Here is a 288,358-nt window from a genome sequence, read left to right on the forward strand (position 1 = left end):
TTCTCATTTCTGGTGATAAAATAGATCAAATAAGTTATTTAAGACAAACATAACTGTTTTTCCTCAAATGTAAGCAATATAAATGAAGCCAATGAGAGGTGCGAGTACACATAAAGTAATTAATAGAAAACACAGCAGACGACTTGTTATAAATATCCACAAAGAATCTTTGGATATACCAGCACCTATTCTTGCATTTATGGACAGAAAGGTTGAAGAGGAATTAGAAAAAAATTCCGCTACGTCCGTCAGTAACAAATGCAATGGTTTTACACACTGCGAATATTGTGTATTAAAAACACAGCTAGAAATAAAAGTTCTGGGGAGTGTTCTAAATACATTAAAGGATTGTTGGATGTAGCATATGTCCCATGCACCTACATATTTGAACCAGTCTCTGTCTTCCTTGTTTGTTGCACTGATTCTCAATAAAAACAAAATCCATAAAACAGGAGGAATGTTATGAATTTCTAAACCTGTGTCAACATTTTTGATATCAGGCATTTCAGTTAATAATGACTTCTCTGATGTGTACTGCTTGACAAATGCCCTTAAAATTTGTACAGCTTGTTTCAATATATCACTGTTAGACACCTTTGTGTTTTTCTCTGAAATAATTTTTTTATTACTGTGAGTCAATTTTGTAACTTCTTTTTTATTTAATATATTGTAAAAATCAACTGTCATTGCCTGCAAAGAATTTATTATACCAGGACCATTCATGTAAATCAAACAAACATTATTTTTTTTTGTCTCAGGAAGAAAATGTAGCAGTCTTTTCCCTAACTTAACCTTCGGCATTTTCAATAACCATTTAAGATTATGATTTAGCAGTCTTAGTTGCTCATTGTCAGGTATTGTACATTTGAATGTGTCAATATTTTTTTTCAATAAATTCTTATATTTTTCATTGACTGTAGGTAATAATAGGGGCTATCGTAGTCAGTGTACAAATGAGAGAACAATACAGTGCTCGTGCATTTTCTAAGTATCAAATTGTGCTGATAATTCGAATTAGGGGAAAGCTAAACCCTTTTTCTGGCTATATTTGGAACTTTATATTCAAAGAGCCTGTAGGATGCATCTGTGTCAGTTATTTTTCGAGACAGGTTTTACCCGCCATATTTTGGAGAGAGTTGGTCAAATACGTTGGCCAATTTTTGGGGGGTATTTTAATGTCTGTCCACTACGTCATATGCAAGGAGGTACAGAATGGATATGGGGAAAGCCAATGGTGTATAAGCACCGAAACAGACGAAGGGTAATATAATCAAACAAGGCCTAAATAAAGGCAACAGTAGTATACCGCTGTTCAATAGTCATAAATCGATTAAGCAAAAACAAATCTGGGAAACAAACCAAAATCGAGGGAAACACATCAACTATAAGAGGAAAACAACGAAACAACAGAAACACTGAACTGCAACAAAAACAAACGCCAACATACATAGAAACGGACTATTTGATAACAACTGCCATATTCCTGACTTGGTACAGGACATTTTGAGAAAAAATGGTGGGTTGAACCTGGTTTTATGGCTAGCCAAACCTCCTGGTTATATGGCAATGTTAAAAATACCGCTAAAATGACAACATTACGTGACAGGAATACAGTACAAATGAACGCAAAACACTCAGGCAGAGAAACACATGAATAAATAATGCAATAGTACATTACAACATGTAAACCACAGGGCAACAACGGACACCCTCCACGAATCTACGACAGCACTCAAGGCCACCACAAATGAATTATAAACTGCGCAACACGAATGTATCAACGCGACAAAAAGTGACGTATTATTTGTGACGTTTATATTATCACAGGTAAATTTCTAAAAATATAATAGATTTGTTATAGACACGCACAAGAATATAAGATTGAGTTTGAAATGGTGTTATTTTACGCACCCCCAACCACGACAAGAATATCAAAATGGAACAGTTCCTGCTACGGTGCCACTATTTGCACCCCCCCCCCCCCCAAACCATGCCGGGTTCTCCTCCAAACCAAAACTGTATAAACTAAAAATCATATGAATGAAATAGTAGATTAATTATCTTAACTTTTACATACATATAGAAAATAAAATTAAAATAACTGTAATATGAGACAAGATCATGTAAGACCAAACAGTAAACACACCTGAAAACAAACAACATAAAACAAAAACACTGTAGACGAACCACGAGTAACTCGACCATACCGACAAAAAAGACATACGCGAAATGTACCGAAAATACAGAATTCAAACGACATAACACAATATCTAACCAGACTTACAAAAGAAACATTATAACTAAATACATGAATGTTGGATGTATAAATACCGAGACACGTCTTATAGCAATGCGAATTCACATTCGGCAAATAGTCATATTCGGGAATAGGTCACGTACGGTACTTAGCAGACCAGACGACGTAGATGGTAAACCGCAATCTAAGACGTGATAGTTAGTTTAGTCACGGACACATCGTATAGATCAACCAATTCGTGATGGTGTCCATAAAATTTACGGAGTGTCATTTTTAATCTTTCCTCCTCAAAATTCTGTTGGAGCAGTTTCTGCGTATGGAGCACACTCCTGTATGTGAAGTCCATATAGTGTGAACATGCACGAGCATAACGTATCAATGAGATATGTAAACACCATACGATGGGGCAGAGGGTATGTTACTGCTGAGAAATGGGAAATTGATAATTGGGAAGTTGAAATCATCCCGTTTGTCATAGATTTTAGTGAGAAGTCGTCCATCTGTGTCAATATTGAGGAAAAGATCAAGGTATGTCAGTAGTATCCTTAACTTCAAGGTCACTGGGATATATGAGATGTAAGTAATGACTGAAATATGGGTTATTCGGTGATAGGACATCGTCAATATATCTGAAAGTAAAAACTAAAGAATTTCGCAAGATGCTTTTTCTTTTTGTCTTTTAGAAGGTTCTGAATGAATCCTGCTTCATACGAGTACAAAAACAAATCGACCAGTAGGGGTGCACAATTAGTACCCATTGGAATACCGATCGACTGCCTGTTGAAATATCAATCCTCCTAACTCAACAAATATATTGTCGATCAAAAAGTCCAGCGTTTTGGTAATATCATCTTCAGTGTATTTTCTGATAGAATCAGTGTGGTTCTTTCACAAAATAAAATTATTTTAACCCAAAACAAGCAATTATATCTACGAATCCCATGTTATAGAAAAAGCTCTGTTTAAACAAATAGCCAAATCCATCAAAGGTCAACTTTGCCTGAGGGAGTTGAAACCTTAATTTATTTATAATTTCAAAAGGTATATCACTGTTATAAGATTATTAACTTAATAAGATTAGAGCAATGTTATATCCTTAATGCAAATCTAAGCTGACCTTTTGTCTTCATCCAATCAAACTGTCCACTCGGGCTGACACCACTGGAAATAGTATACTAACAATATAGTATGTCCCAGGACCAGGTTTGCTCATTGTTCCAAGGGTGACGTTCGCCTTGTCTTACTGACTGATTAAAATGCAATAAAAGTTACAAATGTGTATTCCCTATTTCAATCATTGTCTTTTTAACAGTATATGTTATTTGTATATTTAGATAAGGTAATGTATGTTTAAATGAAGAAAATAAATAATAGAACAAGAATGTGTCCATAGTACAGGGATGCCCCACTCGCACTATCATTTTCTATGTTAAGTGGACCGTGAAACCGTCAAAACTCTAATTTGGCATTAAAATTAGAAAGATCATATCATAGGGAACATGTGTACTAAGTTTCAAGTTGATTGGACTTTTATTTAAGTCTCATCTGTCAATAATATATGGTACAACATTGCATAAAGTGTAAAATATAGGTATAAGATAGAGAGACATTCATCTTAATATCTGTGAATAAAAATGCTAATTTCTGTTTATCATCAAAAGACATAAAATCACTATTAAAATATTTTGTTTCATCAAATATATGTTTTTCTAAAATCGTCATATAATGGACATGATAAAAAAATATGTGCTCCATCTTCTAATATATTCTAAAAATTATCACAGATTTGCCTCTAAAAGTAATTTTTCAAATATCCCTGTTTCGAGTGGGGCATCCCTGTACTATGGACACATTCTTGTTCTATTCTTAATCGTGCCACTCCACATCGAAATTAGCCAAAAGAACTCCTTTGTGTCAATGGCATTGGAATTGTACAATATTTTTCAGTTTAAAAACTGTTTTTAAATAAATTATATGGTTGTTGCCACCTTTACCATAGATAGCTTTCTCGGACTGTAAATTGCATTGCCACTGATCAACATATTTTCTTAATATTCTAGACATAATTATATTAACAACTATTCTGTAATGTTATACAAATATTCTGCATTGTACTCCGAAAATGTTTTCCTTAAATAAAAATTCCAATTTTTATACATTTGTGTATTCTACTTATAATATCTGGTCATATAAAAACCTTTCTGTTTAGCCGATCAAAACTCATATTTTACACACGGCACAACAGTCGAATTAAATATTGCCATTTTTTTTTTTTGAAAGATATGTATCCACCCACATCCCCTGCAACTGCAGCATTTGGAGTATTTTTACCAACTAAAAAAAAAATCTGCAAGCTCTATTATGTATGTCATTAATAAAAGAAACGTTTTTGCAACCCCAAATACCAGCATTATATTCAACAATTGGTAGAACCAAACTTTCATATAGTTTTGAAAATATATTAAGACATTATGCGCAACACCACATAAGGTTTTGTTCTTAGCTTTAACAAGACAAAGTGCTCTGTTTGCAGCAGCTGCAACAGCTTTAGCATTAATATCTAAAAATTCACTAAAAACTAGACATAAATAAGTAAAATTAGTAGAGTATTAATGATATCGTTTCCTTTAAATACAACTTATGACTTATTAACAGGAAGTGTTTTTAAAATGCACAACATTACTCTTGTTTGAATTAATATTCATTCAATTATCTCCATACCATGTATCAAATGCGTTTAACAGAGTTTGTAATTTTTTATCATTTACTAGAATAACCACATCATCAGCATAAAGTAAAATACAAACTTTTTCGTCATTAATATCAATACCACACTCATATGACTTCAAGAACGAAACTATGTCATTTATATAGAGATTAAATAGCATAGGTGATAATTGACATCCTTCTTTAATACCACTGTTGACATTAAACCATTCTGATATATGGCCGTTTAATCGTACTAAACATAATACATTGAATAAATAGATTGCATAGCAGCACTACAATTTTCTACAACACCTAGCCCATTTAGCTTTGACCATAGTATATTTCTATTTATGATATCATAGGCCTTTTTTTTTAATCAATAAAGGCTCAAGCTTTTTTCAATTGTGTTTGTAAGTGGAAGATAATTGATGTATAGTGCTTTGATTTTGACGGAAACCATTCTGCTAATATGTTATTGTCATCTAACTATTGCGTTAGCCTTTCGTTTAAAATATTACAATAAAGCTTATACGAAACAAAGGCTAATGCAATACCTCTGATAGACAAGGGTTCGCGCGGATCTGTCATGTTTGCTTTAGGTATGGGATTGATAATATTTTTTTCCTGGCGTCTTTTAGAACCTTAAGCAAAAATCAAATAGATTGTACAAAAAAGTTCAGCAATTATTTTGCAAAACTTCGACCGGTAAATTATCAAGTCCAGCAGATTTGCCTTTCTTTGCTTTTCAATGACATAAGCTGTTTCGGCAAACGGAAATGGGTTCCGTCAAAAGAAAGTTATTAAAAGTGTTTTTCATATAAACATGATTATGCGTTTCAGAAACCTTGGTTGAATTTTTTTGATTCAACAAATTACTGTATTCCGATTTCCATTTCCATTTTATCATTAACATCTGTCAGTTTTGAATTGATATTCCCATCTTGGTCTATAACTTCCATGGGAATTACTGACTTCCGGTCTTCTGCTACCCCAATGTTACCAATTTTTTTTTCCAGAACTGTTGTTGGTTTCTTCCAACAACAGTTCCTCCTGCAAACTAAACCAACATCTTCACTTATATTTTTGAAACCTCCCTGTCAAAATCTTTTCTCTTCTGCGCATAAATCGCCCTGAATTCAAAAGCATGTCGACTATTATTAAATTTTTTCGGCCTTGCACATTTCAACATATAATTTGTTTAGATCATCATTCCACAAAGGTTTTTTTAATCCTATGCTTCTTGTGTGTACGACTGTCACCTACATATACAGTTTTACAAAATTGTTTGTCAACACGTTTTAAATGCATATACAAAATTTCATCAAAATCCGAAATATCGCACACAGTAACATTATTTCAAACATAATGTCTCCTTCGAATATACTTTAGTTTTATTTGCTTTTTCGGTTAATTAAAAATATATATATATATGTACTTCATTATTATTTTTTCATTATTTCAAGCATTTGTTTTATATTTTGCATGTATTACATTTACTTTGTGTAATATCTTCAGAAAGTTTTTAAATATTGCTAGATGTATGTACCTGTTATCTGTTTTAACAAAATAAAATTAATGTCAAATTTTAGAAAATTCCTCAATGTAGGTGGCCAATGAGGCTATGATTATGACCTTGACCTCAACTGCACGTATTTTAACAAGAAAATGTAATCTTCAAGTGTTTTATACTTTGTTTCTGTTAAAAGTCAACAAGATTTTAAAATTGTTCTTTAAATTAAGCTCATCTAGATATCCTTGATTTAAAAAAGAATGGTTTTACGACGAGTCATAACTGGTATCGTTTATGTTATATTACCACTTTGGACAATTGAAAACACCATATAATATATTTTAGGTCATAAGTGTACATAATAATCTGTTATGGCTGTAATAATTGTGACACTTAATAAATTTTACAACATTTCCAGAGCATTTCTTTAATTTATTTTTCCATTTTCAGATCATGTGCCCCATTCACTCAAAAAGAAAACGCCTTACAATGTATTTGAAGTCATAAGTGTTCATAATAATCTGTAAAAGTTGTCATAATTGTGACAGTTAAGTAATTTCCAGACTATTTTTTTTTATTTATTTTTCAATTTTCTGATCCACTCAAAAAGATAATACCAGTCAAATTCTACCAGTCGTGATAGAATTATACAAAGAACAAGGTAACTTCTATATTTCATCTTTCGTGAAATTAGGCTGAGGTTATTTTTATTATTCATTAAACTCCAGTCAGTTTTCCACAATTAGCTCACAGAGGCTTGTTAAGAGGGTCAGATGAGATGTTACTGTCAAAGGCAGTCGCTATCCTATATAAAATACCAATAAACAAGCCCCTGTGATCAGATCTTTGATAGCTAATATCATTCATGGGCTGTTAAAAAGGACAGTAAATGGAACTTTATATGGTTCATAAAACTGCTTGGGAATTGTGTCATGTGACTCTGCCAATTTGTATACGACCGCAAAATTGTTGCGGTCGTATATTGGTATCACGCGTCAGCGTCGTCCGAAGACATTTGGTTTCCGGACAATAACTTTATTATAAGTAAATATAAATATATGAAATTTAAACACAAGGTTTGAAACCACAAAAGGAAGGTTGGGATTGATTTTTGGGGTTATGGTCTCTACGGTTTATGAATTAGGGGTCGAAAAGGGGCCCAAATAAGCATTTTTCTAGTTTCCAGACAATAACTTGTGGAACAGTGTATGGAATTGTACCACAAGTTTCCATACCACAAAGGGATGGTTAGGATTGGCTTTGGAGGGGGGTTATGGCTCAATCTGTTTAGGAATTAAGGGCAAAAAGGGGGAAAACAAGGGTTTCCTGGTGAATGGACAATTACTTTAGCTTTGTTTCTTTATGTTGGTACGTTTTGCTATTAGTTTGCTAGTTCTATTATGAAATATGTTTTAGCTGTTTCTACTGTGATTTAAATACATATAATAGTATAATAGTGTATATCGAAGGGTTCAGTGGTAATAAATTTTTATACTCAGAATTGGTTATTCTTTGTTTGGGTTCTTTTTTGCATTAGAGTTACCTCCCTTACAATGGTTTTGTTATAAAAAAATGTTGTATTCTCTTGAGGTGATTAGCTGTCAATTTATTTTTAGAAGTTACTCTTAAATGCTGATGAAGGAATTGTATTTTTAGATATTACTATAAAATGCTGCTGATGAAGGTTTTTTAATTTTAGCCATGATTATGATGTCATTTTCTATTTAATACTTTTATGATGTATTTAAATGGGTTTTTATGGTTGCAAAGTCCTAGCTGTCAATTTATTTTTAGAAGTTACTATTAAATGCTGTTGAAGGAATTTTATTTTTAGATATTACTATAAACAAGCATTTTGTTTTCTAGTTTCAGGACAATAACTTGTGTATAAGTATTTTGATTGCTCTGAAATTGTACCACAAGGTTCAATACCACAAGTAAAAGGTTGGGATTCATTTTGGGGGTAATTGCCTGAACCATTCAGGAATTAGGGGCCAAAAAGTCTCTTAATTTGTACCACATTTTACAAAAAGAAAATTTCTTCAGAAATTATTTTTTTTGGAAAAGGAGCGGGGGGCGGGGGGCAAAAAAAAATTTGGGGGGGTTGGGGGGGGCAATTCTTTCCTCAAAAGAAAATTCTCTTCAAATATTTTTTTTGGAGGGGGGTAAAAAAAACTTTCTTTGGGGGGTTCAATTTTTTTTCCTCAAGATTTAAGAAATTGTCAATTTTCCAAAGAAAAAAATTGGGGGTCACAATTTATTTTGCTAATTCTTTGTATATATATAGTCTAAAAACAGATTTTCTAAGTATTGCGCAACAGCACAGTGTAGTGCACAACAGCAAGAAATCTTCAATTGAATATAAATTCAAATCATACAACCAATTTCAAGTTCTTTGACTACATTTATTCTGTGTCAGAAACCTATAATGTGTCAAATATTTAATAACAATCCAAATTCAGACCTGTATCAAGCTTGAATATTGTGTCCATTTTTGCCCCAACTGTTCAGGGCTGGACCTCTGCGGTCGTATCCAGCTGCGCTCGGCAAAGCAGTTTATCAAATATGTCATGTGTGGCTGATTTACCTAGAAAAAATATCATGTCACCTGATATGGCCTGTACAATTCTTACCAAAGTCGTTTGGAATGTTCTTTGTCTGGTTTTCTAGCAAAGTAGTATCAACTGACCCCACAAAGTGTACCAGTATTTCTAATTGTTTTGTGAATATCATACTGCACTTCCTTGTTCTACCAGAAACAGTGACCATTCAGAGATAATTTCAATAAGTATATTAGGTAAAACTATGGAAGCATACATAGAGGGATTCTTCTAAAGTGTATCCACTTGAACCAAAACTGACAGCTTTACGTCCCCTTTCCATGTGTGTTTGTGTGTGTAATTGCATTGGATGTTCTTCTATAAGTCAAAAAGCACATCATCCTGTCGAAGAATAGTAAATTTAGATAGGAACTTATGACTTAATACATCTATTAAAAATAAGGAGATGTGGTATGATTGCCATTGAGACAACTATACATAAGAGTTAAAATGAAGTGGGTGTAAGCAATTATAGGCAACCGCTCAATGAAAAACTCATACCGTATAGTCGGCTATAAAAGGCCCCGATATGAAAAATATGAAACAATTCAATTGAGAAAACTGACGGCCTAATTTATAACAAAAACATTTACGAAAAACAAATATGACAGATATGAACCAACGACAACCACTGAACTACAGGCTCCTGACTTGGGACATGCAGGCGCTTAAAGAATTTGGCGGGGTTAATAGATATAAGAAGATGTGGTATGAGTGCCAATGAGACAACTCTCCATCCAAGTCACAATTTGTAAAAGTAAACCAATATAGATCAAAGTACGGCATTCAACACGGAGCCTTGGCTCACACCGAAAAGCAAGCTATAAAGGGCCCCAAAAATGACTAGTGTAAAACCATTCAAACAGGAAAACCAACGGTCTAATCTATATAAAAACATGTTTGTGAGCGATCAACCCTCAGCTAACCTGGTACAGTGGTGTAACAGCACAACATAAGAACAAACTATAAAAATCAGTTGAAAAAGGCTTGACTCGTCAGATCGATGCAAAGAAAAACATCAAACAAAAACAGACAGGACGTGGCAGGGTATGTATTTGTTATCGGTTACTGTTACCGTTACCTACTAAGGATTAATGGTAGTGTCCGTTGTTTGAATATCCCGACCACCATTACACTTGATACCAAGAAAATGCATTTGACATTGCATTTAAAATTACAAGCCTTTATTTTTTTTTTTTTGGGGGGGGGGGGGGGTCCCTTTTATGATTATATTTTATACTGATATTATATACTGATCCGCCATCTGTTTTATTTTGCTGTTGTTTTTTTATTATTATTTGTACGTTTTATATTGGACGACTCGATGACGTTTGGTCCTGATCATTTCAATTTTCAGACATTTATTACATAATGTGTCCGACTTATATACCACCTTTTTCAAGACAATATATGTTTGCTAAATATTTCTTTATAAGTATGGAAAAAGAAATATGTCAATAAGACAGTAAACCCAGCTATACAAAATACAAAAAAAAAACATCTAAGATCATTTGTTCTTCACGCAATGACACTTCCCGAATTCCAAAATGATTGCTAATAGAGGATTTCCCCGATATAGAAATAAGATGATGTGGTATGATTGCTCATGAAACAGCTATCCACAGAGACTAAAGGATGACTTTATGTTATTAACCATATCTCATTGTACAGAAATCAGCATTGTGCAATGTCCATACTGTGTAGTAAGCCATGAATATATTATTATTCCGTATCCTAGACTAACAACATTTTTTTCCAAAGATATCCTTAAAAATAATTTACTAGTTAAGAAAATCCTGCATTTCTTATTTCGAGAAATTGTTTAATGCAGGATTTACTCTAGGAGACAATTTAACATTCAGTTTTATTTTTACAGGTTATATATTTGATCATATTTGCTAGGTTTTCCTGTTGATACAGAAAAAAGTACGATAGCAAAAAAAACCGAACTCCAAAAAAATTCAAAACGGAAAGTCCTTTATCAAATGGCAAAATCAAAAGCTCAAACACACCAAACGAATGGAAAACAACTTTCATAATCCTGACTTGGTACAGGGGGCGTATTGCATTTCCGCTAATTTTTCAAAGTTCCAATACTACGTTTCCGGAAACTTAAAGTATACGTTTCCAGAAATTGTATTTATTACTTTTCCGGAAATTTACCTGGTAATAAATTATTAATATTTGAATATATGTTAGATACATTATTTATTTCATATTTTTATACAAAAAAGGTTCTGATCTTATATCTACAATATACTAGATATAAAAAAAATGAAAGTTTCACCTTAGTGAAAGATGATGATGTTGGAATTGTTATATTTTTATGTTTCACCAGAGACATATAATATATGTCTCTGGTTTCACCAACTTGAAATGTCTATGATCGTCTATGCAATGAAATAACTAATATTTTCATAGATGGCACAGTTAAATATTCAATACATGGGTGTAAAATGGTAACTACATTCCTCTTGTGTTTGCGTTACTTCCACTTTTATCAAAATGTGGGATCGGCTTATTGATGTGTGCACTTCCCGAAGACCAGTCCGAGGTAGATCATATTGACTTTGAATGTGCAATGCGTACTGCTGCTACAATCAGTTGTTGCGGGTTTCATTTAGGACAAAGTTCAAGGTACTCCTTTAACTGGCCACCCGCTGATTGATACTTCGACACAAACGAAGTTTGTGTAGATAAGATTGAAACAACAGCAGGGGTCCAGATAAGGTACTCGAAAAAGTAATAATTTATTTTTTCCGGAATCGAAACTATTTTCTCGGAAAAGTAAGGTATTTATTTCCGGAAACGTAGACTTTTTTTTGCGGAAACGTCATCTTTTTTTCCCGGAAAAGTAATGCCAATATGCGGAAACGTAAAAAGCCGGGAACAGGTATTTCCCTTTATAGAAAATGGTGGATTAAACCTGGTTTTATAGCTAGCTAAACCTCTCACTTGTATGACAGTCGCATAGAATTCAATTATATTGACATCAATGTATGAGCAAAACAGACATATATATATAATAGGTAAAAATGTCAAAAATTAAGAAGATGTGGCATGATGCAAATTTAATGAATGATACATAAAAGGATAAAAGGAGTTACCAAATATATTAAACTGTCTACAACACATCAGACATACAACAAACAACCCACTCCTTCACAATATAGACATACAAAAATCGACAAGCAACAACGAATAATACATGGCTCGGATAAGTTTATATATAATACTGTAATACTTGGTAATTGAAAAAGAAATTACATATTTTTTCTGGATATTTTTGCTTTTGCTTTTGTGACGGCATTATCCAAGATTTCAAGGGCTTGTAATATTCGTAGTGCCTGAGACTGAATCACTGACCATCTATTGTTGTAAAACCATGTTGAAATAACATACCAGTAATAGAAAAGAAAGAATTGATGGTATCCATTCATGACACAAAATCAGTACATGCACAGCAAAAAATAAACTCAAAAAGCAAAGGAACAGAGCTTTTATTGCTGTTCTTTATCTGTTTCAAAACTCTTGACTGCAAGTAGTTTTATTTTATAAGAAGCCAGAGCCTGTGATTCGGGTTTATAAAAATCGATAGAATTAAGGTGTGAACCAAGTGTTAGGTATTCTATTGATAAAATTTTAATATATTCAGTACCAGTGACCAATGGGGTTGATAATATCTTCATTTATTTGCGAACATCGGCTTCGATTTGCTCAAAGCTTTTCACAATATTTTCCGATTTCAACATGCTGCACCAATATTTGTTTAATTTCCCCAAGCTGCTCCAAATATTTTATTTTGCAACAAAACTCTCCAAAGCACGACTGACTGGAGCACATATTGTTTCGAAACAAACTCACGAAAATAAAAATTACTAAAGTATCTGCGAAAATACTCCATTAGCAAAGTTGGCTAAAGAAATATTGTCACTATCCGGAAGTTAAGCCAATGCTGAAAAGGGCGTCCGTTTGGCTGTGCGGGATGTGTAAATACTCAAACACGTCCTGTCGAAATGGGGGATTCAAGTCCAATGTCAAATGTCGTACATGTTCAAGACAATGTCGACACGATAGAATCGATATCGATAAACTTATACTCATGATATAACCGGGCAAATGCCAATTTTGATGACGACACCATGTCGATATCGATGATGACTTAAGATAATCAAATATAGTTCTAGTCGGTTGATGTCTGCCATTTTTTATTTTCGTTTATCATTTATACATAAATCAGAATGGCCTATAATCCTCATCCTTTTTGTGTCTGGTGGATTTTCGTCTCATTGAAAATCGTACAACATCTTCTTATTTTAATATTCAATTAAGGTGCGTTAACTAAATTAAATGAAATGAATAGATTAGAAACAAATTATGAAGAAAATGTTGATATGAAATCGATATCGTGAATATCGACATCTTAAACAGACGAACCAGGAGAAACTGAATTGTCAACAAGATAACTGTAGCAGTTAGACATTTGGAACATAATGTGCCATAATTTTTCGATATCGATATTGAGTCAAATATAGCCCACCTTCTCAAACTAATGTTGTAAAACTTCTTAACAGATACAACCGTAGAACTATTGTACGGTTATACAGATATAGAAACTGGAAGGTTCAATAAAAAACATTCCCCATCTGAATTTGGTATAGTCTACTCTTTAACACAAACAGAACACATCTACTGCACAACTGCAAATGACTTAAAACCATTCATATTAGAAATAAAAACATGAAATAAAAAGATGAAGTATCAAATATGATTTTAAATTTAAATTTGTTCATTTCTATCCGAAATCTGGTACCCATTTTTCGAAATTGGCTGTACTAAGTCGGGACTATGATAGATATTCTTTCGTTGTTATCATAAACTAGCCAGTATTTGTGGACACTATTTTTTAATATATCTATAAGATTGGTATTATGTTATTCCCTTATTCTCATATGCTACTTATACGGATTTCAATTTGCCAAGAACAACAGGACGGGTGTTAGTTGTGTAACAGGAACTGTTTGTCTACCCTTCTGGAGAATCTTAATCCCTTACATTTGTTCTAAAGGGGTTTGTGTAGCTTTTGCTTAAGTTTGTAGTGTTGTATTTGTGTCATTTTAATTTTTGTCTTTGTTGTTAGTTCAAAAACATGAAAAATACTTATATTATAAAAAGCAAATGTATTAGGATAATGAAAATCACGTAACAGTTCTAAGATTAACTAATTTGATAGAATCACTATCAAATTGAGAATGGAGACGGGATATGTGTCAAAAAGACAACAACCCGATCAGAGAGCAGAAAACAGCCCAAGGCCACTAATGGGTCTTCAACACAGCGAGAAAATCTCGAAGCCGGATGCGGGCTTCAGCTGGCCCTTAAACAAAAATGTGTACTTGTTCAGCGAAAATGGACGTCACACTAAACTCTGAAACATATAAATGAACCAAAATTTAAAAAATACACAAGACTAACTATGAATCTTTAAATTGTAAAAAGTACACAAAAGTTATAATATACCCGCCAAACAGGAAGTATGGCAAAACAAAGCATAAGCAGGGTTACATACAGCCATTTCATCTGGACTCTATTGGATAGTTGTTTCACTGACAATCATACCACATCTTTTTAGTTTTATCTTTTCTACCTGCTAGATACAAATTGGAAGATGTGGTATGATTGACAGTGAAACAACTCTCCACCAGAGTCCAAATAACATGGATGTTTACTAATAAATCTAAGCTAAAAAAAAAGATGTGGTCTGATTGCCTGTGAAACAACGCTCCACAATAGTCCAAATGACACGGATGTTTGCATCATATTAGCTATTAATAGACCATCTTGCGTCCTCGAAGGATACAATTCGGCATCTTCTCAATGAAAAACTCAAAGGGAGAAATTTGCTAAAAAAACTATCCCCTTGTTATAAAATAAGAATATTTAACGTAGCCCTTCTCTTAGAGACTTACATCTCATTCTTATTTAAATAAACCAACATGTTGGTTATAAAATTTAAAAAAAATTGAATACCAACATGATTAAAAAATGAAGCGGAAGATACTTAGGGGACATTCAAAACAAAAAATTTGAAGAAAAACATTGTGGCAAAAAAAACTAGAGGCTCTCAAGAGCCTGTGTCGCTCACCTGTATTTACTGATGCTTTGGAAATCATGTAAAATAAGGTTAAAATCATAGTTAATAGTATTAGATATTAGATATTATAATGATATCTAAGATAATAACAAAAAACTGCAAATTTTTTGTAAAATTACTTACTCAGGGGCAGCAACTCAACAACGGGTTGTCGGATTCATCTGAAAATTTCAGGGCAGATAAATCTAAATCTGATGAACATTTTTGCCACCGTCAGATTTGCTCTAAATGATTTAGTTTCAGAGATATAAACCCAAAACTGCATTTTACCCCTATGTTCTATCTTTAACCAAGTCAGCCATGATGGTTGGAAGGTTGGGTCATCGGACAATTTTTTTTAAACTAGATACCCTAATAATGATTATGGCCAAATAAGGTTAAATTTGTCTCAGTAGTTTCAGAGAAGAAGATTTGTGTAAAAGATTACAAAAATTTACGAAAAATTTGTTAAAAACTGATTATAAAGGGCAATAACTCCTAAAGGGGTCGACTGACAATTTTGGTCATGACAACTTATTTGTAGATCTTACTTTCCTAAACATTATTGCTGTTTACAGTTTATCTCTATTTATAATAATATTCAAGATAATAACCAAAAACTGCAAAATTTCCTTAAAATTACCAATTCAGGGGCAGCAACCCAACAACAGGTTGTCAGATTTGTCTGATAATTTCAGGGCAGATAGATCTTGACCTGATAATCAGTTTTATCCTTTGTCAGATTTACTCTAAATGCTTTGGTTTCAGAGATATAAGCCAAAATCTACATTTTACCTCTATGTTCTATTTTTAGCCATGGCGGCCATCTTGGTTGGTTGGCGGGGTCATCGGACACATTTTTTATACTAGATACCCTAATGATGATTGTGGCCAAGTTTGGTTAAATTTGTCCCAGTGGTTTCAGAGGAGAAAATTTTTGTAAAAAGCTAACGACGACGGACGACGACGACGACGACGACGGACGACGCACGACGGACGTCAAGTGATGAGAAAAGCTCACTTGGCCCTTTGGGCCAGGTGAGCTAAAAACGGAAAACGACGAAAAGACGAACAAGTCCATAAAACACTACATAGAAAACTCAAGACTGAGCAACACGAACCCAACCAAAAACTTGGTGTGAACTCGGGGTGCTCCAAAAGGGTAAAGCAGTTCCTGCTCAGCATGTAGCTCCAAATGCAGTCTGTCTGTTTTATGATATAAGGGAGAACTGACCAATCAGATAAATCATAAACAGATTTTTATGCAGTCTTAAACCCATCATGTATAAAATTCTTGAGTTTGTAAAATAAAATTACGCACTTAACTCACAGAATGTCGCATTTATTAGCCTGGGTAGTTTAGAAAATAAACTTATTTTAGAATTAATGTGTTAACACATCCAATTTCTTGAACGATGAGGCTAATATTACTCTAAGTTGTTCACTAGCAATACCAAGAATTAATGCCATTGTTACCAACATTAATATAACGTTTCAAAATTTATTTATATGAAAATAAACATTTCTAATTTCCCAATAAGAATAAGAATTAGACTTAACAACGAATTTGTACTTACAATATGAATGAGCAGCACGGCGGGTGTCACATGTGGAGCAGGATCAGTTTACCTTTCTGGAGCACCTGAGGTCATCTCCGTTTTTTGGTTTTTATACGCCCGTTTACGGGACGTATTATGGTATACCCTTGTCCGTCCGTCGTAAACATGTCGGATAATAACTCAAAAACGCTTTAACCAATTTGAACATGAAACTTTGATGAATTGTTTATATCTATTGACGTGAGCTCCTTTCGATTTTTATAAATTCTAGATTTTACGTTTCTGAGTTTTGCGGTTTTATTCATTAAAAAAGGGGATTTTCCATTTTTTTTACAATAACTCATAAGTTCTTTGAGCAGTGTTTATGAAACTTTGGTGAGTGATTTATATCTATTAAAATAACCTCCCTTTGAGTTTTTTTTTTATAAATTTCTGATATGACATTCATGACTTATGGAACTTTGTTCTTTGATAAAGCGACGGGATTATCATGCGGCGCTCATGATTCAGCTCTTTATTTTAGTTGGATTCGTGTTGCTCAGTCACAGGCACTTGTCTCAGAAAAAAAATTTCCTATATACCTTAATTTTTTTTCTGAGACAAGTGCCTGTGTGCTCAGTCTATTGTTTTCTATGTTACAGTTGTTTTTATAGACTATTGTTGATATTTTTGACATTTTGTGTTTTTTCCATGGTTTGGTCGATTTCTCTTCGACCTATGAATTTTGATTGTCCCTTTGGTAACCTGCGGATATTTTCGACAGCAGACTTTACTTGCTACATGTATGCCAACAAATGCTTGGATTTGAACATCGGTTCAGATGAAATATAAACGTGCTTTACACAAGACTTTGGCTCCTAAAAAGCATATGTAAGAACTTTAAGAAAGAATTAGAGATAAGAAATAATATTGTCAGCCTGGTATCTTTGATGAGTTTTTTATTTCTGTTTGCAACAATAACATTTTCTGAGATATAAGTACACCAATAAGTTCTGGGGTTCGTGTTAAACAGTCTTGTGTTTTTAATGTAGTGTGTTGTTAGACTGTTGTTTGTCTTTTTGTCGATATTCGCTTTTGATGTTGTTTTGTCGGTTTCTCTTCGACGTATGAATTTGTGTCCCTTTGGTATCTGTTTCTCGTCTTTTATTCTTCTTAACTTCTACGATCTTCTACAGTCGCGTTGTAGTTTTATGAAATCCGACATGCCTTAAAATAGAACATAAGGACAAAATGCAAGTTTTGTCTATGATCTTAAAACCCGTTTCAGATAAAGAAAATCTGACAGGGGCAGAAATGTTCAGAAAGATGAGATCTAACTATTGTCCAACGCATCAAATCTGCCTCGCGACTTCTTATAGGAGTTATAATGCCCTTAAATGACGAATTTTACTTTTTTTCATTTTGGCCTATCATCTTGAAAACTATAATAGTAAGAAAGAAATTTTAAACAGCAAAATTGATCAGCAAGACAAGATCTGCAAAATGGCAGAAATCTTCAGGCGAGTCCTGAAAGGAGTTTTTGCTCATAGATGATGATTTTCATAATTTTTTGACGCTATTACATATAACTTTGAAAACTATATAACTATGATAAATAGTTATCTATTCCAGCGGATCATCCATGATAGTCAGTGCCCCCTCCCCCCTAGTTCCTAGGTATTAATCTTTTTATGTATTATAGAGTGAGTTTGAATCTTAGTTTCTTCATAATTTCTAAATTTATCGACGAAGATTTTTATGAAAGGTATTTTTATAAATCCTATCAGTGCTGTATTTAGTTGATGATAACTTCGGGGACTTGCAGTCCAGTTTCGACCAAGTGCTAGAAAATAAGTGATTTTGAACCTTATAGTTCTGTATAATGGCTTATCGTGTAAATACAATCAATTACTAATTTATATCATATATAATGGCATCAAATGAAAATTAAAATATGTTTTGCCTGTTAATTTTTTGGCCAAAGTTCGATGACACTGTTGATTCAGATCTTTTTTTATTTTTTTATTTTCGGTACTCAATGAAGGTCTGGATAAGGGACCCTTCATTTTTGCATTCTTTATTTTGTAGTCATGTTTCTCTATTCTAAATATTTTACCCATTGTTTTCTATTCATTATATTTTAGCACCCCATTATTTTCTATTCGTCATATTTTAGTATCCCATTGTTCTCTATTCTTTATTGTTTTGCCTATTTTTCTCTATTCTTTACATTCTGTCAGAGACATGTATATGTAACGTGAGGGTACCCCAAAATGCACCTATTTTGACAGTTTTTTCACCTACTTTTTTTATGATCCAGACAAAAGTTTCCATTCTGTGTTTAATTTTTATTGTGCAGATGTATCCTTATTAACTATATAGTTCCACAAGTTTATTTTGAATCCACAATGAATCATAGAAAAATGGGTTAGAATCGTCCCCCAAACGATCGATTATTCTGTAAAGAGGAGTACCCGAATTGCATCCATGCATGAATTCAAATCCGTGTACATCGAATATCTTATGTTTTGTTTTATTTCTCCAAATATTTAGAACAATTTGACAAAAGTCCATGCTTACTATTCACTTTTTAAGAAATGGATGGCTTTAACATAGTTTAATAGCTAATTTTTAAAAGTTGACTTTTTGTGGACGGCGCATGGCAACGTTTCTGTTGATTTTACTATTTCCAGTGAATACTTCATTTGTTGATATTTACTGTGAACGTTTTGTGTTTAGATATATTTAGCTATGTTGAAAGACATGCATATAAAGTCAAATCATAAAAATACAAAATTTAGTCTCTAAGAAAGCTTGCAAGATTTCCGCTGCTATTTTTTTGCTAAATGGATGCAATTTGGGTACTAGAGTGTAAGTGATAAATGAGTCCTGGTTAAATGTGTCCGGGCGAACAAATATTACTAGCATAAAAAGTCCATGGTTACAGAATTTACTAGTATATTTAGTCCGATGTCAGTAATGTATGTCCCCAGACTCATTTTCCTAGGAATTTATGTCCATGTCATCAATATTCCTAGGTAAAAACGTCCATGTCCTTTATTTTAATAGGAAAATGTGTAATAAAAGAAACCATTTACATGTAAACAACGGAATTTTTAATTCTTATGTTTTAATGTTGTTTGACAGTTGTGCATTAATCTTTTAATAAAATGTATAAGCCCAGACTAAATTTCCTAGGAAATCCTGTCCAGGCCAATAATATTGCTAAGTAAACACAACCATGTTCATTATTTTGATAAGACAATTTGTAATGAGAGAAATCATTTACATGTGAACAATGGAATTTTTAATTATGTTTTAATGCTGTTAAACAGTTGTGCATTAATCTTTTAATAAAATTTATCTGCCCAGACTAATTTTCCTAGGAATTCATGTCCAGGCCATTAATATTCCTAGGTAAAAACGTCCGTCCTTTATTTTTATAGGAGATTTTGTAATAAAAGAAATGATTTACATGTAAACAATGGAATTTGTAACTTATATGTTTTTAAATTGTTTAACAGTTGTGCATTGATATTTCACTATTTTATCAAAATATGGGTGTTTTTTAATAATTAAACGGACTTTTTTTCCTAGGAAAATTAATATCACAGATTTTTATGATGTACATAATCACAAATGTTCCTTTCTTGATTTTGATATTGATTAATTTAAATAATGTCTTAAGAAATAAACTTGTAAAGGGACTTTTTTCATACAAAAAAGGAGAATACAGAAATATAAAAATTTTCCTAGGAAAATAGGTGCCAGACATATTTTACTAGCTACGGACTTATTTTCCTAGGAAAATTTATCCAGGGACTTAATTTCCTAGTAAAATTATGGTCACGGACTTGATTACCTAGAAAAAAAAGTCCGGCGGACAAATTTTACTACCGGACCAAATTTACTGTTACAAGTGGGTCACTAGTGACCTTACGGATGTCTCATTCACTATCCAGACCCTCTTCAGTGCTCTTCAACTTCTTAATTAATATGGTCTTTTAAACTGTTTGGATTTGAGTGTCGCTGATGAATCTTTTGTAAAGGAAACACGCGTCTGGAGTACCGTTTACTATTATAATTCGGTATCTTGCAAAAGTTGATTATTTATTTGAAATTTCCCGCGCTGAAATCTTTTAAACATCGCGAGATTCGATGAGATTTCATAAATGATTCTCAAACATGGTGGCTGATCTTGTTGTCAAGTGAAGCTTTCTCATTCTCGGGTAGTAACCACCGAAAATTCAAAGTTAGAACAAGACTAATTGATTAGTGATATCAAACTAAATATTCTGATATGTTCAATTCTTGATAAAACCATGCTGACCACCATACTAAGGTCAACACGCACCTGACCGATATTATTATGGATGGGACGACGTCGCTTGCAGATGATTTGCAAGATTTGCAACTCGATCGCGTTGACAATAAGTTAAAGGTATATATATTGAATAGTCATTACAAATAAACAGCAGAATATTTTCCTCATGATAAAAGCAAATGTTGAATTTTAGAATGCAAAACTGACATGTAACACCCTTTTGTTTGTAAAATTTAGAGGTTGGTACAATGTATCTTCTATTATCTGCCTACAGGGATGACATGGCACTTCCAGACTGCAAATTTACACAATGTCATCCAATCAAAAATTTGCTTGTTATAATAGCAAGTGATAGTTGTTTGCCTTCATCATGATCTTGTCTGAAAGGAGTAGTCTGAATAATAATGTCTTGTACAGCTCATCGGAGTAGTCCGAATAATAATAATGTCTTGTACAGCTTATTATGTTTGTTTGCTGAATGCCTTTCTTGTAGAATGCATCCAAACAATAATTATAAAATAGCTTTCAAGACGTCATAATTGTTTGGACTAGATCATGACCTTAAATGTATTCTTGTGCTGTATGCATTCTTTACGATAAAATTTTGATTCCACAGACACAGGACTGAAGTTCAACCGAAGTTCAACTTTACAAAAAATTTATTTAGTACTTTTGGTCTCTATAAATATTTTTTACAGTCTAATAGAAATTTTATAAGCCTGGGCTGGTGGTTGAGCAAGAGGACTGCTAAATGGAAAAAAAGCAGAACCATATATATGTGTACATTGTGTACAATACATTTTGTACATTCAATATTTAATTCAGCTCCATATTCGAAAGAAGAAAGCATGAAGATGTTTTAGTCCAAAAGTAATTATGATGCCTTGGAAAGCTATGTTAATTTTTGCTTTGGCCTACATGTATGAGGCATTTGTAAAAAATACAAATCATAAAAATACGCTTCTAAGACATGTCAGACGTGATGGTTGCTTTGTCCCTGTGAAATGTTCAAGATTTAATGGGTCAGGTTCAGTTGCTCACAAATTAAGATTGATACATGTAAATTATAAGCAGCCTTTGAATTCACGAAGTTCTCATCACTGCTTAAGCAAGTTTTTCTGTCATTCCCAATAACTAAATGCTTGAATTTGTGTCAAGGATAAAATCAGTATTTACAGATGTTTATATTAAAAGACATAAAATCATGACAGATAAGTAATAAATTAGATCACATTTAAATAGATAACCATACATGTATGACAGTAATTTTTGTTCGTAAGAGTATCCGTTTTATATAAAGATCTACATTCACCTTATAGAAATACTCTATTTTGTAACACCCATGCATGAAATACATTTTTTTATACCTGTAGAAAACTGTGATTCTTACAAATACTCTCAAGTATAGTAAGTTTGTGTGTCCCTTAAGTGCATGTAGGTTCATTTATTAACATTAGATAAAAGGAATTATCTAGACGCCAACGGAAATTACATGTACATCTCAGCATCGCACAGCATACAAAGAGTAAAAAAAACAACCCAAAGCATCCGGTCTTAAATTTGACCTATATTTTTTTTTTATCCTAAAAATGCTATTAGTTTGTACCATAAAAACAAAGATATATATTTTACTTGAAATTTGTCACAACCAACCAAAATTAGACAAAATTGAGAATGGAAAACAAGAATGATTTCAAGCACAAAATAAAAAATCATTATTTCGATCTTTTCAATTTACAAAATCATATATATTATTCCTATTTTTTGCAGTCAAATGAAGAACTTGACAAACTTACAGTTGATGAACGGCTCAGTGATATTGAGAGAGCGGTTTATTTGCTCAGGTGAGTGTAGTGTGAATTGGAAATGATCTTGAATCTTTTTATGAATAGCATTAACTAAGTGATAAAAACAATACCTTGGCGTCCAAATTTTATGATTTTTTTCTCCCATCAAATGCATTGAATACAGATACATGTATGTAGGTCATATATGAAATATTTCTAGTCGTATATGGATTGAAAACATGTTAATAGGGCAAATTGAATGAATGAAGAAGAGGTTTGAATGCATGATTAGTTCAGATTACCCTCTGTTTAGGCATGTGTGAACTATAGTTATGAATTAAATGTACGTTGTATGCTATTTAAACAATCACTCAAACACACAATGTGAATGTCAGTAAAATAAGATGTTTATGCAAATTCTATTCATATACAAGATGTATGATCACATTTCATGCGTTATCTGATTTTAGAATGCACATTTTATTTTAAAAAAAATCATCAGAGATACAAGGGTTATAATGTGAACATGTACATTTTCATCTTATGTCTGTTCTTCAAATGAATAAATTTGGAAAAATCAAATATCCGAAAGTTGTATATACAAAAAGAACTGTTGTATGATTGCCAATGAGACAACTGTCAATTAGAGACCAAAGAACCAATTGCAAGCATAAACAAGATCAGGTCACAATATGACTTTCAACAATGAACGTAACCCATAGCTGATGGAAACTATAAAAGTATAAAAAAGAAGATGTGGTATGATTGCCAATGAGACAACTCTCCTTAAGAGACCAAATGACACAGAAATTCACAACTATAGGTCACCGTACGGCCTTCAACAATGAGCAAAGCCCGTACCGCACAGTCAGGCCTGAGTATGAGAAAATGTGAACCAATTCAAAAGAGTCCATTGGTTAACTTTTACTTCAGTTATTCTTAGTTTGTTACTTTGAATTTTGAGGGCATGTATATTTAATTGCTTACATCAACTTCATTTAAACTTTGGTGGATAGTTGTCTCATTGGCAATCATACCACATCTCCTTATTTTTATATATATTGTGGATGTGATTGATCATTACCTTCTGCTCACTTCTGATTCAAAAGAAACTTGACTTAGTTATTACCACCATGCCTACATCTTGTAGTTATACAATACACATTATGTTCATTCATATTACAATGTATTAAATTTTTCTGTCCATTTGTTTATTTTTCCACAGTATTTGCAGGAAGACATAAACATTGTAGTGTGATATGTATATGCTTTTGAAGATCCTTTCAATAGAAAATGAAAGGATATGGAGTAAATGTACATGGGACAAAATCGCACACAATACATAGAAAACATAAGAAATTATCAATGAACAGGGCTTTTATTCCTGTTCTTCATCTTGACAGTTGATGTAGGGTCTTCAACAAAGAACGAATCATTCATGCCCTACAACAAGGTCAAGACGGCCCCTAGCGTCGACTTAAGCGGTACTATTGATAGAAATAAACCACAGTTCACCTTCTTGCTCCCGAACCGCCTCAGAGTGCCATCTTGTGCGATGCTTGTGTACGACGGTTCTCCAGTCGAAAGCACCAGGGATACAAGAAAAGTGCAGTAATTTCAAACATACATTCTTTACTGAAATTCTTTTAAGGACTGTCTAACACATTTGGTCAGAAAAACTGCTCTTACTCATCTGACCAAGGGAAATAATTGTCCTTGTCTGACTGTCCAGGACATTTGGATGTGCCTGCAGTTGATTTCTGTCTCAATGGCATTAACCCCTCAGTGTGTTTTTCTTGAAAAATGTACTTGAAAAAAATCTCTGTATTTGCTACAGCATGTGTTTCATGTACATGTACATGTGCGTATACTAGGTTAGCAATTGAGCCTCAATTACATCATACCATTTAATTTGCATTGTATGATATATAAAGTCAATTACACTGTAGAATTCCATTTCAGAAAAATAGTTGCTTATTGTTCTTGATACATTAATGTTACCGTTTGTTTAAAAAAATATGATTTTTTTCTTCATTGTAATGTTGTGGAAACACTCATTTGCTACCAGTATATCATTTGGTTATGCTATTGGGTTGCTATCTTGTTGACATGTACCCAAAATGTAAATCTTCCTTTATTCATAGAATACCTCCATATTTAATATGCTGCTAACCTTTTTATTTTATAATATAATATAATAAAGTTCCTTAAAGGGTATAATTATGAAAGCAATTTGAAGCATATTTTTGTCAACATGGAATGGGGCACTTAGTTATGTAATTATAAAAAGTATTTGTGTACAAAGCTTTGGAAAAAGTGAGCAGAAATTTCCAATAAAGAAGTATAAAAGCTAATTGTTTGTCTTCAAAATAAATGAAAGTTAACTGTTAAATCTAGCTGAGCTTTAGAGGTAAAAATAACAGGAATACGAGAAATGATGGAATTTGAATTAAAAACATATAAAGGAGGGTTGGTCGTCATCAATTGAAATGGAAATAAGCCTTTAAAGGTAAATAAATTACATTTCAAAGCGTTATACACTTTTATTTTCTGAGGTCATTGTCGAGTATAGGTTTAGTATGGTGTGAAATATCGTTCATTTTCCTTTTGTATACTATTGTTCTGCTATTTGGCAAAATACACGAATATATTATAAACATAACTATTACCATAATCTCTACATTCAAAATATTATATTTATATTTGATTAACAGTTAGGGTTGCTCATCACAGAATCCTAAAATACATTATATTCATAGTCCCATTATACTTGTGCTCTCACAGAGAAAAAAAATGGCTGTGAAACGATTATTAAATTTAATAAGTAGTTCAATTTATCTGTTGGGGGATAACAGTGGTGGAAATTTGAATTTGCAAGTGCTAGCCCATTTTATATTTTTGATCAAAATTGTTGAAATAAAAAAGGCCAGCTCAAATTTTAGGAGCCATGGGCTACTGATGTCCTGCCAATTTCTATCCCTGGTTCAGAGTGGAAACTCTCAAACCTTATTTGTATGTGTGTAAATTCTTGCAACTGTTGAGATTTTAAAAAAGAGGATGTGCCGGGATAAATATCATTTAAACAGTTACCTAACAACACAAAGTAAAACAAATTATACTTCTAGAGAGACTAAAGTTATCTTTTGCAATGGGTAAGCATTCACACCATTTGGATGCATTCTAATTTAGATAAAAGTTATAATGTTTAATTGTTTTATCAATTGTTAAAATGAAAAAAAGTTGTTCTCACCAGTATTTTCAAAAATCACCATGGGATCTGAAAAGCAATGTTTCTTAAAAATTGCATCACCATTTTCATGATAAATTCTATAATTCAAAAAGCACCAATGTGAAAAATATACATGTAGTATTATGGTATCACAATGCTCTTAGGCCTTGTGGAAGACACTGCAAAATTGCTTTTACAGATATGAAACTCGGGTAACTTTGTGTGAAATTGAGTTTTTCTTCAGCAATTTCAATATGAGTAGTGATCATTCTATTTGAAAAATCTTTCATTAATCCAAGTAGAAGTTGACAACTTTCAACAGAACAAGTTAACCAGTGAATTGTCACTGCTGTTAAATGTTTCAGTACAAATTAGTTAAAGTTGACTTCCCTGTTCTGAGTTAATTTGAGTTTTGCTGATGAAACAGATTATAATTGATATAGAGTATCAGTTTCTGCATTGATTTGTGGGTAATTTTCTTTGTTGTAGACAGGATATAACAAAGTTACTGCTTTTCACAACTTCCTTAATTACCCACCTAATTGTAAGAATCAATATGGTTTCCCTAACTAAACATGGAATGCCTTTATGAGGTAATTTTTATAGTGTTTAGAAAATGTAATGAACTCAAAACTGATAAAATTAATTCGGTTAAGTAAAGAGTTAACATGTCGTCTGACAATTCGGACTCTCCAAGGTGTTAATGATGCCTTTTGGTAATAGTGTTCTATTATTGAAGGGTCATATAGTCTTAGCTACAGCTTACTGAGTCTGAACAAGAGACTGCTGTGTGAGAACTAAATTCTTTGATCATTTTGAAAGTCACATGTTGAAAAGTATGACCTGGTAAGTTGAAACATTTACCTTTACCTGCTTATTCCTCCTTTGAATTTTGAATGTTATATTATAGTAGTTTTCCAGCTGAAGGTCAGTGGCTTTCTCTGGGCACTCTAGCTGCCTCCATCAATAAAAACTGGCCACCAAGAAATAGCCAATAGTGCTGAAAGTGGCGTTAAAACAACAAAAATCAATCAATATATTATATACAAACTCATCATAGAAATCAGGATTAAAATTTTGTATGCCAGATGCAGTTTAGTCTAGAAAAGATTCATCGAATAAAGAAAATTAAAATATGCCAAATAAAGTAAAAAGTTGAATAATATTGAGGACATAAAATTCCGAAAGGTTACTGCCAAATACAGCAGCTAATTAGGTAATCTACTACTGGGAGAGACAATCCCAAGTGTTCATCCAGTCTTTCAATATTTTTGCTTTTACTAACCTAATGTGTTGGACACTTTGAACATATGATGAAACTAATAGAATTAACGTTATTGCAATCACCAATACAATTCTTACTGTATTTTTTGGCCTGTGTGCTTACTTACTGTCTTCCCTTATTCAATATTGACCCAAGGACAAGTACAATAGTTACAGTTTGAACAGAGATCACAAGATTCAGAAAACTAGTTAGGGTTTCATTAGTCTTGTGTCATTGAGTACATATGATTGATGTGTTCTATTGCATACATTTATTGTTGAGTCTGTGACATATATATGTGAAAGCAAGACATAGTGATCCTAAATTTCGTCTGTGGTGTCAACATTTAGGTTCAGTCTGTGGTTAAAGTTTTTTTTGGACATCAATAACTTTGTCAAACCTTCATGGAATTTTAGGAAATTTGGACAGAAGCTTGTTTATGACTAAAATATAGTATCCAGAGCAAAATTTTGAACATATTTATTTCAGTTTTCTGGCGTATTTTACAAATAAATGGACTTTTTTACAGTTAAGTAGATACAGTCTGGGGTTTAAGTTTGTTACACATTAATTACTTTGTCAAACCTGCATACATATAGAATTTTCTGAAACTTTGGCAGAAGCTTTTTTTATGATTTAGAGATAATTGTCTGAAGAGTTTTTTTTATAGTTAACATTTACAGACAGTCTGGGACTACATTGTTTTGTCGTGATAAATTTGTAAACCATCTTGAATTGTTATGAAACTTGGATAAAAGTTAAATCTTCAAGACAAAGAAATAGCATCTAAAGAAAAAGTTAGAATTTATTTTAAATTCTGTATTTTACTGATAAATGGACTCACTTTTTAAGTCAGCATAACACTTTTACACTGACAGCAGTAATAGCAGGCGAGACACAGGGTTCTACTGAACCCCTTACGTATCCTGGGGCCTAAGTTGCTATTTGGGATATATCTTGAGCACTCAAATTTAAAAAAAAAAATTTAAACTTAAAAATTAGTTAATTTAAAGCTTTAAGCCCTTGTTTCAAGTTAAAGCCCAAAAAACTGATCCTCCATATATTGATATCTCAGATTTATAATATACATCCAGAACAATGGAACTTGTTTGAGTGTTTGCCAATACCTAAGATGTCACAAAGAAATGCCTCCCCAAATGCAAACTGTCCAGGAGATTCTAATCCATTTGACAGGCATATCTCAAGATCAACAAGATGCATGTTGGGAAATCTTGCAAAATCTGTTCCCATATACGACATGTTTCCACACAAGGTATGCAAATTCCCGGAGATTCCAATCCTTCTAAATATTGAAATCTTTAGTTTATTTTATAATTTTTACTTGGATACACTAACCAGAATAACTCAGTCCCTCCCAGTTAAAGATCTCTTCCCTCTTGCAAGGGCCTGAATTCTTTATACAAATGATTGTGTTACAAATCCTTCATTTTGATTGGTAACCTCTTCTTCGAGAGAGCCTGCCACCTCAATTTTACTGAGATAGGTAATCAGGTTTATGAAAACATTTTATATTTTTTAGTATAAAATCCCCCTATATTAAAATTTTGGATCAACCTCTTGTTTATACAACAATAAAAGAAAGGTGATAGATACCAAAGGCAAAGGGATATTCAATTTCATAAGTTGAAAACAAACTGACAATGCCATGGCAAAAAACTTAAAAAGACCAAAAGACAAACTACAGTACTAGTACACAAAACAGCATAGAAAACAAAAGACATTAAGGTTGTTGTGACACGAACCCCACCAAAAACCAGGGGATGATCTCAGGTGCATATACAATATAATTGAATAAAAGAGATTGGTTTAAGGGAATTTAGGGTATTAGTATCATTAATGGATACACTTACATCTCTTTTTTTCATTCCTTTAAAGTACATATTTGTTGAGAAAAAGAATCAAGAAGCCTGCATGATTTTAACAGATCCTGTTACAAGAATATAAAACATTATTATAGTCAACACGAAAAAGGTAAAATGAATTGATTTGACCCAGAAGTATAACTTACTTATACTTTTTATCATGGTGTGAGTATGATCGTGAGCTCTGCATAATATGATTTAAATACATTTGATCTATATGTGGTCCCGTAGATTAATTTTCAAACCTTTCATTTGTGAAGTTCAAGATGAGAAATTTGAAATTGAAATTCCAGCATGAAATTAATCTTCATCAAAAGAAAATTGAAAGAGTCCCTGTCTTTACACATACGGTTATACCTAAACAAACAGTTTTCATTATGATTTTCTATGCGAGATGTTGACTCGGTCAAGAATCGAGAGGGTTTTCCTTTGTGATAATGTCAAGCTGTTATAACTTGTGGGACATTTACTGCTCTTAACTTTTATACACCTTAATATTTACAGAGCTTTGTAAATCTATAATTAGGTGTTGACTCTAATTTTATTTTAATAAACATTTTTATCTACCTACTTACGCCTGTACAAATATTCATTTGAACAGGTATAACTCTATCACAAATATTTGACAGATTCATAAAACCATATATTACACAAGACATTTTAAGAGAGATGACACTTGAAGTTAGTCACTGACCCATCCTTTTTGTCAGATTAAAATGACAGTTGTTATCTCTTAATTATAATTAATCTGACATTTATCTTACGTATCAAGATGTTAGAGTTGTCTCCCATGCATTGAGATAATTAAAGTCTATAGAATTTATTTGCAAAATGCTTCTTAATTATGTAATATTTTTTCTTTGTAAAAATATTTAATTGCAAATTTAGTTATTGGTAAATTTAACATTTTGTTTTGGTCTTGTTTGAAGCTGCAGGTGGTCATAATTCCTAACACAAAGTGCATGCTTGTGACATATTCCGTCACATGTTTAATCTATTACATAATAACATGAAGAGTGAATTTGCAACTGTTTATGGAAATAGAGTGGAATTTGATCTTTTAAGTTTTAAACGTTTAAATTATTATTAGAAAAATTATTGTTTATGATGTAAAATGTCAGGTGTAATTTAAATAATTAAATTTTTTTTTGTTTTTTTTTAAATTTTACATGATATTTTCCATTTTTAGATAGCTTTCACTGGCTTGGAACTAAATTTTATTTAGGTCCAATTTTTTGTTGAGGAAATCCATGGGAGACTAGATTAAAATACTTTCCCTTAAATTTGCTTATTGCTCTTTAAAAAAATGACCTAAATTAAAATTTGTGTGAAAAATGTTATCTTTTCATATGCATTGATTTTTGCTTCACAAGTGTAAGGAATTGACCTTCAGTTAGAAGATACAATATTCTTCCCATTGAAAAGAGTGTCAGCCTAGAAATGACACTGAAAAGTGATACCAAATTTTGAATGCACTGGAAATTTGAGTTGAATTAGTAACAGATGGCAAACATTTAATGTATTGACATTTAGGATAATAATTGAAAAATGTAATTTGATACACAGTAGTTAATTGCTCATATTAATTTCATGTTGCTTTTAATAGTTTATTATTAAATTAAGACAAAAAGTCCATTAACTGACTGTGATAATTTTTGATATATATCAGTGAATCTGAAAGTGTTGATTGTTAACTTATCGTAGAAGGCTTGATAAAGTACATCAGTTTGGGAAAAGTGATCGACTTACCACTTGAAAGTAAAGATTTAGCTCTTGAATTGATCACACAAGTCTGTTCTTTGTGGTGCATTGTGATAATCTGTTTATATGTTTAAGTACATAATCTGTGTAAATAACAGTTTTTCTGATTCATTTCCTGTTTCCACGGAAACACAATATCAGTTTTTTCCCCTGTTGTATATACGTATGGGGCCAGTGACACAAACATTCTCTCTCTACTGGTATGAGTAGCTAGGAATTACATCACAAGTCTGATTAGGATACCAATTGTCATTACTTATCAAGGGATATATTAAATAATTAGATGAATTTCTGTGTATTCGTGTTCATCTGGATATATAATCGGGAAAAATGAGAGTTCATAGTGTATCTTGTTGGATTATAAAATATATTGACAATTTAATTACTTGATTGTTATGGAAGAAATCGAAGTTTTCTCTACAAAGTTATCTAGTACTGGAGAAAATGTTAAACTTTTCTTAGACGACGATTATTTAGAAATACCAGAAGAGGATATTGAGGATCTTGATGAAGAAATGGGATATGAAAGTTACTACACAATTGAAGAGTATGTATTTTTGTGGGCACATGATCCCACAATTAAAATTTCTTATTTATAATTAGTTTGTGTGAAAATTATATTTTAAAAGTTAGAAGTGAATTTGATATGGGTAATTTAGCACCATGTTTAAAGGTTAAAAGTTGTAATTAGATTTGAAAGAAGGTAGGGCACAAATAATGTTTTTGGTGCATTCTGAAACAGAAACGTACCTGTTGTAGTTGTTTTGTTTTTCGGGGTCAAGTGATATCATATTTAAGACAGAATATTGAGCATAACATAATATTTTTTAAACATACCCCATTTCATGTTTGAGTTTGTATTTTTATTGATAATAGATCATAATAAAGATTTAAGTCAAACTTGTTTAAAGCGAGTCAAAAGCAGCAACAAGATAACCCTAAAATTAAACTTGAATGACTGTGTTTCTGCTTAAATGTTCTTAAAATAGGTTTATACATGTAGGTATAAATTTTTTTTTGGGAACTTTCAGCTATGGAATTCACCATCTGCTTCTAGTAGTTCAATTATTCACATAATACTGAAAAAATTAAGATTGGGGTCTGCAGGATTAACAAAATCATATTTCTATCTAAAATCTACCAAATCAACAAATGATTCATTTTGGTTTTAATACCACTGTAGGTTGGTATAAAAATAAGGAGATGAGGTATGATTGCCAATGAGAGAACTATCCACCAAAGTTCAAATAAAGTGGATGTAAGCAATTATAGGCAACCATATAGCCTTCAACAATGAGAAAAACCCATACCATATAGTCGGCTTTAAAAGGCCCCCACATGAGAAATATGAAACAATTCAATTGAGAAAACTAACATCCTAATTTATAACAAAACAATTAACGAAAAACAAATATGACAGAAAAGAACCAACGACAACCACTGAACTACAGGCTCCTGACTTGGGACAGGCACATAAAGAATGTGGCGGGGTTAAACATGTTTGTGAGGGCTCAACCCTCCCCCTAACATGGGTATACTTTGAGGAGCCTAGATTAATTTTAATCCTTATGGGTTTCTGGCTGATTAGTACTGGGTCCTTGCCTATTTCCATCTTTGATTTAAAATCTTCTATCTCTGCATTTATCAAGTTTGTACATTAACCAGTACATGTATGTGTGTACAGGAAATGTAGTTAATACTGCTTTTGAGATAAATTGCTTCCTTGATTTTGTCAATACATCTGATCCATATAGATTCCATTTGTAGATCTAGAATTAATTGCTTAATTTAAATTAAAAAAAAAACAACATGAAAATTTTGCAGATTCAAATAAATCAAATTTTTTTGACAAATTGTTACTGAGGGTTTCTATTTTTCTTTTGGGGAATATATAGATCTATTAGTATTGTTTGTTGAGTCCTTGTAATGTAATTGTTAAACAAGTTTTCCTCTCTTTAATAATAAAAATTTTCCTTAAACAAGATGGGTCAGTTCCAAATATTTTTTTGAATTTCTGGCTCATTGAAAACTTTCTATTAAGATACCTTGAGCAAAAATTTACAGGCATTTAAGCCAATACATTTTTTTATTTTATTGTACAAGTCGACTCAACCAAAATTTCACCTCATCCAATTTCGGGACCACGAGAAAACTTCGACTCATCTGAAATTTCGAGTCAACCGAGTTCGAGACAAAGAGTGTTAACTTTTTTTGTACAAAGTACTATAGCATTTTGATATGACTAATGAAGAAGTTTTTTTTTTAAATAGTTTAGTCAACCAGGCTAACCACATTTTAAAATTGAAGTGACAGGTGTGATGTATTAGTTAGAAAACAGGAAGGGTGAATTTCCTTTTCATTTACATCATAACATGGTAATGGGAAAAAAACTTGAAATAACTCGCCAAGTTTACATCAAGAAAACAAGCAGCTATTTTAGATATATATGCCCATTGTTGATGTCATGTCTTATAGTTTATCTCAGTCTATTCATCAGGCCATTCACACATTGTATAATAAGTCAGATTTGCATTGACTTATTTTGTTGAAATTTAAACATAATGAAATGAATGAAATTTTGTTGTTGTTGAAGTTTTGGTATCAGTCTAAATTATCATTTTGTAGTTGTTGCAGTATTGAAATTATAAAAGAGTCAATTTTTACATGTTGCTTCAAAACAGCTTCTCAGAATGACATTAAAGTTGTCAGCAATACATCTTTACCAATAAAGTTCAATTCCATTTTCATTTTGATGGTTTTCTGATGTGTTGCTTCTGAGTTATGGGGCTTTAAAGATTGAAGTTATAAAGCTAGAGACACACAGAAGCTATAAATTCTGAAAACACTTGAAGTTGATTTCTGATACAATATGCAATGTATTTATCAGAATTTTAGTTTCATTCTATTGGTTTAATTTGTTCATTTATTTCAATCAACATTAAGTGTTGTTTTATTTTTCCTGTCAAATCCTTGAAATTTTACACTTTTTGCACTCAACAAAATTTAAAATGTATCTTTGAAATTTCTGAACTTTTCTTTTGTACATGCAGTAAGAGCATTTGGTAATGAAATTTGATGTTTTTAACTATCTAAAATCGATTGTTGAGAAACTAGACCAGATGCCATATCGGAAAATAGATAAGAAAAAAATGAAAATTAATAAATCAATTATTCTATTACTAAAGTTTCCCATCAATGTTAGTTAGAATGTTAAACATGAAACTAGGGGAACGATAACTATATATAGGTTCATTTGCATCTTCAAAATATTCATATTTCCATTGTGTTAACTTGATAAATTGATGTTATCTAAGACATTTTCAGCATTTTCCCTTGATATCAATAGACATATATTGATATGAAATATCAAGAAATATTTTGATGAGTTCACATATGTTATTATGATATTGGGGTATTGATTTGGATCATGCCCTCGTCTTGTAACAGGGTTGGATAACTTTGTCATTTATATTATAGGCTGCAGATCGATTCCTTTGACATAGTAATTGTTTTGATGTTTTTAAGTGAGATTTAGTTAAACAAATGCTGCATTCATTTCTGTCATTCTGAGGTTATTGTCAGGACAGTTCCGAGACCATGAAATTGGTTGATATGAAGAAGTAATTTGAGTTTGAATTTGACGCCAAGGAAAATCAATGGAAATCCATCAGAAGCTAGGTTCTGCTCTGTCTGTGTTTTTGGAAGTGAACACTACAGTTATTTTGGATTTTGACATTTCCGCCTCCAACTTCCCTGTCAGCTCATATTTCCTTAAAATTTTTTGGAATACTGAAATTTAAGCTTAACTAATTTTTCCAATGTAAAGTATTTCAATTCTCATGATGAAAGACAAGAAACTGCATTATAAATCTATAGGATATTGCTCATTGAACCATCTGAAAGTTGTGCCACTGGTATAAAATGAGTAGATATGGTATTATGCCAACAAGACAAGTTAACTATCACCCAGAGATGTAATAGACTACAGGTCACCACATTTGCCCACTCTCACTGTACTGTGGATCTTTTGAAAACACAACCTTAGCCAGAGTTCTCAAAAGTGGTGGAGTGAAGGCCCTGACCCAAAATTTTGCAAAGGACAGACACAATTTTGGTATTTTGCAATAAAAATAATAGTGAGGGCCAGCAGATTTTCTTCAAGGATCACTAGAGAAAAAAGATTTTGATAACTCTGCTTAGCTGTAGCTTACAGAAGATATTTAAAAAAATAATTGTTGTTCAAATCAAAATAGTTAAGATGATTTTATTTAATTTTCTATGAGTATACTGGAGCAATTAATCTGTAATGACAGAATTGACCATTTACAATAAAATCAATGCATCTGTTTTAAGAAGATTGTAGAAATCTCGTATCTGCTGCACTGGTACCAAATTAATACATTGAATAAATAGTAAAAATAAAAAGTTCTGAAGAAAAAAAATATGAAATGCAAGGATTTTACTGAGCATTATGATTATACCTTTCTTCTTTTTTCATTTAGAGTTGTAGCTAATTAAGAAGGGTGTGATTTGTATTCAAGTTCTTTGTAAATAACATTTAATTGAAAGTTGAGGGAGTTATAAGTTGGTATAAGTATTCAGTAAGGTTTTAATCAGCTTTTTATGATAAGGATAACTCTTCCAATTAACAGTGACTGGGGTCAGTGATGTCTGAAACTTTATTACAGACCAATTTATTTAATACCATTAAAATCTCTTGATCAGGGAAGACACCTTAGAATCAGTACATATATTTAATTGAAACGCCCATGAGGTTGTGTATCCAGTTGGGTGTATCTCATTATATATACTTCCATTTCTTAGGCTAGGGAACCGAAATACAGAAGAGGTAATTTAATATAATTACCAATAAATAGGTAATATATTGAAGCTGTGAGACTATTCCTCCTGTCAGAATGATCTTCAGACTGGTATTTAGTGATGGGAGGTGTACTAATTAATTCAATTAGAAAGACTGTATACCTGCTATCTTATTGAGAAGATTATATAATAAGTTGTGATGGCATGCCTCATGTTAGCAGATAGTTAAACATCACATATGCTTCCACCAGATGTTCAGCTGTGAAAGGTGTTATCTCTAATTTTGGAATCATCAAAGCTATCATGGTTTAACAACTGTAAAATTTTATCAAATAATTGTTCTCAATTGGTCTTGTAACTCTTTGATTATCTGCAAACAATTGTCACTTGAACATTTAAAGATTGCAAAAGATCAAGAAAACATTTTTAATGTGAGAAATTAAAGACTAGAATGAAAAGGTCAACTTGACCTTAAAAATGCATATTTGTGGAAGGCTTGACCTAATTTCAACTGTCTTTGTCTTAATTCTGATATCATGTTTCTTTAGTGATAATTTTGACTGGTTTCTTTAAAACCAATACACATGTTAATGGCTTTTGACAGGTGTATCTCAAAATGAGCATTATAGATTCCCAAGGTTGCTTATTTAGAGGAAATTTAAGTTATTTGATTTTAATTATATAATTCCGCATGCACCCAACTATGCAAGTTTTTGTTATGTAATTAGACATTATGGGCTTGCATTATATAATATGCCTACAGTGTTTGAAAATTACCCCGTACATAATTGGTTGTCTAGCCAAGTTGTAACATAAGATATATACCAGGACACCACCTTCCTTACAATTAGGTCTGCTTCATAAGTTAAAGTGATCACATCTACAAATGGCTAGTGAGGAGCCTTTGAAAACTAGACATTACTACAAGATAGAAATAAGGAGATGTGCAGTCTTCGCGCTCAACCACAGGCCCACCAGCCCAGGCCTGTATAAATGCTGTCAGGGCTGTAAAAATCATCTCTACGGGTCAATTGAATCTTAACTAAAATTTTCGGAAAATTCAGCTTGGGGCCTGTAGATTAAAAAGTTTATTGTGAAGAAGGGATGTGGTATGATTGCCAATGAAACAATTATCCACTACAGACCAAATGATGTAGATTTAAGCAATTATAGGGGACTGTATAACCTTCAATAATGAGAAAGACCTCGCCATGAGATGACTTCAATGTTCTATTTGTGACCATTATATGTATTTTTATTTAGCAACATTCCTATATACTGTATGGAGTTTGTATCTTCTGGTTGATGCCATACTCCAAATACAGAAATAAGAAGATACATGAGGTATCAGTGCCAATGAGACAACTCTCCATCCAAGTCGCAATATGTAAAAAGTAAACAATTATAGGTCAAAGTACGGCCTTCAACACGGAGCCTTGGCTCACACCGAACAGCAAGCTATAAAGGGCCCCAAAATGACAAATTAAACAGGAAAACCAACGGTCTAATCTATATAAAAAACGGAAAACACTTAAGAACCACATCAACAAACAACAACCACTCTGAAACAGGTTCCTGACTTAGGACAGGTGCAAACAAATGCAGCGGGTTTAAAAGTTTTAACAGGCGCCAACCTTCACCCTAACCCGAAATAGTAGTGTAACATTACAACATAGAAAGACACACTATAAAATACCAATTTAAATGGCTTAACTCAATCAAAAAGACATATTAACAAAAACAAGTAAACTAACACTGAACAAATAAATTTGATCTATGACACAAATGCAGCAGGTTTAAAAGTTTTAACAGGCGCCAACCTTCACCCTAACCCGAAATATTAGTGTAACATTACAACATAGAAAGACACACTATAAAATACCAATTTAAATGGCTTAACTCAATCAAAAAGACATATTAACAAAAACAAGTAAACTAACACTGAACAAATAAATTTGATCTATGACACAATGTCAAAAAGACAACTATAACCTTGGATCTCTCACAGGCAAACAACCCATAATTGCAAGATATAAGAGCATACAGTGTCACAAGCAGGGAGACACATTCTACTACATCCACATAGCACAAGCAACAAACCCTGCAGTAAATAGAAATAAGACGATGTTGTATGATTGCCAATGAGACGACTCTCCACAAGAGACCAAATGATGCAGAAGTGAACAATTATAGGTCACTGTATGGCCTTCAGCAATGAGCAAAACCATTGTGCATTGTGTTTTTTACTCCTTGATGGAAGGTTGCTGCTTACATGAAAGTCTTTTAAACCAAGATTTCTTAATAGTATAACTCAGAGGTCATTTCATGAAATACTATACAGATATCATTTAGTTGACTTTTTTTGACTGATAATGAATATCTGTGTTATAGATGGCCACAAATGAAAATATTCCATTGGTTTTTGCTTCAATTCAGCTCTCTTTTCCTTTTATAAATGATATAGTAGATCAGCTCATCTCTGATTGTTGGAGTCATGTTGCTCAATAATGTTTTTTTGTTTGTTTTGTGAACCATTGTTTGTATTTTCCTCTTTTTTTCTTTTGGACATGCATGAAATATTTGCCACTGGACAGAAAGCGAAGACAATGAATCAATCTTTTCTTCTGGTTATGGTGTAGTCAGTCATTCTTTAACTTTCAAATTCTTAATGGCCTTCTTTTCTCCATGATAAAAAAACATCAAAAAGCTGGGACAAACACTGCTACATCCCAGACATGGAACAGACATTAAACATGAGATTTCATTTATTGCAAAAAATAATAAGTGGCTTGCAAAATTCATTTCTAAATTACTGACATAAAACCTTGAAGTCCAAGTCAAATTCCTACAAATAAGTACAGTTGTTTTGATCAGGCTTCATCAATCTTTCATATCTTACAACATGCAGTTTTGTTTGACACATCAATGATGGTTTAATCATTTGGCTTCTCAATATGATAGGTTTTCATAATCAGCAAAAAAATACTATGCACTGTAATGCCCTCTATTTTCATATTACATAATATCAGTATCGGCTAACTAGATATTTGAGAGGTATTATCTTATAGTGCACCAGTTGTGTTCATGTAACTACTTGTATATTGGTTGCATATTGACGTCAAAAGTCCTGTAAAGCTGTTTGACCAACTTGATCCCGATCTTAGATAAAGTGGTTTTATGGTATTCATAGTTGAATTTGATTCAGTAAAACACTACAAACTGCATCATTGTGTCTGTAGTAGAAGTAATAATCTTCAATCCTAAATTAAATCAACCAGTTTGTCATCTACAATTACTATTGATTAAATAAATTTTTAGAGACACAATCTCACTTCACCAGATGTGCATTTCAACAATTATTGTCTCTTCAGTGATGCTAGGGGACAAAATATTAAAAAAAAATAAAAAACCTAACACAAATAGTTGTCAAATGTATTATTTGAATTTATTTTGTAAAATAAAACTGTCTAACATCCAAGATGGCCAGCATCAAGCAATATAGTTGCACATAGGACTATATAAAGAAAAATATTAAAAATTCTTTCTCTTAAACCAGTAGGACTAAAAGTTTAGGTCTGAATGGTCCTTTTTGCATGTGTGATTGTATGAGTGGATTTTCACCAATAATTACTGGATTTTCTAGTTTTAATAAATTTAGCCTCTCTATAATAAATTCCTTGGCAAGAACATACTTTCTTCGTTTTGTTATTTTTTTGTTCATTTCAGGCAGTTTTTATATTTCAGACAGATCTATGCTTTCACAAATGTGCTAGAAAGGTGATCCGAGCCGTTTAATTAGAGCTAAATTCCACCATAAAGATATTTATATTTTATATCATTTGTTTTGTAGCTCAGGACAGGAAGTACAGAGAATCAGTGTCATTAACAATTTGCCAGATTTACTGAAAGACACAGACAGTCATGATGAATGCATGCGCCGTGTTGTCCCTAAAGTTAGGGTAGGTATACACAGATAACAATGCTCTACGGTAATTGCATAAACATTGGTTAGTTTCGTCCAGAGTATATATTTATGTATTGCACATATGAGGGACAATATTCACCAATTTTCATGTAATAACCCTTTTATTTTATAGTTAAACTTGAAAATCTTTAAAAAAAACCATATTTTGTCAGTGATGATGTTGCCGATTTGGAGCTTTATTTGCACAGTCACATATCCGCATTATGTTATATTATTGCATTTTAACTTTTGGTTACATTCTGAAATAAGTTCTTACTGTCCAGTAGTATTCTATCCTTGTATACAGGGGTTATGGTGATCGAAAACATATAAAATATTTCACACATTTCTAATTGCTCATTATTGTACTATTAACCTTTTTGCACCCAACTCATTTTATAATCAAATTTATGTAAGTGTGTCGCCTCAATTTCTTATGTACTTTGTTCAACTTCAACACTTAAGGATTGATACACACAAGTTTTCTACCAAATTTATTTCATGTGACCTGACGTGTTCATTGTAGTCACTAAGCCAGGTTTGTTTAGAGGAAAGAGGGACAATTTCTCTGAATTTATTGCTTACCAGGGCCATTTTTGTAAAGAATCATTGATACAAAAGTGATCTTTAAGATTTTTTTTTGTTCTTTAAACTTGTAACAACATTGTTGTTTTTTTCAAACATGTATGTGTAAAAATGGCTAAAAACTGTAAACTTGACCAATTTTGGTAAGTTTAGAGTATTAATAATTTATCATTAAAAATGTATGAGAAGAACAGACTCAATCAAAACCAAAGATCTGTTGAATGTAGATGTAAACATTGTCCTTTGAATACAAATTAATTCATTTTGGTTAGGGACATCATTCAATACAAAACTTTATAAACACATGTAAAATTTGCAATATTGTCTTCCAAAGCAATATGCTGTGCTGAAAAAGCATTTTTATGTCCCCTACGCTAGGCGAAGGGGGCATTAAGTGTTACCTTTGTCTGTATGTATGTCCCAAAATTGCTTTCAGTTCTTTAACTTTAGTTTGCCTAACCCAAATGTTATGAAACTTTAAACACAATGCTTATCACCATAAAACACAGATCAAGTTCGAATTTGGGTGGCATCACTTTTATAGTTCTCTAGTTGTGTCCCTTTATAACGTTATATGCAAGTGGGGGCATCATCTGTGTCCCATGGACACATTCTACATTTATTATTTGAATAAAAAAAGCAAAAATATTTGATGATTTGTATGATTTGAGAACATTTTATAGACTATTTAATATTCAAATAACAGTAGGTTTTAACAACTTTTAGATTTTGACAAACCGGGAAATTGGCTCTACCTCTTTGTTTTTACTTTGATAAACAGTTGGGATGTTTCATATTGTACTTAAGCAAACACCAATTTGTCAAATTTGAAAGATGACTAGACAAGTATTCATCAATTCAATCTAGACAAATTATTGGACAAAACTCAACTGTTGGTGTACCGGTATCCTTAGTATCAGCAATGCAAATGTATGATAAAACATTTCAGTAATATTTTACCCAAGTACTCAATTCATCTATTTGATTAGAATATATGGGAAAACCATATGATACCCACATCTAAAAAAAAGATATGATTTTTGCCAGATGAAAGCAACTAGATTAATTCCAGATCCAAGAAGTTTGTTACACCCAAACTCATAAAGGTGTTAACATATATTCAAGGAAGTGATCTTTTCAATTAGAATTTTACCTAGTGCTGTTTTAACAGATGTTTATGATGTTGAAATCAATATTTTTACTGTTTATTGAAGCTTTACCAATGTTCCACCTGAGCAGTTTTGGTTTAACCTCAGACATATTTTTAACTAGCTCTTCATGAAGAAAAAACGGAGATAAAATTGCCTGCATGCAAACAAATTTTTTTAACTCCTATGATTTCAGTTGTAATCTGACATGGGAAAAAGATTTTTTTATGGCATATTGCATTTAAATTTTATAAATTAGAATATAAATCTTGCAGTCATTGCAGTAAAGTGTCAATTATGAGCTCTGTGATGTTAAAGACATCAAAACTTCATATTCTTTTTACATTAAGGGTAATCATAATTTAAATGTAATTTTATGTTGTGCAAGCCATCAGCTGGAGCTTAATTTTTACCAATAGGAATATTAGGTCTGAGGGTTTTTTCACCATTATATGACAGAGCAGAGACAATGTTAATTAATAGAATTGAGAAAGGAAATGGGGAATGTGTCAATGAGACAACAAACTGATCAAAGAGCAGAAAACAGTCCAAGGCCACCAATGAGTCTTCAATGGAGCAAGAAAATCCCACACCTAGGAGCGTGCATGAGCTGGCCCCTAAACAATAATTTATACTAGTTCAGTGAAATGGACACCACACTAAACTCTGAAACATATAAATGAACCAAAACTAAAAAAACACACAAGAATGACAAAGGCTAGAAGTTCCTGACTTCAGACAGGCGCATAAATGCAGTGGGGTTAAACATGTTTTGTGAGATTTCAACCCTCCCCCTATACCTCTAGCCAATGTGGAATAAACAAACACACAGCAATATGCACAGTAAAATTCAGTTCAAAAGAAGTCTGAGTTCGATGTTAGAATATGTAACAAAAAAAACTAAGCAAAATGACAATGATCAACATGATACAACAAAGGACTGCTAGCAGTTACTGACATGCCAGCTCTAGGCCTCAATTAAACTAATCGAAAGATTATGTCTTCATCATATGAACATTTTTTACCCAAGTTTTATGATATTTAGTAGTGCCTAAACCAAATGCTCATATATTTTATTTAAATGAAAATAATGTGTTCCTCAGTCATATACATGTAATAACAGATGAAAATAAGATTTTCAATAAAAAATGGAGAACAGTATAAATCCTACATCAATTTTTTACATCTTAATCTGAAAAGAAGGCTTTTTGCTCACCTGTATATTTACGTACAACATTCTACAGAACAAGATATCAAAAAGGGTATAAACCAGTTTTAAAATGGCCCAATTTTGTTGCATAGTTAGAATGACTGACAGAAAGCACCGTTGTGACTTAAAATAGCAAAAATATAAGTTTTTGGAAAGTTTATCATTCTTTGTAGATAAATATACAAAATGGTTCTAATTAACTAATTCATTGATGGCACGTTAAGTTGTTTATTTGAAATGCTAGTTATTCAGAAAATAAGTTACATAATCATAATTACACCGCTGAAATGAAAATAGAGACATAAAATACAAGAACAAACAAAAAAGGACAACTTGGTTACAGTTTATGTCATAATTTAATGTGAAAGAGACATAAAACTACCATAGCTTGAAGTGATAGACATTCTTCTTTTGATCTACCAGACTGTTTCTATTTGGTTGACAATTAGACTGTATGTTGTCCTTGATATTGAACAAAAAAGGAAAACAACAATTGGTAAAAATCACAGTAGTCTTCCAAAGCAAAAACATATATTAATCAGTCTATAGATGTAAAGAATTGGTAAATTGATGGAGTATTTTTTATTTCAGTAGAGTTCAAATTGGTTTGATGGAATGGCATATTAAAGGGAAAGGGTATGGGATGGAATAGGGACTATATACACTTTCAAACTTTTATGAAATAAGTTGGTGGACATATAGACTTAATATATATATATAGAATTAATATGCACACTTTTGTGACTAAATCTCCCTGTATTTGAAACAGGGATTCAACTCTTATAAACAGAGTTTGAAATTTTTTCTTACAAGAGATTTTGTGAAAGAAGAAGGTCCGGTAAGGGCTAGTTTTGGCCTAAAATTCGAAGAGTTTTTACATTTTTTAAACACTTAAGTGTCTACTTCAGTCGTTTCAATTAGTTGATGTAAAAGGTTTGAACCGATTTGGTTATGAAAGACGCTCAAATTCAAGCTTCAGTATGAAAAGTCTATCAAATATGCCATAAAACATCACTTTTCAGATGTTTTTTGTCCAAGATGGAAGTGGCCTCATTCGTGTTCAGTCTCAACCTTTATATATGTTATGTATCATCAAATACAACATATATTTAAATATTAAGACTGAACACAAATGAGGCCACTTCCATTTTAGACAAAAACTGTCTTAAAATTAGCACAAATGCTAAAATTGTGAAGATTTCAGTAATATTTCATGAATTTATGATGCTATTACCTGATGCATGTTCATTGTATTGTCAAAACAGCCCATATTTATGGAACAGAAGTATTCTACTTTCCAATAAATAGCTAAAAGTTAACATTTCAACAAATTTGTAAAAATGCTATATTTTGGGGACAAAAAGGGGTCTTACCGGACCTACTCCTTTATAAGAAGTTTAGGATACAAAGGCAACTTTAAATGTTGGTCATTGAATATTATCCCTCTCCAGCTGGATATGACCTCCTTCTTTGGATGACTTTTATCCACGAGAGGAAACATATTTCTAGACCACACATCATCACATGACTTATGCTGGTATCAGAAAAAAATGCAGAACAGTGAAGTCAAATTTATCGGGTGCCAAACTGAAAGATGAACAAATGGTACAATCAAAATGGTTGTCTTAATTAGAAATCTGTCTGATACTTCTTGTTTTACAAGAATACATCTATGTACATTCTGTTTCTTCAACAATAATTACATCAAAATGCTTGGCTCAACTTGGCACCAGAATTCATACCTGTATATAAATTGGCTTGTTTCACTGTAATGTTTTGGCAGTGTTTCCTTTATTCAAACGGCTAAATGCAAATTACAATAAATGAAAATAAACAAACGCTGGATTATTTTGATATAGAATAACATTAAATAGCATATGGTTTATGCATTAAAAAGTAAACCTTCATCAAAATGCAATTTGATAAGATTAGGATGAAACTGAAAGGCAGCCATTAAGATATAAACACAGTTTCCCTCCATGTTATCGAAACTTTATTAGTTTTTAGATTAAAATAATTGTTGTGATTATAGTATGATTACTAGGTTTGGAGATGGTCAGTGAAGTTTTGATGGACGTTTTGGCGCCATTTGACCTTATTGTTAGTAGTGTTTTTATTGATTATCCATTTGCCTTGATGATGTTACTTGTGATTCAAGTGCCCTAGAGATCATTTTCTACTTTGTCAATGGAAGATAATTGTTTTGTTTTTGCAATGATTGCTATCTTTTCCTGGTCTCAAAAAAAAATTTAGCACTTTTTTTATAACATGTTGATAAAGTAGCAGGTGATGTATTTATTTTGTTTGCTGGAATTATGCTGAAATTATCAGGATCTGACTCAACAAGGATTATTAATAGACCAGATACTGTAAATTCAGAAATTATTGCGTGCATTTATTATTGCGATTTTGTCATTTTAGACTAAAATGTGATTCTAATTTTTGCGATATTGAGGAAAATCCTGTTTAATTCATAAAAAAGAATTCAGAATGCGAGTTTAAATTATTGCGATTATAATCCTGTCGCATTTTTCGCAATAATAAAAACATCGCAATAATTTCTTAATTTACAGTAATTTGTTTAAAAAGGCCTGGTTACGGGTAAAGGGGACTTTGAGTGGATACAAAATGGCATCCTGTGATTGCTTTTTATAAGATAATATATATAAAGCAAATAACGACAAAAACTGTCCAAAAAATACCACATTTTCAGTCTGACTTAAGCCAGCCCCACTATCCACTTGAGTGGGGGCTGGCTTTAGACAGACTGTCACATTTTAGGACTAGTTTTTGGCTACCTAGAATTAGGTCTTCAGAACAAATGTGGTGACAATGTTTGAATATAGAGGGGTTACCAAAAGTTATATGAAAACAATGGTTGACATGACAACATTATTAATGTAAATGTGAAAACAAATGTGTTCATTCTTTAGACTATCTGTGCTGTAGTTCAGCTAGATGGCAATATGTGTAAAAATGCCAAACTCCTCAGTAATGGGTTTTTGGGGTATTGCAAGGTTTCTAATCCTAAAACTTAAAAAGTATTTAATGGATTGAATGGAACCTTAGTAAGTGATGACAGGGGCAATTTGAATCAAAGTGATGACAGGGGTAATTTGAATCAATGTTCAGAATGTTAAAGTGGCTCCAATTCCAGATCCCATAATGGGCATTTACATACAGTGCACTTAAAGGCTATAGGTATAAAGTCCCATTTTTATTTTAATTATTTTAAATTACAAACTTGTTGAGGCATAATGTTTACCTGGAAATGTTTTTCTTCCTGTTATTTCAAATTAATCATAGTATAATTTCCTGATTTTTGTTTTTGCACCTTATGAATGTGGTTATACTAGGATAATTTAAATTTTGTATACAAATTCTTATCACAAAAGTAGAAAAATTCATAATGTTCTTTCTATAAATTTTATCCTGTTGAAAAGTTAAAATTCTGCATACACCTTTAAACTGGTATTTCAGATATCTAGCTATAATAACTTCCCTTTTAAAATAGCAAAAACACTTACAGTCTCGTATATACTTAGTTAATTAGAAAATGAAGTATTTATTGGAATCTTTGCAGGAAGTGCTCCATGTTGCACAATGTGAGATGCAGTATGCTGCATCTGCTGCATTCCTACAGATCTTACAGAAAAATTTGGTACCGATACAAAACTATACACAGACATTTCTACAGACAATACTCAACAGTGTGGATGGCAAAGATCCAGGTAAATTGATATAACAGGACACACACACACAGGGTGGTTGGGTAAAAATCACCCTGGCTGGTGTTGAGTGAATCTCAGTGAAATAATGTGATTGCTAGTGATTTGGGGGTGATAACACTGATTTATGACTGTAAAGTGATTCAATTGAATTTACAAGTGAATCATCAGCAATCCCTAGCATTCGCTGTGAATAATCACCACCAAGAGTGATTTTTAAATGATTACTTTAAATATACTGTGCTCTCAGATAATTGTCTCCCATTTTTTAAGGAAAAAATTGTATAAAATATACTGTGCTCTCAGATAATTGTCTCCCATTTTTTAAGGAAAAAATTGTAAAAAAAGGGCAATTAAATTATTTCATGCATATACAGGATGATAAAATGTAAATGTGATAGGAAATGAATTCCTACCTCTTACAAAAAGATCATCTTGAGTCAGATTTTTAACAAGGTAGCTAGGGTAAAAGTGTAAGTTGGAAGACATTATTCTGACTTCAAGTCAGTCAGTCTCTTTTGCCTAAATGTTGCATGCTTGATGGAGATTTAGAAAACACCACTTTTAAAGGTTGTAATTTCACTAGACCATTACATTCAAATCTTCACACTCAATGCAGTACATGCAGTTGTCATCTAAGTAATCATACAACTCCATGTGAAGAAATACAACAGTTAAATTATTATATATAGACTAAGCTAAACTTTAGAAGTTTTAATAGTATTACATGTGGTTCGTCTTTTATTTGTTCAAAACTTGAACTTTGTTAGTTGGACCCGAAATTGTTATAACACAATCAAAGGTTTTCAGTGCATTATTTTTGTAGAAAAACCAAATATTATTGAAAATAAATGCTGAAATCTAATCATAGCCTGGAAACTTTGTCCGGTTTATTGAACTGGAGGAGGTTGATTCATTTCTATTGTTGACCTAGATATTAACAATCATTTCATAATTCCATGTTATAGTATATTGATTCATCCAGCCATAAATTTCATAATTACATCAAATGACAATCACTTGGGATTTTATTGTCAACAATTTATATTTGTTGTGGTATATCAAAAGTCATATTTAATAATCATTGTAGTAATAAATAGGAAATGAGAAATGGTATGGGTCAGTGAATCAGTCATATTGACTTCATCACTTGTATGGGGGAAAGGCTGATTAAGAAATTGATTGTTCTTGTATTATTGGGGATAATGACAATTTATGAATTATTATGTGAAATTGAAATTCTGTTTCAAAAATTTGATATTTTTGGTTTGGATTGCACCTCTGTTTCATGTAAACATGTCTTTTGTTCATGAAATTTATGTTTTGATTTTGTTGCTGATTTTTTTTTTCGGGGAGTGGAGTTTCAAGCTTATTTTAGGATAACTTTCATCATTTAGTTGTAGATTTATTGTCAAAGACTTTTTACCAATATCATTTAAACACATTCTGTGCTTCCTTGAGAGAAGCATAGTTTCTGTTCACAACTAAATATTCATTATGTTTTTTTGGGGGGTAATAACACATTTATTCCAAGACAACTTTCATCATTTAGTCATAGATTTATTGTCTCAGCCTTTCTAGAATATCATTCAACAATTAAATCATTTCTTTCCTTCAGAGTAGCCGTTTTTCTGTTCACAATTAAATTATGATTTCAGAAGTGTCAAGTACCTTTTATTTGAGAGGAGCATTTTTTCTATCCACAATTAAATTATAATTTCAGAAGTATCAAGCGCCTGGTTAGATACTCTACTGGACGTTATAGAATTACTGCCTAAAGATGTTATAAAGAAAGAGGTTTGTGAATAATTAATATCCTACCACAGAAAAACAAAATTTCTTTCCCATGAATGACATAACGTAATGAAATTATTGACTGTCTGTGAGAAAACAATAGTATGTTTCTATAATTAACCCATTAGGAGAAACTACAAAAGAAAAATCTAATGACGTTAACACAGTTACAAATTGAAGCAAATACTAAAGACGCCTCTTGTATGCACAATTGCAGTTAACACATTCTTAACGTGGTTTAAAGTATTATTTGAGGCCATACCAAATTAATTTGTTTTTGTTTTTTTATTTTTTATTTGTGTACCAGTTAGCAGGCAATATGTTTATTTTCAATTTTGTACCTGCGTTACTGAAGGCAGAAGCAGGTCTAGTAATAGTAGACTCCGTCCATCTGTCCGAAAGAAAATTTTCGCCAAAGTGATTTGTTTTCTATGAAAGGGAATGATTTAATATTTGGTCTGCAGCTTGATAATGTTGAGTTGTACAGAGAAAGCAAATTTTACATCTGCCATGTAGCCACTTCCTGTTTGCCAATAGTTTGAAATTTTACAACACTCATTGTTCAAGGAAAATTTTAATCAAACTTTTCTGGGCTCCTTTTGAAGTGAATAACTTTAATATTTGGTCTGGGAATGATCAGTTATACACTGGTATACATGTTACCTCAATCAATTGCATGCAGCAATTTAGGCCCAGACCTAATGTTGGTCTTATTCATAGTTTAAAATTAATTGAAGACCAGAACAAAATATGCTGTTAGAGGAAAATATAAAGTTCGTAATTCATTTCATCATATTTGTTTACTTATTTGTATATATTTTTAAAATTGAACAAATAGTATGATAGAAAGGGCTGGTATAATGGAATTTTGAAAAAGAAAATTAATCCAGAAATTGTTAGAGAAGCAAGTCCCCAAAACAAGAAAATTATTTGCTTAAGCCTAATAAAGATACAGAAGAACCAGCAACATGAATATAATGTAAATTAACATATTCTTACAAAAGTTTTTCCCTGATGTTTTATTGTAAAAAACGTTTATTGAAGTAGGACATGCATAAAATATTTGTAGGGAAGCACTTATTAACCAAGGAAACTGGTACTTGAGTTTTAAGTATTTAGAACATTCATGGCATATGTTAAAAAAACTAGACAAAATATTATTTATTCACTGAAGCATTTAATATTCAAGATTATAGGACAGGGGATATATTTTTTTTGCACTTGTAGTAGAAGCTAAGTGTCTAAGGACCTGTTTGAATTAGAAAAAAAATATTCAGTTATATAATTGATATTTCAGAGGGAAAATTGCAAAGTCCAATTTCTTTCCTTTTTTGCACTTTTCTGAAACAGGAAAAGAAACTGAAATTAAATATTGAACACACACAGTTCCCTCCCCGATTTAAATGGTTGACTAAAATAAACGCATCTTTGATAGGCACCATATTGAAGTAATCTATAGAAATGTGCAGCCATGATAATAAAATCAGTCAAATTGACAGCTAAGGCATCAGATCAGTTAATTAAAGAAAAAATCTAAATTTTCTTTATTAGTCTGGATTGCTTTAGTAAAAAGCCTAATGATCTTAGAAGGGTAAAATTGCATTTTATTTCCATAATTAGCCTCTCCTAATGGATCAATAATAACTTCACTATTCAAACTTCTCTGGAATAAGGACATTCACATTGCTACAACTGCCGTAGTCATTCAAGTGTTTTGATGGATGGAATATCCACTAGCCAGTATCAAGCTTTGTTAAATATTGCTTCCCTTGGGAGCTTTAAGCAGCACATGCATAAGAGTTACAGTGAAACCTCTATATACGAAACAGTCTACAAAAATGAAACCTGTCATTACAGAACTCTCATTTAATATTCTTTTATTATTTAACTTTTGTGAACCAATCCATAATCTGTCCAATTAAATTTCATGGTTTCAAAGGATTTTTTTTTATAGCTTCCAAAGTAATTTTTAATAAAGAATTTCTTATTGTTTTATTTGATTGTAGTTATGGTTTCTATATAAAAAAAAGATTCCAAATTAGCACAAAATTTTACCTCTTACAAAACAATTATATCCAATCTGTATTGACAGAATTAGAATTTTTCTAAATATGTCCTTCATTTACAGTCAAACTCATACTATATAAGTATGAGCTATTTTTCTTGCAGCTGATCAGTTCAATTTGCATTTACTTAGAGCTTCATGTATTAAAACATTTGTAAGGTATTAAGATAAATTTTGCCCAAGCGAAACAGATTCTTTCAGGTCATTTTACCTTAGATTTACCTGGTGACCCTGATTAAATTGAGTTTTGATCATAGAATTAAAATGTAATTAGGCATTTGCAAGAAAAATAGTTAACACTTGTACAATTTTAGTTGTAATAGTTTAAAAGATACAATACATAAGCTTAGATTTTTAATGTTTCAATAATTGGCAGGAAACAATTAAAACAGAACAAAATAATGAAATTTTTACCTCTACTTCAGTTTGAACATAGTTTATATGAAATAAATATTTTACAAATCATTTTACTGCTCATAAAAACATCAGCCACTCTTCAATGTATAACCATTATTGTTTAGAGATAATAAAACATAAATATTTTCGTCTTTTATATATATTGAGTCAAAATTCTTTTATTTTTCAGATTTTACATGTGGCAATAGCAAAAGGTCAACTCTCACAGTCAGTAGCAGCAAGAATGGCCTGTTGTAAAATATTAGGAAAAATTTGTACCAAATTTGAATCTTTTGTGTAAGTACATTATATTACTTACCATTGGATATTTTGATACTGGATTATTTTCATCAAAATATCAACAGTCTGTAGCAGCAAGAATGGCCTGTTGTAAAATATTAGGGAAAATTTGTACCAAATTTGAATCTTTCGTGTAGGTACATTATATTACTTACCATTGGATATTTTCTCCTCAAAATATCTACAGATAAACATGATGAAGGCTTGTTGTTAGTTGTTTTGACATTTTCATGACTTACTTACTTCTTGTATGGTTTGTGGTGTAAAATGTACTTTGTGCAGTTTTTGTTGTAAAATGTACAAATTTATTCGTTCAGTGTATGTTCACTTAATAGCTTGTTTTTGTTAATATATCTTTTAATTGAGTTAAGCCATTTCAATTGATATTTTATAGTGTGTCTTTCTATGTTGTGATGTTACACTATTGTTTCAGGTAGGGTGAATGTTGGCGCCTATTAAAACGTTTAAACGCGCTGCATTTGTTTGCACCTGTCCTAAGTCAGGAACCTGATGTTCAATGGTTGTCGTTTGTTGATGTGGTTCATAAGTGTTTCTCGTTTCTCGTTTCTCGTTTTTTATATAGATTAGACCGTTGGTTTTCCTGTTTGAATGGTTTTTCACTAGTCATTTTTAGGGCCCTTTATAGCTTGCTGTTCGGTGTGAGCCTAGGCCTTACTATAATGGTTTACTTTTACAAATTGTGACTTGGATTGAGAGTTGTCTCATTGGCACTCATACCACATCTTCTTTTATCTATTTGTGCAGTTTTTGTTGTAAAATGTACTTTGTGCAGTTTTTGTTGTAAAATGTACTTTGTGCCCCAGACGGGTAATATGTTAGATAAGAATAGAAGATTGTTTGAATTAACAGACATGTTTGTTATTAGATATAGCTTTCACTATTCAGAGTGTGTTCAAAGATGTTACAAGGATTTTATTTCAAACAGATTGTGAAAGATTAAAAATATTCATTCAATACATCAGTTGAAAAATAGAATGGTTTTAATTATAAAAACATGCCGTAAACATGGAGCAATGTGGAAGATTCAAAATATTTCTACAACACACTACATCCTTTAAGAACATCCCGGATCCACCTTGTAATAATTGACTGTCCATCGTTTAAAAAACAATACAAAGAAAAGCAATAGAAAGACTAAACAAGAAACAGGCTTTCAGAACAGGGGTTGCATTGGGTGTAATGGTATCTTTTCCATAATAAATGACTATAATTATTAACATTGATTTTTGTAATATACCTTATAGTTTAGTATATCAATTCCTTATTCTAGAACCATGAAAACAATATCAATTTTTTTAAGACAAAAAATTCCATTATTTAAATCTCCTTGAGTTTCTTTTCCAGAAAGCTGGCAATGGCCTGGTTTTGAAAAGAACATAGAATAATTGTGAACATAAGTTAAGACCTAAAACACTGAATATTGGAAAAAGATAAACCAGAAAAATACAAACACACAACAGTTAACTTTATATATGGACATCTTATAAAATGTCAGCATTTGGGTGTTAGTATTTTTTGTATTGTTATTATTTTATATTTAAGGATGTACTTAGGTCAGTTTTAGGAATTATTGTCAGATGTTCGGACTCATTGGTTTTTTTCCTATGATACAGGGAAAAATATTTTGCCCCATGACAACACTTTTTCTTTTCATGTAAGACTGCAATAGCTCATAAAAGGTCATTTACCAAAATTTAAGCAGATTCTAGATTTCTTTTCTTTCGATTTGAGACCCAAATAATACCAATGCAAATATAAGGTAAAAGTCGGAGTCAGCCTTTTCCCGACATTTTTGAAAAAAACAGATATATTATATTATTAAGACCATCTTTTTTTTTTTATATAGAATTAAAAAAGAGATTCTGCCTGTTGTGCAGTCCTTGTGTCAGGATGTGGACTATGAGGTGAGAGGGTGTATGTGTAACCAGCTCCACTCTGTAGCTAGGGGGTTAGGGTAAGTTAGTTATAAAAGTATTTTACAGTATGAGATTGTTATTGATGAAAGGATTAATGTACTGTAAAAGCAGACATTTTGATCCAGTTATGATTTTGATTATTTCCTGGATAGATGTTATCCAGGAAATTAAAACCCAGACAAAATATTAATCTACTTAGAACAATACTTGTATATACTGCAAACCAGGAAAATTAATCCCTAAAAATCAAATTTAGAAACAAAACTATGAATTTTTTTACCTCACTGAAAATATGAATAAAAGGAGATGTCTGGTATGTGTCAATGAAATAGCAATTGAACAAATCAGAAACAACATCTAGAGGTCAAAAGTCCCATGCTCAATACACCATCTTCAACAACAGACAATGTCTATACCATACATCAAGATCTAAATCCCCAATGACTGATGGAAAACCCTAGTTATTTGTTTTAACATTGTATAATTCTATAATTCTGTAGTATAATTCTATAATTCGTATAAACTTAATTAGTTTGATGTGTTTTCCAATTTGTCAAAAACAAATTGGCAACGCCTCTGTATCATAGTACATTTCACTCAGTGATAAGGTTTCACCAGTTTGTGTAAAAGGTATTGATTAAGTTTATTGTTTGGAGAAAGATATACTGCTACACAGTAAAACAATAAAGATTAATTTGTTTTGCACTGAGTTATAAATTGTTCAGATGGTGCACTGTACTTTATATTAATTTACATGTTAAAATAATCAATATATAAAATGTATATCAGAATAAAGATAGAAAAAAAAGAATGTCAGTGCCTTTGAAACTAAACAAATCTTTCAATATCATTGTTTATATAAAATAATGGTTTGTTTTGAAAGTCTAGACAGAAATTATTGCATATATTATAAACTATCACAGCGAATACCACAAAATGAGTTGAAATATTTGAGAAGATTTTTGACAATACCTGAAAAGCTTCCATTAATATGTTTAATAATATTGACATTTTTAATTTGCATACAATAAATTGTTAATGGCAATATTTTGACGTTTTGTATATTGCAATGTCTGATATTTTTGCATTTTGGGAGTGGTTAATCTTTTTGCATATTTGGAGTGGTTAATCTTTTTGCATATTGGGAGAGGTTAATCTTTTTACATATTGGGAGTGGTTTATCTTTTTGCATATTGGGAGTGGTTAATCTTTTTGCATATTGGGAGTGGTTTATCTTTTTGAATATTGGTACTGAATAATCATTTTGCATACTGGGAGTGGTTAATCTTTTTGCATATTTGGAGTGGTTAATCTTTTTGCATATTGGGAGTGGTTTATTGTTTTGCATATTGGAGATGGTTAATCTTTTTGCATATTGCAATGTTTGATATTTCTGCATATTGCAATGTTGGATATTTTCCCATCTTTGTAATGGTTACATGATTTTGGCATATCATAATCAACATGGCAGTATCATGATACAGAGAATATCAGTCAACAAGATCAAAGAGGATGAATGTTCACGTTACCAGTAAATGTGTGAATTGTAGAAATGAAAGACAATTTCTGTCGATTCAAAAGAAACTGGAAAATGAACTTTTAGGTCTGTTTGTGTATTTAGGTCCACGAATTTAAATGTTCAATAAAAGACAAAATTTCCAATGGGCTTGTATGCAGAATTTGTAAATATCAGGAAAAAATGTTTTACAAACAAAATAACATTTTTTTTTCTAAATTCACATCAATTAGTGCACAGAAAAATAAAATCCACAGTAACTGTTTTTATTTATATGAAGTTATGGTCTTAAAATGATTGGAAAAATTGCCAATACATTTACACTACTTTTTTGTTTTTTTCAGGCTTGAAGCCACAAAGAGTGCAATATTGCCAGAATTAGTTGAGCTGACAAAGGATGAAGAATGTTCTGTTAGAGTTCATGGCCTGGAAACAGTAGTTAATGTACTCGCTTCACTGGATTCTGGTAGGATTTGTTAAATTTAACAGAATTGACGAAGAGGTCTATTACCCAGTTTAATTGATTCTGGAAGGTTTGGACAAGTGTCCAGTTTTTGTCTGGCCTTGTTGGAGTTACTAAGGCAAGACTTAAGAGTGCTGTTTCCATTGTTCTAAAAGTTAGGACTGACTTCTTCCAATTACTAAATATATAAATCTTATAGAAAAAACCTAAATACCCATTAATAAATTTGTCAATTAAAATTAATAACTTGCATGAAAATTATATTCATATTTGCCAGAAACAACTTGAAGAATTTGTATTTAATCAGAAGCTTGTAATAGGATTTTTGCAATAAATTAAACTAGAGAAATTGTAATTACCTATCAAAGAAAAGCAGTCATTTTATCTTTTATAACTTTTGAAATGATTTTAAGAGCAGTTTGATAATATCTGTTTGAAATTATGTTATTATGCAATTCTCACTAAGTAAAGGATTTCAACTAAGTAAAAGAATTGATGTATGATTTATTGAAGAATAAAAAAAAAAAAAGCTTCTTTGGAAAAGTATAAAATATTGACTTTTTTGCAGCTTAATAGTTAAAATGTTGGTTTTAAGTCTGTGTTATGTATGTTTAAGTCTGTGTTATGTATGTTTAAGTTTGTTTTAGTTGTTTTTTTTTGAAAACCAAACATATTTAAAGATTTTCTAGTCATTGCAGACTCATTGTGGGTTAATTTCAGGGGATGCTGATATCTTTGGATTTTTTTAACTGCAAAACTGTTGATTGAACAATAGTTTACTGTAAATTCAGAAATTATTGCGAGGTTTTTATTATTGCGACAAATGCGACAGAGTTGTAAACGCAATAATTTAAACTCGCATTTTGAAATATTTAATATGAACTAAACAGGATGTTTCTCAAAATCGTAAAAATTAAAATCGCATTTAAGTCTAAAATGACAAAATCGCAATAATAAATGCACGCAATAATTTCTGAATTTACAGTAACTCTCAGTTGATTTTGTAGTAGTAAATCGTAACTCAATGAAAGAAATAACAATTTTGTTTCCTAAACCAATGAAAAAAGTAGCAACTAAATTTAAATTATGGTAGTATATATAGATTTTGTTATGATTATTGCTTGGAACACCCAGAAATTGTGGAACTGTAGATGAACAGTCAATAAAAATATACAATTTGAGATTAACAATTTCTGTCCCAACTTTTCACATTTATCCTGAGTTTTCGTGGCCAACAATAAGAGCTAAAAAGGCATATAATGCATCTGTTTGCTTTGGTCAATTTCTATGTTCAGTTTCATTCTAAAATCCAAATCACTGTGCAATATTAATGATATTAAACAAATACAAACCTTTCACATATTACAACACAGGTCCGCTGCTAATTTCAGGTCACTTTGACCTACATTTTACATGACAATTTTAAATTTTAAAGGTTAACCTTTGACATCCATTGTTATTTTAGCAGGTTAATAACACAAACAAACAAAAAAGGCATCTAGAGTTACTTATAGAGTCTTCATCAGTAAAAAGGTGTATATACAATGTGTTTATACTAAGATATTTCTGGAACTATTGAGCCTACATTGTATGCTTGAGTGAATTCAGTTAAGTTTTGCATTTAGGTTCAATTCAAGGAAGTTTATCTATGATATTTCACTGCTATATCATAATGAAGTCCTTTATACTTGTAGAAACATGTTCAACAACAATCATTCCATTAGTATGTAAGTTCTGTCAACAAGCCATGCAGGCTGAAGATTCCACATTGCCAGAAGTTGGTAAACAGATTGGTAAAATCGCTCATGGCCTTCTGGGTGAGTTTTAACAATGAAATTCCATCATTTACAACATAATGTAGAGACAAGACTTCTTGTAAAATAACATATGATTGTATTGCTATTGATTGTATGAAAAACAAAGTCTGAAAGCATGCTGTCTAAAATCATTGATGCTTAAAAAACTGATATAAATTTTTTTGTATAAACTTTCTGCTTAATTTGGTCATAAGAAAACAGGATATGTTATAGATAGTGCTCTGCAAACATAATATAGATTGTATACATATGTACTTATATTTTTGTTACAATATTACCTCTAGTTCTTAGCACAAACATGGCATTGAAAACTCATTTATGGATTGTGGTTACACGTTTTCCTTGAATACTAGAGATCATTAATAAAATTTGCAGACAGAAAAAAGAAATGTACCTTTAAATTGGTATTTGCAATTGCTTCCATGCCAACCATGCAACATTTAGGAATAAGAGCAAAGATTATTTGGCTCAGAATCAGAATATTATGTCCAGATGGGATGGCATGTCTTTCTGCAGTTTATTACCTTGTGAGGTGGCATGATAAAAATCAGACTGAGCTTGTAGTCTGCTACAGTGCCATGTTTCCGGTTCTTAATATAGTTGAAAGATTGTCATCCATCCTTCATTTGCATTGCATAATTTACTAATCAAAAACACATTAAATGAAAGGAAAGTAAGAAAAATACGGAAACAAAAATCAGTAACTTGTATATCTGTTATCAACATGCAATTTATTAAAAAGCAAGTTTTTGTTTCTTAATGTATAGAGGAACGATTGCCATCCATCCATTATTATCATTACATAATGTGCAGACAAAAACACATTAAATGAATGACAAGCGAAAAAAAAAATAAAAAAAATTGTAACTTGTATATTCTGTTTTAGCGTATTTATCAGATGAACAGAAGCAGTGGTTTGTTGATTATTTTAAGAAGTTGTGTAAAGTTGGTTTGTCTCTAGAAAAACTTAAAGGAAACCGAGACATAGAAAAGGATATTAGTCCCACAGTAAGTATAGTTTAAGGATGTACTTAGGTCAGGTTTAGGACTCCTTGGTCAGATGTTCGGACTCCTTGGTTTTTTTCCTACCATACAGAGTAAAATATTTTGCCCCATAACACCCATTTTACTTTTCATATAAGACTTCAATAGCTAATAAAAGGTCTTTTACCAAAAGTAACCTATCAATATTTTAGCTTATTTTGTTCCCTAACTAATGCTCTTCTGACCTATAGTATCAGTTTTAAATTCTAGATTTTTTTAATTTCACCTAAGTACATCCTTAATAATGGTAAGAAAGTGTTTTAGAAGGGGAATACATGCACAAAGACAATAATAAGAAGTGTGATTTCACAGTAAACAGGAAAGAATAATCATGTAACCATGGTGAGGTTTTATCTGTTTTATCAAAAGATATAGAAAACTGCTTTTCAGCAAAAAGTAAATTTGAAATAAAAATTGGCAATATTTTCAAAGAAGAGAAAAGAGTTAAAATGATATTTACACATTTCATTTACAAATACTACAAAGATAGAAGAATAAAAATAACAAAACAGAAATCACAAGCTAATTCAGTCATTGATTTATTGTTGCATTATGTCACATCATGATGACAAAAATATCATTGCGTTATGTCACATCATGATGACAAAAAGCAATTAAATGTTAACTGAAATTTTAGTTGCATATATGATAAAGATTGAATGACTGATTGATTCATTGTTGTTTGCTGAATGTCCAGTGTCAAATATTTCATGCATATTCAGGATGAGAACAAATAAACAGTGAATACAATAGATAGGGCCTGCTATGTAAGGATTAACTGGATGAAAGGAGGGACTTTTGGACTACCACTGGAAAATAGATAACTGATAAAGATAGTTTGATAATTGTTGAGATTTCTTTTGTAGTTAAAATGTTCAATTTAGTTATTTTACCTAACTTTTTATATATTTTTTTCAGATAACAGAAATTCCAGATTTTACCGAAGATGACAAATTTTTGGAATGTAGGAAAAACTGTGCATATAATTTTCCTGTAAGAGTTTATTACAGATAGTTGGTCCTAAATGATTCCTTCTTTAGTTAAAGATAAACACATTTAAAGTATATGTTAGACTTTCTAAGGATAATCTTACTGGGGAAAAAATCAATTTTTAACTGTTATTTCAGGCAGGAGGGGGGATATGGATATTTAAATATTGATCATTTAAATAAATCCTTCTACAATTCAAAACACTTGAGGAATAAAAAATTGCAAATTTAGTTATAACCTCAGAAGTCATACCTTAAATAGGAGACAAGAAATTGTAATTTTATTGTTGATATTAAAATAAGAATTTATTGATATAAGATATGAGGCAGATTGTCATGTGACTGAATTAAACAGCATGCAAAGAAGATTCAAGATAATAAAGATTATTAAGAGTAATTTCAAAACCCTGCTAAACATATTGAAAGTCGCTCAAAGGCATTCAACCATAAGAATAATTCAACACCTCACACTGAGTTCAAAACAAACTTTATAAGAAAACTACATATATTTCAAATAAAAACTTTAGAAGCTAGAGCTTAAAACACCAAAAAAGGTAAGATGTTATAGTTGCTAGTTTGGTTGTTTTTAAATTGCATTGTACACCTTAAATTTTAATGTATGTTTTCAGGCAATGGTGTTATTTATTGGTGCAAAGCATTTTAAATCGGAATTATTAGGATGTTTTTCTAGTCTTTGTAAAGATCCTAATGTTCAAGTTCGGAAAACTGTATCGGGTGGCTTTCATGAGGTAGGTTACATGTTAGATTATTTATGGAAGTAGTAAAATTTATCATTTACATACCGTAGTTAAAAAAAGTTTGATATTATTCACAGCCCCAATCTGTTTAAGGGAGGGTATAGATAGATGCTACATCTTAAGGATGATCGCTTCTCTTGTTTTTAACTTTTTGTCAGATATTCAGAATCCACTAGTTTTATCCATGTAAAGCCAATAAAAAACATTGACCGCTAACCCCTACTTTTCTTTCCATAATTTTATTATATATAGTTTAAACAGCCATATTTGAAAATCTTATCAACTTTTTGTTATTTTTTCATAGTTTTTGAAAGAAAAAAGTGCAAATGTTAAATGTATGAAAAATCTAGAGAGAATCGTTTCCCACCAAATTTTCAATGGCTTATATCTGGAAAACAAGGACACAGACCCTTCATTTTTTTCTGCTTTATTAGTTCCGTTATTTATATTCTATCAATTTATAATAGTCTTTTAAATGGCTTTTAAACAGAGTAGTGAACATCCTTAAATCATTCACTGTTAATTCAATTTACCCACAGGACCAGTGTGATTTATTATATTCTCAATATTGCAAACACCTATGGTCATATTTGGTCAGCAGCTTGACAGTGATGAGAATGATACTTTGAATTTTTCAATATATTGAATGAACTCAAACAATTTTTTTCAGCTTTCTCAAATACCACTGAACAGAGTTGTGTCATATTTGGTCAGCAGCTTAACAGTGATGAGTTGTTAATTTTGTGTGCTTAAATGATCTGTCAGACAGCAACTTCCTGTTTTCTGAAACTTTGAATTATGAGTGGAGATATGCTTAGCAGAAAAACACATGCATTCTTTTTTTTATTATTTGCAGGTGTCTAGAGTTTTAGGGCAACATGTAGCTGTTATACAACCAGACTTAATACTTCTGTTGAAGGATGAGTCAGTAGATGTAAGTACTGGGTTCCTTAATTTCTTTTTAAATGCCTTTCAATATTTAATGAAGGTTTACTTTTATCAAATTCTTGGAGAAGTTTCAAAAGTTAGATAGAGGGACCTTATTCTCAAAATATAGGCATAGTCTATGAGTTTTCTCAATAAAGTTCTTACACTTGAAACAGTGGTTCCCACTCGGGACTATATTTAGTTTGATGAGTAAGAAAGATAACTGTTTTTGCATTGTCATCATCCTTAATGACCTGTTTTATTGGAAATACAGCTCCTAAAGTGCAGTATCGTAGAATTTAAATCAGAGCTTTTCAAATGAAAAGTATATAACTTTAGGGCTATTCCATTAAAATGTATGTGGGAGGGTAGGAAGGGAAGTTTAATTATTGAATGTGGGTCATGGGTCTTTTTTCAGTATGCTTCTATTACCATTATGCAAAATTATCTAAAAACTGGTTCTTGGTTGTAGGGATGTTATGAAAGTCCCTTCCTACCCTCCCACATACATTTTAATGGAATAGCCCTTACCTAAGAAAGCAGTTTGAGATCTCTTGGTTAATAATGTTTATGTTTTTATACTTTTATAGAATGGAAAATATAAAATCTATATCATTTTAGAAAAAAAACATCTTTTTGTCTGAGTATGAGGTTTCCTATATTTACTCTATGTATTGGAATGGAAGGAGATTTAACAGAGTTCCTTTATGCTATGTTAAGGAATATTTTATATTTTCATGAAGATGAATTTCCATCGCAAAACATATATTTTTTTCCAGCCTCTTGACTTTTTTCGCAGAAAGCTCAACATAGGGGTAGTGATCTGGCGGCGGCAACGGCAGCGATCACTAACTACTTAAAAGCTTAATATTTCAGAAGGAAGAAGACCTGGATGTTTCAAACTTTGTATATATGTACCTTATGTTGTGAAGTTTCCATCTGTCATATGTCCTTTGTCCTTGACCTCATTTTCATGGTTTGGTGACTACCTACTTGGAAAAAAAAATTAAGATTTTTTGTAATGTTGATTTCTCTCTTATTATGAGTAATAGGATAACTATACTTAGTATGTGCCTACGTCCTCATGCCTGTCAGACAGTTTTCATCTGACCTCAACCTCATTTCATGGATCAGTGAACAGGGTTAAGTTTCGTGGTGAAATCTATATCTCAGATACTATAAGCAATAGGTCTACTATATTTGGTGTATGGAATGATTGTAAGGTGTACATGTCCAACTGGTAGGTGGCATCGCACCTTGGCGGCATTTTCATTGTGGTTAAAGTTAAGTTTTTGTGTTTTGGTCTATTTTTCTTATACTGTATGCAATAGGTCAGCTATATTTGGTGTATGGAAATATTTTATGATGTACATGTCAGTTTGGCAGGTTTTATTTGATCTTGACCTCATTTTCACAGTTCATTGCTCAATGTTAAGTTTTTGTGTTTTGGTCTGTTTTTCTTAACATGTAAGCAATAGGTCAACTCTGTTGGGTGTATGGAATGATTGTAAAGTGTACTTGCATGTCTGGCAGGGTTCATCTGACCTTGACCTCATATTCATGGATCATTGGTCAATGTAATGTTTTCATGCTTTGGTCTGTTTCTTGTATACTATAAGCAATAGGTCAACTATATTCAATGTATGGAATGATTGTAAGGTGTACATGTATTTCAGGCTTGGTTTATCTGACCTTGACCTCATTTTCTTGGATCATGATAAGTTAATTTGATACTTGTAGTAAAACATTATATATTTAGGGCTATCAACATAAAATCAATGGTAGTAAAGTAGGCGAGACATTTCAGCGTGTGCTCTCTTGTTCAATTTTTACACACCGATTTTGTAACTAAGATAAACAGAAACTGAGGAGATATTTGTTTCAATGTCAAAGTCAAATTTAATTGTTTCTGTGGTCGGTCAGGATACTTCATGGTGAGCAGTTGTCATTGGTGGAGAAAGCACAAATATCCTGAGAGAATAACTGACCTCTAGAATAAATTTGGCAATCCCAGTCAATCAAGGTTGAACCAGAACTCACTTTGCCAAAGTGGGGTTAGAACTCACAACCTCATTGCTGACAGACTAGTGATTAATGTAGATAAATACTTAGACCTCTCAGACACCAAGACCCCTTCTCTTCATTAAATTGTAAGGATTCATTTATGATAACTAAATAGTATCATTTCATATCAATGTTCTTTTAAAATTTTGTAAATCTTTGTTTTATATTTTACAGGTATTAAAAGGGGTGATAGCAAATATTCCATGTATATTAGATTGTTTGTCAGGGACTGGTAGTAATCATTCATTGTCAGAATCAAAGGTAATTAATGCTTAATGAATTTAGAAATGAGGCATTTGGGCATGCAACACAATTAAGTAAAGAAGATGAATCTAAAAAAGTTCCATTGTTATACTGTTTTGTGTAACAAATAACAAAGCATTAATATGCTGTTAACTTAATCTTACTTTTTTTTTATACTAATAGCTTTTATAGGTATGATATGTCACCAAAAAAGGAAAAAAACTGCCATAATACAAAATATCGAGAGAAAGTATCAATATTGAGCTTAATATGTCAAGCTTCTGAAACATGAATTTTTCTAAAAAAAATTTCTTGTTAACTCAAAGTGTTCTACAATTACAACAAAAATAATACATTTGTTAACAAATTTTCTTGCAATTAGTAAATTGTATTCTGACAGAATTTTCTTTTAATTTTTTTTAATAATCAAATTTACAAGTAATTTTTTTAATAATCACATCTGTTGAAACCAAGCAGAACACAGGTAGACACAATGAAAAGAAGCAGGATCAATTCAACAATTTCTTTCTGATTAGCTCATGATTAAAAGAAAATCTAAAAATTGTAAGCCCTCATCTCTATATATATATATATATATAGACTTCTGCATATTATTATACATCTGTTATATAATTTCAGCTCCATGTACTAAATGATGTGATAATAGCTGTACTGAACTCTGAACCTGTGATATTTACCTCTAATAACTGGAGGTTACAGGAACATCTGATGGATAATTTGTCCTGTCTAATCAAGTGTTGTTCTAGTGATGTACTCTACCAAAAAGTCATTCCAGTTGTATATCCTAAAATTAAATCTGCGGTAGGTACTTAGTGTAGATAATTTTGAACATTTTAGCTTTTGAACTATTTTGCTTTTAAATTTTGGCATGTAACTTTTGAGTTCTGTAGAAAATATTTTCATCATGGATATTTGATGCTCAGGAACATGCCATTGTTTTGAAATTTTCGATGTGGCAATTTAAAAAAATGTAAGCACATACCAAGGAGACAATTAAAACCTGAAATCACATTTTGCCATGTCAGCTTCGTTTATAGCTTACTATACAGTATGGGTTTTGATCATTATTGATGGCTGTATGGTGACCATCAGTTGCTCACATCCATTCCATTTGGACTCTGATGGATACCACATCACCTTGTTTTTTTAAGCACGCACATAGCCATGAAAAATAACATTAAAAGACAATACTTTACAAAACATTACACAAAGATTCAGCAAAATAAATCCAACTGAAAAATATGGTGAAACTCAGATCCTTCCTAAGGTTAAGTCGTCCTAGCTACACTTGTGGTACTCATGTTTCGTATGCTATGTAAAATATTAGATTATAAGACATATTGGATGAAAAGTGATAATAGAAAAAAAAAGATGACAGAATTTTACCTTCAACAAGCAGAACATTTATCATAATGTATAACACTTTTATAAAACTGATAGATAAATTAACAAGTTTTTGCACAAAATATAATCATGTATAGAACTAAAATTGCAAAAAAAAAAAAAAAATTGAAAACATTTATTAGCCATCAATATTTATTTTATCTACTGTATATCTGCTAAGAATAATGAGGCACATCACTTTCTTTCAATAAAACCTATATAATTTATTACAGAGGGCTTTGCCTGTGAAACATGCAGCCTGCAGATCTGCCTTGAAAATTATTAGAAAAATTAAAAAATTAACCCAAAGAGAAGAACTCCTCCATTGTTTTGTAGAAGGTATGTAGCATTTACAATTATTTCATATGCAAGAGAAAAAACATGCTTGGTTGATGTATGTGAGAAAAATTCAATCAAATACTTGGAGAAATATTCGGCAAGTTTAGAAATTATTAAGTATGAATAAAAGATTTGGGTAAGTCATCAATACAGCATTTCAATGACACAAAAAAGTCGAAAGACATCTAGATGTCAACATACTTTCTTTAACAATAAACAACTGCATTTATTAATGGGATTGCTCATAAAAAAAAAAAGAAATGCAAGTTTTTAATATTTAAAGCAATATCTGGAAATGCATCATATAATAAAGCATTCATAATTTACAATGCAAGTTATACAAATCTTATTGCATTTTCCCCTAAAATAAGAATGTCACAAAATATTTTGAATTACAATATTATAAAGTAATAGCACATTTTTTAGCTGTTCTTCTCTTGGGTGATTGCTAAAAACAAATCCTATTGCTATTCTGTTAAGCTACATATATCAAGGTCAAATCCTAAGCTCTTTAGAATTCTTGTTGAGTTTTCCTACAAATGCTGTCATTTGTTTCCTGACAATACAAAGAACAATGGTGAAGAGTTGAAATTTTATGCATAAAACATTAGGAATATAATTTGGATATTTCTGACAATTCAATTTAAAACTGTTACAAAATTGGTACCAAAAACCATTTAGTTCATATTAATATTCTATTGGTTTTAAGCTGAGAAAAACTTCTTTCAAAAAAGTCCTTAATAGATGTGACATAAAAAACGTAAAAATTAAAATGAAAATTAATGATTTTAAATCTGTTTATTTATTTCAGACTTCTGCCATGGAAGGAGTTGTCATCATAGGAGTTTATTTATTGACGTTTGTAAAAATGTGATAGAATTATATTCAAAAACTTTTTTTAAGGAATATTTTTATGAATATGTGTTAGAACTTCAATCAGATAGTGTGCCAAACGTTCGGTTACGGTTGTGTTCAATACTTCCACAGTTAAAAAAGATTATCAAATTACCTACAGACAGAAATTTACTACAGCAGTTAGAAACTTGTGTAAGAAGATTATTATTAAGTGAAAAAGATAGGGATGTTTTAGCAGCAATTAAAATTGTAAGTATTCATAACTGGCTAACATATGTGGAAAAAGGGGGTAGGTTTTGTCTTCAGGCTAATGAATGCATTGTTTTGTATAATATCTATGAGGTAGCTGAAAAAAAGGGGTAAAGCCCAAACCGCTCTAGTTGTATCGGATACTACATAAGTCTAATCTATCTTAATAGTAATAACATAGGAAGCCATTGTTTGATTTGACAATCCATAAATTAGGATGAAATTGAAATTCCTTGTTAAAATACAGATTATCCTTTACAAGTTGTCATTATTTGTTTTGAGTTAAAAAAAAAAAGATTTTTGAAGAGAGTTTGTCTGTTAACTGCAGTATGAATCTTAATTCATATACATTTTACAAAAACAGACAGTTTGAAGGAACTTTTTGACTGAAACAATGAACAAATGCCTTCACCATATGCTGAACTTAAAATGCTTCAGCCCCTTGTCTACAATCATGAATTCAACAGAGTTGAAAGGATCTTACTCTGATTACGTACAAACACTGATAGGATATGTTTATATAGAAATAAGGAGTTGTGGTGTGATTTCCAATGAGACAACTAACCACCAGATACTGAACGAAGAAGATGGTAGCAACTATTGTTTTATATAAAGGCTATCACAAATACATTGTCAATTATGCAGTCAGGTATAGCCATTCTGTATTACAATTAAAAATTGAACCATTCAGAATGAACAGAAGTGTGTATGACAATACTGTTTTTCCGTGATACTTCATCAAAGAGATCTGTGTCTTACAAATTCTTGTCAGTTCACTCAGGATAAATTTGATTTCAACAAAATCAGCTGTGCAGCGTGATGTTTAAAAAAAACCAACAAATTTGGTTCATAATCATGTAAAATTCAAATGAAACAATATAGAAATACATCATAAATCTTACAACAGGTCTGTTTAATTTGAAGTTATCAAAAGTTTATTAAACAGTTAGAAATTGTATTCTGCATTGTTCATTTACACCCTAAAAATCCCTACAGAGTTTTAACGGTGAGAAAAGTTGTTTACCTTTTAAATTAGAAAAAAGATTGAGCAGTATTTATCTGCCTTTGATAAATCTTACTTAGTGCATTTGTTATTGTGGCTTTCAGTTTTGGAATCCATCTTATAAATTTATGGTACCTTAAATTTTGGTAAAATTTATGCTACAACTTCACTATTGTTTGAAGAGATTTTAATATTTTTTGTATTTTCTTAACAGGCTGTTGATGACCTAGATAAAATACATGTACAGATGGAGCCTGTAAGTAATAACATTGTGAGAAATGTATTTATTGTAGTCAAGGGGAGATAATTTCATTTTTTTTTAGACCAATTTGAAGATATTATCTCCCTTTTATTTTGCATGATTTCCAGATTGTGCTTTTTAAATAGCTAAACATATCTAATGTTTAATATCTAAGATTTCAAACATTGCATTCAGCAAAAAGGTTTCAATAAAAAGTATTGAATAAAATTTTAAAGTAGTTTATATGAAATCATTTTATGATATACATATAAGATGTTATTGAAAATATTTAGTTGCACATTGAAGCCCAAAAGATGAACCTTTAATCATTAATTAATAATTACAGGTGATAATATCATGATTTTACAGTCCTATAAGGCATTTTTTATACCTTTACATATGACTTTTCAGTGTTTGAATAAAACAGGAGAACAAATTATGGTAGATCACTCTTGTTTTATTTTAGCTTATTTTATCTATTCAATATACTCTTATTTAGTTTTATTGGTAAAGACTTATTAGAAAGGTGGTCATGGGTTCACAGTACCTGTAAATGAAATATTTAGAAAACAATCTTCAAATTTAAAAAGAGCACCACATAAAATAATATATCCTAAAAGTCACTTTGAGATATTTTTTAAGGTCAAAATAGTCTCATTGAAAGTGTTACCATAAGGACAGGACAGCTTATATGTTCTAAAATAAGCCAGTATAAGAAAATGGTTAGAAATAATTGAAAATGTTACTAAAAAAAATATTTTTTTTTTATAATTCTTATAATTTTTATTGTAGTTAACAAAAAGATCCTTTTTTGAACATGATCTTGTGGACCAAGCAAAGGAAGAAGAGGAAAAGTTGTTGATAACAAATGTTAGTTTTCAGAGTATATAGAATCACTTTGAAAATCCAGAACCAGTTTATTAGGATGAATCAATATAAAAAAAAAGAAGTTGTGGTAGAATAGCCAATTATACAATTGTCCACCAGAGACAAAATTATGTAGATGTTAGCAAGCTTACTGACTTACATTCTATGTTTATGTTACATTGACTATTTGTATGTTTTATAATTAAGATATGAGACTTAACTCAAATCTTGTCTTGACATCATTGATTACAAAAGCTGAAACTATCAACATGCCTTGTTCGTTAGTTAGGCTTAATCTATGAACTTCATCATCAATTGTAGATATTACAGCATAAACCTGTTATCAAGTTTTCATGCAAGAAATCAACAAAAGAATGAATCATTTTATATTTCAGAAGATGATATTTTGAAAAAATGAGGGTAAATAACACATTGTTTTTTTTAAATTCTGTTCAAATTAAATGTGTGCTAGTTGTGTGCAAACTCATCTAATCTGTAAAACTCCCTAATTTTATTTGACTTTTTTCTTTTCTTTTACGATAGGCTGACCTTTGTTATGATATTTTTTTTGAAGGCTAAATTTAGTTTTTGTATGTCCTTGTAGGAAGAGAAAGAAATAAAGAAAGAGGAAGAGGCAGCAGAAAAACAAAAATCAAAGGGAGATAAAAAGGGTACGCCTTCTGCAAAGAAATCCGAAAATGGAGGAAGCAAAATACCAGCTCCTAAAAAGGGTAAAGTTTTACTATAATGCTATAGATTTGAGTAATGACTAATAAATGGGATATAGGTGTTTAGTGTTTTGAATTTTATTAAGCTATTTTTAACTTATATGGATTTTGGTTCTCAGGCACAAGAAAGACAACTCTGTATTCCGCCTACCTGAGAATTTTATTTTTATGGAATGTAAATTTAACTATGGTACGCTCAAGTTCAGAAATTTAATTTGCAATTAATACCTGAGAACTAGTTTCTGATAGGCATGTAAAATGTTTATTGGAAAGGCAGATAATTTGAGTTCTTTCTTACTGTCTATGTTGATCATTTCTTAATATGATGATATAGACATATAGTGATATATGATAAAACATTTTTATCGTCTGATTAACATATTGCTTTATTTACATCATAAACCATAAACCATTCATTTGTTAACCTATTTTCCTGCAAGGTGACAATTTTAGATAGATTGTAAGAGAATATTTTTAAACATTTTTGTTAAAATAAAAAAAGTTTAAGCAAAGCGTCCCTGATTTAAGGTAACTTTATGTGGTTACTTTAACATAAAGTTATGACTGAGAAGCTTTGGCAATGGTTAACTATAAAAGGCTTTTGTTTTAATCTGAATAGAAATTATGCTTTTTTGAAAATTAGTTAATACATGAATGGACTATTCTGTAGGAAGCAAATATAATAATTTTGTCTAATACTTGTGTTAAATGTTTATAGTACTGAAGATATGTTATACTAATACAGTGAGGGTCAAGATAATTTTACAGACATTGATAATCGTTAGATAGTTTATGAAGAAGCATATTTTGAAAACAAAAAAGTATTTAAATTTTCATGAAGTTTTGATCATTACAAGAATTTTTTTTTTTTTTATTTGAATATGAATATTTTTCCTGAACTATTATATTTCAATTAAATTGTAGACAAAATTAAAACCTATAATTTAGCTATGAGGTACTGGAATGAATTATCAACAAAATTATTACACCCAACTATTTTTTTATGTTTAACCAAAGAGTACTTTTCAAAATGAAATTATAAAAATCGTAAAAACTATAATTATGACTTTTAATGTTTATGAAATATTTCTAACTACTCACAATATATATTATTCAGTATATTCTGAAATTTTTTTAGGACTGTTCCATTAAAATATACATGGTATCCTGGAAAAACATTTTGAAAATGGGGTAACTATCTATAGAGGCAATTTAAGAATTTAGTTTCACGTTTATTGTACTAAAACACCCACCCATAGATGAGAAGTGCCTTCCCTGGGTTACATGTTAGTTTTTATGGAACAACCCTCATATTAGAATACTAAGAATGTTTGTTATCAAGATAATTGTCAAACTATGACGAGGCCTGGCATATTGGTGAGTATGGTCAAGATATGAAAGTATCACACAATTGCTGATGACGAAATATCATATTTTAGGAACGAAAGCAACCAGTACAGCATCAGGTTCCAGTGGTTCATCAACTCAAGTTTCTTCAAAAGGTCAGAATGATAATTATTATTCACAATGCACTTGTAGGCACATTTAGTACCGGTAGTCTTTGGAATTCAATTTTCCCCTTTTTTAACAGATATATTCTAAGGAAATAAAATAAACATATATAACTTTTTACCAGTTATTTACTTTCTAATTTACTTACAGTTATACGATTTGTATTTAATTTTTGTTCACTGGTGCAGTTTTAAAACTGTGCTAAATAAATTAACATTCATATTTCTTTCCCTGTCTTTGCTAAAAATTTTGTAAAGCAGTTACATCAGAAGCCACACAACTGTTCACCTGTTTTCTTCAAGTTGTTAATTCTGTTTTAATTCTTACAATTGCTGAAAAGTTTGAATAACTGTTGAATTCAAAACCTTTAATTTACATGAAAACTTAGTAAATCTCAGGTAAAACCTACAGAGTAATTTTGGCGAAAGAGATTTATTATTTTTTTAAACAAATTATATGTAGAATTGAAGACTTGTAACAAATATGTTAGCATACTAGTTGCCTCAACTTTTAAATTTCCTAAATAAAGATAAACACCAAAGTTTTAATTTCTTTTTAACAGATCGTGCATGTGTGACTTCTAAGTTTTTGTATCCAACCTATTTACTAGGAGGTAACCCTTCTATGATTATAAACGTAATACAAGGCAAATAAACAAAACGGCTTTATAGTGATTAGATTTTCAGATAACATTGTTACACCCAAAACTTATACAGGTGTTATCAAGTTTCCTTGCAACTGATCAGGACTTTAACTGGTGATTTCAATTTTAAGTTTTGTCAAGAGCTATACAAACATTTGTTAGGAATTGATATCAATATTGCTCATGTGAAACAGCTTACTTCAGACATTAGGCTTAGACATTAAGATGTTCTACCTGAGCATTTTTGGTTTCAACACCTGATTCTTAAAGTTAAACAGCTTCTTATAAAATAAAATAAAATTGGCCAGTTGCAAGAAAAATAGTGAACAGCTGTACCAGTTTGGTTATAAAACTTATTATTTAGTGTGTACTCTTTTAGAATACTAATTAATAATACAAAACCTATTTTCTTTAGATACTTCAAAAACCCATTTATCAAAATCAAAATCCAGTAATTCTTTGTCACAAATACCCAGACTAGGTAAGGTGAAGCATGGTACATAAATCCCAGAGAAAGTGTTTTTAATTTGCATGGTCAATATCTCTTTTTAATCAATTTTCTCATGAATTGACTCAAAAATTATATTTAAACAAGAGTTACTTCCCTTTCGGTGGAGTAAGTACTTGTTCCTTACAGTTATGAGCTACTGTTAGAAAAGTTAATAAAAATATATTCTTTTTCAAAGCATAGTCATTTTTAGTTACATACTGAAGTTAGATAACAAGTTCATCAGAAACAAAAAGTCTTCACAATTAACCATGACCCAGGTCAGTAAAATTGAATTTTTACTAGGAAAATTTTCTTGGAAAGAGGCCTCACAAGCTAAATTTTTTTTTATAGAAATCATATGAAAAACTGATTTTCTGGCTTGTAAGTAAAAAAAAAAGAAAATTCTTGTGAAGACTGCAAAAATATACAAAAAAATATTTTATGCCAATTAGTAGAATATAAGCCATGAACATTTTTTTTCACTTTAGCTCAGCATTGTAGTGAACCAGTAATACTTGTTCGGGAAAGGAAATATCTTGTCTCAAAATTTAATTTTAGAGTATATTCAGGATTCAGAAAAATCGATTATTAAAAAGAGATGTAAATCCATTGATGTTGTCCAGTGTAAAGTATGAATGAAACCTGAACATAACAATAGTTTGTTATCTGTTGTACACTTTGCCTACCAGTTACATGTCTATTATTGCAAATTAGTGTCATATTTTACTATACACCTTTACATATATTTTTCTGTGTTCTAATTTGATGTACCAAAATATCAATAAGGATATTTTCTGCATGCAGTATTTGCAATACCATAGTTTTTGATATAATTCCTACGGAATTGTAAACTAAAGGACCAATTCCCAATGAGAATTATTTGAAAAATCATTTAAGATTGTTAAAATTGGCAAATTCCTAAAATATTCATATGCTAGACTTAGGTAAAGCAATACAAATTTGGTATTTCTCAAATTACTTGCATTCATGGTTTGTCTGTGCATATTAAGTTCTCAAAAGGACTTAAGTAACCCATAGTTTAATATAAAAACACAGTATCTTAAATTAGTGCTGCTTTGTTTGGACACATAGAAAAAAAATTCCAGCTCAGACTTGCAATCAAATTGTTTAGCAATCAATTTTTTTTCGAGAATTAGGTAATCAAATAATTACAAATATCCCTACCAACATCTACCATCAGAATAAGGATAATAATCAAGGGAAATAACTTTTATCTAAGCTACTGCAATCATAATACTTAACCTTTATTTTATTGTCCATGGTATTACATAAATATTTCAAAAGGTTTGTTGGTGGCTTTGATGGCAGAGTGGTCTAAGTAGTTCAACTGCAGTGATCACTAGCTGGTAAACACTGAGTTTGTGAGGGTCACATTGTTGAAGGTAATTTTGACACTTATCTTAATTGACTAGGGAAGCCAGGTCTCCTTTCAAAGATTGGTGGCTCTTTTCATTTACTTCCAACTTCCTCAACCATTAAAAACTTGATGCCATGATTTAACCAACTATGCTAAAAGTGGCGTTAAACACCAACAATCAGTCAATCAATTAAAAGGTTTGCTCCATGGTATTTTGAATTTAATCTAGAAACCAAAAGTACAGACAGACAAACAATTAGTATCCTTACTACTCCTGTCCTTGTTAAGCAGGACTTACAAAAATGAGAGGACCCTTTGGGAATATTTTTTGTTCTGGTACAGTTCAAAATGAAGTAATTTCATGATAAAAAAATTTTTTTGAACTAGAGTTCAGATTAAGGCATGATATTTTTTTTATGTTTGTGTATTCAGAGATGATTTTAATAATATTTATTTCTGTGTCAGTTTTAACATTTGGAGTGTAAATTATCCTTTTTATTTTTTGAGTAATACTAGCTCTGCATGATTTGTTTAAGTTTGAAATTTTAGATATGTAATTTTTTCATAAGGTTGTTGATTTTTCTATGGATTTATTTATTTTGGATAATGATTGAAATAATATACTTTGGATTCATTATTATTCGTCGGATACCAATTTCGTGGTTTTCGTGGGTACAGGTGAACCACGAATTTAAATGTTCAATGCATTTCATATTTTCTATTGGGTTGTATGCAGACTTTGGCAAAACCATGAAATCATATATCCACGAAAAGGCAAGTTTTCCCCAATCCATGAAAATTAGTACCCACGAAAATAAATGAATCCATAGTAGATATGAAATATGGCTTCATATGCCAATATTTAAGTTCTGTTTTATACAGGTTGAAAGGGAAATACAACTTTAAGAACATTTATATGAATTTTTTTTTGAATTTTTTCCATGCCAAACACTTCTTTCTTATACTTTTGTTGAATTGCAAACTGCTGGAAAAAGAAAGAAGATCAAATGTAACTTACATAGAAAAATTATAATGTATGCAAAAATCCTATGGTATTCTATTAGTTTATTTAATAGTGCCTTCAAAATTTATACAAGTTCATGTATGATTATTGATTTTTTTGCAAGCATTAAATGTTTACCATTATTTATATTGTACATAACTATATTAAATGTTGTTGCATGTCATAACTATTTTAAATAATAAAAACAAATGATATTTTTTGTGTAAAATGATACCATAACATACAAAAACAGGTAACTTGTTCCTCTTATGGTTCTCATTTTAATTTTAAACACTTTTTTATTGGATAAATAGTCATGAAATTTCGGTTTCATTCCATAATGAGTCAGTGATGCAATTTTTGTGAAATAAAATCAAGCAGAGGACATTGTTGTTTTCATTTCTTTAAAATTAATTGATGAAAAGGTCTTCTTAATTTTCAATTTTGAATTATGAAACAACCTTCCTCAATTTACTTGGATCTATACATTTTTGAACATTCATGTTTTTTTTATTATTATTTAAAAATGCTGAGATGTGAAGAGTATCATTCTGCAGCATGAAATGTTCCGAGTTAAATATCAAATTAGCATATTTGTATTTCTGTTCCAAAGGAGTTAAAACAACTATGAACTTTACAAAAGAAGTAAATACAACCAGGAAGACTGTGGGCTCTCCTAAACTATCGAGACTACCAAGATATAGCTCTACTCCAGACCTCAACAATGGTTTAATAGGGAAGACATCACCAATTATACCCAAAAAGATGTATAATAAGAACAAACTGAATGAAGACAATGGTCTAAAAAAACTCAGGAGATATTCTAATATTGAAATAGACAATAAGAAAATAGAGAATAGTAAATCAGTAAACCGGTCTAAGCTACCTCATTTCTCATGGAATAAGTATGCTAGTGATGGAAGACAATCCCCACATCCTCAGAGGGCCTTTCTTGCCAGTGATGGACGATCGTCACCACACCCAGACATGATGAAGACTCGTGATCACAGTGGTGAGAAGTTTGAAGGAATGCTCGGTGTTTAGTGCTTCGCAAGCATGAAATAATGACATGGAAAAAGCTGAACATTTCTGATTTTCTTTTTTTCTGGAATGAAGAATGTATCAAGAAAGCTCTACATTTCTTTCTCTTTCGTTATGTTTTTTTAGAATGAATGATATATTGAGAAAGCTCAACATTTCTTTATCTTTTGTTATGTTTTTGAATGAATAAGTTATTGAGAAAGTTCTACATTTCTTTCTGTTTAGTTCTGTTTCTGCAATGAATAATGCATTATTTTAAATATAGATATTCAATAACAGTGCTTTATATCTTAATCATATTTATTTTATAGACATTTTGGATGGCATGAACCTTCAATTTTCTTCATAACTCGTGATAGAATATATTCTTTAACATGTCCTATGTATGAAAAGCTTCCATATAATTTTATTATCATTGTTTACCTTCATTGTAATAGTAAGAGATGGCTATGAATATAGTAACAGCATTGACCATTTTCCTTCTTTTTATGCCCCACCTACGATAGTAGAGGGGCATTATGTTTTTCGGTCTGTCCGTTCGTCCGTCTGTCCCGCTTCAGGTTAATACAACTGATTTAATATAACCAATAATTCTTCATAACCCTTCCATAATGAAGTGGGGATATATGATGACTGGATCATGAATCAATTGATGACTGGATCATGAAACTTTCAAGGAATCTACCAAAGAAAATTTTGCATCTAGTTTTTTTTTTTTATAAAGAGATTTCTAATAACAACACATTGGATTCCCATTTCTATCTATACAAATTGGGGAGTGGGTATGAATTTTGTTTTTGTAGTTAAAGATTGTATGCAGGTGTATTTTTGATACAATCTTTTCATAGAAATATCTTTTGTTTAGTTTATGTTTGTGTATTTTCTGCTAATAGTAATGAATATTTATTTGAAATACAGGTATCATGACATTTGCAATATTTCCTATACATATATCATATCTAATTTTCCTAGATGAGCATGTGTTTTGCTTTATGACTTAGTATATAGGACAGAGAGACTGGTTTGAATAAGTTACTGCACACTATTTACAGCTCTTCTATAAAAGCATGCAAAGCAAACCTTTGATCAGCTTGCTTGCTATGTTTGTTTGGATGTTTGTAAACAAAAGGTAGGTAGTCTGTTTCAGTCTGTTTACTATATACTGGAAATTGATTGGACAATAAACATTAACTTCATTGCATGTCAATTTTTATTGTCTAATCAAATTCCAGTATATACAAAACAGACTGAAACTCCGTCTACCTATTGTTTTCAAACATCCAAGCAAACATAGCAAGCAAGTTGATCAAAGGTTTGCTTTGCATGCTTTTATAGAAGAGCTGTAATTAAATACAATATTCATAGTATTGGTAAATTACATATGTTGTTTGAATATTGTTAATTTCCTTGCGATTGTTTATCGCTACAGATTATTTTTTTCTCTCACAGCAAACTTGTTTATATTTACTTTTTTATAGATCAAATAGCGAAATAATGTCCTATTGTAGCAAATATTACACATTGGAGACAATATTTTCAGGTTCAGCCAAACAATTTGAATATCTTTTTGATTGGCTTTATTTCATTTATTTTTTGCAGCCTCAGGAAGTAAAATAAGCAGTAATACAAAGACAAAACCTCCCAGCAGTGCTGGAACTACGTAAGTTTTAATCTTTTCTGTTTCTAATTTTTTTGTGTGTAAAAATATTGTCATTCCTTTTCTTTTTCCTTCAATGTATTAATCAGTCTAATTAAGATAAAGATCCTGTGTCCATGTTTTGCTTACGAAATTCTGACAACACGCCCTTTCTGCTTTCCGTTCTAGTAATTGTTACATCAGCCAATGAATTTTCTGCCTCCAAATTTTTGAAAAGATGTATTATTAGGACAAAACCTGAGGATCCTGAATGGTGTTTTTAAAACAGAAAGTAGAATGGAGCATTGTCAGATCCTTGTAAGCAAAGTGTGGACACAGAATCTGTATTTAATCAGATTGTATTCTTATAAAGTAAATATATATTTCCAATAATTATTTCACTCTTTTTTAGTCTTTTTAACTATTAATAAAATACTTAAATTTCAATTCATTTTATGTACTTTTCTGCATTTTACTCAAAATATAAATACTTTTTAAGTTTAGTTTTAACAATTTCTATATTATCTATATGTATTCTGTATTAATGTAACTTGATATACTTGCTGTTGTTTGATGGTGATGGATGTCAATATACTGTGGATTCGTTTAATTTGGTGGGTGTCAATTTTCGTGGATTATGGCTATCTTACATTTTCGTGACTATTTGATTTCGTGCTTTTGGCAAAGTCTGCATACAACTTTATATAAAATGTGTCTTTTGTTGAAGATTTAAATTTGAGGTTCACCAGTATCAATGAAATCCACGAAAATTGGTATCCAACGAATAATTATGAATCCACAGTATTTTGTGAATCTTTCCTTAGTTTCTGTCAGTGTTTGAAATAAATTTTAAAAGCAGCCAGTCCATCAGAAATTATCAAACAAATCCCTCCTTTCAATAAATGTGGGGGCCTTGTTGGCCAAAGTTGCTGAGGTGACTGATGTTGTGTATGGTTTTGACCTGTCTGTCAGTCCATCTGTCAGTCCTGTTCTTGTCATCACAATTGCTCTGAAACCACATGACAGAATTTTATCAGTTGACTTTTGTAGGAGTCATTAGTTTTTGAACTTTGGAAACTAATGAGATTTTCTTTGCCCAGTGACAGTGTGGGGGCATGGGGTATGTGAGCATGCTCACAAAGGTTCCTTAATTTTTGTTTGTTGCATTTGATATTCTTACAAATGAGATTATGACATGTCTACTGTTGATAAATTTATGAATTATTAGAAAAATATTATAAATTTTCTAATGCTCTCAGACAAAGTTGACCTAAGATGGATTTGACTCTACTTTTTAGGTTGCTTTTGGTCATTAAACTCCTCATGTATTCAAGCAGTTATACATTCATCTTTGTCATTCACATTTTTTGGTTTGAGATTTCCTGAAGAAGGTGCATCAAGGAAAGCATCTTGGACGCACCTAATTTATTAAATGTTATTTTTTCCAAATAATAACAGGCTGGTATTTCAAACACTGTTTACTGTATGCTAGTGTGTGTGTGTATTTTTGTAGTAGACGGGCTTCAGAAGGAGGTAATACAGTAACCCAGAGAAGAGGGTCTATGAGTAGTGCTAGTAGTACTGGCAGTACAGGTAGGTTTTATCTTACTCCTTTTTTAAATCAAGTCTTACTGCAGAGGCAGCAAAAAATCTGAAGCCCTGTGTTTGGAGAGGCTGAGCTGATTGTATGATATGAAACAATTACACAACAACTCAAGCTCATAGATGACGTGTTTCAAGGGAAAATTTTCGTAACTATTACTCTTTATCAAAGTTGACAGTCTTATCTATCAAACTGTTTAATGTGATTTGGTCCTCAATGATTTCATTGGGACTAATTTTTGCAGTGTCCAGTTTAAAAAAAAATAACATTCCTTATAGATTAATTTTTCGCTGGGGTGGTTTAAATTTCATTGATTATATTTATCCATGAAATGAATAAAGCTAAAACCTCAACAAAAACGTGTTCTTTTACAGTTATCCAGTGAGTTGACAGTTGATGGAAGACTGACTTTTAATTGCTTTTTTGACTTAGTTGCTTCTTTACTTTTTAGTATACATTAACATGAATAATCAATCGAACATTTACATAAATTGCAGTTAGTCATAAGATGGTGAAAACATCAAGATATTGTTGTTTTTGGCTACCCATATTTAGTTGCTTAAATACATTTAGATTTTCAAAATTTTCTGTAGCCAAAACAGATAATTACTATCAAAGTTAAGGAATTAATGAGGTTCAAATAAATAATTGAAATTCAAATGATATGTATAAATGAAAGCGTACAAAAAGTTCAAACATTCTTAATTTTGTTCATTTTATCTATAGAATGTCAGTTAAAGAACCTTAAACTCAACAAGTAAGATTTGCTGTTTCTTTTTCAGTGCTATAAAACACTGCTTTTGATTTGTTCATTTTGCACTTCTGAGAATATGATACATTTATCAAAAATCTTTGTGGGATTAGTTTTCAGTCACAGTTGCAGTCGTGTATGCACTATTTAGATAACAAAATGGTTGAAGATAGCATCAGTAATTTCACAATTAATAAATGTTACATCAAGTTTGAAAATACCATTAGTTGTTTGGTTTTTGATTTAAGAGCAACATAATAAGATTTTTTCCCAACCACTTCTCATGGTAAGAGTTAACAGGTTTCTTTTGTCTGTGTCTTTCTACCAGTAAAAGTCTGTTCCATACTTGGTCCTGGAAAACAGTGATTTCATTTCAAATTTTTACATTTGGGCAAGTTTTAGGGTAAGAGAATTACAAGACTGACGGATGTATGAATTTGTGGATATCTTAGGGTAAGATAAGAGACATAGAATATTTCAGTATGAGGTTATTCCTAATCACTAGGTATGACTTATGAAATATTTTAATATGAATATGCAGTAAAGCTTAATAGAGCAAGAACTGTTAACCATTTTGAAGCACCTCAGTTAAAAAAAAATATGTTGAATGAATTTTAAATTTTTCATGACTTTCTCAGAAACTACTGAACAGAATGATTTCATATTTTGTCAGCAGCCCAACAATGATGAGTTATAACATGTGCTTTTCAGATCTGTCAAACACCTTCTTTCTGTTTCTGATACTTTGAGTTAAAGAGTGGGGTATGCTTAGCACGACATCATATGCATTCTTTTTATGTTTAACCTGAAACAGTCATTAATCAGCCAGCCAATGGATCTTAAGAAAAATAAAGTGATCATTTGCTTAGATTATTCAGTCACTAAGGCCAATTTGAAATTATTGTATTTTTTTCTTGAATTAACAAATGTTAACTTCAATTTGTTCTTTTTTGTTCTATGATTTTTTTCAGTATTTTTATTGTAATTTGAAATGCTTTGACTAATAATACTATTTTTCAATGGGTTGACAATCTTTTTGAATCAGAAGTACTTTTTTCTTTTTTAGAAAATCTTTAAAACAATTTTTTATTTTTTCAGAATCAGCAACAGTCAAGTCAAAAGGAAGTAATGGTCTACTCACAGTTCCTAGTACAAAACCGTATGTATTCTTGTCATATGGTATTGTGCTGTCATAATTAGTCAAACATTTGCTTCTATTGACGTAAGCTCCCTTTCGATTTTTATAAATTTTAGATTTTACTTTTCCAAGTTATGGGATTTTATTCATAAAAAAGGGGTGATTTTCCAGTTTTCGGACAATATCTTTAAAGTGCTTTGAGCAGTTTTTATGAAACTTTGGTGACTAGTTTATATCTATTAAGATAACCTCCCTTTAGTTTTTCATAAATTTCTGATATGACATGAGAAGTTATTGAACTTTATTCTTTGAAAACGCGACGGGCGTATCATGCCCTCATGGCGCAGCTGTTTATTCGCTGATTTCAAGATTTTGTCATGTTCTGAACTTACCGTTTTTCTGGATTTACTTTCATCAGGAATGCTCAAAGCCAAAAATTTGAAAGTCGAGCCTGCAATAGTGATGTGCTATTTGATCAAAAAGGAATGTAAGAATACTAGCCAAATCCATATAAGGTCAACTCAGTTAAGCTCTAGTTTAGAAAAGTAATGAATGAATTTAATAGAGACCATAAGCAATCAACACTATGTTCTCCAATAATTAAGTCAATTAATGACAACCTTCCCTACTTGGGACAGGCAAATAATAATTTGTCTGAGCTTAATATAGTTTCAAACAGTTTCCTTTCTTTTTATTTTTCAGAACTAGAAAGAAGTCAAAGTAACCATGGATGCAAAAGATTGAGTTTGTCGTCTGCTTGAGGTTTTGAGTATTCATGACACTGTTTCTGTGCAATATTTCTACGAGGCAATAACTATGCATTATAATATGCTGCTGAACATCTTTTGTAACTGCCTTTTAAACTTAAACTTTTGTTGTAAATTATACTTTTTTATGTTGTGTAACAAGGAAATCTGAAGCAATAAGGACCTTGTTAGATTTCTAATGAGTATGATTTATGTTGCATACCATAATATATTTACTCTTTGTTCTATGATGTGTTCTGAACTCTTTTACAAAGATTGTCATGTGTTACTCACAAACCAAGTTTGTAGTCTTATTATTGTTATGGGTCAAACACAAGGCCAAAAAGCAAAGGATTGTTTTTTTCTTTTATGATTCAATTTATGAAAATGTAAGAATTTATTGGACAGGATAAGATGGGGTATTGTTATTTACTTTTGTAATTAAAGCTTAAAATTGTTATTTAATCTGAATAAGCACTATTAAATATGATCTTTTTGGTACAAACCAGTACCAACCAGCTAAAGTTGGAAATTTGGTACAAACCAGTACCAACCAGCTAAAGTTGGAAATTTGGTACAAACCAGTACCAACCAGCTAAAGTTGGAAATTTGGTACAAACCAGTACCAACCAGCTAAAGTTGGAAATTTTTTACAGACCAGCTAAGGGTGGAAATTATTTAAACTTGTTGCAGCTATTTTTTCCCATGTATGGCTGAGACAGGAACATTTGAGATGTCCAAAAAAACTGTGCTGATATACACTCAGGTTATCATTTGCAATCATGATTTTTTATATCACTATGGCATTACCAAAGGAAGAAACATTGCAAAAAATATTTGATTTGTTCGAGGATCGTAAAGGGAGGAAGGGGAGGGGAGTATAAGCACAGGAAAACATAAAAAAAAAAAAATTTCTTAATTAAAAAAATTTCAAGCTTTTAACTGTGATTTTTTACCAATTTGAATAAATTATGGCAAACAACAGCCATTTAGCACAAAATCATGTCAAAGTAAAAGCTTGCAAACACATTGCACTAAAATCCCCCTTTTACGACCCTCTTAAGCTACTGGTGATTTTGTGAAATGATCATGAAGTGTACTAGGAACATTAGAATAATATCTACTCAAGTAATGAGTTGAATTAAAATGGTCATGTAAAAATTTGAAGTATAATATGTCTATATACACAAAAAATTTAATCTCTGAACTTTTTAAATTTGAAATCTCATTTGTGATCATTCATGATTTTTGAATACTGGAAAAAGCAATATTTATTAACAGGACTTTATATATGATATGAAAGTGCTATTTGAAATTTTCCCCATATATATATAGTGCTAATATGAAATGGATGATAAAAAGGTATATGACAATTGAGCAATCAAATTAATCTATTGACAGTGGATCATAGGCACTCCAGATTTCTTTTAAGAAATTAGAAACTTATACTTAAAACACATATTAAATGGCTTGTCTTTAAATGATTCACAGTATAAATTATTCCTGTGTGAACCAATTTTCTTGCAAGAAGTTAATTCAATTTTAATTTTATCAATAGCTATTTAAAGAAGTGTTTGGTGTTTTTTTACAAAAAAAAAGCTCACAGAAAACCCAGGTAAATAAAAAATATTGTAAGTCATCTGAATTAAGGTGTTTCAATTTCTACACCTGTCAATATATTTTGCTCTTGAAAAAAATTAAATTGCAAATAAACTCATCATAGATACCAGGATTGAAAATTTGTATGCCACAAGACTCATCTGACGCTCGAATAAAAAAAGTTAAAAAACCAAAGAAAGTACAAAGTTGAAGAGCATTGAGGACCCAAATTTCCTAATAATAATCAGTTGCAAGACCTTTGGTTAACACATGTACGATTTTAGCTGTGATTCTGTTGTATCATTTATTAGTAAAGAAATATTTTTTGAGAAATGTCACTACTGTAAATTCCAAATAATTTGTGTGTATTTATCATTGTGATTGTTGACAAATTGACAAGAATACATGATTAATTACTATTATTTTAGGAAATGCTGCACACAAATAATGCAGTCACATTTGAAATTCAAGTTTTTATTATTGAGAAAACCTAGACTGTTGCAAATTTTGCAATTATTTAAACATCACAAAAATTTCTAAATTTATTTCAAAATGATTTTTAATCAGTTATGTTGTATTTGTTTGAAATCTGATAACTATTGTTGTGTTGTAGTTTTCAACTGTTTATATATCTAAGAATTTAAATGATTCCAAAGAAATAGTATTATGTGCCTTTAATAGTTGATCAAGGTCAAATTGTTAAGTTCATTGCACAATCACTGTTTCATAAATAGAAAAAAAGGATAAGACTTGAAGTAGGCATATTTCATTTTATTTTTATTTGTTAATTTGGGGGGAGGCATGTAAAAGAGTTTTATTGATGTCTCACTCATATACACTCCCCTTTCTATTTTGGGGAGGAGGATGGAATATATAGCACATCTTTGTATCCAACCATTTTGCCCTTCCTGACCTTCTTCTGGATTTAATAGAGAAATTTTATCTATGTGGCAATGTAGGTACTTACTATGATCCATATAACAAACTGATCACTTTGACCTACATTTTAAACACAACTTCCTGTCAATTTGACCTAAAGATCTAGATTTAATCATAATATTGTAATGGAGTTAAGATACATAACTAGTGGTCACATTGAATATCTTTCATTTATTCTGTTGCTTTTTTTTTAATTGATAAAAACATCACAAAATTTTTCTGAATCTACAGCATACAGCAGAATAGCAGAATGTATGTCAGAGATTAGCTGTCATTTATGACTGGATATATCTTATTTATATTCTGTTGAACACAAAAGGACTTGCAAATTGTTAACTTTGTTATGAAGTTACACATAAAAATGATATTATGACATTTTGTTTTGATTTGGGTTTTTTCCAATTGGGGGATTTAGGTATTTAGTACAAAATGTAGTTCACACAATTATTTTTTTTCCTGTAGTTTCTGGGGTAGAATTTTGTAGATTTTTTTTTTTATTTTCCTATCACAGATACTACATTCCAAAAGTTGGAGAAAAATGGCACACATTTTCATTTTGTATATTTATGAAAATCAAGAAGTCATTTTCACCAATATTTATGTAAAATAATATTTTGATCAGATATTTTTAATATTCACATTGTAATCAAATTCATTAAATATAACAGAATTGGATGAAATGTTTTACTTTATATTAAAAATACACTTTCTGTTTTTGACATTTTTTTTAAGAGGAAGATTGTGTTATATAATGTCAAACGATTTATAATTATAATCATCTTTGTAAAACAAAACATTAAGACTTTTTTTTTTTTTTAAAGTTTGCAGAATTTGTCCTTAAAGAGATATCTTCTATTAAATACAATTTTCAAAATTATCCATCTTTTCTTAAAATGAAAAATCATTAAAACACATACATTAATATACTATGGTCATGTAATATACAGCCTTTGGATGTATCCTACATTTCATAATTTGTATAAATGTCTTGAAAACTAGCATTACGTTTAATTTTTGTATAATGAAAGTTTGTATATGCAATAATATTAGTATGTAAGATGAAATAGATGTAATCCGTCCAATAAATGTTCATTTCCATGACACTTGAAATCCATTTGTAAATTTTTCTATATTTAATATTGTAGTTGTTGAAAACATGAATTGGTTGAGCATGTCGCCATAGAGAGTTGAGATAGAAATACCTATTTAGTCCTCAATTTAAAAAAAATTAAGTTTGTTTTTTTGAATTTACTTTTTTGTAATAGTTGAGAAAAGGATGAAACTGTCAATCTTTTATTTTTGCTGTATCAGAATAACTTATGTTGATTTATCAAGAGCCATAGCTTATAAATGGTTGGAAAATTTGTCTCTGAATTTTACATAAGAATTAAAAAATTAAAAAAAAAATTGTTAAACTTTGAAAAATGTCCTAAAGTAAAAAAAAAAACAATATTTAGAATGTTTCACCAGAATTATATTTAAAAATGTAAATTTTCAAATCATATTAATTTACATAGAGGTTTCTTGACAAAAATTTTAAATGGTAAAACCAGAGGATTTACAAAATATGTGGAAAAGTTGGAAAAAGAATAAGGAGACGTAAATTGCTAAAATAAAATTGCTCTTATTTGCTTTGTGTACCTTTGATTACAAGAAAAATGCTTATAGAAGCAAGAAAATTGAAGTAATTGGAGTTAATTGCCAATACTAGGTTTGTTTGTTGACAGAATTCCATATAATGTGTATGCACATGCCGCCAAGAAAACCAATGCAATGTTCATGTATTGTTATTGATATTCATCATGATTATATATTTTTAACTATATCATTCTTCCAAGAAAGTGTTCTCTACTTTTGTGCTATCATCTCATTTGCATAATAAATTACTCCTGCTGTGTAGTATTTAGTCTGAGATTGCTCTGACGTCTGACAGCCTTTTACAGGCTAGCTGAGGACGTCAGACTTCCCTAGAAAGTTCCAAAGGTTATCAGATGTCAAAGTAATCTTGGACTATGTAGTATTAGTTATTCGGTCATTTGAATGAAACCAGATTAATGTTTTGTTTTTTACTTGAATAGCGTTAATAACAGAGAACAATAGATTTTGGATTGATGAATTGTGAAGATTTTTTAAATACAAATATAAAAAAAATATGGTACAAGTTTGGTTTGCATCTCTTAGAATTAGACACAATTATCATTTAATGGTATGCCTGTCTTTAATTGTAGGACTGAACTAGGGTACAGAACAGTCATATTTTACCTCAGTTTACTAGTACTGGAAATTGATCAATCTTGTATTAAAGTTGCTTCCCCTGTTTGATTGCTTTAGTATAAAAAATATGCTTAAATTTAAAAGTTTTATTTTTCAAAAATCAACAGAATTGCATTAACATGATCACAGGTTTGAAACTTGAGCTATGCATTCAAAAAATATCAAGATAAATAAGTTATATCCTTTATCTTTTTTTTTTGTTTCATGTTTTTGATACATAAAGATGGAACCTGGAAAGAACTAATAAAAGATGCCTGACAAAAACAAAAATTCTTTTCACATATTCTGTCACCATTTGGAGTTTATCCACAGTATTTATCCAAAGTGGTGCTCCTAATAAAGGAGGAAGAAACAGAACATACATACATACATCAGAAAATACTTTTTTTGTAATCAGATGTAATTGGTAAACTTTCTAAGGATTCAGTTTTTTCTGCTATAATTGTAATGCAACTGTTTCAGGATTCAGTTGTACCTGCTATAATTGTAATGCAACTGTTTCAGGATTCAGTTTTATCTGCTATAATTGTAATGCAAATGTTTAAGGATTCAGTTTTACCTGCTGTATTTGTAATGCAACTGTTTAAGGATTCAGTTTTATCTGCTATAATTGTAATGCAACTGTTTAAGGATTCAGTTTTTTCTGCTATAATTGTAATGCAACTGTTTAAGGATTCAGTTTTATCTACTATAATTGTAATGCAACTGTTTCATGATTCAGTTTTATCTACTATAATTGTAATGCAACTGTTTCATGATTCAGTTTTATCTGCTATAATTGTAATGCAAAAGTTTAAGGATTCAGTTTTATCTGCTATAATTGTAATGCAACTGTTTAAGGATTCAGTTTTAATTGTAATACATATTGTTTATTTTGTTAAATAAAGCATTGTCATTTTACACTTCATCAATATTGAAAATATATTCCTCAGTAAACATGCTTTTGTTGATTGTTGTTTTCTTAGAACTGTGTTCAAAATGCAAATGACGATTTAAGCATTGCAAATTTTGTTCTGATTTTGCATTGAGAATGACAATATTAAAGAAACAGATGGTAACAATATCACTATGTCAGTATAAAATTAGCTTAGTGTTTTAATTATACCCATTAATTCTTTTGGTCAATAGACTATTTTCATATTACCGAATTTTGACTCTAGATTTTATAATTTTTCTACAGGTTACCGTTTCTGTGGTAGGACATTCTGGTACTGGGTCAAGTAAGAGCAACGTAAAGAAGTAAAATAAAGCTTTCAATTGGTACAATTTTGGGGGAAAATTAACTGTTTTACGTTTTCTATACACGACAAAATCATCAGAAAACAATAAACTTCCTACCACAAATTAGAAAAATTACCTAATCTGGAGTCAAAAGTCAGTAATATGAAAATTATCTGACCAGAACAATATTGATTACAATAGCTTTCAATAAGCTTTTGTTTAAATTCAAATAGAATTGACCACTTGGAAGTTAACTGGTGAGCATGGGATTGGTTTATTTTGGAAGTAGCAAACTATCAGGGAATTGAGTAAGAGATTTTACCTTTATTAGAGAACATTGATAATGGTTAAAGTAAAACTTTAATTCATATACATGTAGTTTTTCATTAGTTACCAATAATTTTACAACAGAAACCATTCATGTGTGAATTTATTTCCTTCAAAAACTGTTTCAATTTTTCTCAGCTTTTGAAGGCTAAGTTTATCTGATTAATCTAAATTGAAGTCACCGAAATAGAGTTGTTTTCATCTGAGAAATAGTGTTTTCTAAACATCACAATTGTTTATATAGCTCTTATTAAATCAAATTTAAATGATCATTTGGAAGAACACTGCTGAAAATACATAAATGGCTTCTGTTGTAATGAAGTTATCGATCATTTTTCAGGAACATTATACCGACTAACCTCAGCATCACCATATTAATTTAAATACAGAGCTTCATTCTTTAATAATGTTCATATGCATGTAGTAATTAGTAAGGGGAAGTAACTGACTTTACAATGTTATTGTCATGTTGTAAGTTATATGAGAACTTATGTATAAATATTGTTATGATGTATATTTATAATGTCATTGCAATGAATAAAAAATGACAGTGATTTATTTAAGTTTTAGTTTTATTCACCATTGCTCAGTATGAAAATAAGATGTGGTATGATTTCAGATATGATTCACCGTATGGCTTCCAGTAATGAGCAAAACTCATACTGCATAGCAAGATTCAAAACGGCCAGAAATAACAAATGTAAAACAATTCAGACTAGAAAACTAATGGCCTGGATTATGTACAAAACAGTAAATGAAGTCACACTAAATAAGGTTGTGACCAAGTTTGATCCGATCTACTTAGATAACTTTAAAAACCAAAAAAAGAGCTGTTAAATTGACAGCAAACTGTGTTTTCTGTATTTTGAAGGCTATTTGAGGCTAGTTCCAGAACTCCTGAACAGTAAAAGTGAATATCGTCAATATCAAAACTTGTCCTCCATTTTGTCATCCGTAACAACATATTAAAATTTGAAAAGCATTGGTGGAAAGGTTCATCAGTTATTGCTTGTAAACTACATAAAGGGCCATTTTTATACCGCAAAAAAATTTTGAAGTCGTATATTGGTATGACGTTGGCGTCGTCGTCATCGTCGTCGTAGTCCGAAGACACATTGGTTTTCGCACTCTAACTTTAGTTTAAGTGAATGGATCTCTCTGACATTTTACCATAAGGGTCAATACCACAAAAGGAAGGTTGGGATTGATTTTGGGGGTTATGGTACCAACAGTTAAGGAATTAGGGGCCAAAAATAAGCATTTTTGTAACTTCCAGACATAACTTGTGTGTTAGTGTATGGATCTCTCTGACATTGTACCACAAGGTTCCATATCACAAAGGGAATGCTGGGATTGATTTTGGGGGTAATTGCCTCAAAATTTTAGGAATTAGGGGCCAAAAAGGGGCAAAAACAAGCATTTTTCTAGTTTCATGACAATAACTTGTGTGTAAGTGTATGGATCTTTCTGAAATTGTACTACAAGGTTCCATATCACAAAGGAAAAGCTGGAATTGAGTTTGGGGGTAATTGCCCAAAACATTTAGGAATAAGGGGCCAAAAATAAAAAAAATTCTAGTTTCCAGACAATAACTTGTGTTCAAGTGTATGGATCTCTCTGAAATTGTACTGCAAGGTACCATACCACAAAGGGAAGGCTGGGATTGATTTTGGGGGTAATTGCCTCAAAATTTTAGGAATTAGGGGCCAAAAAGGGGCAAAAAACAAGCATTTTTCTAGTTTCAGGACAATAACATGTGAGTAAGTGTATGGATCTTTATGAAATTGTACTACAAGGTTCCATACCACAAAGGGAAAGCCGGGTTTGAGTTTGGGGGTAATTGCCTTAAACGTTTAGGAATTTGGGGCCAAAAAGGGGCCAAAAAACACCTTGACTTAATTTTCATGGTTCATTGGACAATGTTAAGTTTTTGTGGTTTGGTCTATTTTTCGGATACTTTAAGCCAAAGGGCCACTATAATTGGTGTATGGAATGATGTTCGATGTACAGTTTATGTCTGTCTGACCGGGTTCATATGACCTTGACCTCATTTTCGGTGTTCATCGGTCAATATTAAGTTTTCATGGTTTTGTCAATTCATCAGGTACTATAAGCAAAAGTTCCAACTATATTTTTGTATGAAATGATTGTATGGTGAACATGTCTGTCTGCCAGGGTTAAAGCATTGCTTGAACTGTTCATGTAGAGTTTTTGAACCGAAACTAATGGCAACCGCCAAATGGTCCTACTTCACCATTTTAATAACCTTATTTATTCTTCAGAACACCACTGGACGTTAAGCAACCAACAATCAATCAATCTTCAGAACACCTGTTTAAAAAACAAGGAGTTGCACATGTTATTAGACATTGATGAAAAAAATCCATGCTAAGTGAGTATAAAACAAGAGGCTCTCAAGAGCCTGAATCGCTCACCTGTAATTTTTTGCTTAAATCTTTCATCAATGATTATTTTTGCTTTTTAATATTCATTAATAACTGGCTTAAAAATGCCATTTAAATGTTCTTTGTATCTGTCATATTTTCTTCAAAAGCAAAAAAATGCATTTTACCCCTATATCCATTATAGCCATAGTGGCTATGTTTCTTGACATACAAGGAAATAAAATACAAAATTTATAATTCAGCAGTTTCAAAGGAGAAGATTTTTTAAGTAAGGCAAGCAAACAAGATGAACAAATTGTCTTTTAAGGGCAATAACTCCTTAAGAGGTCAATTGACAATTTTGGTCATATAATCTTTTTTGTAGATCTTACTTCGCTGAACGTTTTTGCTGTTACAGTTTATCTTTATCTTCAATAATATTCAAGATAATAACCGCAAAATTTCCTTAAAATTACCAATTTAGTGGCAGCAACCCAACAATGGGTTGTTCAGTTCGTCGGAAAATTTCAGGGCTGATAGATCTTGACCTAATGAACATTTGAACCCCTGTCAGATTTGCTCTAAATGCTTTAGTTTTTGAGATATAAGCCAAAAACTGCAATTGACCCCTATGTTCTATTTTAGCCATGGTGGCCATGTTTGTCAATGGATCAAAACTTCGGATACAATTTATAAACTAGATACCCTAAGGAACATTCAGTTAAAGTTTGAAGGTATTTGGCCCAGTAGTTTCAGAGAAGATTTTTTAAATAGTTTACGACGACAGATGACGACGACGGACGCCGAGTGATGGCATAAGCTCACATGGGGCCCTTTGGGCCTAGTGAGCTAAAAAATTGAAGCATTGTCAAACAGAAGACTGACTGGCAGATCTGAAAATCACATACAGGGTACAACTAATAATTAAAGTGCAGACTAAAACCAAATCATTCCTCAATACAGAAACTGAAAAATAATTCACCAAAAATTCCATGCTCAGTAAGCTTCATAAAATTGAAAGTATTTTCAAACAAGAAGTGACTGCCCTGCATACCTGAAAATCTCTTATACAGTTCAGTTAATGACTTTTATGGCACCTGGCATCTGTAATTGTATCACGAAGCATTATACCAATTTTAGGAAGCTGTAATTTATACTGTAATTCATAGTTTCTGAGATATTTAATGAAAATTTCATACATGGACCTTATGTGTGAGAATATATGTCTTTGGTAACAGGAAGTTGTGGAAAGAAAAATACATAACATTGATATCAAATTTCAGAAAGCTGTGATATGTAGTTTCTTAGAAAAATGTGACAAGAATTTCATGGGACCAATGAATGGACAGGGGTAAACCAGTATAACCTCCCAAACCCCAATTTTGAGAGCAGGAATATTATTTCACACAGGAACCATTGTGACTACAGGTAGATGATATTAACATAGCAAACCATTACAAAACCACAAAAAATAAGTGATCTTATATAAGAAAGAGACAAAAACAGTTTGATGCTTGATTTTTTTAATAATGTTCTATTGAGATTTATACACTGTATATCAGTAAATGATTCCTACAACTTTCAAAAAAATATAATATAATATCTATTTACAATTTACATTTTTCACATATATGATGTAAACAAAAAAATCAACAATAAAGTGGCCAGCCAATAAAATAATAAACTGATTTTAAATTTGCTGACACTTTTATATAATCTTAAACTGTTATCAGTATATGAAATTTATTTTTACAAAGCTTTAAGAAACACTTAAATTGCATTTCAACTCTGTTTCATGCCAATTTCAAATAAACTTCATATCAGAGACAACATACAGTTATTCCTTCATACTGCACCATGTGACTTTAAATTATTCAGAATAAAATATTTCAGGTGATAATTGACTATTTCAGAATCTGAAACATTCTGGGTTTATATTTTTAAAAGTTTACACCAAAATTTTGTGATTTGGTAACAACTTAACTTAACAATGGAATTCAACCAATTTGATACAATGTTGTTATCATTTTGGGTAGTACCCAAATTCCTTGAGATTCTATAACTGCAAAACAATTGTGAATAATATACATTTATGGAAAGACACTAAAAATTGCACAAGATGAACTGTCATAAAAATTTTACAATAACATATTGTACTTGGTAATAAAGCTTTATAAATATTTATACAGTCCATCAACTTGACTGTAGACACATAATAATTGTAGTGCTATTTAATGTATCCAGTGTTCAAAATATGATTTTGTAGAAATCTGAATTTGAGATGTGCTCTCCATAACTGACTTCTAGATTAGTTTACATATGACATGACTTGCATATTTTATTTTCATAAGTATACCTGTTTCAAAGGGCAAGGACATTTTATAAAGGGCAAGTTGTTTTAGAAAGCTAGGAAGAAACAAACATCTTTTTCTATTCCCTAACAATAATCACAATAGCATACAAAGGCCAACAGAAATGGACTATTGAACAAGATGTACTGTGAGCAATAGATAATTCTGATATAAATATTTAATTAACAGGAAGTTGATTATCAATGGTTGTAAAAACATATCACAGGGTATAACATGCTCACATTAAGCTTAATTTCAAGAAGATCTAATTGGTAGTTTCTGAGAAAAACGCTCCAAAATTTCATACATGGCCATTATGTGTAAAAATATGTTAGTTTTCAGTAACCAGGAAGTTGATTAGGGAAGGATGTGAAAATGCATCACAAGTAAAGGATGCTCACATTACGCTTGATATCAGATGTAAGGAAGCTCTGATTTGTAGTTTCTTAGATGTATAGAAAAATTACATAGGACATTATGACTGACTGACTGATAGAGGTAAACTAGCAAACCCCCACTCCTTCAGAGCTAGGGTATAAAAAAAATCTTTTCTTTAAATGCTGAAAACAGAATATATAAATACATCAAAAGCATACAACACATTGGCAATAGTCTGTTAAGTATTGTATTGGTCAGCTATACAAGTATGAATCAATTAACAAATATAAAAACAATAGGAGAAAAAATAGATAATGACAATTTTCTATTATTTTACCCAAATATGAAAAATACTCTTGCAGTATTATCTTGCTGATTAAAACCTCAATTTTCCAAATAGAACCCATGACAAACTTTCTTAAGTAATAAAAAGTTATGGCAAAGTCTGGCAATTTCAGCATTACTTACATGTAAAATTATCATAAATCATATACAACCTTCAAATAAAAGCACAAAAAAATTATCATTAATATGTATTTACAAAGTTATCATATTATGACCAGCATGAAGGTAAACACACTTCAATAACGTGAAAATATCATGTTAAATATCACAGAATGTACAACATGGAACCTGGCTTAAAATGGCATATAATGAAGATTCATTATTGTTCGTGGGATATCAATTTTCATGCATTTCATGGATAAAGGTAAACCATGAATTTCAATTTGCAACGAAGTACAAAATTTCTATAGGCTTGTATGCAGACTTTGGTAAAACAATGAAATCACACATAAATGAAAAATACAATTTCTCCTCAATCCATGAAAATAAATAAATCCGAAGTAGTTGTTCAAATATAGAAGGTGTAATACCACCAAATCATAGTACTTCAAATCCGGTTTCATACGAAAAAGGGTCGAAAAAATATTCCCTTGAATTCGACAGTTGTAGGAAATTAATCCTACATTTCATCGCAGTAAAAAAATCTTGGGTGTTTCAAAGCACCATTCTTTTTTTATTTGGTGTTTCTATGAAATATTTTGGAAACTTGAGGTTACATGGTTACTAAAGCTTGAAAACAGGGGGGAAAAGGGGGTGAAATTTGATTGACTAACTTCCAGTGATGGTTATTGTCTTATATGCAATGAAATGTTATATGTGAAATTTTATCTGTAGTACTGGACAGGATAAAACTTTACTCATACTAAGTATTTCTTTATTTGAAACAAAGATAAATTTTGAACAATTTTTTGAAAAGTGCCAATTTAACAAAGACTAATAGGGGAAAAACAATGGTGGTATTACTCCTAGAATAAAACATTTCTTAAAGAAGCAAAAAAAAAAAACGTTTTGTGGCACATCAAGTTACTGAATTCAAGAAGAAATGTTTTTAAAATAAGACAGAAACAATGTAGAAACATGCAGTATGACAAATGATGCCTTAAGCAGAAGAGTCAAAGCTTAACAATGCACAAAACCAAATTGTATTCTCACTTGTAACTGTATAGGAAAAATAAATACAATGCATTATCAAGGGGAGACTACTCAATGCGAAAATGTCTATTAACTTGTATACAAGTGCTGGTCTAGTTCTATTGGGAACTACAGTGTGGCATTGACTATAATGGCATCCCATACCTTATACAAATGCGAAATTCTGCAAACTTGTAAAAATATATACAATATCAACATATGAATAAAAGTTCAAAAGTAATTTGTTATTGTCTTTTTAGAATGCTTATCAAAAAGAGCAATTTTCCTTCAAGCAAAGGCACATACAAAAGCAATCAATTCCTGCAAATCAATTATGTATAACATATAATATTTTATAACAAATATAAAAAAAAGATAAAAAAAAACAATTACATTTACAGGTCTTTTATGATCAATGAAAACAGTCGTCTTCCTTTACAAAATTATCTAATTCAATCAGTCCACCTCTTTACCCTGCAATCAGTATAGGGGATTGAACAACACTTTTTACATACCAAAACAACCTGTCCACTCCTACTATAGTAGTCTGGGCATAAAAAGTATTTCTTTTGCATGGCATGTACTTAGTAACATAGAATATGACTAATAAATAGTCTCTGTGAACAGCATTAATTAAGAATCCTATACCAATGATTAACTAAGTAAATTCCAATCTAATAATAAAACTAGTTTCAAATATCACTTTTAAGTAAACTAAATACAAAAATGTAACAACGCTGATATATTTTATTTAAATTAATATCATTATAAACGTTATTGATGAACACTTTTCAAATTTATAAACACAGTCCCTGCTGACTCTATCTTCCATTCAACTTCAACTCATCCTTTTTTTAAGCATTTTGACAGATCTTTAAGTATAAAAAAAAATCAAATCCATAACTTCAGATTACACAATAACATTAATAAGTATGATAGTTTGTCTTGAAAAAACATACTTAAAAATATATAAATCACATATCATTATGATCATAAGGGAATCGAGAACAATTCATTCTTGCCATTTGTTTTTTTAATCATACTAAATTTAATGCTGGCCTTCATGCAATTTTCACAGTACTTAAGACTTGCTCTTCTTGAAATAAAAATAACCTTCCATTACATGCAAGTAAAAGATAAGCTTTGTCAAACATATTGGTTTAAAGTAATAAAATTCCAACAGAATATTTCAATTTTGACTCACTTTACAGAGGGAATGATTCCTTCATAGTTTATTATCACCAAGACATACATGCAAATATTTCAATTAAATAAATAAATGTTGAAATTAAAATTGTGCCAAGTTAACAGTTGGTAGCTTTATACATAGTTCCTAACAATATGACAGGCAAAAAGCAAAAAAGACAGCTTAGCAAAACAGCACTAGATGTGAAACTAAGTAAGAGAGAAGCCAGTATGCAACTATTCAATTTATTAGACATAGATATTTCCAACCTTTTCCCCCTGAGAACATAGTTATTTACATATCAACCCTAGACTTCAGAAAATTAATTAGCTTTCATCAATTTTGAGGGGCAAAAAATAGACTTCTACTAATAAATGTTCTTAGTTGGCTCAACTGTTAATAAGATGTTTCTGTTTAGGGGTGACCCAGAAAATGTTTGACCCCTGTTAGATGTACGTTTTTACCATTCTTTATCTATTCTTCTGAAAATGATATTAACAAAATCCTAAAAATGCTGAATTTCAATAAGACTGTAATATAATGAAATATATGCATTGCAATTTGTGAACAATATTACATCTGTGTGAAGATTTGATTGTCCTAATTTGTGTAAACTGGATATTTTGTAGGACAAATACATGTATAATAGAAACATGATACACTAGAATTAATATTCTAACATAAATATTTATGATAATGCTATATACTTTCATTTTTCTGAATTTATAATTCGATTGAATTCATTCACCTACAGTCATGAAAACTGCTAGCACTTCATTGGTTATAAAAAAAAAAACTGTAGTACAAAAATCATACAAAACTTGTTTATAATTATCAACAATATATACATAATACAATGATGACAGGTTATAACAACTATGAATTGACAGAGATACCCAATGGAATAAACAATGTACTTCCATCTGCCAAAGTGCCCTCATTATTTGAACTTTCTTCCTCTTTGATGTTAATACTATTTTCCTGCATAGATGTATCATCATCGTCCTCATCTGTAATATCAACATCAGAATCATTGTCTACCATCTCAAGTTTACTTTTTATTTCTGACACCATCTTTCTTACTTCTTTATCTGGTGTTCGTCTGTATGGTTTTGTCCTAATTTTAGCAAATTCTTCGACAGTTAGAATTTTAATACCTGAAGCTGTCAAAAGCTTGCCATGTCTTGTTTTAAGATGTCTTTTGTATGTGTTTCTTGTTTTGAACTTTTGAGGACAATCTGCACATATGAATGGAGTTTCACCTGTGTGACGACGCAAGTGTTCCTGAAAAATTAACATCATGAAATGTATTACCATAAACAACAGTACCCATACAATAAATGTCATTAAAAATGAAAACCTTACAGTAACTGTCAAGATGAACATCAGCAATAAAAGAAATATTCTTCGGATATTTGCCTGGCATGCCTTGGGACTTCACTGCATCGTCTTATGGAAATTTTCCTCATATCTCTGTCTCCCCCAATAAATTGCTCGCCTTTTAGAGAGTGAAACAATTAATTTATTATGTCTCTTTCTGTGGTTTTACTTCAAAATGATCTATATTTGAATAGACTGATTGTAAGACATAAATTAAGAAATAATATGGTACCCATCTATTATTGCTCAATGGTGGATGGATAGTTGTTTAATGTTAAGTTGCAAGTTAAATAATACATATTCAGGACTAGAATATGTTGATGAAATATGAATATGAACCCTGCTTTGTATTTGACTGACACTCTGAGCTGGAATTTTAATATGGTACTTCACAAGGTAACAGTCCACTACTGCTTACTGAAATAGGGTTTAATTGAACACACTAGTTGACAAATATATTAAACATCATAATTTACAATCTCTTTAATTAATTATAGTACAGTTGTTCATCCAAGTACATATGAATACTCTAATATAGGCCAACTTACTTTAAAGTGACTTGGATGTCTAAACTTCCTACCACAATCCTTGCAAGTAAATCTACTTTGATTGTTGTGAATTAACATGTGGTAGTTCAAGCTATGCTGTCTCGTAAATGTGGTATTGCATATAAGGCACATGAAAGGCTTGATTCCTGAAATAAATATAGGTAAAAATGGTCAAACAGTCTTCAATTCAAAAATGTTCAGAAGTGAAATGGCACAATATATAATTAATATCATTGTTGTTAATAATCAGTGAATATGGAGAAATTCAATATATTAAAAAAACTGTGAGCAGATATATATATATAAATCAAAGAGCTTGATAACTCTGAGGGATACAATTGCCATTGTTTCCATTGATATTAGTATTCTGTCTAAAAAAAAATCAACTGAACATGTATTCCCTATTTGATTCAATCTAAATATAGTTTTTCACTTTAAAAAATAGCCAAAATAACTAAAAGTTAACAGTAAAAAAAACCCAACCAATTTCAATTACAAGTAATACATAGACAAAAGCAATTTTTTTCTTCAAAATTTTGCTTTGGTCTTTAGATTATCCATGACGTTTTAACAGATTTTAACCCCTGACTTGAATGGAATAGTCTAACAAGTATACCCCTGACTTGATTGGAATAGTCTATCCACAGGCAATCTATTGATGGCTGAGTTCATTATTGATCTACCAATATTTTTAACAAAACAGGAATAATAGAAAATAAAATGCTCGGCAGGGCGCAGCTTGATACGACCGCAGAGGTCGAACCCTGAACAGTTGGGGCAAGTATGGACACAACATTCAAGCTTGATACAGCTCTGAATTTGGATTGTGATTAAATATTTGACACAGCATAGGTTTCTGACACAGAATGAATGTGGTCTAAGAACTTAAAAATTTTAAATTGGACATTCACCTATTATGGTCCAATATCCAAAATCTAAATACATGGTTAGATTCAGCATATCAAAGAACCCCAAGAATTCAATTTTTGATGAAATCAAACAAAGTTTAATTTTGGACCCTTTTGACCTCAATGTGGACAAAGTTGATAACGGGGCCCAAAAATCTAAATACATGGTTAGATTCAGCATATCAAATAACCCCATATATTCAATTTTTGTTGAAATCAAACAAAGTTTAATTTTGGACCCCGATTTGGACCAACTTGAAAACTGGGCCCATAATCAAAAATCTAAATACATGTTTAGATTCAGCATACCAAAGAACACTAAAAATTCAATTTTTGTTAAAATCAAACTAAGTTTAATTTTGGACCCTTTGGACCTTAATGTAGACCAATTTGAAAACGGAACCAAAAATTAAGAATCTAAATACACGGTTAGATTCGGCATATCAAAGAACCCCAATAATTCAATTTTTGATGAAATCAAACAAAGTTAAATTTTGGACCCTTTGGACCTCAATGTGGACCAATTTAAAAACGGGGCCCAAAATCCAAAAACTTAATACACGGTTATATTCAGCAAATTAAAGAACCCCAAGAATTCAAGAATAAAACCCCATTGAAATTGATCAAGAAATAAGCAATTTATAAGAAGTATCTTCTTTTGCACAATACTGTGCAATTGAATATTTCTTGCTATTGCGCAATACTGTACAATTGACAATTTCTTGCTATTGCGCAATATTGTGCTATTGGATATTTCTTGCTATTGCGCAATACTGTGCAATTGAAGATTTCTTGCTATTGCGCAATACTGTGCAATTGAAGATTTCTTGCTATTGTGCAATACTGTGCAATTGAAAATTTCTTGCTATTGCACAATACTTATTATATAAAAATTTACACATCCTGTTTGGTGTGTATCTCCTACCATATCATTATTATTTGCTTTTAAATATAAATCAGAAATAACCAACTTAAAATGGAAAATTTTAAAAGAAAAAAAAAAGGAAAAAAAGAAAAAAAAGAAAAAAAAAAAATCCCCCCCCCCAAATTTTTTGAACCCCCTTATGATTCATCACCCCCAAACTCAATCCCAGCCTTCCCTTTGTGGTATGGTACCTTGCAGTACAACTTCAGAGAGATCCATACACTTGAACACAAGTTATTGTCTTGAAACTAGAAAAATGCTTATTTTCCCAATTCCTAAACATTTCAGGCAATTACCCCCAAACTCAATTCCAGCTTTCCCTTTGTGATATGAAACCTTGTAGTACAATTTCAGAAATATCCAAACACTTACACACAAGTTATTGTCATGAAACTAGAAAAATGCTTGTTTTTTGCCCCTTTTTTGGCCCCTAATTCCTAAAATTTTGAGGCAATTACCCCCAAAATCAATTACAGCCTTCCCTTTGTGATATGGAACCTTGTGGTACAATGTCAGAGGGATCCATACACTTACACACAAGTTATTGTCTGAAAGTTACAAAATGCTTATTTTTGGCCCCTTTTTGGCCCCTAATTCCTTAACTGTTGGTACCATAACCCCCAAAATCAATCCCAACCTTCCTTTCGTGGTATTGAACCTTATGGTAAAATTTCATGGAGATCCATTCACTTAAACTAAAGTTAGAGTGCGAAAACCAATGTGTCTTTCGGACGACGCCGGACGACGACGACGACGCCAACGTCATACCAATATACGACCAAAAATTTTTTAATTTTTGCGGTCGTATAAAAACCACATCTGATGAAAACTTACTTATTAAAACATGGTAAATGAATTTGACTTTTTTAAAAACATTTGATTAACAGTGAGCAACAAGTGGCATATAAGTTTCTTAATAGGGTTTATAATAAGGAAGACTCCATTTGGGCTGAGGGGGTGTTCTACTTCTACTTCTTCCATTACGCTGTTAATTACATTTTTCGAGTTAATAATGCAACAACAACCCTAAATAGCGGATAAAAATACAGAAAATCTCTTGAGTTGCAAATTGCAAATCAATCAATGAAGCGGGGAATCCAGAGCAAACATTTTGATGCCTCTCAAGGTCAAGAACTACACATGTGCTTAATTACATAAACAAACAGTTAGAATTATATTTAGATTGAGGACAATACATCAAATGTGGTTCTCCATTTCTTTATGGAAGTTCAATATCAAAGTTTCATAAAGGTAACATAATAGAAACAACACCACTTCAGTACTTATCTGACAGAAATAGTTTTATTTCGGAACCACTCTTGCATTTTAACAAAACAGCAGAATTCACACTTTGACATGATGCTAAATATATAAAACTCTAAATATAAATACTGCTTAATACTGATTTTCCGTATTGTAAAATAAACGCAAATAAAAAAGGGAGATATCAAAACATAAGGATTATGAGAAGAAAACTAACGGAAAGTTGTTTAAATTCAATCTGTTTGTTTGTTTTACTCTTTAAAACTGTTCAATCTTAAGAATCTGAGTTGTTCCTTAATATAAAGCACAAAACGGTTGACGTGAGAGCCTTGGAAAGGAGTCAATTGTAAAAGTCTACAGATTGCTTGACAGCAATCATATCCCAAAAACTGACACCTCTATCCCATTTGTAGATGTAGTAAAGTTAATTTACTAGCTATGGGAAAATTCTAGAAACATACGAATAAAATACATAAATAAGTACAAAATCAAATGTCAAAGTATTATCTGAATGTTTCAGTCAAGGTTTCAATGATTGTAAAATTTACACAATTTTCAGATAGTTACCATAGATATGTCTTACTTGTTAGATGTAAATTTATCATCCTTGTTTTTAAAACCATCACATGATTGCTTGGGATTATACTGTTCAAGCAATTCATTTTTTTTCTTTGTATATTTTTACATATTATTGAGTCATGGGTTATTACATGTAATAGAAAATGTACCTATTTAAGTCCATCTTGTCACAAATTATATTTTTAAAGTGTTGTTGTCACCATTTAGTACATAACAGATTAAAAAAATTGTTCAAATTTCCCAACATTTTTATAGGGAGACTCATTTAATTTATGCAGATCCCTCTGAGAATGATCTACCAAAGTTTAAAAAGTGGCTTCATGACTCACCAAATTAAATTGCTAATGACAAGAATTCATGTAATTGCATAAAATGATTACCTGCATGACTTCTGTAATGATACATTAGAGTTGCAGCTGCTGTGAACTGTTTATTTGTGCAGATCTTACAATATAATGGATACATAAGGTCTCTCTTCCTTGCTTTTAATTCTCGTATGCATTTTAAGGCAGCTTTCTGTAAAAAATAAAAGGGTCAGTTATCAGCTACAATATTATCCTTCTATCCAAAATATTTCTAATTTTTTGCACTAATGCCTTGCAAATTATGAAAGTATTTGTTAGAGTGCTTTGCTGTTATAGTTTTTAATATGTTGAAACTACCCCATAACTTGATTCTAATGCACAGATGTATGGAGACAGACATTTAGCAAAATATTTGTTAAAATAAAGACAATAAACTTGCATTTAATATGTAAATTACAATCACTATATATTTTGAAGTATCTGAACAGCCTACAATTTCTATTTAATAGAACTGACTACTGAGACAAAATTAGGAGAGGTCAGAATAGTTGCTGTTTCAATTTGGAGATGAAACAGTTTTTATGCACCAATACAGGAAAATAAAGCAAATGTAATGATTAAATAGATTTTCACGTAAAAAGTCGACCACACTGTTCTATTTGTCCTTCTCATCCTGATGAAAACCTACTGTAAGGTGACATGTCCCATATGTTAATAATTTCAGGCAGACAATCCCATAGATTTCATATATTCCTGACTTTTGAATGTATAATGCAATCGTAAAAACACCGCAAAACATACTATCTCGGAACTAATGAAATGATAAACACTTGTTTGGTTTGGGTTTAAAAATGGTTCAAACTATATAAAGGAAGAATTAGAACATACTCTCTCCCATTCTGTGGTTTCAAGTTCGTTTGGATTTTTCCTTTTTTTCTTCTGTGTATGAGGACCTATATTAATAATACATGTATTTGTTGGAGATTGTTGTCGATTTCTTCTTTCTTCCTCTGACAGAGATTCATATTCTTCAGGAATTGCAATTCTTCCATGCTTTGCTATTGGGCACTTAGGCATTGGTGGGTATGGTCCTATTAGAAAAATGTACAAAAAAAACCACATTACATCTGATCAATTGTTTGTATACAATTTACATGTAAATGTTTTATATTTGATCATATTTTATATATATCCTTAAAAAAATTAATATATATGGAAACATGGCAATCAGTCACCAATTGTTTAAATGTAATTCTTAAAACTATTTTTTCCCAAAATAAGCAAGTAAATATGGACTAATAATAATGCCATTAATCTGAACATAGCTGCAATTTTCAAAAATGCCACATAAATTTCTGAGTTTATAGTGTCTGTTTTCCCCTTTAATTACTTTCTGAATCCTAATGAAAGGATGAGAAACAATCAAATATCCTCAATTAAGATTTCTGGTTCTTTCTTACTGGGGGAGGGGAGCCTCATCAGACACTACACATTTGTCCTGGAGTATCCAAGATTTCCAAGGTTCGCATTATAAATGGCATTTCAAAAATTTATGTACTTTAACTAGTAAAAAATATAATAATGTTAAAGCAGTACAACTAATACATACTTTGACCACTGTGTCCTTTAGAGGTCACAGGATTTTCAAATAAGGAGGGGGATTCAGATCTGTCACCAACAATTTCTTCTGAACACACAATTATAGTTTTTGAGGCTTCATCATGACCATATCCAGACAATTCATCCATCACAGACACATTGCCCAGACATAATATAGGTTCTGCATTCCGTTTTGGTCTAATTATTTCTCTTCCACAGTAAAATTTCAAGTTGTCCTCATCTTCAACCTCAACTTCTTCATCTGCTTCACCTAGAAATTCACGCATGTAGAAACTTTTCTTCCTTCCAAATACTGTTGTATAGCTATGATCATGATGAGGCTGAGTTCTACTTAAGAGCTCTATAATTAATTGTTCATTTTCTTCCAGCCTCCTTTCCGTTTCTTCTCTGCAATACTTGTCTGTTTGTTCCACTGGTTGAACATCATTTTTTCCTTTGATTATCCTGTTCCCAGGTTTCAATTCCTTATTAGGCTGTTTAATTATAGTTTTTGTTCTGTCACTTCTCCGTAATGTAGAAGAATCATTTTCATCACCAGAAATTTGGTCCATGCTATCCCTACTGTCCTCTGTTACTTCACCACTCTTCAATTCTGCTGGGGTAGTTGTGTTTGGTATATTGTCATATTTACTTGTTTTTAATGCTGTAAATTTCATTTTCTTGGTTACTGTTTTCTTGCTAGCTGCCATTTCTATAATAGAGGAAAAAGCTTTATACACCTTATCAAACAAATTCAACAATTTTCAAATAAACAAATTCAACAATTTTCAAATCAGTTTGAATCTTCAAGTGGTTCGCAGGAAAAAAGAAAGACATTTTTTTTAAACCTGAAATTTCCAGTTCTACATACAATATGAGCTGAATTTATCCACATCCATAAAATCATAAAAATTGCAGATAATGTAAATATCAATGTCAAATCAGGAGTGTAACAATGAGAATAATTTAAAAGATGTATGTTTTTTCAATTTTGTTAAATGAACTCTCTGAAACATGTTCATATGAGTAAAATTATAGTGACAATAGCATGTTGTGAAGTGATTTTACATAAACATCAAGTGTAACCCTACCATAAAGGTTATGGGCCTGGACAATGCACAAAATCTAATGAGGGCTTGTTATTTTGTTTTTTTGGTAAACTTTTGTAGATTTTTATTGCGTGTTTAACTGTATTTTTCTTCCATTTTCATAATATTCAATCTTATAAGTTTTGGTGCTTGTCCTTTACTACAGGCTACTTTTATATGTCTGCTTTAAGTAAACTTACATTGTTGGGTTGCTGTATCACTGACATTTACCCCACACAATTTCTTTTATTACTTACCTGCTAGTCTTTTATTTTTCATATGAACAGGTTCAGCTTCAAAGTAAAAACGTTCTTTTCTATCAGGATCTGAAATAGTTGTAGATGTGTATGATTGCCAATCTAATTATTATTGTATCCAATAGAAAACAAGTGAATATGTGAGCTACTGCTCACTAATGATACCCCTGCCCTGCTAAAAGTATAAGGTAAACAGGAAGTTGTTGAGTGACGGTATAGCTGATTCATATAAATCCTGAAACAAAATTTCAGAAATCCTTGTAATGTAGTTCCTGAGAAAGATGCGAAGAAAAATATTCATGGGACGGACGGACTGACGGATGGACAGACAGAGGTAAAACAGTATATCCCCACTTTTTTAAAGTGGGGGTATAATAAATATATTTCAATGAAAGCACCAAAGCATTTATCGAAAGTTAAGTTCCAATGGTATCTCTAAGAACTTCTCAACCAATTTATTTTAAAAAGAATTAAAGAACCTTAGTGAGGGCGCTCACATACCCCACGTCCCCACATTGTCATTGGAGAAATAAAATATGTGTAAGAAAAAAAAATTGTATAAGAAAAAAAAATTGAATCATAATTTCCTGTCAATATGTGTACATAGTATGTCCTTATTATCTACAAAGTTTCATGAAATTATGTTGTGTGGTTTCAGAGGAGTTGCGATGACAAACTGTTGCAGAAGTACATTGAAGCAAATAAGTTCAAAGGGGCGTAACGCCTAGAAAAAAAATTGAATTATAATTTCCTGTCGATATGCACATCTACATAGTATGTCCTTATTATCTACAAAGTTTCATGAAATTCTGTTGTGTGGTTTCAGAGGAGTTGCGATGACAAACTGTTGCAGTAGTACATTGAAGCAAATAAGTTCAAAGGGGCGTAACTCCTAGAAAAAAAATTGAACCGTAATTTCCTGTCGATATGCACATCTACATAGTATGTCCTTATTATCTAAAAAGGTTTCATGAAATTCTGTTATGTGGTATCAGAGGAGTTGCGATGACAAACTGTTGCAGTAGTACATTGAAGCAAATAAGTTCAAAGGGGCGTAACTCCTAGAAAAAAAATTGAACCGTAATTTCCTGTCGATATGCACATCTACATAGTATGTCCTTATTATCTAAAAAGGTTTCATGAAATTCTGTTGTGTGGTATCAGAGGAGTTGCGATGACAAACTGTTGCAGTAGTACATTGAAGCAAATTAGTTCAAAGGGGCGTAACTCCTAGAAAAAAAATTGAATCGCAATTTCCTGTCGATATGCACAACTACATAGTATGTCCTTATTATCTAAAAAGGTGTCGTGAAATTCTGTTGTGTGGTTTGAGAGGAGTTGCGATGACAAGAAACAGGACTGATCGACTGACGGACAGACGGACGGGTCAAAAACATTATACCCTCTGCAACTCGTTGCGTGGGGTATAATAACAGCCTAGCTTTTACAATTGGATGAATTTTACTTATTTGACCAATTTATTTGAGTGAAAATCCTGTCAGTGGGTGAATCTTTTTCAGCACTTAACAGGTTGGAATCAATTCCCAAAAAGGGATATAACACATTTTTGCAAACAATATCCCAAATAGGATATAAATTAACTGTGCAAAAATGTTCTTTTTTTTCTATTTTGGGGGAAATATTACAAGTAGTACATGTACTTATAAATTTTATTACATGAATATACATTGTAACTTATGGTTCATGACTTTTCAAAAATCAGAAGGGATTGCTAGATTTCTCCTACATGTATATCCTATGTATTTCCAGAAGAATATTCAATATTTTTATTCTCTAATATCTCCCTTTTCAAATTACTCAATATCATACATAATTACATGGAGTTCTAATATAATAATAATTATCTTACCATTCTCTTCATCAACTAATTGCTCAAGATGTTTATGTAAATGATTCCTCATCTTCATTCTTGCACCAGATTCATTTCCAAAACTTCTGAACTGAGTCTGGCATTTCCTTGGCATTAAGTAACATGTATATATGAAGTTTCTTGTCATTTCATTAGATGACATTTCAGCATAAAAGTTGACTAAAAACTTGTCTGAAAGTGTTTTTATCTGTTTTAGGTTTAAAATCTCCAAAGATGATAACAATCTCATAGTCTGAAAAAAAATAAATATCATTGGATCAATCATAATAAGATACATCACTAGACCAATGACAATAAAAGAACAGACTTCCAATGCACATATTTTATCTATCCAAGGTACAAGGGCAATAACTAAATAAAACACTTTTATTTTGTAGCGCTAACGAGGCCATTTTCCATAAATTTAATATTTCCAAGGGGCATAACTCTTTAACAAAAGTTGATCATCCACCATTATAAAAGTTGTCCAAGATATTGCTGATATTAACCTATAGTATAAGTTTTATAAAAATCTGGCAAGAATTATACCCGAGAGAGCGCTAACGAGGCAGTTTTCCTTAAATTTAATATTTCCAAGGGGCATAACTCTTTTTTTAAAAAGTCGATCGCCCACCATTATAAAACTTGTCTGAGACATTGCTGATATTAACCTATAGTATGAGTTTTATCAAAAAATCGGGCAAGAATTGTACCCGTGAGAGCACTGACGAGGCCATTTTCCATGAATTTAATATTTCCAAGAGGCATAACTCTTTTAAAAAAAGTGGATCAGCCACCATAATAAAAGTTGTCAGAGATATTGCTGATATTAACCTATAGTATAAGTTTTATAAAAATCTGGCGGACACACGGACGGAAACCCTGTATTTCCATGTCCCCCGCAACGCGTTATGCGGGGGACAACAATATTGCTAAATTGCCAAATGGCCCCAACCACTGTGTATTTAGAATACAGTCACTACTTATTATCAAAACTTTCTGACAAACAGTTTTAGAGGAGTTGCAGGGGGAGCGAAGTGGAAGTCAGGGATGGGAACTGGGGATAGAGGGGGAGTAAAATTGAGACATTCTGGGAAATTGTTTTGACTGATTTTCGTCTGGGAGTAAGGAGGAAGTGGGAGTTGGGGGTAGGGAAGTGGGAACAGTCTTGGGAGTATTTTTGTGTTTCTGACAGACGAAAAAAAATAACTTTATCCTAAGATCTTTAGTGGCAGAAGATAATAATTCAAAATTAGAAATATCAAGGTGTTGGAAGAAAAGGAACATGAACAACTTTTGGTTACATGAATCATTCCAATAAAATAATGTTCTACAACTTGATTTTAATTTGATAGAATGCTAGACAGTGTCAAACACTCAGAAAAAATGAAAACAACTTCAATGCGTACTTCAAATGCTGAACAGTTTACTCTGATGGAATACTAACCGTCTTACCTGGACCTAAATTTTCAGTGTAATTGAAACTTAAATACTATTGTTTGTAAATATAAACTGTTGACACAGAGATATGTCTTGTCTTAATGTCATTTTGATAGTATAATGCAAATGTTGAATTTAAAGGCTATACTTTGACATGTCAAGCATGTAAAGCATGCAAAATATTCAAAGTCAATGACTAATGACAGAAAGTGCAGGGCCAAATAACCTCTTTGGAAAAGGGTAAAACTCTTACTTAACAAATTCTGCTACTTCCTACTGCAATTAGAGAAATAAATTGACAAGGACCAGGGCCCCATTGGTATACCAATTATGTGTTGTTAAACATGAGGAATGATTAAGGGTATAACCCTAACAATAAGCCCAATTATTATAACAATAACTACTATTTATGATAGCACACATATATCCAATACATTTTTATTTACAGCACACTGACACATATATCCAATACATTTCTATTATTCAGCACACTGACACATATATCCAATACATTTTTATTATTCAGCACACTGACACATATATCCAATACATTTTTATTGTTCAGCACACTGACACATATATCCAATACCTTTTTATTATTCCTTTTAGGTTCACTTTCAAGTGTTTCTGTAGCAACTTGTGCTAGTACATCTAACGACATGTAATTTGATTGGTCTTCTTCATTTTCTTCAACCTTTACTGACCTTTTCCTTGTTCTAGATTCTACAAAACATTAGTATCATTTTTTTAGATTAATCAAGTCCATTACACTTTAATGTAAAGTCTTGTGGTAAATAATTAGTATGCAACAATCAGCAGGGCTCACACTACTTCAGAATCATAGGGAGAAGTGACTTCTCTTTTTGAAACTGAGAGGGAGAAGTGGTGACATTTGAAAGAGAAGTGCTTGTTCGCTTGCGGCGCTACACTGTTTGGTTTTTACTATAATACAAAGGGCCATATGTATCTTATTTTTTCATATTGTTCCATTTATACCTGGGAATACAATAAAGGTAACAGTTCAAATTCAAAGTTGTTTAATTTTATCATATCTAGTTGCACAATCATATTAGTCCTCTTGTTAGAAAAAAAGTTAAATATCTAGCAATAATAAAAAAGATTTTTTTATATCAAAAAGGAAAAAAAGTTGTTATATCAATTAGAATTCAATTTAAAATGTACTCTGTTATCTTGTTTATGAAATTCAGTGTTTCTCATTAAAAAATATATAAATTTAACACAGTTAAGCTTGGACCTAGTATTCCCAGAGTTGATCAATTTTAATTACTAAATTGAAACAATGCATATACATACCATGGAAATATATACATTAATCAAGAAGATCTAACCAAAAGTATGTTAATGCGCGTGGAATGGGTATTTTTTTCCTTTTGAGGTCAATATTCCTCTGTCAGCTGTGCCATTCATGTGTCCGTAATCATTATCGTAAGAATCCGGATTTCGGTCATAGCTGGTCCGGTTCCGATCAGTCATTGTCAGTAGTTTATACAAATATTTCAATAGAGGACGAAGAAAAATTTACAAAAATTAACGATGTTTGACACGCTATTTGGAAAGAAATATGACATTTTTAATGCAATACATGGATAACAAATTTACTTCAGGCAAATTTCATCACGTTCTAATGAAGTAACAAACTTATTTTGCCGAAAGTTAGAATGATTTGATGTACGCCTTGAGTAACAAGTACCGGAAGTGATAAACAATTGTTTTTTATGAAATAACATGCAACCAACTTTAAAATCAATGCTTTAATCACTTTTCTGAAGAAAATAAATCGTTTATGTCCTTGAATTTCTTTACTTTTAAATGAAAAATTGCTGTTCATCGATTTGGTAAAAATTGAATATTGCCGATGACAAAAGTAACTGAAAGCGAGTATCCTAAACAACAGGGCGACTAGATTTCGCTTTTGACAGTCGGGCAAAGCGAAGTGACGACTGGGAAAGCGACTTTGTCACCCCAGTCGCATGGTAGCGTGAGCCCTGAATCAGGTACTGTTAAATGAGATCCTATTCATGATGAACTGTTTTAGTTAACTTTCATTCTTCAAAGGTCAAAAAGTAATATTATACATTATAAAGTTTATTTTACAATACAGGCCCTCCAGCCCAATGTCATGACTGTACATTTATAAATGTTACAATTGATAACAGTAATTTATAATGCCAACTGCAGTTAAATAGTAACATCCTAACAATAAACAGACTTACATCATTTCTAAAGCAATTAGGTCACACTGGCCAACTTGCACATATTTTATCTTTCCAAGGGCAATATCTTAACATTTTTTTTTTTAAACTTTTTAATAAATATCTTACAAGAAATGAAGGCATGATATGATTATCACTGACAATGTTATTTTCCATATATTTCTATTTCCAAGGGGAATAACTGCTGCAAAATAGTTGGTAGTCACTCTTCCAAGACATTATTGATATATAAACTTGATAAAAATTTGACAAGAAATGTAGATGTGAGTGTGCTTACAACAAATGAATTTCTATATAAAAAAAAAATTCCAAATGACACAACTCTTAAAAAATAGTAGTTTGGCACAGATTCAAACTTGTCCAAAACATTACTAATAAAAAATTTTAATATAAATTTCACAAATATCCGACTATTGTCCGTTTGACTTCTATAAATCTTCAGAAAATAATTCTAAAAAATTCATTTTTACAAAAAAAATATTTTTTTTCTTGATGTATGTTAATGTATGATATATACGAACTCTGACTATGAATATCATAATTTTAGGCCAATAATCAAAAAAGTTACCCATTAGGTCTCTATGTTACTCCTATTTTTTTTATATAAAATACTTGATGGAGTAAGTAAGAATAGTGTAACAGCCTTCCATTCAAAACTAAAAACATAAGACATGTGCTTTAAACCTGTTTCATTATACCATGTGACTTTTCTCATTTAAATAATGCTGACCAGCAAATAAACTAGGACTTCATTTAAGTTTTATGTCATCATTGTCATGTGATTACAGAACTTATTGTATACATGATTTTGTATTTTTCATTGTTCAATTTCTATGAGTAACCTTAGTAATATTTTCCATTGGACATTACTAGTATAACATTTTTATAAACTACAAAGTAGTTTTATGCAAAATTCAGTTTAGAAATTTTATTAAAAAGTTCCCCTTTTCATCAGTAAAGGTCTTTATGGTTATATTTTATCTAATTTTATTTTCATATTTTGAAAGTCATAAGCTGTGTTTTTTCAAGAAAAAAGTAAATATTAAATGTATTCTGTAAATACTTATTGGTGAAACTTTTTAGAGGCTCTCCATTTTGTTAATACTGTCATCGTGCTTTAAGCATGAAAAGCTTGCTTATATTCTTTTATAAGATATATATAAATATATAATCAAATTAAGGTAACAAAAATTAAGATTTGGTTGGGAATAAAAACAAAATAAAACACCTGATTATAATATTTTTTCCCACAAATAACATCTTTGTAGATACATGCAAATTCATTTATAAAATCATATAAAACCAGTAATAAAAAAACTTAGATGATGGTCATTTTTCATGACATGTATAGTGTCCTTTGATATTTAAATGAGTTAAGTCACATGGTACAATGAAACAGGTTTAAAACACATGTCTAATGTTTTTGTTTTGAATGGAAGGCTGTTACACTATTCATACTTACTCCATCAAGTATTTTATATAAAAAAAAAATAGAAGTAACATAGAGACCTAATGGGCAACTTTTTTGATTATTGGCTCAAAATTATGATATTCATAGTCAGAGTTCGTATATATCATACATTAACATACATCAAGAAAAAAAATGTTTATTTGCAGAAATGAATTTTTAAGAATTATTTTCTGAAGATTTATAGAAGTCAAACGGACCATACAATTGTAGACTTGAGAGTGCTTACAACATGTACAATGCAATTTTCTATAGAATTTATATTTCCAAGAGGAATAACTCTTTAAAAATAGTTGTTTGTCACTGATTAAGAACTCCTCCAAGACATTGGTAATATCAACCCGAAATATAAATTTCATAAAAATCTGTCAAAGAATTGTACATGTGATAGCGCTTACAAGAACAGAGGGGTACTCGGTAGTTCTATGTCCCTTGCAAAGCTTCAGGTAGGGGACAAAAAAAAGGCATATCAGCTCATCATCAGTATGTCACTAAGAGGAGAGATATTACACTATTTCCTAACTAATTTAACCTACTCCTAAAGACACAGCAAAAATTTTAACCCTTAATAATGAAAAAAATGCACACTAAAAAAACCTGGGGATTCTCAAAAGTTTGCATATATGTTAGCTTTCTTTGTATTTTAGCAAAATTTCATAGACCATTGAATAATCCATGTGAAACTAGTGTCTCCAGAAACCTTGTTATTGACAGTTCATGATGCAAAGTGATCTAAATAATAAACAAGATTATATATTTTTAAGTACTTAATTACTTACCTTGCCTAGGTTTGCAAAGTAAATTAGAGATGTGCAGGTGACTAGCAGCTATTGATGATGTATGTAATTTGGCTGCCCTTGACCTTGGAGATCTTGAGAGTGAGACATGTGTCGACTCTTCCTCTTCACTGCTTTCTACAAAATAGAATAGAATAATGTTAACTGCTTATCACAGCACATGAAAAAAGAGCTGAATATTTGCATCAATTAGATATAAGGTGTGGTATGAGTGCCAATGAGACAAACCTCCATCATGTTAGACACATGATAATCCCCCTTTAATGGAATATCTTTAATAGAATGTTTAATTTGTTCATATCTTGATTAAACATGATTAAAAGCTTGGCATTTTATACAGACACTGGTCTTTACTTGAAGACTATATGTTGACTGCTAAAAACCTTTTTTTTTTGTGTTGCTGTGGCATTGAAATCTTCATAGCAGGTCCAGTATAACTATAATTCAAGCTTATTTATCTAGATCAGGCTACTGTAAATTCAGAAATTATTGCGTGCATATGTTATTGCGATTTTTGAAGAATTAACAAAAATGCATGTTTAAATATTGCGATTATAGGAAAAGCTTCATACATATATATGTCAGAATACAAGTTCTTATTATTGCGATACACAAGAAGTCACATTATTCGCATTGATTAAAACCTTGTCTTAATTTCTGAATTTACAGTATATTAAGTCAATCAAGCATAGAAAAATTATCTCCCTTTGACATTTTTCAAATGAAATTAAAGTTTCTTCATTAAAACTTGATAGTGCAGTCTTACACTTTGCAGGTTAAATAAAGAGACATTGTTCAGTATTTCTGTATATTTTTCTTAAAACTTTTCTCATGAGTTTTAGGGGGATATTTTTTCCTGGTAAAAGTAAAAAAAATATTGCAGAACTACATGTATGTTCAGCAGTACTAGTACTTCCTGTATTAAGTCCACAAAGATTCAGATTGCAATTTCAAAAAATAGCTAACTGAAAGGAGTAGAGCCATGATAGTTTAATCAGAAAAATTGTTCAGTATTTTGTATATTTTTTTTTTAAACTTTTCTCGCAAGTTTTTTGGGGGATGTTTTTTTTCACAGTAAAAGTTAAAAAAAAATATTGAAAAACTATATTCAGTTGTACTTTCTATATTATTTCTGCAAAGATTTAGATTGCATTTTCAAAAGGTAATAACTGATAGTAGGACCATGAAGGCCTTCATTTGGCCCTAAAAATGATCTTTGTAACATCATATGCAAAAACTTATAATTATGATCTTAAATAAGATAAAATGCTCCGCTGGGTGCAGCTTGATACGACCGCAGAGGTCGAAACCCTGAACAGTTGGGGCAAGTATGGACACAACATTCAAGCTTGATGCAGCTCTGAATTTGGATTGTGATTAAATATTTGACACAGCATAGGTTTCTGACACAGAATGAATGTGGTCTAAGAACTTTAAAAATTTAATTTACCTATTCAAACCATATCATTATCATTTGCTTTTATATATAAATCAGAAATAACCAATTTAAAATGGAAAAATTTTAAAGAAAAAAAAAATCCCCCCCCCACAAATTTTTTGAACCCCCTTATGATTCATCATCCCCAAACTCAATCCCAGCCTTCCCTTTGTGGTATGGTACCTTGCAGTACAATTTCAGAGAGATCCATACACTTGAACACAAGTTATTGTCTGGAAACTAGAAAAATGCTTGTTTTTTGGCCCCAAATTCCTAAACTTTAGGGCATTTACCCCCAAACTCAAACCCAGCTTTCCCTTTGTGATATGGAACCTTGTAGTACAATTTCATAAAGATCCATACACTAACACACAAGTTATTGTCCTGAAACTAGAAAAATGCTTGGTTTTTGGCCCTTTTTGGCCCCTAATTCCTAAAATTTTGAGGCAATTACCCCAAAATTAATCCCAGCTTTCCCTTTGTGGTATGGTACCTTGCAGTATAATTTCAGAGAGATCCATACCAAGGATCCGGAAATTTTTCCAGACAATTTCAGTCATTTTGAGATGTTTGAAAAGTTGGTGCCCCTTTTCAAATTGTCGATGTCAACTTGACTATATTCATAGGATCAACGAACATGACGAACTTGTATTGCTGTTTCATCGCATTTACTAAGTAAATGTCTTACCATTACTATGAAGGACAGTTTAGGGAAGGCAACAGTCTAAAATTGAAATGATTTTAATGACTCAAAATGGTTAATTTCTCAGACATTGCTTACGTTTCTTCCGATTTGACAAAAGTTAAAACCGGAAGTTTGCGATATTTTAAAGTACGAATAATTCCGGATTCATTTCCGGGATTTGTTTTGTTTATCAAATTGACAGGAAATCACCGGCTTTTTATGGCTTTTTTATTTTATTACCTTTAAAAGTGTTTGAATATAACAGATAATAGTTGCACTCTTTTAATTTAGCATGAAATCAATTTGCATTTTACGATTAAATATTAAATTTGCTGAAGACAATTTCACGCATGCGTATTACATAATAAATAAAGCACATGTGTTACTCATGAAAAAATACTTTTTTCTACGTAAATTTAGATTTAATTTTTAAATCAGAATTGATGACTGTCTTTGATGAAAAGTAAATAAATAATGAATACACTTGTCAGGGAACTTTAATGTTTTAAAGATATTATTCTGAGCTTGTGATCACTGTCAGGTGTGAATTAAAACCACAGGTAAAAAGTGATAAGCGATCATTAGCCAATGTTTCCCGGAGGCATTGATATAGATATTAGGAGGGCCCTCAGGATTATCAAACTACTGTAGTGGCAGTTTTATTACAGGAAAGGGATTATAAACAAAAACAAGTGATCACAAGTGCAAAATGGCGATTAAGAAATCCGATTTCAAACATTGAGTCAATGAAATGACCGAAATTACTTATGTAAAAAAATAAAATTTGTCCTAAATCCCAATTACTCGTTTAGGACAAATAGTTTCATCTTAGGACATGACTGGCAAATATGACCGTTTCCGGACCCTTGATCCATACACTTGAACACAAGTTATTGACTGGTAACTAGAAAAATGCTTGTTTTTTGGCCCCAAATTCCTTAACTTTAGGGCATTTACCCCCAAACTCAAACCCAGCTTTCCCTTTGTGATATGGAACCTTGTAGTACAATTTCATAAAGATCCATACACTAACACACAAGTTATTGTCCTGAAACTAGAAAAATGATTGGTTTTTGCCCCTTTTTGGCCCCTAATTCCTAAAATTTTGAGGAAATTACCCCCAAAATTAATCCCAGCCTTCCCTTTGTGGTATGGTACCTTGCAATACAATTTCAGAGAGATCCATACACTTGAACACAAGTTATTGTCTGAAAACTAGAAAAATGCTTATTTTTGGCCTCTTTTTGGCCCCTTATTCCTAAACGTTTTGGGCAATTACCCCCAAACTCAATTCAAGCTTTCCCTTTGTGATATGGAACCTTGTAGTACAATTTTAGAAAGATCCATACACTTACACACAAGTTATTGTCATGAAACTAGAAAAATGCTTGTTTTTTGCCCCCAATTCCTAAAATTTTGAGGTAATTACCCCCAAAATCAATCCCATCATTCCCTTTGTGATATGGAACCTTGTGGTACAATGTCAGAGAGATCCATATACTAACACACAAGTTATGTCTGGAAGTTACAAAAATGCTTATTTTTGGCCCCTAATTCCTTAACTATTGGTACAATAACCCCCAAAATCAATCCCAACCTTCCTTGTGTGGTATTGAAACTTATGGTAAAATTTCATAGAGATCCATTTGCTTAAACTAAAGTAAGAGTGCGAAAACCAATGTGTCTTCGGATGACGACGACGACGAAGCCAACGTTATACCAATATACAACTGCAAAAATTTTTTGCGGTCGTATAAAAATTTTGATAAACTAGACCCTTTTTCTGTCTGCTGTTTATTTAAACAATTTTGACAGCTTCAAAAGTATGATATTTAAGCCAGATTGCCTGTTTTTATGCATTTGTAAGGCCTATTTCATTCTGCAAAGTATTGATAACACCCTTCGACCAAATAAATTTGTTATACAAACATGACAAAGATGAATGTGGATCGGATTCACATCCTAGCAAAAAAATTGAGGAGGTCGTTGCATGTCGTTTCAAGCAAAAACTATTAAAATTTAGCCAACACATTTATATAATAATACTGCACAATTATGATGAAATAATGTCATCATAAGTGTCTAAATGTGTCAAAACTTGTTAGTTTGTATTTGTCAGGTATTTTTGTCATCAGATGTTTACTATTACTCAATTTAAGTTTCATAGAATTAAACGCCCAATATTGACTATTCATGAACCCACTCCTTTCAATAAAGAAAATTGTGAAGGGAGATAATTTATTAAAGCTGGATAGAGCTTACTGATTGATTGATTGGTGTTTAATGCCACTTTCAACACTATTGTGTTATTCCATGGCGGTCAATTTTTATTGGTGGAGGAAGCTGTAGTGCTCGGAAAGAACCACCAACTTTCTGTAGGAAAACTGAAATTCCTAGTCAATTAAGATTGAAGTTGAGTGCACCTGCCCCGTGCGGGATTTGAACTCACAACCTTAGTGTTGACTGGCTAGTGATACAGTAGTTGGACTACATTTTTGTACTTGGACTACTAAGACCACGGAGGCCCCTCATAGAGATTATAGAGCCACATCCAGTTATATTTGCTCAATCTGTACAGATATATATTAATGGGTGGAGGTGTTTGTATGAGCATCAAAGTTAGTAGCTGCATAATCAGTTTGTTGATTGTGGCCATTATCTGGTAGAAGATGTAGAAATATAACCCGAATAATTCAATCCCTCTCCTTAATCGACCCTGCCAATCTTGAGAGCCTGAACTCATTTCATGATAAAAAAGTGTCAAGAATCCTGGATTGACGCTCTCTGTACCAGCGAGCAAATCAATCCCGAGATCATTCCAAATGATTAATTGATAATTTTGAAATCACTAGGCTTTCAGGCATTTATACAGCCATTGTAGAGCAGCAGAATATAACGAATGAATTATTCCAGTTATTAGAAGTACAGAACCTGTCTAATATCTCTTTTGATTCACATAGGAAGTTCGGGAGTTTACTGTGGATATCAGATACAAATTAACTACTACATACAAACCATCTGAGTACACTCAGAGTTTAAAGTTAATATCATTTTTCTTCTATTCAAATTCATAAATTCTATCATCTAAATTTGTCATCTTCAAAATTGTTGTTATTTTTGCAATTTATAGCAGACTACATTTTTGTTTGCCGCCATCTTGAAAGCGTCTGTCAGCGCATGGTATATATTTTTACGATAAATGTGACATTTCTAAACGTTTTTCACTTTGAGAAAACTGTTAACTTATTGCAACATAGTCTCTCTTTAAGGATGACAACATACAATTACAATGTCATGTCAAAAAGTACACATTTCATGACAAAAATCGACAATGTGTACATTTTGTCATAGCAGCCGACATTGTCACATAAAAAGTAAATTATATCGTAGATATCGCAAATATGAAATTGATTTCATCGTCAATATGACAGACAACTTATTAATCTGTAACTACCCGACTCCAAATATTCATTCTGTCTCTTTTCGGGTGATTTTTCTGCTCTTTTTCGAGTCGCCATTGTCGGGCACCTGCAACTCGTCTGCTTTTACCTCATTCCTTGTGGAACATTTTGCTATTTTAAAAAAAATATTGCACTTATTTTAACAAACAATAAATTGATAATTTTCAAATGGTTTTATTTGAAATTATATGGGATTTTATGATTTTTTTAAACTTGCTGAAGAAATTCTATGCAAGAAAATTAGTCACGTGATTATCTGTCAAAATGGCGCAGAGAGATGGAGATACTCGATATCGTCTGAAGGAAACTATCAATAATTTAGATTGACTTACTGATACATTTTAGTGGCAAAAGTTAATTCAGTGATATAGGTATAACAAGACATATGTATCACCCGTGGCTTTACAATTTGAATGTCTTACTTCGGAAACAATGCTTTAATCTCCTGAAGTCGCCTTTCGCTGTCCTCAGCATCTCAATCCCTGATTATCAATTTCATCGTTGATTTCGGCAATTATAATTAATATAGCTGTTTATACCTTAGAATTGTATTATGAGTACAGACCAGTACAACTGAAAAAATTAAGGCATGGCCTAAAAAAGATCTATGATTTAAAAATGAATCTTGGTTTGTATCTCAGAAAACTAAAAATCTGTTTAACAGTTTCACTAAGTATAATCAGCCACAAGAAACTTCAAGAAGAAAAAAATAGTTTATATACTTTTAAAACAAATCATTTTATAGAAACAATTAAATGAATTACAGTTGATTTATACAATATGAACAATCGTGGGTATATAAGCAGTCAGGGGACTTACTTAAATGAGTGATTTTCTAAATCACTGATTCAAGTAACATTATGTCCATAAAGGTTGATAGGATGACCAGGTCATGTCAGGTGATGACCTTGTACTGAATCTAGGGTAATGACATAAAAATCACTTCTTTAAGAATCATTATTTTAATAACCCCCACTAATTTCAATCCCTCCCCCCAAACAGTGAAATTTTGATCGCGAACAGTAGAATTTTATTACATAATCTGTAAGATGAAACCTTGGATTTTACAGGAAAAATACTCCCACTGCTGGGAAAAATTTGTTAAGAAAGTATCAGTTCATTATGTAAAGCCATTATTATAACATTTTTTTCAACTAAAATAGAATTTGCAGGTAAATGATTGCATCAAAGGCATAAACCTTGCTACTTAAAAGAAGCAAAAAATTCATTTTTTTCAATTTTACTAATGAAAAGATATTATATATAAACCTGTGTTTAAAATTTTGGTAAAACTACAAAATCACAATTTGTGACAAAACTTCGAATTTGCTACTTAAATAAGTGATTTAAAAATCACTTATTTAAATAAGTCCCCTGACTGATGAGCTAAACTTTGACGAAAAATTTTATCAGATCCATCACAATCACGTCTCAGTCCTTACAGCTGAAAGGATGTGCTAGGTCAGCTCCACTTTACCCACTATCTACGATGTTGGTTTACTGATAGATGGATCAACGACACACTACTCTCGATGACAGAAACCAATCCAACGCTGTACAGTACGTTGTATAAACTTCAAGTTTTGCGTAAATACCAGCATTAGCATATGGTCTGTAACACCCATTATGGGGGACATATTATGCCGACTGACGTCTGAGGGTCTGTATCGTAGGTGTTGGATAATGGACCGCCATTTCACTGTCTTACGACTTTAGTCCTGATAAAGCTTCCTGTCATCGTTATTACTATATCCGAGACTCATCGACCAGTACTTCATCATGGTGGTTAGTGGGCTGCCAAGCTGACCAACCTGGCCCTGAAAGCAGCGGTTGTGAAGGCAGTAATCAACAACAAAATAGTTAACAAACCAAAAAGATCTTACCAAAACCAAAATGGCGGCTGTCCTTTCCAACTTTCCATCGTCACGCATGAAAATATTTAAACGTTCACCAAACGCCTTCGGGCACAAAGCCGACGGTGTGAGGGCTGTTAAGCCAGTCAAGGTCGTTAAACACTTCCATCATCAATATGAACAAAATAGTTAATGTATTATCTTATTAAAATTATCATTGATAATAAAAAAAAAAACCTCAACATTCCCTATTTTCTTGAACAAATGTGCATTTTCTGCTATAAGTTAAATTCACTTTAATGAGCATAAATTTTAAAAAAAAAGCAATTTATAATGCATGAATTTAATGCATGTTTCATTTGAAATAATTAATAATTTCTTGACACTAAGGCCAATAATAAAAAATATGTTTGTTTGCCCATCATCTTAGATGTGGGTAGGTAGGTAGGCAAATCGTTTTATTTTATTAAAATAAAAAGTAATTTGTAAAAAATTTATCAAGATGGAAGAAATGGTATACAGTTTACATGCTGGTACATTGTATATCACTAAAGATTGGAATTTTAATTTACTTGCCAAATTTTAGATTTTTTTACTAAAAATCAGACATTTTTGATTAGTGCTTTTCTAGAAAAAAAATTCTTAGGGGGTTGGAAATGGCAGATAAAAACTGGTGTACAACCAAGTTAATGCAAAGAAAGAAAAATCCATTATAAAAAATACATAATTCTGTGTACATTGGTGATTGCATTCAACTGAGAAACTGTGTAAATCTTTTAAATTATGTTTATAGAATATTTTGTCAGGAGTTTTTTTGTCTGAAAGTCATTTTTTTTTATATATTTAACATTAATCTTGTGGTACTTATTTTTGTAATTGTCAAATTGATACATGTAGCAAGGTAGCCGTCTGGCATTGAATGGAACTACTGCCAACGTTATTATGACCTATGAAAATCATTTATGACAATTTATATCAGTATGCATCTCGTAAAAGCAGACACTGAGTGCAAAGCAGGCTGCCTAAATCCTTTAAAATTGTGATACAAGTAAATTTCTGGACAGCCTGTTAAAAGAGACTTTTAGCTGGTTAGGTAATCCTTTCATTTAGGTTATCACCCTTTAAATATATTTCTATCTCCAAAGTGAGGTATTATTTTCAGGTCAATAAAATACAATAGGAAAAGGAACCCAAAGAAAGAATAATATTCAATTTTCAGGAATACAGAACTTCATAAATGCATGGTTGTGTTTTGTGTAATAAATTATAAAAATCAGTTGCATTTTGTACAACAATTGGGCATGAAATTAAAACTACAAGGCCATCAATTTAGGGACAATAAGCACTCAAAGGAATACTGGGATTAATTTCCCTAATCAATTCAGACAAAATCTTGAAATATCTTATATGTATACACAATCATAAAAGTCATCATGGTCATAATAAAACTAAAGCATCTGCTTATATGACTACTATCACTTGTATGTTATTGTACTTGAAAATTGACATCTATGGTCAGCGATTAGGTAAGAAAATTGATACTTAGTGAACTACAATGGAACAGCAAATATTGAGTCTTCAAAAGCATCACTTTCAAGAGACTATCTATCCATAGGCAGTGCACACATTGATATTAAAATTAATCTCTCAGTATATTCAATGTTGAACATCACCAATTTTTCAACATGACCCTCAGACCTTAAGAAAATCAATCAGAAAAACATCATGTTGGACAGCTGTTTGAGTTGTGTTTTAGACACAAGAATATTTTTATTACAATTTATTTCTGAAAACATTCTTTGAGAAGACATTCTTTACTGCTCGGTAGTGGGATACAAAAATATGACGAAAGTTCTAACTTGAAAAAAAATTGGGCAGCACTCCCCTAGGAAATATGCATTTACATCCCCTACCATATAAATCCAAGGCCAAACAGATAGGAATCGAGAAAGAAAATGATAGGTGTGGGGCAGGTTCATTTATAAAACATGAAACAATACACCTTATCATGCTTATCGTGCCTATAAAGAATATACAAAAAGTAGAATACAAACCTTCAATATTCTTGTCCTCATATATGTCATGTATGTTCCAATTTCCTAATGAACAAACTCCATAATACTCTTGAAACTATTCTGTTACGGGTTACAGGGGATGTGGTAAGAAACGCAGGCATTTTCAAGTCCAAGTTGCCTCACATTTGTGAAACCTCGTTTACACGAATCTATAACCTCTTAATGTGTCTTCATGCAAGCCAAAGTATTCAACTGTTGTGTTTATTTCAATCTTCATTTTCTGAGGAAAAGCCCTTAAATAAAATCGTTAAAAACAACACAGCTCGCAGCTTTCTCTCAGACAGAAAAAATATTTAACCTTCAGACTTTCGATGAAACAATGAACAGATAAAGCCTCCTCTCACCATTATTCATAGAAACTCATACATTTTTTATTTTTTTCTTGTTATTTATTTGTTTGTTTATTTTTTAAGGTGATTTTTTTTCGAAAATTAGTGCATTTTCATGGCTTGTTCCATGTTTTTAGAATACATCGGAACACAACAGACTTTTCTAACATCTCTACCTACTGACACAAAGCTTTCCGAATGACTGAACAATGCATCACTCAGAAGTTTGAAAACACGGATGATTAACATTCATCCAGGAAAATCATTTCTGGCATTGATCAAAATGGTTATTCTAATAGTAAGGTGCATGACAGACAAAATAAATAAAAAAAGATATTTTTTTAGATATTACAATTAAATTTTTGGGGTCAGGCCATTTTTTCCAGATCGGTCAGAGATAGGCAAACAAATTTATTTTTTTTAGGTATAATTTGTTTTCTGGAAGCTAAATTTGTCTTAAAAAGGTTCTTGTCTGTAATTAATGAGTCCCTTTTTAAATGGTCAATAAATGGTCATTCTTATTGACAAAGCAATGGCAAGATATTATGTATTTTGAATGGATAATAGACCAGCTTCGTTTAAAGATAAACAAATACATCTGAAAAAAAATGTTTTATAAATTGTAAGGAAAAATGGCTTCCCTAAGCCATTTCAATATTGTAATTAAATATTACTAGTATCATATTAATTATTATTTATTTCTTTTGTTAAACTGCATATAATTATCTCGTCGTAGATACCAGGCTTAAAATTTTGTATGCTATACGCTTGTTTTGTCTACAAAAGACTCATCAGTGACACTCGGATCAAAAAAGTTAAAAGGCCAAATAAAGTTAAGAAGTTGAAGAACATTGAGGACCCAAAATTATGGATTCCCAGGATAAAGTTGGGACGTCAGTATACTATTCCCAGGATAAAACTGGGACGTCAGTATACTATTCCCAGGATAAAGGTATACTTTCCAAGGAGATTTCAAATATGGGATGAAAAAACAGCTTAGAGATAAGTTAATCTATTCCCGGGTTGAAAATCCTTAGTATTTTGAAATATTCAATGTTTTGTTTACAGTTAATTTATAATTATGATCATATCATTGATAATTCATGTCAACACCGAAGTGCTTACTGCTGTGTTGGGGAGGAATCTTCCACAAGCAGTGGCTTCAATCCAGTGGTTGTAAATAAAATCATGAAAACCGCTCATGCTAAGGCACATGCTAGTCAAAGATGTGAATGAATGCAGAAATATGAAGATAGAAATGTTACTGTCAAATGTAGGTAGATTGATAACAACTGCATAACAGTGAACTTCCTCCCTTAAACATATTGAGGCTATTGGAAATAAATGGATGCAAAGTGGTTAAATAGTTGGCACCTCTGACAGGGCAAACAAAACAATACCTATACCTACTGGTAGCTGCCTAATAATTTCCACTATTATAAAATGGTGGAAAATTGTGCATAAATATTTTATGATGCCCCCGACGAGGGGGTATAAAGTTTTACCCTTGTCCATCTGTACGTCCGTCCATACGTCTGTACATCTGTACATCCCTATGTCCCAAAATTGGTTTTGTTCTCTATTTTTAGTTTGCCTCAACCATTTATGTTATGAAACTTATCCACAATGCTTATTACCACAAAACACAGATCAAATTTGAATTTTGGTAGCGTCACTTTTACCATTCTAGAGTTGTGCCCTTTACAAATGGAAAATTCCTTAAATTTTTTCGTTTCTGGTCTCTAACTTAAGTTTGCTGCAACCAAATGTTATGCAACTTATACACAATGCTTAATACCACAAAACTCAGATCAAGTATGAATTTGGGTTGTGTCACTTTTACCATTCTTGAGTTATGTCCCTTTATAATGTTATATGCAAGCGGGGGCATTGTCTGTCCCATGGACAAATTCCATATTTATTTTTTAAGTTTTTAACTTGTTTCAACCAGAGAAACAGTCTGACTTTAACAGTGCTTGTTTAAAAATGGCAAAACTTTTGTTATGGTATTCACTACAAAAAAGGGTCATTTGAGTTTGTGGAAACACATTTTTTTAAGGCCTGATATAAATTTTAGAAGCCTGTCTGTCCAACATATTATTGTATATTAGAATAGAAATCTAAAGATGAATTGTATTTGATAATTTTTTGTCATTTTGATAATTTTAACATGTTTAACGAAAAGTTTTAAAATTACATTCTTGAAAAGTATACTAACATGACTAATAACCCATTTCTTAGAATGCATCCAAGATATTATAAACAGTAATCATAATTAAGCAAAATTTGCATTTTCCAGTCTTTAGTTATAGCACTGCCTTAGAAAAACACTAACTGTTTGTCAAAAGTTAGGTGGATGAATATTTCACTGTACCTTAGTACGTTCTGAATATTATTCTTCCTGTTTACACTTTTATCAGGCAAGACAAAGAAATTATATGTATTATTATTATTTCCTTGGTCAGGATGTTATAATTAACTTCCTCCTTGCATTTTTAGAATGGGAAATAATTAACAATAATGAGTGTTTGGAAAAGACTCCAGAGAGTAGGGAAGTCTGCATCTAAGTTCCAGTTTACTGCATCATACCAGGAATTAGAAGTGGAATGTACAAAGAAATGGTAAGAATATTTAAATATCTTATATACATGACAATGATGTAGGTCATGTATGTTCATACATGTATTTGATTTATGTAAAAATATGTTTTTGAGTTTCATTGAAAACCAAAAGTAATACATGTATGAACAAATGTTGGGACTAACTTAAGATGTTTTACTGCAAGGTTATACTGTGTTGCTGCATTTCAAAGAATGAATGATTACATGTACTAATAAAAAGATATATTAAAGTTAAAAAAATACTGATATTTTTAGAAAAATTATGTGTCTTTGAATTATTTGCAGCTATAGTTGTTCTGGCTTCTGCTGAGACAATAAATTTAAAGTTATAAGTTATAAAATGTTTGTTGAAACTGGATGCATTTTTATCTGCCTTTAAAAATAATAGTATAGATTATTAGCACTTTATCTTCTTGAAATAATTATTCTTAAATCTCTAAGTGGAATTTACCTGAGACAAAATTGAATGTAAGTAAAATGTAAAAATTAAAACTTACATGACATATCAAACTTCTGATAAAAAATAATTTCTAATTTTGTGTATTTTTGATGATTTAGGCAACCAAACAAACTATGTATAGTATGGACAAGAAGAAGCAGAAGGAAATCAACCCAGGTATTTTCATTGACCATGTTTCATACATGATAGATTTTCATTGACCATGTTTCATATACATGTATGATAGATTTTCATTGACCATGTTTCATATATGATAGATTTTCATTGACCATGTTTCATAATCATATACATGTATGATAGATTTTCATTGACCATGTTTCATATATGATAGATTTTCATTGTAGTTGTTATTCTTTGTTTATTTTGTTGTAAAAGGATCACTCTAAAAGCTTTAACACTTCATTCTGTAAAAATCAATTTTTTCTGGTTCCTCATTTTAAGATGAATTGTATGTTGTGTGCGTAAACAAGAATATGATATGGGACATCTGCCCGTAAGACAAAATTTAAAGAACAAAGTGAAAAATGCAAATATTTAACTGTGTTCTAGCTAGAGTTTATAGTTGAGGGGCACAGTTTTTAAGATAAAAGGCAGTTTCTTATCTGAAAAGGGACAAACTTAATCATGTTAATAGGTGAAAAATTGAAATAATTGAATAAAATTGAGAATGGAAATGGGGAATGTGTCAAAGAGACAACAACCTGACCAAAGAGTAGAAAATAGCTGAAGGCCTGTATTTTTTTCAGAATTTATGATATTTTGGGGTTGTCCAAACTTTTCACAGGGGTTAAAATGATTATTAAGTCTCCCAAACGAAGTTTGGGAAGACTTATTGTTTTTGCTCAGTTCTTATTATTATTATTATTCTTCTTCTTCTTCCGCCGCTTTTAAATTTGAACTTGTCCGCACCCGTTCTCCAAAACCGCTTGTCAGATTAACTTAGGGTTTCACAATATGTTAGACTAACATGTCTAGTGGTGCAATCAGGGTTTTGTTTTTGCAATGGGGTTTATAAAGGGGTACTTTGAGGGGCAAAAAGAAAGGTGGGTTTTACTATAGAACCCTATGGGATTTTATTTTTTAAAATTTTCAAATGATTATTAATTGAAAACCGTTTGTGATAGACACAATCTTTTTAATTAATAATGTTCTAAATGATAAAGCACATTAAATGAAATACAGGGTTAGTCTTTAGGGGTCACCCCCACCCCCTGCCATTTAAGAAAGTTCTTATATCTTGTAAATGGTCGAGATCCCCACCCCTAAACCATATATATTCTGGTTTGTCATGCTAAGATGGTTTGAATGATATACAGGGTTAGTCCCCAGAGGTCATCCCGACCCCCTGCCATTTGAGAAAGTTCTAATATCTTGTAAATGGTCGAGATCCCAACCCCTAAACCATATATATTCTGGTTTGTCATGATAAAGCACATCAAATAATATACAGGGTTAGTCCCCAGGGGTCACCCCCACCCCCTCCCATTTAAGAAAGTGCTAATATCTTGTAAGTGGTCGAGATCCCCACCCCTAAACCATATATATTCTGGTTTGTCATGCTGAGATGGTTTGAATGATATACAGGGTCATCCCGACCCCCTGCCATTTGAGAAAGTTCTAATATCTTGTAAATGGTCGAGATCCCCACCCCTAAACCATATATGTTCTGGTTTGTCATGATAAAGCACATCAAATAAAATACAGGGTTAGTCCCCAGGGGTCACCCCCACCCCCTCCCATTTAAAAAAGATCTAATATCTTGTAAGTGGTCGAGATCCCCACCCCTAAACCATATATATTCTGGTTTGTCATGCTAAGATGGTTTGAATGATATACAGGGTTAGTCCCCAGGGGTCATCCTGACCCCCTGCCATTTGAGAAAGTTCTAATATCTTGTAAATGGTCGAGATCCCCACCCCTAAACCATGTATATTCTGGTTTGTCATGCTAAGATGGTTTGAATGATATACAGGGTTAGTCCCCAGGGGTCATCCCGACCCCCTGCCATTTGAGAAAGTTCTAATATCTTGTAAATGGTCGAGATCCCCACCCCTAAACCATGTATATTCTGGTTTGTTATGATAAAGCACATCAAATGAAATACCGGGTTAGTCCCCAGAGGTCACCCCCACCCCTTCCCATTTAAGAAAGATCTAATATCTTGTAAGTGGTCGAGATCCCCACCCCTAAACCATATATATTCCTGTTCGTCATGTCTCAAACATTTGAATGACGTATAGGGTCAGTCCCCAGGGGTTCCCCCAACCCCCAATGTTCAAGTATCTTGTAAATAGTCGAGATCCCCACCCCTAAACCATATATATTCTGGTTTGTCATGCCAAGATGATTTGATTGATATACAGGGTTAGTCCCCAGGCATCACTAATGCATATTACTTTACTGGACCAAACCAATTTTCACTGGACTTTGTCCAATGTCAGGCGACCCTGGGAATTACGAATTATGGGAGCTTCGTTTGGGAGACTTCGTAACAGCATCCTGTTACAATCATTTCTTGTTTCATATTGAAAAGTATCTTTTTTCTATTAGAAACAAAAATGCTTAGGGCAGGACTAAGGAGATGGGCTGCACAGAAAGGGCAGAGCGAAGCTGCACCCCTCTGTTTTGGGCTAGCTAAAACAATGTATTACTTAGTAATTAAGATAGTCATACAATTAGTCAAGAAGTTTCTAAGTAATGTACTTAAAAAATAAAAATATGGTATTTTTAAAAATTAATACAGTGTAGTAAACTTATGAAACATAAGTACTTAAGACAAGTCTATTCTTCCTGGTAAGATACAATTACTGTAAATTACATAAAGTGGAAATTACTTTGACTATTTATAGGTTATAAGATCATTTGACCTATTTGCATTATCATGCATCCCTTCTCTGTCCATGATTCTATATTTAAACTTCTTAAATATAATCATCTTCTTTTTAGCTCACCTGACCTGAAAGGTCAAGTGAGCTTTTCTCATCACTTTGCGTCCGTCGTCCGTCGTCCGTAAACTTTTACAAAAATCTTCTCCTCTGAAACTACTGGGCCAAATTTGACCAAACTTGGCCACAATCATCATTGGGGTATCTAGTTTAAAAAATGTGTCCGATGACCCCGCCAACCAACCAAGATGGCCGCCATGGCTAAAAATAGAACATAGGGGTAAAATGTAGATTTTGGCTTATATCTCTGAAACCAAAGCATTTAGAGCAAATCTGATATGGGGTAAAATTGTTTATCAGGTCAAGATCTATCTGCCCTGAAATTTTCAGACCAATCAGGCAACACATTGTTGGGTTGCTGCCCCTGAATTGGTAATTTTAAGAAAATTTTGCAGCTTTTGGTTATTATCTTGAATATTATTATAGATAGAGATAAACTGTAAACAGCAATAATGTTCAGCAAAGTAAGATCTACAAATAAGTCAACTTGACCAAAATGGTCAGTTGACCCCTTAAGGAGTTATTGCCCTTTATAGTCAATTTTTAACCATTTTTCGTAAATTTTTGTAATCTTTTACAAAAATCTTTTCCTCTGAAACTACTAAGACAAATTTAACCAAACTTGTCCACAATCATCATTAGGGAATCTTGTTTAAAAAATGTGTCCGATGACCCCGCCCGCGAACCAAGATGGCCGACATGGCTAAAAAATAGTACATAGGGTAAAATGCAGTTTTTGGCTCATATCTCTGAAACCAAAGCATTTAGAGCAAATCTGACATGGGGGTAAAATTGTTCATTAGGTCAAGATCTATCTGCCCTGAAATTTTCAGACCAATCAGGCAACACATTGTTGGGTTGCTGCCCCTGAATTGGTAATTTTAAGAAAATTTTGCGGCTTTTGGTTATTATCTTGAATATTATTATAGATAGAGATAAACTGTAAACAGCAATAATGTACAGCAAAGTTAGATCTACAAATAAGGCAACATGACCAAAATTGTCAATTGACCCCTTAAGGAGTTATTGCCCGTTATAGTCAATTTTTTACAATTTTCATAAATTTTGTAAATTTTTGTAAATTTTTACAAAGTATTTTCCACTGTAACTACCGGGCCAAGTTCATTATAGATAGAGATAATAGTAAGGAGCAAGAATGTTCAGTAAAGTAAGATCTACAAACACATCACCATCACCAAAACACATCACCATCACCAAAACACAATTTTGTCATGAATCCATCTGTGTCCTTTGTTTAATATGCACATAGACCAAGGTGAGCGACACAGGCTCTTTAGAGCCTCTAGTTTTAAAGAACTGGCTTATGCTATAGCGTTTTTTGCACAAATAATGTATGGAAGGTCCTTTGTAGAAAAATGAATTTGTTGTGATTAGATGAAAATGATAGCCACCAAATTCTGTCGGTAATTGTGGAGATACATATTATTACAAGAGCAACTCTTAGTACCTGAAATTTATGAGAATTTGAAAATGTTTAGATCTTTTAATGTTATGTTAGTTTTGTGGCAATTACAAAATCTGTCCATCTTAGGACAAAAATATGATGGACAGTAAATTGTTCAAGAAGTCACTATTGACATGAAATGAATATTTTTTTTCATGCATTTTACACACCCTATTACCAGCTACCATTATGGCAGATAAGATAGGACCTGTGTTCCAGGTTACCATTCAAAACTATGGTGAACAGCTGATTTTTCTGTCTGTGTTTTCGATTGCCATTACAATACAATGGATTTTGTAACCTTGTATAGCCAATTTTGATCTATGCTACCTGTTGGTAATAGCTGGTAATAGGGCATTTTATGTCTTTGGTAAAAAATAAATATGTGTAATATTTGAAACCAAAAAGATAATTAAATCACATCAAATTCCTTTGAAAAATATTATGCTAAACATCTATAAAGATAAGATGTGATAAAATCTAGTTTGGTTAGGCTGTTGTTCATTTCTAAATGTCAATTACAAGATTTCAAAATAGTCTTCTCATCTAATTTTAACTGAAACTTTATAGGAATAAAATTTTATAGCTTTTATTTCAAAGATACTGTTAACTTTTTGGTCACTGATTAGATGGCAAATATGATAGCTGTTGTTGCTCAAAGTTTTCAAGAGTGTCGTATGGAAAATTGTATTTTCATCTTTTACAAATATTTAATTTTTTCTGTACTCTAAGCACAACCAAGGATAAAGTGGCTTGACTGCCCTCAATGCTCATATTCATAAATGTTTTTTCTATGTTATAGAAAATGAAATGTATAATGGAAGAGGTGAATGTATAAATAGATATATTGTCATGACTTCTAAGTGTTACTAATTAAAGTATTTTTTTAATTATGATAAGTACCCATAAGTATATATCAGAAGATATGTAATTCAAGTTGACACTTTATATTTTATTTACTTTCTTAATTGCACACTGGAAGATCTTATTTTATTAGATTTTAAAATGTATTTGGTTATTTTATTTCTTCAAATTCTTGACATGCTCAGTAAAAAAAACTTCAATAATCACATTCTGTTAACATGTTACAATTTTTCTCAATAGTTGATTTATGTGGAAATAATACATGTAAAACACATGTGCATGATAATTTGCATTTAAATATCATATGGTAATGATGGTAATAAATTTCATAAAGAAGTACAAATTATGAAGTCTTTAATAAATCTGAGCATGAATGAAAGATGTTGGAAAAACATGAGCTAGACAACAACCAAAATTTGTTTTTTCTTTGAAGTTGGGAACCAGAAATTTTTTTAGTAGAAAAAGACCCATACCCAACCCTCCCAATTTAGAGTTAAGTGGTTGTTCCCTTACATTAAATAAACATCAGGAAGGCTTTTCTAGAATCAGGAATATTTCTAGCTTTGCTTTTGTTTAGACACTTGTGTATTTTTGAAGCCCATATATTGACCTCTACATGTCTATATTTGCTTGCTTTCTCTTTGATGTACACCCCCACACCTCATTTAATTCATACCATTAGATATACAGTGATTTGGGAGGGGGGTGTTCAAAACACTCTTGTGTGCTGTTTGTGATTTATAATTTACGTGGAGTAATTTAATCTATAATTCAGATTTCTTTAATGCTTTTTAACTTGTTTCAGCTTCATACCTGGGAACCAACCATACAGAATCCATACAATGGCATGGTTACATGGACAGTGCCAGAGAATGTAGAAACACAAGTGACATTGTTCAGAGATGGCAGACATGCAGAGTATGAGGACAAGGAATGGACCTTTCTTTTAGAAGATGTAAATTATTAAACTGAGCATTTTTATGCCCCACTTAGGGCATTATGTTTTTTGGTCTGTGTGTCCGTTCGTCCGTCCGTCTGTTCGTTCATCTGTCCCGCTTCAGGTTAAAGTTTTTGGTTAAATTTTTTGGTCAAGGTAGTTTTTGATGAAGTTGAAGCCCAATCAACTTGAAACTTAGTACACATATTCCCTATGCTATGATCTTTCTAATTTTAATGCCAAATTAGAGTTTTTACCCCAATTTCATGGTCCACTGAACATAGAAAATGATAGTGCGAGTGGGGCATCCATGTACTATGGACACATTCTTGTTTTTATATAGATTGAGGTTTGTTTCATAAACTTTGGATCAGGAGGTAGGCAGGCACCTTCCACACTATATAGTTTTCAATATATACAATATAGTACATACAATATTACGGGAGGGGGGGGGGAACAATATTCCAAATATTAATCTATTGTTTCCTAGCCCCTTTTTTAACCTGGCCCATATTCTAAAAGGCCCTTATTTCAATTAATGATAATATGGTCATACTTATATACATGTATAAACTATAGCTAACAAGGAGATAATATCGTGTAAAGACCATAAAACACAAAACATCAACAAAACAAGCATTGAAAATGAAGATAACTGATAAAAATAAGAATAGAAAAGAAAAAGAAGCATAATATACCAAAGGTAAAAATCATAAGCCAAAGAAAAACCAAAAATGCCAAAAACAAAAACAAACAAAAATAATGAAAAGACAACAGCCCACAAAACTTTTGAAAAAAATATGAAAAAAAAATCAATGAAAAGATAAACTCTCCACAAAACACTTCATAAAAAACAAAGACTGATCAACATGAAACCAGTAAAAAGGGGGGGGGGGCATCTCAGGTGCTCTGTATGAGTAAACAGATTTGCTCAACATTTCTCAACTGTGGGGCGAAATAGAAAATTTATAAGTGAAAGACGGACAAAACTCCACATCTAAAAGAAGAAAAAGAAAAAAGACAATATTCTACAAAGCATTACACAGGAAAGATGCCTCCCCTACCTTTTAAAGACATGTTCATGATACAACTTATATTTTGAAATGGTCCATAGACATGCATATATATTTATTTTGAATAGCAAGCTAGAGGTGGAAGAAGGAAGATAATTGCATCAGCACCAATCAATATGAAGGACTATGCTTCTGATGTACCAACACAACACACAATGACTATAAAGCTGAAACCAGCTTCAAAGAAAATTGTTAAAGCATCCATACAGCTGACATTGTCATGTGTCTTCCTGAGAGAGGGAAAAGCTACGTAAGTTATATAGATACAGAGTGGTAGTCCTTATGAATTTTAATCTGTCTCTTGGATACATTTTTTGTTGGCAAATTGAAAAGACTTCCATGCAGATGACTTTGTTATGAATCTTCCTTTTATAAAATCTGCTTCTCTGAAACTACTAATCCAAATTTAACCAAACTTGGCCACAATCATCATTAGGGTATCTAGTTTAACAAATGTGTCCAAAACCCCACCTGCCAAACAAGATGGCCATTATGAATTCTATTCTATTCAACAAAGATGATGGTGGATGGCTGCTTAACTTTAAGCAGCAAATTAATATGCATATTCAGGACGAGAACATGTTAATGTTATATGAATATTTACCCTGCTTTGTACTAGACTGACACGCTAAGCCTGATTTTTAAGTGCTAGTTCACAAGGTAACAGTCCACAGGAAGACATGTCACCTTACCCTGACTCATTATTCTGACTCCGAGCCAACCAGTCTTTGCTCTTACTCCTTAATGCGGGGTGGTTAGCGGAAAAGCAGCAAATATCAATTTTAAAGTCTTTGGTTTGACCCTGCTAAGGTTCGGACTCACGATCCCCCACACTTGAGGCGAACACGCTACCATGAGCACTGAAGCGATCTAGTCCACAAAGATGGAGAGTGTCCTTTGTTGAAGATGCACATATACAAAGGTGAGCGACACAGGCTCTTTAGAGCCTCTAGTTGTCTGGTGCCAGTGGTTACAAAAATTGGTGGAAGAATCCTTACAGATTATTAATATGCTGTATTTGTGTGAAAGAAAAAAAAACATTTATCCTCCACCAAAATAAACACACTGCTTGTTAATCAGTTTATATTCTATACATAAATAGTATTTTCATGTTAATATAAAAATAAGGAGATGAGGTATGATTGCCAATGAGACAACTATCCACCAAAGTTCAAATAAAGTGGATGTAAGCAATTATAGGCAACAGTACAGCCTTCAACAATGAGAAAAACCCATACAGTATAGTCGGCTATAAATATATTAAGGTAAGTATATTTAACCAAATTCATATTCAAAGGATATTTTGAAATCTAAAGAAGAGGAGATTTTATATGAATTTATAGGGTTAAATATACTAATCACAATCCCCCACCACCAGTTGAAAATGTTTATATTCAATTAATTAAACAACAATTTAAAACTGAATACAGGTACCTGTATTTACACAGGTAAGGTGAGTACATCTCCGGAATGGTTTAATTTTATTCACCTATATGATTGTGATGAGAACATGTTGTAAGCAAAACATATTCTATATATAAATATAGTTTATCTCTCTCTATTTTAAATAAATAAACACAGACAAAAAAATAAACACTTATGTCATATATTTATAAAACAGATAAAAAAAAAAAATTTCATTAAGTGATAACCAGGCGTTTTAATATAGGATTATTTAATCATTTCCTAAAATATAAAATGATTATTTAATTACAAAGTATCAACTCATTATAAAGAAACAAACATTTGATTTATTGCTGGTGTTTAGCACTTTCATCACTTTTGGCTATATCGTGGTTGTTAGTTTTTATTGGTGGAGGAAGCTGGTGTACTGGGAGCCAACTTTTGATACCCAAGATTTACCACATGTGGTACAATGGTACATTGGCATTCTGGTGATGTAATTACCATGGCATAAATATTATTCTTTTATAACCTTGTGGCTTCCATGAGAGTCTTTTACATGTCAGTATCATTGTTGATTTATTTTCAGAGATGAAGATATGCAGAGTGTAGCAAGTTTAATGAGTATAGGTAAAACAGATATTGGTAACCTTGACGAACTGGAGGAGGAAGGAGAAAATTTTGGGGATCACAGCGGGGATCACTCCTTCTGTTCTAGAATAGCAGAAATCACAACTCAGTTGTCTAATCTAGATGAAGAAGATGAAACTGCTGGTAATCCCTTTGGTAACCCCTTTGGAGACCCTGATCTGGAATGTGATGGCTTTGAATGTGGTATTTTGCTTTTGCTTATTTCTTTCTTTTATTTAATGATTTCTAATCATTTCTTGCATCTTACAATTTTAATGTGATACCATTTCAAAGACAGTGTAGTTTTGTTGTATGTGTTTGTGCATATCCTAGAATACATCGCAAAACAATTAGTTAAATATACTTGTAAAAATTGCTGCTTGACTTTTAGTAAGTCTTGTCCATTTAACTTTATGTCTTTGAATTAAACCAGGGATCTTAAACTGGTAGACATAGCCATGACTCTGTTAATATAAAAATGCACTTTTGTAAAAATCAGTTTTCGAGGGTTTCAAGCTTTCATTTACCAATGCCTCCAATAATTGTAAAATTATTCCTGTTGAAATAACTTCAGCCTGTGGTACATATATCTGTTAATACACATGAATTGTCTGCAATTTGCTTAAAAGCTGTGACTTTTAGATGGTATCTTCTTCATATTTTCTATTTGGAAATCATGTATTTTTGTTCTTAAATAAAAAAAATGGTACATTTTAGTTAAAAAAATTTAACACAGTGCAATAAAATGTCATCATGAAATAATGCTGGAATTTACCAAAGTAAAAGATAGTAAGTTATATAGAATTGTGAAGGATCAAAAATGATCGAAATTGCTGAATTAATTTTGCACATGGGAGATAACTCTTGCAAAGGTCTGTGCTTTAGGTGTAATACCACCATTGATTTTCCCCTATTAGTCTTTGTTAAATTTGCACTTTTCAAAACATTGTGCAGAATATATCTTTGTTTCAAATAAAGAAATACTTGGCATGAGTAAAGTTTTATCCTGTCCAGTACTATAGAAAAAATTTAACATAACATTTCATTGCATATAAGAAAATAATCATCACTGGAAGTTAACCAATCAAATTTTCCCCCTTTTTTAACCTGTGTACAAGCTTTAGTAACCATGTAACCTCAAGTTTCCAAAATATTTTATAGAAACCCCAAATAAAAAAATAATGGTGCTTTGAAATACCCAAGATATATGTTTATGACCCAGAAATGTTTTACTGCAATGAAATGTAGGATCAATTACCTACAACTGTCAAATTCAAGGGAATATTTTTTTAGACCTATTTTCGTATGCAACCGGATGTGACGTACTATGATTTGGTGGTATTACACCTAAAGAAGACTTTTTTGTTAAATAAACTGAATGTGACTTTTTTCCTTTGTAATACGGATTATTTCAAGCATTCCTGTCAAGTTTTGTCATAATCAGTTCAATAACTTGAGAAAAATCTAGTATAATGTTAGACGACATCTACAGCGATTCGAGCAAAATTTCTTCTAAAAATCCAAACCCAGCCGCATCATGATAGAATATAGTGTGGACCAATAAATGATCAAATATTTATCTCATCTGCCTACAAACAGTTGTATATGATACAAAAGATGACTTTAGGATGATAAATAGTACTAATGGACCTCTTTGTCTTCCTTATAAGGTCTCTTTTGGTCCATTTATACCTCTCATTTCCTCAAAATTTCTACTTTTTAGGCCAATAAATAAAAATTCTGGGGTAACTTTCACTCATTTATGATAGAAATGTTATAATAAATGATTAATTGAAGTATTCAAGCTGAATGAACTATCCGTATAAAAGTTTGCTGTCTCCAAGGAGGTTTCAATAAGTCCTTACGTAAAACTTAAATTTACACCGCGTCCCAGAGAGGGACATAAAAAGCTTCTCTTTTGGTGAATAATTTGTTGTTACTGCTTTAAAAATAATTTCATTTACTTAAAACTATATATTTATTTAAGTATTTCCTAGGAAAAAATTTCTAGTATAGCAGAATATAATAAATAAGGAGAAAAAGCTCACCCAAACTCTAAGTATGGCTTGTTCTGTCAACTAATATTCATGGTAAAGTCCTATTTCAAGGAAATTTTCTTATAAAATGTGTTTTGGAGACTCAATCCACTCAGAATATTTCATTATTTGTAATATTTCACTTAAATAGCAAGAAATTTTAACACATGAGAGTACTCACAAGGTCAAAAGTGCATGTACAGCTTCCCATATTAGGTGTAATACCACCATTGATTTTCCCCTATTAGTCTTTGTTAAATTTGCACTTTTCAAAACATTGTGCAGAATATATCTTTGTTTCAAATAAAGAAATACTTGGCATGAGTAAAGTTTTATCCTGTCCAGTACCATAGAAAAAATTTAACATAACATTTCATTGCATATAAGAAAATAATCATCACTGGAAGTTAACCAATCAAATTTTCCCCCTTTTTTAACCTGTGTACAAGCTTTAGTAACCATGTAACCTCAAGTTTCCAAAATATTTTATAGAAACCCCAAATAAAAAAATAATGGTGCTTTGAAATACCCAAGATATATGTTTATGACCCAGAAATGTTTTACTGCAATGAAATGTAGGATTAATTACCTACAACTGTCAAATTCAAGGGAATATTTTTTTAGACCTATTTTCGTATGCAACCGGATGTGACGTACTATGATTTGGTGGTATTACACCTTTACCAAGGATACTCCACTTACTACTACCAATAAAATATTCTTCCATGAAAATATACTTGTGAATAGACAATGGTATTAAACATCATAGTATTGACAATCTTTTACTAAATAAAGAAAATTATTCATAAAAAGGAAAATAGAAATTACTAAAATATTGGACCACACCAACACGGGAGTCCTCCAAGAGAATAGACAAATTTATTTTGTGATTTAAAATAATGTTATGAACATTCAAGTTTATCAGTTTAGTATGAAGTTGTTTGGTAAGATTATATTTTATCTTATCATTTCAAGAACTTATTATTTAGTTTAGTTCTTTAGCAGTCATTTTGTTTTTTGTAATTTTTGTTTTTTTTGCATGAAGCATATTTTTGCATCTTTTGTCAATGAAATAGCTTTTGGCACAATAAGATTTCTGCCTATGTTATTATTTAATTTATAAATTGCTTGATTGAGTGCGAGGTTCCCACAGAAAATGCTAATTTTTTCCTAACCTTTTGAAAATCTTTATTTCAAACTAAAGTATATTTATTTACCTGTCTAAGAATCTTTACATATAAATTGTATTTCTTTATTTTCTTTCCCTTTGTCACTATTGTTATTTTGAATAAATGTTGTACTAATAACACTGCAAAAAAAAAAGACTATTTAAAAACATTTGATTCTTTACTCTGGAGAGTTGCATGATATGAAATCTAATATGAATGGAAGTAAATACATATAATATAAGTTGATTTTGAAGTAACATTTAAGTTTGATTGTAAGCAAATTTGAAAATCCAGTACTATTTCAGATTAGTTAACACTTTATCATAAAAGTATGAAGTAGAGAAGATCTAATTTAGTGTTGTCCATGTTAAATTGACATTTCTTTATAATACCATGTAAAAATGTTACACTTACTTGATATGCATAAAGTATTTTCATTTGAAACTCTCAAGGACATCTCGCAATAACTCTATGGCAGGATTTTCAGATTGGCCTATTTATTCAAACGTGCTCATAGTAGACATTATGAATTTAGAATTGTATTAGAGTAATTAAAGCAAATTGAGGATATATACAGCTTAAGAACTATTTATATTTCCTGACTATAATGTTAAAGAAAGATCGCAATTAATAAATGCTATAGAAATAAAAAAATTGATAGATACAATGTATTTGTAATTGGATGTTTAAAGAACATTATCATGTTTTAAAAATTCTGTAAAATGTAAACTTCATTATGTGGGAATAACTCTGTAAACACTTTTTTATTTTAGCAGAACAGAGTGAAAATTCAGTTAACTTAACAGAAGCATTAGAATCCTCAAACCCATTTGGCGATGATGATGAGGAGGAGGAGGATGAAAACAATCCTTTTAAAGATCCAACTCCCCCAGACAGATATCTGACATCGGATGTCATTAAATCCTCAAAAGCTAAAAAAACAAAAAGAGCTCCAGCACCACCACAAGCAGGAGAATCATCTCCAAGTCCCAAAAAACCTGAATCAACACCAAGGGCCACACCAGAAAAGTCTTCAGCGGCAAAAGTGCTAAATCCACCTGGAGAACAATCACCAAGTCCAAAGAAGCGAGCTCCGGCACCACCACAATCAATAGAGACGGCTCTGAAAGAGATAGTATCATTGACAAAAAAACCTAAGTCACCGTCAAGTCCAGAGAGACCTGTCTATGAAGGTTCTCCACCATCTACTACTGTGGAAAAATGGAAAAGGCCTATAACTCCTCCACATCTACAGACTAAATCAGAATCTCCTAATGAAAGGTAGTTTATCACTTTAAAGAAAAAAAAACCTTTGAATTTCACATTCATAGAATATTTCTTAGCACTAAATCACTCACTGGATTCCTATTAAGTTAACACAGATTCTGGTGTACCTTATGAATATTTTGATTTAAGCACTTCAAGGGAAATATGGTACCTCAGTTAAATTCAAATGGCTTAAGACTTTAAAAAATCTGCATTCAATTCTTAAAGGAAATATATTCTTCTTTTAAAATAAGACAGATAGGCTAAGGTAGATTTTTAACATTCTAACTCACAGTGTCTCTAGGAAGACTTTTCATCCTACTTGGACACATTATTCTGAATTTGAGCAAAGCTATTTGTGATCTTACTCATAATGCTGTATGCTTTGCAGATCTGTTGTAAACTCTTATATTCGATAGCTAAGAATATCGAAAAAGCGGAAAGAGTGTAACTCATTAGTTAACCAGAAGTAAAAACTTTTCTCATTGTTGTATGATTTTTCTTGAGGTAAGAAATTAAAATTTTTTTTTCTTTCAGTATTACAGATGTGTCTATAGATGTGGTTTCACCAGACAGTAAAGGGGACAGAAAAGCTTTGGAAACATTAGATTTAAATAAGGTAAATGATCATGAAAGAAGGTCAGAATGGGGTTGCCGTTTCTATTCTGTAAACCTCATCCATACCCTCATGAAATCTGAACTGAAAAAACGACAGGGTTGCAAAAGTAACAAATGAATTACTGTAAATTCAGAAATTATTGCGTGCATTTATTATTGCGATTTGTGTAGAATGGACAACAATGCGAAATTAATAATTGCGATTTCAGAAAAATCTGCATTCATTTACATGTATCAATTACCACAATGCAAGTTCTTATTACTCATCTAATTGCATAATTCCCATTAATAAAAGCCTCACAATGATTTGTGAATTGAGAGTAGTGCTTTTGCTGCATTTGTCAGCTTTCATCATAGAAGTATCTTATTAGAATTACCTTTTGTAGGATTGATTGGTCTTTTGTCATTGTACCACAAGTGAGAGTCAAGCTAAAGTGATTCACCGCCATCTTATTTGCTTTATTGTATGATTACAGCATGTTTATGGCTCTAATCATGACTGAATCAGACGATTATAATTTTAAACATTTGTTTAGTTTTGTCTTGTCTCAACAAAGTCATGACAATTTTTACCAGGATTTACAAAATATCTTTAATTCAGAATTTAATTGATGCATTTATTATTTTAAGTCATTGACAACTAAGATTGATATGAGTATGATTAACCTGATTCTTGAACATGTTTTAGTAGATTATCACGAACCAAAAAATGTATGTGATATTAATTTTTTGAAGTGTTCTTCCTTATGTATTTTCATATTATGAAAACATTTCATTGGTTTCTGTATTTAATGAATTTATCTTCAAATTTATTGTAGCAGACAGGATCACCAGTATCCAAGTCTGGGGATTCCACTCAGACTTTATTAGAATGGTGTAAAGAAGTTACACAAGGCCATAAAGGTGTAAAAATTACAAATCTGACAACATCATGGAGAAATGGAATGGCATTCTGTGCAATTATTGCTCATTTTAGACCAGATCTGATGTAAGTTCATGTATGTTTGTGTCAAAGTTGCAATTTGAATTATGTTGCATTAATCTTTTTCGTGGATTCAAGTTTTCACCGTTTGTTTTTAAATTAATTATTTCAGACTTGAGTGTAACTATCAATAAAATATATTCATTTCTCTTGGGTTTGAATTATAGTTGATAAACAAGATAAAATCCTTTTGATGATTATCTCCCCTGGATAACTATTTTATGTCAATGGACAGTTTTTGACCCATGACATTAGTACTCTGTAAACAATCTTTTGGTTGCAGCATTGTTTTGCCTAGTACTCTAGTTAAAAGTATACAACAGTAGAATAGAAAATGGAAACAGAATATATCAAAGAGACAATAATCTGACCAAAGAGCAGAAAACAGCCCAAGGCCACCAATGGGTCTTCAGCTTTAAAGAATTATTATTATTATTATAATTATTATTAAAATGACTCATATTCTTAGCCCTCAGAGGAAATATTTAACCTCTGCACTTTAATGTAGTAATTTGTAAGTCTAGGAGGTGTGTGGTCACAGCCACTCCTTCTGCAGATTGTTACTGAAAGAATTCATCAATGCATATAATTTTGTATGATTTATTATTTTATGTAAATACCATGGAAGGCAATGTAATATTCTCTGTAGAATGTAATCAATATGAATTATATAACATATAAAAAGGATAAAGGTTGATCAAGATTAATCAAGGTGGTCAGTTTCTCCTTGCAATAAAAGTGTTATTGCATGAATACTTGTTGATATCATCCCTCTTAAAAATGACTTGCACTGACTAAAGTTTATGCAATATTATAGTATACCCATGGCAATATTTACTAATATGCATGCCAAAACCCAATATAGTCTTTTGATGATGATTTGTAAATCTTGTTATTTCAGTGATTTTCGATCTCTTAATCCACATGACATGAAAGCCAATAATAGAATAGTAAGTACTAACTTTGCATTATGGTGAATTATGAATTCTGATGCAAATATTGATAAAAAAAGTAAGGGTATCCTTATATGTTACAAATTATCTATAACAACATTTTAAACTGGGGTATAGAAATATAATTACCTGGACCTCTCCTTTTTGTCGAGCCTGCGACTTTTGTCGCAAAAGCGAGACATAGCGATCCTACATTCCATCAGCGTTGTCGGCGGCAGCGGCGTCCACAAATATTCACTCTGTGGTTCAAGTTTTTCAAATTTTAATAACTTTCTTAAAGTATCCTGGATTTCTACCAAACTTGGAGAGAAGCTAGTTTATGATCATAAGATAGTATCCAGAAGTAAATTTGTAAAAAAAAAAATCCTGTTTATCCGTATTATACTCATAAATGGACTTAGTTTTTCTGCCAGTTAACATTACATTCACTCTGTGGTTAAAGTTTTTATACGACCGCAAAAAATTTTGTGGTCGTATATTGGTATGACGTTGGCATCGTCGTCGTCGTCGTCCGACGGTTGGTTTTCGCACTCTAACTTTAGTTTAAGTGAATGGATCTCTATGAAATTTTACCATAAGGTTCAATACCACAAAAGGAAGGTTGGGATTGAATTTAGGGGGTTATGGTACCAACAGTTAAGGAATTAGGGGCCAAAAAGGGGCCAAAAATAAGCATTTTTGTAACTTCCAGACATAACTTGTGTGTTAGTGGATGGATCTCTCTGACATTGTAACACAAGATTCCATATCACAAAGGGAAAGCTGGGATTCATTTTGGGGGTATTTGCCTCAAAATTTAGGAATTAGGGGCAAAAAAAGGGGCAAAAAACAAGCATTTTTCTAGTTTCAGGACAATAACTTGTGTGTAAGTGTATGGATCTTTCTGAAATTGTACTACAAGGTTCCATATCACATAGGAAAAGCTGGAATTGAGTTTGGGGGTAATTGCCCAAAACGTTTAGGAATTAGGGGCCAAAAAGGGGCCAAAAATAAGCATTTATCTAGTTTCCAGACAATAACTTGTGTTCAAGTGTATGGATCTCTCTGAAATTGTACTGCAAGGTACCATACCACAAAGGAAAGGCTGGGATTGATTTTGGGGGTATTTGCCTCAAAATTTTAGGAATTAGGGGCAAAAAACAAGGGTTTTTCTAGTTTCAGGACAATAACTTGTGTGTAAGTGTATGGATCTTTATGAAATTGTACTACAAGGTTCCATGTCACAAAGGGAAAGCTAGGTTTGCGTTTGGGGGTAATCGCCCTACACGTTTAGGAATTTGGGGCCAAAAAGGGGCCAAAAAATAGGCATTTTTCTAGTTTCCAGACAATAACTGGTGTTCAAGTGTATGGATCTCACTGAAATTGTACTGCAAGGTACCATACCACAAAGGGAAGACTGGGATTGAGTTTGGGGTGATGAATCATAAGGGGTTCAAAAAATTGGGGGGGGGGGGGGGGGGGGATTTTTTTTCCCTGTTTTTTCCTTTTTTTCCTTTAAAATTTTCCATTTTAAATTGGTTATTTCTGATTTATATATTAAAGCAAATAATAATGATATGGTTTGAATAGGTAAATTAAAAATTTTTAAGATCTTAGACCACATTCATTCTGTGTCAGAAACCTATGCTGTGTCAAATATTTAATCACAATCCAAATTCAGTGCTGTATCAAGCTTGAATGTTGTGTCCATACTTGTCCCAACTGTTCAGGGTTCGACCTCTGCGGTCGTATCAAGCTGCGCCCAGCGGAGCATTTTATTCAAATTTTAATAACTTTCTTAAACTATCCTGGATTTGTACCATACTTGGACAGAAGCTTGTTTATGATCATAAGATTGTATTCAAAAGTAAATTTTGTTAAAAAAAATCCTGTTTATCCATATTTTACTTATAAATGGACTTAGTTTTTCTGCCAGTTAACATTACATTCACTCTGTGGTTAAAGTTTTCAAAATTTTAATAACTTTCTTAAACTATCCTGGATTTGTACCAAACTTGGACAGTAGCTTGTTTATGATCAAAAGCTAGTATCTAGAAGGAAATTTTGAAAAAAAAATTTCTTGTTTTTCTGTATATTACTTATAAATGGACTTAGTTTTTCTTCCAGTTAACATTACATACAGTCTGCAGTTAAAGTTTTTACAACATTTATAAGATTCATAAACCATCCAGGATTCTTACCAAACTTGAACAGAAGCTTTTTACATTCAAAAGATAGTATCTAGAGGAAAATTTTTAATAATTATTTCTCCATTTTTGTTGAGCCTGCAACTAACAGCAAAAGTAGACGAGACACTGGGTTCCGCGGAACTCTTACAAATTTTTGAAAATAAGACCCATGCTGAGGGACTATCTGTTTGCCTTTGCATGAAATATGAAAATGGTCATAATGTGGATGTTAGATATGATGCCCTATGTTAGAATTTTATGCTCTGTATGCATGTTATATATATAAAATACTAGTACACGATTTTTATGCCCCTGTGGTAGCAGAGGGGGCATTAAGTTTTACCCTTGTCCATCCTTACGTACGTACGAATGTATGACGTACATCCCAAAGTTGGTTTCCGTTCTCTAACTTTAGTTTGCCTCAACGAAATGTTATGAAACTTATACACAATACTTATTACCACAAAACACAGACCAAGTTTGAATTTTGGTGGCGTCACTCAAACCGTTCTAGAGTAATGCCCCTTTACAAATGGAAAAATTGCTGAATTTTTCGATTCTGTTCTCTAACTTTAGTTTGCCTCAACCAAATGTTATGAAACTTATACACAATGCTTATTACCACAAAATACAGATCAAATTTGAATTTTGGTGGTGTCACTTTTACTGTTCTAGAGTTAAGCCCCTTTACAAATGGAAAAATTGCTGAAATTTCGTTTCTGTTCTCTAACTTAAGTTTGCCTCAACCAAATTTTATGAAACTTATACACAATACTTATTATCACAAAACTCAGATCAAGTACAAATTTGGATAGCGTCACTTTTATCATTCTTCAGTTATGTCCCTTTATAACTTAATATGATATGCAAGCTGGGGCATCATCTGTCCCATGGACACATTCCCCATCCATTTTTTTAATCTGTTAGATGACCTGATACAGGGCATCATTTCTGTCATGAACAACAAACTATCTTTCCTTAGTTGCAGTCAACTTTTCCTTTCCTGCATCCCAATTGCCTCATATAATAGAGTTCAAAAGGGTGAAAAAATATACAGAGGACCAGTCCAGAATAAGAATTTCAAATTTAAAACTTCAATTTAAAACAACACATTAGAGCTGATTCCTCACTATTGTTCATTCACTCCTGTGGATCCTCAACTTGATACCCCTGCTCGACAGAGTTGATGGTATATAGGAATCCTTTTGTCATACTTTTGAATTCCAAATGATTAGAGGAGAACAACTTTTTGTAATTAATTGAAATTTAAATGGAATGTTTTGGACCACTTAATACAGATTTAGTTAATTTTCCCCATTTTCACTTCCACCGTTCCAAAGTTATGGTACTTGATTATTGAAAAATTCAAATCTTTTGGTTTTCTGAAAACAAATGGAGTATCCCTTTTTCAGATTGATTGAAATTTTTATGAAATATTTTGGACCATTAAAGACAGTCGTTAAGTGTCCATTTTTGTCATTTTCACTTTCACCATTCCACAGTTATGGTACTTGATTAATTAATTAGAAATTTCTTGTTTTGTAGGCTTTTGATGCAGCAGCTAAGCTGGGTATTCCAAGAGTTATAGAACCTTCTGATATGGTTTTATTAAAAGTTCCAGATAAATTATCTGTAATGACCTACTTGCATCAACTACGGGCATATTTTACTGGTCAGACATTAGAAATACAGCAGATAGGAACAAGTGCTCGTGAAAGTACATATACTCTTAGTGAAAAAGATCGTGAGTTAGAAATGCAGATTTCTAGAGAAATGTACGGTAAAGATGTGATGGACTCAGCACAGCCATCAAAGGAAAATGTTCCAAAACCTGAAGTTGATAATCATAAAAAATCCAAGAGTCGAGAGACGACTCCAGTGACGCCAGATTCATTGTCTTTTACTTCAAGTAGTCCCTCTAATTCATTAGACAAATTAAGTGAAATCTCTAGTCATTCGCCTGTTAAACAAAGTCCTGAACGAGAAGTGACTTTAACAAATGGTGATATTAAAAAATCTCCCAGTCCCGATAAAAATAATTCTTGTGATAATAATAAACTGGTGTCTCAAACCAAAGAGAAACCTTCTGTGTCTGTTGAGAAATTAAAAACCTCATTAATGACAAGAAATCAGTTGAATAATCCTTTTGATTCTGAGGAGGAGGATATTAGTCCAGCCTCAGGTCATGCAGAAGGGGAGGATGATAGTGAAGTGTGGGTATTACGTAGCGATTCACAGACAAGTAGTATAGCATCTGGGTCAATCAGTCCACAGTGGTCTTCCAAAGAAAGTACTCCATCCAGAGAGTAAGATATTATATAATTCTTGAAGTCATGCATTAAGTCCAGATGAAATAAATTTCTAGATTTTTGTGGACAACAATGTAATTATTGAATGGCTAGATTTTAAAAAGATACCAGAAAAAAAAGAAAACTTTTGATATTGATTTGTAAATTGTGTATTTTATTACAAATAAAGTTGTGAAAAATGGTAAAATTAACTTTTTTTAACTTAAGAAAGGGCTCACTTGAGAGGGTAATTTGTGTGAAGAAGTGTTCTCCCCTTTTGTTCTTTTGCTGTTCTTGATCATCAAAAGGGAAATCAAGTCACCCTAGATTTCAAACATTCACAGTTGCCATGGGCATGTAAAATTCTATTGCCTCATTGATGCCAATCAGTGGTTTATATTTTCAAATATGATTTAATTCTAGCAACTTGTTAAATGGATGATTTACTTTTTTATTTTTACAGAAAAAGTCCTGTTGTTGAAAAACATCAAAGGAGATACCAAAAACATACTGAAAAACAGGTGATTATTTCTTTTATTTTGATAACAAGTTATTTTGAAACTTTATGGCAAATGGGTGACATTCACATTTACAGATAAGTCATCCAGCCAACCCTCATTTAATTGAACAAAACAGACAAAGGGACCATTCAAAACTTAGTTCATGTAGTGTGAATGCTAAAAAGTGAAAAACAGTGATTGCTAGTGATATATTTAAATAAGTGAAACACAGTGATTAATAAAATATTTATCTTGCATTGATTACAGTGAATTATCTCGGGTCCCAGAAATCCAAGAAATCAAAAGCTTGTGTCAATCTGGAAAAAATTAACTTGAATTTTTTTTTTTTTTTTTTTTGTGTACCCACTGGTCATGAAAAGAAAGGTATCCTTTTCTGCAATGACATTTTAAAAAATGACAGAAAAATATGAGAGGTACCCAACTGATTGTGAGCACCTGTTGAAAAAAAAGTCAGTACTAACTTATGATCAGGTATACTACCACATGTTCCCAGAATGAGCATATGACAATTTTAAATAGCAGTCCTGGAGATTTCTGAATTTTTTGGAAAACATAGAGTTTACACCTATGTAATGTGATGTATACTGTAATTTCAAACGGTTGTATGAATATGATGCTACCAAAATGTTGACTATTGAAAAAAATTAATTGTCTAATTTTATGAAATTCATATGTCATTCATAATAACGAAGTGAGAAAAACTTGTTCAGAACCTCATACCAAGAATGGGATGGGGAGATGGGAAGGGAGTTTATTTCTTCACTTTCCCTTTGCTTTAAATTTAAGGATTTCCATGTTTTTATGAAACAGCCCTTAAAGAACACATTTAATTTTGATAGTGTTGATATTATTTTATAGCCAACCAATCACAAAGCCAGGCACGAAGAGCTAAAGGCAAAGGCTAAAATACTTTTAGAGAAGGCTAAACAAGATGCTATAGTTGAAACTAAAGAAAATAAGCAGAACACCAATGAAACAGGGAAAGCAAGTCAGGTATATTTTCAGAATTTTTTTCAATAATGTTGTGTTTTGCTGTCAGTATATGCAAACCCACGAAATTGAAAATATCCACAAAAACGCAAAATTTCCCCAAACCATAAATATTGGTACCACCAAAAATAAATTAAAATTGAGAATGGAAACAGGGGAATGTGTCAAAGAGACAACAGGAAACGGGGGAATGTGTCAAAGAGACAACAGGAAACGGGGGGAATGTGTCAAAGAGACAACAACTTGACCAAAGAGCAGAGAACAGCCCAAGGCCACCAATGGGTCTTCAACACAGCGAGAAAATCCCACACCTGGAGGCGGGTTTCAGCTGGCCCCTTAACAATAATGTACTGTGGATTCACTTATTTTCTTGGGTACCAATTTTCGTGGATTAAGGAAAACTCTCATGTTCGTGGATATTTCATTTCATGGTTTTGCCGAAGTTTGCATACAAGCCTATAGGAAATTTGTCATTTGTTGAACATTTAATTTCGTGGTTCACTTATACCAACGAAATCCACGAAAATTGGTATCCAACGAATAATAATGAATCCACAGTATACTAGTTCAGCGAAACTGGACGTCACATTAAACTACGAAACATATAAATGAACCAAAATTAAAAGAAACCTGTATTTACACAGGTAAATTATGATATAAGGTGATTAGATATCGTGTTTTAAACTTTTATCACCTATTTAATAATGATGGGAACAATGTGTAAGCAAAACATATTTTATATATAAATAGTAATATCATGGTGAGTATATTTTACCCTATAAATTCCTGTAAAATCTCTTCTAGATTGAAAAATATCAATTTTCTGTTTCTTTTTTATATTTATTATAATACTGTTCTACAAACTTTCTAATTGATGATATAGGAAGAAGAGGATAAAAAACACAGACTAAAAGAAAGAGCTCGACAGTTAATAGAGGAAACAAGGGCCAGTATTGGCAAACCTCAGATGTCTGATATGAATCCATCGGTATCATCTTCACAGAGGACAAAAATTAATACTGATTCAGGTATTTATTTATATTTTCTGTATGTCAACTGCAATAGTGTTGAACTTTGAATTATTTTGCAAAAGCTCTTTTTAGATAGATATATGGTCAGTTACTGAAATTCTGCACAAGTTATGACCAGTCGTATCTCGAAGGATCTTTTGTAAAACTACTTCCTGGTTAAAAATTCTTTTTATCTTGATCTTTCTTCATATTAAAATTTGTTCTTTGCAGTTTTTCTTTATTTTTTATTTCAAGATTTTATTCAGTTTGACTTCAATGATTATTTTTTTCCTGCATGTATGTTTAAGGGTTCCAAGGCACATGCGAGACTAGCTTTAAGTAGAATATATACTTACACAAAAGAAAATTTCAAATTAGCGAGTTAATAATTCTTAAATTTGTCTTTGAAATGCAAAGGTTGATTATTACTTCTACAGCAACTTTTGTTAAGAGAAAATTTGTCTTTAGATGAATACATGAAAGTTTAACTTCCAGCTGACTATCTTTCAACTATATTCAGGAAAGAAATTCTTTGATATGATGTGGATATGAACAATAAGTTGTGCTTTACCAACATGCTGAGAAATATTTGAATATTATAACTCACAAGGAAACAGATAGTAGAAATACTTGTTGGCACAACTTGACACATTATCCTGACTCTGAGTTGACAACTCTTTGCTCTTAAAGCTGTGTTCTTAGTGGAGAAGCAACACATATACATATTTTATAGTACATAAGAGATATAGAATTTATTATATTTATGTGTCCTTGAATTGGATTTAAAAAATGAAATGAAATTCAAAGAATATATACATACAACTGCTGAACATTCTGCTTTTTCTAAACAATGCATGTCAACTTTCTTCTTTAAGATAACTTTTTTAGTAATCTGTAAAGTAAAAATGCCCATGAACTTTAATAAGCTTTATTAATGGTAAATGTTTTTTTATTTCATGCACTTTGTTTTTTGTTAATCCATATACTTCTATTTATTTGTGTCGCCTCTGTAGCAGAGATCACAGTTAATTTTGCTTTTGTAAATGTTGTGTTTTACACTAGAGTTTAGTTTAATGCAATAGATTTAGTTTTGTTTTTCCCAGATTTTATTTTTATTTCTGTTATATTTATGCAAACAGTTAAGCCTACAAAAGCCAGGCGGATAACTGCCTCTTCACAGCTTTTCAAAGCTAGGCATGGTATGTTCTAATGCATGTTATTATGAAGCACATAATTTTGTTATAAATTCACTAATCCTAGATTTTAACCCAGCTTTTAAAAGTATCTAACCTTTGCAGTTTGCTGGGCAATTTTTTCCTAATTGATAAAATTATGTATGTATTTATTTTTTGGTGCTTATGTTGTTTATATATATTCGTTTTCTTAGCATAGCAGTTAGGGCAGGTGATGGGCATGTTAATTTGTACATTCAGATTTTTTATGCACAGCTTTTAGCCTGCAAATGGATTTCAGCAAAACTTTCTCAAACTCTATTGAATTTGATAGTTTTGTGTATCTCCAATTTTATTATGTGATCAGAATGATTTTTGGGTTTTTTAATCAAAACATGGACTGAAAGATTATTTCATATTATTATTAAAGATGACACCTATTCAATACCATTGCCAAACATGGTTCAGATTCCTTAATGAACATAATGATTACTGATATAACAAAAAATATGAACAACATATTATATTAAATAGAATGTGAGAACTGGTATACCTTAATGTGAAGAAATCTAATTTATTTTCAAAAGAAAAAAAAAACATTGTTTTAATTTATGAAAAACGTTCTTTATTTTAAGAAAATACCAATTAATGCATAAAAATATACAAATTACTGATATCTCCTTAAATATGTACAAATTACTGTTATTTCAGTAAATATATACAAATTACTAATAACCCCATAAAATATGTACAAATTACTGATATCTCGATAAATGTATACAAATTAATGATGTCTATAAATATATACAAATTACTGATATCTCCATAAATATATACAAATTAGTGATGTCTCTATAGATATATTACACAAATTACTGATATCTCCATAAATATATACAAATTACTGATATCACCATAAGAAGATTAGGGCTGTTTCATTTTTAATGTTTTTGAACCAAATGAATTTTTGAAAGAAAAAATCACGGTAAAATTGTATCAAAACTTATTGTTATGGGGGACAGGAGGGGCAAAACAAATTACTGATACAATTCTGTATTTCAAAAATTATTTAAAAGATTACATCAAAGGAAGGTTAAGGTATTTTCCATGTGTTAGCTTTTTGTTTGTTGGTACATGTAGGTATTGTTTTTAAAACCTCTGCTATTCCCTATATAAAACAAATTCTTTTTACCTATATTGTCTACAATTTCAGTGGCGAATTTCATCCACACACCAATTATTCTTTTTAAGTGCCTCCCTATTCAACTCCTTTCACGACCCAATCAAACCATAATGGAATAATCCTCATTATGAATTTGAGTAAATCAAACTCACTTGAGGAGTGACCAATTTTAATGCCTTGCAAATTTTGAGAGAAAAAAAAACTTTAAAAATCTTTAATAAAATTGACAACTTGAAAGAAAAAAATGTTAAAAAAAGATGTCTTCTGCTATAACTGTATGATTAGTTTGGTGCTTGTGTGTAAAGGACAGATATATGTTTAAGAATTAAATGCTTCTTTTTATAATATTATTAGGGTGTAAAAGCGTTGACCGAAGCACATTTTGTATGAAGCGGGGAAGTGTATCATTCGAAAAATTCGTATGCATGATCAACGCTTTTACAACCCTATAGAATTATAAAAAGTAGCATTCAATTTTTATAATTACATTTTTTATGCTGCATCCATGAAATTAAGAGTTATATCAAGCTTTTATAAGCTTTATTTTCTATGCATCGTTTTAACATTGTCACAGAGAGAATATGTCTTCCCTTCTTGTAGAGGAGATTGTTCATGCCTACACTTCACTCTTTACAAGTTGTTCTAAAAAAAACTCATGGTATACTGGTTGAAATTTCAAAAATTAGGCTTCGACCTATGCTGTCTCAATATGACTCGCTCATAAATTTCAAAGTTTGTAAGTCTGCTTAGTGCTTTTACAGATTAAAGAATACAGCAATATGTAAATAAAAGTCCAGTTCTTTTTCTGTAAGGTGGAAAATTTTTGCAAGGGTATTTATTTTTCGCTAATTTAGGAATTAAGATCAAATCTTTGAGAAAAAAAAACAAAATCAGAGACAACAAAAACATTCAAATAAAATCTTGCAAACAGGTTTGACTCAAGATATTACAAAATCTAAGCTCCCAGAAAATAAACCATTTCACAGTATGTTACATATGTATACTAATATGATTAACCTTACCAATTTTTCTGCACCAGATGCGCATTTCGACAATAAATGTCTCTTCAGTGATACTCATGGCCAAAATATTAAAAATCTAAAGCTTATTGATAAAAATGACGAGCTTATAAAATAAAAGGGACAAAAAAGTATAACCAAAACGGGACAAGGAATCGGAGCTTTGTATCTAGATCACCTAAGGTCGTCAATCATAGCAGGAAAATTGATTGCAAAAAGAAAATTTATCAGTAAAAAGAAACAATTGCTACTTTCTGTAAAAATCTTGAAATGAATCTTATTAAAGTGGGATTTACAGTAAGATTTGAGTTTTGGACAAGACTGTCTAGACAGATCTTAAAAGTATGAAATTGGTAGCATGCTTGTAACATCAATATAATTAATAACATAGACTGACATTGTCTGTTGATACTTTTGTTTTGTATCCTCTATCAACCCATAAAGTGAAGCAGTTGAAGACTGTTTGATTTGGGTTTTCAGAACAAGGTGGACACAGTGACATATCAAACATGCAATTGTTTTCATGTCGCTAAATTCAATAAACTTAGTAACAGAGATTGATCTTTTCTGTTGAGAACCTAAAAGTAAAGTAGTTCAAGAAGAGACTGTTTGATTTGGGTCTCAGAACAAGGAAGATACAGTGACGTTGAAAACATGAAATTGATATCCTGATCGTAACGTCAGAATGTCTTTTAACATAGACTACCATTGTCCCTTGACCCTCCTCTTTTAACTTCTATGGTAATTATTTTCCCGTTTTATAATATTATCTTCGGCTCTATCTTGTTACAAATATGTACAACAGATTTTAAAGAGCAGGAGGTTCCTATAGAATATGCACTTCAAAATATTATCTGCACTTGTAAGGTTCAAGATGCTGATATTGACCTAAAAAATTAAAACAAAGGACCTGTGACCTCTGCCTTATTTAGAAAGCATTTTATGTGACTATTAGAAAGCTTAGGTTAACTTATTTAAGTGTCACAATGTGCAGATTGCCCTGAACCACTGTAGGTGTGTCATCAGTTAATTTGTAGGTTTTCATGATTAGTTGATTGGCAGTGGTTTCAAACTGTCGGGCAAATGGTAAATGAGTTGAATTGACAAACTGCATGTTGACATTTTTTTTTTTTGAGGGAGGGGGGGATTTGATGAAAGAGTAGTTTTTTTCCTTACATTTATTTGCAGATTAACAGAAAAGGATGTTATCAAATTTATCTAGATAATAGAAAAAGACTGCAAAATCATACATTTGTTGACAACATGCATGACCTTATGCCTTGATACAGGATCGTGAATTAGATTAAATTTCTCTTTGTCATCAAGTGTCTAGTATACAAAAAAATGTATAATGTGTTTGGTTCTTTCAATAAGTTGTTCAGTTTATTTTCATTGTATGCCTGAAAATGACGTGTAAAGCAATACCAAAATAATTTGTTGTTCATTAAACTCACTTCCAACTAAGAATACCTTGATTTAAACTTTTTTAAAAATGAATTTTATTGCTGCATATTTTTATACGACCGCAAAATTTTGCGGTCATATATTGGTATGACGTTGGTGTCGTCATCCGAAGACACATTGGTTTTCGCACTCTAACTTTAGTTTAAGTGAATGGATCTCTATGAAATTTTACCATAAGGTTCAATACCACAAAAGAAAGGTTGGGATTGATTTTGGGGGTTATGGTACCAACAGTTAAGGAATAAGGGGCCAAAATGGGGCCAAAAATAAGCATTTTTGTAACTTCCAGACATAACTTGTGTGTTAGTGTATGGATCTCTCTGACATTGTACCACAAGGTTCCATATCACACAGGGAATGCTGGGATTGATTTTAGGGGTAATTGCCTCAAAACATTCAGGAATAAGGGGCCAAAAATAGTTTCATGACAATGACTTGTGTGTAAGCGTATGGATCTTTCTGAAATTGTACTGCAAGGTTCCATATCACAAAGGGAAAGCTGGAATTGAGTTTGGGGGTAATTGCCCAAAACGTTTAGGAATAAGGGGCCAAAAATAAGCATTTTTCTAGTTTCCAGACAACAACTTGTGTTCAAGTGTATGGATCTCTCTGAAATTGTACTGCAAGGTACCATACCACAAAGGGAAGGCTGGGATTGATTTTGGGGTAATTGCTTCAAAATTTTAGGAATTAGGGGCCAAAAAAGGGGCAAAAAACAAGCATTTTTCTAGTTTCAGGACAATAACTTGTGTGTAAGTGTATGGATCTTTATGAAATTGTACTACAAGGTTCCATATCACAAAGGGAAAGCTGGGTTTGAGTTTGGGGGTAATTGCCCTAAACGTTTAGGAATTTGGGGCCAGAAAGGGGCCAAAAAACAAGCATTTTTCTAGTTTCCAGACAATAACTTGTGTTCAAGTGTATGGATCTCTCTGAAATTGTACTGCAGGTACCATACCACAAAGGAAAGGCTGGGATTGAGTTTGGGGATGATGAATCATAAGGGGGTTCAAAAAATTTGGGGGGGGGGGATTTATTTTTCTTTAAAATTTTCCTTTTTAAATTGGTTATTTCTGATTTATATATAAAAGCAAATAATAATGATATGGTTTGAATAGGTAAATTAAAAAATTTTAAGTTCTTAGACCACATTCGTTCTGTGTCAGAAACCTGTGCTGTTTCAAATATTTAATCACAATCCAAATTCAGTGCTGTATCAAGCTTGAATGTTGTGTCCATACTTGCCCCAACTGTTCAGGGTTCGACCTCTGCGGTCGTATCAAGCTGCGCCCAGCGGAGCATTTTATTCTTACTTGTGACTCATAAAAAAATATGTAATTTTTATGAGCATCAGTTACTTTGGCAGGAATATATCAAATCAAAATCAATCACATGCTGTTCTAAAGTCTTAATGAAAATAAAATCTAGTAACTTTTTTCAACATGGCTACTCATTTATTATTGGTAAATTCAGATGAAATATTATCAATGAAGATTTGGATAACTCACATACACACCCCTTATTTAACATTCCCAAAAAGTTGAGGACCAACACATTAATTTGGTATAGCCTTAACTTGTGTGTTATTGCCAAATTATGACATTGTAAATAATTAATGTCAGTATACATAGGTTGTCTCACTATAGTGAGGGGCCTCGGTGGCTGAGTTGTCTAAGTAGTTACTACTGTAATCTCTAGCCAGTCAACACTGAGGTTGTGAGTTCGAACCCCGCTAGTGCGGGTGTACTCGACTCCAATCTTAATTGACTAGAATTGTCAGTTTTCCTATCGAAGGTCGGTGATTTTCTCCGGGCACTCCGGCTTCCTCCACCAATAAAAACTGGCCGCCACGAAATAGCCCAAAATCGGTGCTTAAAAGTGGCATTAAAACACCAAAAAAATCAAAATCAAAAATCTCACTATAGTGTGCCAGTGTGGATTCATTTATTTTCGTGGATTGAGGAAAAAATGTTTTCATGAATATTTGACTTCCTGGTTTTTGTCAAAGTCTGCATGCAAGTCTGTAGAAAATTTGTACTTTGTTTAACATTCAAATTTTTGGTTCACCTGTACTTAAGAAATAAATGAAAATTGGTAACCTGTGAATAATAATGAATCCACATACATGTGTTACGATGTGTAGTTGCAAGATTTTTTCCAATTTGCTTTATTTCGTAAGAGGAACAGGACTTAGACATGTGCTTGTTAAAAATTTTCAAATGGTAATAAATTTGTGTGGACAAACTATTATATTATTTAACTTTAAAAAAATGAATATTATAAAGATGAAGAATTAGAATTATTTATTTCAGGAACACAATTATAAATACAGATTATTGAATCCATTGTAGGAGGAGGATTACTTAAAAAAAAAACATATTTTTAAATTATTTTTATTAATACTATAAAGGATAAAAATGAATATGGTATTATATTTAAATGGCTTCATGAGGTATTATTTAATTAAAGCTGAAATAATAGAAAACAGGATATTATTTTCAAAGTGTTTATGAAATATGTACAGTTGTTGAAATTTTTTTATCTTGAGGTTATATCTGAAGTGAAATTCAAGTACGTTTTTGAACTTTTTATTCTAAAAGACACTTAGGATTATATATAGAACACATGTTATGATAAAAAGATTTGTAAATGAATAAATAATGAGAAGGAAATCTCATGTTAGAAATATACATGTGCAATAAATAATTTTTTTTATCTGTCTTATTCTAGAAGCATCAGTTATAGCCTCAACAGAGTCCAGCGTAAAAGGAGACAGCAAACTGAAGAGACTCAGTCTGAAGAAAGTAGATCTGTCAACACCATTTTCCAAAGACAAAACTCCATCTCCACAGGTATTTACATTTACTGACAGATATAAAAATAAGGAGATGTGGTATGATTGCCTGTGAGACAATTATCCACCAGAGTTCAAATGAAGTGAAAGCAAGTAATTATTGGCAACCATATGGTTTAAATAATAGTTCTGTTCCTTTGACCCTTTTTTCTTAAAAAGGGGAGAATTTTTTCAGTTTGATTAGATAGAATAGATTTTATACATTTTAAATTTTGACCATAGGTCATGATATACATTATCTTTTTAATCTATTAGTGTATTTAGGCTGAAATTATTTTATTAATATAAATTGAAAATGAATTGAAAAAATATTTGGAAGAGATTAATGTACAAGTCCCCTTGATGAAATAAAAATGAAAATTTGGGGTAGCAATTTTCGTAATCTTAATTTTTATAAAATAATGGGGGAAAAAACAGGTTGGGCATATTAAGTTATTTTAAGTTATCTCCCCTAGCTTAATTACGGTTTATTTGGTATATAGATAAGAGAAATTTGATTCATATCATTTATTTGCCAAAACAATTTTTGACAGGTTACAGAATTACAACAACATCTATGAAACACAGATTAATTCTTTTTCAAACAATGCCTGAAATATTCCTTTTTTTTCTTTTTCTTTTTTATTAAAAAGCATATATGAAACTTGACTTTTACAAAAGTAATTGATTTTAAAGAGTTATCTCCCTTTACCAATGTCTATCTTTATTTTTTTTTTGCTGATAATTAGGTGTCAGAACCAGATAAAGCTGTTTTAAATAATAAACAAGAGAAAAGAAAAGTTGTTCCTGCAGTGAATATTTCCTACAGTATGGAGTTCTCTAAAGAGGGTATGTATGTAGCTAGGTACAGCAAAGTTTTATCCCAAACTCAGCAAAGTTGATAATTCTTAGTAATTAGGTATCAATTTCTTCATTTGTCTATTTTCAAAAATAGTGGATCTGTTCAAAAGAAACTTCTCAAGAATGTTCAACAATGGGAATAATGTCGGGATAGTTCCATATAATGAGAAAAGGTAATCCTTAGACTTAAAAGTCAGATTATGTCAAGAGTGAGATTGCTATTCACAATATTTCATTTAAGTTAATGCACAGTATGTTGGAGTGTAAAAATGTGTACAATGACCGTGCCTGCCAACAAGGCCGGCATGGCTAAAAATAGAACATATGGGTAAACTGCTATGAATAGAGAAAATATGTCAGGTGCAGAAATATTCAGAATGTTGAGATCTACCTACTGTTCATTTACATCAAAACTGTCAGATGACTTCTTATAGGAGTTATTGTACTTAAATGAGAAATTTTACCATTTTTATACCCCCGCCTGTACCGGAAGGGGCATTAAGTTTTACCCTTGTCTGTCCGTACGTCCAAATGTTGGTTTCCGTTTTCTAACTTAAGTTTGCCTCAACCAAATGTTATGAAACTTGTACACAATGCTTATTATCACAAAATACAGATCAAGCTTGAATTTTGGTGGTGTCACGTTTACTGTTCTAGAGTTTGCCCCTTTACAAATGGAAAAATTGCTGAATTTTTCGATTCTGTTCTCTAACTTAAGTTTGCCTCAACCAAATGTTATGAAACCTATACACAATACTTAATACCACAAAACTCAGATCAAGTACAAATTTGGGTAGCGTCACTTTCACCGTTCTTTAGTTATGTCCCTTTATAACTTTATATGATATGCAAGCTGGGTCATCATCTGTGTCCAATGGACACATTCCCCATTTATTTTTCTTCATTTCTGCCTATTATCAATAGATACAGAGAAATTGAAATTGCAAAAACAATCAGCAAGGCAAGATCTACAAATAAATCAGCATGGCCGAAAAACATCAGGTGACTCCTTATTGGAGTTAATGCCCTTTAATGACAATTTTTACCGATTTTTGTGTTTTTGTTTAAATATTAAAATCTATAATAGATAGATAAAACTTATAACCAACAAAAATTATCAGCAAGCAAGACTAGATCTACAAATAAGTCTAATCTCTCAATGTTTTGCGTTATTTTTAGAAGTATGTGTTGATGGCAGATTGTCTCTGTTTTAACTCATTATTATTTTTTTTCGATTTGAACAATTTACATCTGAAAATATTGTTAAGATATCTGCATCTATTATTGAAGCCAAGTTTTGCCCTCCAAATGTCATTTGGGTTTGATGTCTTTTAGTTACTGTCTCAATGATATATATACTCTATATCTCCTTTCATTCAACTAAAGATGTCCATTTTGTTTGGCTTCTGTTGTTCTGTTACTGTCTCATTGATGTTTACCCAACATTTCCTTTTATCTATATGATGAACATTTATCTGTGTTGGCAGACAAACTGATTGTTGACAGACTCACAAACTTGTAGCAACACATAGAGATTACTTCTATCGTCTTGCTTTGTTGTTTGAATCACATTTTATGTAAATTTGAAACTTCTTGAAAATGACTGAACAGAATTTAACAGATTTTTCAAAAGGACATTGAAGTTTTTCAACTGCTATTTTAATTTTTGAACTGATTAATATTTAAGGTTTCCAATACTTACACATGGACATTTCTGCTTATATTATTTAGAGACTGCAGGCGACACACATCTTTCTAAGAAGATTAACACATTTTTATTATTTTTCAGATGGTGGAGACTCCAGTGATAATACAGAATCATTAGAAGAAGATGTGTTGTACAAGAAAAATGAGGTATGATAAAGTAAGAATTCAGACAGGTTGTTGGATTATGGTTGGGTTTTTGTTACTCAGTCTTTTTATGTTTTCTGCATTGTTATTTGTAGACTTTTGTTTGTCTTTTAATCGTTTTTTTTTTAAAGGTATTGTCAATTTGTTTTCAACTAATGAGTTTGAATATCCTTTGATAACTTTAGCTTCTTTTGCCATATTTTAATTTAAAATCCCATACATTTAATACTATGAAGTTGTTGTGTTGTCTTTTACAATGTGTTTACAAATACCGTTGAAAGTTCTAAGTTTTACTACAGAGCATCATGTGTGGTTCAGGTAGTATTTTTTCCTTATTTCTTCCCAATGTGTGCTTGAACCAGTATCTTTTATCTGTAATTGTTTATCAGAATTTTATTTGACTCAATTTCAGAAGTAAGATCTGTTGATCACATGTGGACAATACAAATTTGTTCAATCTTACCTTGAGAAATAATCCCCAGGAATATAATCAAATAATTAACATTCAATAGTATTTTTAGATAATGTCTCTACTTTGTTTAGTTCCATGTTTCAACTAAAGTTCAAAGGTCATCATGAGAACATCTGTTTATTAAGCAGGTACATTAAAAACTGGTTCATACGAGTCAGAGGCTTAGATTTAAGATAGTTGTGTTGATTTTTAAACAGCTAATGAACTGTCAGTGGTATTTTTAAATGCAGTGTACATTTTTGTCAGATAGTGGGATCTTTATCTGTACATGTCTCAATGAATTTTAAGAAACGGTAATTTTTATGAGCAGTTAAATTTGGCTGGATGATATGCTTTTACCAAAGGTTCAGGAAAGTGCACTGGAAAAGGCAAAATTTCTGAATAGGTTTCTTTGATAATCTATACTAAGCTTGTCATTAAAAACTGGCCACCACGATGTAGGCAATTGTGCAATTAAACACCAGAATTCAATGAATCATACTTTTCGGCTGCTTGATTTTATTATCAAGCAAAACAGAGTTATCTTTCTTTTAATATAGATCCTGACAGTAGTTGTTTTTAAATTTGATTTAAATTATGCTGATAGCAGTATTATAAAAAATACTAAAAGTTTATCATTTAGACCAAAGAAACAAATGAAATAAAGTTTAATGTGTATATTGTAACATATATTTTAATTATGGTACTAAACAATGGCCATTGTTGACAATGGGAATAGAATAGATACCAGCTCTTTAGAGCCTTTAGGTATGTAGACTATTCAATGATATCTCATTATGATGAACAAATTACAGTGAAACCTGTATATAAGGATGACCCTCAATACCAGAGAAAACTGACCTTATAAAAGAGGTGACCTTTGAAACTAGGTTCAAAATGCATCAGTATTACTAAGGCAGGTAAGATGACAGTGACCTGACAACACAGGATTTTTTTTTGCGTAATAGAGATGACCTTTATAGATCAAAGAATTTTATATTTAGAATTTCCAGAGTACCAATCAGTACGTAATGGCTGAAATGGATGCCTTGGATAGGGAACAGAAACAAATTGATGCTGAGGCAGGACTACTGGAGGAAAAACTCAGAAAGGCCATGAATGGTAATACTTTGATAAAGCCATTTTAAAAACATGCATTTCAAATTTTTATAGCATCATTTCTATGCAGTATTTCCTAGAATCACAATAATAAATCTTTAACATTTTTTACCGTTGTTCAACATTCTCAGTTATAAATGCACACAATAATTTTTAAAGGAGTAAGTTCACGAAGGCTAAGATTTTGATGTATTTTTTATTTAAATCAGACCATAATACTACAAATTTCATAAAGAAATAGTTGTGGTATTACTATTGATACCAAATAAGTTCTTTTTGGCACATCACATCATAAATTACAAAGAAGTGACCACTTAATTAGGCATTATTTTTTTATGAAACATCAGTTATGGTCCAATTTTTCCATAATTCTTAACATTATTTGGCATAATTTACTTTGGTCGTAATCCACTTCTCAGAATTTGTTTGTGTCTGTGTATTTAATATCATCATTGACATTTGATTGTTACATAACATTTTGGATCATTGTTTGTGGCAAAGGTTTTCTTTAAGCTTTTAGGTACAAAAAATACACCAAATTAAAAACCAATTGTTCAGAGAACAATTGAAGGTCTTTCCACCCATAAAGATCTATTTTGATATAGAATTATTAAAATTCGGTTTAAAATATCATATCCAGCGTCAAATGATAGCTTATTGTACACTGATTCCAAAAATATATGGTTTCTATACATTTTTTTCTAAATAAGGGAGATAAATTGTTACTTCCGGTTTGAAAAATGTCACTTCCGTGTTTTTTTTATAGTTTACTTGATACTGATTCCAAAAATATATGGTTTAATATACTTTTACATTAAATAAGTACAAAAAAATAGCTACTTCCGGTTTACACATGGTCACTTCCGGTTGGCTTTTCCATGGTCAAGTGGCTTGCAACGTAATGCAAAAAGTCCCATGGATTTATCATGTATACATATGAGGTAAAATCGAAGGTCAATATCTAGAACGTCAAATTTACCTATGACCTTGAGCTCAATTTCAAGGTCATAAACCAAGGGCTTCAAATCAAAAGACCATAGGTCTTAACTATATATGGTTAATGAGTTATATCACTATATGCCTAATTTTTAATATAAGAAGGGAGAAAACTCCAATTTAATGTTAGTGTACCCTTTCAACCAAAATTTATGTTTTACGACATGTCGCAACTTACAATTTAGTAAAAATATGTTGTCGATATCTTATACAGTTTTTAAAAAGAATTGAAAATAAGCCAAAATCAAAATTTAGAATATGACCTTGACCTCTGACCTTCACCTTTTTTTCTTTTTTTTGGACCAAGGACCTTAAATCAAAAGATCCTAGGTCTCTATCACTTATGGTTTACAAGATAGAAATGCATATCACTTACATCAAATGCATAAGGGGAAATAACTCTCATATGGAGTGTTCGTATGGCTTCGGTCAAAATTGAACAAATCATGCGAAGGATATAACAAGCAATTTTATAAAAGAAATTTGTCACTTTCTTATACGGTTACGGAGGAGATGCAGTCACAAGGAAAACAGTGTTCGGGGAGATAACTCCAACAAAGAAAATTATTCGGTTACGCAGGGTGAATTTCAAAGGCGCATAAACTGTTCGATATCATATACCAAACATCTAAGCGACATCTTGCGAAACAAAATTTATACGCAAGAAATAAAAGTGGCGGAAGAAGAAAAAAAAAAAAATAATAATAATCAGAACAAATACAATAGGTCTTTCCACCGAAAAGTGGAAAGACCTAATTATTGTAATTTGATAGCAATACCAAAATTTGCTGACTTTGGGTTCTATAATGTACTCTTTTGAAGATATTTGTATAAACAAGCAATAAGGCTTTTCAAAATGACCCATTTAAGAACCAAATTATAACTTTTTTGATATTTAATGATAAAGTTGAAATTCAACCCCATAGTTGGCCAAAAGTGAACTTTGTCCTTTACAGTAATTGATGTGTTACCTATATATGTTTATCTTCCGCAGGAAACAACAAATCTTTAGAAGAAAAGTTAATGCAGCAATGGTTTCTACTGGTTAATAAAAGAAATGCTTTGATAAGAAGACAGATGCAGCTTAATATTTTGTAAGCTTATAGTGTATTGTTGATTTGTATATCTTCTATTCATATTTGGCATTATTAATGCAGGAGTCCATTTCATAATTTTTAAGTGAAAGAAGAAGGTTCACAGTGGAATCCATTTTGGTCTTAAAATTATGACTTTCTAACTCACTAATTTGCTGTAGAAATGTGATAGAGCACAATCCTTACACAGAAAGATATTCACAAAGGTTGTCTTTTGTGTTCATCTACTAGCTGAGGAAAACTCATTTATATCCACGTTTATCCTCTATACTAATTCAAAACAAATGGTCCTGAAATTAGTTTGTTTTTTGCTAAATTTTGTAAGTTGCTGCTATGACTATATTTTACAACATCACAGTCAATTCGGGTCATCAAGACTAACCTAATAGTTACATTTTCATATAAGTCTATATACTGTATATCAGGGTTTTTTATGCGTCTGCTTTTTTTTTGAGATTTGATGATAAAATGGGCAGCTTAAATTTTCATTGTGTATAATTTTCGCTGAATGGGAAAATACATGCGAAAATATAACTGTATAGTATTGTTAAAAATGTAAATAACATAAAATTGAGAATGGAAATGGGGAATGTGTCAAAGAGACAACAACCCGACCACAGAACAGACAACAGCAGAAGGCCACCAACAGGTCTTCAATGCAGCGAGAAATTCCCGCACCCGGAGGCGTCCTTCAGCTGGCCCCTAAACAAATATATATATTAGTTCAGTGATAATGAACGCCATACTAAACTCCAAATTGTACACAAGAAACTAAAATTAAAAATAATACAAGACTAACAAAGGCTAGAGGCTCCTGACTTGGGACAGGCGCAAAAATGCGGCGGGGTTAAACATGTTTATGAGATCTCAACCCTCCCCCTATACCTCTAGCCAATGTAGAAAAGTAAACGCATAACAATACGCACATTAAAATTCAGTTCAAGAGAAGTCCGAGTCTGATGTCAGAAGATGTAACCAAAGAAAATAAACAAAATGACAATAATACATAAATAACAACAGACTACTAGCAGTTAACTGACATGCCAGCTCCAGACTTCAATTAAACTGATTGAAAGATTATGTTTTCATCATATGAATATCAGGCACAATCCTTCCCGTTAGGGGTTTAGTATCATACCATCATAACATATATGAGAAGAACATAACCCGTGTCATGCCAACAACTGGTTTTTAAATAAATGTGTTTAGTGCCGATGCAAAGACCCTATAAGTGAATCAATATTAACGCCAAAATATGCAATCTTAAATGACCTGACAACAGTATCGTAACTATATCCCTTCTTAATAAGTCTATTTAAAGGTTTTGTTAGTTTCAGAGGTGAATACTGACATTTTTGTGCTTTATAAAGAATATTTCCTTAAAAAATTGGATGTGAAATACCTGAACGTATAAGAAGTCTGCATGTTGAGCTATATTTATAAACTTGATTGACTGACTGGTAATCTATTGTAAATACATATGGGTACTACAAACGAAAATACACATAATTCAGTGAACTTTCAAGGAACATAGAATATGTACAGACCATGGGTCATGCTAAAAATTGAAGCTATTGATCATTACAGATAAACAAATATCCGTGTAAATGTGATTTATTTTTAGTTTAATTTTACATCAGATGCAAAATGTTAGTGTTATGACACCAATCAATAGATCATCGCTAATTAACATCTTTTAACCTGTCACTGATTGCTGTGTTGTCGTGTGCCATATATGAATAGTCATTTTAATTATTATATAAACAGAGATCTTAATAAGTATACACTTTCTTGTGATCTACCGAACAACACAAAAGACTCGATTATCAACAGTATGATGTATGAAACTTTCAAACAATAATAATCTGGGAATATGCAGAGAAATTTACGCGGAGTCAAATTTTTGGGTTTCTTTAACTGCCGCGAACAAAGGGAAAATTAAACACACGCGAAAAATACCCGATATACGTTATCAGCAGGTTTGAAAAGTCAAAAATGATATAATCATCCAGATGTACACATTTATTTTGTAAACACTAATATCTTGTGACCAACAAAGATTTTTTTTTTAAATGAATATTACGCTAACTTCTCAATTTATGAGATTGATCAGATCATTGCAGTAAAGTATGAATTTGCAATTGAAAATTTTTTTTCTTCAGTTATTCCCCTTTAATCATAAAATCTTTCATGAAAAAAGCAGGGTTATTCCCCTTTAATTATAAAAGCTTACATGAAAAAAAACAAGGTTATTCCCCTTTAATCATCAAAAAACTTTACATGTATGCAATGGAACCACATTTAAGATTGAAATAAACAATTAATTTCCCCATAGGCGACAATGATAGCCTTTTTCAAGATACAGACTTCAGAAAGTTGATTTTTTTAACAAAACCTTGCTAGAATTAAAGAAAAGTTATTAGGACAGTATTTTTTGGTCCAAAAAATATAGGTTCGCGTTGCTTTTCTTAGCGTAATTTGTACTTATCTCCCATGCCTATCAATTTTGCACTTAAAAATACGTGTCTCATCCTAGCGTTTAATAGACATCTCAGTTCCGTTAGGGCTAAGGAAAATAATTTATTTGGCCTTTGGTATAATACAGAATGCACGAAGTCTCTAATAACAAAAAATAACGGGCGCACATATCAGCCAATCAGGATTAGCTATACTCTTAATTCTGAATACCATGTTATGCTCATAAAATGGCTGCGCCCATAAAATCTAATGGTGTATTGTAACCTTAAGAAATTAAAGGAGATTCTATTTTTTTATTTTCCCCTTATTTCTTAATACTAAGTCTTAAGATTTAAAACTCATTTAATATGTAAAATAGAATTTATTGCTCAAAATAACTTGAAGTTCAGGTAACAATAAGAATCTATTGGTCATCAGATTTCTTACAGAAGTTAATAATTATGTTTCATTATGAACTTATACTGATTTATCATTCAAAACAATGACAAAAATCTATCAAGTATACATGGAATCTCATACATCTTTTTGTATTGGTCTAAGTGATATATTACAAAAATTGCATATTAACATTAATTTTTGAAAAGCAGTTACAAATAGCTGGGTAAATACAGAATAGGTAACAGTATTTGTATGGCCTATCACAGAAACAGACAGGATTGGTAAAAGTAAAAAAAATGTGGTTCATTGGTGCCAAATTTTTAGTTCATCTGACGTGCCAGTATGAGCTTTTGCTTAATGTTTTTTCTTCTCTGAAACTACTAAACAAATTTATATAGAACCTCACATGATTGATCTGTAGTGTATCTAGATTAAAGTTGTTTTTTTCTGATCCATCAACCAACATGGCTAGAAATAGAACATAAGAGTAAAATTAAGCTAATTGGCAAAGATCTTGAAAGCAATAATAGATACAAAACATCAGATATTGAAGAAAATGTTCAGAACCTATTTCTATTGATACCACAATTATCAGACAACTCCTTTATCTGAGCTATTGCCTTTAAATGACAATTCTGCATCAATTCTAGCATTTTTGCATATTGATTTGACAACTATGATAGATACTCAAGACAGATAAATCGCAAAATTTATCAGTGATATAAAATCTACAAGACTTCCAAATTATAATGAAACTATAATTTGGCTCCTTAAAAGGAACTATTGCCAGTAAATGATGCTTTTTGACAAATTTTAGGATTTCTAGTTTTTAACTTGGGAAGTATAATAGATGGACAAAAACAAAAAAACAGCAAAAATGATCAGCAATACATGTACAAGATATACAAAATGTCAATATGACAAAACATTTATCACATATTTGTTACTAAAAGATAAGGTTTTGCATATGTAATAACTGTAGAATTGCACAAGTCATATTCCCCAAAATAGCAGATTATTTTGCCCTTTCAGTGATCATAAGCATTCCAAACAACAATGGTGGACAAGCGAGATAGTTGTTTTATCAACAGCAAGCAAAATTGACCTTAAATGACGATTTTTGACTTATTTCTTTCTATCTTGAAAACTAGTACAGGTAGACCATGTATGGTAAATAAAAACTGAATGCAGAAAAAATATCAGCATTTCAAGATCTACAAAAATTTCAGTGTATCTGCATATTATAAGAATTAAGATTAATAGACAGCACAGCTGTTAACAGTAAAGGGTGTGGGGAGTGGTATTGGAAGATTTTGCATATGTATTCTCCCCCCCCCCCCCCCCCCCCAAAAAAAAAAGGATATGGGGTATCTATCCATGACACAAAATCAGTATATGCACAGCAAAGGAACATCACTTTTATTGCTGCTCATCATCTCAAAGTCACAGTGAGGCCTTTAACAGGGAGTAAAATAACTCGCACCTCACTGCAAGTTGAAGATGGCCCCTAGCACTGGTTTGAGCAGATTTCTTTCCAAACTGACTATCATACAACAAATGTGTAAGCTTTCTAGAGCAATATTTACAGTAACCTTAGCTGTCAGGTGCTGTGCCACATGTCTACACTTTTATTGTTGTGAAATTGTAATAATTGATTTATAATAAGCTTGTTTCATTATTAAAAAGTACAGTAAAATTTTTATGAACCAAACCCTGCATAATCCAATCACCATTCTAATCTAAACAAAATCTTTTATATTGAATGGTTTAGTCTAGACAGGTTTCACTGTGTGTATCATCTAATGATATTATCACAAAGTATCATATTGTGTGACTGCCATATACCAGTACGTTCAGGGCATCATTGCAATTAACTTGGATTAGTAATATTGAGGAATTACTCATTTTTCATTTGTGTAAATGTCCTTGACCCCAAAATAAAGTTTTTCTGATTTTGACCACTCCATCAGCAGAGTAGAAGGCAGCTGCATATGAAAGCTTAACTCTGATGATGGTCAAATTATATAGAAGTATTTGCCTCAGCTGGAAAACACTTAACCATTTTACACATTTTCTGGCATCTGGTCAAATGTACTCTAATTCAAAAGTCCAGAGTTTTTTCCGTTCTTTTTTAGGATTTGAAAGTCAGGGTTGTTTTTTCAAATCTTCAAAATCATACCAAAGGTGAAGTCATAAATGTTACTTCATCAATGGTTCTACTGCATCAATAACATGAAATATTGTACATGTACCTGTTTTAATAGAAAAAAAAGTTTAATAGCAATTTGTTGAATCTAACATTAAAAGGAATTTTATGACCTAAAATTTTTAATTCCTCCCAAATCAATCATGCTACCTTCATGGTACTTTCAAAGGATGTATGTTCTGTATATTCCTCTTCTCATTAGGAGCACAACTATGATATATGGTGTGAAGAGGGAACAATTAAAACATTGTATCAGGAGTAATGTGAGAATTAACTAATCAGTCCACCAACCTGGCCTTGACAGGTCTTACAGTAAGAACTTTATGTTACTACCAGAAAGTTAAACCTAACCATCTATCAACATCAGTACAGTCTTCATGCTTAACCACAATTCCTACGGCCCTGGCTTGTAAAATTGCTTTCAGGCTTGTAAAATTCTTCTCTGCAAGCCAACAGTATCCAACTAAAATTTTCAAAAAATTGAGCTTCAGCCTTGTGGACTCAAAAGTTTTATCGTGAAGGCTGTCAGTAGATGCAATGCAATAGAACATACACACAAACACTCATTTGAATTGATCATCCTTAAATTATAAAAGAATGCCAAAACAAAAATTGCAGAAAATATATACAAAACAAGGAACAAGAGCCCTGGATGTCACATAAATGCCCCAGACTACACAGTGACAGAGGGATTTTGAGGGACATAGTACAATTTTGTACTTGTATTGGTCTTTCCATCCATATAACACTACTTCTTGCCTAAAAACTTTTATACTTAGTGAGATTTTTTTTCGTTTTTGTGTATTATTGCATGCAAGCACCTGATGAATAGTTTTGATGTAATGACTCTATAAACTATGATGATAATGTAATTGTATAGCAGTTGTTCCACAGTTTAAATCTTGAGACTCTTATATAGCACAGTTACAAAGTGGTAGGTGATTGTTTACAATGGCCAAGCAATCTTGACTTTGAATTATGATTGTAACCTGCCACAATGCTCCACTATTACAAAAAAATCTTTCTTCTTCTTTACTATACATCCCCTCTCGGAGTGAGGGCTATATTGCAATCAACTTGTCCATCGGTCTGTTTGTCCAACAAATATTTTTAGTCACACTTTTCTAAGAAAATACTAAACAGAATGACTTCATATTTGGTCAGCAGCTTGACAGTGCTGAGTTGTAAAGTTTGTTCAAATCTGTCAGATACTTCCTGTGTGCTCATACTTTGAATTTCTTAATATGTTGATTGAACTTAAACAATTTTGTTACACTTTTCTCAGAAACTAATGAACAGAATGACTTCCTATTTGGTCAGCAGCTCATCAAAGATGAGTTGTAATGTATGTGGGCTTTTACATATCTGTCAGCAACCTACCTCTTCTTTTCCCATACGTTGACTTACGAGTGGGAGTATGTGTTGCAGGACAACGCATGCATTGTTGTTAAATTTTATTTTCATTGTTAGAAATGTTATATATTAAACTTCTTTGACATTTTTTATAAAACCATTAAATGTCAAATATTCAAAATGTAATAAAATATCAATTTTTAGAATGCACAACCAAATTAAATAATTTCAGTTTACACTGTAGACATTTTAATCTTTTGTTTTGATACTGTATGTTAATCTTCAATGAGGACACAATTAAAGCTCTAGGAAGTAATTAGAATTATGTTTAATAAGTTTAAATAAGGAGACGATAGTTATCTTTACTGTGTTATCGGTAGTCAGATAAGATCTATGTACTTATATGTCAGTGGTGGATCCAGGATTTTCAAAAAGAAGAGAGGGGGTGCCCTCATAAAAAAGGAGGGAAGCAGTCATAAATGAAAAAAATGTACTAAAACACAATTATCTTCAATAAGGGGGAGGGGCGTTCTGAGGTAAAACCTGTGTTTTAATACATTATTCTCATTGTTTACGGCTGGACTGGTCCCTCTTTTGGGATCCGTACCTGCATGTTAGTTTCACTATCATCAATCATCTTTCTATACCTTAGTAAATGGTAGATGATATAGTTTTACTCTTATCCTATGTTCCCTTCTTTCCTCATTACATCATTGTGAAATATAGCTTTTTACACAATTTGTTGCAGTTGTAGAAAGTGATATTTGTATATTATAAGAAAAAAAAGATGCATTGCAGATTAACTGTATCCCTCTGACTGACATACTTTGATCGAATTATGGCTGTTGGACTTATGGACTAATAATATTTTACTAACCCAAACTTTTTTGTTGTGCATGCAAATATTAATCTGACTATGTTAAAAGAAACAAATTGACAGCACATGCAGAAGTCACTGTGCATGTAATTTATGATACATGGGAAATTGATTCCAAAAATGCAGTAACACGTGTGTAACCTGAAAATCTGTGTTATATGAGCTCTTGTATTAGGATTCTTTACTAATTTAAACTGTATAAACTAAACACCTTTGTTATGGTATCTGTTCTGAATCTTCAGCCACAAAGGTGTCAGATATTGACCTCTAGATGTTGACCTCTAAATGTCTTTACTATGCTGTTGGGATGCTGTCTGATTGACGTCTACACCACATCTCCTTTCATTCATATGCACTTTGCATGTATTTCATATTTTCCCATGCAAATACCGGTACATATCACATAAATTGTATTTGCCTGAAAATTTAAATTGAATGTAGCAAGTATTAACATTGCAACAAGAATATTGAAAAAATATGTCAATATTAGTTCTGATTTCATTCTTTTTTTGTTGTTTAATAATCATTTTGAATAGAAATTATCATTGTTTTTCTGTCAGATGAATGAAGGACTCAGGCTTGCATTTTATATAATTTAGAATAATTTGCTGACATTTTTTTAAAATTCAGAATATTTTGGAATCATTATTTTCATGGGATATCATTTGTGGATTTCATAGGTATGGGTGAACCACGAATTTAAATGTACAACAAAGTAAAAATTGGTGGTAGGCTTGTATGCAGATTTTGATTAAACCAAGAAATCCAGTATTCATGAAAATAGAATTTTTCCTAATCCACTTAAATTGGTACCAATGAAAATATATGAATTTAAAAATCAGTTTTAATAGAAACATAGTGCAGATATTTCTCAGTAATAGAAAATGATTCACTAAAATGTTAAGATTATTGTAATGTCAAGTAACCTTAATATTTTATTGTTTTTTGTTTGATCCTATTATATATTTGCATTCATGAAAAAATTAATCTTTTTCCAACACTTAAATAAAAAGTAAAAAACGATGTGATATACATGAATATATGTAAGCATAAAAACTGGATTGATATGTTGCCATTTGACAATATTTTAACCCAGGGAGATTTTTTGTTTTTCTTTAATCCTGTTTACTTGGGTTCACTTTCTGTAATTGAACCATCGTGGATTATTGTAATCCTCTCAGAAAAACTTGATTTTTGTCTAATAGATACATTGAATTGTGCGTGATTTTAAAACATACTTGTTCGCAGCCAATTACGGAAATTTTAACAGTTAAATGAGACTTGTAACAATATAGGCTTTTAATTCAAAGAGAGAAGAGAAAAAACGTGAAAGATCGGAATGGAAATGACAAGGGATTACAGCGGAGCAGTAATAAATCGTATGTTTATTCAGATGACTCCAACCATTTCACATCATTTCCTTTGCAATACCAGCTGATTAACCACCATATAGAGATTCAGTAGGGAAAGTAATGATTTTTGTTTTTAATCCCCTGTTTCCTTGTTGGGGAAGCACAGTCAATAAAAGCTCATCCGACTGTTTTTATTTCTAATCTCCTCTTACAACACATGTACCCATTAAAAGGTTAGGATGTTTATATTGGAAATAGGTGTCAAAACAAAATACATACTCTTTTTTCAACGTGTTAACAGGTGCTGGGTTGAAACAATTCTCTATTTCCTTGGCGATAGAAATACCCTGATATGACTACTCATAGATTGTGATAAAATTTTATCATGAGGCTTGTGTTGTGATAAAAACAACAAAGGCAGGTCATTGTTAAACAGACAGTTACATAATTACCCCTTTAAACAAACCCTTTTTATATCACACTGGTAATTATGGCCAAAAAGGTTCCTATATATACACACAAGCTAGAACACAATTTGTTTATTTAATATTGTTTGTTTGAAGAAAAAAAGGATCAAAGGGATTGAAACTTTGCATGTTTGATAAGAATAAAAGTGTAACACAAAATGTTGACCAGAAAATCTGAATTGTCATTGCTTATTCGATCCTGCTGTTTTATAAAATTTATCTATAATAATTTGGCTATTGAAATTCTTGGAAACAGAACACTACATACATGCAGATCCTGGTAAAAAGGAAATCTATGTTGTCTCTTTTTCATTTCTCTGGTTATAGAGATTGAAAATAAAGCTTGCAAATCCATGTAAAGAAAATCTTGTCAAATAGACTGAATAATTTGATAAAAAGATTAATTAGAAAACTATATGATCATACAAAACATTCCATAAATGGGAAAAAAATTTGAATGGCAATTAATTTTGACCTATAAAAGGTAATTTCTTTCTGTAATATTTGCATCTGATAGAACGCACGAAGTTTATAAATTTAAATTTTTTTATTATATTTTACATATTGTCTAGCTGGGTATGGGGAAGGTTTAACTCACCACATCAAGTCAGGCTATCTGGACCATGTGTTGTTCGTTTTGGCATGTTTTTGCTTATATAAAAATATGAAAGATGAGGTATGATTGCCAATGAGACAACTCTCCACCAGTGACCTAATGACATAGCAGTTAACAACTATAAGTCACTGTATGGCTTTTAACCTTGACTGAATGAGCAAAAGCCATACCGCATAATAGAAAAACAAAGGTAATGGTGTATCCATCCATGCCACAAAATCAGTACAAAACACAAAAAGCAAAGGAACAGCACTTTTATTGCTGTTCTTCATCTCAAAGTCTCAGCGAGGCCTTAAACACAGAGCAATAAAACTCTCGCCTCACTGCAAGTTTAAGATGACCCCTAGCACTAACTTGAGCAGAATTCTTTGCAAAAATAATTTGGATAGACTTTGAAAAAAGAAACACAACCATAGTGTATTTTCTCAGAGGATTTGAGTGTTGGTGGTCAGTCTGGTTTGTTGTATTGTCCACTATTTTGTGACATTCCTGTTATAATTTTTATGTATTATTGCAAATATTTGTTGACTGAATTCTATGGAAATAATTTCTGTGTTATCTGTAGCAAATCTTTCATTCCAAAATTTCTGTTTTTCTGCAAAACTTCTTTTTTAAGGAAAATACTTTAACCACAAAGAATTGTTTGTTCAACTGCTGCATTTTTACCTTGTAAATAAAGTTAATTGAATAAATATTTTCTTTGATATTTCTTAAGAACTGAATGTCAGTTAAAAAAATTACCATTATATATTTTTTTTAACTCTCCCATTTTTTAAAATGTGTATATAGATTAAAAACGAGCTGCTTATTTTCATAATTTTTCCATGTTTGTTGCAGGTATAATAGATTGAAAATTTCAATAAAATATACTTATGTGCTAAATAAAAAAATGTAATTACAATATCAAGGATATACAAAATAAAAACATGATTTTTTAAAGCATAAATCATAAATAATAGTATATATGAACCCCCTACTTATTCTTCTCATTATAGCCATCATTCGCTTCATTAAATAATATAATTTCATATTTATTGATTTCCCATTCAGAGAGAAACGGTATATATAAAATTAATATACATGAAGAAATGTGGCACGTTTTTCTCATTGTTGTCACTTCCTCCCATGTGATTTTCTTTTTAGTATTGCAATTTACTTTTAAGCAATAAATTTCTGAAAAATTAATAATATCTGTTGGAAAAGAAAGTGATTAGGCGACTGATATTAAGTGTTTTGGTTTGATACATTTACCTCAGAGTTGTAACAGGTTGCCGTAATGGAGTTTTAAACGCGGCACACATGCCACACAGAAAATCAAATTCGCATATTGTTTGTTTATTGCTAGAAACAGTTTTATTACGGTAAATTGTTTTCAGATAAAACGCAACTTCATTCACCAATAACAATAATCCCGGAATGTCACATCTTTTCTTAATTTTAATGTTCGGCTATTGTTTGAAGTGCAGAATAATATAAGATTTCGTCAGATGGCAATTGTTTCCACATTACTGAAGTGATTTTAAGAAAGTGCATGATATTTTTATGTAGAAACAACATTTCGCAAGCATACAAATGGCCAGATTTACTTTTATGCCATTATATAAAGTGTCCTTTTAGTATGCTATTGTGTGACATTCATAAAAGCAACTTGTTTGAAATTTATAAATCTTAGATAAAGTTTTTTTATTTAAATGTTTGATATTCAGAGTTATGATTGTTTAAGATGTTAGTTCTGTCCGATTCTTATTCTTTTTTAGGGGATAGCTAAAGTACGGCAGCGATTGTAACATGTGTTAAACTTTGCATATTTTTTAATGAATTAATGATGTTTCAATGATGAATATTTAAAACTTTCTATTTACAGGGACCTTCTATTTCTATGGGTCCTCAAATAAAAACAAAATTTGACGTGAGAAAGCGTAATCTTAGTACAGCAACACATATTAAGTGTAATAGTGGGTGTTGATGGCAGATCGCTGATTGTTTTTGTTATTCACAAATTTTATTGACCAGGACAATTCAGTGCTTGACATATTGTTTGGACACCTGTCTATTGTTGAAAACTTTATGTTGCTCTTTAGATGTCTTTGGTAATTGTTGTCATTTGGGGTTGCTGTCTCTTTGACTTCTACCCAACAGACCTTTTGTTTCAGTAATATTTATGAAAAATTTCTTATTTTCCAGGATACACTGAAGATTATTTTGAGTAATATGATTTGTCTCCCTTTAATAGAGTTTTAAAATCTACCTGTACTTTAAACAGAAAAGAACTCAGTTTAAATTTTGCATATTTTTTCTATAAAACTATTAAATTTAAATCATTTTTCACACAATTAATTTTAGAAATAAAATTTGATAGAGGAATGCTATGTTACAGGTTTAAGATGTGCTCCTTTTTTTGCAAAAAAAAATGATTTACTGGTATGTGATCAAATTTTCAAACATTACCAGCGGTAGCATTCTAGTTCCTTTAACTTATAAAATGATAGCCATGCAATGTACATGATTGTTGTTGCTAAATTGGGCATCACAGTATTTTCTCTAGGTATTCACTGACGATTATGTCCGTGTTTACTCTTCCTATACTATCCAGGTCCATTCTTGGCATTCCAGTTCCCCATTCTAATAAACTGATCACCTTGAAATTAAAGCAATTTATATACAGTGCTGTTAGTTTCTATGAAATAAACATCATGATGTCAGAAGTTAGATGTCCATTCCAAATGTGGGAGAAATATGCATGAAGATTTTCTGTAAATTGTTTTTTTGCCTATGATTGAGAAAAATAATATAATATCTATGTTACTGTGGATTTGTTCATTATTCGTAGGATACCACTTTTCGTGCATTTCGTGGGTACAGGTGATCCACAAATTAAAATGTTCAACAAAATCACAAATTTTCTATTGAGTTGTATGCACACTGTGGCAAAACCATTAAATAGAATATCCACGAAAATGCAAGATTTCCTCTATCCACAGAAATTGGTACCCACAAAAATAAATGAATCCACAGTAATGGGTTATTGACCAGTGGTAAGTTTTTGGATTTTTTTGGAATAAAAAGAACTGAGAGTGTTTGAAAGTCCTTGATGCATTTCCCGTCACTGAGTCACATGAATGAAGTGCAATTTGACATCGTGAAAGTGATTCTTATATTCATTTTTATTTTGACCTTCAAGCACTCTAGGGTTGACCAAATATGTACAATAATGTAGTACCAACGTCCAGTAAGTGTGTACCTTTTTCTGGAGTATTTTGTTAAAGACAATTATAATTATTTTATAAAACTATTTAAATACGAAAATAAAATTTTAATTATTGATTTTAGGACTGTCCATTTCTGTGTAAATACGACACTTGCTCAAAAGAATGTCAACACAGCTGCGGATGTTTTTACCAATTGTATAATGGTGAAAATGGACCTTTTCACTTAGTTAAATATCCCTCTATTTAGGCCTGACTTGAAGTTGAGTTGATTACATACTCAAGGGGTAAATTAGTCTGTGATTGTTTAAACCAACAAAAAGACGGAAAACATCGTTGTTCAGTTAATATTTGACTTGGTCAATGAGACTGCATTCCCCCTCCCCGAAATCAGTATGGGTGAGTTGGTTTTCTCTCCTAATTAGATTGGTAAATGTCTTGTTCAAACATTGAATTTTGTTTATGTAAACATAGAATTTCTCTTAGTTGTAAAAATATTGACACAGTTTTGTTTGTCTGTTGAAATTTTAACATAATACGTTCCTGCATTGTACATTAATTTTATTTAGTCTTCCTGTTGAAAGATTTCAATTTTAGAAAGTGACCACAGGCCGTTTCTTTTGTATTGGAACCAATCATTTCATTTGCAGGACAGTTAATAGAATCGTTGTTTACTTAAGTGTAAAATTTAGGTCAAACTCATGATAAAAAATCATTCTGGTGTATAATTTATTTATTTAATTAATAATTAATTTGACATGTTTTATATCAATTGGAAGAATTTTATAAAAAATGATATAATAGAATTTTAGGAAGAATACATTTCTTTTTAAAAACAAGAATTGAATTTTTAATTATTTGTTAAAATAAAGTTTTCTTTTGTTAAAGGCTGTTTAAATATAAAGTTTAATATGTAAGATGTTTTATTTCCTGAGTCATATCAATTCCAGCATATATGTAGATTTCCTGCATCATTTATTTATTTAAAAGACACCGAACACTTGTAACGATATTGAGCAATGGAGAAATAAAATTGAGAGCATTATTTGCTTAGCTACATTAATTTACTGTAAATTCAGAAATTATTGCATGCATTTATTATTGCGATTTTGTCATTTTAGACTAAAATGTGATTTTAATTTTTGCGATATTGAGAAAAATCCTGTTTAATTCATATAAAATATTTCAAAATGCGAGTTTAAATTATTGCGATTATAACCCTGTCGCATTTTTCGCAATAATAAAAACATCGCAATAGTTTCTGAATTTACAGTAAATCTAAACAACTAACCCTATATATGTTTTAAAATATAGAGAAGTCATTTTTGCCAAAATAAATGCCTTTCTTTTTTTCAAACCTCAAGTAGTGCAGTAATTCCAGCTAGCCATATTTATATTCTGTTCATCTACTCATCCAGTATTAAAGTAGGATAGTTGAGATCTCAAAAGTCTAATGTAACCCGCCACATTTTCATGTTGTCCCCAAGTCTGGAACCTTGTCAATAATATGTGTATGTCATATCTTAATGATTTTCGTTATTTGGAGAATTGGGTATTATGGCAGTTTGTTGACTGTTGTTTTCTGATTAATTAATTCACAAATTATATAGACTCTGACTGATTTTGGCCTTGACATATTGAAAAGACCCCTTTAGATGTCTTTTGGTTATTTTGTTGTTCTGTTGCTGTCTCATTGAATGTATACCCTGCATCTCTTTTTCTCCACAGTCATTCACCTTTGTCAGCTAGAATAGGGATAACCTTTGCAGCCATTACATTCACATTTCAAGAATAAAGCATTGATAACCTCCCCTCCCAAATTTCATGTTTACAGTAATTTTGAAACATTTTTTTCACTACTTTGCTTTGATATAATAAAAAAAAATGTCATAAAAGGCAATATTGTTATAGATAACGCAAAACAGAAACTAAATCAGTATGATTATAGTGAGAATCTTTACCATGTAAAACTGTTGTTAAAATAATATCTGGTTTATTAATTGTCACAGGATTTTCCAAGTTAATTCTAAGAATTGTATATTTTTCAAATGTTGTCATCAAGTAATATACAGCAATTTTATCAATTTTCTATGGTTTTCAGAAACCATATTCTTTCTTGTGTTGAAAAGTTTTCATGAAGTTGGTGTATTTGATAGAGGCAAAGATTGTTTCACCAGTAATATACATTTTTAACCATTAAATCCCTAACTGATGCTGATATACAAACAGCATAGCCCTTAAATTTCTGTAAAATATTTATAAGATTCCTAATTAAGGACATGACTTCAGTATGTAAGTGTCTATCAAACAGACATATAGGTTTTACACTAGTAGTTTTTGGGGCCCTTTATAGCTTGCTGTTCAGTGTGAGCCAAGGCTCCGTGTTGATGACTGTACTTTGACCTATAATGGTTTACTTTTATAAATTTTGACTTGGATGGAGAGTTGTCTCATTGACAACCATACCACATCTTCTTATATCTATATAGGTAGATTCACTTATCAACCCTCAGATTTAAAAAAATTGTCTTTAAATTTACGCATTCAGAGTCATTGAACAAATAGAAATATAGTATTTATTTTAGAATTTCGCCTATCCATTTGGGTGGCAACTTTTGCAGTATTTGATTAGTATTAATATGATAGCAGACACCTTGTTAGTCTATCTAGTTAGGTTTAATGGTATTTTGAAGAGCTTTTAAGATATCTTATCTCTTGCATTTAAAATTATTGATTTAAATAAAATGATTACATTGAACCATGTGAGATTCTTCCCAAGAAAAACGGGATAATTGTGATAAAAATTTGTCCACAGATAAGAAAAGATAGAATAGAGTTGTTCAATTTTTGGAAATATCTTCACATTTTCAATTCCTGTTGTATCATTATTAAAATATTTTTGAAAATTGAATTTAAGACTATTCCTTTTTTTTTTATAAAGTTTTTGTTTTCTGTTTTCATATTTTTGCATGTTAAATACCTGCTGAATATGATTCTGCAAATATTCAATTTTTTGGAAAATATATAATATTCCAGTTAAAGAATAGAAAAATGACAAAACTACTAAAATTCAAATAAAAATTCCAAAATATAAATTTGGAAAGCTTTGAAGGAGCAAATGTAAAATGACACCCTTATACCTACTTTGTAAGAGGCACCTCCCACACAAAAGTACTTAGTCAAATAACACTAAGTAGATAAAATATTTTGATTTCAAATCTATATTTAATTTTTTTTTGCCCAGTTTTTATACGACCGCAAAAATTAAAAATTTTTTGGTCGTATATTGGTATGACGTTGGCGTCGTCGTCGTCGTTGTCGTCGTCGTCGTCGTCGTCGTCCGAAGACACATTGGTTTTCGCACTCTAACTTTAGTTTAAGTGAATGGATCTCCATGAAATTTCACCATAAGGTTCAATACCACAAAAGGAAGGTTGGGATTGATTTTGGGGGTTATGGTACCAACAGTTAAGGAATTAGGGGCCAAAAAGGGGCCAAAAATAAGCATTTTTGTAACTTTCAGACAATAACTTGTGTGTAAGTGTATGGATCTCTCTGACATTGTACCACAAGGTTCCATATCACAAAGGGAAGGCTGTAATTGATTTTGGGGGTAATTGCCTCAAAATTTTAGGAATTAGGGGCCAAAAAAGGGGCAAAAAACAAGCATTTTTCTAGTTTCATGACAATAACTTGTGTGTAAGTGTTTGGATATTTCTGAAATTGTACTACAAGGTTCCATATCACAAAGGGAAAGCTGGAATTGAGTTTGGGGGTAATTGCCTCAAAATTTTAGGAATTGGGGGCCAAAAAGGGGCCAAAAATAAGCATTTTTCTAGTTTCCAGACAATAACTTGTGTTCAAGTGTATGGATCTCTCTGAAATTGTACTGCAAGGTACCATACCACAAAGGGAAGGCTGGGATTGAGTTTGGGGGTGATGAATCATAAGGGGGTTCAAAAAATTGGGGGGGGGGGGATTTTTTTTTTTTTTTTTTTTCTTTTTTTCCTTTTTTTTTTCTTTTAAAATTTTCCATTTTAAGTTGGTTATTTCTGATTTATATTTAAAAGCAAATGATAATGATATGGTAGGAGATACACACCAAACAGGATGTGTAAATTATTATATAATAAGTATTGTGCAATAGCAAGAAATTTTCAATTGCACAGTATTGCACAATAGCAAGAAATCTTCAATTGCACAGTATTGCGCAATAGCAAGAAATCTTCAATTTAACAGTATTGCGCAATAGCAAGAAATATCCAATAGCACAATATTGCGCAATAGCAAGAAATTGTCAATTGTACAGTATTGCGCAATAGCAAGAAATATTCAATTGCACAGTATTGTGCAAAAGAAGATACTTCGTATAAATTGCTTATTTCTTGATCAATTTCAATGGGGTTTTATTCTTGAATTCTTGGGGTTCTTTAATATGCTGAATCTAACCGTGTATTAAGTTTTTGGATTTTGGGCCCCGTTTTTAAATTGGTCCACATTGAGGTCCAAAGGGTCCAAAATTAAACTTTGTTTGATTTCATCAAAAATTAAATTATTGGGGTTCTTTGATATGCCGAATCTAACCGTGTATTTAGATTTTTAATTTTGGGTCCCGTTTTTTAAATTTGTCTACATTAAGGTCCAAAGGGTCCAAAATTAAACTTAGTTTGATTTTAACAAAAATTGAATTCTTAGGGTTCTTTGATATGCTGAATCTAAACATGTGTTTAGATTTTTGATTATGGGCCCAGTTTTCAAGTTGGTCCATGTTGGGGTCCAAAATTAAACTTTGTTTGATTTCAACAAAAATTGAATATATGGGGTTCTTTGATATGCTGAATCTAAACATGTATTTAGATTTTAGATTTTTGGCCCAGTTTTCAAGTTGGTCCAAATTGGGGTCCAAAATTAAACTTTGTTTGATTTCAACAAAAATTGAATATATGGGGTTCTTTGATATGCTGAATCTTACCATGTATTTAGATTTTTTATTTGTGGGCCCGCTATCAAATTGGTTCATATTGAGGTCAAAAGGGTCCAAAATTAAACTTTGTTTGATTTCATCAAAAATTGAATTATTGGGGTTCTTTGATATGCCAAATCTAACTGTGTTTTTAGATTTTTAATTTAGGTACCCGTTTTTTAAATTTGTCTACATTAAGGTCCAAAGGGTCCAAAATTAAACTTAGTTTGATTTTAACAAAAATTGAATTCTTCGGGTACTTTGATATGCTGAATCTAAACATGTGTTTAGATTTTTGATTATGGGACCAGTTTTCAAGTTTGTCCAAGTTGGGGTCCAAAATTAAACTTTGTTTGATTTCAACAAAAATTGAATATATGGGGTTCTTTGATATGCTGAATCTAACCATGTATTTTGATTTTGGACATTGGACCATAATAGGTAAATTAAAAAAATTGAAGTTCTTAGACCACATTCTTTCTGTGTCAGAAACCTATGCTGTGTCAAATATTTAATCACAATCCAAATTCAGAGCTGTATCAAGCTTGAATGTTGTGTCCATACTTGCCCCAACTGTTCAGGGTTCGACCTCTGCGGTCGTATCAAGCTGCGCCCAGCGAAGCATTTTATTAATTTATGGATTTTCATATTGACATGCCTCAAACATGTTACTCTGGATTTATTATTGTTTGTTGGGTATTAATATAAGGTGAATCACTAATTAAGGGACCAACTAAATACACATTTCTTATTATTATGGGATTGTATGCAGAAGTCAAAACCATGAGGTCAAGCATCCACTTAAATACACTTTTCCTCTGTTCACGAAAACAAAAGAATCCACAGTTATTTCTTGTTATTCAATTTTTGGAAATATTTTTAGTATAATGAAATTCCAATGATATGACAATTCATAATTAAAATATTTTGAATTCAAAAATTTTATTTTTTATTATTCAAGGAGAGCGGTTAAAGCTTGAAAGAACACAGTAGAAAAACGTTACAGGGGGGATTACTGCAAAGCGGATTTGGAGCCTAATCTTATAGTACCTTGTAACAGGTCATTTGTGATCTTACATCATAACATTTACGTGGTCCTTTGATAAATTTAAAGGTCTCTAAAACTATAGCCTGATGACCCATTGGCGACACTTTGTAGTTACCGTGCTTGTATTTCTCCCTAGAAACCCATGTGGAGAACATTCTTGTTTCAGACACCATTACATTGTATTTTGATGATTCAGAGATTTTTTTTTAAATTCCCTGTTGACTTCTTAAGTATATTTTATGGCAGCCAAATTTACTCTGTAGTAGTCAACTAGTAGGGAATTTACATCTCATTTGTTCTTGCTTTTTCTACTTTGAAGAGAGTAGTTGAATATGTACGAAATAATTGCCACTGGATGTTAAGAAAGCAACAATCAATTTCTTTGAAGAGATAGTTAAGAAAACAAAAATTATACATGCATTTACATCCAGAATAATCAGAATTCTCTGCCCTGCTTCTCAGACAGTATTTTTTTCCCTTTTGTTGAATATTCAAGAAATGTTTACTGCTATAGGCACTCAACAGGTCAACTATGGCCTCTACATATTTTGTTACCTTGTCTTCCCAAGATAAGACCATTAGGCCTGTCTAGAAAAGGGAATTATCTTTTCTTTACCCTTTATTCTAAAAAGAAATACAGACTCATTGAAAAAAATCCAGAATATATCTGAAAAAGGTGGCAGATTGATTATCACTTGGATATGTGTATATCGGGAAAGTAAAAAATCTGCCTCACAACACATCACCTAAGGGGGGCCAACCAAAGAGTTCTTGTATCTGTTCTTTCCTATCTATCAACACATTGTTTATATAGAGAATAATACATGGCAAAATCCATATCATATGCCGTATCATCCCGAGATACCAATATCAGCCCCATGGGATGATATTGGTCAAGGGTAATTCAGCATGTGATACAGATTTTGCCATGTTTTATACACTTTATCATATATTTGAATAGGAGAGTATATAGGAACTGCTAACTGATCCAAGCACCTGGGTTACCTTCAGATTTATTTATGCCTTAATTTAACAGCTTTATCATATATAGGAACTGCTTAATTATTTATCCAAAGCACCTGGGTTACCTTACAATTTGTGTCCTGTAGTCCATAGAAATATTTTGTTTATTGTATTTTTTTGTTGTTTATTTGTGTTTTATTCTCATTGAGTTCTTTTTGTCCTACTTTAGTAATGTTGTACTACATAAAGCACATTCTGAATAAAACCTGTTAAAAAAAGTAACATAAAACCAGCAAGTTAATAACAAGTACACTGTAATAAACAAGAGACTACTTTGAGACTAGTGAGTAAAATATGCACTTTTGAAATATCAAAATTTAAAGTTTAACCCTCTTGCTGCCGGTATTTTTTTATGATTTCATTTCGTGTGCCAAAAAATTTGAAAGCTCGACGTATGTGACGTCACATGCCAAAAAATGACATCACGTTGTAATAACCGTTCCATTTTGGACCCTTTGAAGAAAAATATTTCTCAAATTTTTGTGCTATTTTCATATTTCCAAGTAGGGGTGTGATAAAGGGTGGGCATGCGATAAAGGGGTGTGATAAAGGGTAGACATGCGATAAACGGTTTTGATAAAGGGTCTGCATCAAAGTTGAGCGATATGGATTAAACAGCAGGCTATTTATCAAATATTCAAAACTACTGTATTTACTACCAAATATATGATTAATCCTAGTATTTCATGAGATTGTGGTTACATATGCATGTGTTCTTTCCTTTCTTTTTCAAATCAATTAAGTCTTGAGTTTATACATGAGGCCCATTTTGAAATTTATTTAGAAAATTATAGTGATAACTATAAACACTGAACCCTGTGTAAATTTGAAACTTGTATAAATTGAACTCTTTTATAAGAACATACTTTCAGTATTTTTCAACAACTGAAATTGTGTTACATGTATAAGCTAAACATATGTTTAATATGGACAAAATATTCAGTTCCTAAGGAAATGGCTTCAGACAGGCTTCACTGTATTATATAACCTACAAATTTACAATTTCTTGTAAGAAAGTACTATTGCCCTCATTCTTTTACTATGAATAATTTGTCATCAGTGTCTGAAAATTTATGCTATTAAATTAATCCTATGAAATTATTTCAGGTAAAGAAAATCTGTTGACTTAATCAATCAAGATTTTGTGGACTTTTTCTGACAGCTTCTGATAGATGTAGATGCCAATACACATCTTGTGTGACCTAATCTCTTCTCTCACTATACAAATTTTGCATGGATGTGTGTCCGATTTGCACTTATTGTTAAGAGTGGTCATTCAAAATTGATTTATTATAAGGATGAGAAAACGTAATTAAATAGGTGAAATATTGCTGTGTCTGCTTGTGAAATGTCTTTCACCTCATTTTTACAGAAAAAATCTTATTTCAATGAAAGGATGATTGTTCCTCAATAAAAATTACAAATAAATAGAGAGAAAAATGTTACAGTTGTATGAATTAAAATAATGGGAGGAAAATATAGTGAGACAGCTTCCCAATATAAATGTTCTTGTCCTGAACATGCATGAAATATTTGCCACTGAACATAAAGAGAAAACAACAAGCATTCAATTTAACTGTAGACATCTAAAGGTATTTTTTGCATCTCTTATCTAAATATGATTAGATGCGAAAAGGAAAGAATATTGCTTTCTTCATCCAAATTTCAACAAGAAGTAATATCTGGATGGCATTAATCCTTACCATCCATTACCTAAGAATGTAAAGAGTAAAAAGAAAGGAAGAATTTCTATCTCTCCCTCCAGATTTTAGCCAGAATGTTGTAAGAACTACTAATTACTCTGTTATAGTCTATTTTTGGACAAGAATTATTTCTATCATTTTGATTTCACAATTTGGCTTATCTCCTCCTCTCCTTTACACTCCACTTTCAACATTTTCCACTTGAAAATTGCATCACAGTGCATCACACATTGAAAAACACCATTGAATAGTTCAGACTTACCGGTAAAAGCTCTTATCATGCAAATGAATGCAGTGAAATAAAAGACTGCATTAAAAATAATTAGGAAGAAATCTTCAATAAGAAGGAGCAAATCTCCTATGAAGAATGATTATAATAAGAAATGGCAATTTTCTTGTAAGGAATAGTAACTGTTGTATCAATCCTTTACAGCTAGATAAGAGACTAAGATCACTTTTCACCTAGTATTTGCATTTATATGAAATTGAAAAAGAATTAGAAATAATTTTCAAATAAATATTGACAAAACTCATAAATTTTAAGTGTTTTAATCTGAGAAATAAACAATAATTCAAGATATTACATGCTATAAGTTTCACCTGTTCTAACTTCTAAATCTCTTTGTAACTACCCACAAATCCTTTGTAATACATATTTTATAAACATATTTTATCAATAAAAATTAAGTTCAGGATTAAGTTCCTTAATTCCTAATGAGTCTAAAACTATTTGATCCTGTATTGTTATAAAATATAAATTCAATTTCTTGGCAAGAAGCCCTGTCACTAGAACTTCTTTTGTGGTTAGTAGTAATGAAAATTTCAAATATTTTTATTGTTATATAACAAAATTCTGTAAATATTTTTATGTGAAGTTTGGTTTTAATCTATGAAATTCTTCTCAAACCTACTTTTATATTTTTGAAAGATCAGCATTTTGTCTATCTTTTAAAATTTTTTTTTTTTTTTTTTTTTTTTGAAAGATGTAAAATAAAACAGTTGGCATATATTTTTTTAATTTTCATTGAAATGCCTGAATAATGGAAGATGTTCCAAAATTGAACAAAATTATACATAATTTATTTTAGGTTGCTTACATCCATGTCATTTGGTCTCTGGTGAATAATAATTGTCTCATTGGCAACATCTCCTTATTTTTATATCTGCAGATTTGATGCTCCGAGTCTTTGTTTCATTTATCTTTATTTCAGGATTAAAAATTGAAGATCTTGAAATGTCTGAACTTGACAAAAAATAAAGTAGGAAATATGGTATGATTTTATAGGATGTTTTAATTTGTGTTTCATCAGTTTTGTATCATCATAAAAATGCAAAAAAGTATAATAAGAATTAAATATTAGCTGGAAAAAAAGGTTTCATGGTTGTACTGTAGTTCTTGATAAAATGCATTGAAATGCCAATTACCATGGGAACAACTTTTTTTGGAAATTCCAGTTCGTTAAAATCTTTTAATCAACATCAGGTTTTTTTGTTAGTAAACAAGATTTTTTTGGCTTTTTAGTAATAATCCTTTTTTTTTTTTGGTTAATATACTGTCGTTAAAATAGACTTTTCATCTATCTATCTGTCTGGACAGTTTAAGACCAGAATTTGTAACTACAAATCTTTGTTTTATTTATTCCCTTTCAGTCTTTGTAACTAGGAAGCCTTCGTTAAAGAAACCATGCATGGATAATATATTAATATTTTTTTCTATACAAGACATTAACTAATCTCTGATGAGCTTCAATTTCCAATGAATAAGGTCGTTCCTTATCTCTTTGTAATTAGCGACCGTCACATTTCTAATAAATAAAGATTACCAACACTTTAAGGGAATACGATACAGTAGCAGGGGCAGATAATAACGTTTTCAAAACTGTTCGTGTTGTTTTCGCGACGTTGTTAATCAGAACGTTGTAATTTCGCGAAGTTTCTAATAAGAACGATTACATTTCGCGACGTCGTTTTAAATGTAGTCATGTTTGCGGAAAATCCAGTGACGTCACAAATCCGGTTGCGCGAATTTGCAAAAAAAGTACCTGCCAAGAAAATCGGCCATATCACGAAAATTGTTATATTCATTCATTAATATTGAGGTCAACAGTATTAACTTGAAATGTGAAAAAAAAATTAAATCCACATTCATACTCTTGTATATGTTTTATTTCATATAGGAAATGAATAACAGATATGCAAATAATAATACGTCGATGAGACAGAAACCCAACTAAACAAAAAGACCAATAAGTAATTAAATGTAATTTAGATATTAACGTACTGTCTTGATCTATATATAATATCTACACCATTTGGAAAACTGTATGGAGAATTGTGCAAATAAATTTAACAGAGACTATCAACAAAATGACAAAATAACATGATTAATAAAGACAACGCCTCATACTGCACCTGACTTTGAATAAGTACATTAAAAAGTTTAACGGCATTTTTAGAATTTAACCCAGTGGAATACATATGTGTATGAAAAAGAACTCAGTTTAAAAGACACAGTTATAAGCCCCGTATTATAGACGGAATGACGGACGGACAGACGGACAGGTGTAAAACAATACGCCACCCAACTTTCAGTTGCGGGGGTATAAAAATACCCTAAAGACAAATTAACTTAGGCAACTTATCTATTGATACAAAATCATGCAATTACATGATCTAATACCGACTGCTGTACTTCCTATGACATGTCAAACTACACCGTAATGGACTTTATTGAGACAATTACGACATGCATTTGCTCGAAACAGCTCTAAATATACACCTTTTTTGAACATGTTCAGAGTAGTTCTAAGCTGACCCGAGTTAATGTGGGTATGGTTTTGTGTTCATATAATGCCTATATAGTAGGCCGATAGTTTTCTTGATTGAATTGTTCACATTTTCATGTCGGGGCTTTTTAAAGCTGACGGTGAAGGCCGTGCGGTGACCCTTAATTGCGTTTATCTTCGTAATTTGAAATATGGTTGATAGTTGTCTCATTGGCAATCATACCAACTGTCCTTACTTTTATATTATCCCACTTACTTGATAATTGTTTCATATTTTGTCATGTTGGGACCTTTTGAATAATTAAAAATATGCCCAAGCTGTGTTGTCTGCATGAGTTGAAGGACTAATGTCGGACTGAGATGCAAATTATTTTTTATGCCAACGCCGTAGCGGAGGGGGCATTAAGTTTTACCCTTGTCCGTCTGTACGTACGTACGTACGTCCCAAAATTGGTTTCAGTTCTCTAACTTTAGTTTGCCTCAACCAAATGTTATGAAACTTATACACAATGCTTATTACCACAAAACACAGATCAAGTTTGAATTTTGGTGGCGTCACTTTTACCATTCTAGAGTTATGCCCCTTTACAAATGGAAAAATTGCTGAATTTTTCGTTTCCGTTCTCTAACTTTAGTTTGCCTCAACCAAATGTTATGAAACTTATACACAATGCTTATTACCACAAAACACAGATCAATAGATATAAGAAGATGTGGTATGAGTGCCACTGAGACAACTCTCCATCCAAGTCAAAATTTATAAAAGTAAACCATTATAGGTCACAGTACGGTCTTCAACACGGAGCCTTGGCTCACACCGAACAGTAAGCTATAAAGGGCCCCAAAAATTACTAGTGTAAAACCATTTAAACGGGAAAACCAACGGTCTAATCTATATAAAAAACGAGAAACGAGAAAAACTTATGAACCACATCAACAAACGACAACTACTGAACATCAGATTCCTGACTTAGGACAGGTGCAAACAAATGCAGCGGGTTTAAACGTTTTAATGGTACCAAACCTTCACCCTTTTTCCGAAACAATAGTGTTACATCACAACATAGAAAGACACACTATAAAATATCAACTGAAATAGCTTAACTCAATCAAAAGACATATTAACACCATTGAACATACACTGAACAAATAAATTTAACCTATGACACAATGTAAATACAAAATAAATAAACTAAGGGAAGAGTAATAAAAGTAACATGTTATATCGGTAAGAAATGTTAAACAATTAAAGAAAAACAATATGCTCGAACAAAAATATCAGCCATTTGCACTAACTTTAAACACAGGTAAATGAAAAATAATTTTGTTGTTAGGTATACGTGTATAGTACCAATGGAGAAAGGAAATATTTTTACAAAATAAATAATTTTGATGTTCATAGTACGAAGTGAAAATTTATAGTTATACCAAACACTTATCAAAGCTGGTATATAGACCAGATATAACCCTGAATAACATTAAATAACAAAAAAGCAATACAATTAGTATCAACAGGTCAAATAAACAAGAGAGTACGATTTGAGAGTACTCGCAGTTACTGACAGCTAGTTAAAAGCCAAAACAATTAATAATAAAAAAATCATGCATCAGAGACTAAAATCAACTAAAACACATCCCAGGGATTTAGTATTTTAACGTCATGGACAGTCAAAGAAGACATGACAAGTTTGAATTTTGGTGGGGTCACTTTTACCGTTCTAGAGTTATGCCCCTTAACACATGGAAAAATTTCTGAAATATTTGTTTCTGTTCTCTAATTTTAGTTTGCCTCAACCAAATGTTATGAAACTTATGCACAATGCTTATTACCGCAAAACTCAGATCAAGTACAAATTTGGGTAGCTTCACTTTTACAGTTCTTGAGTTATATCCCTTTATAACGTTATATGCAAGCGGGGGCATCATCTGTGTCCTATGGACACATTCCCCATTTATTTTTATTGTTATTATTATATTTTGATTATGAAATATTTATTTTTATCAAGTTTATCTTTTTATGTTTCCGAACATTTTTTTTCTAAAAGTAATTTACTAGAATACTTTTTGTATCCAACATGTCCAAGATTCGTAACAATTCATAAAGGTTTGGCAAATATTTTATGCTATTTTACGAGTAACCAGCTTTAAAAATTTTGATGAATAATATCATTGCTTTCGAAAAAAAAAACTTGGCTATACCACTGAACTTGACAGCGTAATCATGAACGGCGGGAATGATTTTACGACGTTATTGCGATTAAAACTTATTTCAACGTAGTTTAGCGCCCTATTGGCAAACGTCCCGTTTGCAATTAAAAATCAAGGTTTATTGCTTTTATTGAAAAAACAAGCACATGGACCCCCAGTTTTTTCTTTTGCAATCAATCAAGTAATATTTAAAGAACACTCCGCCAAAATTTTAAGAAAAAATCAACGATCGATTTTTTTCTGCACTTCTGAATAGACGCAAAAATATTGTCAATTTCTTTATTTCACTAATAGTAAAGTAAATTCAGAAAACAACAATTTTGTTTAACCTTAAACTTGTTACAGCATGGTCATGCCATGGATCAAGGGAACATTTTACAAAAAACCCGGTTAAGTTATGACTGTTCGTTCAAAAGTATTGGAATTTTCTTTAAAAGTCTTTTTTTATGAAATTTCAGGGTTTTCCCTTCAAATATGCAAATTTCAAACCAAATTATCTCAAAAAGTAAGTCATGAAGGTATATTTTTCTTTGCATATTTCAAAAGTACACATCGAAATTGACCTTCTACCAAAATTTCAAGAAAAAATCAACGAGGGATCTCTACTGTATCGTATGCCCTTAAAAAATGAAATATTTTCCTGACAAAAACCTTTCAGTTTGAATTACTCTGACAAAATAAATTTTCACAAAGTCGTTTTAAGATTTATCCAAAACATTATTTCAAGCTCCTTATAAGAATAATAGCATAAGGAGATTTCTTTGCTTATTCTGTAGTCACATAGGGCACATCAATTTAAGAATCTTATAAATCTCTTTAGCTTCTTTTCTTATTTATATAAATTTCTTTAACTTATTATATGAATAAAATTCAGATCAGAGAGGAGCATCTGATAGCATTAATATTATAAGAAGAATTGTGTAAATTGTTTAAGCCCGGGATGAGGTTTTAAGGTTTTAAGAAGGGATCAGTTTCCTTAATATCCCAGGAGAAAACTTGTAAGGCTAGTAAGTATATTGTGAAAATATTATCATCTTTAGACTTAAACCCATTAGGGTAATACTAGTTAAGAAATCAGCTTTCCTGCAAAGTTTCTATATAATACCAAACGTTAGTTCTTTTAGTTTGAGCCAAGAGTTTTCAGTTTCAAGCAGTTCAGTTAGAAATGGAATTTTTACATGTATATTTACAGGGAAAAAGAAGATGATTTAGAGCAGAGATACGAGCTGCTGAATCGAGAGCTTCGTGCCATGATGGCAATGGAAGGTATATATGCTATATACAGTTCATGTCTTTCGAAAGTTATGTGTTTTTGGATATCGGAAATTGGCACTCTATAGGAGATTTTTTTGCATTGATCACAAATTTTGTGCTGTATAAGGAAGATGTAGATTTTACAAAGTTTAAGCTTATGTTATCATGGTTATGGTGGCCATTTTGGATTAAAAATGATAATTGAGGATTTGAGGAAAAAAAAACCAGAAAGTTCAAATTTTCAAATTCATGGATATAACAAGACAGGTAAGAAGGTTTTCACTGAGAAATAGATTGTTGGTTTGTTGAAATGTCGCCTTGTATTGGAAACAGAGTGGCATTTGGAAATATTGTGGAATTTCCATGAAGAAAAAGGAATTACTGTAAGAAAAAGGACTAATTCCATTTTATAGCAGAAGTCTAAATGCATTTGATTACTGGTCAATGACTATATAGATACAGGATTCTATAAATCATCATAATACAGTATTCATACAGGTACCAGTACATGTATGTTGAAACCACAATTGGAAAAGTCAAAGTTCAAGTCCTTATTTCCTAAAAGTTATCACACCATTCTTATTTATGATATTGGAAGATGCCATTTCAAAATTGGAATTTGAATATATTGTATTTAGTCTTGGAATATTAATTTTGAGGTATAAAAATCCTTAAAATTACATACAGATAAAAGGAGATGTTGGATTTTATCTAAATGAGATGTAATCCAACTACACGAAAAGGCAAAATAAAGATTTGCATGCTTTGACAAGAATATTCTCCAAGAGGACAATGTTTTAGTCAAATCAATTAAATACCCATAAAATTAAACAAGACGCACAAGTTTTTGTAACATTAATAAAAGGCAAATGGGTAAAAAATTCAAGGAAACAGCAACCAAAAGACACAATTGTCAAAAAACTATTTTATTTTATTTTGTATATAATTGTTTCCAAAAGCAATGTATCAAGGTTATCAGATTTTATATTTATATCAAACATTGAAACAAGTGTGACATGTTGGACATGAGTTTTGTGATAATTGGATATATTCTTTTAAATTTTTACTTCCGTTTGTGTCCAAAGAATGACAGTTTTTGAGACAAGAGAACTTTATGGCTATAAGTTTGATGTTGATAACAGCCCTTTTGAGATTAATTTGGTTTTACTGGCACAAATATTTATTTGACTCTTGGTAATTGCTGAATAAAAGCGTTCAATAATTTGCTTACACAAAGTCCATCAAAATTGCAGCTATAATTTTTTTAGAAAATTGTTGAAAATTCATAAAAAATTTTCCTTCCTATTCCCTTTAGAACAATATTTTTTCATTTTAATTGTTTTTGATGATATTTTTTTGAGAATTTTCTACATATTTCCATAATATGTACTGTAATTGTTTAGATTTGGGTCATAAAGTGCTTTTATCAAAATAAAAATGTAAATTGTTTTAAAATATGTATTACATGTTAACCAGTAAATGTTTTGGTGAAAATGGGAAAAATTTTTGTACATTTTTACATTAGAAATACAGGTTTATTTAAGAATATAGGTCTTTTAAAAGGGATTGCTAAAATTCTGTTTAATATAATAAAACTGTTTTGACCATTTTCAAAAAGGGAATTAAGAAATATATACTCAATAAAACAAACAAAAATTTCAAGATAAAGAATTTCCATTTCCCACGCAGTCATATGTTTTGTTTTGTTTTTGTTTTGAGTTTTTTTCTCAATTTTTGAAAATAGAAATGTCAAACTTTATATATTGAACAAAAAATGCCCAAAGCTGTATTTTCTTCAATAAAATAAGAAATATGGAAGTGAATTGGCCGTTGACAGGTAAATGTTTTCTTGAGATATTTCTTTTTAATTTAAAGGAATGTAATTAGGCGTTGTGAGTATTTGTACTATGAGGAATTTTGTTGATATATACGAAGAAAAGACTATTGTAAAGTCCATTTACTTCCATTGTGAATGATAATTTTACAGGAGGTCTTAAAACAACTCTTTTCAACTGAAAGCCTTAAGAGTGGTATAAAGTGTTTATTCATAAGGGTTTAGTTGATTAGTAATGTACCCCATTGGGTCAGGTTCAATTTTGTATTGATAGAGTTCTTTAATGGAGTCACTTTTGGAAATATACTTGTTTTTCTAACTTTATCAATAAACTTTGTCTTTTAATTGTTATCCTATGTTTTCTTCTGTTATCTTTTGACCTCCTCGGACTATTTTCTTTATTTGCCTCGATTGTTGTGAAAATAAAAATATTGGAATTTAATATTATTTTTGTTTCAGGTGTGTTGAATTTTATTTTTAGAAATTTAATTGAATTGTTGGCATTTATCTTTGGGATAAAAAAAATTCTACAATAAATATTTTTGAACATTTTAAATGGATAAATTTGAAATAGAAGGTATCATTAAAAGATCTGACCAGCGGTTCACAAAAACACGACTAAAATTGATCATAAGTCATGAACAATTCAGTATACTAACTTAAAAATTTAGTCATAATTTTTTTTGTGAAATGCGGGCCTGACTTATTGTACATATAGCAAGCAAGACCTCTTGAAAATTTCTAAATTCTTCTCTTTTTTTTTTTAATTTCTAACAAAGAATATTGACACAGTTTATAACTTTTCTTAATTCTAGAACAATTGCAAAAAACTTTTTAATAATGTATTATTAAGCTGGTCAAACATTTCATTTGAAAATTCTACTTTTATTATGGTTTAATTGTTGTCGTCTTTGTAAAATTACTTTGTATTACATGTTAAACAGCAATTAGCTGTTCAAATACAGATCATTACACAATGATGATCGGCAGAAAAAAAATCTTTTTTCATGATTATGGACTTTTGTTCCAAGACCAATCATAGAGATCTTTGGTATTATTGGCCGTCATTCTAATGTCATGTAAAAGCTGCTTAAACACGTAAATTTTCATCCTTTTCAATAATGATACATTAATGCTATCTCCTTCTGCAAGAAGTAATTAATTTACTAATCTTCTCATTACCATGGCCAGCCACCTGATCCAAAAGTCCTCCAAACTTAGAACTCAGAACGCTATCATCCCTTTACATGTATGTATTTAATACAGTTCTTTAAGCTTCTTTAAAAAATTAATTAAGGTGTAATACCTTTTTCATTCAAATTATTCTCTAAATATTGATGTAAGCTCTCATAAAATGTGACAGTATCGTTATTATATCTACTCATATCTATAATTAGGGCAATGAAATTTGTCGTGCAGCATGATCTTAGCCAGGGAAGAAAAACATATGTATGTTCTCTGTGGTCTTTTTCTTTTTTTTCCAGCTCTAAGTCAGAAATATTTATATGCTAATGAATATATTTTATTTTAAAAAACCCTAAAGTCCAAACTGAGAAATGCCTTGATTATAATGGACCATAAACCATATCATTCCTCCATCTTTGACTAATTGACCAAAGTTTAAAATACCTACCAATGATTTGATGTTTGTTATACCCTCACACGTTGGAGGGGGGTTTATACCCTTACTCCAAAACAAGGGATATACTTATTTACCTCTGTCCATCTGTCCATCCTTGTGGCCTTCCGTCAATCAATTTATAAAAATTGGTCACTTTTTTCTCAGATACTACAAATCAAATAATGAAATTACCTGAAATTTAGAAACAAGCTTCTGACATGTGAATATGCTATACTGGGTGATACATTATCACAACCATCACTCATCAACTTCCTGCTTTCCTAATATTTATATATAGTTTTGTGTATTCTTCCATCTCATGAAATTTTTTCAGAAATTACAAATCAGATTCTCCTAAAATTTGGTATGAAGTTTCATATGAGCATGCTATACTATGTGATGCATTTCACATGCATGGCTAATCAACTTTAACTGAATACTCATAGCAGGGGTTAATTTTCATGAAATTGTTATACGAAATAAGAATGGATGCAAGAAAGCTTACTTTTATGTTGACAATTGTCTGAACTTCCATTTTGGAGTAATTGGACTTCAGTTATAAAAATGGGGAATGAGTTTTGCTGTTTGAATACTGTGGATTCATTTATTTTTTCGTTGATTGAGAAAAAATTGCATTTTCATGGATACTTGACTTGGTTGTTTTAATCAATTCTGCATACAAGCCTGTTATGAAAATTGAATTTTGATGATCCATAAAATCAACAAAAATGTGTACCAATAAGGAGATCTCCAGGAATGATAAGGCCACTTCTTTGAAAAACAGTATTTTGTTGTATGAAAGTGCTGGTCTTGTTACAGTTTTTAGTTTCTTATTCTAACAATGGCAATTGTGTCATCAACAGTGATGAGTATTGGCATGTGCAATTTGGTCCACTTATTTTTGGCAATATCAAAAAGACACCGGCAAGTGCAAAATAATTTGTCCATTACTGTGGATTCATTTTTATTCGTGGTATACCAATTTTCGTGGGTTTCGTGGGTCACAGCGAACCACGAATTTAAGAATTCAACGATGAATAATCCCGAGAAATGTGTATGGAGTCGGATATTCATTTCCGGTTATGTTATGCAGTTCTAGTATAGTGTTGATTAGCGATAAACATTGTAACATAACACGTGTTTTTATTGAAAAAAGATACAAGTATTTTGATTAAATCGATAATTAATTTATCGAATATCACGCCTTTTACTTATATGACTGTTTATTATACCGTGATTAGGGAACTGAGCTTTCAATCATAGAGTTTTGAATGCCTTATAAAATTCCGACAAGAATTTATAAATTGTAAAACAAACAAATAATTAGTTGTCTCTGTCCATTATTGTAATAGAAGTTTTCAATGAACACTTTAACCTAGAATGACCAAGCGAGGATTTTGACAATTCAAAACTTTTTCAATGAATCCCTTCTTTTTTGTTTGTTTTATTTTTGATCAAACCAAGGAGGTTATATGATCTCCTAAATCAAAAAGAAATCCACGAATTACGTATCTGATTATTATTTTTTTTGTAATCAGCGATCCACGAATTTACGTATACCACGAAATGTCTTTTTTTCTCTATCCACGAAAATTGATACCCACGAAAATAAATGAATCCACAGTATTTGTGGTTAATTTTTTAACAAACTTGGCAACAATGTTATTGAAAACATGTTCTTACATTAATTGATAACATTTTACATAAAAGCACCCCTTCTTGTCATTAGTGCACATTTGAGCACCACTTCATGTCATTAGTGCACATTTGAACACCCCTTCTTGTCATTAGTGCACATTTTAGCACCCCTTCTTGTCATTAGTGCACATTTAAATTCCTTATTGCACTTGTTAGTGTTTAACATAGTTTGACAAACTAGATTTTGAAGCCCATACCTCCATTGGATCTATTTGTTTGTGCTTCCAATATCAGGTTAAATTTTTTTGGTTTAGGTGGTGTACCATTAAGTTGCTGTCACATCAACTTTGAACACAGGTTCACTTTGATGTGAACTTTTTAAAATAGATGCCAAATTTGGGTTTGTCCCAGGCATGAAGACATTCCTGCCATACATGTAGCAAAGAATTCCACTCATACCAGTGCTAGATGCTGAAATTTCAGTGAGATATGATTGTTTGTTTCATGTTGAAGGCCTCACTCTGACTTAAAGATTTTGTCAAGTGCAAGCAGTGATTTTGTGTCATGACTTTATGCTTCATATCTTTTCATTTCCATTCTTTTTTATTAGGTTATTGTTAATCAGAACACTCTGTTCCTGTGCAAAGTTATTTTATTTTTCAAGTTGTATGTTTGAAAAAATGAATGATAAATGTCAGGGGTTCATAAGTACTTTCAGAGGTTGGCGACACAGTAGAAATACATTAAAATATGTGAAAAATATCATAAGTAGACTAATAAACAGTGAGAGCTTGCTTTGACAAATGATTTCAAGGGACTTTTGTTCATGCATTAACTGTAAAATAATTGTAAATTCCAATTAAGTTAAAGTAAATCAACTGTCACTTTTTCCCACACGTATAGATTAAAAGAATGCATTGAAATTTGGGAGTTGTAATGAGTTGAATTTTATTCTTTTTTAAAGTAAAGATTTTTTTTTTACATTGCATCATTGTTTTACCAAAAAAATTTGATATATGAATTGTGTCATTACAAAGGAATATAAAAATCTACAGACTTGATAATTTCATGTGTGGGCTTTTTGTTCTAAAATGCAAAATTTATGTAATTTAATAAAAAAAAAAACACAACTGTTGAAAAAAACCACTGTAAGCCTTCAAACATGCAAAATTTTAATGTCAAAGTACCGAAAATTAAACAGCGATCAAAACATATTCCTTGAACAATTGACTTAATGCAGGACCTTAAACTATTCTTGAACATTACAGTGTGGTTTATAAATGTCTGATTTGTTACCTATTTAAAGGAAATTGCATATTACATTTGTGAAAGGATCGATACAGGCGTGAAAGTAGAATACTGAAAATGCGAAAGAATACAGTGACATGTGACTGAAAATGTGAAAGAATACTGTGACATGTGACTGAAAATGTGAAAGAATACTGTGACATATGACTGAAAATGTGAATGAATACTGTGACATGTGACTGAAAATGTGAAAGAATACCGTACAGTGACGTGATTGAAAATGTGAAAGAATACTGTTACATGCGGTGAAAAGTGTCAAAGTAGAATACTGTTACATGTGATAAATGGTGTGAAAGTCATGTGATCAAAGGTGTAAAAGTAGAATAATGTCACATGTGATAAATGGTGTGAAAGTAGAATACTATGACTTGATTATAATGTGACATGTGATTATTACCCGATTAACTGTGAAAAGTAAGTTCTAAAAATGCAATCATATATTAAGGTTATCCTCATGCATTGTGGCTATAAAATTGAGAATGGAAATGGGGAATATGTCAAAGAGACAACAACCCGACCAAAGAGCAGACAACAGCCGAAGGCCACCAATGGGTCTTCTTTTGTTTAAATAGAGCTTTATTTTTGGGGGATATGCATGATTAATGTTTGAACCATACCAAATGAAAGTTCTCTAAGGCCAAAATACAAATAGGTGAACATGGAATTGAATAAAAGAAGGATGCAGGATGTTATGACAATTTAGGAATTTGTCAATGAGACAGTAACCAAACAAAAACAAATAAAAAAAAAAAAAACATCTACACTCTTTCAAACATTCTGTACAGTTATTCAGTGCTTTGGTTCTCATTTCCATTAAGCCCCCCCCCCCCCCTTTTCCCCACCTTTTCATTTACCTAACCTTTCAACAACATTATTCAAGACTATCCCATCAATTCCAGTATTTGAAGTGTTGGTCATTTATTTTCTTATAAAGAAGTTATTAATTTCTTGGGAGGTCTTTTTTTCCTCACTAAAAACAAAAAATCATTTGTTAATGTAATAATCTTTATGTCAGGTAATTTATCAGAATCTCATTATAATGTACTGATGAAGCTATTTGTGGTCATGTTTTTTTCTAACTTTTAATTACTATGATAACACTACCATATGGTAAATTTAGCAGTTATTATTTGTTCTGATTTTCACTTTAATGAGACAGAATTTGCAAGAGAAATGGTCAGAATTGCTTTGCCATTAAATGACACCAGAGAAACATGTCTTCCTTTCATGTCCTTGTAACCTGTCAGGTGAGAGGTACAGCTTTAATTGTTTTGTCATCACCATCTTGGCAGATAGATGTATTGAAGAGTTAATTTTCCAGTCTGTTCAATAGGAAGTCGTGTCTTTTACCACAGAGCTGTCAGGGTCCATATGCCTCTCTTTGCTGTTGCCATTTATCCTTCAAATAAGACAAATAATTCTGATATTTCATCAATCTGCTCTTTAAATCCTTTATTTTTTTTTACAGAATGATTCATATTTCAGTAGAAAGTCTTTTTTGTTGTCTCAAGGTAAATACGCTGAAAGGTGATGTGAAATTAGAGAAAAGGAAAAAATCTTGAAAGACATCGGGGAAAGGTTCATTCTCTTATTAGAAACCACAATTGAAAATTATGAATAAATTAAACTACGATGATAATTCTATAACAACAATAATAAATTATTTTCGTAGAAATACCTGTCTATTTAGTTGATCTTTTTTTCATATAAACATCTGTTATATCATTCAAAACAAAAAAAATGAAATTAAAGATAAAAAATGTGTTTGAAAATAAACATAATCAACAATAATCCAGGTGGAAGTGTATTGTTTGTTTCTTTTCATTCAAGTGTAATTAATTCAAATGAGAAATACGGTATTTTTATCTGTAAAAAGGATTCCTTTTATGGGAAATAATAATAATGTTATAACACGAAAATATCTTTGAATTATTAGGTTCAAATTAAGGTGTTTAACTGTGTTTTTGACCTATCAGTTTTTGCCATCATTGTATTAGTAATACTTTTCTTTTGACAAAAAAAAATTTAAAAAATATATGAAATATTGAATTTAGATATTTGTTATATGAATAAATGTTTTTTTGGGGCATATGTCAATTAGACAGCAAACCAACAGCATCTCAATAAAAAAAAAAACATATCTGGGTCAGTCTTGATAACATTGAGGAAATAATCTACCCTAGAAACCTATAGTTTATATGAAAGAAGGAAATGTAGAGTATTCTTAGTATGTGTCAATGAAACAGAAAAGATGGGTTTAACACCACTGTATTAACACTCTTTAGTTTTCAAGGGTACATTTGTACTCAGTTTAGAGAAGAAACATTTTCTTATGGGTACATTTGTACTCAATTTAGAGAAGAAACAATTCAATTATTTTAATAGAATGGCATTCAATCTTTTTTTCATGATCATATCAATATGTTTCAAATCTAATACAGGAATTTATACAAATGACAAAATTTGTTGAATTAATCATAAATTACCAGACTATTACTTGTCCATTTGTACTATCGGACAATATTCACGCATTAGAAATTTATTAAGTTGTTGTATTTTGCCGAGGGCCAGTTTTAGCGGAATGCTCAGTAGTGCAGGGGATTTAAGCTAGTTGAACTAATTAATTGGTATTTATTTTGATTGAAGGCTAATCACTACCTTAGTCTTTGATGAACTAATCATTGACAAATTAAAAACTGTCATTAATTTCATTCGTCATTAAGGATCTTGCATCATTGACGTTAAGGTTCTTAGAAGTGACAATAGTTGCTGATCCTATTATGAGGTCAGCTAAATCCCTTCAATACCTAAGGGCAGTATCCTTTGTTTAGATTCAATTTAAAACAATGTGTATTCTCTCTATTTGCTCTTTACAAAATAATAGTTGCCCATTTCATTTCCAAAAATAGTTTTAATTTGGTGAAGAAATATGATGTGGGAGCCTATTGCATACAGTTTTTATTATCAATAAATTGTACAGAACTTAATTATATTTGAATAGATAAGGTGTTTAAAGGATAAAACATATTGTAAGGGTTTTGCTTATCAATGAAGGTCGTACAGTGACCTACAGTTGTTTACATGATGACATCCTTGTTCTTTGTTCTAAGATTGAAAGTTGTCTCATTGGCAATCATACCACATCTCCTTATTTGTACATGTATATGGCCACAGTCCAACTTAGGTTTATTAGCATCAAATTTTTGTTACTAAAAAAAAACTCAGTGTTAAAGTATTTGTTTCATTCGTTATAGTCTATACCTAAAATTTCCAATTATTAGATTTGACAGAGGTACACCTGTTAGCTGGAAGTTCCTGCTCTTACAGAGCACTGTTGTTTACTCTAAAGTTTGTTAGAGTAGGCGTGAATCAGATGTGCATACTAAAAAATTCCAAAGATCTTTTAGAGTACATGTACATACAATCTAAGATGCTTTCATCTTGCAATAGTATTAAAACATTTGACTTTTCTACACTTTGCACAAGTATTCCCCATTCCAAAGTGAAAGACAAATTGTCAAAAAGAATGGTCTACAAGTTTCTTGTCTTGGGGAGAAATAAATTGTGCTTTGTAAAAAATCACTCTGATTCAAACAAAAAATTCACTGAAAATGACATTATCAAGATGCTTGATTTCTTGATTGACAACATATAGGAAGCTATTTAACCAAGAGTTCCAAGTGGTGAAGTTGAAATCATCCCTTCGTAAATTTTACAGATGCTATCACGAGTTGGTTGGCTGTTATGGAGTATCCGTTTCACAAATAATAATGGATATATTCCAATTGTAACTACAATCACGTCCCCTTTTCCCCAAATGTGACCAATCAAATTAGACTTATATCACCAGATTTGTACTAACATGAGCAACCAATGGGTGCCACATGTGGAGGAGGATCTGCTTACCCTTTTGGAGCACCTAAAATCGTCCCCAGTTTATTGTGGGGTTTGTGTTGCTCAGTCTTTGGTTTTCTATGTTTCAGTTTTGTGTACTGTTGTTTGTCTTTTTTTCTTTTTTAGCCATGGCATTGTCAGTTTATTTTTTACTTATGAGTTTGAATGTCCCTTTGGTATCCTTTAGCTCTTTTTTTTTCTCATGATTCTATATTTGGTTGTTTTCTGTTTTTTTTTTCTAAATTGCTGGAATTTGGAATTTATTTGGTAAAATTTGTAATGCAAGTCTTACTCACCAAAAGTTCAATAACCCTCCTGTGTGATATGTTATACTTGACTTACTCACAAAATGTTCAATAACCCTCCTGTGTGATATGTTATACTTGACTTACTCACCAAAAGTTCAATAACCCTCCTGTGTGATATCTAATACATGTCTTACTCACCAAAAGTTCAATAACCCTCCTGTGTGATATGTAATACATGTCTTACTCACCAAAATTTCAATAAGCCTCCCGTGTGATATGTAATACATGTCTTACTCACCAAAAGTTCAATAACCCTCCCGTGTGATATGTTATACATGTCTTACTCACCAAAAATTCAATAACCCTCCCATGTGATATGTAGTACATGTCTTACTCAACAAAAGTTCAATAACCCTCCTGTGTGATATGTAGTACATGTCTTACTCAACAAAAGTTCAATAACCCTCCCGTGTGATATGTAATACATGTCTTACTCACCAAAAGTTCAATAACCCTCCCGTGTGATATGTAATACATGTCTTACTCACCAAAAGTTCAATAACCCTCCTGTGTTACATGTAATACATGTCTTACTCAACAAAAGTTCAATAACCCGCCCGTGTGATATGTAATACATGTCTTACTCACCAAAAATTCAATAACCCTCCCGTGTGATATGTAGTACATGTCTTACTCAACAAAAGTTCAATAACCCTCCTGTGTGATATGTAATACATGACTTACTCACCAAAAGTTCAATAAACCTCCCGTGTGATATGTAATACATGTCTTACTCACCAAAAGTTCAATAACCCTCCCGTGTGATATGTAATACATGTCTTACTCACCAAAAGTTCAATAACCCTCCTGTGTGATATGTAGTACATGTCTTACTCAACAAAAGTTCAATAACCCTCCTGTGTGATATGTAATGGAATGTTGTTTATGTTACAATCATTGGATAGACTTTATTGTGTCCCATTCTCTTTCAAGTTTACTTAAATATACACAGTATGACATTATGAAAATGATGTAACTACATTGCAGTGTAATGATTGGTCATTCAAGTGAAAAAATTGCATTTTAAATAATGTATTATGAATTTTACCTTAGTTTTCAAATAATGTTATATATTCATTGTGGTAATCAAATATGATCAATTTCACAAGTGTAGCAGAGAAAGTCAGATTCCTTGTATCAATGGAAAAAGTAGATGTCTGTATTTTTTTTTTTAATCTGTTTGTTTACTTCCTTAAAAAAGGGGAGATTTGGTATGATTGCCATTGAGACAACTATCCACTAGAGTTAAAATGAAGATGTCTTTTGGTTTTTCTTTATCATTGGGTTGTTGTCTCATTGATATATACCCCATATCTCTCTTTATTAATATTTTTCTTCATGTTCCCTTTATGATTAACAATGAACAGCAATGTTTGCTTACACTTTACATATCTTAATATTTGATATTAATTTGGAAGCTTACTGGAAAAATTTTTGAAACAAAATCACCTAACAAAATACTAAACACAGACGGGACTTGATGTAACATAGTGAATGTTTGGCAACACAGACAGTATCAAAGACAGAGGACGGATTACAATGTTTCCTGGTCTTTTCGTCTATCTATTGGTCAGTTTGTCCATCCCTATCAGGGTATAGATTTTGAATTAATGGAATTTACCACCATAAATTCGTGGTCCCATCAACTTAGAACACATTTTCATTATGATGTGAATTTTTTAAAAGATATGCCAAATTTCAGTTTTTATCCAGATTTTATGGTTCTCTCCACACGGAAATGTGATGTGAAAGCATTACTAGTATTCTCATTTTTTGGTATGGCTGTATGTTTACCTCTATAGGTCAATGCTATTCTGTGTTGTTTGGTTGCTGTCTCATTGATGTATACTCCATCTACTCTTATTCATATTCACATCAGTTATATTGCTCAGTCTTTGGTTTTCTATGTTGTTTTCCGTATACTGTTTTATTCTTTTGATCGTTTTTAGTTTTTTGACTTGGCATTGTCATTTTTTTTCTCGATTAATGAGTTTGAATGTCCCTTTGATATCTTTTGCCTCTCTTTAATATAAGATATCGTAATTTGGAGGGATGCCATATTACAAAGTAATGTTTGTTTAAGATCACTTTCATTCTGAAAAAAAATATTCAATAGCTGTATAATAAATGTAAAAATATATGACTGACTTGAGATTTTAATTTTTATAATGAGAGCTGCAGAGATAACAGTGTGATACTAAGACTGTGTTGGAAGCTGCTAATTCTATTGTTCTATCATTGGCATGAATTTAAAAAAATGTTTTTGTCTAAAATTACAAGTTCAACACATTTGTCAAATGATGGAAATCTTACAGTCAAATTACTTGCAAAGATTAAGACATTATAAGGTTTCAGGTGTTACGAGGTGGACCTCATGCGAGATCATAGTAAAGATTCACCATGGGAAGTCTGTATTAAGTCTTCCATATTCAATTGTTTAAACTAATATGTCATTGAGTTCTGTCAAACAGTTTACAATTTTGTCGCTATAAGGTCGCATAGAGCTTTGTTATGATTTTTGAATCAATAATTCATAATATTATTTTAGCCTTTTTCATGCTGTTTTTCTTTGCTTTGATTTGCTTGATTTTAATGACTCGTATGGAACTTTTTAATGCAAGAAAACGACATTATTTGCAATTCCAATAAGTCATTTGTTGGGTTATAGATAATTTTGCAGCTTTTATTCATGATCTATTGAAAGAGAAGAAAAAGCACAGATTAATAGCTGCAGTTAGCAAATAAGAAACTGGGTTTGTTAATTAATGATTTTTTTTTATCAAATACATGTATTTATGTGTATGGATATTACTTGTAATTGTGAAATTAGGTTTAGAATTAAAAGTTTCATTGCAGCCTTTAATTATACACTATAGTGTTGTATTTTTATTCAATCTACGACTAAATATGGGCCCTCTAACAAATGCAAAATAGAATATATTCCTCCCATGTTTATTTGAAAAGTATTTCAATGGAAAATTGTGACAAATGAACGATTTTTTTTTATGTTGATGTGTTTCCGAAGATTGGCGACACATTTTTTGTTTAATTTTGGCTGGTAGAATACAAAAACATATATATGAAAAGTGTTATATTACTATCCTTTTTTCTAAAGGCTTGCTCCTTTCGTAATACTAATTGGCCAAAAAATTTTAGCACAGTGTTATAAAAAGATTTCCTGCCATCCAATTCTGAAAATTGACTTTCTGTTTTCGTGAAAGAATGGAAGGAATGTTGAATACCTGGTTAAAAAGAACAAGTCTACTAAAACATGTATTACTTTGTTGTGAAAACTTCCATCATAATGACTGTTTAGAAGTAAATTCTGACATGCTCAAGAAAACACATTTTTTTTTTTTAAATTCCTTGGTTTTTTATTGTTTACACAACACTCAGGTTTCTCTGCCAATAAAAATAACTTCTAAAAAAAAAGAAAAAAGGTGGTATCAAATTCCATCAAACAAATGAATAAAAAATTTATAATTGAGCCATCAAAGTCCTACTGGAGCTGGCTGTCTTTTAAATACTGCTTTGAAAGCCATTTTGTTAAAGAGCCATATGAAAACTCATCCCTTTTGAGGTTTTAATTTGGAGGTTATGTGTTTTTTGACAAATTGTTAAGCTGCTAATCCCACGATAATAATGTGGGGTCCAATTTTACAGATAAACACCTACTTTGTACAGTTAGGTCTTAATACACGATGATCGGTAAAGAGCTATGTAAATAACAACCGGCTGGCCTCCTTCGTATTATCATCACAATACTTCACAGTTATTTTGGGGAGTAAAAAAACATTATAGATATGATTTATGAATAAATTTCCCATTTCCAGTCTCCAAAGTTATTGTATAAAGTAACAGTTTTGTTCGATGTGATGGTATGACATTTTAATGGAGGACCCATATATTACACATTTTGACGTGGGTTTAAATGGCCAAGTGAATAAATGATTTAAATGATCAATGGTATTCCTGTCTACCTCTATACTTAAACAGCCATATGCTTTGGTAGTTAGCAACTTGTTTATTGAAACAAGAGACAACAATAAAACTCTCGGACAAAAGCCATGTGACACCTTTTCGGCATTATATTGGGACGAAAAATCAATTGGTTTACATTTAAGTAAGAGTCAGATTGTGTTGTGACAAACATGCTGCTTCGCAGGTAATCATTCTCGTGGAAAAGTCAGTGTATTTGGCATTGTATGAAAATTCACCATATATCCATTTTATCCATCATATTTTAATCATAAATTCAACCCAGCTGTTGTAAATGTAACAATCCAAACAACACTTTATACCTATGAAAATCTAATTTACCGAAGAAACCAAACTATGTTTGAATAGATTAAGGAAATGGCGAACATTGAATAAGTTATAATGGGATATCTCAATTTTCAAATACTAGAAAAACATGACGATTGTCTTCTTTTCTGTCTATAATCTTCTTATTTCAAATAAACTTGCAATCATCCTTTTAACAAACATAATTCTCTTTTTTTTACAAAGAATCATAAAGTTATCAACAAATTGGTTTGAGAGTAATCCTCTTTAATAAACCTGATCTGTTTACTGTAGTGTATTGTGGTATGTATATAAAACTCTCACTTCTCACCCTATAATATAATTGTAAACATTACAAGTTTGAATTGTTTCTCTACTATGGTAAGCTTAAACTTCCTGATATTTACCAATCAAATTTTTACTGTAATTTATTGCTTCCTTGTTTCAGTCAGACATCTTGTTCGGTTATTTTTTATATTTTTTCGACATAACCATTCAGTATTTCTTTCAGCATTAAGAATTTATTTGAATTATTTTTCCAAGGATAAATTTAGTATAATTCTTTTTTGTTTTTTCATTACTCATATGTTTTATTAATTGCAACGGTTTAGTGTTTAGATCCTCTACAGTATTTTTTGTGATATGTATTGGACTTGGATAAGGCTATTAATAGTTTCTTTTATATGTGTCACATTTCACTTCCATATAGGGCTTTTTTTATAGTTGTGTAAAACCATATAGTGACCTAAGGATGTGAAGATGTGAACTTTTTGGTTTGCTGTCAATTTTAAGAATATTTACTGATGCTTTTTATTGTTACCAATGCCTTCCTAAAACTCACTGTAATCTCAAAATACTAATTTGTTTGAAGTCTGAGTCATTTGCGACTGTTTTCATAAAAAAATCTTATCACAAACATTTTTGTATATAACTTATGGTCCATTTTAATTGCAAGATTCTTTTGTGAAAACAGTCACCAACTCGTATGAACCACAAATTGCAGAAAAAAAATCTCATTTTTGACAATTTGTCAGTCTGAAATTTTTTCAAGTTAAGGACCCTTATGTCTGATCTGATAGGTCAGTAATTTATTTTAAAAATTTCAACCTCACCCTTAGTTGGTATACTTCAAATATTAGACCATGTCCTATTCAAAACAAAAATTATGAAGGAATTTCTATGATTGAAGTTGTATATCTTAGTTTTTACTTGAGTGGAATAAGAATAAAAACATTAGATGTAATTAAAAAATTGTTGTCAACTTGAAAAAGTGTTGAATATCCAAATTAAAGAAATTAAGTACTTATATCTACAGATAATTGGTCTATTTTGAAATTATGTAACTTAGTCTACATTTATATTTCAAATGTTTGACATTTTTATAAATCCTCTTTTATTCCATTACTGAAATTCCCATTTATGGACAGGAATAGCTCCCTGAGTATGTCTTCTGTTTTTTGTTTTTACTTTAATTTGCATTAAAAATTTATATATGCAAGATTATCTGGGTTGCACTGATTTTATATAATGTAATTGAAGTTTATGCAGGATTTTATGTCTAAATAAATGCATTCTTATCCGGCATGGAAAAATTTTCACATAAAAAAATAACAAATTGTCTGACTTTCTAATGCTTCTTAGAGTCAACTTTTTTTCACAGTTATTTATCATAATGTCTTGAAGTCAATTAACATCATTTTCATCTCCTCTGTTTTGTGTGATAGAAGATTGATATTTCTAGAGGATTAAGCTTTTTTATAGACTGGCATACTAGTCGATGAACTAAAATCTTATTCTCAGGAGTGTGGCAGAAAATATGATGATGGGTCTTGTTTGATCAGATATAAAGAGGAAATAACATGATATTATGAAGTAAAGATGAGCTGTGCACCCCGTTGGCCATGGACGATGTATTGAACATACAAAAGACATGGCCACTTATATTATTATGGCATGAAAACTAATACATCCCAAGTTTCCATTTCTTTAATGGATTAGGTGATATGTTGACAGGCACGTGTATGAAGTTTAAGCAGGAACTGTGTCTTACATGACACTGACGTTGTTTAACTATGGAGTCCAAGACAAGTGAGAAATTTAAACATTCTAGTGATCGCTAATTCAGCACCTGCAAGCGGAAACTGACAGTTTAACACTCAATTAGTCTACCTGTTTGATCAAGGGTATTGTGGCGAACAACAATGAAAAAGAAACTGGATCTCTTTTATTACTTTAAGATTTTTCAATTCACCATTTTATGCCCATTGTAATTATACAATATGAAAATTTGTTTAAGTATTTTACTGCTTATTTATTTCTATTTCCTTTTGTGGTTTATTCAGTTTCCACAAAGAAATTGGGTTTAATTTTCTCAGTTTTTCAGTAGTGTCATCTCAAACAATGACTTTAATTGAAAAACAAAAGGACATTTTGAAAGATAATTTCTTTATAAGTCACAAATATTTCAGTTTTACTTGTAATGAATTTTGGTGAATTACTTATGAGGTACATATATATTTTGATTATTTTATCTGACATATTGCTTATTTTAAAAAGTGAATTGGGCAAAGTAGAGATGGAAATGTAATTTATTTTTCGAATATTAGATATTATTTATTATTACTCTGCATTACCTATTAAATGAGTTTCACTTGTCAAAATTTATTTTAATAGATTTCTTATATTTGTACTGTCTTTTAAAACCAGAAAAAAATGTGTTTTTTTTTAAATTTAAATAAAAAACAAAAGATATATGGCTAATTTCTCCTTAGATTATTCACACTATCGCCATTTTTAGACATTACTGAAATTCACAGTAATTTAGCCTCATTTGTGTACATTAAGGTTGTTACAACATTATGACATATTTCTGAACAGTGAACAAATTATGCATACCTAAAGATGAATCTAAACTTCCAATTTTCTCATAGATTTTGGCAAATTTTAGTATATCCCCCAAATAAATTAAATAAAAACAACCCACTGAACTTAAACCATGATTTTATTGGAAGTAATGCATTGTCAGAAATTTATTCATTTTCAATATTGTTATATTGTATCAAACTCTTAGTAACATTTTGGGTTTTATGTATATTATTAAAAAACATTATTTAAACATTAAACTTTGATTCTGGTAGGTTTCATGTGCAGCTTTCTGATTTTGACCCCTGTAAGTGAATCACAGATAATGTAAAATTGGCCATACCTCCTTACCTAGTTTCGGTTCATTTAAATTATTGGCAACATCATTATTTACCGATCGTGATATTAAGAAATAACATTATGATTCATTAGGCATTCATTTAATTGAAAATATTTTCTAATGTCAATTTTCTGTATGTTTGGATTCTGGACATGTTTCAGCATTGTTAAATATCTTGCCGTTTCAATTTGTCTCCTTGGAGGAAATAATAATAAAACTGCACACGCTGCACAATTCCTGTAGGAAGTCCGCTTGACTGCAGCAGTTTAAAGATATTTCTGATGTGTATTTACATAATAAATAAGATTTTCAGATGATAAATTACTTGTGTCAATGATTAATTGGTCTTTTCTGTGTTTGTACATTTTTGGGCTGGAAAGTACAACTAAGATTGACATTAAGCCAGGCTAACGCTCTTATCAATTTAACTCTTCATTGCATTGCCTTGTATATATTCTCTCAATAAGATGCCCTGCTCCATTTAAAAAAATACTGTTAAATTGTTTAATGGCCAAGTAAGACAATTATTTCAGCATTAAAAGACAGAGAAGAAGATTTCACTAAAGACATTAAGTGTGCATAGCTAATTCTTCTTTCAAGTTTGTCCAAGCAGAAATCTTGACAGATTCAAATAAGATTGCATTTAATGATTTCGAGAATTTTTTTCTAAAGTACATATTTTCTCATTTTGTCAGGGATAAATAATTAATTTCATCCAAATTTTTAATTATCTTGTCTCTACTTGTAAAAATTTGTAAAGATCGCTAATTATTTTGTAAATTTCATTATCTAATAGCTATGTTTGTTGTCATAAGCACCTATTAATTAATACAATCATGACCAATTGTGTTTTTTCACACCTCCAGCTGAAAATTTGTATTATCTAATTTTATCATGTCAATACCTATGGCTTTGATAATACCCTGGAAACAAATTCCTATCTGTGGACAAGGGAGTTAATGTTTTTACAAGTTTACAAAAGGGGTTGGATATTGTTTTTTCGGTTGTAAAGGGCTAGGTGTTAAAAATAGATAAGTGTGGTGCCAGGTGTGTTCTATATGGTTTTGTTGTATTGGTATTCAGATAACAATACTGTCTATTAAATTTGCAAAGGATAGTCATGATTGTTTAATTAGTGTCCAATTAGTATTATTGAAGAAAAAAACAACATTCCCTAATAATCCAGAGGAATATTTCACATTCTTGCCAAGTGCCATCACAATTGGCTTTTTTCTTGATAAATAAAAACTTAAAAGTACAATGTTAATTAACAGCAATTTGAAAATTTGGTCAAGTTTTCTAAGGCAATTTTTTTGACATCCAAATTTACATCAGAAATTGAAAAAAAATCACATATATTATTTTCATTCTATGAATAATTGATAATCTATGTTTCTTGATATCCTTTTGAAATTAATTATATGACAATATATGTTGAATGCAAATGAAATATTTTGACAAAATCAATTATGTTTTTGTATTAGAAACCTCTGAGTTACCAGTAAGGTCATTTTCACCTAGATTTGTCAAAAGTTTTAACCAAACAACTTTGACATAATTGTTGATTCAATGTCCTCTGCTTCTTCAGCTTCTGCTGTTAGGTGGCAGCCATCATTTCTGATAATTCTGCAACTTTTAAACAAACAAGGTATGGGCATATGCTCAATTACAAGGAATTTTTATAATAATTAACAAACAAACAAAAAAGGTGCTGTACAGATTAAAATGTGCAAGTAAAAACAAACTGATTTATATGTCCAATTTGGGGTCACATAGTGTCACCTCAGCATCATAGACATGCTACCTTCATACTGAATTTATAAAATAAATGTTAAGCAGCCAACACAAAAAGTTTATTCTTATAATATTTACAAAAGATGGATAACATTTTAATAGTTTTGTGTGCACTTGAAATAATAATAGAAGTCTGGGGTTTATATAATTTTAATCTCCATATTACAGGATAAGTATTTCAATAATAGTAATTTTTAATAAAAATATTACATGAGTGATATTCCCTTATTACTTGTATCAAAAGAGAAGTTAGTCTTTTTATGAGTTTCAATGATGTGACGAATGGGACTAACGAATATCCTGAGATTTTTATAGTGGTAAACCTTCCCTATGGAAATATTTCACAAAATTTTTGCTGCTATACATTTTGTTAACTTTGACAATTTTCCTTGATATCAGGCAGAACTTTTTAAATATTAAAAAAAAATTACTTCTAGACTGGAAAAACTCATTTAATAAAAAAATGACTGTGTGTGATAGTTATGAAGCATTATACATCAAGCTTACAGTATGAAATATTCACCATACGAAAAATTTCTTTAATTTCTTTTTTTTTACCATGCTTTTTAGATATTTTGTTTTCAATAGTAAGTATGTGTATTTTTCCTTGAAAGGTCATGTGTGGTCTGTTGAACTGTCATAACTTTTTATAGCGATTGCTGTATACTTTTTATGTATGAGTTATCCCTTTTATGCTATACTTGCTATAGAAGAAAGGAAATCATGCTTTATTCTATTTCTGTTTCAGACTGGCAGAAAACTGAAGCGCAGAAGAGGAGAGAAAAGTTATTACTGGAAGAGTTAGTTGCCATCGTAAACAAGAGAGATGAACTAGTTCAGCATTTAGACTCTCAAGAAAGAGCGTAAGTGTCATTAAGTTGAGAATAAAATATACATATTGGTCAAAATAGTCCTCTAGATGATAATCTCCGTTGTTCAAACTTTTACCTCGTCTGTTTCACCAAAATTGCTGAAAATATATGGAGTGAATAAGATTAGTTTTTTGGAGTCAAAAACATTTATTAACCCCTTGACCTTTGTCATTACTGGAAGTTTATCTGCTGAAATAATGTATCATTAAGTACACAATAAATGTACATCATTTCTGATAGACTTAATATTTTTAACGGGGGGGAGAGGGGAAGGTATTGAGTGGACAATTGCACCTCTGTATACCAAAATTAATGTGTTTGAATGACTAATGTCATAGGCAAAATAAAGTAAAAATATAATTTTGTAAAAAAATAGAACAAATCCAAATAAGATTCACATGCTTAGAAATGCTGTCATTAAGATTTTCGTGAAATTTTCCCATTTCTGTATAGTCTTGAAAAATATGAACGACTTTTGTTTTAATTTAGAAAGAAACAAAAGAATGCTATAGCAATAAATAACTCCCCTATTTAAGAATTGTCTATTTGAATTGCATGCAAGTTAGCCATCAGGAAGAATTCACTTAACATCGTAATAAAGATAGAGAAGTTCGGTAATGGAATAATTAAACGTGTTCGGTTACCTGAACAAAAAAACAGGTAATAAAAGTATGCACTTTTCCCATTAAAATATCAAACTCATCAAATTTGCTCATCTTTTATAAAATTCTGTTCTACCCATCAATCTAAAAAGAAATTTATAACCAGATCAGAGGTAATGACGAGGAAAATTGTAGGGTAGGAAAACGGACGCATGCCACGCTAATAGAAATGTGTAACGGAAAACGACCTGTCTAGTTAAACTTTGACTAACATGCTTTTAAAGGGGGGAAATGTCAGGTACAGGTGTTGACTCGGGTGATAAATCTTCAATATTTTCTATGATTGATCTTTTAATTTGACGTGAAAATTTATCGATACATAAAGCCAGGATTGAAAGAAGAAAATTAAATTTTGCTGCACCAGGTTGGTTGGACTGCATGTTATTAATTCAATATGTATTGTGAAAATTGTTTAGTTTGGTAGAAAATTTAAGATGTGTTATTAAGGAGAGGTGAAATAAATTCTTAGGTTCCGATCCTTGTTGTCTTGTATTTATCAAAACAGGAGTGCTTATTTTAATTTTGGCCATGCAAAAGGTTCAATGATTATTTTAACTGTGAAAATTATATGTTATTTCTAGAAATAGAATAAAATTCAAAAGCAAAAAATTCAAGACCCACTCCATTTTCATATAAACTTAAATACATATATGGGAATTTTATTCTTTATTGCCTTACCTTTTGAGAATTATTCAAAACTTATGTGATGTTAAATTGTTAATTAAGTTTTGTTATTTTATGAGATCTTTATTACTGTAAATTTCCTTGACATTTTATGTCTCACAAATGTATTGGATATTTGTTTTTATATTTTTGTCCATTAAATGCTAAAATAAAGTAAAGCATTTCATACGGGCTTATCATAATTGTTAAAAATCAGTAGTACTGGGAACAAGAAAATTTCGTTGTTTTGTCATACCAGTTTTATTAGTAAGAATTCTGTCAAGACAAATATAAATATTTTGTAAGAAAACAATGAAGAAAATTAATCTGAATCATCATTGCCTATTGTGTGTATAAACCTTGGTCTTTATATTTTGTCAATAATAAAAATCTCATCGAGTGGAATTATTTTTGTAATCTCCCTTTTGACAATACATATTTTATAAGCCTAATCAGATTAAAATGATAGATTCCTATCGATATTTTTTTTTCATTTATGATTAATAACAAAATGCAAGTGAAAAAATGTCTAGTAGTATTACTACACTAGCCTTAAATATTTAATGTATTTTTGACCCCCACTTTAAAGGTGAATGGAATTGTGAGATAGTAGCAAATATGTCCTCGCAGTCTAATCTTTATCTATTTGTACCTAATTTTTGAAAGTGAAGATGGTTCTAACTCCTAGAACTACCCAACCCCAAACTGACAAGTATTCCACTTTTCCATAACAAATTATTTGTAGCAGAGGATTTAAATTTTTTTTTACATTTCTGTATCAATGTATTGTTGTTTATTTAACCAAATAAGTGGGACCAGGACGATCTTGTCATCTATTTCTGTACTGTTCTGGGATTTTTTTTTACAAAAATATGTTAGGAAAATGTTATCAATAGTTCTTTTATTTAGAAAGCAAAAATAATACATTCAAATTAAAAAACAATAGGAATTTTTTATACATAAAGTACTTTTGAGGTTTATATTTTGTTCATCCTTCAGATCTCGCTATAGCTATTTACATGGTAGAATTTCAGTAAGGTGGAGCTTGTTTGCAACAAACCTGTCTGCCACTCAAGAATTTTATTTTTTAGAAATTTGTTCTCTCTCAAAAAAAATTGCAAGTTGTGAATGTGTTCCCTATATAAGTATCTTCCATCTATGGTATATATTGCCTTTCCCAGTGGTTGAATTTTAAGTTATATTCTTACGTCATATATTTTTTTTTAAAATTCAGTCACCTAGAAAAAAATGGATAATTGAGACTAAAAATATTGATTGGAATTTCAATTGACCACCATTATGGCAAATTAAAAAAATCAATTTCAAATCTATAATTATTTTAGTAACAGATCGAAATTAATTAATGTTTAAATATAGATTTTGTCTACTGGATGCATCCTTTTTTGTTTAACTTCATGTATCGATCCCAGACTATCAACCTTTAAAAATTGACAATTATAGAGGTCACTTTGGTAAACTATCACACTAACTATTGTTTCTCGACCTGAAAAATTATTATTCAACTTCCTTTCTGCATTAACCGCTGTGAATTTCAATCCCGTTACAGTTAAAATGAATGTAGTTGGTTTCACACTTACTTGTTCGTTGTCTATTTGCCGATAGTTTCTATTAATGAGCTAATGGAATTTTGATGAAAAGACAAAATTAAGGGTGTTTATGATGACTGATGTCTCCATATCTCAATGATTTAATGGAATCATGTTTTTCTACGACGTCAATACAACTGAATGAACCTAAATATCATAGGTAATGGTTTTTAGATGAAAGAATCGCTTCTTCACGTAGGATGCCTATTGAAAATCACTGACTGAAAACAACTAGTGCGATGTTTTATCAGGGAACTGAAACAATTTCAGCGCATCTTTTTATTCTTCAATTAACTTGTCTACTGCATCAGAATTGAAAGACTTGTACGGTCACAAAAGTGGAAGTAACGGGGGCCGTCTATACATTAAAATAACAGGTAAAATGAATGTTTTCTTTCACAGACGCTACGATAATGGAGGGCTATTCTTCCTTCATTTCCCTTTCAGTTCAATATTTCTAACATTTAACTGCTTGGGTTGATGTTTGTGAATGCCTCATTTGGTCCGATTACAGTGATTGCAGTTCTATTCTGCATGGTCCTAAGATCTTTACATCTGTGGATGTTTATTAGAGATGTGACATCTGGGTTTGTAGCTTGTCCCCTGTTATTAATATTTTTCGTTTGATTTTACCTTATTTTATTAATGTATCTGGCACTGCTGCCATACATGTATTAGAATATATTATTATAAGAACCAGTTAATGTTTTAAAGTGCATATGATCAGAGTAACATGCTGACCAATTTTTATAAAAAAAAAAAAGAATGAAGTCAATTATGTTTAATGTTCATGCAATTTTGATGACTGTTATCATGTTTTTTTAATGGTGAAATTTTCATGAAAATCAAATAGAAATAATTTCAATATACAAATGACTGTGGAAATACTTATATACTTATATGGAAAGATATGTTCAGTAAAAATGAGATAACAATCCAACAACATTAAACCAAAGTCATATACCCAGTAAACAGTTTTGACTTGTCACTTGTTTCCAATCTTTGCATTGTATTGCTGTACATTTTTATTTATTTGTTTTTAGATAATAAATAACTGAAAATACTATGACCAACAATATGACATTACAAGTTTTAATTCCTTTATCTGTTAAATCCTTTAAATTTACAGTTAATTCCTATTAAAACCTGTAAGACAACAGGACATATGTATCTTTAAGCAGGAAACTTATTAAACGTCTGGAGGACTTCAGTCTCCCAAATATTGTAAAATCATCAAATTCCACTTAAAAGATGTAATCAAGTAATAATGAATAAATATCATTTTATTGTTTCCAAATTATAAGTATGTATGACAGGATGAGATGTAGTGATATGTCATTGAAACAGGAACCTTATGACATACAGTTTTCAATGAAAGACAGGTGTCAGAACACTAGTCAAGCATTTAAGAGTCCAAAAAAAAATTGTAAAAAATATTAACACAGACTATTAGAGGTCTGCCTTCAACAACATTTTATCAAAATAACAAACAAAAATTAAGATATAACATAAGACAACCAACCAACAACTAGTGGACATGTGTCTTTACACTAGTCAAGCATTTAATCCAGAGTCTAAAAAAATTGTAAAAAATATTAACAGAGAATATCAAAGATCTAACTTCAACAATGTTTTCTCCGAATAACAAACAAGAATCAAGATACTATACAGGCCAACAAACCAACCACTAGTGCTTGATTTTGCGCAAATTATGAAAATCCTGCCTTAAATCATGTCCAAATAAAGAAATACACTCATCATAGATACATTCAGCTTATTTTGTTCCAGCTACATTGACAATTGACGTTATATTAAATTTTTCTTGAATATGTCGGAAGGTTTTTTTCTTCAAATCCTTAGCTTGTAGCCATCTACAATAATTTGATGAATAACAATTGTTATTTGTACATTAATAGTAGAAAGGTGTTATAATTGATAGTGTTCAGCATCATTACACAAAGTGACCAAATGATGTTTTTATATGTTTTCTGATTTGATTAATTCTATTGAAGTGACCACAGGTAATGAATTATGATGATATTCATTGTCACTGAGGTTAATTACATTCATGAAAAGGAAAATACTCTGTTTTGTTAATCATATTTTTTTTTTAATGTTTACCTGTATTAGTTTTTTTCTGACAAATTGAACTCATATCCAGGGAAATTTTTTTTTTGTTATATATATATATATATTTCTATTTTGTTGAGGGAGTTTTGTCTCATTGACATTTTCCTTCCATAAAAAAAATCTTATTTTATTCACAACGGGACAAAGATGAACCTTCATAGAACTTTTGAGTGATCCAAAATTCAAGATGGCTGCTAATGCAGAGGATAGTATTCTGTTGGAAAGACAAGTTAACTGCTTATTCTGTAAAACCTATTGTAAAAAATCCTCTTCAAATGATTTAATTACATTATTTAATCATATTTTTAATTGATGGTTGCAATTTGGAATCCACAAGATGGCAATCCAAAAAAATTTAAATTCAAATTTCATGAACTTTTTTTTTTTACAACAACCAAATTATACCAAAATATTGTTTTATTTTTAGAATTGAAGAAGAAGAACAGCTTGATAGAAAGATAAGTGAAGGGAAACTGTTAAAACAAGACAAGAAAGAATGTTCTATACAGTGAAAATCTGGTACCTCTTTGTTGTCTGGGAACCAGACTGATTATGTTCCTTTGAACATTGGGAGGTCAGATGTCAACTCTACAGATTCAGAATAACAATGTGTATCCAAGAACCTCATGTGTTGCTATGTGTTCAGATCATGGCTTTAAGTCAGCTTAAAGTTTACACAATCATAACTCTGTTGTAAAACCAATGCACATGTAGATTGGTTCATAAGGAATGAACTGTGCTTTGCAACCAAATGCTATACATGTATCAAAGCACTTTTAAAATACACACTTCACAAGACAATTACAACATGTGTATTATTTTCAGATACGAACTTGCTTTTTTTTATTAGCCATTTAGTGGTGTTATTTAACTATTACTTAGATTCAGTCAAACTGGAAGATATATATTTAAATACATTTAATTATTTTTCCCCTATTTATTGAGACACAAGGTATTTATTTATAGACATGATATTTGCAAATTTTAACCCAGAAATGCAGTAAATGTGTTACTGTTTCATAAGTATGAATTGTCAGTAAGAATATATAAACTGATTTTCACATGTTTATTTCGCTTTTAACTTCTAAACTGCACTATTTTTGGGACAAACTACAAGAAAGAATATTAAGCTTAACAACTAGTTGAAAATTTACAGAACTGCAGTTATGAGATTAGAATAGACCAATGTGCATGTTGTTAACTGGTAGAAAAAAATTTTTTTTTACATTAGGTGTTATTAATAAATCTTTAAAGAAAGATACTATTCTTAAAATGTCTTGTTTTTTATCCATACAGAGCTATAAATATACTTTAATGTACAGAAATGTAGACTTGGTTTCATAATTGATTAAAGCTGGAAAGAATAATTACAAATTGGTAACTAAAATACAAACAGAATTACAAACCTTATTGAAGACAGTGTGAAAAAGCACTTCATGTTTCTGTTTTTCCTGATGCTACATTTATAAATGAATTAAAAGTTCACCATCTTGTCTATAAAACTGATACCATGATTTGAACAGAACCTGTAAGACCAAAATTACCTTGTTTTATTTTATTTATTTATTTTTTTTTTGGGGGGGGGGGGGTTCATACCTGAATTATTGTTAGTGTTTAACAGTACTTCATCAATTTTGACTATATTGTGTTGGCTAGTTTTTATTGGTGGAGAATATCTGAAGGAACCACTGACCTTTGGCAGTAAAAGTAGCAATCCTAGTCAATTAAGATGGAATTGGAATTCATTTTGCCACAAGCTGGGTTAACAGACCAATAATTACTGTAGATGAACTGCTTAGACCACTCTGCCACCAAGGCCCCCTACCTGAAGTGACAAGCCCCTTGTATGTATTACATGTTTCTGATATTTTCTTGTGTTCACCACTTTGGTCCATTTGTTTCATGGACTTAAATTAAAATCTTAAGTCATTTTAGTACAATTATAATAGTAATAGATTTTCAACTATTCTTTTAGAGAAAAAAAAGGCAGAAAAAGAAATCAAATGTCTAGAAAAAGTATACAATATGGAATTCAAAAGCTCATAAAGCTTAGAAGTCTGTAAGGATGGCAGTTGCGTTTTATTTAAGGCATGTATAATTTGTCTTATGTCCACAAAATCAATTTTAACAGATTTTTTTTTTCTCTCCAATTATAATAATAAAAACCGTATTATTCAATTTATCAATATATTTATGATATAAAGATTAAAAAACCCTTACATTATATTGAGAAGTCAGATTTTTTTACCAAGAGAAATTCCACATTATCTGTTCCTATGTAGCAAAATGTTGCTGTGTCCCTTTGCTCTACATGTAATTGTCATTGGATTGCACCAACATGTACTGGCAGTTCATCTAGTCATGTACATGTAATTAAGAAGGTGTTAATAGACATAAAAACTTTCTTTTTTTTAATTTCTGGGGTGGGTTTTTTCACAATCACATGCAAACATAATAAATCTATAACACCTGTGTTTATTTCTACTTGAAGTAGCAGATAATAAATAAAAAAGAAAGTGAGAGCATATTTTTAAACAAATATGAAGTCAATATTGCATACTTCAGTATAGGGTTTTGGTCATATAGCTACAAGTGCTCTTATATAGAAATGATTTATAAGTTTCATATTGTATGTAGGTTTTGTAGCAGAAAATATCAGAGTTAAATTTTCCAATCTGGAGGATATCCTTCCCTTCCATGAAAATATAAATAATATGAAGTTTATAAAAACAATCTTGAGCCTTGTTTTGAGGGATATCTGATTTCTCATATTGCAAACTTTTAAATCGACAATCAATGAAAATGATGTTTTAATATTTTATATAACTTAAAATAAATTTGGATATTTAGTATCCTTAGAAATTGTAATATTCATTATAAAAAAATATGAAAACAGCAAACACAAACAGTGATCTTAAAAGAGTTATTTCCCTTGAAATAACATATACAAACTTCTGTACAACTTTAATATGTGTAGTAGATTCAAAAGCCATAGTCGGGTTTTGCAATTATGTGATGATCTTGACTATCTTCTGATGATTACTTGATTACCTAGAGCATTTTTGATTCATGATTAATTAAAGTCATAGTTAAACAGAAAAGCAAATACAGTTTTTGATTTCCCATTTTATCCTAGAAACCCCCATGCATGGGCCTCATTCAGGTCTCTAACTGAAACTTCTTACTCCAGGCATGCATTCAAATCAAGCTGCCATTTATAAGTACAAAAAATATCTTCAATTTTCAAAAATTTTTCTTCTAATAATTTTTACTTTCAGTAAGTATAAAAACAAAATATCAATACAGGATCATTATATAAACAAACGTTATTCACACAATTCGATATAGGTGTCTTCTTTAACACTACCTAGAAAACAATGAAAAAAAAAAAAATTCTGACATCAATGAAAGACCTGACTTTTTTACGTTAATAGTTATATAAAAATTTACTAGTAGGTATGTAAATATAAATTTCATGACTGAAATGAATATCTTCGATATAGGTGTCTATTGAGAAAATATTAAGCCCGTCAAGAAATAAAAAACCCAGAAATTCTGACGTCAATGACAGACTGACTTTATTACGTGAATAGTTATATAAAAATTTCCTAGTAGTTATGTAAATGTAAATTTCATGAATGAAATGAATATCTTACATCTTTGTCATTTGAACTCTGGTAGTGAGTTGTCTCATTGGCAATCATACTACACCTTATTTTCAGACATGAATGAAATGAATATGATATTGTGTAAATGTCGTGATACAAGATTGTAGGAGAGGTTGTGCTTTGGGGTTTTTAACCTCTTATACTTACTTGTGTTTGTTATTTTTATTTTTAGTTCATAATACCAGTTTCATATTTAAGATGCAGATTTCTTATTTTTACATCTGACATGTTTAGGGTGGGTGGAATATGGGTGGAATACAGCATTAGACTCATAGATGATTAAAAAAGTTTTTTGGTTTTCTGTAAATTGCTTTGGAATGTAACATAGACTTATAGATAATTGAAGAAAATTTTTTCTGCATAATGATTTTTGGGGTGATTTTTCCTTCTTTTACTTGCATGTGTTTGGTAATGTTATCTTTAGTTCATATCATCAGTTTCATATTTAAGACACAATTTTTTTTATTTTTCATCCAACATGTTGAGGGTGGGTAGAATATAGCATCAGACTTACAGATGATATTTAATTGACTTTTTTCAATAAAAATTTTTTTTTTTGTGAGCGTACAGTAACTAAGTTTTCATTGGTTTACTGTAAATTGCTTTTGAGATCTTTCATACATCTTTTAATTGATAATTTACATGCAAATTTTGTTATTTTCACTTCCCTCACAATTTTATATGACCATTGAAATTAATTTAGATCATATTCATGGTCTTTATTGAAGGTGATCTTTGTTTTTTAAGATTTACATGTATTTTCTTTCTTATTCGTTTTCACAAAAAGGCCGTAAATTATTTGAAAAAAAATGTTGCAAAATTTAGCTGTGATGAAATGAAGTGAATTACATTGATAAATATTCAGTGATGAAGATGAAATAAATATATTATCATATAAATGATTTGCGTCAAAAGAAATCAAAACTGTCAAAATTACTCAATTAAACTATCTATTCCCAAGATGGAAGCAGTCATTATTTGTGTCAGTGATGATTATTAAGAATTCTTAATCTTTACAATGTTTTTTTTTTTTAAAGAAATTTTGACCCCAATTCAGTGCATTTGTCTGAAAGTTTGAAATTAATCCTCTGTATCCCAGAGAAAGTTTCAATTTTTAAATCATAAGGGTACATCATTACCATTTTGTTTTATATTTTTAAGCCCCACCCACTGATGTTCGCCAAAGTACATAGATTTTTAAACTTAACACTATTTGCTTTTCCATTGTCGCTGTATTTTAGATGTAAAGTTTCAATTTAAATATATGAAAGATCAGACTAAAGTTTAATGATTCTGTTTCAATCAGTACACATGCCAGAAGCTGAAAAAGAAGCAAACAGGAAAAATGAAAAAAACGTGCAAGTTGATTTCACATCTGACTTCAAACTATCTCTTTACAATAAAAGTATAAATATCTCAGACAAAAATAATATTTGTGTTTAGAGTTTGGCATAGTTCTTTGCCTCATAATTCCTAGGTACTTTAAGTTTTTATTTGCACTTTTGGTAGTGAATCCTGAAAACGCTGCAGGTATCCTTATATACTCAAGGTATAAATATTGAGCAAACAAACAAATAAAGATTCCTGCCTACTTGCCTACTTTATATTTTTTTTGTGGCCAAAATTTTGAGTTCTTTAGTACATTTTTTTATTGCCTGGCCTACCCTTAATTTATGTAGAGGCCTCCTCTTTTTGAAAGTACATAATACGCCAGTGATGAGAGCAATTGAATGGAAAAGAGACTTGAAATAAAGAGATAGGGATAAATAAGTACAATACAATTAGTCAAACCATGTCAATTGTTAAGAATGTTTTCCTTTTGTTGACACAGTTGTGGTTTGTAAGATTACGTAAAACAATTGAAGGGAATTAATCCATCCATGTATGTCAGTAGGTCTTCATCCCTTTCCTTTTTTACTTCCAAATTATTTTGTACTTTTAGTTTACTGTTGGTGCAGTCAAAATTGTATTGGCCATAGATATACCTGTAATAAGACAATCTATGACCATTTAAAAGGGAATAACATATGTATGACATCATGTCTAAAAATATGACTACATGTCGAAAATTCAAAGTTTGGATATAAATCACAGACAGGCATCAAATTTCTAAGCCTTGTACAAATAATTTTGAATTTTCTGAAGCAAAGTATAGCATTTCTGCATTTCTGGTACTCTTATCGTTTGTTGTTTTGTTACTAATGATATTCTGTTATGTTTAAAAATCATTTCCAAGAAATTAGTTTCAGAACAAAAAAGGAAAAGATATGGTAATTTGCATTTCAATTGTGTTTTTAAGCAGACTGTAATTGCACATGAATAATATAATAGACCTATCATTTGAAATGAACAGGTAAGGTAGACAGTGTTTTATTATGTTGTGCAGAGAAAAAAAAGCTAGTTTTCTGGGGGGGGGGGGGGGGGATGTGTATGCATGTTATATTTATTTTCATGAGTAGTCTGAGTTAACTGTTTTTTTTTCTCTCAAAGAAACTCATGCATTCATCAATTTGGGATGAATATGTTACACAGTAGACATATTCTTAGAGTAACAGTTACCCTTGATTATTTATTAAATTTGATCAAACCAATGAAATATTCTTTTTCATAGACTGCTACATTGAATGCCTTGAACTATTAATGGTATGTTTTTGAATATCTTGTTGTATATTATAGTGGTATTGTGATTTTTCTGTTACATGGTGCTTTTTAATCACATTTGTATGCTGTGCCATTTTGTATGACATTGTTACATATTTATGTTGTTAATGTCATGTTATAAGAATAAATATGATGAAATGTATACTTAGCACTTTTTGCCAGGGTTTCAGACGTTAATGAATTAGCTGTTTTTGCCATGGTTTCAGACGTTAATAAATTAGCAGTTTTCGGCATGGTTTCAGAGGTTAATGATTGTTATTGACCTTTTAAGTTCATAAAAATATATCCTTCTTTTTAAAAGAAAGATAATCTCTTTTAGATTATCTAATGTGATCTTAAGGTTACAGTCGGTAAAAAGAAACCCTACAAAGATACATTTTTCTGAATTTTTCCAGTCTTTGCTAACATTCCAAAATGCTGAATGCTTAGCACAGGTGCTAGGGGCCGTCTTAAACTTGCAGTGAAGTGAGAGGTGGTTTTTTTTTTGTTGTTGCTCCGTGTTGGAGGCCTAACTGTGACTTTGAGATGAAGAACAGCAATAAAAGCGCTGTCCCTTGCCATTTGTGTGTTTTTGCTGTGCATGTACTGATTTTGTGTAAAGGGTGGATACCCCATATTCTTTGTTTTTTTCTATTAGCGAAAAAGCAGCAAATACAAGTTTAAAATTATTTCGGTTAACTGGGTATAGGATTGAACCCCCATCAGTATGCAACTGAAAATTTTTCAAATCCCTTCAATATTAAGGGGGAAATAACCCATGATGGTTTACTGGCATTACAGTAACAAAGAAGTAATATTTAGTAGATAATTAGCCATGTGACAAGTTTGTCAGGTAGGCTAAACAACAATAAGAAAGCATCACAAGCAAGTCAAAATAGAAACAAAATGGTGTAAAATAAGATTACAACTCCCTCAAGCTAACCTTAGACAGTTGAGGTTGAGCAATTATTTCAATTACTCAAAACCTTCCTATTGTATATAAACATTCCATAAAAAAAACAACTGCAAAAATTTGCTCAGTAGAGCTGAAAACAATAATAATACATTTTACCATAACAACAAGAATGTGTCCATAGTACACGGATGCCCCACTTGCACTATCATTTTCTATGTTCTGTGGACCGTGAAATTGGGGTCAAAACTCTAATTTGGCATTAAAATTAGAAGATCATATCATTGAGAACATGTGTACTAAGTTTCAAGTTGATTGGACTTCAACTTCATCAAAAACTACCTTGACCAAAAAATTTATCCTGAAGCGGGACAGACAGACGAAAGAACGAACGAACAGACGCACAGACCGAAAAACATAATGCCCCTCTACTATCTTAGGTGGGGCATAAAAATGAGAGAAGGCACATTATTTGGGAATCTGGTTAACGAGCTGTAAAAATGATGCAGAAGATATCACTGAATGGACAGTCAAATAAGTAACAAGTCAAAGAAAACCGGATTATACCATGGTAGAATACGGAAAACTAGACTGAGCAACACAAACCTCAACAAAAACCAGGGGGTCTCAGGTGCACCTTATGGGTAAGCAGATCATGCCTCACATTTGACACCCGTCGTGTTGTTCATGAAAAGAACGAATTCGGCGATTTTACAATCGAGGAAAAGAGGACGGAGTTGTGGCTACAATTGGAACAAATCCGTGGTCATTTGTGACAGAGATATTCCAAAACGCTTGAACTAAATCATGATCACGTCCATAAACCTTTTTAAAGAAAGACTTCAACTTTCAACACAATAAACCTCAGTTCAATGGCTTGTGTTTATCAAGGAAACCATTATAGGAAAAGCAAGGTATCTGGGATATCTTATCAACTGGGAGATATGTACTCCATATACAGGTGTTGCTACATAGAAATGGCAAGTTTACAATAGGAAAGCTAAAATCGTCTCTTTTGTCGATAAGTTTAATTCTTAACCGACCCTCATTGTCAATTTCTAGATTTTATAGTCAAGATATAAGGCACTGTCAGTAGTTCCTATAGGAATGTCGATTGTCAGTTGAAAAATACGTCTTCCAAGACGTAACAAGTATGCTGTAATTAAAACAAATGCCAGTTTCAGAGATGTTTTTGTTTGAATAAGGGTATGATTGATCCAACAAGAAATGTATATCTACGTTTGCCTTTTTTATGAATCCCTCCTTTCGAAGTTGCTGGACATGGTAGAGTGAAAGCAGAAATGTTTCCAGAAATGTAAACTGAAAATTGACAGGACGGTAATCTTTACATCTTTAACTGAAAATAAATACTGCTTGTCCGCATTAGGTTGTGGATTTGACTGCCAAACACGTTAACCCCTTACATGTCAGGCACGTGCATATTGTAATCGTTACATTAAGGAAAAATGATTGACACAAGGTAAAACGCCTATTTTAACACTTTTATGTTCTTGTATTTCAAATTTGTGTTTCGACCGTATCTGGTCAAATCTTCTACAGGAGAAGTATACTAGTATTATTGGATGAACTAAAACCGGTATCAAAATGTTTTTGGTCTACATTAGGAAGTACTATATCGAATGAAATATTTCCATGATATGACCATGTAATTTTCTATCAGTTTGGCCTAAATGAAGAAAAATAAACACCATGCGGACAAACTTAAACAATAATAGATCAAATTATTACTATAACATCAAATATGCTTTGTGTTTTTGTATTTGTATTACTTGTATTTGTCAAAAAACTTATTTAGTTGAAATAAATAAAAGTTTTTTTTATTTTAATGTATTAAATCATCCAAGGACGGGATTTGAAAGATATTCTTCAATAATCGAATCAAATCAATAAATATGTGAAATAATTTTACTATCATTGTACTTATTTTAATTTAGTGTTTGAATTTTCTCGTCTTTTATTTTCATACTCTTAAAAGCAGCCTAACCCTCAAGTTTTATTCAACTTAAAAAGTCAAAGCGATTAAGCCTGCAAATTAGCAAACTTTGTTTAGAAATAAGTTTTATTTGCATGAATAATATATAAATATCAAATTTAGTGTGAAAATAATTAAAGGAAAAAAAATGATGGGGCATCGATACTTGAATCTGCAGAATTAGAAATTTGTCAGGAATTTTTAAGTAGTGTAACAATCCAATTTTAATTTTATATTGAAATTGCATCCGCATTAAATGAGCTGTAAATTACATAATGTATTTATAATTTACCATCTGCATAATTTATTTACATTTTGCAAGCAAATCAAACATGCAGATGTATCCAAACCATTTAAGAAGATTCCAAAGTATCAGTTCTCTTCATTTTCTTTTACCAGTCAACCAAATTCATCAAAAGAAATTAAAATACATGCTTGACCAAACTGGCTCCATTTCTTTCTATACTGAAAGCTTATAACTGTGCTAGTTATACCCTAATAGGCGTAGAATCCAAATTTTGAGTGCATGTTTTGACGTACAACAATCCGGTTTTTCAGTGCATCGCTATGCCATGCCCCGTATTTATGTTTTGTCATGAATTTCCAGCTACGCCCTTTAGTTTTCTGCCGTCAAGGATGTTCAACCCTGCCCGACGATCCGTGAAGTATTCACACTCAGTACCCTCTTGTCGTGAATGATGAAGTAGAAAACCTTCCCCGTGTGTGTTCTTCTTAAAACTAACACATGCCTTCACCGTCTCTGTTCTTACCACTTCTTCTTATTAATTTTAATACACAGTAGCTAACGACAAGTCATCAAGTTTTGACAGATATTCAAAAAATTATAAATAATAAAATAAACGAATCTGTGGTTCCTCTCAACATGTGCTTTGAATATTGAGTATGGCCGACTGTGGAAATTGAATGTTTCATTGTTGATGTAATTTTAATTTTATCAATGTTAAAAGTTAAAATCGAGACCACCTTCCAAAACTAGATTTTAACAAGTGCGCTGTCATGATTTTCATAAATAGACATTTTTACAAAGTTACCATTTGATAGATTATAGTTAAAAATAGTTGTGCGCTTTACAGAAAATATTTGTTGACACATATATTTAGAACTCAGCGGAAAACACGAAATTTTATTTATTACTAAGATTTTAGAAAAATTTGATAATTTGTCCCAACTTATTGTAAAACAATTTGTTGCAGCCGAAATGATATACATATATATAATCAGTTCTAAATCAGTTTCAATCTTGTGCAATCAATCACCGTGGTTATCCAAAATAAAATCTTTGCACCACCTAAACCAATATTCTAATACGTGTACTAGACTATGCTCAACTGTAATAGCAGAAATTGAATTTACTCATTTTGACTGCAACAAATTCATCCAAATTATATAAACATTCCGTGTAAAAAAAAGACCCCAACTTACTTATCTATTTTCCGTACTTTTGTTTTCCTAGTTGCATGCACAGTATGAAATTTGAAACTGTTAAATCTCTATTTTGATTTTGAGAAGCATGACAAAACCAAGGTATCGTGTTTCGTGGTCAATCGACTAGTCGCCTTTAGACAATGATCAATAAAAGCGTAACGGACAAAGCAAATATGTTGACAACATATGCTTTTTTATGCATGGGTTATTTAATATTGCCAACATTTTCCTGTAATTTTACCCATCAATAGCTTGATTTATAGAACCGTTATAACAATTATCGCCAAACAAATACTAATTAATCAGTCCTACTGACCAGTGTAAACACCTGTCTGACCACAAAAGCCACGCCGACTGCCGTGGCTTTATTGACCCTGCAACTGATTGTGCTACGATGCTGAACAAGGCTCGCCGACGGATTTTTAATTTATTGTATCTTTTGTGCAGCCGAATTTCTAACGCCTTACATGATTTGTTTCTTCGTTCATTAGCATTTTCTAATTAGCGTGTTTATGTGGATAATGAAGTAGTCATTATTGTTTTGCTAGATTGCTGATGACGGAAATGGCCGTCGATACTAAAAATACAAACCCGCATGTTGTTAACACGGCTTACATTACTACTGAAGCCACACATGTTGCGAAATGTAAATGTATTACTGTAAATTGAAAATTAATGGTCCATGTAAATGCATGATAACTTAATAAGACTAGTACTGCAACAAGAAAACCACCATTTTCTTTCAAAACGCCGTTTATGTATAAGAGGTGCGATATATCTTTATTTCCGCAGAAAAAAAATAAATTATACCTTTGATCAGACGCTGTATAATTTTACCTGGAACAGATCTATATAATTATACGTATTCTACCTGCAAAAGATAGCACAGCGTGTTAATCTCAAAACAGGTAAGCCGTCAGGCGCGTGTACTTGACAGTATGCGGCATTCAAACGTCTATTGTTTCATGTGTTCACGCGAGGTGAGGTCTTGATCCATTTAATACACTTAATATGTAGTTGGATTTCACAGTTTATGTAGGATTTTTTTTTACCTGACAAATCTGCTGATGAATTGGAACATCGCATACTTCTAAAATATTTCAATTGGTAGTATTCTTTAAGCTTTTGCAAGAACACAATGCATCAACGATTTTGTATATGTTTACCTCTTGTTTTCACATGTGAATGTGACAGAGTGTTTTTAAATAAAGCATATTGTATTATATTGTTAAATAGCTGCCAGTAAATTGGATTCCCGTTAAAACATCGCAGTTGTTTTGGTTTTATTTCTATACGAAATAAAATGGATAACGATCAGTTTCAATGCAAAAATAGGCTTATTTGGTTTGTAAAATCTTAAATAATACAAGAGCGTCTCAAGTTAAGAGTTGGAGTACGTAAAAGTTTGTTTATAGCTGAACATCTGTTAAAGTTGTCTTTCAGTGCTCGGCTTTAATTAAGTTGCAAATTTGCTTTTTTATGCATACATATAAATAACGCCAAATAAAGCATCAATGAATGAATTTAACAAAGTAACACTTCTGATATGTTTTACCTCGAAGTGTTAATGTATACATGCGGTAGATCTATTCAGAGTTTGCGCTCTCAGCTGAATTGCACGTGTTGTATTGCCATCTAGAATTACTGCAGCAATGTACTAATCCAGAAGTGTGAAATTGGCACGCGCGTTGTCAAAGGTGCACGCGCATTCTAACATATGTCATGCTACTTAAAAGAAGCTTAGAAAATTATCAAGAAATACAAAATTGTCATGATTTGTAAAATAGTAAAATAATTTACAAACTGGTCTGATACGTCTCTTTTATTTATTAGTATTTCTTCTTTTTTTCACGTATTTTTTTTAATAATGACGTGAGGTGTAACTTCACTTCTTCCTCTATAGTCATCATTTTTTTTTCAATCTAGAAGTTGTCCTTTTGTCAAATTCTGTTTATCACAATACCAATATTTCTACATATATAGTAACCCAGTTGTGGAGATCTGATGTTTTGTTGCAAATACATACAGTGATTTGTAGTAGTGTTTTAAATTGCAACATCTATATAAAACACTACAATGATGAGTGGGAATATGAAGGTATAATTTTTTGAGTCATCATAATGTTTAAGTTGTCTTTAAATAATAAACCAACGATGCAACAACATTTCTAAATTGGACCATTACATGTGCTGTCCAGTTTGTACTTTTTTTATATTCAGACATTTGGCAATTCACGTAATTTTAGCTAACAAAACCGAGGTGATAAGCATATTCGAGAATAGTAAAACATGGATCTCTTTCGTGTTCTTTCCGACGTTTTTTTTTAAGTTTAAAGTCTGAACTATGAGGCCAACGAAATAACTGATGTGCCAAATTCCAAGATTAATTAAGAAAAATAAGAGGGGACAAACAACAAAACCAACAACAACAACAACAACCCATGTACGTATGTAAGACCTAAACATGGATGAGATACATTAGCCATCAAGCAAACATCAGCCAACCAATCTTTAGTTAACACATATAGTTCGAGCAATTGGCGAATGACTAGTATAATTATGATGAAAGTCCTGAACATGGATGAGATATTTGCCAGTGGTCGTTAAGCAAACGCCAGTAAGAACCTAGAAATGATGGTTTGTTAAAAAAACCTATTCAATACACAGTCTTTTGAAGAAACAATGCAACTTAGCGGTTCAAAATCAATAAGAATATCATCTTGAATATAAATGAAATATTTGCCACTGGACGTTAAGCAGGCACTTATCAATTGATTAATCGATACGTATAGTACATGCATAACAATTACTTAGAAATGCACATAATTGAGTTGTTGAGTCTAAGATCAGCTAACGACGGTGAGATTGATATTAAAACATATAAGATATTATATTGTTCTTCAACGTTACATACTGCTACAGAGTTTCCAATCCAAAAACTAAACTCCTCTGCGTTGAAAACAATCTGCGGTGAAAACAAACTATGATTAAATCTCTTGATTATCCACAGTCATAAAACCATTTAAATTTGTTATATTAGTGTGTGACTTTTGTATTTTAAGAATCTGTTTTATTCATAAAAAGTATACATAACCAAAAGAACATGCTTGTTTGCAGTTTAACACACGTTTTCTGTCTTATATTACTGTAGAACAGGTGTTGTACGGTACTTGTGGACACGTTGAAGGGCTGTTCAGATAACTTACTTTATAACAAATACATTTTGGGATGAAATAATTGGCCCGTATATCAATACATTTCAACACTTTTCAATATCTTGAGGAGAGTACTATTGAATGGTTATACCCATGTTCAAGTGACTGTCACTTGCTTAATACCGTATTCTTAAGCATAACCATTTTGTTGATACTTTCAATTCTCTATTTTTCTTAATATTTCTTTAGGGACTGTATTTTTAAGTGACCAGGTAAGATGTGTACGTGTTAACATGAATACTTATTTGTCGGCATAAACATACGTAATTTCACTAATTAATACAGAAAGTAGGCGCTTCCTCTACTACTTTCATCAGGAGTGTCCTTCCGTATCATTATAATTGGTTTAAGTGTGTCCAGTCCACGTAATTACAGGACACTCGGTCAACACTTCTTGTTAACATACAAAAATTGTGTATTCAAATATTGTCCATGGCCAAAGGGTAATATTCACATTGTACAAATCTTTTGGCGGGACTTTTGAGGAAATTGTGCCTCTCAGTTGGAAATAACAAAATTACAAAAAAAAAGTTGTTGTAATAAGGACAAAATATTACTTTTGGTAAACTTTGAGAGTATACCGGTAGCTTTATTTACCTACGTTGAAGGACAAAATCATGTTTTTTTTTCAAACTTGCTCGTGTAGAATTGTAACTCAATGTCTTCAACTTTTTTGTTGCCAATGTAAGTAGTGAGCTTACTAATTGGCATTTTTCAAAGATGGAAAGACCTCTAAAATTTGGCCGGAGATACTAAAGTTTGCGTTCACTATTATTTGTTCTCGTTTTTTTCTAAACACAGCTTTTTTTTCTGAAAAGTGACCCCATTTCTATATGTAAATAAAACCAATAAAATCTAGTCCAATCAATAATTCAAACTATGTTTTGATTACTACTACGATAGGATTTTACATATATTCCTTCTTTAAATTGTCAAAAGATAGTCAAAGTGACTATTTAAAACGAGTTACTGGTTTAACAATTCACTACCATTGGACGAAGCCTGGCGTGATAATCCTTTGTTGACAAAAATAGTTGCTTAATTTTGTTTGTAGCCCCCTACAATCACTGAAATACCGTATCATCCAATTATAATTCTATAACCAGTATGTTTGAGACAGTGAGCTGGTCGAAGGAGTGGCCGACCCGTATCATAGCTACATATTTACACCAGTTGTCTGTTTTTGTTAGGTACGTAGCACTTGACCATACCCCTATCCTTTTATATAAAAACTTACCAGGCTTTAATTTACTAGCAGGGGGCAAAGTATGGTCACTTCCCGACAAAGTTAGTGACACATTACTTTGTTCCTTAATAGGCATCTCTCGGTTTCTGTTCATCAAGCGAGAACAATAACGAGATGACACGTTAGGATAGCCCGAGCAGTTACACCAAACGCAACTTGATAATTCCGCTCCGTTACCCTTCTAAAATACGACCGTTGACGTAACGTTTACCCCATCGCTGAGTATGTGTCAATGATTGCGTAAAATTTCCAAATTGATATCATTCCCCTGGGAAAGGATTTATCACTAATCTTTTTTCAAAGCAAAAAAGTGTCTTTTATAAGTGAAGTACCTGACACAATAGACCGATGACCCTTACATGAAAACAAATCAACCTTGTTTTGTCAGCTCTTATATCAACATGTTCAATTTTATTGTTCAAAATTAAATTCCGTAAATTTGACGCTGCCTTTGGAAGGAAAACAACTTAAGCAGTGTTTTATTGGAACCCAATTAGCTGATAGTTTCTATATCTATGTTCACTTCGTTTTCGCTAATTATGTATTTTTCTTCCATTATTCGGATATTACTTCTGGTTATTTTTGTTTGACAATTTTCTTACGTTATTGTGACCCAAATATTACTCGATGATTAGATTGTAGTGCCTTTTAAAAAGAACCGTACCAGTAATGTGAAGTCTTGTGACTTTAGGAAATAAGTACTTTTAACTTTTTGTAAATTGAATGTAGGATTTACCGTTAATATATAAAAATAAGGAGTTGTGGTATGATTGCCAATGGGACAAATATCCACCAAAGTTCGAATAAAGTGGATGTAAGCAATTATAGGCAACCATACGGCCTTCAACAATAAGAAAAACCCATATATACCGTATGTCAATATGTCAAGTTCAGCAATACTAAACAAACAGGATAACCTTCAATAGAAAACTGCATCTATGACTCCCAGTTAGTTATCTCTTACTCATACGACATGAAAAATAAGAACTCTTTCTCGCAATATCGTTTCTTGGCATTCAAATTAAAATTAGAAAGTGAAAATCAGCTCTCCGCACTCCACAGATCTATGTTTCATTAAACTGAGTTGATTTGAAGCCTCCACAAAAAAAATGATACGTTTAATGGCAAGTTTTTTTCATTATGACAAAGAGGATTTACACTATAGATTTTCTCACAATGGCCATGTCGTTATTGCAGAATTTTCTTATGTGATCTTTCATCAGACTGCACCTTTATATATGTATATACATATTATTTTGTCGTTGTCTCTTGTTTTTTGTTGTTGTTGTTGTTGTTTTAAGGAGGGTCTTTGGATATGGTTTTGTATATCTTTCTTCGGCTTGTAGATTGTATTATCCTTCTTCAGTTCTGTTTATCGACATATTTTGTCAACCATACATGGTTTAGATTTATACAAAATGCTGACCTTTCCGTATACAATTTACCCGAACAATTGTTTTATTAGTCTTTTATTCATTTAAAAAGTTGATGTACGAATGTATATATTTAGCCAGATATTGATTAAATTATATGGTACAACGCAATGTATTTTTCAATAATAAAAATGTTCATAGTTAAATCGAAAAAAAAACCTCTTTCACCATCAAAAAATATATATCTGTATCAACAGTCTTTTTCTATGCGTATTTTTGTTGCTGTACGTTACTGATATAAGCGGGTAAAGATAGTCCCAACGAGACGTGATATATCGTCTTTTTTGTAATCCATGGATTTTAGAGGTAATCCTTTAAACTATTATGATAATTGTTTCTCACTTTCCTTTTGAGGCCGTTTTGGTCAATTTCCTGCTGGGGTATGTTAATCATGAACCTTATTATTAAGATAGGATTACAAAAATATAAACCATTTATTAGCAAAACATATACTTTGATCTCTGCCGCATTTTAGAGGGCATGGGTCGAACTGTACTTGATATGTTTCTCTTGGCCAGGAAATACCTTCAGCTAGAATTAACCTTAGTGCTAAGGTCTTAGTGACTCGTGTGAACTCATGTTGAATGCAATTACGCAGCTACTTGAAAACTGGATTGACCTCCCCCTTTTTAGATTTTTTTTAAACGTCATAAAACTTATCAAAACATATGCAATAGAACGGGTATTTCGGGTAATAGAGCTAACGGTTTCACGTATTTATACCCCTGGCTTTCAAATGTTAAAGTTTAAACGTTCCTGACTAAGGTTATCCAGAAAAGCGATTCGAATGCACGAAATTTATAAAGCGCTACCTATATTTACAGAACAAGTGCTTTTAAAGCAAATTGACTTTATATGTCTTCAACATTTTTCTAATAAAATTGAGAATGGAAATGGGGAATGTGTCAAAAAGACAACAACCCGACCATAGAGCAGACAACAGCCGAAGGCCACCAATGGGTCTTCAATGCAGCGAGAAACTCCCGCACCCGGAGGCGTCCTTCAGCTGGCCCCTAAACAAATATGTATACTAGTTCAGTGATAATGGACGTCATACTAAGCATTGTTGTGGCATGTTGGAAATTATAAAGCATTGTCAAGGATTCTGAAAAGCTTATGAGTTCATAAAACATATAGCATGTTTAAATAAACACATGTAAAATAAGTGATATTCCTTTCATAAGAGTTGTCTACTTACACCCTTTTCACCCGGTGGGTAAACGGTCCTGTTTTGTTTAATTTGCAAGTTTCATTAGGCCTCTCTGGTTTTAATGATATTACGCTTACGCTATGATCTTCAATCCTTGTTTGTTTAATTTTTACGTTTTAAGCTATAAATCTAAGTCAACTAATTGACTTTTTCTCCTGTCTATTTTAGTAATTTATTTATTTGGTTTAATCTTTTAATCTGCACTGTCACAGCTAAATGCATTAACTTTTTAATATGATAAAATTGAAGCACCAAAGATACTTCTGTTTAGAAAACAAACTTCGATCCTAAAGAAATGGAAAACTAATGCGTTGTGATTTTATTGAATGGCATCAATTGATCTGCACGACGCATACCTTTCCTTGATCAATAGGAAATGTTTGACTTTCCGTCACCGGAAATTTGCGTTAGAAAAAGAACCGTTAAAAGCTACGATTTTCACCGACACGGAAACTGAACCGGATGGCAACAATGCATTAAAAGACAATGTATTAGAACACGAGAAAGAAGCACATAGACTAGTCTGTCACTTAATAGAATGTAGCATCTCACGCAGAAACATCCCTTTAACAAAAGAGTTTCTCAGAGGCTACTAAGACATAACACGAAGATTAAGAATATAAAGTAAGAAGTGTGCAAGATACTTGTATCTCCTAAGAACACCTCTTGTTTAAATACAAAAATCTGTTTTGCTTAAAGTGTAATGTTAATTATACATTTAACGTCAGTATTCAGGATGGCGGTATCAAAAGAACAAAGAAGCAAATATATTTAGATAAAAATTGTAGTATTTCTAAAATGTATGTCACATAAAATGCCCGAATTGTGAGATACCTTTCAATATAGAAAGTGCAAAATATAGTTACAATACACATACGCAACTAAAAAAACCCAACCTATACACGGTAAAGAAGACCGTCACAAAATGTAAGTTTATTCGTTGTTGAAAGAAAAATTTTCAAATTTGATCATTGTATTCTTTTTACGATTTAACAAAAATTCCGATAGTTTTTGTATCCGCCTTAATTCTGCTATACGGAGTTATACTTAATCAATAACAATTAGAGATTAAGAAAATGCACTGCGTCTCACGTGTTTGTCGATGGTTTACTGCGGAAGGAAAGTTTTACACTTGGTCACTAATTAAGATGATAGGTCCTCTTTTACCGGACATAATCAGAAGATGACCACATCCGTGTTTTGAAAATTTATCAACTTGTCACACTTCATAATGCCGTCAGTGAGGAGCCAGAGTAAGAGGTTTAAGTACCTCATGTGATTACAGTGGCAACTTTTTATATATATTATAAAACGAGCTCTTTAAATATTCCTTGATTAGATAACATTTTTTGGGGAAAAAAGTAAAAAAACACAAATGTATTGATAAAAGATAATTACATTACATTACATTACATTACGTTACGTTACGTTACGTTACGTTACGTTACGTTACGTTACGTTACGTTACGTTACGTTACGTTACGTTACGTTCAATTGAAAATGCATACTTTCCAAAACACACTAAGCTGCTGATTGCTTAAAGTACAGTGACAAGTATGTCATGCGCATTTAGGACATTTTCTTTATGAAAATGAATGGTCCGCAAAGAAAATCTGAAGTAATATCACATCAAACATTTTGATTAAATTGATTAATTGATTGATTGATTGATTGATTGATTACTCCTTAACGTCGCGTAAGCTCAAATGGCTTTCAAACGACTCTTAAATATTAAATCAAATTATGGATTTTGAAAACAATTCAATGACCAGATATGATGCTTGATTCGAAAATGTTCTCTTTTTTTGTTGAACGGATTTATATTCCATTTTTCACAGAGCAGGATTTATGTACATTTGATACTGATTCGGGAGACTCATTCAAAGTTTTATCTAGACAAAAATGGAGAAATTCAAAATCAAACAAAGTATTTGTAACTGACCATGATGATATATCTTTTTTAAATATACTAATATTTTTTTTAAATCAATTCAAACTCTAGAGTATACATGTTGTTGTTTAAGTGCCAACATTTTTTGGTGAACACCAATCTAACTGCCTATTTTTTATTTGAATGCCAAATACATATGTATCATTTCTATAGAAACGTATAGACAGATTCTTGCTATAACCATTGAAGACCAACCGCGCTCCCATTGTCATCCAAATAACCATGATGCATATCCATATGCTATGTGAAGTCAGGTAGAAATTGTCGTAGATTTCTTTCTCATAGATTCTATGTTTAACTACGTCAAAAAAGGACCCTGCAATATATACGGGTTATGATTTGTAAAGCCCACTTCTAAGTGTATCCCATGTATTTAAACAGAGCATCTGCCGCCCAAGTCGACACATAAAAATATAGTTTCAATCGTTTATGCAGACCATATAATAGAGTAGTTTTACGGATATAAAAGCGTGAAAAATCAAATGATGATAAAGAGAATGTTTTTATTGATCAGGCCGTAAATGGACAAACCCCAATAAATGTCAGCCTTAGATTTTGCCATGTATCAATTCGAAAAATGTTAAGTCAAATGACCGCATGCATACAATGAACGCTTAAAACGGATACAATGATGTATAATATAACCACACCATACGCTGGTATAAATATAAGATGTGGTATGATTGCCAATGAGACAACTCTCCACCACGAGACCAAATGACATAGAAGTTAACAATTATAGGTCACCGTACGGCCTTCAACGATGAGCAAAATTCATACAGCATATTTTAGGTATAAAAGGCCCGAAAATGACAAATGTAAAACAATTCACGCTAGAAAACATTGGTAATCTAGATCCCACGGGGCATGGTATAGTGCGGTGCATTTCCTTAATCTTTTGTTTTGTTTTTTTTTGTGGAGAGAGTTTTTTTTTTATTCCCTTTATGCATTTACGGAAAAGGTAGCAAAGTTAAATAATCAAAATGTTGATTTTCGGGACTTTTTTAAAATTCATTCTTCAAGACATAAACGCTTGGACACTAAATAATATATCGGTATTGTTCGTTTGTGTTCTTTCCAGTTTTTTGGTGATTAGTTTTAAATAGTCCACACCAACCATTCAATATTGGTATACTTATTAATTCGGGTACCATTTTTTTCATGACCCCCTTTGATATTTCACGAATTATCCACGTCCCCAAGATGAACAGCTCATAGACTAAATGATAAAGCGAATGCAATTGCTTAACTGCAAGTGAACGTTTTTTTTATATCATAATTTTACCTTACTTTCAAATTTATCAGTTTTGCGCTTTTTACTTATCTAAAACATTGAAAAAACTCCTTTTCCCGAAAACCTCTTTTTATTTTAAAGTGCACACATCAACCATTTTAGGCTGGTCTTGTCGTTCATTTTCGCTGAAGAGTGCAGAATCCAGATAGGCAGTTGAAAAACTAATTGAAAATTATCGATGACCCATACACCAGACATTTTGAAGGTTGTTGAGGGTTTTGGTTATCAAATGGGCCAATAGTATGTTCAATGACTAGCTTCCTGACAATATAGACGTATACAACCTACTTTTGAAAGACCTTGTAAGGCTGTCCAACTTGAATAAGTTACATATAAAACGCCACTTCAAAATATATTTTACGCTCAACATCTATCACAAAAAGGTAATAAATTAGTCACTTAGATCCTGCTTGTCTGCTATGTTCAGAAACGTAGATATATATATATATATATCTCCCGATCTCTAATCTGTGTAAAAATATCTACGTGGATATATTGTAGTTGTCAGTCGTCAAAATTATAAGTTTTCACATTTTGCCAACTTAATAGGTGGCAACTCTTCCACCCAAATTTGCCCTACCTATCACGTAGTTCAACATTTGATACTCGTCTGTAAAACATTACATTTTACGGCTATTCAGAGTTTTTTTTTAATTCAATAAACGGAGAAATCTTAAATAGACAATTGGATCTGAAATAAAATATTTACAAGTTATTACCTTTTCCGCCGTCATCTAGAAATTAGAAAGATAAAAGTTGAAAACATTACATATCTATTACTTGAAGATGGATAAGTATTTTTCGTCCGTGTTATTGAATATATGTTTCTTCGCGGTAATAAATTCATTAGAGCTCGACTCTGTGTGATCTGATAGTCAAGAAAATAATTAGCGTTCATTTTTGAGGAAACAGTTTTCCTATCAGATTTGTGTTTAATTAGTAATATTTCTTTCGTGTCCTTTTATTAGAAATTATTTGAAAAGTGATGAGTTGTAAAGATTCTGAATAAAACATCTGAAGATAACTGCGAAAATATGCTTTTGTCTACACGCGCCGATTGGAATTAGTCAGTCTGCTGAGGCTGTTAGCGGGCGCGATGTTCATAGTGAGAACGTGCGTTAAGGCGATAAGCCAATCGCACAGTGTCATCTTCGAAGTATCGTCTACTTCATAAATTGAAGAATGGTTTCTGCCCCACTTTATTACTTTTTGAATGATATCTCGACCTTTCAGGAACCGACAAGTGTTTCCAAGAAACAATTCTTTTCATTAAAGACGAAATGTTTAATTTGAAGAGTAATGGAAACAAAAGTTAAGGCTTAGATGTTAATTGATAGTTCATATGATTTTGATAAATAATTTCAGGATGCAATGAAGTCTTAAAGAACAGGTAGAGGATACTGTGTCAACTTTTTCAAAAGGGAGATTTTAAAATCGAAATTCCGATGACAAATAGTAAACGAGGCAATAAAAGGGCGGGCAATGCAAAGATGTCAGGACAAACACTGAGAAAAAGACGTATGCAAACAAATCATATTTGGGGGAAATATAAATTCGTATCAAAACTGGGGATGATATCCGATACTCCAAAAGGATACAAATATATAGTATTCTACCTCGTATGCACTGTAAAAACAGTGTTTAGATTCTAAACACAAATCTAAACACTTTTTCTGTGTACGTTTTGAAACACGTTTAGCATCTAAACATGTTTAGATTTTAACAAGTGTTTAGATTCCAACAAGTGTTTAGATGTCAGATGTTTAGACCTTCTGTTAGGCTACTAGTACTATGATTTTACAGGAACTACTAGTGGTACAGCACTACAGATTGGATACTAATAGTGCATTGTATAATATTGTAGAATATACAATTCAAGTGTACAAATCTGCTTAAATGTCCTTGTAATTATTTTTACCATCATTTGTCCTCGTCAATACAAAATACTAAAGCTAGAAAACTGCAGTAATGATAATAATAACAATAATAATAGGGTTACACATTTTTAATTTCTATTCTTCCTGGAGGTCTAAGAAAAGTCTGTAAACCATAAGACCAAGTTTAACCCACCATTATTTTTAAAGGAAAATGCCTGTACAAAGTCAGGAATATAACAGGTTTGCTTCCATTTGTTCTGTTGGTTTATGTAGTCAAGCGTTTGTTTTTGTCAGGTTTTATGGACCTTTACCTTTTTAAATACAATATGGAGGTTGGATCTTTTATTTTGTTTTTTTATTCCAGACTTGAGGATAACATACAATCTATTCAAATTATTTCAAAATTTTATTTAAAAGTCTCACTTAAAGCAAACAAAAAATACAATTATAAATCTTGATATAATCTGTACAGATTTATGAGAGACAATAACAAGTTTACATTATTTTCCCTTGAAAAATTATAACATTTTCATCACCAATTTCATAAGTGTTAATAGATTTAATAAAGAGAATTTGCCATAGATAGTCATTAACAGGAAAATGTAAAATCATATGAATTTTATCCTCAACAAAACAGAAATTGTCAGTCCATCTCCTATCATACAGGAATTGTTCATTACGGAACTATCTTCTTTTGAATGATAAAGGCTCTTGGTGGGCAGTTCTTTTTGGTTGTCAGGTGAACTTTTGTAAACTGAAACGAAAAAATGAAACCTTCAAGTACATGTACATTTGTAGTGCAACAGTCACTTATTCTTATATTAAAATACATTAAACAAGGTTCTCAAAAGATTCTTGCAAAAGAAAAATACAAATTGTAGTTAAAAAGACAAAACTTTAAACCATGTACACATCAATAGACAAATAAATCAAAGGGAACAATATACATGATATAGCATGTAAGTTTTTTTATATTTTTAAAACAAAATCCTCGATTTCTGAGAGCTACAGTCTTTTCTCTTATTTGTAATATATTTTTTTTAGAATTACCAATTTTTCTATTTTCAACAGGATATATACTAGAGTATAAATTAACCTTCATTTTTCAATCATATTACAATGTATTATACTTCTATTGGCTACTTAATAATATACTTATATATTTTTACTTACATCTGCTTTTGAAATTAAGTCATCCTTTTCTTTCTTCATTGTTTTATATCTGATCTTTTCTTCGATTTGATCTATATTCTAGGGATTTCATTCCCACTACTGTGTCACAGTCCTATAAATACATACAAACAAATTATTAAATTTATTTAAAGGTTTAAATAAAATATATTAATAACTTGTCGGTTAATTTTTGACTTACGAGTTTGAATGATCCTTTGGTATTGTCAGTTTATTTTCAACTTATGATTTTGAATGTTCTTCTGGTATTCTTAGTTTCTCTTTGACAAATGAAGTGTAACTATAATTTCAGTGTTTATATGTGTAAAAGATGTTGCACTATGGGCCATTGGGATCTTATTTCTTGCAAAGTTAAAATACATGAAACTATGATTTTATGTACAGGGACGAATACTGTTACCTATACAGAATGTAAATAAAAACTCAATGATGTTTCACAAACAAAACCAAAGATTCATACATTAATAAAATGTGTGCATAGACATGATAGACTGACTGTTTCTTCTGAAAAATCAGTGAACTACAACGGTACTACTATAGTCCAATTAATTATGACGTCTTGAAAGGCAATTTTATTTTTTTGCTTTGAAGTCTTACAGCGACGTCACAAAGCATTCTTAATAGCACGAAAACCCATGAGACAAGGATACAAGACCCCCCTCCCCGAATTAAATGTTTGTTCCTATCAACAATATCAGAGTCGGAACAATGAGGGGAAGGGGGTCTGGACACCTTAAAGAGATACATATAGGTTAACAGTTTAATGCACATATTCCTAACTAAGCCTGTTTTGTGCCCCACCCCCCTTTTTACGAAATCTGGATTTGCTTACCTTCTGCTGCTGTAATAATTGTTAAGCTGGCTTTTGATTCCGTCAATATTCTAATAAGATGTTCTGTATCTGTTGCATCGTCCATAGATATATTTGCTTGGTCGATGGGATCCATTGTTTTAAATTTTGTTTGTCTTTGGCGGGTCTGAAGGCGTCTGTATCAAATTACCAAGAAAGATAACTCTGTTCGTTTAATAAAATCAGATCATAGTCGGACAACGACTCCGGAAATTAGAGAAAATATTCACTCATATCTTCCTTATAAATACTATCAAGATTCAGTAAAAAAAAGTAATTGATTAACATATAGAAATTTTAATTGATAGCAAATTTATAATCTTACAACACAAAAAAGGGCCGCGGAACTCAGTTGGGGAAGATGATATGAATTGTTCTCATAAGTAGCTCATACCAGGAATATATATTGACTCATACTTGGGACTGATTTGTAAATATAATTATCTGTTCCATAATTTTCATTTCAATAAAACCGAGATAGTGTCACAGAATACGTTGGAAAATAAAGGAACATCGAGTAAAAAGGTGAAATCAGTAATGAAGTGGTATAATGTGTTTAGGTGTTTAAGAAAGTGTTTCAGAAGTGTTTAGATGCTACCTATAAATGTTTAGCTTACTGATAACATTCACAGATAATAAAACTGCAACACGTTTAAATTCTAAACATGTTTAGGTTTCAATGTGTTTACGTGAATATCCGTTTAGATCATAAACGCTTTCCTAAACACGTTTAGATCTAAACATGTTGTAGATGTGTTTCAATTCTAAACGCCGTTTTTACAGTGTGCATACTATATTTGCATGTAATGAATATAGTTACGGATTTTCCGCATATTATTGTTGTTTGCTCAACTTCCAGTGGCAAATGTTTCATGCATGTTCACTACATATATGCATGACATCCGGTGCTTATAATTACAGGTACCGCCACAAAGTATATGTTGTAATGAACGGAATAAAGTTTAAAAAATCAAATAGCTGTTAAACTTCTCTGAAAAATATATATGAAAAAAGAAATAAAACAGAAGGGTGTTTTACCGGATGGCATTTTACCCTAAATGTTAAAGGCTAACAACTATAAACCCTCAAATGTAAATATTTATATTTTTATACATTTCTCTCCGTGTATGCAGACATCATTTTTGATATTTGTCATATCCCAAGAAAGATGTGTTTGTCAAAAGTATGTCCATTTGCAAGAAATACTACATAGCATGCATTTAGCTTTCTAAACAGAAAATTTGAAGATTGGGTGGATAGCCTCGTTTTAGTCCCTCTGTAAAATAAAAAACACCAATATTTTCATCAGATCTAGTATTCCTATTTGTATCGTTAAAATCTTTTTCGTATATTTTATTTAGCATTCTTGATCAAGTGACTGACTACACAAGTTATTTTATCCTTTCTGCATTACAAGAAATATTGACGAATACTGCACGCATCCTTTTCCTTGTACAAATATCTCAAACAATATTTGAACATTTAGCAACCCAAATTTCAAACAGACATGAAAGTCTTAATGTCGCGTATTGCCTTGGATTTTATTTGGATAGTGAATGTTTCACTCCACGTTGTTTGGTCGGCGCAGGTTCACGTATCGTCTGACGACACGGTGTCGTTATATTGTGTACCGGGTGATATCTCTTAATTCGTGGTTAATTTACAGTTAATATTTGTAATGATATCGTATTATATTTGAAGAACTCGATCATTTAAACGAGAGAAAATAAAGGAAAGTCTATGTACTCAAAACCTGGTATTTACCTTTTTTAACAAAAAACGATGTGGTAAAAGAAAACTACACGGCCATCGAGGCCTATCTAGATCCGATATTGACTTTTTTAACTGAAAGTGTCACCAGATCAGATTTTTCAATACTAAATCGTTACAGTTTAAGCAGATTTAAAAGAAGAGGGAATTATTGAACGTAATATGTTAAATACTTGTGTATTATCCGGTAATCAAACATATGTATTGTTATATGTCTTAATAATGCACTATGATGCTACCATATATCCAAATATTATCGTACGGTGACATTTAGTTAGAAATGGGGATTATATAGAGGGTCTTTATCTCTGTATTATTTACTTCATTGACAAAAAACTTGATTGACAGAAAAAAAAACATATAAAGTTAATCATTATTTCTTATTCTTGAGAGGAACAACTTTTAAGATAAAATGTATAGTTGGGTAGGGTTTTAAATGTGAATTTTTCGAAATCAGTATCAAAGAAAGCATATCGAATTTTAAACACGTTAAGGAATTATTAAGAAACTATGGTTCCAACTCCTTCAGGCAAAATTGACCAAAAATGAATTTGGCTAATCTCTTAATGTCCCTTTTGGGGTTTCTCATATTTATACATCTCTGGCTTTTATTTTTTGCCTCGAGTGTTGTTGGTGAAGGTAAATTCAGAAAAGCGCTTCGGACTCTCAAAATTTATAAACAGTTATTTTCTTTTGCAAGTATAAAGTTTTGGATTAAAAATATTGGACGCCGACTAAACAAGAATGCCGCATGTTCTTTTTTTTGCGATTGTGTTATAATACAAATTTTGTCGCCAGCGCAATACATATTTTTTTGAATATAACCATAGTAAAGTAACAGTGCCAGCCAAGCAAGTCCTTCTATGGTACATATAAATAAGATGGGATACACTTTAGTTTTGGGGAAGGCATTCTATTCATCATTTAGCTGTTAAATCTCGCTACTACTTACTTGTACATTTTTTGAACATGTATCGACATAGAAAAAGATGGCTTCAAATACATGAAGCCTCAGAAAAAAAGTATTCCTTTAATCAAAGATGGCAGTGGCAGATCCAGAGGGGGGTTCCGGGGGTTGGAACCTCCCCTTTTTTTTGGACGATCAATGCATTTGAATGGGGACATATAGTTGGAACCCCCCCTTTATCCTGGGTTGGGAACCCCCCTTTTTAAATGGCTGGATCCGCCCCTGGATGGATTATAGGGATGTTCTTTGCTCATAATTTTAAGTTTACCTGAACATTTTATTAAAGTCAACTACTCTGCATGGCTTTCCCTAATCAATGTATTCAAAATTTGACCGAGTTTCCTATACATTTGTTCATATATTTTAAATAGCATCAAGACAGATCTACGGATAACAAAAATAAAATTGAGAATGGAAATGGGGAATGTGTCAAAGAGACAACAACCCGACCATAGAGCAGACAACAGCAGAAGGTCACCAATGGGTCTTCAATGCAGCGAGAAACTCCCGCACCCGGAGGCGTCCTTCAGCTGGCCCCTAAACAAATATGTATACTTGTTATTAGAAAGGAGCAAAGACTGGCGTCCAGAATATGAACCAGCACACAATAAATTGAATTATGTGAATATGATAAAACTGTTCGGCTAAAGACGTCAAAAAAACATGTATTTCCAATTCTTGTTATTTTCAGTATGAGAAAGTTATACGGTATATACATTCAAGAATCTGCATTTTGAAGAAATTCATTTCTCTTCGATAGTTCCCAAGACCAAATAAATTGCTGCATGGTAATCTATAATTATCAAACGATGTACCAATTTACAATGTACCCTAAATTAATACAAAAAAAACCATGTAAACCAGAGTCCTTCAAAACCAAACATACGGTGAATATCTTTACTTATATGACCTGCGAAAAGCAAATGTCTATGTAAACCAAACAAAATCTACAATTCGAAGGTGTCCGGCTTAAAGACAGGTAATTCTGTAGTTCGTGATTTCACTGCAGCTTCTATACACAACACGAAAAAGATGAGGAATACATTTTGGTTAAAGGGACTATAAAATAAAAAAAAAACAGCATTCCGAAATTTTCAATGTGACATCGTCCAACCCAACAAGTTTGAGGCATACTGGTTTATTTGCTAGTCACTATTTGTTTAGTGTTTCTTTTCCTGTGATTAATTGTTTAAACATCTTTATGCTATGTTTATAATTAAAAAATATAAATAAATCATACATTAAAAATGGTTATTTATGCATGATTTTTTTTAACTTAAAAGCCTATAAAGCGATTTGAAGTGATAAGCTATGAATTTCTTTTATAAACATAATTCAATATTGTTTATACCAATAACGAGGATACATTTGTTTACTAATAGCTACACCTTCTACCGTTTTGTATAGAAACAAGTCGGAAAATCCTGTTCCATCGTCTTGTTATACAAACTATGTTGCTGAAATCAGAGAATCCACTTTATCGTTTTACAATGGCATTTCAATCTGATCAACAAACACACGAAATAGATATTATTGTCTCGTAGTTTTTATGGAATGTATTCAACTAAATTCAGAGAAGTATAATATAAATAAATATCTACTCAGTAGAAGTTGCGAATAGACTGTCAATAGATGAAGATTTTCCTCATTAGCTTCCAAAAGGGGACGACCATTTGATTTTGGGGGAGATGGGGTAGCTGTTGCTAGCCAAGCTTACTTATCCTAGACCCGCAAATTGTTTTGTCGATTTTATACAAAACTATATCCTCTATTTTGTCGGGCAGAATATTCATTTTTATCCAGTCGTGAGTAAGATTTTTGTTTTCAGTTCTTACCAGACACACATTCATTTCTAATCCCTATCCACTTCCCCAGAAATTGAAATTGTCGTTCTTTGAGCATCTAGTACTATAGCCGATGATAACTCTATGATCCTAAATGAAATACAAAGACTAACAAGCAATCCAGAAATCTAGAAAGTTGTAGCTTTGTGCAGAATAAGAATAAAAATAAGAATAATAATAACAAGTGAAACTGCGAGCCACTGCTCACTGATGATACCCCCGCCAAATATTTCCATTAACAGGAAGTTGTTGAGTGATGAATCTGAAAACGCATCACACGGTATAACTGACTTGTATAAACCCTGAAACCAAATTTCAGAAATCCTTTAAATGTAGTTCCTGAGAAAGATGCGACAAAAATATTCATAAGACGGACGGACGGACTGACGGATGGATGGACGGACAGACAGAGGTAAAACAGTATACCCCCACTTTTTATGATAAAAATAATAATATTCATTCAGGTAAAGGCAATATATACAAATACATAATAAGTTTTAGAAACTTAGTAGATGTCAATAGATGCGGAATTTCCCCATTAGCTTCGAAAAGGGGACGACCATTGGATTTTAGGGGGAGACGGAGGTGGTTGAAGCTAGCCAGGCTTATTTATCCTTAATCCGCAATTTTTTTTTTTCGATTTTTTACAAAACATAGAATAAGAAAAAGAATATTTATTGTTCCAATTAAGGGTCCTTGTTTGGCGTCATGACAATTATACACACAAAACAATACACTTTAATTTTGTTAAAAAAAATGAAAAAAAAAAAAAAAATATGCAGACGCAAAGTTTGTTCATGACTTCACAAGAGTACTCTGTTAATTGTTTTCATTCAAATGGTTTCCCATCCTTTTCTTGGAAATTGAGGAAAAAAACATATCTCAAAAAGGCCCATATATATAGCTGTTGCACAATCTGACAATAGAAGCTTTATTGCAGAAGTCATTTATAATTGTTTCAAGTCCGTCAAGAAATATTTTTGGGAGTGATTTCCGTAAAGATAAATAATACAACACTTAAATGGCAATTTCTTTAACTCTATCTTTAAGATTTTTGTTTCCTGTCATGTTGTGATAAAATATATTATAGAAGGAAGAACAAATCCAGAGAAAGAATGAAATATAATAAATAAATAAACACAGTGCCATGATGTGCAAACAAAAGCATTTTGATATTTAGGATGTAGCCTCTCTGACCAAATGTCACGGTTTTGTGACGTTTCCTGTCCCTATTTCATAAGTAAACAAATTATCTTTAAATATTCTGTTGTCGTTTTGTTTATATTGACATCATACCAGGATTTTGAATAAAATCCTTTTCCGATATATATCTTATTTCCGCTCGTTAAGGAATAAATATTATGCATTGATTTAGAAATCCGTTTCAAATAATATGTATTTCTATAATAGAAATATTTGACTGCATTTCGTGATACTGTTATTCGTTTTAATAATAATAAAAATAAGAAATGAAAATTTCCTTTATAAGTCGGCTAAATAAATGTTTTAAGTAACTTATAAATATATTTTGATTAAATATAAATATGAAACAATTTTAGAAATAAGTTAATATTTAACGAAATTACACTTTTTGTGTATTCGCAGTTACAATTCGTGTTTTTATGCTAGTGCACTATAATGTTTATATTTGAAATACTATTTGTGTATTCGAAGTACATTTCGTGTCAATATACAAGCGCATTTACGTTTTTCTCCTAAATACTTTTTGTGTATTCGCAACATATAATTCGTGTCAAGACACAAGCCCATTTACGCTTTTCTATCAAATTTGGCACCATTAGCTTTGGAATGACAGTAGAAAAAACAACATCTTTTGACATGCCTTGTTCAAAATAATTTGGCATGAAAGCGTGTATGAACGGAACATCTCATTAATCAACTTCGTATTCTCTCTATTAAGATGGTGCCTTATTGTTGTAAAAACATAATGTCACATTTTTAAATGTTTCTGTAGAATAGAACAAGACTTTACAAGCATTTTAATGATTACTGTTGTAATAGCTAAGAGGATAAACCTCTCTTAAGACGATTATCATCATATCTACTATTAACGTGATTATTCGCACAAATTTTCACAATAAAGGCTAAATTTTAATTAACTCGTCTTTCAAGACTTCGCCTCGATGTCGGGTGTGTTTGATGTCCTTTTAGGGCCTTAATTTTGAGATTTCCGATGGAATCGGTAAAGGGAATGTTTTACCAGATTTTAAAATGCATTGTTTTGACTCAGAAGGGGTTCTTCTTAACTCAGTGTGTATCGACAGTGGCTTATTTGTTTGCTCAAGAAGCTTAAGCAAAGGGGTGAAAAATTACACTAACTCTTTAATTGTTAATTAATTAATAGAGCTACGCACGTCGAATCCTGCTCATCTGATTAAATCAGTAATCTTACTGTATTCCAATTACTGATGAATCTAATATAATATCTTTGATCTTATAAAATACCGTTAATTTGCACAGTGCGATACCGTAAAGTCAAAATAATTAATAAATTATACCTGATAAAAAAAATGTATATTCATCTTATTTAAAATTTTGAGGTAATTTATTAAATTTCTGTAAATAAAAAAAAAACGAAAGAAATGGAAACAGATACTCCCCAAAAAAAAAGAAGCTTTCAGTAAATCTTTGGATTGATTTTTGATTCTGTTTGATCATATATATTTCAGTCAGAAAAGAGATATTTATTAAAAACATTTTTTGTCTGAAGAGGTTTGCAAAAATTGTACTTGTGTCTGCCTTATGCATTTATAAAAGGCGATACACTTGAAAAAAGACATTGTACACAGTATTGCATTTTACATATGCTTAAAAGCAACAAAGACTTCGAATATGGTCTAGAATATTTAGTGTGTCTTTAAAATGAAAAACATTCATTTAAGTAAAAATTGCTGCGAAAACAAAATTACCAAGTCAGTACTTGAGTCATAACATTGCAAAGAAAATCAAATTTTCATCTTAGCTATAGATTTACAAGTAAGTTATTGTAACTATAATTCTATGAGATGAAATATAAGAATTAATACAGAGGCACTTCTGTATCCGAATGGCGTAAACTGGTAAACTCTCTGGCCAAATATGCATGCACTGGCTACTGTGGTATTACTGTGTGGTATTGTAATGTAACCATTTTGACAAAATTATACATTTTCCTGGAATTATTGAAAGAAGTCCCACTTTATGAATCGAAATCTCGTTAAATAAAATGTATTTTACTGGTGTCTGTCATGAAAATATATTTTTGCATATGATATGGGACTTTTATGGTTTTAGTATAGTAGTCAAAGATATGATTATGAATCTGTGCTTAAGTTGTAATGAAGTTGTATTGTCTTTATGAATGTGATAATAAATATTAGTCTCCATAATAAATATTAGTCTCCAGAGGCGGATTCATTCATGCTAAAAAAATATATATTTCCCCACACACATCCCTTGATTGAAAAATATATAATCTATTAGCATAAAATTGTCCAAAAAATATAATCGGTTTTCGGGAATAACGATCCCTTTCAAAAGTCCTGGATCCATCCCTTGTCTCGGGCTCCAGTTCAAATGCACTGTAACGCAAGGCATGCACAACCATCCCTCTCCTCCCTACCTCTCTCCCCGACCCTGTGTGTGTGTGTTAGGTTTTTATGTTTTCGACTGGCCAACTTTGGTGTGGTTTAAAACAAAACAAAAACATTCCAAACAAAATGAACATTTTATAAACATTGCAAACCCTATTCGCAACTTAAATTCATCCTTCTAAGTGTGCAGCATCCATGTAATATGCATGTGAAAGAAACTAATATAGTTAATAGAAAATAGCAATCGGTTTTACCATAGATGTAATACCCATATCGGTATTACATGTATGGTTTTACGAAAGGCCTAAAACAGTTTTAATTTTATGCAAACAGTAGTATTTGTTTTTCTTACACTAATTTGGATTTAAGACATTCTTATACACTTTAACTCTGATTTTCTGATTGATAAACCAAAAAAAGGAGATAAATATTTTATAAGCTGGATTATATTGAGATTTATCATACGAGCATATATATATATATTTGTTGTGGTAAACTTTATATGTGTGATGTTTTGAAAAGAAAAACCATGTCTCCGTTTCATAAACATTACAAATTAATATTTGTATAATTTTAGATACTTTGTATTAGCAATATGACAATAGGTTGATTTTATTTCTCGATTATATTCTATCTTCATTTTCTTCTAAATTTTATTTGCTCATTTAGATAAATTATTAAAAAAAAGAAAATTTTGTCATTTTATTATCAGAGCAATAATTTAATATATTAATAAAAAAATAAAATTTAATTCTAATTAATTTTCAAGAGAGAAAAAAGTTAAAGTTAATTAAATTAACTCAATATTTTTGTTGTAAACAATTTTTTTCGACAGAGTTCTCTAATTTGATTGGTTGTCAAAAATCAAATTGGGCGGAGCTAAAATTTCGCACGAGTACTAGTACAAGTAAGCGAACTCCTAGCAATATCAATCATTATTTATTATTTATTGTCACCGAATTAAGCCGTGCTTTACACAGTTAAGACGATTCTAAGCTTAGAAGTAATTCAACAATTTTGTATTTTACTCGAAGATTTTCGTCTTAAATTGTTGGCAGAAGACTATATACCTTTTTTAATCCGCCAGTTTTTAACTTGAATTTTTAAGTTCACTAACATTTAATTTTGATGCGACACTTGTAATACGGATTATCCCTATTTAGTACACAGGTGATCGGTTGGAAAAATACAGACATTCTACAAGCTGAATGACCAGAGCAGGTAAGAATTAAATTAAGATTATACTTATTTAATTTTCTAAATTAAGTATTAAATATTATAGTCACACGTATTTACTTACAATTGAACATATACACACCCGTGTGTACCTGCTCCAAAGCATTCATTCACTAGGATTATATACTTAAAGATTTAGAAATATATGTTTGTGAAAATAACTAAAAATATTCACGAATATTTATATGGATATTATATCAGTAAAAATTCTACATTGAACTAAAAATATTAGCAATGAAAAATTGATCTTTTATTATTCGAGGAAATAAGGATTTGATATTAATTCAAAATGTCGGTGGAAACTATTAACATGACAAATGCGCTTGGCTCGGAACAAAATTTAGAAGGTAAGCGTGGGATACAATCATGGCAGCAAGTTATAAGAAAATATTCAACCAGTTAACTTTTAGATTATTTCTTTAAACATAGAATAAAATATATTTGAGATATATTTATTGAAATAATAAGACACAATAGATAATTATTCCTCAACCGAATATGAATATCTCGGCTTTACAGTTTTGAAATAAATTTTCAAAATGGTATTTCTATACATAAATATTATATACACACGTTTATATATGTACGGACTTTGTCCAGTCTATAAGATGACCACAACACCTTACATCATTTAGTTCACTGTGACACTTAGGTTATCATCTGTGCTGATAAACCGTCCCAAACATGTCCTTCATTCTCAAGTATGTACTTGACGATTCCGAATCTTTAATTTTAATTAGGTATATGTCTTGTTAAAATTGTTAGAAAATATATTTTCGGTTAAATTTTAAAACGTCCATAGGGTCAAGTTGTCGTACAGAATTTTGCAGCATAAATATACTTGAAATAAATAATATTGTTTATATTTATTTACAATGTAATAGGTTAATTGTTTATTAATATAAGAACAAAATCTACGATAGTTATAATATTGTCTATATAAGAACAATTGTTAAAATACTAAAATCACATTTATATTTAGTTTAGTTAATTCACAACGAAACAAATAAATGTTTTGTTGACGTTACTGAGCGAGTCTGTTCAGCCAAACATACTGACCGAAAGCAAACATTTTCAAATGCCCAATGGTCGCTCTAATGAATTTGTTCTTTCTGTACAAATTTACTTTTGACAAATAGTTCCTGTAAACTTATGTTGTTCGTGTTGTGAAACTAAATCACAGGAAAAGGTAATATTTACATTGTAAGTTACTCTTTTTTAAATGCCACAAATTTTGTTGACTTACCATTTATCATGGAATTGTCCTACATAAGTTCTCGATTTTCCCCTTTTATGAATTTAACAGCAATATTAAGTTTTAATTTCTGAATTTTCTTCCTCCAAAAAAAGCAATGCTAAGCCTTGTTCCGGTAAATATTGTTCAAATTATAAACTACTTTTGACTTCCGCTGTATCCGAAAGACGAAATACTTAACCCAGGTTGCCGCCATTTAAAGTCAGTAAAACATAAAAAGTACACATATTAAATTGCATGTTGTTATGTGTTTATGTTTGAGGGACTTAGTCAGTCGAGACTTTCAAATGAAGAAACTTCTATGTATGCAAGTATGCTTGTATGTATGACATTTATCTGTATAGCCATAGGACTTCAACATAATAAGTTTACAAGGGAGTCTATGCCTGGTAACCCCATTTTATAAGCAGAAATAAATGGACTTGATTGATAAAAACTGACCACAAATGATAAAACAAAACCCCCGAAAACATCAGACCACTGGGGGGGTCAACCAAAACCAGAAATCTCAGATACCTTTAAACCCCGTTGAAAATTTTATAAGGGACCACTAGTTCAGAAATTAGCTTGAAAACGAATAATAATGTTGGTCATAAAGATGCATTACACATTTCAATAAAAGTAGGATCACATAAGCCATTTTAAGATTTCAGATCTGCAAGAAAAACAAGAACCCATGTTCCTCTTATTTCTGAACTTTCCAAAATGTTCTAAATGCAAAAAAAAAAACACACACCAAAACAAACTTTTAAAATCAATTCAAAGCCACCATGACCAAAGGCTTCTATAAAAACATTTTTCAAGTGATATCGATTAATTAGTGACCTGTGCTCATTTAATTAACAAAAAAAAGAATAATTGATTGTTAGGAGACAAAACTCGCGGGTGATCGCATTTTTACTGTCACCAACACGTCACGGATATGATTGGTCAAGTCCATCCTGTTGTCCAATCAAATTCGAGGAAATGTGTTGACAGTCATTTAGCAAGGTGGGATTTAAAAAGTGGGTGTTAAGACGAAAAGACAAAATGAAAGATAATTACCCATCATACGTATCGTACAACAATAGACAGGTCAAATAATTGTATCATTTGAAAGTTGAACATATTCATGGATCATTTAATGGTTGTCCATTTGTAGTGAACATCTGAAGAATTGGCACACCTGTGTTGACAGCTTCATTATAACTGTCCCGTCGACAAATAAACATTTAAGGAAATAAGACATAAACTATCAACCGATTTCATTTCTAATTTGATAAATGCATCTGTTTACAGTTCAAAATAGTGGGCTTTCGGACCAGGAATCACAAAACACGGACAACTACCTTGATTCATCTTCACCTGACCATCATCTTCATCATCCAACAGGAATGACAAGTGTAGCCTACAGTCAGCCATCTGTTCTACCTCCATCATCAATGTCCGCCAAGGCACCACCATACTCCGTCAATGGTCTTAGTCTGGCACAGTCAAACATGGATTTGATGCACCCAGCTATGGGATACCCATCAGGTAAGCTGATTGTCCGTAATTTTGTGTTTAGTCCGAACTTGTTATATTTTTTAATCATTTAATAGAATTAATTGTCCGTAATATTTCTGTAACATGACTTGCACATCGGTGCAAGTGTATTTTACGTCTTGTTCTAATTGTTAGTGACAGTATCAAGCTTTTTTTATTAGTTTTTACGATTTTCAGTTGCTTTTCTGTGATTATTGAATTGATATAAATATACTGTTATATATTTAACTGGACTATTGCTATGATTTTTCAAAAAGTATTTACAAATGATACTTCAAAATTGAGACACAAATTTGAAAAATAAATACAAAGGTTAACCGCGTGTTGGTTTATTCAGAAAAATAAAGTGGTAAGGGATGGTGAAATGATTTGATTAAAATTAGAACGAACTTCCACACTAAAATTCCTCTGTTTTGTGCTCTTAATTATGCGAGTTTTTCTCCGCGAGTGGCCTTTATTTTCTCCGGAAATTTTCAATAATAGTTTGTTGGATGTGAATGGGGTATAAATGTCTTTTGATCAGTGTGTATCCAGATCGTCCTTTGTCAGTATTCAGTATCCTACTGCGGTCTTATTCTAGTTTAATATTAATACTACGAGGTTGTAAACATGAGCTGGTACTGATACATTTCTTCGGTTATAAACGCACACCTGCATATTATAACCAAACTTCTAATTTAATATTAAATTTGATGGTTAAAAATTCAAATATATATTTCTTATTTTTGTGGGTACAGAATCGTTTCATTTGAAAGCATCGAAGTTTTCTTTTTATTTAATTTGAAATTTGCATACATAGATCATGAATTGAATTTGACTGGATCTTTATATATATCATTTAGAATCGGAGATCTTTATTTTGAAATAAATTGAAAATATGTGTATATTGATAAACACTATTTAGCATATGCATCAAAGATCTTTTCATTTTTTGGGACGTTCTATACAGATAAAGGAAATATTTGTCACTGGTGTACAAGTTGTTTGTCATTTGCAACATTGATTTTAACACGAACTAAAATTTAACGTTTAATTTGAAAATAAAGTGATTTCAAAAGAAATTCCGAAAGTGAAAAATTTTCACATGAAATCCAACGTTTTGTATTCTGACAGTCACGATTTCTATTCACATGTTCTCTTTCAAATCAACGGTACATTGCATTTTTATGAAGGCGATGCTCCTATAATTGAAAAGAAAATAAAGCAATTTAGTTTGTAAATTTTGACGAGACGAAGAAGAAACTATACGCGAAGTCACATACTTTTACAAGCAATACTGTTTCGACGGGGCAACAGTTTCTATAGGTTTAAAAATAATACAACGTCAGGCTTTATGTGTGTTAGATAACAAGTATGTGTTCTTGTGTTTTCTTAACATAGGGTGAACAATGTTTGTGTGGTCTCCTGCAAATTTTATTGTAGGCTTCGCATTTTTCTTCAACCCGAAAGGTGTAATAGATTGTCAAATTATTGTCGCATTCGCGAAGGGAAACACATCCGTCCAAGTCTTATGAATGAAGTTGTTGTCAAAATTTATGTATTGGTGGCGTCAGTCCGCTCTTCAAATAGGCAATAGATCTTCAAATTGTTAAACGTGATCGACTATTAAAATTACATCAAATATGTATATATTTTACCTTAAAGTTTACTCAATTGCGCAATGCCTTCCGAATGGCCATTCCCTTTTTTAAAACATAGAGTGTGCTTTTATTGGAGGACATTGATAGCAATTACAGGAAAACATCAATATTTTGCCCCATTTTCATTAAAATATTAATATATTCATTTTCTCGCATTGTATGTAAATCGATGATACTGAACCAAATAAACTCTACTTGTATGAATTCTAAAACATCTGTTGACTGCAAAGGAAGTTATAACCAAATGGACAGGAAAATTTATTTTGATTCGAGAGAGTAAACTTTCGATTTTTGTATTTTTATGAGCAATAAGATGTGTTTTAAACGGGAGAGGTGTGGACAAATTTTCCGCGCAAATGAGGATTATTATGAATTAGCATACAATAACCAGCTCCATGATAGCATATATAGTTATGTTATATATCCCGTGATGACTAGATTTTCATGTTGTTTGGAAAGTGACTAGATTTCAGTCATGTTGTATGTTGTGACTTGATGTTCATGTTGTATTAAGTGACTAGTTTTTCGTGTTGTATACATTTATAAGTTGTCAAAATAGTTAAAATCATCTTTTATATAGTGATTAGATTTTTATGTTTCAGTTGGAAATCCCCGCAAACAGAGACGTGAAAGAACAACTTTTACTAGAGCACAGCTTGATGTCCTCGAGGCTTTGTTCCAAAAGACAAGATATCCAGACATTTTTATGAGGGAAGAAGTAGCCTTAAAAATAAATCTACCAGAATCACGAGTGCAGGTATGCATCAATTTTCAAAATTTATGTTAAAAAAATCTAATCCCGGAACAATCCAGTCGAACAGGCCCTTGGGATTACACCAATAAAGTAATAATCATCATTGGAGTTTTTTTTTTTAAATCCGACTCCAGATGTTTTATTCCATAAAAAAGAAAGAAATATAGTTATTTCGATTTAAAAAAAAAATGTGTATTTGAAACTGATCTGTCCAGAATTTTTCACACGGTCTTGTATTTATCTACTTTAATGGATAATTTCTTACATAAACATACAAATTAGAGATAATCATTACCAAGTAGTTTCCCTTGTCAATTTCTCGCCCTGGGGGATTACCTGTTACATTCATGTGTATTGTCCATTTGAATTAAACCTAATTTTATTTCAATTTTCAAGATTTCACTTAAATTTTCATTTTCAATTCTCCTTTTCATGTGTAAAATTACAACAGATATTTGAAATCTTTATATCGATTAGGATGTAATAGTAGTTCGGTTTTGCGTGTATTTGATGTTTTTTATCATTATAATTTTTTTTTCAAAACAGAATCCTTTTTATTCTAATCGTCGCATAATTGCAGAGGACACATGTGTTAAAAAAGGTGTTAAGTTTTATATAAACACCTGAAAAAGTTGTCATGAAATTAATTAATCTCTACGCCGAATATTTGATATCAACACATTTTTCGTTCAGATTTCTTTGATCTCGGCGTCAATACAAGCAATATGATAATACGTTCAATAAGAACAATCTCTACCAATATTCCATGTTTAAAAGATTATATAACAAAAAGTAAAAGAAATTAGGGAGAAATCATTGTAAAACAAACACATCTCGATAATAATCTTTTTTTAGATTGAACTCGGTTATATTTTTCTGTTGTTTTTGTCATGGAATAATTAAAACCAAGCAACGTGTTTACTTTTAAGTAAATTTATTGGTAGTCAACTAAATTAAAATAATAACCTAAGTAGTATAACATGCATTTCGTTTGTAATTTCAGGTTTGGTTCAAAAATAGAAGAGCTAAGTGTCGTCAGCAACAAAAGGCACAAGAAGGAAAACCAAAACCCCCAACACCAAAGAAGTCTAAATCCCCACCACCTCCATCAACCTCTCCGGTATACTGTAAACCACCAATAGTCTCTAGTCCCGTTACCAACGGTGGTATGAATACTGGATCATCTATATGGAGCCCGGCAGCTATCCCACAAGTAAATGATATCATGAATTCTAATAGCTGTATGCAGCGAGGAGGCTATCCTATGTCAAATTCACAACCAACATCATATCCTCATCAAAATTATGGACATTCATCCTATTATGGAAGCATGGACTACTTGAATCATATGCAACTTCCAGTGATGACAAATCAAATGAATAACGCGGGTCTTACAAATGGTAACCAGGTTGGATCATACGGCTCCTTGGCCGCGCAAGGTTATTCACGACCAGTCGAATGCGACTACAAAGACACATCATCATGGCCGAAGTTCCAAGTCTTATGAGAGTCAATTACTAAACAGACAGATATTATTCAAATGATATATTGAAACGAACAAAAATTATCTACTCGAGCAGACGTTTATCGTCAGGGAGATGTGTTACCTCGTCTGCAGCGCACGGATTCGTGTACATTCCACTTCAAACGATCTCATTAGTGGACAGATAATGATGAAAACTTGCCACATCCACGGAGTGGGGCCGCGTCCACCGAGTGGATTTTTTCAGTGCTGTATTGTATAGTGATTGTGGTGCAAAAAACGTGTTGTTAAATACAAAAAATATTCACCTCATGACAATCTCAACAACGTGCATAATATTTGGTTGTCATTTCATGGGGCAGCCATTTTAAAGCATTTTAATTTATATCCATGACGCTTTTGTTTTCATATTTAATTTTATTGAAATATTACCAAATACTCAAATTGTTCTTATATTTCTGACACCATTGACAACGATTTACCAGAACGAAATTTCTCGATCATCTTTTTTTATTTGATTCGTAATATTTTTTTTTATTCCCGAATGAGAGATGAGCGATTGTTAATTGATTGTTTTGTATACAATGGGTGATGTAATAAATTATATATATTTTATTTGAGATATTTTGCGTGAATTGTGTAAATGTATTGTGCATGCTCATACTCATCCGCCACAAACTATGTTTTGATGAGATATATTTTACAAATTGGAACAGTCTGTTCTAATAAATTGTTGTTTGAAAACAAAAATTGTGTTGTGTTTATTAGAAAAATCTCTCCCATTTTTCTTAATGATTTTCATATTGCTGCTAAAGCTCATCAAAGACACCATGATAATTGTCACCTAATGTATCATTATTTACCACAGAAAAATGTTCCCGCTGCAGTCGAAATTCCCGCCCTTCACCCCGGTCGACCTACTTTGCAGAAAACACCCATTGGATTTATAATATTATTAGTTTGTTCTCGTCCCGAATATTCATAGAATAATTGCCACTGAAGGTAAAGCTAACTAAAATCAATCTATCATTCTACTACACAGAATTATAGCCGAAATCAACCCCAGAAAAAAAACCAAACACATATGGGCAATGATTGATTGCTTATTCTGAAATGTTTTCTCTACATTTTACTACTCCATTGATCCAGATGAAAAAAAGGAATATTATTGATTGTGACAATTATTTAGTATATTTATCCCTAAAGTGACTAAAATGGATACTATTTACCAAAACAAAATTCTATCAAAAGATATTTATTTTTTCAGAGACAACTTAAATAATTTCCATTTTGGCAATATTTTCCAAAATACGTACTTGTAACATCATATAAAATAATACATACAAATAAAAAAGGAATCACCAAAAATATTGGAAAGTACGACGGACCTAACCTTTGAAAAAAGTAGACTTACAAACAAACGGAAAACAGCAACGAAAAAACCGGGATAGTCCAGATAGCCCGACTTGGTATACGCACAAAATTTGGTGGGGTTTTAAATGCAAACAACCACCTCTCCACATTGCCTTTATATCTACCCTATACCATAAAAGTAAAACATAATAAAAACTTGCACAATACAGCTACCAACAGATGACCACTAACTCTAACAAGGAAAACAAATTGGAAATAAGGATCAAAATGTGCAAGCTACTACAGGAAATCATCTGAAGTAGCTAGGATCAAGGACATCAAAATAGACCTTTAAAATAGCTATGTAAAGTCATCGCTTAATAACGCAATATTTTATTTTAGCATATGTTTTAAATTGTTTGAAAAATCTAAGTGTATTATTTATGAGGGGGAAAATAGAGAAAAATGGACACAAAAATTAAAGAATAGAGAAATATGGGGTTTGGAAATATACAGAATAGAGAATAATGTCAAACATCAAACAAAATAAAGAATAGAGAAAAATAGCAAAAAATGGACCAAAAAATTAAAGAATAGAGAAATATGGGGTTCTTAAATATACAGAATAAAGAATAATGGTCAAACAAAATAAAGAATAGAGAAAAATAGCCAAGAAAATATCAAATACCGAAATAAAGACCCTCGTCCTCTTGTTCCCCAGTCCCCCTCTTTATACTCTTTAATATTCAAAATCCAAAAAAATTCTCAACAACTTTCTGATTATAAACATGTGACCGAAACAACCACGGAGAAATTCGTCACACTCTTTCGATGCACAGGTAATAGTTTCAAAAGTTACAACGATAACTACAGAGTGTAAAATTATACAGAGTTGATTTAAAAAATTGAAATTGAATTGAGAGAGAAATAAACAAAATGTTTTTCCTTCTTGTATACTTTGGAAGAGTCTATACGTTGAGTTGTACAAGACAAATAAATCGATAACTTTACTGCTATACTGCATAGTAAGAACTAGTTTTATTAACTATCAATAAAAGGAAACGTGCATGTTGGTCAATGAGACAGCAAACCAACAACACAATGTGGTAGGATAAACTCAAAAACGGAAAAATGTATGATAAAGTTGCTTATATACATCTACGTCATTTGGTCTCTGGTGGATAGTTGTCTCATTGAAAATATTTTCTTATAATTTGCATATAGTTCAAGCTTCCGGATACATGAGGGTCTTGGCGGGGTTTACAGAATGGAGAACAATGGACCAAGAGAACAGAAAAAGTGGGGAAAATATAGAGAAAAATGGGCAAAAAAATATAATAAAAAATGGAGGATATTGGAGTAAACAATGGGCAAAATAAATAAAGAATAGAGAACATTCGTTTTGAAAATTAGAAAAAATACGATTATTATGTACCTCGGCCATCTAGATTCTCTTACATTTTAGTGTATTTTCACACGACACTAGAGAAAACTCTATAAAATATATAATTAAAGGTAGACATGGAATATATATCGACGAGACAGTAAACCAGGGACAGAATGTTTCAGGTTATTTCACAGCGAAGTAAAAACTCCAAAACTGTTACAATGAATGAGCATATAAACCTCAAGCATAGTGACAAATTTAACTGTTTTGGAGACAATCTAAAACTGAATAAAAATAAGTGTGGGGTAAACGTAAATGAGACAGCAATACAACGACATAACGTTAGACATTATATCCGAAAATATAGGAGAATAAGGGAACTTTAAGACGAGGATGCATTTGTTCACACATTGTTGTCAATATTATGGAATTTTATGCAACTGTCATAAAAGTGAGACGTTTAGCTAGCTATAAAACCAGGTTTATCCACCATTTTCTACATAAGGAAATGTCTGTACAAAGTCAGGAATATGACAGTTGTTTTCCATTCGCTTGAGCTTTTGATTTTGCCTTTTGATAAGGGAATTTCCTTTCTGAATTTTCCTAGGAGTTCGATATTTTTGTTGTTTTACTTTTGACTCAGCAACACACAAAAAACAAGCTCAGTATTCATTATGAATAAAGGAAGATCGGCTTACCACACAAACAACATTTGTATGAAAAAGTAATCAAGGAGATCCTTTTAAAAATCAAAAAGCATTGACCATAAACAGCTAGTTCAGACAAATGTAAGCTCAAATTCGGCCTAGGACAATTTTGATATCTATTGGGCCCGATACAGTTCAAGTTTCTATTCGACTTTTGCATTTTTTTGCATTAGATACTCTTGTTACCAAGCAACCCTTATAACTTTAATCCAAATCGTGCTTCAACTCCAATTACATTCGATTTGTCTGACTTTTGCTTTACACATAAAAGAGCATGTCACTGTATGTCTCAAATTTTCAAGAAATATGCACTTTAATTGACCACGTGATCACTAAAAAGCCCGGGATGCAAGTACATACTTTGTGTTACGACTTCGGTATTCCTCGGCAATCTTTTAGGAATCGTTTATATTGAAATGTGTTATTGCTACATATTGAAACTCTACAGAGTGTTGGCTTGTCTTTTCGATTTCCCAAAAGCATTTTGCAGCCATTCATATAGTTATAAAGATAAAATTAATATAAACTGGAGTAAGTTCTTTATTTTATGATATAATACGCAGAAGGTATGATGTCAGCAAGTTTTGGATAAAAGTTTTAAAATGGCATTGGAGATTACTTCCTTATTAAGCTAAGCCGGAGTAAAACAAGGAGACAACCTTAGCCCTAATTTATTTAAGATTCTTATCAAAAACATCTGGAGAATTCTCCCGATCCAGTGATATTAAATGGCAAACCTCTCAATTGCTTAATATAGTTGTATGCCAATGATATTATTCTATTATCCTCTCTACCTCAAAAGGCCTCCAAAACAAACTTGATATCCTTTACAGATATTGTAATGACTTCAATAAGACGGTCAGACACACATACGTCATAAATTAAATTATGGGAGTATGGGAACTTGAATGTGTACAGTAGTGCAAATACTTAGGTGTATACCTTAGTAACTGACTAGACTCCAATTCCTTATCTCAGAATGAACTTTAAAAGTAAAGCTTAAAAGCAAATTATAAACATCAGAAAAATTTAAAAAAACAACCAACTAGCATACATGTATTTAATCGCCCAATCCAACCTATTTTACTTTATGGTAGTGAAATATTGGTCATTTTGAAATCAAATACAGCAATATTTACTTAAGCGAGGTAGTGCTTATTTGTCCGACAATTCGAGGAATGTATTCCAATAAAAAAAATTGGTAAATAGATTTCTAATTGTTTTAGATTTTGAGAGGGTGTCTGAAAAATAAACTTAAGTCTTAGTTTTAGCTTCAAGGTAAAGTTGGAAAAGGGGGATTAAAATCAGAGGAAGTCGATGCTTGTTCAATCAGATACAACCAGATAAGCATTAAGTGCACATGGTGGAAACAAGAGATAATAACAACAAGAAACAACGATAGAGAGCCACGTAAGAGTTTTATTGTCAGTCGATAATAAGGCACGTGCAAGCATTGCCAACAAATGCCAAGACGGCTACAAACAATGAATAGTCATTGGACAAATAATACTATGGCAAACACGAAAAACTGTATGGGGTTTGCTCATTGTTGGACAAGGCCTTACGGTGACCTACAGTTGCTAGCTTCTACGTCATTTGGTCCCTGTTGGAGAGTTGTCTCATTGGCAATCATATCACATCTTCTTATTTTTATAAACATACAAATAACAGTCCACAAGACATTACACAGATAACTGAAGATTGAGCAACACAAACCCAACTAAACATGACCTAAAGTGCTCTAGATAGAAAGCAGTGTCTGGTCCACTTCTGATCCAAAGTAGCACCAATCATGGAAGGAAAAACCCAACGAGACGTATAATTGGATGTTTTCATTACGAGGAATTGTGGTTATGGCGTGTTCATTTATGACTCAAATATTCAATGATTTAAAACAAATCATGATGGTGTCCGTAAAACTTTCGGCTAGTATACAAAAACTAAGAACCCTTGGATCAATAGTTTTTTAAGCACCAACTATAATAATAGGTAACAAAATCTATGGAATATTGTATCAAGTGGGAAAGATTTGGTCCTAAATACTAGTGCTGTTGAAATAATGCTATACATACAATGGAAAGTTCACAATTTGAAAATTGAAACCATCTTTTTTGTCGTGTTATAATTCTTCCCCAGCTAACTTCTAGGCGCAAGCCCAGAGATGAAGTAGACCAAAAACAAAACGAGGAAGAAGATTCCTATCAAAAACCATAAGTCGAACACTAACAGACAACCACATGGTCAAAAAGACAACTGAAGGTCTACAAAAAACACTACATAGAAAACCAAAGACAGAGCAACACGAACCCTACCAAAAACCAGAGGTTAACTCAGATGCTTTCATAATCCAGGAAAACAAAATTGAATTGTGGCTATGATAATTGGAACATATCCTTGTCATCTGTGGCACAGATATTAATTATTCCTTAACGGTCAAGTTGGGTAAACCAAATCAAGATGGCATCCATAAAACTTTCGAAGAATTTGGTATTAACGTTACCATTTGGAACCCTTAGATCTATAGGTTCCTTGTATGCAGAAACTCAATAACAAGGAAATTATGACAAGAAACAAAAATCATTAATATCGAATTAGCTGAAAGATAATTACTCCTCATACAGGCGTTGCTGGAATGTTGCTACAACTGTTGTTCTCAACTGACCCTCATTGTCAATTCCTGTGTCAATTAAGGTACGAAGCAGACTTTACTGTATCTGTGGCATCCTTTATTTCAAGTTTTATATGTGATCAACCAAACTTCGAATCATTCACTGAAAGGAATATATAGCGGATGATGAATATCCTCTACGCTTCAACGAAAACTTATGTGCATGCAAATACATGCATAAAAAGAGTTCCTGATAAACCATGCAAATGTTACCATTAGCAACAAGAGTGTTTATGGTAACAGTGGTGTAGCTTACATTGATGCATTTGCAAAATAATCTAACATAAAACAAATGTCTAAAACATTGAAGAAAGTGACCTCAATATTCTCTCCAAATCAAACGAATTTCAAATAGTATTTTTTTTTATATATTATGATCTGTTTTGACGGTAATCAGACTGCCATATACATCACCGCTTAGGACCTTAGTGTAGTTCCCGAATAGTATCGTACAAATGCGTACGTTGTCGTATCTAGCTTCTGGTATGCACTCTTTCAAAATGAGCCGGATTTTTAACGTGCTAGATCACAAGGTAGACATGTCACCCTACCCGGACACATAATTCTGACTCGTCGTTCTTACTTAAAAATGCCTCGTGCTAAGCAGAGAAGCAGCAAATACCAATCTTAAAGTCTTTAATTTGACCCGGCCGGGGTTTGAAGACGTTACCACGAGACCACCGAGGCGGTTTTCAAAATTAGAAGAAAGAAAAAAGTCTATATAAAAATCGAAAATTCTACCAGACATTAATTAGCAGAACAACTGGCAAGCGCGTGTCATATTACAGACTTGAGGTATAAGCATTTTCCAGAAGGAAAGGTATTGTGGAACCCCGAGATGTGACAGTTTATATACATTGAGTGGTATGTGAGGGACGTGCCGCTTTAATACGTAAACTTGTTTTATGGGGGGATTCATAATATATAAAGTATAAATACTGAGATGAAATATATGATTAGGTAAATTTTAAACCATGCAGTGTCAGAATTCTCTATTAGGCGTCAATTTGCAGTTAAACAAGACACGATTCTTTGCAGAATATCTCGTGTAACTCGAGAAATGGTTTCCTAGACTATATTTGAAACCTATTTGCTACACGATGATGACGTCATATCAAATGTGGGTCAACGGTATCTTTTTTAAGAAAAAATGTAGATTCACTCTTACATTTTTCGGAATACTTTCTGATCCTCCCTTTTCCATTAAAATGTATATGTCATCTTCTCCGTGCACTTCAATACAGATTCATGATTTTTAGAAACGGGTTTATAAATGATGTTTTTCTGCTTTGTATCTATCTGATGAGTTAAGCCTTTTTCAACTGATTTTTATAGTTTGTAATTATGTTGTGCTGTTACACCACTGTCCCAGGTTATGGGGAGGGTTGAGCGCTCACAAACATGTTTAACCCCGCCACATTCTTTATGTGCTTGTCCCAAGTCAGGAGCCTGTAGTTCAGTTGTTGTCGTTAGTTCATGTCTGTCATATTTGATTTTCGTAATTTATTTTGTTATAAATTAGGCCGTTAGTTTTCTCTATTGAATTGTTTCATATTTTTCATGTCGGGGCCTTTTAAAGCCGACTATACGGTATGGGGTTTTCTCATTGTTGAAGGCGGTACGGTTGCCTATAATTGCTAACATCCACTTAATTTGAACTTTAATTTGGTGGATAGTTGTCTCATTGGCAATTATACCTCATCTCCTTATTTTTATTTAAATTCATATTTTTTTGGATTTTTAGATGTAGGATGACATGTATAGGGCACTACCATTTGGTTTCAAGGTGTTTTTTTTCTCGGAAAGAATATAATTTTTTTACCTTTTGCGAGTCGAGCTTATTTTTTTGCGCTGTTAAATAGTTTACTCAATTCTTCTATACAACTGATAAAATTTGATTTTTCTAGTGTTATGTTATCAAAAAATAGCTAATGCTAAAGTTTTTGGTCAAGATGAATGGATTTACAAATTTTTGCTAATATTTTGGTATTTTGATCTACCAAAAGTGACTTGCAATCAAAATCAGTTTCTCATTAAGACCTTCTTGTTTCTAACAATGAACCAGTGAAGAAAGGTGTTTAACGCAAAAGTTAAAAAAAAAAAGATCAATTCCAAATTTTTTAATAATAACATTTGCATGATTTATCATGACGATATTTGTCCCACTATTGTAAGCATTTTCTCGCCGTTTTATGCACTATTGCATGATCTATTTTGCGCTAAGAATTTTATCATCACTCGAGGGGGGATGGGGGTTTTACCGCTGCTTGTCGATTATCATCTAGAGTAACATCCGATTAATAGCCGGTGCTCTGGTATGGTCATGAATTAAATGATACATTTTGTTGAAATTTCTAGTTCATGAAATAGTGTAATTGTTCTAAAACTAAGGTTTCAGCTCCGTCCGGGGACAGTCGACGGTATTTGCTGTACAATGAAGGCCCTTGGCCCTGTTTTTTCTGCTCTCAGACGTTTTATATTTTCCCAATGTTACTGATGAAAGTTATTCCGGAAAAACGTCTTGTGTGCAGAGTACTTATTTTTTTGTTTAATTTGTTGATATTATTAAACGGATTTCTATGAATAGTATGGACACTGGACACGTACACGAGCAACAAGCAAACTAACGGAGCAAAGATCTGATTTGGTGGGTTCCGGTAGCAATAGGGACAACTTATCATTCTGAGGAATGAAATAGGTTTATAAGATAAGATATGATTTTTATTCCAATTAAAGGGCCCACGAAGAGCAAAGTAATTTATTACAATGATTTTGATACGTACTACAAAATTCATTTTCTGATGATGTTGATAGGTTTCTGATTGTCTCTGTTTATTTGTTTTTTATTGTCGAGGTCTTATCTGTTTCTATTATCGGTTAGTGGTGTCAATTGTTTCCATGGTACTTTTACGCTTTTTTTCATCGGAGAACATTTGAAGATTTTGGCTCCATTTATTTTATATGAAATACATGTATATGAACTTGAGGGAAAATTAAAATGTGTGAACTCTTTTAGAGATTAGACATCGATCAATTTAGTTTACTTTATTCCATCAAGACCTTTGCTTAATAACAAAGAGATAAATATTACATGCATATTTTAGACGATTATAGCAAAGAAAGTTCATTTAAAGTCTGCTTTTGGATTCGCCCGTTTCAGAATCTTTTGCATTGTGGGTTATATTTAGAAAAACATAAACCGAAACGCTGTGATTGGATAACAGCGTGATAAACAATGGGTATTCAACCCAAGACGTGACGTTAATTTCGCTTTTGAACAAGTTTTCTCTAATTCTTCGTCAATTTATCCCTTTCTGCACCCATTGTATAAAAAAAATTTAATCACAGTTCATTTATAAAATATGAAGCATATACATTTTTATTTGAAAAGTTTAATCATATAAGAATTGAATGCATCTTTTTATGATTTTATTGGGATGTAAAAGCGTTGACCGAAGCACATTGTGTTTGAAGGAAGCGCTTCAAACGAAAACTGTGCGCACGAACGATGCGTTTACAAACCTATAGAATTATAGAAAGAAGCATTCAATTTTTATAATTACATTTTTATGCTGCAACCATGAAAATTCACATTAAGAGTTATGTCAAGCTTTTCGTTTGTTTTTCTATGCATTGTTTTAACATTGCCACGGATAGCACGTGCAGTCATAACTGTTGTATTTTATACGGAAATAAAATATAATGGGAGTGCATCGCGATTGCCAATCAAAATACGGATTCTAATGAAAAATACACTTAATGTTTTTATTACCATATAATCCGTACTTGAAAATGTTTTTATCTGAACTGGAAAGGAAACGATTCTTTTCGATACTTTTACTTCTTTAAAAATTTATATATAATATAGGCTTCACTTTCGGATGTGATGCGCACGGCTAATGTTATACCGTCATTATATACTGATAATTCGCCATTTTGATGTATCTAGCAAATTGGAAGTCGACTCCATACAAGACATTGACTAGTAAATCTCTTCAAGACCTCGCTGTGCCTTTGTGATGAAGAGCAGCAATAAAAGCACAATTCCTTTGTTTTTGGGTTTGTCTGCGTGTACGGATTTTGTGACTTGATTTCAAACAAAATGATCCCGCATTATTATAATTTCTTCGATTTATAGTGTGGTCAGAGACATATATATCATTATATGTCTCTGGTGTGGTTCGATGGGTATTTAAAAAAACATCAACCCAACGACAAAATCAAAAAACATATAGTGGTCAACATATAGCTATTGCTCACACAAAGTATAAACAAGTTGTAAATGAGGTTAAGACTATTGGAGATATGTTTCACTTAAACACAGAATTTCCCAAATTACAAAAACAATTCCCAAAATATTAAGATATTAGGGAAGACAGATATACACGATGCTCATGACTTGGGAGTCACAAAACATTTGGCGGGGTTCAACTTGTTGTGATCTTGACCCGCCCCTTTTAACGTCAATCATATGAAAACAAATTGTTTCGTGTCAATTTCTTTTATGGTGCACTGACAAAAACATACATTTATGATTCATATTGTTAAAATGAAATTATAACACAAAGTTAGACAGTTTGCTTACAATGGTTCTATTTTGGGTGTTTGGATTTTTTTGTCAGTAATGTATATACAGTTATATATTTATAAACCAATAAAAATAGTTTCCATATATTTCCATTTTTTAAACTACTTTTATGGAAGTCCCTTATAATCAGCAAAATAAAATATGGATGATGACATGGCAACGGATATCAACTATAACGTCGAATATTTTGGTATCAAAATTTTGGTCTAGAGCTTATCAGATGAATCACGTATCGAGCAGACGTCAATCATATATATGTTAGCGGCAATAAGTGAAGTTAGGCATTAAGCTTAAATCCTAGGCAATAGGCTAACGCCTAGGCATTAAGTTATTGCCTGAAATTTTCAGGCATTAAGCTTATTTCCTGAAATCTGATGAAGATTATTCAACCTATTGCCGAACGTCATTTCAGGCAATAAGTTAAACTTGGGAATTTTGTTTTATACTCCAAATTCATGTACATTCGGTGAAATATTCTTTATGTTTAATATTTTAAAAATCATATTCCAAAAATTGATATACATTCATTTCAAAGATCTTCAACAGTTCGTATTCAAAGAAGAACTTATTCATGTTTCTTTGTGGTATTGCAAAAATAATAGTTTTAAACAAGTAATTGCGTCTAATGGAAAAGGGGGAATTGAAAATTCTATCTGAAAGCATTTAAACGAGAACAAATTCCTTGAACCTTAGCGGAATATAATTTTGAATCGGGGAAATCAAAGATCATATGCTCAAGGCAAAAGTACAATGATCATTTGGCACCAGAATAGAAGGTAACTATAGACTATAACAACTAAACTTAGTACGAAATTTTTACCATTAGATATAATGACTGGTTACCATAGTTACTAAAGTAAACAAGAATGATGAGGAAAATTGTATAGTTTATGTTTTTTCTAGAGGAACTGTATGGTATTTTGTGAAAACACATACAGGTCATAGTGGCCTATTATTATTGTAGGTCATACAATAAAGAAGGTCATAGTGGCCTATTATTATTGTAGGTCATACAATAAAGAAAACAACTAATAATGGTTTTGTTAACCATTTCCATGATTCCATTGTACTATTTCTTCCATTTTGTTAAAATTGTAACACGATAAAAAGTGCAAAAAAAAAGGGGGGTAGTAGTAAAACCCATTTTATCTAAAGAGTTATACAAAAGAGGATGGGTTGATTTAATGGATTTTCAATCAAAAACAGATGGAAACTATATTGTCTTATGGTGAAACAAGATCATACAACAAAATTTTATATTGTAAAAGCTCTTACGCCAAAATATGCTTTTCAAAAATGGTTTCTAATTTTTTAATTGATGTTTTCACAATATTTAGTGTGCAACATAAACAGCAAAGTGACAATGGTCGTGAATTTACAGCTTTGGTTATATCCGAATTAATGCTAATAACAAATAAATTCCCAGACAATTTTCTATCAATATTAAAATAAAGAGATGTGGTATGATTGCCAATGAAACAACTATCCAACAAGTTTACATATATTTTAAGTGGATAATTCAATGAGTTTTGTTATCAATATTTTACTAATGATTTTATTTCAGGTAGTTGACATATAAAAACTTGAGTTCTTATTATTTTATCATGTACAAAATGAATTTTAACTTTGAACAAATTTATTTTTATTTACTCTCATTTTCATTTTAGGCATTAACATTAATGCCTGGACATAATTTTCAGGATCTTAGTTTAAATCCTAGGATTTAAGACGAATGCCTAACATTATTTAGGCAATAGGCTTACTGCCTAGGCGTTAGCTAGTTGCCTAGGATTTACGCCTAATGCCTAATTTCACTTATTGCCGCTAACATATATATATATATATATATAATATAGATTGCCTAACAATGTAATTTTAACACACTATTTAGTATGTAAATATAAGAATGTTTAAAATATTTACAAAATGATGAAAATAAACGCAATATTTCGCTAGACTAACTAGCTTTATCAAGCGTGCATCTATCCAGGTGAAATCGGATGTAGATGATAAGAAACTTTTGCAGCTCAATGTATATGTTGCACTTGAATTTAGCTGCCTTTAAAATAATACATAATTTGGATGAAGTTCAAGATTTTTACAAAATTGGTAGTTGAAGTTAGCAACGTCCATTGGCCAATATTACAGGATAAAAAGGACGATGCTGTGTACTAAATTATTCTTTATCTTTCCTGTATCTTTTCTCATCTTTTTCGTTAAGACCATCAGGTTCTAAAGTGTGGAGTTGGTGGATCCAAAAATTTTCTCTTCTCCTTCTCGCCGTGGTGTCCCACTCGGTGTTGACTTCTATGATTTGGAAGGTAACATTATCAAAAGAATGTTTCGTTGAACGAAGATGTCTTGTGAGAGGACAGTTTTTGTTGGTTTTGTACCATGAACGATGGTTATTGAGCCGAATATTAAATTTGTCCATTGTTTCTCCCACATACTGAATGCCACATGTGTCACATGTTAATATATAAATTGAGTTCTCCGTTTTACAGTTGGAATTTGAGTAGATGGTATAATTTTGTTTAGTAACGGAGCTGATGAAAGAACTGTTTGTATTGGCAGCTTTACAACACAAGCAGTTCCTTCGACCACATTGTTTGTAGCAACCGGGAGATGGAGTAGGCTGCGTTGCTAATACAGATGTCACTAATTTGTCACGGATGTTTTTAGGTCTTCTGAAGGCCATGACTGGTGGTGAGGAAAATACTTTTTTCTACGTACTAGTATGGGCACAAAAATGGCCCCGTCATATGCCAACATATTTATGGGCCAACTTGAAAAACGCCTCTTGGCTAGTGCTCCATACCAGCCCTTATCATGGTTCCGATTCATTGACGATATTGATTTCAAATGGACAGATTCACAAGAACATCTTAATGAATTTCTAGGACACTGTAACTTTTTCCACCATTCAATAAAATTTACATATGAATCATCTATGGAGAAAATAAACTTCCTCGACACTACGAGTTACATCAAGAACGGAACCATTATAACGGACCTTCATACCAAACAAACGGACAAACATCAATTCCTTTCTCCTAAAAGTTGCCATCCTAAACACTGCTCCCGTGGCATCCCATTCAGCCAGGCATTGCGAATCAAGAGAATATGCTCTACTGAAAATACGCAAAATGCTAGACTTGGACAACTACGTAAACATCTAGTTGTTCGAGGATACAATAACAACATCATTGATAGCGCTTTCGAAAGAGCAAACAAAACTAGTCGCCAAGAACTTCTAGAGTACAAAGATAAGAATAAAGCAGCTAACAGAACACCCCTTGTACTCACTTACCATCCTGATTTTAAAAATGTGTCTTCCATTGTTCAGAAGCATTGGAAAATTATAGAAAATGATTCAAATCTTAAAAAAGTATTTTCCTCACCACCAGTCATGGCCTTCAGAAGACCTAAAAACATCCGTGACAAATTAGTGACATCTGTATTAGCAACGCAGCCTACTCCATCTCCCGGTTGCTACAAACAATGTGGTCGAAGGAACTGCTTGTGTTGTAAAGCTGCCAATACAAACAGTTCTTTCATCAGCTCCGTTACTAAACAAAATTATACCATCTACTCAAATTCCAACTGTAAAACGGAGAACTCAATTTATATATTAACATGTGACACATGTGGCATTCAGTATGTGGGAGAAACAATGGACAAATTTAATATTCGGCTCAATAACCATCGTTCATGGTACAAAACCAACAAAAACTGTCCTCTCACAAGACATCTTCGTTCAACGAAACATTCTTTTGATAATGTTACCTTCCAAATCATAGAAGTCAACACCGAGTAGGACACCACGGCGAGAAGGAGAAGAGAAAATTTTTGGATCCACCAACTCCACACTTTAGAACCTGATGGTCTTAACGAAAAAGATGAAAAAAGATACAGGAAAGATAAAGAATAATTTAGTACACAGCATCGTCCTTTTTATCCTGTAATATTGGCCAATGGACGTTGCTAACTTCAACTACCAATTTTGTAAAAATCTTGAACTTCATCCAAATTATGTATTATTTTAAAGGCAGCTAAATTCAAGTGCAACATATACATTGAGCTGCAAAAGTTTCTTATCATCTACATCCGATTTCACCTGGATAGATGCACGCTTGATAAAGCTAGTTAGTCTAGCGAAATATTGCGTTTATTTTCATCATTTTGTAAATATTTTAAACATTCTTATATTTACATACTAAATAGTGTGTTAAAATTACATTGTTAGGCAATCTATAATTTTATTTGTGTAATTGAATTAATCTCTGTACTGATTAATCCACACTCCCATAGATTTGTATGTCATGTGCTGCTATTTATAGGCACTTATATATATAATATATATATATATATATTTATATGGCCTTCCGAATACCGTTTCGATCCCTAACATCACTGAAGAGACATTAATTGTCGAAATCCGGATATGGTGTACAAATTTTTGCACCTCATGTTTGTGGTATATCATCTTTTCCGCAAGTTTATTATTTTCTGTTTGGTATCAAATTAATATTAAGATCCATTTTGTTACATCTAGTGATCAATTTATTTGGCAATCGCCAATGGCAGTCAGCAGGGTTTAAGAACATCCGTTGTTCGACCTGTTAGTCAAATGCGTTTTGTTAAAATATACTTTTTCACTTTTTTGGTCTTTTGGAAAATGTTGTTTGTGCTGTATTTAGACCCCTCTACCAAGAAATTTGTTTTACATGCACACGTATAAAAATTGCGGTTTTTATCTAACGCAACCATAGGTTTGAACGTTGTTTTCAATTTAGACTTGTTTATATTTTTTCGTTTGGGCTTGTATTATATTTTCCTTCGGGTTTATATGATCCGTTCATCCTATTTCGACTCATTAAAATTCAAGAGTCTATCCTAAATTGAGGTAATTTATATGGCCTTCCAAATACCGTTTCGATCCCTAACATCACTGAAGAAACATTAATTGTCGAAATGCGGATATGGTGTACAAATTTTTGCACCTCATGTTTGTGGTAGATCATCTTTTCCGCAAGTTTATTGTTTTCTGTTTGGTATTAAATTAATATTAAGATCCATTTTATTACATCTGGTGATCAATTTATTTGGCAATCGCCAATGGCTGTCAGCAGGGTTTAAGAACATCCGTTGTTCGAATATATATATATATATATATATATATATATATATACACACAAACAAGTGTTCAATGGTGTTAATATGTCCTTTGATTGAGTTAAGCTATTTCAGTTGATATTTTATAGTGTGTCTTTCTATGTTGTGATGTTACACTATTGTTTAAGAAAAAGGGTGAAGGTTTGGTACCATTAAAACGTTTAAACCCGCTGCATTCGTTTGCACCTGTCCTAAGTCAGGAATCTGATGTTCAGTAGTTGTCGTTTGTTGATGTGGTTCATAAGTGTTTCTCGTTTCTCATTTTTTATATAGATTAGACCGTTGATTTTCCCGTTTGAATGGTTTTACACTAGTAATTTTTTGGGGCCCTTTATAGCTTACTGTTCGGTGTGAGACAAGGCTCCGTTTTGAAGACCGTACTGTGACCTATAATGGTTTACTTTTATAAATTTTGACTTGGATGGAGAGTTGTCTCATTGGCACTCATACCACATCTTCTTATATCTACTAAATTGAAAACAACGTTCAAACCAACCCTGCTGACTGCCATTGGCGATTGCAAAAATAACGGATCACCAATGTAATAAATGGATCTTAATTATAAATTTAATACTAAACAGAAACAATAAACTTGCGGAAAAGATGGTATACCGCAAACATATATATTTATCCCCGGCTTAGTATATTTCTAGGAGTTTGATTGGTTAACGCACGTCGTTACAAAACTCATAGCCCCTGGGTGTTGCTAACCCATATCCCCGGACGTTGCTACCCATTACATCGGGGAATTTCACGCGCGTTTTCCTTAGTTCCATGGTTGTTCCTTATGAAATATCGAATTCTGTAGATTTTCCATGATGTCTATATAATTAAATACGTAATCCACTAACGATTTTATCTTATTACATCGATTATTTGCACTCATTTTAGTAAATGCATCACTATGCAGCCACATTGTCAATGAATGGTACTACTGACCTAGCTATGCAAATGACCCACGTTGACGTCACACTGTTTATGATGTAACTCTCACAACATTGCGCGCCAAATTCGACCCATTTCAGTTTCTCTGTCTCTAGTTTAAAAACGTCTTATATTTGTCTACCTGTAGGGTTCTACCAAAGGTAGTACCCTACACCCCGTTAAAAATATGTCAAATTCCCAGATTTCAATAAAAGATATTTAAAAAATGAAAAAAACGTTGCTTTCACGTTAAACTTTGTGGTCGAATTTCTCTAAAAATCGCAAGATTTAGACTAAGACCGGGAATAAATTCGTTATCTACGTTCATATCCGTAGATATGGATATTTTAACACCCTTCAGTACCCTGTACACCCTTCGGCTGCGCCTCAGGATGTACTTGGGTACTTCAGGGTGTTAAAATATCCATATCTACGGATATGAACGTAGATAACTTATAATATAGTCGGTGTTGCACGTTTTTATAGAGTACATTTATTTTAGTATTCACTTGTCTGGCACACGGTAATCAGTTTTACACGTTTTATCATAGAGAATTGAAATATGACTAGTAAAAATATTATATTAAATATATCATAATCACAATCTGCATTATCATTTATATCTGATTGTTTGTCAGATCGTAATTTCTTTCAAACATTAGCACACGCTTCGTTTGCTATATACGAGTTCGTTGATGGAAAACAGAATTCTCTCTCTTATCTCTTTTGTCTGAAATATACAAAAAATATATTTAGAATACGAATAAAGAGTAACTTGAGTACACATTAATGAGACAATAACCCAACGACACAAAATGCATCTTGAGGTGAAATACGGGTTTCAACAATACACAAGCGTGCATACAATATAACAAGCTCTAATTTGCCAAGAACCCCAATGGTTGACTGGAGTATAGAACTATTCATGAACTTCTCTCGTCCGGCAGTAAAAATATTGCTAACATGGGGCGTCTGTTCGTATAAATACGCAGCCATGTTCGGTCGGAACTGGGACGTTAAATACGATGTCTAATGTAGGATGAGTGCCATGCTCCCTGCACGTTTGAGAACACATGAAGCAACTCACTAAGGGGTTTGTAGGTTGCATGTTAAAAAAGAAAATTTCTGCCCATAAACAACATATCCTCCTTTTTCAGTAGCAGTCCAAATATCACCCTTCAACACGGTTGACCTACCTTGCAGAATCAACCTATTATATTAATTGTTAATTTGTACGGGTCCTGAATATGCTGGACGTATTTGCCACTGGACGTTAAGAATTAATCATTTAATCAAACAATTTGGATAGAATGTAGAAAAAAAATTGATAAGATAGTCAAGGAGAAACAATACTTAGTAAACAATAGAAAATCTAGAAGATTTGATTTGATTTTTGGTGTTTTAACGCCACTTTTAAGCATCGCTTTTGGGCTATTTCGTGGCGGCCAGTTTTTATTGGTGGAGGAAGCCGGAGTGCCCGGAGAAAAGCACCGACCTTCGATAGGAAAACTGACAATCATAGTCAATTAAGTTTGGAGTCGAGTGCACTCGCACGAGCGGGGTTCGAACTCACAACCTCAGTATTGACTGGCTAGTCATTACAGTAGTAACTTCTTAGACCACTGGGCCACCGAGGCCCCGAAAATCTAGAAAAAAAGATAAATTCATTAACTAGACAACTGAGTAACCGTTCAAAGTACGTGCATATACAACATACAAAGGTCAAAACAAACAAACACATATAAACAAACAACAATGCCAACAACCAAACTTTCGACACTATTAACGCGAATAATATCAGGTGGTTTGAAAATGCAGAAAAAACGTAACCAAAGGGGGCAATCAAATACCTAACCCGAATAATTCATTCCCTCCCCGTAATCGATCTCTCCTATTTGTTAATATAGCCATCTGGTAGAACATCCGAATATAACTCCTGAATTATTCGGGTTATCAAATACCATGCATAAATCAAAGATGGTCAGGCAACATCATAGTCAAATCCAGAAGACACTACACAAAAAACTAAGGAATGATGGATTTTAGTGAGAGAAAGTTTAACATTGTTTTTAAGGAGGAGACCTTCAAGACTTATATTCATTTTAAGCTTCGAACAGCGTTTTCGCAACCTCAACCATTGCTTATGTTAAAAACTATGACCATTAAGGTGGTCAAGTCTTGCCACTACACTACTTAAAAAGACATAATAAGATTTTGAGATCTGCAGGTGTTAGGTCGTTATACTTTGTACATTTTGTCAGTTTCCTTCATAATCTGTTATCAAACATTGTTTTACTAAATTGGATACCAAAGATGTGAGTGTTATGTTGCCCTGTAGTACACGAAAAACAGGTAAAATTTGTCAAGTTGTTCACAACTGTCATAAAAAAAATGTATCAATATCACTTTGATACATGCATGATCATATTATTCTATTCTGAAACCAAATTACAATATAAAAATAAGAAGATGTGGTATGATTGCAAATGAGACAATTCTCCACAAGAGACCAAATGACACAGAAGTTAACAACTATAGGTCACCGTACGCCCGTCAACAATGAGCAAAGCCTACACCGCATAGTCAGCTATAAAAGACCCCGAAATGACAAATGTAAAAAAATTCAAACGAGAAAACTAACGGCCTAATTTATGTACAAAATAATGAACAAAAAACAAATATGTTACACAGCAACAAACGACAACCACTGAATTACAGGCTCCTGACTTGGGACAGGCACATACAGAATATGGCGGGGTTAAACTCGTTTGAAGGCGCCAACCCTCCCCTAACCTGGGACAGTGGTTTAACAGTACAACATAAGAACAAACTATACAAATCAGTTGAAAAAGGAATAACTCATCAGATGGATACAAATAGAAATAGATCTAACATAAACACAGAGTGGACGTGCACGGATACTTATACATCCCCACAACAACATGACACTAAGTACAGATCTGAGAGTACTCGCAGTTACTGACAGCTAGTTCAAAGCCAATAACAACTAATAAAAAAAAATCATGCATCTAAGACTAAAATATCAATCACTTAACATCCAACATCCAATGGATTTAGGGTAAAGACGTCATAAACGGTCGGAGAAAAACATGACATTATGCAATGCCAAGATACAGGTATCGACAGATTGTAGAGCTATGAATGTGCATATGTATATAAAAATAATATTTAGTTTGATTTTAATTTACTGATAACAAAATCAAAATTAATACCAATAAAAACAATATTCAAATATCTAATTGTTGAATTGGTAACCTTTTAGAATAAGTTTATTTAAAGGATCGATAAGTTTACCCCGATTGTTTCTAAATTTCCGGGCTCGGTAAACAACATCTCCGTAAAAATGAGGATGTGCTATCCCGTTTGAAATAAATTTTCTACAGGTACAACCAAAATTTTAAACTAAATCTTAATATCTATGGAAGAATTTAGTAAAGGTATAACGTACCTTGAGGTAACGAAATTCCTGACTTAATAATTTACCAGTAATACATAGATTACGTTCATTGAAATCCAAAACGTCACAACAGACACGGGCATAGCGAACGAGTTGTGATATATAAACACCGTAAGATGGTGCCAAAGGAACATCACCGTCCAAAAAAGGAAAATTAACAATAGGGAACAAAAAATCGTCCCTTTTGTCGTAAATTTTAGTGTAGAGTTTCCCGTGTAAAACTGAAATATCTAAATCTAGGAAAGGACAGTTATTACCGTTTGTATTTGACTTATTTAAAGTAAGTTTCTTTGGGTAAATTTCGGCAGTATATTTAGAAAATTCTTGATTATTTAACACAAGAATATCATCAAGATAACGGTAAGTGTTGTTGAATTTATCATTTGAATGCAATTTAGACGGGTCTTTAAATAGTTTGGTCATAAACTGTGATTCATAACAGTACAAGAACAAGTCTGCAAACAAAGGGGCGCAATTGGTGCCCATAGGAATACCTACAACCTGTCGATAAACTTTTTGGCCGAAACGTATATAAAATATTATCAAGGAGAAAATTAACAGCTTCAATCATCTCATCACACCTCCAGTAAGTATATCTAGCATATTTACCGTTCTCATTAGAGAAGAAGGCTTTAAATGAGTTGCAGCAAATATATTTGCATTCAGATTGTGTGGAAGGGTAGTGTAAAGAGTTGAAAAGTCATAACTGTCAACAGAAGAAAAAGGACCATCAAAAGCACGTAATTTATCTAAAACATCCAATGATTTTTTTACACTCCAAGAATAGTTAATTCCACTATTTTGATATATTTGATTACAAAAGTTTTTTGATAGCAGTTAAGGAACTGGTTAAAAGCACTGAAAGATTAGTTGCAGAACACTTACTAGAGGCCGAGATGAAACGATATTTAACTGGTTTTTTGTGTAGTTTAGGTAACCAATACATAGTAGGGACCTTTAAATGTTCAGAAGAGGCCTTAAGCTGTGCTGTGGTTGTGATATGTTTGTTTACTATATGACTCTCTGTGGAGCGCACGGACTTGAATGTAGAAGAATTTAAAATTTCATTCTTAAGAACATCCGTGTAGTATTTACGGCATACCACCACCACATTGTTGGCTGTTTAGAAAGTACTTGAAGTTTGTTTCTTATTCTAGAAATAGGCGTATTATGTACTCTTTTATTTATTTCTGAATTATTTTCAAAATGTGATATTTTCGAATATCCACAACATTCATACATTTATTTAAATAAGAATCAAGAGATTTTTTATCAGATTTTCCCCGTTTAATGTTTGTCTTTCTATGGGAAGAAATAAGTTTACGCAACTAAGATATAAGAATCAAGATTTGATGCTGACAGCACTGTCATTGGTTTGAAATTCTCAATATGAATATCAATGCCGAGCGAAAAAAAAATGCAACACGACGGATGTCACAGGTGGAGCAGGATCTGCGTTCCCTATCTGAGCACCTGAGATCACCCCCGGTTTTGGCGGGATATTTGTTGCTCAGTTTTTAAATTTCTATATTATGTTTTGTCTCTTGGCCGTTTTTCGGTTTTTGCCATGGCGTTTTCAGTTTGTTTTCAAATTAACGAGTTTGAATATCCCTTTGGAATCTTCCGCCTCTCTTTTTATTTGTGTTGAGCGCTAATTTATAGTAAAGATTAATTTTTGTTGGCTTAATGGCTAGTTTCCACCACCTCATAAGTCTGCTTCTGTTTGAGTAATACATTCAACAGAAATAGAAGTTAGAATGTTCTACTACTTGTAAGATGAAGTCTTCTATTCAACAATCACAACTATCACAAATAAAATTATATATGTATGAAAACGAGGCGATGTAGGTTTTACATACAGTAACCATACGGCACAAATAAAACCAACAAGAGCCTTTCATGGAAGCAGCTTAATTCAAATAGGAAAATTCTTCAACATCAACAAATATATATACTCATAACATATATGTTATAGATGCTCGAAATAGAAATTCTTACTTTATTCTTTTGCGGTCAAGAGATAAGCAATTTAAGAGTATGGACTCGACTTTTGCTTGAATTTTCGAATCTGTTTCGAGTAACAAAGTTTCACTTTTCAGAAATTCATGCAAAACATTTATATAAAAGCTAATAAAACTAAACATGTAGCTATTTGACCCTATTTTTCACAACCATTGTACATTTTTGTACTGTGCTTAAGTGTCAGACTGTTTTCATCTGGCGGAATTTCCCGTTATATTTTGATACATGGTTATAGATAAAATGTGCAAAGCAATTATAAAATTTTAATCCTATTTTAATCCGTACTTGAAAATGTTATTATCTAAACTGGAAAGGAAGCAATAGTTTTTGGGCCTTGATAAACATTAAACATTTCATTCAAGAACATTGTATACTTATTCATGGTATGCGGAATATATATTTAGATACTAACTTTTTTCAGGATTTTACGGATGTTTTTTTTCTGTTTTAAAATGAAAATAACAAACGTTTTTATAAATGATGTATAATGAATAATTTAATGATGTATAATGAATCAAAATTGTGGAAGAATAAAGCTAGGTAGGTCACGGTACTTGTTTCAAAGATGCGAGGATTTTAAATTTTAGAATTTCTTGTGATTTTTCGTGATGTTGTGGAAGAAACGAACGTTATCTAGACTGTAACACAGATTTAAGAAAATGAAAAGAATTTTAAAATTTAAAAAAGCGCATTTGAGATGTATTTTTTTAATGTTGATAAAACAGAGGGCTGCTGAAAAAAACAAAGATTTGGGGCCAATTTCCCTTGGATTAATTTCACACAAGGGCCATTCTCAGAGGTCTTTTACGTAAATTCACAGTATTACAGGTTTTTTCCCGCCGTTTAATATTCAGTTTTCAATTTGGGCAATTTAAAATGCTTCAGTCAACTGTACTATTGCTCTCTGTGATGCAGTCCCATCTTCGAAAGCGATGAAGATGCACGACAATGCATGAATGCGTATGCTCGATATCTGCATTTCAAAAAGTAAAAATAGCCCATACCGGGCTTGTCAAATAACAGTCGGATACCAGTCTACACAGCTCCGTATTGTTGTTTTAACAGCACTGTGATTTATTTGAAAAAAGTAACCGAAGACAGTTCAAAACAGCAATCTTGACAGATTTTAGCAAATGTTGAGTATTTATACAAAAACAAAAGCTCAAAACTATGTTGGAAGTAAAGCTATATATATCTGATGTATTTCAGAATACACATTTTTTCGTTTCGGTCCTTTAATGCAAAATTTTACAAAAAAATGTAAAATCTGAAAGTTTGTATACAATGCCTTAAACATCGAAATATTTAAATTGTTGAAAAGTTTTAAAGTATATGATAAAGACTCATTAATATTAAAATTCCAATAGGATTTGACATTTTTAGATTTTGACTGTGTGAGTAAAACAAATTGTGGAAATTGGCCCTACCTTTTTTTAGTCTAGGAAAAAGCAAGGAGTACAAAACCTACAGGAAAATTTGAAAACATGAGAGCAAAATCTCTCAAATGATATTATTTTAATTTAATGTTTAGTTTGAATCAAATAAGAAAATTATGTAACAGTTACCTCACTGCAAGAATTTTAAATCAGAATCCTTTTGAACATATATACAAGTATGATATAACAAGGCCTATAGTCAGTGGTCTTTTTGTATTAGTTCAATTTCAGCCAATATCCCGACAAGATGATTATTCAATAAACATGTTATTAATTCTAATCTATATTATGACAAAACTCGTTTGTATTTCAATATTCCTCAGCTTTGACGTTGATTTGACCCAATGACCTTTCAACTATTTTGATTCGAGTGTCACTGATGTATCTTAGTTAGGCGACACGCGCGTTTGGAATATTAAATTGTAACCCTGCATGATATATTTGACAAGTTAGAGGCGTATGTGTAGGGTGCAAATGTAATAATCCACTAGTCTCATTAAAACCTACTATGCAGACCAGAAATGGTATTGGAGAAAGAGAGAGGGCTGATTTACCCTAAATTTATATCAATCTAGATAATTTGAAAAAAACAAACTTTCAAAAATCACTACCATCCAGAATCCAATAGCGGCATGCGTGTTCTTGGAGTTGAAAAAAACAGTTTTGCGTATTCCTGAACATGTGGCTAGGATGAAAAATTTTGTCCTGCATTTTTTTTTAGTTGTAATCTCTGTCCTGCCTTTTCATTTTCACTCTATTCGGTCCTTCCTTATTTTCATTAGTTTATCCTAACTTTTTTTTCTAACTTTTTTTTTACATAAATTGTCATCCTGCTTTTTATTTCTGCCAAGTTGCTCATCCTGCCTTTTTTTTACTCAATACTCCTGTCCTGCCTTTTTTTAAATTTCATCGTACCCCCCTCTAAATATCAAATGGTAGCTCCCTTATCTAGATTCAACAGTACATTATTTAGTTTGGACCACAGTGATAGGTAAAGGAACTAGAGGGACACAGTTTATCGCCATAGTAATACCGATTTCATTTTCAGATATTTTAAAGATGTCCTTTCCCTCTATAACCCACATTTCAGTGAGTGCTTGCATCTCAAATATTCCAGTGGATAATACAAAAACTAGAAGGTCTTCTTCATCTACCGATCTTTTCCTTGACATAGACACAGATGGACGACTTCAAACTAGAACCTATGACAAACGTGATGAGGTAAACGTTCCGATCGCCAACTTCCCATTTCTCAGCAGTAGGTATAGTATGTCATTTACATATCTTCATTGATGTATTACGCTATATATACTTCATTTGCAAGGGTGTACTCCTTACAAAAAAAACTTGCTCCAACAGAGTTATTAGGAAGAACGATTGAAATCGAAGCTTTGTAAGTTTTATGGTCACCATCACGGATTGGTTGACCGATACGATATGTCAGTTATGACCTCACTAGCGATATGTTTTCGCAGTCTTAGACCTTTATATCCTAGAATAGACGCTTGATCTATAATTCTACCGATTGTGTTCTATTCCCGACTGTGTCAGATTGACAGAGTTTGAATTCGCGTGGTTGGCGATGAATGCATAGAAGAAAACGCTCACCCACACACCCAGTTCGCTTCTTTTGGATTACCTGCGATTTTCCTCAGTTTTGTCTTCTTAATAAATTTATGATATTTGAACACTGGTAAAATAATATTCTTAACAAAAACGTTTTGTTTGGTAGGTGTGTAATATACAGAATAAGGGAAACTACCAACTGAGACAAGCTGATAGCTGTAAGTTTGTATTGGTTCGAATGGGCATTTGTAATCCACCATTTTCTACATAAGGAAAAGCCTGTACCAAGTCAGAAATATGACAGTTGTTTCAAATTCGTTTGATGTATTTGAGCTTTTGATTTTGCCATTTGATAAAAGGACTTTCCGTTTTGAATTTATCCTTGGAGTTCGGTTTTTTTGTTATTTTACTTTTTTCCACACATAAGTTAACAGGGAAAGAAAAGGTCGTGAATGAAGCTTCGGGTGGATGTGATGAATACCCAATGGCTTCTGAATCAATCGACAACTTTCGAATTTGTGCACATTCCGTTAAAATGCTTATGTCATTACGTCATTGTAAGAACTGATTGTTCGTTCGATAGCGTCGTTTACGCTGATTGACCTCTGGTCAACCGGTGTAACTCATTCATAAAAAGCAACTCAAAATAGGTGTTTGACAGAATGTCATTAATAGAGACATCATGATTTTTATAAAAGACGTTTTGTAGCTAAGACTTCTAGAAATAGTTGGTACCGAAATTTTTTTGATGGATTTAGCTATCATTTTTCGGTCCATTTTTGTCATATAGCTCGTCGCGTGATCCGGTTTTCGATGCAATGCCATCCTTGTCTGTCTTGTCTTTCTGTGTTTGTGCGTTCATAATTAAGGTATATACACAAAAGCGCTTTGGATTCATACAATTTATAAAATGTTGTTCTTTACTTGAGGCATGCATAACAGAAAAAGGTTCTTAAGCATATAAATAGTTGGAACCTATTGGTGTTCAGTGGCAAATCCACTCACCAAGTAACATGCCATGCATGAAACTAAGAAGATCTAAGAGAATACTTGCGCAGGTGTCATAGACATCATTAAGGACACGGTGTCGTCTGAAATAGCACACGCAACTTTATTACTAGACACGACATATTCCTCGAATACGGCCCACGATCATGTACTTTTGTATCACAAGACATTTTGGAATTTAATAACTCTGAACCACACAGTCTCACTTTTGAATGTAAAACCAAAACTTGCATAACCTTTATCTTAATACCAGATGATAAATTTACTAGCAAATTTACTAAAAAAAATATCTCTTCCAGAAGCTACGATGATTTGAATTGTAAAAATCAGCAAATCTTGTCTACGGATTAAAGTGTAACCATTCCAAATTGGTTTATGTCGGCGAAAGGAAGAAAAAAAACTTAGGCACGGCCATAAATCAGACATTAACAACAATGCTAATGACATATTGTTTATCAACATCTTAATCAGTCTGATCATTCAATCCTTTCTATGCGAGTTCGCATCATCGACAAAATATAACACAGGAATACCGGTAACAATCATCATCTTGCAATACCCCTAAGTAGACAAAGGGATGACTACTGGATTCGAAAACTGCGAAAAATATTTTCAACTAGACGCAGCCATGGTCATCGCCATTATACTTTACCTACTCTTGATGATGTCTCTTTCAATGACCTTCTTGCCATACACCAATCTCTAGTTGTTTTTTATTAATCAGTTACACAGGTTGACCCGAGGTCAATCGACATATACGACGTCATCGAACAATCAGGTCTTTCGTGATGTAATGAAATACGCATTGTGACATATGAAATATTGACACAGAAGACGATAGCTATTCGTCACATCCGCACGAAGCTTCATTCATTACCTTTTAACCTATGTTTGGAAGCCAATGCTACAAATACCCATGCAAACCAATATAAAATTACAGGTATCATATCAGGTATTGCCCTTCATAGACTTTTCAGACCGGTTGGCATGTAAAGGTCTTGATGCAACCAATTTAGAAAATATCCTTCATAATAAATCAGTTCAATTGAAAATACCTCCCAACTTTAAAGTTAAGTCTGTAACTATCATCTCTTATACCTATACCAAACCAATTGCGATTAAAATTTTCAATTACGAACACGTATGGCTGGATCTCAATATTGACGACTCCTGGCAGCACCTGTGCTAGTTCCCCATTAATAATCCGACTGGTCACGTTATTACTGTTTGCCTCAACATTGTCAATAACACTTGCAAAATGTGTTATCCAAAGTCCCGAAATACTGGAAGACTTAATCCATCAATTTGAAACACAATTTTAAAATACTGATGGATTCATTGGAGGATTATGCCAGACAATGGGCTAAACACAAAAAAAACTAACAAAAAAAACAACAAAAGCGTAGGTAATCTTTCCGAATGGGTTAAGGCTAAAAGGCTTTTGATACAACTTATAATTAAAAAAAAATCATTGGTCTACAAACACTCATGTTACATCGATCTTCAAAGACCCAATATGTTTCAATGCACCTCCATTAAAAAATGTTGATAAAACCGCTCACAACATTGCTTTATAGTGTAAATCACATTACATAAACTGCCCGATAAAGGGATAGGTATTGACAAATTACTTAAAAACTCAACATATACCTCCACGACAATTTCCAAACAGAAAATCCTGAATAATCACATATCTGTTCTATTTTCCTTTGAAATTTCAACCAAAGATGAGAAGATGAGAAACTGGTCTTCATTCACTGTATTGGATACCTAAATTATGGAAAGAGCTACTAAATCAGGTTAGGTTGCATACATCAATTACATAAGTGTCCCTACAAACAACATTAAATTGGTGAGTCTGCCAGGTGCTCTACGATTGTTTTTTACATCAATTTTGTCAGCAATCAAAGCCGAGCTTCAGAGTTATTGTGAAACTACATACTCTAGGGGCGGTGTGAATCAGATGTGGATACTAAAGAAATCCAAAGACCTGTTATAGAAGAGATGCCAAAGATACCAAAGGGAACATTCAAAAACTAGCGGTGATCTCAGTTGTTTTGGAAGGGTAAGCAGATCCTGCTCCACATGTGGCAACGGTCGTGTTTCTCATTTAAGTACGAAACCGGTGTTAAGTATAATTCGGTAGGTCACCGCCATCTGTCAAACAGATATTCAATAATGGTCAACCAACTTGTGATGGCGTCCGTAAAATTTACGGAAGGATGATTACAACCATTTGAAACTCTTGGTTTAATAGCTTCCCAATGAATAGCAACACTCCATCAAGGAAATCATGATAGGAAACACAAGCCCTGGAATATCGTATCAAGTGGAAGATATATACTCCGTATGCAGGAATGTTGCTACATAGAAATGGAAAGTTCACAATTGGGAAGCTGAACTCATCTCTTTTGTCGTAAAGTTTTGTTTTCAACCGACCTTCATTGTCAATTTCTAGGTGTAAGTCAAGATATGAGGCAGACTTAACTGCATCTGTTGTATCCTTATCCCAAGTACGCGTTTTATAGAGTACATAAAATCTAAGTCTCGTTCCTCTTGCAATACTAGTAGTTTAAAAAAATGAATTTTCCACCCGTTAAGAGATCCTCATTCCGAACTTAAAGACAAAATGAAAGTATTGGCCCAACTTTGTTTCATTAAAAAGAATGGCAAACGAAGACACAGATATCTTGTTAATCTTGAACAAACTATGCTGTTCTACATTTTCCTTTATTCATATATGGCAGAATTCATACAGGAGCATCTCAGGAAAAAGAAAAGAAGCTACAGTTATCCTTTAACTTCCGATCCGCTATATAGATGTCCACTCATTGAATAATTCAAATTTAGATTACTGTTTAGGTTGCTGTTTACAAGGAAGCTATTAAACCAAGGGTTCCAAGTGGTAAATTCGAAAATTTTACGGACACTATCACGAGTTTGTTGACCGTTATGGAATATCTGTTTCACAGATGACGGATATGTGTTCCAATTGTCGTAACTACAATCCTGTCCTTTTTTTTCCTTGAATAAGACATCACCGACTGAGACTTATCACCGCATGTGTGCGTAACCGAAAAACATGACGGGTGCCACATGTGGAGCTTGATCTGCTTACCCTCTCGGAGCATCTGAGATCAACCTCGGTGTTTGGTTGCGTCCGTGTTGCTTTATCTACAGTTTTTGTGTTGTGTTTTGTCGACAGTTCTTTATCTTTTTGATTTTTTGCCATCATTTTGTTGGATTGTCCCTTTGGTATATTCCGCCACTTTGTTTTTGCCATTTCAAACATAACTCATTGGTGTAACAATCATATGAATTCAATGATAAATCTATTCAAGTTTTGATTAAGAATGGCCGAGGTTTAGAGATATAAAACATACAAATTCGTTTAAATTTCTTTATCTAGCAAAATAAATAATAGATTTGGCTGGGTGATTTGACTGATTAAAACACAGGATAGATGAAGTTAAGTTATGTAATTATATATAGAATTGAAGCTGGAACTATTTGCTAAACGATGGGTTTAATGTATCTCCTGTGAGGTCTTTAGTGTGATCACGTAGATCATTTATACATTAGAAGTTGAAACGAAATGATGAGCCAACGAATTCAATAACTCATCCAAACAAGATCACTAGCCTACATACCGTGCAGGTATTGTATTCACATATTCAGGTAAAAATCATAATTAGTTTTCAGATGCATTCGTCGAGTGATATCCGACGGCTGATAGATTTCATGCATTTGTGTAGTAAAAGTGAGGTTAGCAAGTTGAAATCGAACCCTTTTACTTGTAAAATAAACCTGTTCTATTCATCTGATTGTCAGTTCAATACAGGGGGTTAAAATGATAGAGGCACGTGATGTGAATAAAAATTAAGAAGTCATTTGACGAATCCTTTTGATAGAGACGCTTTTGATAAATAGGAAGCCTTACATGAAAACACTTGATAAAATGAAATGTACAATTTGCAAAAATATTTACGATAAAAATTGCATAGGTCTTATACTTTTATAATATTCTTTGTAGAATAAGTCTTTCAATGAATATCTATTTAATAGATTGGTGTTTTCTTAACGTCCAGTGGCAAATGTTTCCCGCGATCATGAATATAAGGAACAAAAACTCCAGGGTAGACATCAAACATTAAACAAATACTGAAACTGAAGGTTGAAACAAAACACTATTTTTCTTATTTAATAGATGAATGCTTTCTATTCTTTTTAGGTAATCGTTCTTTATCTTCCAGCACTGGTTCATAGGGTTCGAATAAAAAAAAACCTTAGGCTAGTTATGCCAGCTTTATTTCTTATTTTATTCATTTATACTTGAGTGTTGCTTCATTAATTGCTCTATAAGTAAGAGTCAGTAGTTAACATATGTTAAAATTTATTCTAGTCATTTATTTCGAATATATATACCAAGATAAAAACCGGAAGAAGTCGCACAACTCCAAAATAGAGCGCGACCGGGTCCGTCGAAATAGTAACGTCTCCTGCTATGTATGTATCACCCGTTATGTGAAACCTATATCCTGTTACAAGAACCTGCTCTGTTTGAAAAACAAAGGTTGACATACTATATCATTTAATTGTTGTGGCATTATACAGCACAGTTGAAAATATCATTAATGGTTTAATATTAGTAATAACAAATAGTATAGTTAGTTGTTTTTGTTGTCATGATTCCCCAAATAACCTGAATAAATATCTATCTCCGTAATTGTTTGTTGGATATCCAATCGAGCTGTCCGTATTGGCTTGGAAGATATTTGATAGAGGCAATTATGTTATATCTTGGTAGATATATAATCGAGCTGTCTGCAATGGCTTGGCAGGTATTTAATCAAGTTGTCCGTAACGGCTTTATAGATATTTAATCGAGCTATCCGTAATGGCTTAATTGATATTCAATTAGAAAACATGTTAAGGTAAAGTTATCGTAAAAGAACATGGCGTAGCGGATTTTTTGTAATATTGCGACTATGTCCTGTTAACAACAACTTGCATTTAAGAGCAAAATGGTTCCCGGAAGTTCGAAAAACAAAAAAACAGGCAGTTCTGAACTGAGAAATAAGCAAACTATTCCCTCTTTTATCATTCAATATGAATTTTCAACTAGGCTAATGATCGCCAGTAAGGAATATTTTATTTAATAATATTTTACATATTCAAAAATTTCAGATATGAGTAGGAACTATTTTTTAATATGTTCTCCCGGGAAACGAATAAGTTGCTCTTAAGGATTATGTACTCTTTGTGTTGATTCAATGCAAAACATATGGAAATTTTATAGAAAGTCCACAGCCTTTCCCCTTGTACTCTCATATTTGGCGATTCGATGCTTGATAGATAGAGGATTATTGCATGCAGTGCTAGCAATGATTTCCTTAAAACAAAGTTTATAAATTTAGATATTGGTTAAAACAAATATAAATATGGACCAATTCAAGTACACCATTTAGGGTGCGCTCGACTTTGGTGACTCAGCACGAGGTGTTTTGGAATTTAAAGGTTGTTTAGGACTTTTTGTAAACAATAAACACTAGTTGATCATAGAAAAACAAGTGAGTAATATATGTTTAAAATTTTATATAAAAAATCTCTGTATTAAAGTCTGTGGATTTTCTACAAGAATCTTGGTTTTATTTTCACCAAGTTCTCTTTTTCTACTAAATGCAATTAAACTATAAATAATAATGCTTTGCACGAAGTTCCCCCTTGGTATATGTACAAAATGGTCCATCTCTATTATTCATTGTGTTTGCTGTTTTGATACTATTGCAGTTTGAAAATTTCGTAATCGACAGGCCACAGAAGGGGTCACAAACCTTAACCATCATAG

The 288,358-nt window shown here is 31.6% G+C and overlaps 4 protein-coding genes and 1 long non-coding RNA gene across 22 annotated transcripts; 3 read left to right on the forward strand and 2 right to left on the reverse strand.

Moving 5' to 3' along the window:
• The first annotated feature begins 20,931 nt into the window (after positions 1-20,931).
• LOC127738874 (serine/threonine-protein phosphatase 4 regulatory subunit 4-like) lies at positions 20,932-87,314 on the forward strand. 13 transcript variants are annotated; one of them, XM_052250329.1, is made up of 27 exons: positions 20,932-21,188; positions 22,842-22,915; positions 39,667-39,775; positions 46,307-46,454; positions 48,175-48,248; positions 50,897-51,003; positions 52,874-52,981; positions 54,804-54,925; positions 56,617-56,739; positions 57,626-57,747; positions 58,702-58,776; positions 59,402-59,521; positions 60,387-60,464; positions 62,696-62,782; positions 63,404-63,586; positions 64,402-64,507; positions 65,319-65,611; positions 66,829-66,870; positions 67,648-67,725; positions 68,327-68,453; positions 69,890-69,952; positions 71,021-71,086; positions 74,090-74,488; positions 76,117-76,177; positions 77,667-77,746; positions 79,606-79,666; positions 80,348-87,314. In XM_052250329.1, the coding sequence occupies exons 1-27, from the start codon at positions 21,117-21,119 to the stop codon at positions 80,367-80,369; spliced, it is 3,000 nt and encodes a 999-aa protein (XP_052106289.1). In that variant the 5' UTR covers positions 20,932-21,116; the 3' UTR covers positions 80,370-87,314. The 13 variants fall into 13 exon arrangements, 10 of the variants coding, with proteins under 10 accessions (XP_052106289.1, XP_052106291.1, XP_052106293.1 ...); XM_052250331.1 differs by lacking the exons at positions 20,932-21,188; positions 22,842-22,915 and adding exons at positions 30,872-31,542; positions 78,483-78,513; XR_008000200.1 differs by lacking the exons at positions 20,932-21,188; positions 22,842-22,915 and adding an exon at positions 30,873-31,542 and having other exon boundaries at positions 80,348-80,991; positions 81,058-87,314.
• A 3,327-nt stretch (positions 87,315-90,641) lies between these two features.
• LOC127698795 (zinc finger protein 37-like) lies at positions 90,642-116,854 on the reverse strand. The gene is made up of 10 exons (XM_052202472.1): positions 116,765-116,854; positions 111,170-111,304; positions 107,278-107,411; positions 105,249-105,501; positions 103,379-103,447; positions 102,044-102,745; positions 101,323-101,525; positions 100,510-100,645; positions 96,455-96,600; positions 90,642-95,810 (listed from the first exon to the last, which is right to left on the reverse strand). Exons 1-10 carry the CDS (start codon positions 116,826-116,828, stop codon positions 95,403-95,405), a joined length of 2,250 nt encoding a protein of 749 aa, XP_052058432.1. The 5' UTR covers positions 116,829-116,854; the 3' UTR covers positions 90,642-95,402.
• A 179-nt stretch (positions 116,855-117,033) lies between these two features.
• LOC127698792 (EH domain-binding protein 1-like) lies at positions 117,034-216,467 on the forward strand. Of its 4 annotated transcripts, none has more exons than XM_052202458.1 (23): positions 117,034-117,142; positions 123,528-123,649; positions 124,208-124,265; positions 130,189-130,338; positions 131,462-131,643; positions 133,387-133,631; positions 137,406-137,913; positions 138,436-138,517; positions 139,335-139,504; positions 140,400-140,448; positions 144,165-144,925; positions 145,371-145,428; positions 146,287-146,421; positions 147,302-147,446; positions 148,568-148,627; positions 154,997-155,118; positions 155,849-155,948; positions 157,750-157,814; positions 159,267-159,384; positions 161,372-161,471; positions 189,328-189,401; positions 210,021-210,135; positions 215,634-216,467. In XM_052202458.1, the coding sequence occupies exons 2-23, from the start codon at positions 123,549-123,551 to the stop codon at positions 215,716-215,718; spliced, it is 3,483 nt and encodes a 1,160-aa protein (XP_052058418.1). In that variant the 5' UTR covers positions 117,034-117,142; positions 123,528-123,548; the 3' UTR covers positions 215,719-216,467. The 4 variants fall into 4 exon arrangements, with proteins under 4 accessions (XP_052058418.1, XP_052058419.1, XP_052058421.1 ...); XM_052202459.1 differs by having other exon boundaries at positions 139,338-139,504; XM_052202461.1 differs by having other exon boundaries at positions 133,387-133,571.
• Positions 216,468-238,487: 22,020 nt separating this feature from the next.
• On the reverse strand, positions 238,488-240,397 carry LOC127698832 (uncharacterized). The gene is made up of 3 exons (XR_007980960.1): positions 240,115-240,397; positions 239,265-239,376; positions 238,488-238,845 (listed from the first exon to the last, which is right to left on the reverse strand). It is a non-coding gene; the product is annotated as an uncharacterized LOC127698832 (long non-coding RNA).
• An 8,849-nt stretch (positions 240,398-249,246) lies between these two features.
• On the forward strand, positions 249,247-256,948 carry LOC127698819 (homeobox protein OTX2-like). Of its 3 annotated transcripts, none has more exons than XM_052202510.1 (4): positions 249,247-249,527; positions 252,076-252,312; positions 254,549-254,718; positions 255,719-256,948. In XM_052202510.1, the coding sequence occupies exons 1-4, from the start codon at positions 249,515-249,517 to the stop codon at positions 256,220-256,222; spliced, it is 924 nt and encodes a 307-aa protein (XP_052058470.1). In that variant the 5' UTR covers positions 249,247-249,514; the 3' UTR covers positions 256,223-256,948. The 3 variants fall into 3 exon arrangements, with proteins under 3 accessions (XP_052058470.1, XP_052058469.1, XP_052058467.1); XM_052202509.1 differs by lacking the exon at positions 249,247-249,527 and adding an exon at positions 249,711-249,889 and having other exon boundaries at positions 254,564-254,718; XM_052202507.1 differs by lacking the exon at positions 249,247-249,527 and adding an exon at positions 249,714-249,889.
• The last annotated feature ends 31,410 nt before the right edge of the window (positions 256,949-288,358 follow it).

Source organism: Mytilus californianus, unplaced genomic scaffold (genome assembly GCF_021869535.1).
Source record: "Mytilus californianus isolate M0D057914Y unplaced genomic scaffold, xbMytCali1.0.p SCAF_4, whole genome shotgun sequence".
In the NCBI taxonomy this organism is placed as follows: Eukaryota; Metazoa; Mollusca; class Bivalvia; order Mytilida; family Mytilidae; genus Mytilus; species Mytilus californianus.

Excerpts from the sequence above, each read along its gene's own strand:
- LOC127738874 (XM_052250328.1), top strand. The coding sequence starts at position 31,391 with ATGGAAGAAATCGAAGTTTTCTCTACAAAGTTATCTAGTACTGGAGAA. Across the intron at positions 31,543-39,666 it reads AGTTACTACACAATTGAAGA|CTCAGGACAGGAAGTACAGA; the intron begins GTATGTATTTTT and ends TTTGTTTTGTAG. Across the intron at positions 65,612-66,828 it reads TTTTAGCAGCAATTAAAATT|GCTGTTGATGACCTAGATAA; the intron begins GTAAGTATTCAT and ends TTTTCTTAACAG.
- LOC127698795 (XM_052202472.1), bottom strand. The coding sequence starts at position 116,828 with ATGGCGACTCGAAAAAGAGCAGAAAAATCACCCGAAAAGAGACAGAAT. Across the intron at positions 103,448-105,248 it reads ATTAGTTGATGAAGAGAATG|ATCCTGATAGAAAAGAACGT; the intron begins GTAAGATAATTA and ends CAACTATTTCAG. Across the intron at positions 101,526-102,043 it reads TAAAGGACACAGTGGTCAAA|GACCATACCCACCAATGCCT; the intron begins GTATGTATTAGT and ends TTTTTCTAATAG.
- LOC127698792 (XM_052202458.1), top strand. The coding sequence starts at position 123,549 with ATGAGTGTTTGGAAAAGACTCCAGAGAGTAGGGAAGTCTGCATCTAAG. Across the intron at positions 140,449-144,164 it reads TGAAAGCCAATAATAGAATA|GCTTTTGATGCAGCAGCTAA; the intron begins GTAAGTACTAAC and ends CTTGTTTTGTAG. Across the intron at positions 147,447-148,567 it reads AAAAATTAATACTGATTCAG|TTAAGCCTACAAAAGCCAGG; the intron begins GTATTTATTTAT and ends TTATGCAAACAG.
- LOC127698819 (XM_052202507.1), top strand. The coding sequence starts at position 249,832 with ATGTCGGTGGAAACTATTAACATGACAAATGCGCTTGGCTCGGAACAA. Across the intron at positions 249,890-252,075 it reads CTCGGAACAAAATTTAGAAG|TTCAAAATAGTGGGCTTTCG; the intron begins GTAAGCGTGGGA and ends ATCTGTTTACAG. Across the intron at positions 254,719-255,718 it reads TACCAGAATCACGAGTGCAG|GTTTGGTTCAAAAATAGAAG; the intron begins GTATGCATCAAT and ends TTGTAATTTCAG.